This window comes from Malaclemys terrapin, chromosome 7, assembly GCF_027887155.1.
Source record: "Malaclemys terrapin pileata isolate rMalTer1 chromosome 7, rMalTer1.hap1, whole genome shotgun sequence".
In the NCBI taxonomy this organism is placed as follows: domain Eukaryota; kingdom Metazoa; phylum Chordata; order Testudines; family Emydidae; genus Malaclemys; species Malaclemys terrapin.
In genome coordinates this window covers 30426668-30698420 of record NC_071511.1, presented here as the reverse complement: position 1 = coordinate 30698420, position 271753 = coordinate 30426668, and the positions used below count along the sequence as shown (strand labels likewise).

The 271753-nt window shown below is 57.6% G+C and overlaps 17 protein-coding genes across 35 annotated transcripts; 11 read left to right on the top strand and 6 right to left on the bottom strand.

The window, feature by feature from the left end:
- Nucleotides 1–682: 682 nt before the first annotated feature.
- FERMT3 (FERM domain containing kindlin 3) lies at nt 683–13071 on the top strand. Its single transcript, XM_054035418.1, has 15 exons — nt 683–822; nt 1972–2139; nt 3515–3748; nt 4331–4456; nt 4717–4885; nt 6012–6114; nt 6435–6542; nt 7153–7287; nt 7446–7495; nt 7755–7879; nt 8475–8581; nt 8948–9163; nt 9536–9660; nt 9978–10119; nt 11960–13071. Exons 2-15 carry the CDS (start codon nt 1980–1982, stop codon nt 12137–12139), a joined length of 1980 nt encoding a protein of 659 aa, XP_053891393.1. The 5' UTR covers nt 683–822; nt 1972–1979; the 3' UTR covers nt 12140–13071.
- On the bottom strand, nt 12716–16556 carry TRPT1 (tRNA phosphotransferase 1). Of its 2 annotated transcripts, none has more exons than XM_054035419.1 (7): nt 16340–16556; nt 15844–15925; nt 14451–14620; nt 13965–14142; nt 13688–13744; nt 13357–13467; nt 12716–12829 (listed from the first exon to the last, which is right to left on the bottom strand). In XM_054035419.1, the coding sequence occupies exons 1-7, from the start codon at nt 16433–16435 to the stop codon at nt 12807–12809; spliced, it is 717 nt and encodes a 238-aa protein (XP_053891394.1). In that variant the 5' UTR covers nt 16436–16556; the 3' UTR covers nt 12716–12806. The 2 variants fall into 2 exon arrangements, with proteins under 2 accessions (XP_053891394.1, XP_053891395.1); XM_054035420.1 differs by having other exon boundaries at nt 13965–14139.
- A 2770-nt stretch (nt 16557–19326) lies between these two features.
- Nucleotides 19327–21718, bottom strand: NUDT22 (nudix hydrolase 22). 2 transcript variants are annotated; one of them, XM_054034600.1, is made up of 5 exons: nt 21183–21718; nt 20841–20948; nt 20666–20763; nt 19901–19994; nt 19327–19653 (listed from the first exon to the last, which is right to left on the bottom strand). In XM_054034600.1, the coding sequence occupies exons 1-5, from the start codon at nt 21648–21650 to the stop codon at nt 19552–19554; spliced, it is 870 nt and encodes a 289-aa protein (XP_053890575.1). In that variant the 5' UTR covers nt 21651–21718; the 3' UTR covers nt 19327–19551. The 2 variants fall into 2 exon arrangements, with proteins under 2 accessions (XP_053890575.1, XP_053890576.1); XM_054034601.1 differs by having other exon boundaries at nt 21237–21718.
- Nucleotides 21719–29158: 7440 nt separating this feature from the next.
- Nucleotides 29159–103719, top strand: DNAJC4 (DnaJ heat shock protein family (Hsp40) member C4). Of its 6 annotated transcripts, XM_054036001.1 has the most exons (8): nt 31576–31646; nt 33423–33455; nt 50546–50684; nt 53995–54088; nt 84793–84998; nt 86349–86519; nt 102324–102410; nt 103510–103719. In XM_054036001.1, exons 3-8 carry the CDS (start codon nt 50593–50595, stop codon nt 103610–103612), a joined length of 753 nt encoding a protein of 250 aa, XP_053891976.1. In that variant the 5' UTR covers nt 31576–31646; nt 33423–33455; nt 50546–50592; the 3' UTR covers nt 103613–103719. The 6 variants fall into 6 exon arrangements, with proteins under 6 accessions (XP_053891975.1, XP_053891974.1, XP_053891977.1 ...); XM_054036000.1 differs by lacking the exons at nt 33423–33455; nt 53995–54088 and adding an exon at nt 29159–29251 and having other exon boundaries at nt 31530–31646; nt 86352–86519; XM_054035999.1 differs by lacking the exons at nt 33423–33455; nt 53995–54088 and adding an exon at nt 29159–29251 and having other exon boundaries at nt 31530–31646.
- Nucleotides 103720–111145: 7426 nt separating this feature from the next.
- On the top strand, nt 111146–127611 carry LOC128840725 (peptidyl-prolyl cis-trans isomerase FKBP2-like). Of its 6 annotated transcripts, none has more exons than XM_054035082.1 (12): nt 111146–111572; nt 112871–112913; nt 113234–113430; nt 113886–113959; nt 114345–114377; nt 114526–114606; nt 115108–115233; nt 122968–123136; nt 123409–123521; nt 126595–126641; nt 127133–127168; nt 127484–127611. In XM_054035082.1, exons 1-12 carry the CDS (start codon nt 111501–111503, stop codon nt 127543–127545), a joined length of 1053 nt encoding a protein of 350 aa, XP_053891057.1. In that variant the 5' UTR covers nt 111146–111500; the 3' UTR covers nt 127546–127611. The 6 variants fall into 6 exon arrangements, with proteins under 6 accessions (XP_053891057.1, XP_053891060.1, XP_053891058.1 ...); XM_054035083.1 differs by lacking the exon at nt 111146–111572 and adding an exon at nt 112622–112642 and having other exon boundaries at nt 127484–127610; XM_054035085.1 differs by lacking the exon at nt 114526–114606 and having other exon boundaries at nt 111147–111572; nt 127484–127609.
- Nucleotides 127612–129742: 2131 nt separating this feature from the next.
- PPP1R14B (protein phosphatase 1 regulatory inhibitor subunit 14B) lies at nt 129743–133791 on the bottom strand. 2 transcript variants are annotated; one of them, XM_054035875.1, is made up of 4 exons: nt 132722–133787; nt 131273–131356; nt 130579–130611; nt 129743–130154 (listed from the first exon to the last, which is right to left on the bottom strand). In XM_054035875.1, exons 1-4 carry the CDS (start codon nt 132938–132940, stop codon nt 130086–130088), a joined length of 405 nt encoding a protein of 134 aa, XP_053891850.1. In that variant the 5' UTR covers nt 132941–133787; the 3' UTR covers nt 129743–130085. The 2 variants fall into 2 exon arrangements, with proteins under 2 accessions (XP_053891850.1, XP_053891851.1); XM_054035876.1 differs by lacking the exon at nt 130579–130611 and having other exon boundaries at nt 132722–133791.
- Nucleotides 133792–139511: 5720 nt separating this feature from the next.
- Nucleotides 139512–160133, top strand: PLCB3 (phospholipase C beta 3). Of its 2 annotated transcripts, XM_054034990.1 has the most exons (33): nt 139512–139680; nt 143671–143748; nt 145237–145305; nt 146022–146162; nt 146782–146861; nt 147123–147176; nt 147486–147561; nt 147644–147744; nt 148140–148306; nt 148493–148639; nt 149377–149534; nt 150868–150950; nt 151064–151148; nt 151522–151708; nt 152314–152427; nt 152751–152821; nt 153086–153182; nt 153542–153626; nt 153895–154019; nt 154320–154474; nt 154695–154856; nt 155005–155104; nt 155537–155641; nt 155842–155933; nt 156270–156402; nt 156727–156762; nt 156961–157177; nt 157349–157493; nt 157816–157892; nt 157981–158070; nt 158498–158555; nt 158800–158886; nt 159152–160133. In XM_054034990.1, the coding sequence occupies exons 1-33, from the start codon at nt 139582–139584 to the stop codon at nt 159308–159310; spliced, it is 3633 nt and encodes a 1210-aa protein (XP_053890965.1). In that variant the 5' UTR covers nt 139512–139581; the 3' UTR covers nt 159311–160133. The 2 variants fall into 2 exon arrangements, with proteins under 2 accessions (XP_053890965.1, XP_053890967.1); XM_054034992.1 differs by lacking the exon at nt 156727–156762.
- A 578-nt stretch (nt 160134–160711) lies between these two features.
- LOC128840689 (sodium/calcium exchanger 1-like) lies at nt 160712–173516 on the bottom strand. The gene is made up of 7 exons (XM_054034989.1): nt 173176–173516; nt 167768–169546; nt 165355–165461; nt 165108–165232; nt 164153–164252; nt 163671–163943; nt 160712–162414 (listed from the first exon to the last, which is right to left on the bottom strand). Exons 2-7 carry the CDS (start codon nt 169516–169518, stop codon nt 162038–162040), a joined length of 2733 nt encoding a protein of 910 aa, XP_053890964.1. The 5' UTR covers nt 169519–169546; nt 173176–173516; the 3' UTR covers nt 160712–162037.
- A 3253-nt stretch (nt 173517–176769) lies between these two features.
- On the top strand, nt 176770–178377 carry LOC128840374 (glyoxal reductase-like). Its single transcript, XM_054034249.1, has 2 exons — nt 176770–176798; nt 177423–178377. The coding sequence occupies exons 1-2, from the start codon at nt 176773–176775 to the stop codon at nt 178285–178287; spliced, it is 891 nt and encodes a 296-aa protein (XP_053890224.1). The 5' UTR covers nt 176770–176772; the 3' UTR covers nt 178288–178377.
- Nucleotides 178378–178860: 483 nt separating this feature from the next.
- Nucleotides 178861–180612, bottom strand: BAD (BCL2 associated agonist of cell death). The gene is made up of 3 exons (XM_054034250.1): nt 180355–180612; nt 179861–180033; nt 178861–179255 (listed from the first exon to the last, which is right to left on the bottom strand). The coding sequence occupies exons 1-3, from the start codon at nt 180542–180544 to the stop codon at nt 179127–179129; spliced, it is 492 nt and encodes a 163-aa protein (XP_053890225.1). The 5' UTR covers nt 180545–180612; the 3' UTR covers nt 178861–179126.
- An 842-nt stretch (nt 180613–181454) lies between these two features.
- On the top strand, nt 181455–188673 carry GPR137 (G protein-coupled receptor 137). The gene is made up of 7 exons (XM_054034785.1): nt 181455–182800; nt 183809–183858; nt 184546–184771; nt 185115–185264; nt 185693–185821; nt 187506–187609; nt 187957–188673. The coding sequence occupies exons 1-7, from the start codon at nt 182435–182437 to the stop codon at nt 188120–188122; spliced, it is 1191 nt and encodes a 396-aa protein (XP_053890760.1). The 5' UTR covers nt 181455–182434; the 3' UTR covers nt 188123–188673.
- A 2119-nt stretch (nt 188674–190792) lies between these two features.
- On the top strand, nt 190793–197015 carry LOC128840295 (rootletin-like). Its single transcript, XM_054034124.1, has 11 exons — nt 190793–190954; nt 191217–191413; nt 191934–192004; nt 192165–192232; nt 192814–192961; nt 193673–193785; nt 194658–194771; nt 195197–195292; nt 195441–195555; nt 195942–196621; nt 196764–197015. Exons 1-11 carry the CDS (start codon nt 190793–190795, stop codon nt 197013–197015), a joined length of 2016 nt encoding a protein of 671 aa, XP_053890099.1.
- A 3503-nt stretch (nt 197016–200518) lies between these two features.
- KCNK4 (potassium two pore domain channel subfamily K member 4) lies at nt 200519–213758 on the top strand. 3 transcript variants are annotated; one of them, XM_054034961.1, is made up of 7 exons: nt 200519–200540; nt 204318–204643; nt 205679–205799; nt 205955–206115; nt 207961–208147; nt 210925–211064; nt 212403–213758. In XM_054034961.1, coding segments are annotated over exons 1-7 (1407 nt in total). In that variant the 5' UTR covers nt 200519–200539; the 3' UTR covers nt 212874–213758. The 3 variants fall into 3 exon arrangements, with proteins under 3 accessions (XP_053890936.1, XP_053890938.1, XP_053890937.1); XM_054034963.1 differs by lacking the exon at nt 200519–200540 and adding an exon at nt 201745–201910; XM_054034962.1 differs by lacking the exon at nt 200519–200540 and adding an exon at nt 202482–202564.
- A 14181-nt stretch (nt 213759–227939) lies between these two features.
- On the top strand, nt 227940–236247 carry ESRRA (estrogen related receptor alpha). The gene is made up of 8 exons (XM_054033491.1): nt 227940–228084; nt 230906–231224; nt 232194–232310; nt 232685–232810; nt 233015–233182; nt 233486–233755; nt 234110–234747; nt 235140–236247. Exons 2-7 carry the CDS (start codon nt 230918–230920, stop codon nt 234355–234357), a joined length of 1236 nt encoding a protein of 411 aa, XP_053889466.1. The 5' UTR covers nt 227940–228084; nt 230906–230917; the 3' UTR covers nt 234358–234747; nt 235140–236247.
- A 394-nt stretch (nt 236248–236641) lies between these two features.
- On the bottom strand, nt 236642–238462 carry TRMT112 (tRNA methyltransferase activator subunit 11-2). Its single transcript, XM_054033493.1, has 4 exons — nt 238172–238462; nt 237892–237993; nt 237524–237616; nt 236642–236861 (listed from the first exon to the last, which is right to left on the bottom strand). The coding sequence occupies exons 1-4, from the start codon at nt 238250–238252 to the stop codon at nt 236760–236762; spliced, it is 378 nt and encodes a 125-aa protein (XP_053889468.1). The 5' UTR covers nt 238253–238462; the 3' UTR covers nt 236642–236759.
- Nucleotides 238463–238745: 283 nt separating this feature from the next.
- On the top strand, nt 238746–243446 carry PRDX5 (peroxiredoxin 5). The gene is made up of 6 exons (XM_054033492.1): nt 238746–238965; nt 240541–240675; nt 241120–241251; nt 241883–241921; nt 242427–242491; nt 243068–243446. Exons 1-6 carry the CDS (start codon nt 238798–238800, stop codon nt 243171–243173), a joined length of 645 nt encoding a protein of 214 aa, XP_053889467.1. The 5' UTR covers nt 238746–238797; the 3' UTR covers nt 243174–243446.
- A 2725-nt stretch (nt 243447–246171) lies between these two features.
- Nucleotides 246172–270097, top strand: CCDC88B (coiled-coil domain containing 88B). 3 transcript variants are annotated; one of them, XM_054033490.1, is made up of 27 exons: nt 246350–246467; nt 247209–247354; nt 247776–247884; nt 248345–248414; nt 248584–248642; nt 251077–251160; nt 252144–252284; nt 252578–252720; nt 252975–253056; nt 253410–253568; nt 255193–255339; nt 257064–257202; nt 257286–257464; nt 258066–258206; nt 259661–260446; nt 260790–260914; nt 261267–261408; nt 261696–261839; nt 262158–262319; nt 264967–265244; nt 266219–266362; nt 266573–266759; nt 268213–268358; nt 268531–268626; nt 269039–269190; nt 269339–269617; nt 269903–270097. In XM_054033490.1, exons 1-27 carry the CDS (start codon nt 246402–246404, stop codon nt 269953–269955), a joined length of 4359 nt encoding a protein of 1452 aa, XP_053889465.1. In that variant the 5' UTR covers nt 246350–246401; the 3' UTR covers nt 269956–270097. The 3 variants fall into 3 exon arrangements, with proteins under 3 accessions (XP_053889462.1, XP_053889465.1, XP_053889464.1); XM_054033489.1 differs by having other exon boundaries at nt 247773–247884; XM_054033487.1 differs by lacking the exon at nt 247209–247354 and having other exon boundaries at nt 246172–246467; nt 247773–247884.
- Nucleotides 270098–271753: the final 1656 nt, after the last annotated feature.

Genomic DNA, 271753 nt, shown 5'->3' with positions numbered 1-271753 from the left:
TCTCCCCTCAGTGCTTCCTGCTTCAGAGGAAGATTCAAGTAACCCTGGGGCCCTGCTCACAGGGCACACTCCCCCCACTGAACACCTGTTGGCATTCTGCTCCTATTCATCCCCCTCATACATTCTTGCCACCTGCTTGATTAGCCCCTGAATGAACTTAAATCCTTTCTGAACCTTTGGCCTCTAATGGAATAATGTGGCCATGAATTCCACTGCCTATGTGTTTTCACTATGTGCTGCTCAGTGGGGCAGAGGAAAATTCATAGGGAGACTCCCTTTCTTTTCCCTTTGTGTTCCAATAGTTGCTGTCTGTCCTGTGGATTAATAAAGGGGTGCCCCCCCTGGGGCCAGGCATTGCCATCCCCCTGGGTTGAGCTAGGATGCCCTGTTGTGCTGGGTGCTGCACAAACCATAACTGAGATCAGGGTCCCTATAGTACTAGGTGCTTCAGCTACAAAGTGAAAGACAGTCCCAACTAGGAAGGGCCTACATGCTGCCCACAGCAGTGTGGGCGTTACTCTAAAGCAATCCCAGGGACGCAGCAGGTGCCTGAGTTGCCATTGGGCCCTGATGCGAAGGACTTCCTGCTCAAGGCAAACAAAATGCAGAGCCCTGGAGCTGTTGAGCAAACTGCTGGGCGGGCTGAGAGGAAGTGAGGGGGGGGGGGGGCACGTAAGGGAAACGCCTTGGGCTAGAGCAACGGGCTGGAGTGATTTGACAGCAGGCACGCTGGGGAGGGATACAGAGCCCAGGCTGGATCCCTATCGGTGCTAGTTGAGCTAACCGCTCCAGGAGCGTCGGAGAGAGTCCACACCTGGAACGGTAAGGGGCTGGCTGCATGGTGGGGCTGGGGGTGGAAGGTTCCACTTTACAGTGCCTTGGCAGGTCCCACTCCATCTATCCCCCCACACGAGTTTGCCACGTGCCCTTATGCACAATTCTCCACTGAAGTGGAAGAGGGGACCCCATTTTGGGTGGGGGTTGGGGACCGGCTGCATGGAGGTGTGATTTAGCTAGACACATGGCACTTCCTACCCAGCCATGGGAGAATTCCTTGTGGGTAGCTGAAAGGATGGGGGGGGGGCTGTCCCTGGGGCCAGGCCTCACTCTTTGGGTGCCTGGCTCTCTACTCTACTTCTGGGGCTCCTGGCATTTACCCACCTGCTGATTTGTATCAGCCCTTGTGGCCTTCAGCTATGAGCTAGGGATCAGGGGTAAACTGTGACTGTGTATCAACCTGGGGGATGGAGGGTCAGGATCCCTGGGTTCTGTTGCCAGCTCTTGTTGGGGAGTGAGAAGTAATGAGTTGGGAAGGATTGGTGGTGTGTGCCCCCGCCCCCATGGTCAGCAATGGGCCCAGGAGTCCTGATTCTCAGTCCTTCCTGCTCTAACCCACTAGACCCCACTTCCCTCCCAGTGTTGGGGATAGAACTCATGAGTCCTGACGCTAGCTCTCTGGCCTGATCAGCTGTTTGCAGGACAGACTCCCCGGGGCCCACCCAGCACCACCTCACTCCTGCCAGGACTGGGATTCCTTGGCTCCCATCTAGCCTGGGATCCTGTGCCCTGCAGTCCCCGAGCACAACACTGGGCCAGCCTAGTGCTGCGGTATGGGAGCAGTGGTCCAGCTATTTCTGCCTCCCCCCTGTGCTTTGGAGGAAGGCAAATCCTCTCCCTCCGTGTAATGGGCAGGGGTGGGATGTGTCCCTTGCTGAACTGTGGGGTCGTTCTCACCCCTTCATCCCCTTGTACCACCCCAGCGCTACTGACCCACTGACATACAGAGAGAAAAAGGGACAAGCCTCCCCCCCACCCTTGTTACACTGACCATTGAAGTTGAGGATAGAACCCAGGAGTCCTGACTGTCAGCCCCCCTGGTCTAACCCCCTAGACCCTGCTCCCCTTCCAGAGGTGTGCACAAAACTCCCGTATCCTGTCTCCCTTGTGACCCTTGTGCTGCACTGGTTCCAGGGCTCGCCATGGCCGGGCTGAAGACAGCGAGCGGGGATTACATCGATTCCTCCTGGGAGCTGAACGTGGCTGTGGAGGAGCTGGGGCCTGAGGCCGAGCCCCTCACCCTGCGAGTCACCGGAGATGTGCACATTGGGGGCGTCATGCTGCAGATTGTGGATAAGATCAGTAAGTATGGGGTCCCCCTGCTGCTGTGGGTTACATGGAGGGGTGTCCTCTCCCATTAAATCCTCTCCCCACTTTACACGCTTCTCCCCACAATGGGTGAGCCCCTGCATGGATGTTCTGTCCCTTTAAATCTCCCTGCCGCACTTCCCCCTCCAGTAGCCACCAACTTCCTGCTGTGGGATTCCCAGCATCACCCATCTTAGCATCAGAGAGGAGGGTTCCCCAACCCTCTACCCTAGGGCACCTCAAATTCCCACTCCCCCCCAGCCCAGAGCTGGGAATGGAACTCAGGACTCCTGACTCCCAGCCCCCTGCTCTAACCACTAGACCCCAATCCCTGCTGTTCCTGCCAGTCTCTCACATGATGCAGGCTGAGTCATGGCCCTGATGCAAGGAAGTAACTCCGAATCGCCCAGTTCCACCCTCAGTTCCTGTCTCTCCCCTCCTACTCTGTGCAGGATCAGGGTCTGGCTGGGGCACTGCCTCCCCGATTACCCCAGAATTGCCCTCTGTGTCAGGGAGACAAGCACCTGCCATCTGTGGGGGTGGGCCAACCCTGGAACGCCTGGCTGGGCTCTAGTCTGCCCAGTTGTCTGTCCTTTAGGTGTTAGTGATCCATCCGTCCGTCTCCATCCGTCTGTCTCCACGTGTCTCCCTCTCCTGTACTCCCCTACAGTGTCTGCCCCCTGCCCCCCACTCCCCTAAGGTACCAGTGAGGGAGGTGCCTGGGGCCTGGTGGGAGGGGGGCCCAGGGACCAATCCAACAGGAAGTGACTCCTTATCTGCCCAGGACACAAGGTGGGCCTGTGCCATGTCTTCCTGTGGCCAGTCTATGTGGTATGGGGACCTTCCCCTGGCAGTGCCTGATAGCAGCTGTAGCTGCTGCTGCTGGAGACTGTGAGGCCCATACCCTGGATGGAGGCTGATAAGGGGTCAGCTAGCCAGAGCCTATGGCTATAAATAGCCTTCAGGGCTTGGGATTCTATTCCTGGCTCTGGGGGGGGAGGGGGGGTTAGTGAGTTAGAGAAGGGTGGGCTGCGAATCAGGACACCTGCATTCTTTTCCAACTCCAGGAGGGGAATGGGGCTTAGTGGTTAGCGTGGGGAAGCCAGGACCCTGCCCCAGTAACCATGGCTCTGGTTTAGACGTCTGTAGTTGTATTGTGTGTGGTTTGCACGGTTCAGCTCCTGGGGTTGCAGCATCCTCTTTATACTGGGAGCTACCTATTGCGTCCCACCCTGAGGTGGCACTGGCTGCATCTCAGTGCTGTGCGAGGGGTCCCTATATAAACAACCCCCATACCCCACCCCAGAGGTGGCTGCATCTCAGCACCAGACAAGGGGTCCCTGTGCAAACTACGGTGCTTTGCCCCCAGAGGTGAAGCAGAACTGGTCAGACCACGCTCTCTGGTGGGAGCAGAAGAAACTCTGGCTGCTCAAGACCAACTGGACCCTGGATAAGTACGGGCTGCAGGCAGACGCCCGTCTCCGGTACACACCTCAGCACAAGCCTGTGCGGCTGCAGCTGCCCAACCGGCGGATGATCCGTGTCCATGCCAGCTTCTCTGAGCCCGTCTTCCGTGCTGTGGCTGGCATCTGCCGGGTGCTGAGTGAGTGCCCAGGAGGGGGTGGGGCATAGACGGCCCGAGGGTGGAGAAGGATGCAGGGGTTAGACATTGAGGGTGAGCATCAGGGAGGAGCAGGCGTTTTGGAGGAGGGAAGGGCAAAGGTGCAGTGGGGTAGGGGTTGTGGAGGTGCTGGCGGGGGCAGTGCTTAAAGATGTCTAGAAAAAGTGCATGGGGAGTCATGACAAATCAGTGACATCACATCTACCTAGCTCCTGGGGCTCTTCTCCCCGTCTACCCCTTCCCAGGTGGGGAGTACGAGCATAGACAGGCCAGTGTCTGGGGTGAGGAGGTGACCCAGGGAGCGGTAAGGGGAGGAGCAGGGTACTCTGGGAGGAGCAGGGGTCGGGAAGGTGTGCAGGGGGAGAGGAGTGCAGGGAGGTACAAGGGGGTGAGGGGAGGGGTTGGGAGTGAGGAAAAGTAGGGAGAAAAGCCTGGGTGGGCACGGGGAGGAGGAATGGGACTTTTGGGAAAGAGGGGCAGGGGCCCAGACAGATGGAATGAGGAGGAGCTGGGGGAAGGCCCCCTTACTGGGGAGCTCTCTCACCCCGTGTCCTCTCCCGCCAGGTATCCGGCATGCCGAGGAGCTTTCACTGCTGCGGGCGCCTGAGGAGAAGAACAAAAAGAAGCGGAAGGGGCCGGCGCTGGGGACAGAGGATGAGTTTGACCTAAGCGGGGTGGTGCTGCCAGCCAGTGAGTACGGATGAGGGGGGTGGGCAGGGGCGTGTGAGTGCGCTCTCCTGCAAGTGCTGGGGTGAGCGTGCATGCTAGTGCACTAGTGTGAGTGCCTGTGAGAGTGCCCTCATGTACTTGTGCCAGAGGGTACATGCACTAGTGAGCACGAGGACTGGTGTGAGAGGCTGCCCTGCTGTGTGTGCCCCCGCGGTGTGCGTCTGCCTGGGCGCCGCTAACCCGCCTTGTGCACAGAGCAGAAGCCCTCCCTTTTCCCACAGGTGCGGAGCAGCAGCCGTTCCGGGGGATGCCGGCCCATTTCTCGGATAGCCCCGCCACTGAGGCCTGTTATCGGATGCTGTCAGTGAGCTGGACTGGCCTGACCCCCGAGCACGTACTGAAGATGCCTCGGCCCAGCAACCTCGTGGAGAAGGCCCAGATCAACAGCCGGTGAGAGGAGCTGCGGGTTGGGATTGAGGGGCACTGGGAGAACTGACAGGGAGGGGGCAGACAGCTGCTCCTGATGGCCCTGTGCCTGGGGGCAGCACCACAGCTGGGTCCCGTCATGGATTCCAGGGCGTTCTGTACCCCCAGCCTTTATACCATCACCTCTAACGGCGCCCGGGCGTGCCGGGCCATGGAGTTAGGATGAGCCCACGACTCCAGCACGCCTAGGTGGGGCCTGGGCTCCAGCCCCCCATGTCTCTCTGTATCTCCCCAGTGGTTTCTCTGTGTTCAGTTCCCTGCAGTGACCCAGTGCAGCCTGTTCAGAGCAAGCCAGCGTTTTCTAGTCCCCTGGAATCCAGCATCATGGGGTTCTTAGTTCAACACAGAAAGCCAGGCTCAGCCCGGAGTCCATGCTGGCAGCCACCTGTCCCGTTCCCTAGGCTCCTGCCAGGCTTCCCTGTCTTCTGTCCGTGATCTCACTCCTAGACCAGGGTGGAGTGTTACCCTTAGTATCCAAGAGTGAACCCTCCCTCGCACACCGCCTGCACGAGCTCTTGGCGGGCACCCCACGCTGGTCAGACCTTCCGTCCTTACAGCGACAGGGCACGGGGAGAGCTGACCCTGACTTGCCTTATGAGTGCTATATGGTCAGCCCAGTTCCTAGCCCAGGCCTGACTGGCAGAGCTTCCCACAACTGCTGCTGGGGGATGCAGCTTCTCCCACGTGGGAGAGCTAGGCTGGTGGAAACACTCTCTAGCTACGGTGGCCAAAGCCCTTCCATGCTGGGATCAGGGCATCAGCACGAGGGCTCACGCTGTGCGGGGACACTGCCCTCTCCCTCCCACCCCAGCCCACAGAGGTCACACATGCTGGGGTCACACATGTTCAGCCTCCCTTGGCTGGCCAGTGGGGGTCCCGGTATCACTCCAAGGTTCCCTCCCTAGGGACAGTTCTTGATGGTGCATTCTTCCCCCACCCCCAAGCTAGAGAGACCCACAGCCATCCTGTCTCCCCTGCCCTAGATGGGAAGGTAACCCCTTCCCGCCCAGTGGGTGGCAATCCCAAGTGGGTGGGGAAACTGAGTCATGCCTGTTCTTACAAATATGACAATTCCCATGTTCCCCTCCAGGTGGCTGAGCTCCTCGCGGTCACTGATGCAGCAGGATGTGCTGGAGAACGAGCAGCTCTGGCTGCGGTTCAAATATTACAACTTCTTTGACCTGGAGCCCAAGGTAGGACCTCCCTGTGCCTCCTCCTCCCGGGCTCTCCGGTCCATCCTTCACTCCCCAAACACAGCCAGCCTGTCCTGGTTACTTCATGCGGGAGCCGAAGGAGGGACCCCCAACCCCTACCACACTCCATTGCCTCTCCCCAGACTCTCCCTTCCTCCCTCAAACCTACCCTGACTTTTTGGATCTGGAGCCCAGGACCCCCTCCCCCCCGACCCAACTCTCCTCCAGACCCCTGTTCCACCCCCTTCCCTGCTACTCCCCCTTAATTTCCCCCATTGACCCCTAACCCCCGTCCACCTTTCCTGTCCCCTGTGCTGCAGTATGATGCGGTGCGCATCACCCAGCTGTATGAGCAGGCGCGCTGGGCCGTGCTGCTGGAGGAGACCGAAAGCACCGAGGAGGAGATGATGGTCTTCGCTGCCCTGCAGGTACTGGAACTCCACCCACCCCCAGACCCTCCCCCCCTTCCCCTGCTTCCCCCAGCTAGGCCGGGATCCACCTCCCGCTGCTGGGCTGGGATCCAGACCCACCTACCAGGGATCCCCCCCAACAGTCAAGCTGGGATCCATCCCCTTCCCCCCTTCACATGAAGCACCCGCAGATAGCCAGGATCCATCCTTTCCCCCGCCATGGAACACCCGCCAACCCACAGTCAGGCTGGGATCTATCTTCCCCAGAGCTCGTCCAGTGGGGCCAGGATTAACCATCTCTGGAGCCGTCCCACCCAGCTGGGCTGGGATCCATCTGTCCCCCAAGCACTCCCACCTAGTGGGGATCTTGCCCCTCCCTCCTACAGGGCACCCCTACCCAATATATTTCCACACCCCACCCCCAGCTGGGCTGGGGTCTGTCTTCCCCAGAGCTCACCGAGTGGGGCCAGGGCTAACTACCCCTGGAGCTCTCCCACCCGGGTGAACAAGGATCCATTCCTCCAGGTCAAGCCAGTGAGTCAGTCCCATGTGGGGGCTATCTGGGTGGGTGGGGTGAAGATCTCCCTCTCCCTTCTCCCCAACTAACCTGCCTCCCCCTGCCCTCCAGTATCACATCAACAAGCTCTCCCTGAGTGCTGACCCCACAGAGCCAGCTGGGGAGCAAGGCATGGATGACCTGGACTCAGCCCTGTCCAACCTCCAGGTCAAGCTGGAGGGGGGGACATCAACCTCGGAAATGCTGGTAAGGGGGGCATGGGGGCGTGAAGGGCACCAGCAGAGCTGGGCGGGGGGGGGGGGGGGGGGCGGCTAGGTTGGAATATCAGGAGGCTGCAGGATTGAGCGGCATCGGGGGGCTGGGCTGGAGTAGCAGCGGGTGACTGTGTCTTGGTCTCCTGGCAGGAAAATCTCACCACCATCCCTGAGCTGAAGGATTATCTCCGGATATTCAGGTGAGCCCCAGACTCTTTCATCCTCACTATGGGGGCAGGGGCTGGAAGTCAGGATTCCTGGGTTCTACCCCTGCTCTGGGAGCAACGTGGGATATAGTGCTCAGTTCCAATAACATGCCTGACTTCATCCCCCAAGCTGTCCTCTTGCACCTGCCCCATGTCACGGCTCAGGGTCCAAGGGGGACTGTGTGTGTCTCCCATACTTGGGGGGTGCCCGACTGTGCCCCTTCCACCTTGGCACTGACGCCCTCCTCCATAGGCCCCGCAAGCTGACGCTCAAGGGCTACAAGCAGCACTGGGTGGTGTTCAAAGAGACCTCCATCTCCTACTACAAGAGCCGTGAGGAGGCGCTGGGTGAGCCCGTGCAGCAGCTCAATCTCAAGGGTGAGTACGGCATCCCTTCCCCCAGCATGTCTTCTCCCGCACACTCTCCCGATCAGACTGATGGGCTCATCCAGCCCGCTGTGTCCCAGCTCGCACAAAGCCTGCTGCTTCAGAGAGCTGAGTGTAAGCCTTCCCTCAACACTGAGCTCCCCTCACCAGGCGATGCTGGGCGGGATTCCCCCCATGTATATTCCACCTGCAGCACGAGGGTCTCTTGCCATCAGCACCCAGGGTGCAAGGGAATCCCTTTCCCTAGAGAAACGTCAAATCCGCTCTATTCCAACCTCCTGGGCCTTTTGCACTCCAGTAGCAGGGAGTTCCACTGTTTAACTGAAAGGAAAAGGACGGGATTTTCTTTTCTGGCCCCTGCCATTCGCAGCCAGCCACTGGTCTCTGGCATCAACTAACAGCCAGATCTAATCTCCCTAAAGCTGTGGCCTCCCTAAAACTCCTGTAGCAAGTAGTTCCATAGGTCAACACAGAGGCGAGAGATTGTCCCCCAACCCCATGGGATTTTGAGGTGTTTTTGCAGCCACAATAAAGCATTTTAATCACCAGATACGCTGCATTCCACTCCCCCCACCCCCAATTTCAGGCTGTGAGGTGGTACCGGATGTCAACATCTCAGGCCAAAAGTTCTGCATCAGACTGCTGGTGCCATCTCCGGAGGGGATGAGCGAGGTGTACCTGCGCTGTGAGGACGTGAGTTGGAGGGCAGCAGTGGGATTGGACTGTGGGGTGGGTGGGTGCCATGGGATTATACCCTAGGGAGTCACATTGGAGGATGCATTTGGGATGTACCATGTAGGAAGAGGGTTGTGGGGAGTGAGAGGGCAGTGGGATTACACCATAAAGGGAGGGCTGTGGTGGGGCTATACTGGGGGAAGGGGCTGTGAATTGGTGGGTGAATGGGATTATCCTCTAGAAAGGGGCTGCAGGCTCTGTACTGCTGGGGTCTGGCTACTGAGATGTATTGCAGCGGTGGTCTCAGCTGAGGGTCTCTAGTGCCTCCCCCTCCTTTAACCCCCTCCCTTCCTTTCTCTTCCCTCCCCCCACACCCCTCCGCAGGAGCAGCAGTATGCCCACTGGATGGCAGGGTGCCGGCTGGCAGCCAAGGGCCGGACCATGGCAGACAGCACGTATCAGTCTGAGGTGCAGAACATCCTGTCCTTCCTGCAGCTGCAGAGAGCCAGTCCTGACGTGCCCGCGACCCCTGATGCCGAGGCCATGGGCACCCAGTGGCTGGTGTCCCCCCGCTACCAGAAGAAATTCAAGCCGAAACAGGTAGGTGGGGGTTGGGGCAGCAACCCCAACTGAGCTCCCTGCCCCACTCCCTGAAGCAAAGGGTGGCCCCAGGATGGAGTCAAACTGACTGCAAGAGGAGACATCCCCTATGGAGCCCCACCTCTAGCACAGCTCCCCCTAATGGGGACGGCACTGACTGCGAGGGCAGAACCCCCTCTGCTGAGCCCCCCACCCTGCCCTGCTCCTTGCAGCACAGCGCCCCCTTCCGCTGCACTTGGGTAATGGGGCCAGCAATGACTGTGAGGTGGTGAGGGGAGCACCCCCCCCACCATTCTCCCGGGAGGTCTCCCATCCAAGCAGTGATCAGGCCTGGAACACAGTGAAACACTGACCCATGTTTCCTGCCCACAGTTAACCCCGCGCATCCTGGAAGCCCATCAGAACGTGGCCCAGCTCTCACTCACCGAGGCCAAGATGAGGTTTATCCAGGCCTGGCAGTCGCTGCCTGATTTCGGCATCTCCTACTTTGTGGTCAGGTGAGGCACCCCGCCCCACAGAGCCAAGGGTAGAACCCAGGAGTCCTGACTCCTTCCCCTCCCCCCCGTTCTAACCACTGGACCCCACTTCACTCACCTACAGAGCCAGGGATAGAACCCAGAAGTCCTGACGTCCAGTCCTTCCACTCCATCCCCAACCCACTCAACCTCACTCCTCTCCCCACTGAGCTGGGGATAGAAACCAGGAGTCCTGACCCCCAGCTCCTCCTGCTGTAATCCATACACTGCTGTCCCCCACCCCCAAACTGCAATACGACCCAGGAGTCCTGACCCCCCAACCCCTCCATGCTCCGCAGGTTCAAGGGCAGTAGGAAGGATGAGATCCTGGGCATCGCCAATAATCGTCTGATCCGAATCGACCTGGCCGTGGGAGACGTGGTGAAGACTTGGCGGTACAGCAACATGCGCCAGTGGAATGTCAACTGGGACATCCGTCAGGTCAGTGCAGGGAAGAGGGTGCGGGGCCTATAAGGAGCATGCCAAGCCATTATGGAATCTGGCACAGGGAGAGCAGGTGTAGGGGAATGCCCTAGGAGACACAATTGTATTGGGTCATCTTCTCCTCTCCAGTGCCCGTGGAGGCTGGGCTCCAGGACTCCTAGAGTCTCTTGCCTGGCTCTGGGAGGCGAGTGGGTCTACAAAATCACAGAAATGTAGGGCTGGAAGGGACCTTGAGAGGTCACCAAGTCCTGCCCACTGTGCTGAGGCAAGACCAATAAACCTCCACCATCCCTGACAAGTGTTTGTCGAACCTGTTCTTAAAACTTCCAGTGATGAGGATTCCACAACCTCCCTTGGAAGCCTGTCACAGAGCTTAACTGCCCTTAGTCAGAAAGTTTTTCCCTAATGTCTGACCTGAGTCTCCCTTGCTGCAGATTAAGGATGATTTCTTATTCTGCCTTCAGGGACCATGGCGAACAATTAATCACCATTCTCTTTGTAGTAGCCTTTAGCATATTGGAAGACTATTAGCGGGTCCCCTCTGTCTTCTTTTCTCATAACTAAACAAGCCCAGTGTTTTTAACCTTTCCTCCTAGGTCAGGGTTTCTAAACCTTTTATCATTTCCGTAGCTCTGCTCTGGACTCTCTCCAGTTTGTTCCCATCTTTCCTAAAGTGTACTGCCAAGAACTGGGTACAGTACTGCAGCTGAGGCCTCCTCAGTGCCAAGTAGAGAAGGACAATTATTTCCCATATTTTACATGCAACACTCTTGCGACACCCCAGAATATTAGCCATTTCTGCAGCTGCTGACTCACATTCAATGTGTGATCCATTGTGATCCTCGCATCCTTTTCAGCAATATTGCTACATAGTTCAAGAACAGCCTCTCCCCTTGTGGGTTACAAGACTAGGTGCACCAGGAAGCAGCCATTTACGGGGGGGGGGTGTCTCATCTCTGCATCCCCATTCTGAGGTGACATTTACCCAGTCAATATGAGGATAGTTGAAATCACCCATTACTACTGTGATTTCTGGTTTTGTAGCCCCTGAAGCCTCCATTAGCATTTCACAATCACGGTCACTCTCGTGGTCAGTAGTATATTCCTACTGCAATCCTCTTATTATTCAAGCTTGGAATTTCTACCCAGAGAGATTTTACAGTAGTTTGATTCATTGAAGGTTTTCCCTTTTATTTTTATTTTTTTAAAACATGTAGTGCCACCTCACCCCCACCAGCATGACCTACTGTCATTCCTATATATTTCATACCTTGGTATTACCATGTCCCATTGATTAGCCTCATTTCACCAAGTTTCTGTAATGTCTATTATACCAATATCCTCATTTAATGCCAGGCACTCGAGTTCACCCATCTTAGTATTTAGCCTTCTAGCATTAGTATGTAAGCCCTTGTACATTTTCTCAATATTTAGTTGCTTGCCTTCATGTGTTATGTTTAAATGAGAGTCGTATGTTTGACCGTTCCTTACTAGCTCCTGTCTGTACTTTACCAACTTCTTTCCTATCCTCCATCTTAAGATACTGAGTTTGCCCTTGAATAAATTCATCCCTAAGGAATGTCGCTGCTGAGCCATATGCTCCTCCACACCTGTCTGCTTACCTCCAGCTCTTGGTTTAAAAACTCCTCTACAGCCTTTTTAATTTTGCATGCCAGTAGTCTGGTTCCATTTTGGTTAAGGTGGAGTCCATTCTCCCCCGGTACAAGCTACTTCTTCCCCAAAAGGTTCCCCAGTTCCTAACAACACTAAAAGGTGGGAGTCAGGACTCCTGTGTTCTTTTCCCCAACCAGCCCCTCACTACCGTCCTCTCTCCCAGGTGGCGATTGAATTTGATGAGCACATCAATGTGGCATTCAGCAGCGTGTCGGCCGGGTGCAATATCGTGCACGAGTACATCGGGGGGTACATCTTCCTGTCCACCCGCTCCACCGACAAGGGCCGGGGCCTCGACGAGGAGCTTTTCTACAAGCTGACAGGGGGCCACGAGGCCCTGTGAGCACTCAGCACTGCTCCCATCTCCTGCTGGGTACCAGGGGGCAACAGGGAGGGGGGAGAGCTGGGGCCAACATTGGCCCCACCTACAGGGAGGGAGCAGCCATCTGTACAATGGACCCCTCACCCACCCATCACAACCACCTACCCTCCTATCCCCAACACACCCACCCTCCTCCCCATACAGAACTTAACCAGCCCACCAATCCCTACACACACATTCCCAAGCCCCTCCCCCATGCACCAAAACCCCAGCCTCCACGTTTCCATACACACCCAGCTAACCAACCCAGCCTCCCCAACACCTACCCCCCTCAAATTCCCTACACACAAGGCCCCAACACCACCCCTCAATGGCCTACACAACTCCAGCCCAAGCCACCCCTTAATCCACCCATCCCTTCTCGTGTCCCCTGCCACCCCAGCACTCCTGCATGTCCTCTATGGAAAGGGGAATACAGGTCCCCAGCCAGCACCCCCTACCCCAGCAGTGTGTGTGTGTGTGTGTCTGTGTGTGTTTGCGGGGAGGTGGGGAGTGCGGCAAATCCAGCAGAGAGATGGTTAAAGAGGCTGCAGCAGATGGAACAATAGGGATGTTATTTTACACTGCTCTCTCCTGCCCTGGTTCTCCTCTATGTCATGACCCTGGAGCCGGCTCGGCCCTGTGGGGGTCACTTGAGGGGTAGCAGATGCCCTGAAAGAGAGAAGAATAATACAGAAAGGTGTTGGCAGCAGCTGGCTTTCCTGCACCCACCTGCCCTCGCCAACCATGCCAGGGAATGACAGGACCCTCCACCCCACACCGGCCCATGGACACTTCTCTGCCACTCCCTGGGAGAGGATCAAAGCCACGGCTACTTGGATTCTGCCACGAGTTGCCAGCCAGGCATGTCGGCTGGGACTGCAAACACAGAGTAATAAACCAAGCTCTCACTATGTTGGGCAGGTCTGTGACTCTGTGGAAGGGTGGGAATTGCTCCCCGGACTCCAAGGTTCTATCCCCAATGTGGGAAGGGGAGTGGAAATTAGTGGGTTAGAGCAGGGGGAGTGGGAGTCAGGACTGCTGGGTCCTACTCCTCACTTGCTATATGACTTTGGACAAGTCCCTTCCCCTCTTTCTAGTGGGTGGGGCTCATGGGATGATGGAATGGTCAGAGACTGTCCTACCCCCAGTGCCAAGCCCCCCCAGAAGGTAGGAGGCAGGGTGGGGGAGACTCTTACTGTCAGGCCGGAGCTGCAGGACTCTCTGGAAGTACTGGGGAGGCAGGAGGCCTTCGGCATCACCCGGTGTGAGGATGACACCATTAGCTGAGCGATAGAACTTGATCCCATCTGCAGGGGGAAGCAACACACAGGGTCATGGGAACCAGGACACCTGGAGTCTATCCTCCACTCAGGGCGGGGACTGGGGTTGAGTGGTTAGAGGAGGGGGCTGGGAGCCAGGACTCCTGGGTTCTGCTGCTGAGAAGATAGGTGCCTCAGTTGGAAGGGTTAAGGAAACTTCTTGGTTTCCACCAGAGACTCTCACCCCCACCCCATTCCCCTTACTCACCTGCCAGCGCCTGGGGCCCATTGATCACTATAGCCACATCACAGTCCTGCCTCATCCCTGTGGATCAATAGTCAAAGAGGTGGTCAAAAGCGGGCTATGGGGAGCAACTCCTAGACCCACCCACATCCCCCCAGCTGACTGGGCTTTGTACACAGAACCACCAGTGTCCCTCGGGATCATAGCCCCTCCATCCCCAAAGAAAGCTCCCCACTACTGCACCAGGGACAGGGGGGGCAGGACTCCTGGGTTCTCTCCCCAGTACAACGTGCACACTCACCGCTGAGGACATGTCCATCCCCGGGCAGCCCAGGTGCTAGGTGGATATGGTTGCGCCCCATGCGGGAAAGGCCCCCCTGGCAGATGGCCGGCCAGTGTCGCAGGTAAGTGCCATGGGCCATGGTCTGGGGTAGGGCTGTGGGCTCCAGCAGTGGGATCAGCTCTAGCTCTGACACCTGCTAGTGAGGGATTGCAGGGATATCACAATGGTGCTTCTGGCCTAGAGTCCCTTTTTGTGCTCCCCTTAGCCCCCATTCTCTTGCCCCTTCTTATGTCCAAGGTGCCCCTGCCCCCCATCCCCTGAAGCAACGTTCCTGTCCTTCCCCCTGACTCCTCATCCTGGGAGAATGAGGATCCTGCTCTGACCCATCCCGCGTGCTCTGGGACCCCAGGTTGTAGGATTCCCACTGCCCACTCCACTCAGTTCCCCCCACGCTTCCCCAGAAGAGGGGTCCCTCTCTGCTACCCACCACCCCTCCCCCAGCACCTGCAGTGAGTGCCCCTGGTTGGCACGGATCTGCAAGTGCCCGTCACTAGGGTGGGAGCGCAGGGCAAAGCGGCGCTTCTCGTTAGTCTCCACGACGTGTCGCACATCGGCCACAGAGACACCCCCAAAGCGGGGCAGGCTCAGCAGGGCAGCCACGTCTACGAACCCATCTAGGGAGGGGAGACAGATAAGACCAGCTAGGCAGAGACCTACCCCCTCCACGCACTCTGATGGGCTAGGCTGAAACCTGGCCCTTCCCCACACCCCAATGGGCTAGGACGAGACCTGCTGCTCACCCCCTCACTTGTCCTCTCCCACCCCCACAATGGGCTAGGCTGAGACTTGCCCCATCTCCACACCTCGAGGGGCTAGGCAGAGACCTGCCCCCCTTGCTTACCCTGTCCCCATCCCCACACCCCAACCCCCCTGCCCCATTCATCCTGTCACATCCTCCCTGTCCCCACAATCAGCGAGGGTGAGACCTGCCCTCCGCATGCCCTACCTCATCCTCCCTCCTTGCACAACACCCCCACACCTACACCATTGTTCCCCCAACCAGCGAAGGTGAGATCTGCCCCTCCTTGCATGCTCTATCCCATTCCCGCACAACTGGCTAGGCCAAGATCTAAACCCCCTTTGCACCCCCAACCAGTGCGGCCGAGACTGACACCCCCTTGCAGCTCCTACTCATCCCTCCAACCTTCACTGGTAAGGCCTAGACCTAACCTGTCCTCACATGCTCTAACCCATCCCTCCCCTGATCTGATCTGATCTACCTCATCTCCCGCCCCAACTATGCCAAGGTCCATCTAACCCCATCATCTCCCTCTGCAATCCACTGGGGGTGGTTGAGGGAAAAGACCAGCTTGGCCTCCACAAGATGCCCTACCCCTTCCCACCCCTTCAGGCTCTCCTCACACCCAACCCAGGGCTGAAGAATCCCGGTGTCCTGGGGCAGTGCCCATCCATGGGCCCTCCAGCAGAGGGCAGGCCAGTTCATGTCAGCACACCCCTGTCCCCAATAACCTGCGGGGGCACACAGCCTCTGGAGCAGGGGGCTGGGCTGTTTAGTGCAATGAGTCTGTGGATCGCAGGCCCGGCCCTAGTCTCCTTCTCTATGCTCTCTCTCCCACCACCTCTCTGGGAACAGGAAGCACATGCACCAATACCAAGTGCCCCCCATGATGACCCCCCGAACTTTCAGGCCCCAGGGGCAGGTAGGAGAGCCAGGGATCCCATGTCAGCTATGGGGGGTTGTACCTAAGCAGAGGGTCCCCTGTCTCAGCCCTTTCTGCTGGGGTTCAGTAGCTTTCTCTCCATAGGAGAGATGCTGTCCTGAAGCTTGCCTGCAGGGCCAGGGGGAGCAGATGCGTGGGAGTATGGGTGCACTTACCAGCACCCATCTCCAGCCCCAGCTGGGCTGCTCCATGACGCAAAACATAGGACAAGGCTTTGGACAGACGGACATCCGGGTTCTGAAAAGAGAGATGGGGACAGAGAATGGAGAGAGTGGGAGGGGAGGGGGACTCATCCCAGAGGGAACCCCACATAACTCCTCCCCCTCCCCCCAGCAGCCTCAGTAGAAAGGGCTGAATGAGCCACTGGGAACTAGGACTCCTGGGTTCTATTTCCAACTCCGTTAGAGGAGAGGGGTCTAATGGGTTACAGTAAGGGGGCTGGGAGCCAGGACTCCTGGGTTCTATTCCCAACTCACTCCTAGGGAGGGGTTCCTGTCATCTCTTGCCAGCCCCACCCAACCAAGCCTGAACTGGAGGGGGGAACCCCTGCAAGAAGTCTGGCCATGGAGACAGGTGTCACCAGCTTAGCCATGGGAGAAGACTGGCTGGGGTTTAGAGTCAGGGGCAGGGGAGATTGTGACTGGCTCTAACCTGGTTCTGCTGCCTCTTTCGACTCCCAGATTTCCGGCTCCCTCTCCCAAGAGCCCTAGGGAGAGGCTGCTGAGATTCTGCCCCCCCTGGATCCATACTAGTCGTTCCCACCCTGCTCCTGTGCTCTGTACAGCCTCAGCCTCCCTAGAGTGCCCCCAGGCAGTTACCCTGTTCCCAGAACCCCTCCCCACCAATCCCACTCTCCTGTCTCCTCCTGTTCCCAGAACCCCCTCCCCACCAATCCCACTCTCCTGCCTCCTCCTGTTCCCAGAACCCCCTCCCCACCAATCCCACTCTCCTGCCCCCTCCCCCAGAGCCCCTCCCCCACCAATCCCACTCTCCTGCCCCCTCCCCCAGAGCCCCTCCCCCACCAATCCCACTCTCCTGCCCCCTCCCCCAGAGCTCCTGCCCCACCAATCCCACTCTCCTGCCCCTCCCCCAAACCCCCTTCCCCAGAGCCCCTTCCCCACCAATCCCACTCTCCTGCCCCCTCCCCCAGAGCCCCTCCCCCACCAATCCCACTCCCCAGCTCTCTCGCTCCCTTCCTCCTCTTTCTCAGCGGCCCCTTGCCTGGGGGCAGTTACCCAGTCCCAGACCAGACTGCCAGTCTCCCAGTAACCACAGCTGCAAACTGAACTCAACGGCTCCAGCCCCACCCACCAAGCATCATGGGCAAGTACGTGACCTGGAGGCCCAGCTTTGGGGCCGCAAAGGCCTCTGGGGGTTGTAGTCTTTCAGGTAGAACTGGCCAGCAGTGGGAGCCCATCTAGACCGGTATTCCAGCTCCTGCATGCGCCAGTGGCACTTGCCGGGAGCAGGGGAGAGGCTCCCCCTACTGGGCAAATGTGGAATAATCGGGGGGGGGGGGGGGTTCCTAGAAGCAGGGTTCATCTTCCATCCCTGCGTATGACTGTCTGTCTAGCCCCAGGCCCACCTATCTCAGCCAAACAGGGAATGTGGGGTAATAGCGCTTATTAGACCAACTTCCCTTGCTGCAATAGACAAGCTTTCACAGGGCTCTTCTTCAGGTCACTCTCCCCATCTGCTTGCCTGTCTGTCTATCCCCATACCCACCCATCCATCCCCCTCCACCACTGTCTCTCTGTCCATCCCCTTTTCCTCTCTACTCTGGGCTGGGTCTGGACCCTGCAGCAGGCCCAGCAGTGCTGCCTGGCCACACACGGTGGCGCCCCACATCCGCTTTGCAGGCAGCTCCAGCTCTGGCTGCCAGGTCTCCTGTTTGCAAAGGGGGTTTGAAGGGCCAAGGCTCCGCTGCAGAAGGAAGCATCCCAGATGCCAGCCCCACCATAAGCTGGGGCAGTGGGAGACGGGAAAGGGCAGGAAAGGAGGGTGTTGTGGGGGAAATGAGGAAAAAATGAGGTGAAATTAAGAACAGGTAAACTGAGGCTAAGGGTGAGGTACCCCATACTGTGCAATCCACTCCCTGGGCAGGGACTGGGAATCAGGACTCCTGGGTTCTATCCTCAGCATGGGGCAGGGAGTGAGGTCTAGGGGTTAATGTTGGGGGGGGGAGCAGGAGCTGAGGCCATGACAGCAGCCCCTGGCCAGCAGGAGGTGACTCAGTGAGTCAGGTTGGCTTGTGGCAGCACCTCGTGTCGGCCCAGGGCTTGTGCTCCTGGAGTCACCTTTCACCTCCTTGCTGCACAGAGCCCTTTCTCCAGCACCACCCACTGATATGGACGGCTGGGGGAGGCCCTGACTCACACACCCTTGGCCTAGTTCATTCCACCAGCCAAGGCAGTTGCAAAGAATATGATGAGGATGATAATAATAATAGTTTACTATCTGCTCTGGGTAGGGAGGGCATCCTAGTGGTTACAGCAGCGGAGCTGGGCATCAGGACGTGTAGGTTCTATTCCTGACTTTACCACCTCGCTGTGTGATATCAGGTACATCCATCACCTTCTCTGTCCCTCAGTTTCTCCCAGGGTTGGGGCATGGCAGATTAATGCAATTTATGGGGAGAAGGCCGAGGGAACTCAGGACAGATGGGGTTGGTGGGAAGGATCCATGCATAGTCCACAGGCTCCCACAGGAGCGATCCTAGGCTGGGATGGCGCGAGAGAAGGCCGCATCTCAAGGCTTTAGCCGTTCCTCCCACTCAGCTCCGATTATCCAGCTTATTGGCAGCTCGAACACAATTAACGAGCCAGGATTCCAGGCCTCACCATCAAACTAGCCATTCACCCCTGCTTGAGCCGATTAGGGGCTGAGCTGCCCTTGGGCCGGCCGAGACCAGGATTAATGTCCCCAGGGCCCCAGCATCCCAGGACGCCTATGGCTGACGCCTCCAGCCATTAATGTGATGTCATAGGTGTGCAGGGACAACCCCATCCACTGCCCAACTCTGACTGGGGAAAGACCCTGCACAGATCTAACCACTAGACCCCACTCCCCACTGGCCCCAGGAATTTTGATCCTTCTCTACCTGAGCGGGGTGTGTGTGGTCCAGTGGTTAGAACATGGGGTTGGGAGTCAGGACTCCTAGTTTCTCTCCCTGGCTCTGAGAGGGGAGATGGGGCAGAGGCTTTTGTATTATCATCATGAGAGACTAGTGCTATATCCAGCCCTGGGGCAAGAGGGCCAGCTGAGGGGTTGCTGCATGGTAAGACTGGACAATGCAGACCAGAGAGCTGGGGGAACCATCAGAGTCTCCGGGGTGCACCAGCCCCCCTCTGGGGATTGGGATTCCTTAGAGCTCATGTAGCCCTTGGGAAAGGGGCTAAAGTGTATCCTATCCCCCAGCCAGTGCCCCCTAGAGGGGAAAGGCCCCAAATCTCATTCCACACACACACACACACACACACACACACACACACACACTCTTTTCAGCTCTGATGGCAGCTGGCCGAGATCATCCAGATAGGAGGCTATGGGGAACTGCTGCTGCCTCCTTCAGGCCTGGGCCAGCCCAGTGCATTCTGGGAAATGGGATCATGCCAGAGGCTTAGCACCTGCCACTGCCGTCAAAGACTAAGTTCTTTATTGGGAGATGGGTTCTCAACAGCCATGGCTAAAACAGCCAGAACTGGGCTCTGTCCCTGGAGAGTCTGGTCCTGCAGTGATCCCCCTCCTGCTGGCTCCATGACATAGGGCTGGCATGTGCAGAGAGCTTGCAGGGTCTGTCGATGCTCAGTTTGGCATAGAGAAGCCCCCATGGTGGCCCGGGGAGGTCAGTCCCCTTCCTGTCACTACCCCCCACCCTGAACCAGGGTGTAGAGTCTGACAGCCCCCTTGGCAGATGGGCACAGCTCCCTCCATATCCCTCCGGTCTGCTCCAGAGTCAGGACGTCCTGCAAGGGAAGCACAGGGACACCATGGGATCAGTGGCAGGGAGGCAGGGTACCTGCTGGCATCACCCAGAGCTCATGTGTGACCCTTATCGACCACGGGAGCTGGGAGAGCCGGGACTCCCCCGGGACTCCTGGGTTCAATTCCCAGGTCTAAGAGGGGAATGGGGTCCAGTGGATTAGAGCAGGGGGACTGGGAGTCAGGACTCCTGGGTTCTATTCCCATCTGCCAGGCTGTTCCTCCCCTTACCTCTCTCTTGATAAAGATGATGCCGGTGGATTCCTGAGCTTCAGGCCCCCCGATCTCATATCTCTGCTTCACCTGCTCCAACGTCAGACTGCACCTGGGACATGGGGCGGCTCCATTAGCAGAACAGAGACAACCGGACCTGAGGCCCAATGGCAGCTGCACCTGTTTATTCTCTGTCCCTATGTGCAGCAAAGTTGAAGCCTGGCCTTGTGGTAACAGCTCAGGACACCTGGGTTCTATTCCTAGCTCTGCCACTGACTCTCAGATACTTTGGACAAGTTGCATCCCTGCTATGTGCCTCAGTTTCCCCATCTTTAAAATGGGGATAACGATCTTTCTTCTGTCTAGTTAGACTGCAAGCTCCTCAGGGCAAGGACTGTCTCACTGTGTGTCTGTGCAGCACCTGGCATGATGGGGGGCCTCCAATCTCAGTCAGGGTCTGTGCAGCGCCTGGCACAATGTGAGGTCCCAATCTTGGCGCCATGCTAGTATGTTTATTTTGGCTGGGGGTGGGGAGGATATGGTAGAGGAAGCCAGGGCCCCAGGATGTGGAGAGAGGTTGCACCCCAATTGCTGATTGGATCTATCACCAGTTCAGGGTTCCTCTAGCTTCTAGATCCAAACAGTCAGGACATGGGTATAAGCCACCAATTGAATCAACAGTGCCTGAGCCAGATCCACCGAAGTGGACCTCTGCCTCCTGAGCTCTCCCTGTGCCTAGCATAGCCCTCCTGGCCTCTCTGTGCACTGAATTAGCCCCATTACCTGACATAGAACTCAGCGCTGGCCCGACCTGCGCTGGTCTGGTTCCGAGCGATGCCCAGCAGCACTGGTTGGCTTAGGGTGGGCAGTGGCAGGTTGACCTATGGAGCAGGGAGGCAGGTTAGTGAGGGGCCGCAGAACACAGAGACACCAACAGCCAATACCCCACATCTCTCACCTCATCTCGGATCTCCCGCAGGATGGAGTTGAAGATCTCCTTGACAACCATCTGTCTGGGGAGATCCTGCAAACGGATGGATTCTTCTGGGACATCCCCCACCACAGCCTGCAGCAGAGGAAGGAACCCAGGGTCAGGAAATGCACCTCTGGAGTGGAACACAGCAAGGGAGGTGGATGCCAGGGAAAAAACATTCCTACGCTTACAGGGAGTCCAGGAGATGTGCAATGGGGGCAGGCGGTGGGAGTTAAGGTTTCCCAGGGTGGGGGAGAACTGGCTGACTCAGGGGGTGGGGAATGGGATCTGGGGCCTTTCCATTCTAGGGGTGCTGGGTGAACCCACCTGTGGCTCAGGATGCCCCCCGGGGATGTCTACGAGGCCAGGCGCCTCGCCCACCTTCAGGCTACGCCGTAGGAAGACGAAGCAGTCATCAGCGGTATGCACCATGGCGCCCACTCCCAGCGGCTCCGCCAGGTAGGCCTGGCTGTCCCCAAAGTCCTGCCGCCCCTGCTGCTGGAGGTGCCTGGCCATGCCAGCCCGGTTGGTACCCAGAAAGTCCTTGTAGCAGGTGAGGCCCAGACGAAAGGTCAGGGAGCCCCCATCCAGCTGGGCTGAATGCAGCCGGAATTTGGAGCCGTTGAAAAGCCAGGGGCTGTGGCGGCACCGGGCCTCCCAGACAGCATCGATCCAGGCCTGGACCCCGGGCAGCTGGCGCCGGTCGTAGGCTGGGGAGAGCTCAGCCCGCACCTCTGTTTCTGCCAGGCCCTTGGGAGACGGACACTGCAGCATGATGGAGATCTCAGGGTCCATGGTGATTCCCTGTGCCTCCCAGCCCCGGACACCAGGCTCAGGGCATCTGGGAGGAAAAGATGGGGATCACTCAGTTTCTATGCCAGGCTACCACCCCCTCACACACACCCTGGAGAGCCAAACCCATGGGTACCAAGGCCCCCCACTGCCCTAAAGAGCTGGTTCCATGGGCACTGCATCCCTCCCCCAAGAGCTGGTCCTATGGACACCAGATGCTCCTGATTGCCCCACGAACGCTGTACCTCCCCACACTGCCCCAGAGAACCGACACCATGGGCACTGCACACCCCCTTACTGCCCAGGAGATCCAGGCCCATGGATGACCCCTCCCCTTCCTCTACTGCCAGAGAGACCTGGCCCCAGGAGCACTGAGCCTCCCCCATTCACCCAGAGATCTGCCTCCCACTGCCCCAGAGAGAGGGCTCCATGGGCACCAAACACCTCTCCCCACTGCCCCAGAGAGCTGGCCGTATGGTCCCCACTGCACACCTCCCCCATCCCAATGAGAACCCCCTCGCCCCCAGGACGCATGTGCCCCAAGGCTGCCCGGTGCATGGAGGGGTTTAGGGTGGGGATTGAGCTTCAGCAACTTCCTAGAGGGGCAGCGCTGCAGGCTCATGCCATCCCCTCTGACCGCGGAAGGGGTTCTTAGGGGTGGGTGGGGTTATTAGGGGCAATACCCCAAAGCTGCTAGTTAAACTCCATACACATATAGGGCTGTACTGATGAGAGCAGGGGTGTGCGGGTGGGAGCCAGGACACCTGGGTTCTCTCCCCAGCTCTGGGAGGGGAGTGGGGTCTAGCGGATAGAGCTGGGGGCTGGGAGCCATGGACCCCCCTCCCCGTCTCTATTCTCCTGGCTGCCAATGAACCGGACACGCGCACAGCTCCCGCCTCCCCGGGGGCAAGGAGCACAGGGGACGGGGCTGCAGCCGGCTGATCCCAGCCCTGCAGGGCAGCCTGCCGGAGGCACATTGTGGGGCCATTCAACCCACGGCACAGCCCGGCCCCTGCGCGGGAGCCCCCGAGCGCTCCGCTCCCCAGCCCCGCGCCGGGCTCAGCGCCAGATTCGCTACCTCCAGCTCCATGGCCCGGCCCCAGCCGCCCCCTTCCCGGAAGTCAGCGGCTGCCTGCGGCCGCGCTGATTGGTTCAGGGTGACTCTAGCCCCCTGCCGGCTGTGCCGCCCCGTGGCTCCGGCTGGGTGGCTCTAGCCCCCTGCCAGCTGTGTCGCCCTGTGGCTTTGGTATCTGTCTGGGTGGCTCTAGCCCCCTGCTGGCTGTGCCGCCCCATGGCTCCAGTATCGGGCTGGGTGGATCTAGTCCCCTGCCAGCAGTACTGCCCCTTGGCTCCGGTATCAGGCTGGGTGGCTCTAGTCCCCTGCCAGCTGTGTCGCCCTGTGGCTTTGGTATCTGTCTGGGTGGCTCTAGCCCCCTGCTGGCTGTGCCGCCCTGTGGCTCCGGTATCGGGCTGGGTGGCTCTAGCCCCCTGCCGGCTGTGCCGCCCCGTGGCTCCGGTATCGGGCTGGGTGGCTCTAGCCCCCTGCTGGCTGTACCGCCCCATGGCTCCAGTATCGGGCTGGGTGGATCTAGTCCCTTGCCGGCTGTGCCGCCCCATGGCTCCGGTATCAGGCTGGGTGGCTCTAGCCCCCTGCCAGCTGTGTTGCCTGATAGCGCTGTGCCCAGCAGGGTGGTTCAAGCTCCCTGCCCATTCCACCCTATATCTCCAGCATCTGGCTAGATGGCTCGAGCTCCCAGACAGCTCCTCCCACACCACTTTTTGAGAAGCATTTCAGTCACTAGGGGATTCCAATGGGCAGGAGTGACATGGGCATGGAGCCAAAATATGCAATGTGTGACCCTCTCCCTTGCAGGCAGGGTTGTTCCACCCCCTGGCAGAAATCAGAGACATCTGAGTTTATCGTACATGTTTGGCAATGCTTGTCATGCCAATGGAGCACCATTGATGTGAATGAACTGTGGGAAGGGGGTGGGGTCTGGTGGGTTAGAACAGGGGAGTTGAGAGTCAGGGTGCCTGGATTCTATCCCCAGGTCTGGGAGAGGAGGTGGGGGTGGGGGAAGTCAGGACTTGCCAAACTTCTCCAACTCTATTTCACTCATTAGCAGCTCCATTCTATCCCCCATCCCCAGCCAAGGTCCCCGGTCTGTGTTTCCCACTGTGATTAACGCTAATTAGTACCAATTACAAATCAGATTAGACACGGCTTTTCTGGGGCAGATCTCTAATGAATGGAGCCATTGCAAACCTGAGGAGGGGACCTGCATGTGCACACGCATGCGCACATGCACACCTCTCCTCCCAGTGCTGGTGAGAGAACCCAGGAGTCTTGACTACCCAGCTCCTAGGAGAGAAAAGTATCTTATGGTCAGAGGTGGGATAGTGGGAGCCAGGAATCATAGGTTGTATCCTAGACTGTGGTCCAGTGGGCTAGAGCAGGGGGGATGGGAGTGAGGACCACTGGATTTTATCCCCACTCTAAGAGAGGAGTGGGGTTTGTGGTTGGAAGGGGCCCTTTGAGTCATCCTGCATTCTGGACATATTTCTGCCACATCCTTGCCATGAGGGCACAGTGACAAGGGCTGTGAAACCCTGCCCCAAATGTCCATCCTGGGGTGAGGAAGAGGGAGCTCTGCCCCATCTGAGTCCATCGTCTATTCTCCCTACTCCACCTCCTTTGGTGGCGGGGCCACACAACCATGAGACCTACCCTCCTCCCCCCCCATACACACACCCCTGGACTCCTAGGTTCTAATCCTGGCATTGCCAGCAACTCTGGGCAAGTTGTTCCCCTCCAAGGCTAACTCTCCCTCCAGGTGTGTGTTCATGGCTGGGGGGATGGACCATAAGAGCTTCAAAGCTCCCAAATGGCAAAAAAACTCAGCCCTCTCCCCTCTGCATTTATTAACCTCCCTGTCACATTGTGGGGGGCCAGCTCTCCCTGTCGCCCCCACTCCGTGGGGCATAGCTGCCCTGCTTCCCTGGCAACGGGGCTCCCACAGCGTCACTTCCGCTTGCCAGCCCTGACTGGGCTCATTGTCGGGGAGCCCCTGGCCAGGGAACACGGGGGGCATTGTCCCCCGGAACAGGATGAGGTCATCGCAGCCGTGCTGACAAAAGGGGGATTGTTGCCAACGGTCTTGTGCCCCCCCCTCCTGGTCTCATTCCCACAACACCATTGAAGACGACACAGAGCCCCAGATCTGCTTAGCTACTGCCTCCCCCCTTAGAGTCCCTGTGCTGGCTTTGAGCTGCTTTGCCTGGGCATTTTGCCTCATGTCAGCCATTGAATGGGCACACGCTGGGCATGGCAGGTCCCTTGGGAACTCAGAGCAGGCCCTTCGCATCCATTAAATCAGTTATCTATGTGGCCACTTCAAATGCAAAGGAGAGGAATGACTGTGGTGTGGTTACGGTGCTGCATTGGGGTACAGGACATTTGGGCTCAATATCCATCTCTGCCACAAACTACCTATGTGACCCTGGAGAAATCATTTTGGTCAAGATCCACAAAAGGACTCAGGTGTCTGTCTCTGTAGGTGCCTAAGTTCAACAATTAAGTGCCACTAACTTTCCCCAAACCCCCATTCAGCTGCCTCCTAACTCCATAGACAGCCACTAAGTCCTTATGTCACCCCACAGCTACTGAGCTACTCAGAGCCCTTGTCCATTCTTCAACTGCAGTGGGATTGTCAAACTTTACTAGACATTCCCCTGAGCAGAGTCCCATCCAGCAGGCGTGCTCAGAGCACACCGATCAGGCAGTGTGTGTGTAAAATAGCCAGTAGCTCAGTGGTCAGTGCACACGCCTGGGATGTGCGATACTCACCTTCAGCTCGGTCTCCCACAACCCAGCAGATCGCCCTGATCACTGGGCAACAGGTAGGCTTGGAAGGGCAAGATTTTGATCAGCAAATATGGCCAGACATCAATTTCACCTACACACACAAACTGACAAACATATTTATATTGATAACTGCAATGTACAGACAGGCAAAGTAAGAGAAATGCGGCTTGAGAACTTAGCAGAGTTTGATTTAAGTATATTTACTTGGTATATTTGGACATGTGATGTTGACAATTGGTGTTTTACCCATAACTTTTTGAAACCCAACATCTATTGCCATTACATAATTATTGTCTACCCCCCCATTGTCTGATCTCCACCCATAATTTCCCACAACTGTGAACACTTACATTGATTTAAAAAAAGCTTACAAATAAACATGGATATTATCTGTCACATTTATATAGGAATTAGGCAGCAGAAGATGTATATATACACTCTGCCAAGCCTAGCTCTAGGGTCCTCTCAGATGGGTCTCTCCACCATTCTCTTCTGTTAAAGCTGTTTCACTTTGAATAAATAATTACATATTTCTTGAAGCAGGAACCCAAACCTGCCTCATCCCAGGGGAGTACCCTAACCACTGGGCTATTAGGTATGATGGAGTTTCTGTGCTTTTATACAAGAAAGGAATATCCTGGCTCCAGAAGAGAATTCATGGCTGAGAGTCCCAAGCAGAGGGAGGTGTGTGGAGGCCCAGCTCAATGGGAGTTAGGTGCCTACGCATCTTTGTGAATCTGGTCCCTAAGCTCCCCCCCACTTTCCTGTGCACTTCACTCCTGGTTAACTTAAGTGGGTCCCTGCTCATCTTGCTGGCTTCTGAGAATTCCTGTCCTCAGCGCTTAACTCTCCCCATATAGTGCATGGATATCCAACTCAAGGCTCAGGATGCCACTAGGCAGCAGGGCACCTAAGAGTTAGGCATTGCAACACTCAGCATAACAATGCATATGTCCCTTTTTGGGTCTAGTCCTTCAGTCTCTCTGTGCCTCCATTTCCCCATCTGTAAAATGGGATAAAAATCCATCCTTTGGGCTATATAGACTGTAAACTCTTTGGGGCATGAACAGATTCTCATCGTGTGTCTGTGCAGTGCCCAGCAGAATAAGGCACTAATGTTGGCCTGGCTCTATGAAGCATCTGGCACAATGAGGGCCCTGATCTTAGTCAGGTTTTGTGCCACATCCACCACAACAAGGGCTTGATCTCGGTCAGGGTCTGTGCAGCACCCACAAGACCATGGTCTCAGCTGAGGTCTCTAGCTGCTACAATCACTCAAGCAGTAACAAAGATGTTTAGTTTTTAAATTGAAGCCAGGAACTTCAAAGAGCAATGGGACATTTGCAAGGCTCACCACAACCTCCAGAGTTCTCGTAGTGAACAGTTTTACAAGAGGATTGGAAGGGACATAAACACTCGTGTGTCAAGGTTTAAGCCAGTCTCTATTAGGGGTTGGATCAAACCTTCATGAAGGCAGATTACTCCATATCTGCCCACTGTGGGATTCTCACACCTTCCTCTGAATCATCGGGTTCTGGTCTCTGTCAGAGACAGGACATTGGATTTAAATGGGCCATGACTCTGATCCAGTCTGGCAATTCCCATGTTTCCGACTGTTATGGGTGAGGTGAAAGATTGTTCAAACCAGTGGGTGTAAACACTGCCCTTCATTTGGGACACATGTAAAAACAATTACACTCCTTTTCAGGTGGCTGAAATGAGTGAGGAAGGAATTTTACCACCAACGCACAATTGGCCTGGTTTGTTCTAGGTTTGTTTGGCTTTTTTTGCATTCCTCTGAAGCATCAGGGATTGGAGACTGGACACCAGAGAGGGTAGGCCAGGCTCTGAGGTGGTTCAGAATCCAGTTAATCCTCTGTCTAGCTGCCTGGGTGCTTGCTCGGGATCCAGCTGATCATCAGATTTAGGGTCAGGGAGAAATTTCCCTCAAGTCAGATTGGCAGGGACCTTTGTGTTTTTTCACCTTCCTCTGTAGCATGGGTCACCAGCGGGGGTCATCTGTCCGACCTCATCAATTCCCTGCCATCACAGGGCCTCGCGCATGGGTGGCCACCTGGTTTCTCCTGTTCTTTGCCTGCAGTACACAACAGTTTAGTTTCCTGAGGAGGACTGAAATGCTTTGGTCAAACTAAAGTCATTGGGCTCAATATGGGATAAATGAGCAAAACTAAGTGGACTGTGCTGTACAGGAGGACTGATGGTCCCTTCTGTCCTTAAAACTCTATGAAACAATAGGGGCCTCCACCCCAACCACAGGCATATGTCACACTGCCCAAAACAAGGTGCATGTGGTGGGCAGAGGTGTTTGATGGGTATCATTTTAGCCGAGGTATGCATGAGAAAGAGAAGCCGAGAAGGATCAGAAAGCCAGGGGCTCAGCCCGGAGAAGCAGGGAGAAAAGCCCAGGGGGAGTGAGAGCTTTTTGGGCTAAGTGCTGCCTGAAAGAGGCACATTGTGACTGTGAGCAAAGTCGCACTAGCCGCGGAGACCAGAGGGACAGGGTCTTTCCAGTTTGCTGACTATTCTGAAAAATTGAAGAAAACTAGGGTTGACCCAAACTGAAAGTTTTTCAAATTTGGCAGTGAATCAAAAAGCTGGAAAAAAATCCTGTTTCCGTCAAACCATTTGGTTTCCAAACTTTTTTATGCGTTCTCTGAATTTTGTTTAAATAAAATCTAAGTAAATTTTGAAAGGACAAGTCATTTTGAACTGGAAAAACTGAAATATTTCCTTTCAAAAATTACAAAATATTTTGGAAATTTTTAAAACCAAAACAATTTGGCAAATTTGACACAAATTCACAACATTTTTCTGTCAGCCCAAATCTGCATTTTTTGGCCCAACGTTTTGGCTGAAAAATGTTGCCTAGCTTCAATCCTAACTGGCGTTACCCTGAATTTTGGCTAACTGGCGGGGTCAGAAGGGAGTAATCTACATTACATGCTACACATAGAGGCAGGCAGCTGAATTGCCTGGCATCTGCCCATTGCTGCTTCACCGTCATTGAGGCCAGGGCAGCGCAGGGGAACAAAGATGTGCTCAGCTGCCCAGTGAACCCTAATAGTGGAGGGGAGCAGCCACGCAGGGAAGGGGGCCTGGTGGGGAAACAGAGGTTGATTTAACAGCTGTTGCCACTAGTGTCTGTTCTGTGCTGGGGATCCTGAATGAAAGTGGCGAGGTGGAAGCGGTCGCAGCAGCTGAGGGGAGAGCGTTGGAGGGCTTCACAGGCCAGAGAAGCATGAGGGCAGCACTGGGGATCATGGGAACCGTATGTGTTAGCGCAGGCAGGGAGCTGAAGTCTGTGTTCCAGCCCCCACCCGTGCTGGGCGGCAGGCATCAGAAGAGCCCGATCTCGGGTTTACATGTTCGTGCTGCCTTACAATGGGTTGGCTGGGCATAGAACCCAGGCGTCCTGGCTCCCAGCCCCCACTGGCCTCCCAGAGCTGGGACAGAACCCAGGCGTCCTGGCTCCCAGAGCGAGGCAGGAGCTAGACCCTCGCCCCCGGCAGCGGCCTGGCCTCATACCTGTCCCGGCCTAGTGCCAGGATGCGGCGCAGAACCGCACCAGGCTCTGCCACCCCGCCTCCGCTACGGCGCCCGGTAGCTGGGGCTGGGGGCGGGGCCCGGCCGTCACCACTCCCCCCGCTCCCCGACGGGCGGGGCCGGGCAGCTGCAGCTGCTGCCGGAGGAGGCCGGAAAATGGCGGCTGGGGCCCAGAGTAAGTCTCTATGACAACCGGTCTCCTCCCCCCGTGCAGGCTCCTTTACCCCCTCCCTTGGGCGTCCCCTTCCCCGCCGGTTCGCCCCCTTTTTATGCTTTGCAGCCTCCACTGTTGCCCACCCGCAGCATGTGACCCCCACACTAATGCCCCCACTAGGGGTGACCAGATGTCACGGTTTTATAGAGACAGTCCTGATTTTTGGGTCTTTTTCTTATATAGGCTCCTATTACCCCCCACCCCCTGTTCCGATATTTCACATTTGCTGTCTGGTCACCCTAGCCCCCGCCCCCTGTAGTAACTCCCCCCATAACTGCCCCCCTGCAGTATCTGCCCCCTCCCCCCGTGGCAACTGCACCCCCCACCTCTTGCCCCCTGTACCCGCCCCCCACTGTCACCCATTCCCCCTCCCCCTACTGCATTATGTCCCCCCACTTGTGAGTGTCCCCCCACCCCCAGAGCCCTTTCTCTGGCAGGGCATGACCCTTCCGGGGTGGGCAGAGCTGTTGGCTCACACGCTGTGATTTACCCCTGTTCCCAACTGGCTGGTGAAACCCAAAGTGATTTAATGGAAAAAGCCCTTTCAACTTTGGGGGGCCCAGCTGGACACACCTGTGGGGCTGAGGTTGGGCCCTAATCAGCACCCAGAAGTCCAGGGGAGCAGTGGATGCTCAGCAACTCTGGGCATCTCTAGTCAGGCACCAAAAATCTCCAGCCACCTTTGAGATTTGATCTTTAATTCCCTTCTGACTATTTATTAATATGTGTATTACAGTAGTGCCTAGAGGCCCCAATACATTGTGCTGGGTGCTGGACGGCTGTGCTGGACAGAGATCGGGCCCCCTGTTGTATCAGGCACTGCACAGACCTGACTGAGTCTAGGGCCCCCATTGTGGTGCTGCACAGACCCTGACCAAGAGCAAGCCCCCCCCCTCCCCCCTTGTGCTAAGTGTTGCACAGACACACAGGGAAATACAGTCCCTGCACCCAAAGTGCTTACAGTCTAAACAGATAAGAAAGATCATCCCCTCTTTTATAGACAGGGAAACTAAGGCCCAGAGAGACTGAATTACTTGCCCACACAGGGAGTTCAATGGCAGAGCCAGGAATTGAGCCCAGATCTCCTGGGTCCCAGTTCAGTGCTTCAATCTTGGGTGACGTTGGACAAGTCACTTCCACTCTATGCCTCAGTTTCCCCATTTGTAAAAAGGGGATAATGATGCTGGCCTTCTTTGTAAAGTGCTTTGAGATCTACTGTTGAAAAGTGCTAGATAAGAGCTAGGGATTATTATTTAACCACAAGACCATCCAATGTTTAAATGATTGAAATCTTTCCTTTAACAGTTTTCCCTCTTATAAATTATTTGTATTGTGACCTGAATCAGGATCAAAGCCATGTGAACAGCATTCTTTGTTCATATGGGTGGGAGGCTGATTGTGTGTGTGTGTGTGTGTGTGTGTGGATATTTACCCAAATAATCTATTTCTATTTGATTGTGTTGTGTTTTTTTTTTTTTATGTCACAAAGACATTTCTTACTGTGTTTTGTAAAACTTAAAAAAAAAATTAAATAACACACTGAATTTGGGCCTTAAACTCAGGGAATATTAAGTTAAATCCAGGTGTGGAGCAGAGTGTGTCATTTGGTCAAAGTAGCCGCATGCAGAGAAGGGCTTCTAGGCTAATGAGGGGAATGGAGAGCCAATTTTATGAGAGGCTTGTTTAACCTGGCCAGATAAAGGCTGAGAGGGGATCTGGTTGCTCTCTAGAAATACATCCATTTGGGAGTGGATCCCAGGGTGGGAGAAGAGCTATTGAAGCTAAAGGACAATGTTGGCACAAGAACCAATTGGGATAAACTGGACAGGAATAAATTTTAGCTGGAAATAATGATTTCTGCCCATTAGAGGAGAGACTTCTGGAGCAGCCTCCCCATAGGAGCAGTGGGGGCAAACAACCCAGTTAGTTTCAGCATGGAATTTGATACATTTATGCCCAGGATTATATGATGGTGTTGCCTGCAGTAGCTGGGACTGGACTCAGTGACCCCACAGGTGCCTTCCAGGACTATGTCCAAGGGTGATTAACTGATGCTGATTTTGTTGGTCCAGACTGAAGGGCTAAGAATCAGATTTAAAAAAAAGATTTAGGTGCCTAAATATGCAGATAGGCAGATTTCAATATTCCACCAGGGGACCTAGGTGGTAAAATTGGGAGCTAGGTTAGATGCTTCCAACATGTGAGCTAACACTTCCTAATGCCATCCCATTTATTCTAGTCCAGACAAGGCCTTGGTGTGAGGAATTCCAGGAGGGCAGTGTGATCTAATGGCCAGAGCACTGGATTGGGACTCGGTATACCAGCGTTTTATTCCCAGCTTTGCCACTGGCTTTGGGTAAGTCTCTTTACTTCTCTGTGCCTCAGTTTCCCCATCTGTGAGAATGATACTGACCTTTTGTAAAGCACTTTGAGCTCTACGGAAGAAAGGTGCTATAGAAGAGCAGGGCCGGCTCCAGGCACCAGCTTAACAAGCAGGTGCTTGGGGCGGCCAAGGGAGAGGGGCGGCACCTGCGGCAATTCAGGGGCGGCAGGTCCCTCACTCCCTCTAGGAGCGAAGGACCTGCCGCTGAACTGCCGCCGCCGATCGCGGCTCTTTTTTTTTTTGCTTGGGGCGGCAGAAATGCTGGAGCCGGCCCTGTAGAAGAGCTAGGGTTTATTAGCATTATCAGCTATTCTGTATAGAGCAGTGGTTCTCAAGCCTTTTTTTTTCGAAGCCTACTTGAAAATTGCTGAGGGTCTCGGCGGACCACTTTCCAAATGTTGTTTGTACTGTTAGCTAACTATTGTAAAATGCTTTGGATAAAAGCGCTCTATAAAAAAAACCCTTAATAATAATTAATGTTTTTTGTTCTACAAATAAAAGCACACAACTCATATTTTAATATCAGTAGTCTTACCTTTCTAATGCGATGGATGTGCCCTCTCCCTCCCTCCCCCCGCCGCCGCAGCCCCCAAGCTAGGACTGGGAAGGTGAGGGGTCTCTCCCCTGCTGCGGCAGCCCTGGAACTGGGGAAAGTTGCCTCTTGCTCTGGCCGCCACAGCCCTGAACATCCCAAATTCCCCCCACCCCCTCTTCTCACCCCACTGCCCCCTCCCACCTACCCCCTATTCCCCCCAAGGCCACCACCTCATCTTATGTGTGCATCTTCTCCAGGGTCCAGGCACCTAATTAGTGGAGCCATGCCTGCACGACTCCACTAATAAGGTGGGTCGCCCTTCATTCTCTTGTGTGCAGCTGCCCAGATGTGCACCTTAGAGGGAACTATCCGTGGACCACCTGAATGGAGCTCGTGGACCACTGGTGGTCCATGGACCACAGTTTGAGAGCGTCTGGTATAAAGCAATACACCTGGGGCTGGAGCCATCTCATATGAGAGTTTCTTGTTTCATCACCTATAATCTGCTGGCTTCAATGGACCTGCTCCGATTTACACCAGCTGATGAGCTGGCCTTTAGTGACTGGGCTTTTGAGGACATTTCTGAGCCAAGGGGCAGCCAAAGCCCATTAATAGAACTATGCCATGGTGGGAGTTTTTTCCTTTAAGCATCAGTTTTGAGGTATTTTTGTGGGCCCTCAGAAAAATATCACAGATTAAAGATGTTAATATTTGTGAGTGAAACAAGTAGAGAATATTATTTCTTTTGGCAGTGGCTCTCCTCACGTGGAAGCCGTTAAAGCGCTGCCCTTTTCATAGTGGAAATAAATCGCCCTCGAGGGAGGTTTCTTTTTCTAGTGGGCACTGATACAGAAAATATCCTAGTTGTGGCTTGCCTAAAACTCAACTGGAAAGGAAGGTGGGGAAAGGAAACCTAAACCATAGAGCAACTGGGCATTAAATACCGAAGCCTGTGCAGTACTGAGCACTCTCAGCTCCCTGAGCCATAAGCAGGAGCCCAGCATCTTTCAGCAAACAGGGAAATAGCGAATAGAAGCAGGGAAGTGATTTTACCTCTGAATATGGCATTGGTGAGACCCATACTTTGTCCAGTTCTGGCATCCATGTTTTAAAAGGGAGAAACCAGAGAATGTGCAGAGAAGAGGCACAAAAATTATTTGAGGGCGGGAAAAAATTGCCTGTGAGAGACTTAAAGAGCTCAATGTGTTTTTCAGAAAGAAGATAGCAAGGTGACTTGATTACAGTATGTAAGTACCTTCACGGGGAGATAATCTTGGGTACTAAAGGGCCCTTTAGGAGAGAGAGACAGAGCAAGACCTAATGGCTAGAAGTTAAAGCCAGACACATCCACATTAGAAATAAAGCACAGTTGTTTTTTTAACGGAGAGGGTGGTTAACCCTTGGAACAAACTCCCAAGGAAAGTAGTGGATTCTCCATTTGAACTCCAGATTCAATGTCTTTCTGGAAGATGCTTTAGTCAAACACAAGTGATTGGACTCAATACAAAAGGGTAACAATGGAATTCTCTGGCCTCTGCTATATAGGAGGTCAGAGTAGGGCCTTGTCCTGCTGGTATAGCTGTACTGGCAAACCCTCCCCGTGTAGAAGCAGTTTATACTGGAAAAAAAAGTCCTTTTGCCAATATAGTTTATACCAGTTTCCCAAGTGAAATAATCTATTACAGCAAAAACTGCATCGCCAGGGTTTTCGCTGGCACAACTGTGTCAGCAAAAACTTACACCCCCAGGTATAGCTACGCCAGCAAAACTTCTAAGCGTAGACTAGGTCTAGATGACCTAAAGTTTCTTGTGGCTTTAAAATCTATGGATCTGTGTTGTAGCTATATCCCAGCAGGCCTTGTGCAGTTTGGCTGTACCACTGGGTGTTGTGTTTGCCACTCACCCTGCTGAGGGCTACTCAAAAAGCAATGGGATTCAACTGCTGGGGAACTCATGTCTGCAGGCCACATAATGTTCTCTGCAGCCTGGGTTCAGTGGTTCTGTGTTCTTGATCTCTGGAACTTGCAGTAATAAACGTGAGATTTCTGAGGCTGGGTAAGGTGGCGGGGGCTGGAGGGAAGGGCCCCTCTCTCATTAGCAGGAGGATTGGCAGTTGCCATGGCACTGGAATGATGGCTTTTTGCTGAATGCCAGTGCAGCCAGTAGGCGACCCTAGGTGTAGGATGTAGCAAAAAGATCTCCATGCTGGCAAACAGCCTGTCTAAAGTGGGCATGTTTGGATTGATATAGCTAAGTGCATGCAAACCCCCAGTGCACTGCACTGCTGCAAAATGGAGTTTACGCTGGTCCCACTTACTCAGCTTCCAACCCTGACGTTCCACTGGTGCAGCGGGCATCATGAGGCATTAAATCCCCATGACAGAGAGAGCGTGCACAGAGGAGGCCCTTATGCAAGTAGCTGCGGGCATGCTCCAACAGAGCAAGTGATCTACCGGGTGCGTCACTGAGTCGTGTTGGTATTTCCATCCAAGGGCCGCCCTAGCTCTTCCACGGCACGCCCCTGTGTTTGGTAATAAGGGTGCTCAGAGTGGATCGCTGCTGGGTGCAGGCCAGCTGTGTAAGTGCTCTGCCCCTCCTTTATGAAATAGAAGGTCTAGTCTGCGAGGTTGGTTTATGCCAGTATATATGATTGTCCTGATAAAATCAAAACAGCCATACTGAAATGTCGTTCTGATGTTAACAAAAAGGAAGTATTTTGGAATTTTCGTTTCACAGTCTATTTTGATTTTGCTCTGATACGGGATGAAAAGAAATTTGGAAATGTTGGAGTTTCCCATAGAATGGAAATTCTGAGTTTTGATCCACGCTGAAGACAGTATGTAGTATTAACTAAAGGGCTCTGCAGTCAAGCAGACAAAGATCTAACAAGATCCAATAGCTGGAATTTGAAGCTAGACAAATTCAGACCGGAAATGAGATACAATTTTTTCCAGTGAGGTAATCAACTGTTGATTAATTGTGGATAGATTCTCCATCGCTGGCAATTTTAGCATCACAATTGGATTTTTTTTTTAAACAGATTTGCCCTAGTTCAACCAGGAATTAGTTCAGTGCTATGGTCTGTTATACAGGAGGTTAGACTAGATCAGAAGTGGGCAAACTATGGCCCGTGGGCCACATCCGGCCCATGTGACCATCCTGCCTGGCCCTTGAGCTCCCAGCCGGGGAGACTAGCCCCCCGGCCTCTCCCCTGCTGTCCCCTCTCCCCCACAACCTCAGCTCGCCGTACCGCCAGTGCTCTGGGCAGCACGGCTGTGAGCTCCTGCCGGGCAGTGTGGTGGCGTGGCTGGCTTCAGCCGGGCGGCGCGGCTGCCAGACATGCTGCTCTGAGCGGCATGGTAAGGGGGCAGGGAGCGGGGGGATTGAATAAGGGGCAGAGGGTCCTGGGGGGCTGTCAGGGGACAGGGAGCAGGGGGTGGTTGGATGGGGCGGAGGTTCAGGGGGGCGGTCAGGGGACGAAGAACAGGGGAGTTGGATAGGCATGAGAGTCCCGGGGGGGCCGGTCAGGGCAGTCAGGAGACAGGGAGCAGGGAGGTTGGATAGGGGGTGGGGTCCTGGGGGGGGGGAGCGGTCAGGGGACAAGAAGCAGGAGGGGTTGCATGGGTGGGGGGTTCTGAGGTGGGTGGGAAGTGGGAGGGGACGGATAGGGGGCAGGGGTCAGGCTGCTTGGGGAGCCACAACCTTCCCTACCCGGCCCTCCATACAGTTTTGGAACCCTGATGTGGCTCTCATGCCAAAAAGTTTGCCCACCCCTGGACTAGGTGGGCACAGTGATCCTATCTGGCTTTATAATCTGTGAATCTGGGAACATGTGTTAGCAGGTCAAGGTAAGAACTATGGGGGAGCTCAGGGTTTTCCCTGTCCTTCTGACTCACATGAAAATTACAGACTGCCTTTCCTTCATTAGTTAACACAAAGTAACATCCTAACATGAGGTGAGAAAACACCTTTTTTCCGCGTGTCGATGTATCGTTGGAATGCGTCTTTTAGCTTTTTAACAAGTCTTTATCCTTTTAGTACGAGTCCAGCAAGCACCAGTATAACATGAATGAAAATGTACCAGAATAATATCAAATAATTTTCAGATTTCATTGCACATTCTCAAAGCAATTTACAAATGTTAAACCCACTTAAAAGTCTCCTGTCAGATAGGTCAGCATCATGCAAGACTGATAAAAATACACTGAAGCTCAGATTGGGGTAGCGAATTGCCCAAAGCCAGATACAGTTACCTACTCCTGGGGGAATTCTGCACCACCGCGCAATGCAGAATTTTGCAGAAATTAATGTTGTGCGCGTAGAATTTCCTTTCCCCCACAGAAATGGGGTGCAGTGCTGCTGGTCGACAGTAGGGGCTTCTGGACCTGGTAGAGCCCAGCTTGCTTATAGAAGACACTGCGGGGGGAGATGGGGGGAGCTAAAGGGTTCCCAGCAGCTCCAGTTCCCTGCATGCTCTAAGGGAAGGAGACAGCAGCGGTGTGCAGGAAACTCCACACAAGCCTGGGACCAAGCATCGGGCTGTTTCTCCCTCTGGATCCCTGGGCTTTGGGGCGCGGGGGTTTCTGGGCTAGGGCGGGCCCCGTGGCTTGGCTTTGGAGGGAGGGGGGTGGGTGGGTGGGTATCTGGGCAAGGGGGGGTCCTGTGGCTGGTCTCTAGGAGGGAGGGGGTTTGGGTGTATTGGTTGTGGGGGGCTGCGGCTGGGCTCTGGGGGGGGGAGGGGTTGTGGGTGTCTGGCCCTGCAGCTGGGCTCGGGGTGGGGGTGCAGAGAAACAGGAACTGGGCTGTTTTAGGGGTTTCTTTAACTCTCTACTCCTGGGGGAATTTTTGTGTGTGTTTGTAATGTTACAGACATACTTGCTGACAGGTATTTTGAAATAAATTTCCAAATAATTGAAACTGGCATGATTATGTAGTGTTATTTTGACAAATAAAATTTGCAGAATTTTAAAATATTGTGCACCAATTTTTTATGTTTTTGGTGCAGAACTTCTAATTTTGATGCAGAATTCCCCCAGGAGTAACAGTTAGTGGATGAGAACCAGGAGTCCTGATGCACAGTCACCCTCCTATGTTAACCTCTAGAGCACATACCCCCCTCAGCTGGGAATAGAAGCCAAGAGTCCTAACTCCTAGACCCCTTGCCCACTAGACCCCACTCCTCTCCCAGATCTGGGAAGAGAGCCCAGGTGTTCTTTCCCAGTCTCCTATGCTAACCACTAGAACCCACTTTGTTCCCAGAACTGGGAACAGAACCCAGGCGTCCTGGCTCACAGCCCCCCTGGTTTAACCACCAGAGTACCTACATTTTTACCATGTGGTAAATGCAAAATTATGCTCCCTTGATACTATAGGCTACTCAATTCTGTGCCCTGATCTCCAGTCCCTGGAGCTATTTCAGTGCTGCTTGCTTTTAGCAGCTTTCCATTCATGTTGCTTTTTGGTGTGAATTTTTGCTGCCTCAGCCCCTTCTATTCTAAATTCCTGCTTTCTGTTCAGCTGTGGCCATTATCTCTGGGATGCAACTAGCGAGGTCCAGGCAAGGAATGGTTTGATAGAGCGCTCTGTATACTACAAGATTACTACGAAAACAAATGGACTTGTGTTTCCCCACTGCTTTGTCTGCTGGTTAAAAAATGGTTTGAACAGTGAATTCATAGCTGGATTGAGTCTTGTGAGGGTGTTTTGGCTGAAAGGAGCCAGGGTTTCAAAATCAGCTCTGTACTCACAAACCAGCATTGTAATATTATTTCTTATTGCTACTACAGTAGTGCGTAGAGTCCCCAGCTGAGATCAGAGCCCCATTGGGTTAGGGTTGCATAAGGCCTTGTCTGTATGCAAAAGCTGCACCCATGTAGCTAAAGCAATCCAAGCCCCCTAGTGTGGCTGGAGCTATATTTGTGCTGATTTCCTTAAGCGAAGGGGAATAAGCTATACTGGTATAAGGCACTTTTATCCCAGTATAACTGCGTCCACCCTAGGGGTTGGACCGGTATCACTATATCAGTAAAGAAATCACTGCCTTAACCAACAGTGATATTGATACAAAATCAATGTGTAGATCAGGAGTCCCTGACTTTGGTCTGGACCCCGTTGTGCTAGATACTGTACACACACATATCAAGAGCATATCTAAATGAGAAAATAGCTCTAATTATATTTAAGATGTGATGTTAAACCATAGCAAATATCCACATTGTCCCTTTTATTTTAGGTTTAAAAGAGGTGTATTTTGGTTTAGTGTAGGGATGCAGTTTTCAAAAATGCCTAAGTCCCATTTTCAAAAGTGACTTAGGAGCCAAAGTCACATTGAAAGTCACTGAGGACTTGTTTACCTGGGGAAATTGACCGTCGTAGCCTTACAGAGCACTAGACAGAACTCCCTGTGAGGACAGCTTATTCTGGAATAAAATCCCTCTTATTCTAGAATAGAGTGTCCACATGGGGGAGTTATATTGGCATAACTACTATAGTGAAATAATTATTCCTCTGTAACTATGCTGGGAAATTTTCCTGTGTAGCTAAGCCCTTCATAGGGAGAAAATCCTGGGTACAAACGGGCTCTGTAACCTAGTACAGAAAGGCAGAACAAGAACCAATGGCTGAAAGTTAAAACCAGACACATTCCAATTAGAAATAAGAGGCCAATGTTTCACAGTGCCAGAGATTAACCATTGGAACAAACTCCCAAGGGAAGTGGTGGAGTCTCCATTTGTTGATGTCTGGAAGATGCTTTAGTCAAACCCAAGTTATTGGGCTCAGTACAGGGCTAACTGGATGAAATTCTCTGGTGGTCAGACTGGATGATCTAATGGTCCTTTCTGGACTTAAAAACTTTATTCCCCCCCCCATTTGTTGGGAATTCTGGTCCAAAACTGGGGATCCAGTTGTACAGGCAGCTGGATGGGGATGTAAAGAAGCACTTCACCCAGCCTTGCAACAAAGGGGTTAGCCTGTGCTCCTCTCCCCTGCAGGCATGACTTCTACCCTCCTGGGTTACACACGCACTGAACTGGGAGCCTCCAGAGTTCAAAGTATGAGCTACTACAACTTGAGCCGAAGAGCCAAGGCTCTGTAGCTGGCATTGTAACAGACTCATGCCCACCCACCGACCAGTGGGTTATACAAGCGTCTGTGTCCCTGCCGTGGGCAGAGAGCAGTGGTCTTTTTGTTAGCGTTCCACCTGCTTTGCAGGGGCTTTGATGAATGAGATGGATTACCCACTAGCTTGCCTAAGTGCCAGCTGTGTCCTCTGCAAAAATGATGCAGTGTTCTGTCTGACAGCAAAGCCACATCTAAGCATGAGAGAGGTTTGTGCCACTCCTGCGGTTACCATACCATGCAGTGCGCTGCCGAGGCAGGGGACCGCGACTGTGTGCTTTTTATCTTGCACGGGAATGGCACCACTGCTCTTAAGCAGCATCTTGAGCTAGGACTCCTGGATTCTGTTTCTGACCCTGAGAGGAATTATTGCCTAGTGATTAAAGCAAGGGCCTGGAAGCCAGTTCTGTTCCTGGCTCTGATAGAAAGCAATATCTTGAGGTTATGGAGGGGGCTGTGGGAGCCAGGACTCGGGGGTTCCCCTTCTTGTCTCTGGGGATGGAGTATTGTCTAGAGAAGGGACTCTGGGAGCCAGGACTCCTGCTTTCTCTTTCTGGCTGCAGTGATTAGAACAGTTCTTTCCTCAGCTCTCTCCTTGACTTGCAGTTTGACCTGGTTTGAGACACTTATTGTTGTCCAAATCTCTGTTTTATGTTCCACATTGGTGAAAAATGGCTAATACATGTCTATCCTTGGGAAGCAGTGTTGCCTAGTGGCTAAAGTACTGGATTGGGTCTTAGGAGACTAGTTCTGTTCCCGCTCTGCCACTGGCCTGCTGGGTGTCCTTGGACAAGGCATGGCCCTGCTCTGTGTCTCAGTTTCCCCACCTGTAAAATGGGGATAATGATACTGCTTTCCTCTGTAAAGGGCTTTGAGATCTGCTGATGAAAAGCATTACTAGAGAAGGGCTAAGGACTATTTGAGATAGGTTGAATCCAGGTCCAAACTCCTCCTAGATTAGATCCAGCGCCTTAACAATGGCATCTTAAAAATGCGACCGCTACAGCTTGTGAAAGTTCCTGGTGCTGTGGCACACTCTGTCCAAAGAGCTGGCGAATTAACCTTGTGAATGTAGTGTCAAACCACATCTGTTGTCACCAGTCTTGGTTACCTTTGGCAGCAGTGCTATCCGTGTGCTAGGATGATAGGAATAGCCACAGTGGATCAGACCAGGGGTACATCTTGCCCAGTATCCTGTCTTCTGCAGTAGCCAGTACTGTAAGCTTCAGAGGAAGATGCAAGAAGTTGGGAATAATTCCCCCACCCCACAAAAAATTCCTTCCTAACCCTTGTCAGCTAGAAGTCAGTTTATGCCCGAAACGTGAGAGTGGGAAGGATGGTTTTGTGGGCTGAGATTCAGAAAGTCTGCCACTGACTCCTCATTTGAACTTGGGCAAAACATATCCCTGCTCCATGCCTCAGTTTCCCCATCTGTAAAATGGGATAATGACCCCGATTTCTTATGTAAAGCACTTAGATAATGCTCCTGCCACCCTCAAAGATGTTGGTGTTTTAAGCATTTCTAAAGGAAGGATGGCTTTTTGAAGTGAAATGGCACTTAAGACGCCGGGGTTCTCACCTAACTCTGCCCCTGTGAAGGGCAGTGCTTTTGTAGCTAAGGCACTGGACTGGGATTCACGAGATCTGGGTTCGATTCCCGGTTTTACCACAGATTCCACATGACCTAGGGCAAGTCACTCCCCTCCTCTCTTGCCTCCGTTTCCCCATGTGTAAGATGGGGAGAATGGTACTTTCCTATCTCACAGGCCAGAGGGAGTTGTGAGTGACTATGAGATGCCCAGATATGATGCCCATGTGAATAGGTAGACAGAACCTGAAGGGAATGCCAGGTAATTGTAATTGTCCTCATTGTTATTTATTATGCATATTGCGGTTGTGCCATGGGCCAGCACCTCATTGCACTAGGCACTGTACAGACACAGATCAAAAAGCCTCATCCCTCCTTTCTTTCCAATAAGTCCAGTAGCAGTCATCCGGCTCTTTACATGAGTGGACTGTGACGTCTTAAAGTCGCAAGTACCTGCCCTTTGGAAACTCCGTGCCTGGCATCTTCCCTCTGTTTGTTTTTGACAGGGCTAATGGTGCAGAATGATTTAGTGGTCTCTGTGCTGTAACCAGCCAGATGGTGTTTTTGCTAACTGCACAAATAAACACGTCAGGCTGTCGAGTAGGCGAAAAGGGTAGTGACTCTCCCTCCCACCCCCTCGCCCCCGACATTTACCCAAGGGCTGGATCGCAGGCTCAGCGCTTCAGCAAACACGTCTGGAAACAAATGCCAAGTGCAGGTGTCCTGCCAGCCATGCAGCAAGAGGCAGGCTCAGTGGTGCCCGCTGGAAGGGGACCAGGGGTGGTCATCACATGAAAGGCACTTGGTGTTTTCCAGGGGGATTTACATATACTCGGTGCAGTTATTTACAGCAGAGCAAAGCAGGGTGTAAATCACTACCCGCTTGGACTGGGAGCTTGTCTTGCTCTGATTTCATCGGACACATCTACACAGCAATTAAACACCAGCAGCTGGCCTGGGTCAGCTGACTTGGGCTCGCAAAGCTCAGGCTGCGGGGCTGTAAAATTGCTGTGTTGATGTTCAGATTCATACTGGAGCCTGAGCTCTGGGACCCTGCGAGGGGGAGGGTCCAAGAGCCGAGGCTCCAGCCAAACCCGGATGCCTACATAGCAGTTTTTAGCCCACAAGCCCGAGTCAGCTGACTTGGGCCAGCCGGGCCAGTGCCTAGGTCTTTTATTCCAGTGTAGATGTACCCATAGATTACGAGGCCAGAAGGGCCCACTGTGATCATCTAGTTTGACCTCCTGTCTAATATAGCCCATAGGATTAATTCCTGTTTGAACTGGAGCAGATCTAGCGCACAGTGTAAGGGAGTGTGCAAAGTGCAGGGTATTGTTTCTGTTCTCAAGAACTGGCACTGCAAAGAAGCAAAGTCAGACAAATGGTAGGAGAAAGGGAGACAGCCTGCAGAGCAATTAGAGGGATCACCATGGCATGCAGTCTATTAGTTATTATGGGTATTCAAGTAGCATCTAAGGGTCCCACCTGAGATCAGGGCCCCTGTTGTGTCAGGCACTGTATGGAAACCCCCGACTGATGTTGGGAACCCCCCATCATGCTGGCCGCTACACTGATACCTCCAGCCAAGATTGGGGACCCTGTTGTGCTTGGCATTGCACAGAATTATCTGGGCCAGCCTGTTTACCCTTTTTAAAAATTGGTCCAACATGAGGTTTCTTCCAGTTTTCTGGAACTTCCCCAGTGCTCCTAGACTTATTGAAAATCAACATTAATGATGCAGCAGGCTCCTCAGCCAGCTCTTTTAAAACCTTTGGATGCAAATTATCTGGCTCTGCTGATTTAAAGATGTCTAACTTCAGTAGCTTCTGTTTAACATCCTCCAGAGATACTAGTGGAATGGATAGAGTGTTATCATCACCATGTGATAAGACTATATCATCTGTTTTTCCCTCCAATACAGAACAGAAATATTTATTGGGAACCGCCGCCAATGGGAGCAACACCTGCGGGCAGAGGTGCAGCTAGGCAGCTCTGCACACTACCTCCGTCCCCAGGCTCTGCCCCTGCAGCTCCCATTGGCTGCAGTTCCCGGCCAATGGGAGCTGCGGAGCCAGCGCTTGGGACGGGGTGGGAGCAGCATGCAGAGCCGCCTTGCCACGCCTCTGCCTAGGAGCAGCAGGGACATGTCGCCGCATCTACCCAGATGTTTTGGCTCATAATTGTTTTCAGCTTTGTGAAATTGGCCTTGTTAAAGCACCACATATATATATTTATTATGCCTGCACATTATAAATGTACCTAAGCTTGTACCATTCATTTTTATTTCTGTGATCAGTTCTTCTTTATCTGTTAGGACAAGATCTAATAAGAGTTCCCTCATGTTGGCTGCAACACTTTTTATGTTAGGAAATTTTCCTCTATAATGTTTAGAAGTACTGAGGATGTTTTAGTACTGGTAGCATGAGACCGTAGCTTGTCTAACTCAAACTGAAGTCCCCCATGATTATGCAAGTTTTTGCCTTACACATTGTAGATTGGTGTGTAATGAGGCAGTCACCCTGTTCCCTAGTATGATTTGGTGGTCTGTAGCAGACACTTGTACTTTATCGGTTAGGGTTATTGATTATTCAAAATAATTTTCTTACACATTTTCAATGACTTGGAAACAGGTAATGCCATTTGTGACATAGAGTGCCACTCCCCCTCCCCTTCTGCCCACTGGATCCTTCCTAAATAGGTTATAACCAATGATTTTAACATTCCAATTATATGAATCATCCCATCAGGTTTCAGTAATAGCAACTAGATCAAATTTATGCCCATAAATGAGCCATTCCAATTCCTCGTTTGTTACCCAGGCTCCTAGCATCGGTATATAGGCAATTCAAAAATTTCTTCTCCATGTCCTTTGGTTCCTTTATTTATTCTGTTCCCAACATCTTGATTTTGTGCTGGGTGCTTATATCTTCCCTCTTTTTACCCTCCCATTTTGTTATTAGTTTAACCCCGTGCTGACTGCTAAAGCCAACCTGTCCTCGAAGAGATTGGTCGTCCTCCTACTGAGGTGGAGGCCATCCAAACTATACAGCTTCTTTCCCATAAAAGTTTGACCAATGTTCCCCAAAACCAAAACCCTCCACCACTTACCTAGCCAGCGGTTCACTTCCTGAATCTTCTGCTTTCCTTCGCTCATGGGAAGGAAGGATCTCAGAGAAGATAGCTTGGATTTTCTTTTTCTTCACCACACTTCTGAGTTTCCTGAAGTCATCTGCTATATGCAAGATACTCTGTGACACAGTGTCATTAGTGCCTGTATGAACCATTGCCAGTGGAACCTTGCCCGTCAACTTCAGAAGCCTATCCAGTCTTAGAGTGACATCCGGGAATACAGCACACTGTCCTATTGTCTGCCTGTCCCTTGCAGAATGTTCTTTCAGTTCTTCTGAAAGAAGATGAAGTTTGAGGGGGAAGCCTTATGCCAGGCACTGCACAGACCACTCCCGCAGGTGGAGTTCGGGGCCCCCCATTATGCCGAGTGCTGCACTGTTACAGAGAATATATAACCTAAATAGACAAGAGGTGTGGGGGAAACTGAGGCACAGAGTGGGGAAGTGACTTGCCTAAGGTTACTGAGCAGGTCACTGCCAGAGCTGAGAATAACCCGGGTGTTCTGAGTCCCAACCCAGATTCAACCTTCCTCTCTTCCTTCCTGCCTGACTGAAGAAGACTGTGTTCTCACAATCATATGTTTCATATATGAAATGTAATTCAACAGCTTGAGATTTGTTCCCCAGGGCACAGGACCGGCCCCAAATATCCTCCATCTCTGAGCTTTGCTTGTTACAGGAAGGGGCTTGTGGGGGATGCGCCTACCCATTAGACTGGCTGTGAAAAATTCACCTAGGCATAGGGATAGCACCAGGTCTAGGTGTCATCCCCTAGTGCGGAGTCCTGCAAAAAAAACCAAGGGGGTGAGGGGTTGTTTGCTGGAGATCTGTTTTGACTGGCATTCACAGGAGATCTAATCTGACTGGTTTATGGACAGCCAAGGTTCAGAACCCATCATCCCAGATGGAATGAGCAATCAGGCTTTATGCCTGGCACAGCAGTGTTATGTACAGGAATCCCTTTAAATAGCTTGTGAACCCTCTAGTGGTGCTCATTGTGTTCTGTGTCTCAGAACCCAGCCAGAGCAGCAGTGTGTCTAGGTTTGAGCATTATATATATATAGGGAGCAAACGTGGTTACTCTGTTTGAGTCCCATGCTTCCAGTACCATGGCTGCTTGCATTATCACCTTTCCACTCCTCCCCTTCCCGCTCCCAGGGTTAATGCCAAATATTTTGAAGCATCCCACGTCCTTGGCAGGTCCCCTTCTCCCTAGTACAAAGGAAGCAGGTGCGGACGAAAGGGAAACATCAACGGGATCTATGCTGTGCTGGTGAACCACAGCTGTTTCCCGGTGCTGTCACTTTCTGATATCCTGTCTAAATTCCCCTCTTTTCTTTCCTGAGCTGCCAGTGTCCCACTTCTCGCTGAGGTTATTTTTAACTTCACAAGACCGAGAACTATGAAATTCCAGCTATTGGGGCTGCCTCAGATTTGTGACGGAGTGGGGTGAGGGTGGATAGAGCCTGAGCAACTCTAAGGAGCTTTGGAAAGTCAAACAGACGGCAGCTCTGCTTTTATCTGTAATGGCAAAAAAATGACACCATTCATAACCTCCTTGACAGGCGGGTCTCAGACTGTACAATCCATGCTGCTAGTTGGAGACTCTGTGTTTGTTTGGTTTAGAAATACATCTGCCACAACAAGCCAGGCAGATAAGTTTGTATTACACCGTGCTAATTTTCTGTCCGCCCAACGAGTGGTTACAGCTAGCTGGCTTGCTTTCAGAACGGGAAATCGTTATAAAAAACGGCAGGAAAGCTTTGATTCCTTTTCAGAGTTGGATATATGATGAGAGAGGGTCCTGGCTCAGTTGCCATGGCGATGAATTTAACTGTTTGATGGGGATGCAAATTGAAAATCAAATTATTGTTATTACGGTCGTGCTGCACAGGTCCCACCCCTGGGATCATGTTGTGCCAGGTGCTGTGCAGGCTTCTGGCCAGGATCAGGGTCTCGTGTTGTGCGTTGGGCACTGGACAGTGTTGGGGGCTCACGTCATGCCAAGCACTGCACAGACCCACTGGCAGATCGAGGTCCCCATCATGCTGTGCGCTGCACAGAGTAGGAGACAGTCCCTGCCCTGTAGAGCTTACTGTCTAAACAGGCAAAGGAAGAATTGACAGAAGGTCGCTCACTTTGTTGCATCTGTCGGCCGAACTGATTGCACACGTCAGGGGCTCCTCGCCTTCCTCTATCTGCAGTTCCCAAGCTATCTGGGTGCCACCTTCTCATCCCCCTCTATTTCAGGGGCTCCCCGCAACTTCCTCCACCCCTTCCCTCATGCCAGGGGCTCTGTGTGCCCCCTTTCCCTCTTCCAAGGAGTCTGTGTGCCCCCGTTCCCCATTCTCCCCATATCAGGGTCCCCCATTCTCTGCGTGCCCCACCTTCTCCTCTCCAGGATTATTTATTTTCTTTCTCTCTGGGAGATAAGTCATTCAGACTGTCAATATTTTAAATGTAATTGGGAAGATGGGCACAGCTAAGGTGCAATTAGAGCTCTGGTGGAAGCTGCTGGGTCTGCTCAACAGATGACAGGGGCTCTGGGTGTCCCCCTTTCTAGTTTTCTGATTGTCATCAAAATCCAGAGGCTTCTGGCCATTGATGCCTAGAACATTCCATGAAATTTAGGAATTGATCTGATGTGGCCTTCAAAAGTTATCATGTTACAGCCAAATCCAAGTTCCGTGCAGTTTTATCCTCATTTTACAGATGGAGAAACTGAGGCCTAGCCACAGTGACACTGGGGATCTGTGACAGAGCTGGGAATTGAACCCAGACCTCCTGAGTTCTTGTCCAGCTACTTAACAATAAGATCCTTCTCTAGCCTAGTGACTACGCACCATTTAAGTCAGGGGTTCTCAAACTGGGGGCCAGAGCCCCTCAGGGGGTCGCGAGGTTATTACATGGGGGAGTGCGAGCTGTCAGCCTCCACCCCAAACCCCACTTTGCCTCCAGCATTTAGAGTGGTGTTAAATATATTAAAAAGTGTTTTTAATTTATAAGGGGGTCACACTCAGAGGCTTGCTATGTGAAAGGGGTCACTGGGACAAAAGTGTGAGAACCACTGATTTAAGTTCTATAGAGAGGGATTTCGTGGAGCATAGGCCGCATGCTGGACCTTTGCACAAGGGTAAATTTCACCCAAAGTGCATGCTGGGACATGGTTACAGTCCACGGCTAGAGTCTGCTGCAGGGGTCAGTCCAGTCCCTTGCCTAAAGGCTGCAGTGGGAGGCTCTGGAGGTGAGACCTGGCTAGGTGTGAAGCAGACAATCATCTGTGTTGACTTCTCACAAGGTTGTGTCTTGTAAGCATACTGTGTTCCCCAGAGCTCGCACAAGCCATAGATTCTCAGATCATAAGGCCAGAAGGGACCATTGACCATCTAGTCAGACCTTCTGTGTAACACAGGCCATAGGCCAGCCCTGAATGAATTCCTGTTGGAAGTAGAGCAGATCTTACAGAAAAACATCCAGTTTTGAATGGACAATTGCCAGTGACGGAGAATCCACCACGGCCCTTGGGAAGTTGTGGGAATAGTGAATGACCCTCGCTGTTAAAAATTTGTGCCCTGTTTCCAGCCTGAATTTGTTTAGCTTCAACTTCCAGCCCTTGGATCTTCTTAGACCTTTGGCTGCTAGACTGAAGAGACCTTCATCCAATTTCTGTTCCCCACATAAGTACTTATAAGCTTGGAGTCTCTGACTAGCAGGCCTGGTTTCCAGCCCTTTAGTCATTCTCCTTTGCCAGCCCTGCAGTCAGTGCAGGGTTAACACGCGCACAGCAGCACTCAAAATGTTTGAGCCCAGGAAAGCTGCTGATTCCTCATTTCACAAAGCCCAACTCCCTCATTTGAAGCATTTCACAATTCTCCTTCATGTGCTGCTAGCTTGGGTGATTAACAGGGGTTTTATTTAACGCTGGGTGGCCGGGCCGCTGTTTTGTTGAACAGCCGAGTGGGGGGTGGGGTGGAGAGCTATGCTTGCAGCCTTTCAAAGAACCAAGAAAGCAGGATTCCATAGGGTGTAATTCACTGCACTACTTTGCTGCCCAAATCATCATCTGAGGTTTTCACTGTCTTACTATTTATAATTTGGTCTTATTATTTATAGTAGGCCCCCACTGAAATTAGAGCCCCTATTGTACCAGTTGCTGCACAGCCACCTCTCCCAACCCCCCCACCCCGACCTGACTCCCAGTCCCCCTACCCTAAGCAGTAGACCCCAGTCCCGTCCCAGAGCTGGGGATAGAAGCCAGGAGTCCTGACTCTCCATCCTGGACTCTTCCTGCAAGGCAGTCCTTCCCTCGGCTGTCAGGTCCATGCCAAGTTGGGTTCACAGGAAATTTGCCTGTGAGAGAGAGAGAGGTCACTGCTGGGCAGGGTTATCAGCGCATGTGGAGGGGTTGGCAGAATGGCACAAGCTGCCCCCCACCCCATCCTTCCAGCAGCTGCCACACGAGGGTCTGGAATGCGACCGTGGTGTTATTCTTGGCCGCTTATGACGTGAATGCCTGCCTGTTTGTTCTGGTCGGCAGAATCTCCTTAACAAGAGCCTCACTGCCCTGCTCTCCCCATGCTCTGAACACTGATCCCCCTCTTGCACACTCTCCACACTCCCATTTCCCCCTGCTCTGCACACTCATACATTAGCTCAGTGCCGGTATCTCTGTCAGGGCATGCAGGCTCTGGCATCCCACAGCGTGCACCTCTGCTTCCATCCCCATGATCTTGTCTTATCCTTGGCAAATTTCATGTCCCTCCAACATTGAGCTGCAGTGAAATCAGGTGTAAGCCTTTCAGGGTTAAAGCTAGGGAGCATGGGGGACACCCCCTCACACAGAGGGGAGCTGCCACTCTCCCTACCTCCTTCACCCAAACCCTTATCCGCTGGGAGAATCCCTAGCTGATATCCTATTCCGGGGTCTGTCCTGGAGATAGAGGTCGGATGGGATCCATCGCCCAGCAAGGGAGCAGAGATCCAGCTTACAGAGAATGGAAATGACTTTCACAAGATCACTGAGCTGGGGATAGGACCCAGGTGTCCTAATTCACAGCCCTCCGCTCTAACTCATTAGATCTCACTCCCGCCCCAGAGCTGGGAATAGACCCCTGGAGTCCCGACTCCCAGGCCCCTGTGAACTGTGCAACACCCAAAAGTGTGCACCCTAAAGGCTCAGAAACCAGAATGCAATTTTTTAAAACACTGTCATAATTGTGAAGTCAATCTTGTGATTTTTGGAGCCTGGCTTATTATCTTTGAACCATTCAGTGTTGGAGAGACTATGAAGGCAGGTGTTTGGATGCAGCCCAAGCACCAGCGGCCGGGCTTGCACCAGTTTGGCAAGCAAGAGTGGCTTGTCCGGTGAATGACATGTTTCCCAGCCTGCTTCTGCTTGGCTCCTGTGCTGACGGGAAGCGAGGCTGTTCCCTTGGGGATGCATGTGGGCTCTGGGTTCCATGATGAATGTTCCCATCTATTGTTATTTGTTGTTGATGATTATAGCCATTTTTTCCCCAGTTTAATCAGGAGGGGTAGCTGGGGTTCATAGATTCCATAGAGTTCAAGGTCAGAAGGGAACATGTAGTCTGACCTCCTGTGTAGTTCAGGGCATTAAATTTCATCCAGTTACCCCTATATTGACCCCAATGACTTTAGAAGAGCAAAGCATTTCAGTCCTCAAGAGTCTAAACAATTGTGTGCCCCAGGCAGAGACCGAGGGTCCCCCATTGCCTGAGGCTCCTACAGTGGCAGGGATTTGATGAGATGAGATATGCCCCCAGCAGGCGAACTGCATCCCATGCTGCAGAGGAAGGTGAAAACCCCCCAGGGTCCCTTCCTGAAAAGCATCTGCCTCCTGTCAAAATACCAGCTGCTCAAAAGCCAACATATTTACATTTGGAGATGCTTATGCTTCAGGTGCATCACATCCCCATTCTCCTTTATGGGCTAGGGTCCTTGGTCAGAGTACATCTCCCATGATGCACCTGACCAGGGACTCCCATGGTGTCTTTCCAGGAGGAGAGAGCATTGTGCATCCTGGGAGATGTAGTCTGACCAGGAAGCCCAGCCCATAGAGAATGGGAACATGAGGCACCTGAAATATAACTGTCATGAGGCGCTGCAGCAGCTCAGCAAGAAGGGAGACCATGGTGCATTGTGGGAGATGTAGTGTGATCAGGGACCATAGCCAGGGCCAATGCACATTGTGAGTGAAGGCAGAGAGCTAGCACAAAGCCCCCGACACCAGGGCCCTGATCATGCATTAACTTATGCAAGTGCATAAGTTTACTGTCACATGTAGATCCAGCATGTGCATAAATGTATGGAGAGTTGGGACCCAGCTAAGCAGGGCTAGTTGGTGCATGACCTCTTATTTGCTTCTCTTGGAAATTTATCCTAGGCTGGTAAATGACCAATGGATTGTTTCAAAGAGCCAGCACTTCATCAGTTGTTTCCATATGCTTTTCCAACATCCGTCTCTTTCTCCCCACCCTTGCAGATCTGAATTGCCTCCAGCTCTCTGCGTGCTGCTCCCTGGCTCTGAAAATGCCTCTGTCCATCCCCCACTTAGTCTGCCGGTGCTGCTTTTGGTGCAGAAGTGCCACACAACGGGCATTTTCTACCACACTCTCAAACTGGTGAGTAGATGAAATGTGGTGTTGGGGCACCAGGGCACCATCTCCTACTATGTCTGCCTTTCAGTATCTCTTTTTTGGGTTATGCTTTCTTACTCTGCTTTTCGTGGAGGGATGAGAGTAAAGCAACACGCAGCATAACATAAGTCCTTCCTAGGGGCTGCACCTGTTTAACTAAAACCTGATTGGCTTGCAAAGACTCCAGCCAAATTAACAAGATTTATATCACAAACAAAAGGGCAATGGGAGAAGACAGTAAAAACATCAGTGTTTCATCCCCCTTCCGGGCCTGTGCAACTAACAACGGAAAGGGGCTTACGTCTGCAAGTTTATGGAGATGACATATACACAGCTGGGAAATGTTAGAGACACATGCAAACATGCCTGGTCCAGCGTGTTACTAATGAATCTCCTGTTCTAGAGAGAAAGAGACTCATCCATTCACTCTTGATTGTGTGTGCACACACTTGCTCTCGCACACGGACACTGGGTTACTAATAAATCTCTCCTTCAAGGAGGACCAACAGATTCATTCTCTTACCCATGCACTCGCTTGCTCACACTATTACACATTCACTCACCCATTCACTTGTTCACAGTCTCTTACCCTTACATACACTTGCTCCTGCACATGCCCACACATGCGTTTGCTTGTTCAGACACACACTCATTCACTTACACATATGTTCCCTCACAAATATTTACACATGCATTGGCTCGCTTACTCACATGTTTGCTTGCATTTGCATAAACACGCTTGTTTACTCACTCTGACACATGAACTCATTTGCTTACACACATACACACAGAGGCCCTGATGACTGGGTTATTAATGAATCTTCTGCATCTCAAGAAGAACTGGGACACACGCACACACACACTCTCTCTCTCTCTCTCAAGTAGCACAACCCAGTTAGTTCCCCCGCTCCCTCAGAATGACCTTGCTCGATACCTATCACTTTGGAAATCCCAGAGCTGTATTTCTTTCTTCACCCAATATCAGCTCCATCTATAAATGCCTCACACCAGTAGCCATGGCCCTGTCTGCCAACCTAGCAACAAATAGCCCTGGCACAAGCCCATGTGCTTGTGCCCCCCTCCCTGTTTTGGTTAATCACTGCACCCCCTGATGTTATTGTGACCTTCCCTCCCCTAGTGCAGCTAGAGGAGCCGGTTTCCATCTTAGGTCGGTGACTGACACCCCCCCCCCCAAGCCCTTGATACCCCCCCTACTCCCCCTCTCCCTCCCCCTCCCCCGTTTGGGCGCCCTCCTCCCCTGCCTGCAGCCTAGCGGGGAGGAGTGGTTGACTTACTTCCCCTTCCCCCACCCCCCTTCTCTGGTGTGTTTTCCCCTTCCTCTCTGCTCATTATGGAGGGGACCATGGCGGGCGAGACCCCTCAGGTAGGCCCCGCCGCCCCTCCCCCGCCTGCCCCCCCGACAACCCCCTTAGCCTCTACCTCAACCGTCGCTGCCAAACCACCTGCCACTGCCCCCGCTGAGGCATAGGCAGGCGATGAGGTGACCTCCGCTGCTGCCACGTCCCTCGCCCCCTCCGATTCTGGGGGAGCCCCCCCCCCCCGGCTGGCAGAAAAGGCCAGGGCAAAAAGAAAGGAAAGAGCCCCGCTAAGAAAACTGGGCCCTCCATGGCAGGGGCTGCCCCCACTGCTGCGGCCCTGCCATCGGCCGCGGCGTCCCTCACCGCTGTTCCCTCCACCAGCTCTGCGGGTGTCCCTACCCCGGCCCCCAGGGTGTATGCCCAGGTGGCGGCAGCTCCCCCGCCTGCCGCTACATCATCTCGTCCATCCACCGCTTCTGCTTCCATCTATAGCGGCCAGGGCCCCTAAGCACGACGTCCGTTGCCTCCTGGTGCCCGCCTCGCCCCACGTGGAGACCTATGTGCGGGCGTTGGCGAGGGTGGTGGGGCCCACGGCCATCATGGCGGCCTCCAAAATGTATGGCAAGGTTGTCTTCTTCCTTGCCTCGGAGGCCACCGCCCAGGAGGTGGTGGAGAAGGGTCTGGCGGTGGGGGGCGTGTTCGTCCCCCTGGAGATGCTGGAGGATCTGGGTGTCCGTGTAGTCCTCACCTCCGTTCTTCCTTTCCTCCCCAATGTCGCCCTGCTACCTGCCCTTTCTACCCTGGGGAAACCAATAAAAAAAAAAAAAAATAGCCCTGGCACTTTCTGCCAGAAGACAGGCCCACTGATGTGCCCTGGTAGCGATGGTGTGAAGATGGCACGGTGTCCTGAGAACCACAGCAGCGTGGGACATAGCCAGGGATGGTTTGGGTGAGAGGTGTGTATATTTAGGCTAGGGTTTATGTACCCCTGGAAATTCATGCATGTCAGGTGTCTAATTCCCGTAGGTTTCCTAGTATTGTTGGCAGACCAGAGCTAAGCCCTGTGGGCTGAAGGGGTTCCTGGGTTGGAAATGCAGGCACTAGGAAATCAGTTGCAGGCTTTGTGTGTCAGAGACAGGTAGCCAGGGGAAATAGTCTTGAATGGGACCCTGAGAGGGAGCAGAGAGACAGAGCTTCTTGGGCACAGAGCCCACGGGAGGGGCAGACGTGGGGCTTTTGCAGCAAGGAGCCAGTCTTCTGTTCGTTGTATCTGCTGCATTCAGGGAAACAGGACTTTGTGCCCTTTCTTTGCAAATAAGCCAGCTTGTATCAATTATAATAATAAATCCCTAGCCCTTATCTAACACTTTTCATCTATTCATCTCAAAGTGTTTTGCAAAGGAGATCAGTAGCATCATCCCCATTTTACAGATGAGGAAACAGGCACAGAGAGTGGAAGGGATCTGCCCAGCAGGCCCGGGGCAGAGCAGGGAATAGAACCCAGGTGTCCTGAGTCCCCACTCCAGTACTCTGTCCACTAGAACACAGTGCCTTAAGTCTCCAGAACAGACCGGACTCATAGCAACATTGACTTCTCCTCCTAACAGAAACAGCCCTGCGGGGCTCTGGAGAGTGGAGAAGCACTCTGACTGAAGGGACAAGAGCATCAATCTTTATTGTCTCATTCCAGTGTCCCCATCACCAGCGGTCTGGGGGGGTCCTGGCAGAGAGCCGTGGGCTCTGACCTCCTCTTTCCTCCCCATAGAGTTCCTCCAGTACAGACATATTGGGGACGAGGGAAACTTGCCATTCCACTGTCCTTGTGCCCCGGCGCTGGCAGTCCAGCCCCGGTGGCAGGTCTGTAGCCCAGATCCTACACCCTGCTTTGGCTGAACGAGGAAGGAATTGGAACTGGCTCACTGGTACAGCCACGGGGACTCAGAGAGATGAGCGTACCTGTGCATTCTTTCCCCTAGGTCTGTCCGCAGCAATTACTATGACCTGCTGGGAATCAGGCAAGATGCCACCATGGAAGAGATCAAACAAGCCTTCTTCGCCAAGTCAAAGAAGGTACGGGATGTGGCTCTTGCTATGCCAGTGTTTGTCATTGTGGGCCTGGCCTGGATAACAGGGTGTGAGAGCTGGCAAAGGCTGGGGCACTGCATCCTGGCACAGCACATGCCTGTTTTAGTGGTTAAGCTTAAGGCCAGGGAGTCAGGATCCCTGGGTGATGTTCCTGGCTCTATAAGGGGAGTGTGGGGAGTCAGTTTCTGTTCTGGCTCTGAGAGGAAGTGGGTTAGAGTAGTAATAAGAAGAATGACAGTAAAACCTTATCTAGCACTTTTCATCAATAGATCGGGGCTGGAAGTCAGAACTCCTGGGTTCTCTTCCCAGCTCTGGGAAGGGTGTGGGCTTAATACATGGTACTGGTAGACCCTCGCCAGTTAAACAAATAGGGTATGGAGCTTCCCCACTTCTCCATCCTTCATCTAGCCCTTGCCATCTCTGCTGCCAGTTCCCATCAGCCACCAGAGCAAATAAATGATGATCGATTCTGCTTGGGATATTTGACCCTCTGTGACCTCCACTCCCACTACTAATGGGGCCCCTGTGTTACGCAAGCAGCAAATGGTACCGGGAATGCAGGAGCCTGTGCTGAGCTGGGGGAGGATCCCAGCCCAGCCAAGGCAATTGTCAACACCCCATCTGTTTGGAAATCACATGGAACTTCCTAGCAAAAGTAGGCTTGAAAAAGCTTTCCTCCTACCATTAACTCTTTGCATCCTGATGCCTTTGAGCGTTAGATACATTTTGCCATTCCCCTTCCTCCCTGAAGAGGGCACTGCTGGGCAGGAAGTGTTCAGAGCAGGATGGGGACCCGGTGTTGCATTCCCAAAGGGAAGAGGCAACTTTTTAGTTGGTTTTCCAATCTGGTGCAGAGTGTGTGTGCACACGTGTGTGTGTGTGTGAGAGAGAGAGAGAGAGACATCAAGAGATGCAGAATAAGACTGGAATTAAGATGTACATTTTTACCAGTGAGGAGAATTAACCACTGGAACAACTACCCAAGGGATGTGGTGGATTCTCCATCACTAGGAATGTTTAAATCAAGATTAATGTTTTTCTAAATTATCTGCTCTAGTTCAAGCAGCTAGTAATTCTGGGATGTCCTATGGGCCTGTATTATACAAGAGGTCAGATTAGATTATCACAGTGGTACCTTCTGACCTTAAAAATCCATGAGTCTACCACTTCCCATGGAAGTTTGTTCCAACGGTTCATCACCCTCCCTGTTAAAAATTTGTGCCTTTCTAACTGGAATGTGTCTGGCTTTAACTTCCAGCCATTAGTTCTTGTCCTGCCTCTCTCTGCTATGTTAAAGAGCCCTTTAGTACCCAGGATTTCCTCTCCATAAAGGTCCTTATATGCTGTAAGCAAATCTAGTCTTGATCTTTTTGATAAGTTAAACACATGAATCTCCTTAAGTCTTTCACTGTACGTTTTTTTCCCTGCCCTCCATTCATTTTTGTGGCTCTTCTCCACCCTGCTCTGACGTCAGCCCAGTTCATTGTTAAGCCCCTCAAAGCGCCTCTGACCTTTCCTGTTAGAGGACGCCCAGACACTGCTCCAAAATATCCTCCTGCTTGGGCACCAGCTATGGCTTTAGCATTTGATGCCTGCTCCACTGCTCCCAGCTGGCCTTGGAATTTCCTCCTTGGCTATCATCCCCACACACACCTTGTGAACACTCAGCCCCAGTTGTTAGTCACCATCGGAGGAAATCTGGCTGAACCTTATCACAGACGCTTGCATGCATTGTGTGTCCAGACGACACTGACAGCAGGTGTGCAAAGACCCGGCTGTGTCTCGGCTGCATATTAGCTTGAGAATGTAGGCTCCAGCCTGAAGGCAGACGTACACACAGAATCTATTTGGTATCTCTCTCTATCTATGGTGCTTATCTGGCCCTCATCCCATAGCATCTGAGCACCTCCCAATGTCTCTCTCCCTACACCCCCCTGTAAGGCACGGCAGTGCTGTTATCCCCATTGTACAGTTGGGGAGCCAAGGCACAGAGAAGCTAAGTGACTCGCTCAAGATCACCCAGGGAGTCTGTGGCAGAGCAAGAATTGAACACAAGTCTCCTGAGCCCTAAAGCAGCAGCTTAACCACCCGGCCATCCTTCCTGTGCTTGCTCCTTGTAGAGATTTAGGTCTCAATCCTGCACATTACTGAGAACTCTGGGCCCAGGCCCATACAGAACTCAAGCATGTGCTTGCCTTTAAGTCCTGCTTGTGTCCAGTGGAACCACTCATATACTTAAGGTTGAGCATATGGTGTGGAAGCTTCCTGGGACAGGGACTGTCTTTGTTCTGTGTTTGTACAGCACTTGGAACAGTGGTGTTCTGGTCCATGACTGGGGCTCCTGGGTGGTGGCATGTAATGGGACTTCTGCTCCTAAATCAATTAGTTGGTTTCATAAATCCCACCCCATGGGTTTAAAAGAAGGGCCAGAACCCGCATGCTCTCTGATTTCTATCAAAGTAGTCCCTGGTGGAGATTGGGGGACCCATCATGTCGGGTGCTGCATGGATCCCCAGCTGTGACTAGGACCCCAGTCATGCTGGGCACTGCATGGCTCCCCAGCTGAGATTGGGACCCCACTTGAGCCAGGTGCTGCATGGATCCTCAACTGAGATCCGGACCCCAATCGTGCTGGGTGCTTCAAAGACCCAGAGTTGAGATCAGGGCCCCCAGTGTGCCAGATTATGCATGGATCCCTAGCTGGTATCAGAGCCCCCGTAGTGCTGGGTGTTGCATGGATCCCCAGCTCAGAATGGGACCCCCCTCGTGCTGGATAGTGCACAGACCCTCAGCCAAGATTTGGGCCCCAGTCTTACCAGGCGCTGTGCAGACACAGAGTGATACGGTCCCTACCCCAAAGAACTTGCCATTTAATGATACAAACGTGTGGGGGGCGGGGAGAGGAACTGAACCATAGAGTGGGAAAGGAATTTGCCCAAGGTCCCACATCGAGTCAGCAGCAGAACTGGGATAGAACCCATCTTCCCTACACCCCTGTTGCCTTAGAAATGCAGCCACCTCTGGGGTGGTACACAGCAGTTGTTGAACAGCACCACTCCACAGTAGCTGGGAATAGGAAGCTGCCAATTCTGAGTTGTCTACATGGCAAGTCCAGAAGAGTGGCATCTTAATTAGAAAAGAATGAGGAGACTTGTTTGTTTAATGTGAAATAACTGGGAGAAGATGTTAAGAAATAATAATAATGTAGTCATGCTCCTACAGAAATGTGCTCTGCTTTGCCTCTAGCTGGTGCCTTGTGTATTGTCATCAGGGCTGCTATAATTGGTTGTTTATGGCTTTATTCCCCCCCCCACACTCCCAAAAAAACCACTTTTCCCAAAATAGAAAGTTACAAATATACAAAGTAGAGTAAATGTGAGCTAAGCAAAGCCAGCCAAGTTTTGTATTACATCCAGTCTCTTGCCAAGCCACTGGGATGAAGGGAGAGGAGGCAGCTCTACAGGAAACAACCTTACAATATTTTGATGTAATCATTGTTGTAAGTTAAGACGTTGACTAGTGATTTTTTTCAGCACCCCAATTTAAGGCACCTGAAAGAGGTCTGATATTCTAAATAAGGCTGAGAATTGGAACTCTGAAGTTGAGGCCCTTTAAAGGTGAGACAGGGTCTGTCTTTTTGCTCAGTGTCTGGGCAGTGCCTAGCAGAGTGGGGTTCTGCACTGGCGCTGGAGCTCCTGGGTGCTGACTTTTCACTTGTGCTCCTAAGTCAATTAGTTGATTTAAAAAATCCCACCTCATTGTCCAGGGGCTACTTTGATGCAAATAAATAAGAGAGCAGGCAGGTCTGGCCCTTCCCTTGAACCCCTGGGGTGGGATTTTTGAAACCAGCTAATTGACTTAAGAGCATGAATCCAGTTAAAAATCAGTACGCAGGCGTCCTCTAGAAAATCATGCTTTAGAAAATCTTGAACTTACTATTTAAAGCTTTGCAAATTTGTTGCTATATGTATTAAAATAGAATTTCAGGACCCAGCTGAGATTTGGGCTTCCATTGTGCCTGACTGAGATCGGGGCCCCCATTGTGCTGGGTACTGCACAGCTCCAACTGAGATTTGCTCCTGTTGTGCCGGGCGCAGCACAGGTACAGAGCAAGAGACAGTTTGTGTCCCAAACTGCTTACAGTCTAAGTGGACAAAGGGTCGGAGGGGAAACAGAGCTGAGAAGGGACTTGTCCAAGGTCAGTGGGAGATTTGGTGATAGAACCCAGGTGTCCTGAGTCCTAGGCCATGTGCCTTCCATAAATACCTAAAGCACAAGACAGAAATGTATCCAGGATATTATTATTTATTATTTGCTTGTATTACCATAGTGTCGAGGAGCCCCAGTCATGGACTAGACCCTGTACAAACGGAACAAAAAGACAGTCCCTGCCCAAAGAGCCGACTGTCAAAGTAGCAATTCACACACAAACAAGGGAATCTAGCTTGACATCTCTTTAGAACCCTGGTGGGTGGGTGGCAGACAAGAAGCAGGTGAGCTCAGAATACTACTATGTAGAAATATCAGTGGCATGAGAGCTGTTTGGCCTGGTCCTGCAAGATGCCACAGCATAAACCCTTGCATTGTAAGCATGTATCATCTGATTTCAAGAGCTCAATCTGTTCAGCTTCTCAGAAAGATCAAGAGGTGACTTATTACTGTATGTTGTATGTAAGTGCCTTCATGGGCAGAACATACCAGGTACTAAAGGGTCTTTAGTCTAGCACAGAAAGGCTGAATGAGAGCCAATGGCTGGGAGCTAAAGCCAGGCACATTCCAATAAGCCACAGATTTTTAACAGTGAGTGTGATTAACCACTGGAACAAGTTGCCAAAGGAAGTGGTGGATTCTCTAGCTCTTAGTGGCTTCAAATCCAGCCTGGCTGCCTTTCTGGAAGAGGCTTTCGTCATACATAAGTGACTGGGCTCAGTACCAGGGGAAGTGGGTGAATTTATCTGGCCTGTGTTATCCAGAGGTCAGGCTAGGTGCTCTAATGGTCCCTTTCAGCCTTTGAACCCATGAGGCAACGCAGGCCCTTTGATGTGGCTTGAAGATGTTCCCCAGACCAGCTCCTAATCCCTTTGTTGTTTCCTCCTGGGGCTTCCATGTTAACAAGCCGAGATGATCCTGTCTCTGCCAGTGCCTGGGGATGTATGTTGATTTTTAGGGGAGACGGGGTGTGTGGTGGTGACTTCTGAAGCAAAATACTTGTTTTAAACCTCCCCCAGCTTAAAAGATATCAGGTCAAGGCCAGAGACTCCCCCAGGGATTCCTGCCTGCAACCCAGAGCCTCTGCTTGAGCTAGAGCATCATTTAGAAAGAGATGCCCAACCTCCATTTCAGGACTCTACATGAGGGCGACGCCCCTGTGTCCCTTGGTACTATTGTCCCTTGGCCCAAGCGGCAATATGTGGGGCCTTGCTGGCGTGTTCTTGATAGGGGGAGAAGCAGATTTTATGATAACGGAGTGACTGATCCAGGACTCAATTAATAATTTAATGAAAGGAGGGGAATATAATTAATGCCAATTTACGTGGGTTATGGAAAATAGATTCTGTCAAACTAACTTGATGTCTTTTCCGGCTGAGATTACAAGTTTGATTGATAAAGGTCATAGTGCTGATGTAATAGACTTCTCTCCGGCATTTGACTTGGTCCGGCACAACATTTTGATTAAAAAGCTCGAATGATACAAAATCAACACGGCGCACATTAAAGGGATTAAATGATGGCTAACTGATAGGTCTCAAAATGTAATTGTAAATAGGCAATCCTCACTGAGCGGGTGCAATCTGATGGGGTCCCACAGGAATCAGTTCTTGGCCCAATGCTATATACCATTTATCAATGACCTAGAAGAAAACATAAAATCATCACTGGCAGATGACTCAAAGATTGGGGAGTGGTAAATTTTGAAGAGGACTGGTCACTGATAGAGCAACCTGGATCTCTTGGTAACCAAAAGCTTGGTACAAACAAAGAATGTGTGTTTTAATGTGACCAATGTAAAGTTATACATCAAGGAACAAAGAATGTAGGCCATATTTACAGGATGCGGGACTCTATCCTGGGAAGCAGTGACTCTGAAAAAAATTTGGGGGGTTGTGGCTTATAATCAGTTAAACATGAACTCCCAGTGTGATGCTGTGTCCAAAAGGGCTAATGCAATCCTTGAATGTATAAACAGTACAGTCTCAAATAGAAGTAGGGAGGTTATCTCACCTCTACATTTGGCATTGGTGCAACCGCTGCTAGAAACCTGTGTCCAGCTCTGGTGTCCACAATTCAAGAAGGATGTTTATTAACTGGAAGGAGTTCAGAGAAGAGCTACAAGCATGATTAAAAGGGTTGGAAAATGCCTTGTATTGATTGACTCAAGAAGCTCAATCTGTTTAGCTTAACAGAGATGGTTGTGGGGTAACTTGATCTGTCTATAAGTACCTACATGCGGAATGGAAATTTGATACTAAAGGGTTCTTCAATCTAGCAGTCAAAGGTACAACAAAATCCAATGGCTGAAAGCTGAAGCTTAGACAAATTCAGACAGAAAATAAGGCTCAGGTTTTTGCCAGTGAGGGTAATTAACCATTGGAGCAGCTTCCCAAGGGCTGTGGTGGATTCTCCAGCACTGACAATTTGTAAATTAAGATTAGATGTTTCTCTAAAAGATCTGCTGTGGTTCAACCAGGAATTAATTCAGGGCCTCCTGTTCTATACAGGAGGTCAGATGAGATGATCACAGTGGTCCCTTCTGGCCTTATTATCTATGAAGTTATGAGTCAGATATTTCTGTAGTGCAAACCTGTATATTTACAAGGAATGTCCACAAAATCCTATTTCCCTGACGACAGTAGAAATAAACAGTAGGAGGCAATTTCCAAGCCTACCATTCCAGCCAGTCTGGTGCCCAAAAGAAGCACTCTCTCTTGGCTTCCTCTCAGAGTCATAAGAATGGCCATACTGGGTCAAACCAATGGTCCATCTAGCCCAGTATCCTGTCTTCTGACAGTCGCCAATGCCTGATGCTTCAGAGGAAATGAACAGAACAATTTATCAAGTGATCCATCCACTGTCATCCAGTCCCACCTTCTGGCAGTCAGAGGTTTAGGGACACCCAGAGCATGCGACTGTGTCCCTGACCATCTTGGCTAATAGACATTTATGGACCTGTTCTCCATGAGTTTACCAAATTCTTTTTTGAACCCAGTTAGATTTTTGGCCTTCACAACATCCCCTGGCAACAAGTGCCACAGGCTGACTGTGCGTTGTGTGAAGAAGTACTTCCTTGTTTGTTTTAAACCTGCTGCCTATTAATTTCATTGGGTGACCCCTGGTTTTTGTGTTATGGGAACGGATAAATAACACTTCCTTATTCAATTTCTCCACATCATTCATGATTTTATAGACCTCTGTCATATCCCCACCTTAGTCATCTTTTTTTCAAGCTGAACAGACCTAGTCTTTTTATTCTCTCCTCATATGGAAGCTGTCCCATATCCTAATCATTTTTGTGTCCCTTCTCTGTACCTTTTCCAATTCTGTTGTATCTTTTTAGAGCTAGGGCAACCAGAACTGCGTGCAGCATTCAGTGTGTGGACATACCATGGATTTATATAAAGCAGTGGTTCCCAAACTTGTTCCACCGCTTGTGCAGGGAAAGCCCCTGGTGGGCCGGGCCGGTTTGTTTACCTGCCGCGTCCGCAGGTTCGGCCGATTGCGTCTCCCAGTGGCCGCGGTTCGCTGCTCCAGGCCAATGGGAGCTGCTGGAAGCAGTACTGGTTCTCTTACTGGTTTGGGTTTTTTTTTGTTTTTATTTGGGGTATATATGTAGTTTGAGCTTCTATTATAGTAAGTTTCCATGCAGCTTGCAGGTCTTTCACTCATGTGACTGTCTCCTTTAATTTCCATTTAACTAGCCTCCTCATTTTAATGTAGTTCCCCTTTTTAAAGTTAAATGCTACTGTGGCGGGTTTCTTTGGTATTTTCTCCCATACAAAGATGTTAAATTTAATTACATTATGGTTGCTCAAGTGTTTCAGCTATGTTCACCTCTTGGACCAGATCCTGTGCTCCATTTTGTACTAAATCAAGAATTGCCTCTCCCCATGTGGGTTCCAGGACTTGCTCCTCCAAGAATCAGTCATTAATGGTGTCTAAAAATTTTATCTCTGCATTCCATCCTGAGGTGATATGCGCCCAGTTAATATGGGGGTAGTTGAAATCCACCATTATTATTGGGTTTTCTGTTTTTGTAGCCTCTCAAATCTCCCTGAGCATTTCATAGTCACCCTCATCATCCTGGTCAGGTGGTTGGTAGTATATTCCTATTGTTATACTCTAATTTTTCAAGCATAACATTTCTATCCATTGAGATTCTTTGGTACAGTTTGATTTGTTTAAGATATTTACCTTATTTGATTCTGCTTTCTTTCACATATAGTGCCACTCTCCCACCACTGCAACCTACTCTGTCATTCTTGTATATTTTATACCCTGGCATTACCATGTCCCATTGATTATCACCATTTCACCAAGTTTCTGTGATGCCTATAATAGCAATATTCTCATTTAATACCAGGCAACTCAAGTTCACCCATCTCAGTATTTGGACTTCTTGCTTTTGTATACCTGCACTTATAAAACTGGTCAATATTTAGTTGTCTGCTTTCATGTGATGTAATTGAATGGGACTCTTTTTTCATTTGACTGTTTCTCTTCAGTTCCTCCCTGTACTTTATCAACTTCTATCCTCTCCTCTTTCCTAGGATATAAAGTATCCCCTTTAATAAATCCTCCTCTCAGGGATGTGTCTATCTGAATCGTGTGTTCCTCCGCTCCTGTCAGATTTTCCCCAGCTCTTAGTTTAAAAACTCCTCTACAACCTTTTTAATTGTATATGCCAGAAATTTGGTTCTCTTTTGGTTTAGGTGGAGCCCATCCTTCCTGCATAGGCTCCTCCTTTCCCAAAAGATTCCCCAATTCTTAATAAACCTAAAACCCTCTTCCAAACACCATTCTCTCATCCATGCATTGAGACCCTGCAGTTCTACCTGTCTAAATGGCCCTGCATGTGAAACTGGAAGCATTTCAGAGAAGGCTACCATGTGCTTCTCTCCCTTGCTTGCTTTCTGATTCCTTTCACACACACTCAGACAGCTGTAACCAAACCAAGACTCCAGCCCCCCTGTTTGCAATCAGTCTCTAGAGAAACCCCTCAAGCCACATGGCTCAGCTTCTTCCCAGGCCTTGCCATGCTGGTCCATGCCTTGGGCAGTGGCTTCTATTGTTTCAGCTATGACTATACAAAGGTTCATTTAATTGCTCCCTCATTTAGCCTGAGTGAAAGGTGCTGGAAGGCCCATCAGCTTTACCAGGATCTATGATTGCGCAGAGATTAAAGACACACTTGCTGGCAGCCACCAGCACCCTCCATCATAACATCTCTGCAATAGTTAACCGCTCTCTCTGTTAAAAACGATTTTCCCTAGTCTGAATTTTTCCAGCTTCAGCTCCCAGCCCTTGTATCTCATTCTGTCTTGTCTGCTGGATTGAAGAGCCTCTGCTCTCAGAAAGCTCCTCTCCATGGAGGTGCTTATAGACCAGGGTCAACTCATCTCCTTATCTTCTCTTCAATAAGCTAAATTGATCAAATTCCTTCAGTTTCACTTCAAGGCAGGTTCTCCAGACCTGGAATCATTTGTACCCATTTTGTTCATGTCTGAAGGACCTGTGTGGCTGGTTTTAATGCACTGTGCCAGAGGAGGAGAATGGCTCAGATGTTAGAGCACTAAGGAGACCTGGTTTCAAGCCCCTGCTCAACCACAGGCTCCCTGTGTGACCTTGGGCAAGTCACTTAGCCTCTCTGCACCTCAGTTTCCCCATCTGTAGAATGGGGATATTGATCCTTCCTTTGTCTATTTAGACACTGAGCTCGTCAGGGCAGGGACTATCTCACAGTGTGTGTCTGTGCAGCACCCAGGATGGTGGGAAGCCCCAATTCCGGTCTGGGGCCCTGTTTCTGGGCAGGGGTCTATGCAGTGCCTGGCACAGCGGCAGGCTCAGTTCTGGTCAGGATGTCTTGTGCAGCTGCCAGCACTGTGTGGGACCCTGATCCCAGCCATTTGTGCAGCACCTGGCATGATGGGAGCATCACAGGGTATTATGAGGATAAATATATTAAACACTGTGAAGCATTCAGATACTACAATAATGGGGTCATATAAATAGCTAGATTGGGTTGATGATACACTCAGAATTGCATGTAGGGGCAGAGGGGAGGTGCATTTGGGCCGCCCAGCCCGGTGTGTGTAAAGATCTGCTGGTGAGGGGAGATCTCGAAGAGCATCACGCAGTGATGCCTGCATGTGGGCTGGCTGCAGCATCAGTGGAAGCTAGTCTGCAACTGGGAGAAAGAGACTCCCAGGAGTCTGTCCCTGCTCCAATCACTCACATCTCTCTCAGTGCAGTCTTGATGGGACTTCCAGGCTGGGAGGTCTCTGAGATATGCTCTGCATTTAAAGTTACTAGGAGCAGGATGACAGCAGGGAAGTGGGCATGGGCTGGGACACTGGGATGAAATTTTAAATGTCTGGTTGAAATGCACCTTGGGAAATCTCTCTGCGCAAAACAGGAGAGATGTGGGCTTGTGGGTGAGGCAGTGGAGGGGGGCTTAGAACATCAGGATTCAGTTCCCAGCTCTTCCACAGACTCCCTGAGTGACCTTGGGGAAGTCACTTCATCTCTCTGGGAATCAGTTTCTCTATGTGTAAAGAGGGGATAATGATCCTTCCTTTGTCTGTTTTGATTGAGAGCTCTTTGGAGCAGGGACTGCCTGTCACTGTGTGTCTGCGCAGCGCCTGGCAAAATGGGGGCCCTGATCTCAGTCAGGGTCTGTGCAGTGCCTGGCGCAATGGGGGCCCTGATCTCAGTTGGGGTCTGTGCAGCGCCTGGCACAATGGGGGCCCTGATCTCACTGGGGGTCTGCGGAGTGCCTGGCACAATGGGGGCCCTGATCTCACTGGGGGTCTGCGGAGTGCCTGGCACAATGGGGCCCCTGATCTCAGCTAGGGTCTGTGCAGCGCCTGGCACAATGGGGGCCTTGATCTCAGTGGGGGTCTGTGCAGCGCCTGGCACAATGGCCAGGGCCAGCTCCAGGCACCAGCCCACCAAGCATGTGCTTGGGGCGGCACCTCGAGGGGGGGCGGCGCGGCGCTCCAGCCCGAGAGCGGGGCCACGACTGGGCTCGCCGCCCTCCCCCTGGCGCTCTGGCTGCCGGGGAGAGCGGAGCCCTGGCCGGGCTCTCCACCCTCCTCCCGGCGATCTGGCTGCCGGGGAGAGTGGAGCCCCGGACAGCTCGCCGCCCTCCCCCTGGTGCTCTGGCCACCGGGGAGAGCGGAGCCCCAGCCGGACTCTCCGCCCTCCTCCCGGCGCTCCGGCCGGCCAGGGAGAGCGGGCCCCGGCTGGGCTCTCCACCCTCCTCCCGGTGCTCCGGCCGGTCAGGGAGAGCGGGCCTACGGCCAGGCTCACCACCCTTCCCTGCCGTGCTCCCTGCGGGGGGGGAGGGGGAGGTGGCGGCGGGAGGCTTTTTTGCCTGGGGCGGCAAAAAAGCCAGAGCCGGCCCTGACAATGGGGGCCCTGATCTCAGTGGGGGTCTGTGCAGCGCCTGGCACAATGGGGGTCCTGATCTCAGTGTGTGGGGGGGGGGGTCTGTGCAGCGCCCAGCACAATGTGGGCCCTGATCTCAGTCAGGGTCTGTGCAGTGCCTAGCACAATGGTGGTTCCAATTTTGGTGAGGGTCTATGCAGCACCTGGAGTGATGGGGCCCTGATATCAACCTGGTTTCTACTACGGTAATCATAACAATCAACACGTTAAGCCAAGTATCCCAGTGGAGCAAGGAGTTACATCCTCAGTCACCCACGTCAAAGGAGCATGCACGCTGAAACATCCCTGACCATCTGCGTGCAGCTGTTTCTGTCCCCTTCGCGTGTGCAGGAAGCAAGAGCTCGACCCTGGGGCCCAGCCTTTAACAAACTGCTTCCAAGCAGCACATAACTCTCCCGCCAGCAATCAGTTGGAAGAAGCTCCCAGCTTCTGGGCAGGGCCAGGAGCAGCAGCCTTGTGGTCTGTAGGAGGCACATGAGCTAGGGACATGGTTTCAGGGCTCAACTCCCTCACTACATGAGGAACTTCCTGGGAGCAGAGGGCAAAACACTTGGGGACTGGCCTGGAAACGTGGGGGCTGCTTCTCAGCTGGGGTCAGTCTCTAGAGCTCTAGCTGAGGATCTCACGCAAATGCTGTTGGAGAGCCCCTCCCCTCGCCCCATGGGTGGAGGGGGGGGCTGTTCCCAAAGATCCTTATTCCCTCCTACCACATGATTCCACCCCACCTGCACCTAGCAGCGACATCCCCTCCAGCAGCTGTTGGTTTGCAGGGAAACGTGCAGTTTAGAATGTTGAGCATGTCCTCTATTTCTGGCTATTTTCAAGTGAAATAAACATTGGGGGAATTTTTCGGTGGCCACTTTCCAATATGGAAACGGCTCATCTGTGCTGGGCATGTTTTGGGCACATCCAGCAGGGACTGTCTCATTATTATTTCTATGACAGCTGTGTTTTTTTAAATTAAATTAATGGAGATATCCCATCTCCTAGAACTGGAAGGGACCTTGAAAGGTCATCAAGTCCAGCCCCCTGCCTTCACTAGCAGGACCAAGTACTGATTTTGCCCCAGATCCCTAAGTGGCCCCCTAAAGGACTGAACTCACAACCGTGGGTTTATCAGACCAATGCTCAAACCACTGAGCTATCCTGCCCCCTGTGTTTAGAGGCTCTGACTGAGATTGGGCCCACTGTTGTGCCAGACCCCCGCTGAGATGGGGGCCTAATTTGTGCTGGGCCTGCCCAGATACCTAGTGAGAGAGATTCCCTGCTCCAGAGAGTTCATAGTCTAAATACACAAAGAATTAGTCTCCTTATTTTATAAGCAGGGAAAGTAAGGCACAGAGGTGATGTGACTTGCCCAGGATCACGGGGAGTCTGTGGCAGAGCCAGAAATTAAACCCTGATCTCTTGACTCGCAGCTCGGTGTCTTACCCACAAGGCCTTTCCCATCCCTCCTGTGTTTCAGTTCTTTAATCCCTGTTCCGCTAGCATCTGGTGTTGCATGGGCCTATGTGACAGACCCCACTGTCTGGGTGGTGCCGGTGAGGCAGGGCTGCTCTTAGCTCAACCACTCCTGATGGAGGAGACCATTGACTCTTTCACTCCCAGTGGGAAACCTAAGCTGCCTCTCTGCCCAGCCCCCTGCACAGCTGGGCCAGGGAATCTTTTCATGGCAGCTGCCTTCCATGGTCCAAGTTGTGAAATGATTGGTCCCAAAAAAGTGTGCCTCCCCTTCCTAAGAACACAGTTTGCCGGGAAGGAATGCTGTGTGTGTGTGTGCATGGGGGGTAGGGGGGTGGGGTAAAAGACAGGAATGCTAGGGGTTGGGGGAGGCATTCAGAGCAGATTGCTTTGGCACATGCATTAGCTGATGGGGACCCCAGTCCCGGATGCAATCTCTGGGCATTACTGTAATCTATTTTAGGGTTTTCTCCTGCTTCCCATCACCATCACATTTGGGTGCCTTCCACCTAAAATCAGTGTTGATAGCAAAGTCATGTCCTATGAGTGACAATACTAACCCCATGTCCTCTCTCTCAGAATCCCTTCTAGGAACAGCCCCGTGCCTTGTGCTATCCAGGCCCCACCTCAGGGAAGAGTTACCGTCTGGCCAGCTCCCGCCAACCCCGTCTCTGGCCTCCAACTCCAGGCCTGAGCTATTGTTTGCAATTGCTGAGAGTTTGGCTGGCCAGCAGGGCCGCGTGCCTGGAGTGTTCTCTCTCCAGCCAAGCAGGGCTCCGTTTGCTTGTTGCTCTAACGCCGGGGAGGGGCGTGTGTCATAAACTGGCAAGAGCGAACACAGCGATGTTGAAATGTCTTTGGAGACAGCCGGCCTTTGATCAATCTTTAACTGAGCTCTTTCCCACTCCCTGTTTGGCTTGACCGGCTTGGCCTGAGGAGATGGTTAACATCGTGTTAGTTATTGGGGGCACATTCCTCTGCTCTATTAGCTGCCTCTCCCTGACCCCAGCTGGGCGCCAGGCAGGCGACCTGCGCGAGCTCGTGGACTCACGCACACACACTCACCCTCATGCACTCTCACATGGGCAGCTCACACCCTTGCACACACTTACCTACTCACCCTCATATGCTCCCATGGGCACCTTGCACAGGCACTCTTGTGCACTCACACTCACATGGACACCTTTGTGCATACTCACACCCCACTCTCTGCAGAACAGCGCCGCTTAAAGTTGCACTGTGGCATTGGGGCCAGCACTGACTGCAAAGGGAGAGAGCTCTTACCCCAAACTTTCCATGCATTAAACCCCAGTCTCCCATCCTGCTTCCAAACTAGGGTGATCAGATTTCCCAATTTTAAAGGGACAGTCTCAATATTCGGGCTTCGTCTTGTATAGATGTCTATTACCCCCTACCACCATCCCGATTTTTCATACAGTACTTACTATCTGGTCACGCTATACCAAACAGGCCCTGCACTACTTAGAATGATCGGCTGATACCCCAGTGGCAAGGTAAGGGTGTGGTGTTTGGCCTGGTGGCTTTAACATTGACTCTCCTGCTACAACATAGCGAGTGAGCGTTAAGTCTCTGGTGAGCCATAGTGAACACGAGGACTGTAATCCCGCTCCTTAGAGGTTACCTAACACAGGAAATCTCCCTGAGCCAGGAGGGGAGCAGCACCTGCTAATGTCCTGCAGAGCCCCTTGGGTCTGAGTATCTGTCCCCATTGTGCCCACACATCTATGGGGCAGTAGCCAAGCACCTCATTGTCAATAATCAGCTGCCTGGGAGGCAGGGAAATACCATCCTTATTTTACAGGTGGGAAAACTGAGGCATGGCTTTTCAGAAGGGCAGAGCACCTTCCACGGAGGCCAGATTGTCCAAGGAGCACTGTGAGGGCTGAGGTCCCCTGGGCCTTGTTTAGGTGCCAACCTGAAAAGCTTGGGTCCAATTGTAGGTGCCACACCACTGGAAATCCACCTCGAGAAATCCCAGCGCCTAACCTGGGCTACTGCAACACCAGCGTGGGCTAGTTCCATGGGCGTGGCTACTTGCAGGAGAGTGTGGCTAACCTGGGTGCCCAGAGCCAGGCACACTCTGCAGTGGAGACACACCCACAGCAGCTCACTCCACATGGAGGCTGGAGCAGGGAAAGGAACCCAGGACTTGCAAGTCCCAGTTAGCACCCTATCCACCAGGTTGTGCTGCGGCTGCTAGCTTGCTCTGACCCATGAAGGGGAAGCAGGGAGGAGTTTAACCTGCTGCTTAGGAAGTGGTACTTTTGCAACCTTGGATGTAATAACAAGGAAGTGGGTCAGCCCTGGACCTTGTGTCAGGGGCAGCCTGCACAGTGCCCAGACTGCAGGGTGCCCACTGCACCTTGGCATATGGGCTGTAGGGGGCAGCCTTCCCAGAACCCAGGCTGTGGGAGGCACGTTCCAAAGCAGCAAAGGGGGGCTTTCCTGGGACTGAGTGTCCCTTCCCAATGACTACAGAGCCCCGCCTCTGATGCTAACCCCGAGAAGGCACTGGAGCTGTGCCCCAGCTGGGCTGCTGCAGAGGTGGGAGCCATGATGGCTTGCCATACCCCAAGGCCTTAGCCCTGTGCTCTGAAACCTCAGCTGGAGCCCAGGTTAGAGAGTGATATAGAAAGGCCTGTTTATTTGCTGCTTATTCCTATTAAACTGCCTCAGGACTCCTGGGTTCTAGTCCCAGCTCTGTCACTGACTCCCTGTGTGACTTGGGGAAGCCCCTTGGCCACTCCATGCCTCAGTTTCTCTATCTGTGGATTAGTGATCTCCCTCTACCCATGCACTGAGACCCCTTGAATGGAGTGAGAGCTCCCTGACAGCTGTTTCTCTGCCACAGTCTGGGGAGGCCCCTGGGTGGGGGAAACTGATCAGCAGTAGAACACGCCAGGGACCGGTCTGCAGCGGCTCAGATGCAGGCAAAAGGGGAACAGCTGGAAGCAAAGGGGAGGAGAGGGACTGGCACCAGCAAAGCAGGGGAAGGTTCAGCTGCAGGCATTCAAGAACACCCACTGCCCTGGCCCAGCTGCTAGCAGGGCCGCCCGCTGGCATGGACAAGCAAGGTGCCAGGCACCTGACTGTCATTCAGAGCATTGCATGCTGGGAGTCCTTCTGTTAGAGACGAGATCACCATTGAACTCTGTAGCTGCACCTTGATCCAGGCTGGGCCTGTGGGCCCAGCCACCCTGCTCCCCTCTGCCATCCAAGTCTCCTTGACAGCCAGCAGAGGGTGCTACAGCCAAGCCCAGCACTGTGTTGGCATGCTGGGATGGATTACAGGCTTGGCCAGCCTGGAGCTGCCCATTAGCCAGGGGTATAAACATAGAGCAGCCTCAGAGAGCCCAGGTAAGCTCTGTCTGCCTGTTTCTGTGGCACAAGGGCATGCAGCCCCGGTGCCAGTCACTTTGTTACCACTGCAGCACACTTTCACCAGGAGCCTGGCTGCACTTGTGCACCCACTCACACTGTGCAAAGTGCTTCCGTTCTGACTGGGGTGTGGGTCACGCTCGCAGCTGTGCAAATGGCTGTGCAAGGTGCTGGCAAATCAGGCAAACATGAAACATGCTGCACTGCTGTAAAATATGGCTGGCATTGGGACAACTCATGCTGGGGAGAGTTGCTTGGTCCATGAGAGGTTTGCACTGGTGCAAAAGTGCAAGCTAGGACAGATGAGGTGTGTGTGTGTGTGTGTGTGTGTGTGAATGCTGTGAGTGCACATGCTCAGCATGCAGTGTGAGTGCGCATGCAGTACGGATGTGCATGCAGTGCAGGTGTCTAGTGCGTGTGCATGTTCTGTGTGTGGCACGTATGCAGTGTGTGTGTGGTGTACAGGATCCCCTCCAAGTCCATTCCCCAGGGCTGCATTGTGAAATGTTCTCATGGCTGTGGTGAATTGCCCTCCTGGGGGTACAGCACGTGGAATGATTGTGCAGCGCCGGCTGAGGGAGTTTGGAGGGGGGACAAGAGAGGGAAAGGCTCCAAACACCAAAGAAGTGAAGGAGCGTTCCAGTCCCATCTGGATCTGGGGAGCTCAGCCCGGACATAGTGATGGGGCCGGGTGCTAGTGGGCTCCGAATCTGGTCCATCAAGAGGGAGCCACCCGCTCCCTCCCTCCCTGGGACAGTTAATGAGATGGGAAGGTCCATCTGTCGGCTCTGACCTGTTGCTTTGAAACAACAACCTCAAGGCCCCACTTCTTGCGTCAAATCGTTTAACTAGCAAAAAACCCCTTAATGAGGATTTATAGGCTTGTCAGGGCACAAGGGCGTCTTAACTCCTTAGCGTCTGCCAAGTCTTTCCTCCTCCATGCTCTAATGAGGTGGGGCTACGTGCATCAGCTGGGATCGGGGTGTGATTGGAGTGCCCTGAGATGTGGCAATTAGCCAGCAGTGCAGATCCGTCCCCTCTGTCGCCTAGGTATCCCAGTGGGGAGAAAGCAAAATGCTGGAGATGCCTGGGTTCTGTTCCCAGCTCTCTAGGAGGGGAGTGGGGTCTGGTGGTTACTGCAGCAGGCCTGGGAGTCAGGACTCCAGGGTCGTGTCTCTGACTCTGGGAGGGGAGTAATGTGTAATGGTTACAGTGGTGGGGGCTGGGAGCCAAGACTCCTGGGTTCTATCCTCAGCTCTCAGAAGTGCAAACATCAGCTCTCTGACTTATGCTGGGGAGTTTGTTCTCTTAGGAAATTGATGACATGAAGAGCTGGGGAAGGTGGAGTTTCATGCCTTTCTATGCCAGGCTCTCACCCAGCACAACAATCGGTAACACTTGGGCATGGAGATGCTGCCAAAGAGACTGCTCCCACATCCTGAGTGGAAAGGCAAGATGTGGGGCATGTCCCACTCACAGAAACCCCCAAAGGAGGTTGAGCAGAGTCCCAGGACAGATGCACTCCCATCACAGTCATCCCTAGGAGCACATGGTGCATGGCATGGTCTGCTGGGCTGCAGTCTGCTCTGGGGTAGAGTACAGTAGCAATGCACTGAGGCAAAGCCCTGCTCTTTCAGGGGGTGCACCCACGCTCAGGGACTGATTCTGCAAGGTGCTGAGAGCACCTGTGACTCCCAAAGAAAGCAATTGATGGCAAACTGACCATGGGAGGGACCTGGTGGGCGTGACATGGCTGTTGGCCTATCACACCTGCGCAATGGATGCACCAATGTACCCTGGAGCTCCATCCATGCTTGCACTAATGGCTCCCATAATACCCAACTGTAGGAGCAGGAACAACCAGAGGCAAGACCTGTATGGTGGGAACGAGCTAGCCACAAGTGGCAGCTACTGCAGCAGTGATCGCCACCAGCTCAGCCGAAGCTACAGGCTTGGCCTCCAGCCACCGGCACCCTTGCTGTGGCCAGCGGCCGAGTGTGCATGCAACTTACAAGCATTGCAAATGGAAGCCACTGCAGCAGCAAGAGTGAGCTGCGAGAGAGATTCTGTAGGACAGCGTCCTAGACAATGCCCTTCTGCTGGCAGTTCTGGGGCCGAAGGAAAATCCATCCTGGATGAAGGGGCTGCATTCTGTGCAGGCTTCTTCACCCACAGTTCTGTGACTCCCAAGACGCACCACCCAGCTGGGTCAGAGGGGGTGTGTAGACTCATGCTTCCATTCTTCTCTACAGGCAGGATTCCCCAGCTGGACCACATCTCCCAGGGCACAGTGGGGGCCCCGGTCTCAGTCGAGGACTGTGCAGCGTCCATGGGGCCCCTGATCTTGACCAGGTCTAGCGCCTGGCACAACAGGGCCCTGATCTTTAGACACTACCTTTAGGCACTACCACAAAACCTACAATAAAGGGACTGTGTTGTCACTGATTTCAGCTGAAGCAGGATCAAGCCCTTAGCTTTTAAACAATAAAACAAGCCTTTGAATCACCAATGAAATTGTACAAAACACCCTGTCCACGATAATATTTTTGTGCCTGCAGAGCATCTGCGGCTCACTTACAAACCCGCTCTCCAGAGCGATGCTGGCATCACTCAAGGGCTCAGACAAAGATGTTCCAGGGTGATAAGGGACTGGAAATTGATGCTGTTATTTTTTTCTTTAAGCAAAAAAAAGGCTTGTATTAATTCCAGCTGCATTAGGAACAGAAAAGGAGCAGTAATTCAGGCTTGGCAAAGAGTGTATTCGCTTTCTATGTGGGATCTGATTCCCATTTCCACCAGTTTGTTCCTTATTCCTGATTGCCCTCACGCATATAGCGGGGTTCAGGGAGAAGCCTCTGGACAGGCTATTCCGTAACTGTCTACTTTATTGTTATTCATATTACAGTAGCGCCTACAGGGTCAGACGGAGATCAGTTCCCTGTGATGCTGGGCACTGAGCAGTCACGTAGTGAGACAGCCTCTGTTCCAAAGTCATTTACAGGCGAGGGGAAATGAAGCACAGAAAAGGGGACTGTCATACAGGGAGTCATTGGCAGAGCCAAGGATTGAAGCCAGGAGCTCTGATTCCAAGCCATCCTGCTCTAATCACTAGACCCCACTCCCCTACCAGAACCAGGAGTAGAACCCAGGTCCAGGAGTCCTGACTCCCTGCTCTAACCACTAGACTCCACTCCTCTGCCCAGAGCTGGCACTAGAAGACAGGTGTCCTGGCTCCTGTGCTGTTAACCCCTTATAGCAAGCTGGTTCTGTTGTGGAACGTAGAGGATCACATGGGCCCCTGTGAAGTCATAGCATTTGAAGGTTGTTCCAGCTTCGGTATTTCTGGAAGGCAAGCCAGCAGCCCCTGCTTTATTTGTGTTGCTCTTCCTACTGCAGCTACTGCTTAGCAAAGCTTCCCTTCTGGACCATTAAGAAGCCGGCTAGAATATCAGTAGCAGGCGTGACGCATGCCAGCCAATGGGATAGGCTCACGAGGTCAGAACCTGAGCTGGCTGCTGTGCAATCCTAGAATCATAGAAATGCAGGGCTGCAAGGGACCTCAAGAGGTCACCTAGTCCATCTCCTTGTGCTGGGGCAGGACCAAGTAAACCGAGACCATCCACGTCCAGCCTGTTCTAAAAATCCTCCAGGGACACAACTTTCCTAGCTGACCTGTTCCACTGCTTCGCTAGAGAAAGTCTCTCCTAATAGCTGCCTTGCTGCAAGTTAAGCTGATTCTTTTGTATCCTACCCTCAGTATTTGAAGACTGTCATCATGTCCGCCCTCAGCCTTCTCTTCCCTAGACTAAACATGCCCAGTACTTCCAATCTTTCTTTATAGGTTTTCTAAACCTATACTCTCCTCCAGACATTCTCCAGTTTATTCACATCTTTCTTAAAGTGCAGTGCCGAAAACTGGACACGGTACTCCAGCTGAGGCGTCCCCAGTGGTGAGTAAAGCAGGGCAGTTATCTCCCATGTCTTACCTATGACATGCCTGTTGATACATCCCAAAATGAAATTTGCCTTTTTCTCAGCAGCGTCACGTTGTCAATTCAGATTCAATTTGTGATCCACTAGACCCCTCCGATCCTTTGCTGCAGTACTACTGCCCAGCCAGTTATTCCCCCATTTGTATTTGGGCATTTGATTTTTCCTTCCCAAGTGTAGTACTTTGCACTCATCTTTATTGAATTTCATCTTCTTGATTTCAGACCCGTTCTGCAATTTATGAGTCGGGAGGGGGCCCCAATCTCTGTTGTAGTCTGTGCAACACACAGCACAATGAGCCATATCCCCATCCAGGGCTATGCAGTGCCTAGGATGATGGGGGGGTCTATGCAGCACTGAGCACAGTGAAGGTCCTGATCTGGGTCAGAGTCTGGGCAGCATCTAATCCACTGGGGGCCCCAGTCTCAGTTGGGGTCTGTGTAGCACCCAATATAATGAGAGCCCCAGTGCCAGTCAGGGTCTGTGCAGCATCTGGCACAATGCGGGGCCCTGGCCTTGGTTGGGGTCTGTGCAGCATCCAGCATGACGCGGCCCCAATTTCAGCTGAGGTCTGTGCAGCACCTAGTACAGTGGGATACACATAATGGAGTCTGGCTGCAAACTCTGCCGCTGCTGGGTCCCACTCAGTTGAGTCTCCCAGCCTGAAGTGCGGGGGTCCAAATCAGCCAGGATCCTCCTCTGCCATCTGGCCAGCCCTATGGAGCAGCCGAGACAGCCTCTCTCTAGTCCCAGATGCCATTACCCAGCAGGGAGGAGGCTTGCCTCATGCCCCACCCCCTTTCCCAAGGCTGGCTCTTGTCACACAAGTGGAGAGCTGGGCAGCCAAGCTGAGCCCCAACCCACCCACTCCTCTGCATCGCAGCCCTGCCTATGGCTTCCCATTACTCACCCGTGCTGGGGCTGGGCTGGCTCCAAACTCCAGAGCCAAAGCAGAGAGCAGGAGCCCAGTGAGTCAGTAGGGACCAGAGCCCGACATCTGTGCCCCAGCTGCTGGGGATAGGAGTCTGCAGAGAAGGGTCCCTGCAGCCCCTGCTGTCTGCAGCCTGGACCACTCCCTGCAGCTCTTCGTAGAAGGGCATTTTGGGACAGGGTCAACTGGGTCCATGACTCTGCAGGCCAAACCCTCCCCCCTGTCTGTGGGAGCAGGCTGAAGCTCACCAGTTCTGCCCCACTGCTTGGGCAGGGGAATGGCACATAGGGGAGCATACTGCACTGGGTCCTGCTTGGGTGTCTCTTTCTGTGCTGGGCAGGGGAATGGCATGTAGAGGACAATCCTGCCCAGGGGGATGGGCCCTGCTGCTGCTGGGGTGCCCCTGTGATAAGTATTCCAGTTTAGCCCCACATGGAGGGGTTTACCTTTAGGGGAGAGCCCTATGGAACTGAAGAGGGAATGAGAACTTCTATCTACAGGTGTTCTCTCTTTTCCTATTCAACCCCAGTGCATGGTTCCCGACCCCCTATAGAAAAGGTCTGCTTCTTCGTTGAATCCCATCAGGTTCTATAGGACCCTCTTGGCTTCACTCACAAGGGTTTTTCCATCAGGGACTCAGAGCTGCTCTTCCCTGTTCTTTAAGTACCCATCAGATGGGGGGACATCAGTGATGTCTGGGCTGTAGAATCGAGCTCCCCCCCTTTTAAATAGGGAGATGGCATGAGCATCGCACTCCTTGGTGCTGTTGGGGTGACGAGCCAGGTGGGAAGTGTTATCAGAACCCCACTCCACACCGAGCAGTGAGTCTCCCCGGGGACAGCAGTTCAAAAGGAAATTGACTGAGGCTGTCTGGAAAGCGAAGATTCTACATCATAAAAAAGTCAATGTTTTAACATTTGTTTCCATTCCAATATGGAACTAAACCAAGACCCTTCTCTGGTTTGAGAACAAGTCACCCCGGCATAGGCTTTCGGCTGAGAGGTGGGAGATCCAGGTTCAAATCCTTGCTCTGTCTGATTCGAAGCAGGGATTGAACCTCTGTCTCCCACATCCCAGCTGAATGCTATCCTGGAGTGCGGCAAGGGAATGGCATGCAGAGGTGATCTTGCCCAGGTAAATGGGCCCTGCTGGCGCATGTCTCTCTTTAAGACGAAAAATCCCATTCTGAGCCTGGGAAATCTTCCCGACTAAAGCTTCCTCAAAACCGATGCATTCCCGTAAAACGGTTTGGTTTGGCGAACTGGTGTTTTCCACAGAATAATTCCTGAGCAGCTCGATAGCTGATTTGGCTAAAGAGCTGGAAGCGGGAGCATGTTGGGATGCCTGGGACACAGCCTCACTGCTCTGGATTTCTCCATCCTGTGCCTGGGAGGCTTTCCTATTGCTTAGCTCCGTGGCCAAGAGGAGTGATATCAGTGAAGTTTGGCCAGGCCTGAGATGTGTCGTCTGGAACAAAGATGATTGCTGATCCGTGCTCGGTGATAAAGCCTCCACTGGGGCTTTGGCTAGCCCTGTCCATCCCATCCTCCCGCCCCATTGCTGGATTAGCATCACAGCACTCTGCAAAAGCTTAGGCAGCTGACTTGGGCGGGGGCTGGGGATGGAAGACAGCTGGGAGGGAAAAATTAACACCTTTCTTGAGTCAACAGAGCAACAGCTTTGGAAGACCTCTCCTGAGAGGTATGGAGAGTAACAGAGTCATTTCTAGTATGGATCTGCTGGGAAAGGGTGGAGAGATGAAATGAATGCAGTAAAGACACATTCAAAGCTCTTCCTTGGGAAGGAAAAATCAATGCCAAAACACAAAATGGAGAATAATCGGCCAGGCTGCAGTAATGTGGCAAAGGATCTGGGGGCTAGAGCGGATCACAAATTGAATATGAGTCAACAATTTGATGCTGTTGCAGAAAAAGGCAAATATCATTCTGAGGTGTTGTGACAGAGTGCTGAGGGCTGGCACTTGAGCCTGCACTCTGGTCACTGTTAGTACTAATTAGATTCGCCTGGAGAAGGCCTAATTGGACTGAGGTGTACCTGACTACCAGGCCAGACTGGGACTGCTGAGTAAATATGCCGATTTACCCATTCCCCGGGAAACTGTAGAAGAGGGCACTGGGAGGAGTGCTCGGGGGAAGAGAAGGAGAGAAACAGAAGGCTAGAGGAGCCTGCCAATGAAAGTCTTCTTTGAATAGTGTCCTTTTGCGTGCTCTGCTTCAGGGACACTCACCCCCTTGTCCTTTAGTCGGAGATTTTTGGTAGCTCGGCTCCGTGTGCATCCTATGTTCCCTCATGCCCTGCTCGGAGGCTGTATAGGGCTCTGTGGATGAACCACTCTCAGTTCCTTCTCAACCATCTGAGATGGATCAGTCGCTTAGCCTCATTACATTTCTTCAGTTCATTGGGTTTTTTCCTTTAGTTAATTTATTTACTTTTTATTGAAGGATTTAGAGAGACTTTCTCTTGATCCTCTTCCCCTTTGGAGAGGGAGACTTTCCCCTGCTACATACTGTGGCCCTGAGTTATGCCAGGCTCTCTGGGCTTCAAGTGGTGCGTCTCTTGCCAGGAGGCCTTCCTGGTCAGTGACAGGTATTCCCATTGTATCCGCTGCTTGGGAGGGCATCACATCCCGCAAAAGCGTTCCCATGTGCTCCACTTTTAAGGGCAGGGTCATTAAAAATCGGGAGCTAAAACTGAGACTCTTAATGAGGAGTGTTCCCTCCAACCAGCCTCAGATCCAGGTCGGGTGACTCCCTAGAACATAGGTCACTGAGCAAACACAGTTCCCTGTCAACTTTGGCATGTTCACCTGGGTCTATGCGCAGAAAATCCACGGAGAAGACCCACAGAAAACGGAGTCATTCTTTACAGAAAGAATGCACCTCAAAAAGACCTTGACCCCTGCAGGACAAGACCACTACAGAGACTTCTAGTTCCACCCTGGATATGACTGAGGCTCCAGACACTTTTGGTACCAATCCTGTGGCCGGAGCTCTAGGCTCAGCAGAGAAAAAGGGTAGCAAGCATGCCCAGGTACTGAAACCTTTGGTGCCGCAGAAGAAGGACACTGCATCATTGAAGCATTCCCTTTCTAAGAGAAGGTACCCACAATTCCTCCAGTACTGTCAACATCTAAGCTAGCTGCTAAGACAGTGTCAGTACTGGGAAGATGCTATGTCTCACATATGGTCTTGGTGCCCCCACAAGGCATCCTCATCAGTACCATCTACTTCGATCAGAGTATTCTTACCAGAGCACCATATGCCCTCAACACTGACAATGGAACAGGGCCCTGCTCTTCAAACACACCCCGTACTGCAGGAATTCAGATTCTCTAGGGACCTACTTGTTTCAGAGAAGTCGGAGTCTCTCTTGTTACTCAGTACTGAGAGATTATCAGTACCAAGACAAGCACAGTCACTGAGGTGGGACCTTTCTCTGGTACCCCTTGACTGTCCAACACCTTCAGAGAGTGCTGGGGCTCCTCCCGTTGAAGGGGAATTTCCCTCCAATTCAAATATTTCAATCCGGGGTTCCCCAACACTTCAGACAAGGGATTTCCATCCTGACACTTTTGACAAGATGGGGGAGTTGCACCAAAGACTGTCCCGTGTTCTCCTGGTCTGGTTTGAGCACCAGTGAATGCCACCCCCAATGCCTTTTGAGCACCAGTGAATGCCACCCCCAATGCCTTTTGAACCTCCCCAGTGGCTGTACTGGGATCCTTGGCTGTATATCGTCAGCAGTTTTCCCATGACCCTAGTCTCTCTCGTGGGGAATACAGGGGGAGACACTCCCCTACTCCAACTGTTCTGCTGTTACCTCAGACAAAAGAATCCTTTGAGGAGGAGGAGGCCTGGTCAGATACAGAAGTTGCTCCCCAAACAAATATTTCTTCATCTTCCCCAGATGAAGTGGTTATGCCTCCTCCACTGACTGTGGCTGATGATGTCTGACACTTCCAAGAGTTAATGAAGCATACTGCAGATTCCCTTCAGATTCCTTTGGAAATGGTCAGGTCATCACAACTACTCAGGTTGCCCTGCCCATTAATGAGGCCCTGTTGGATTCTCCAAAATCCATCTGGCAGAGCCCTGCAACAATTCTGCCAATGAGTAAATGGGCCTATAAGAAATATTACACACTGGCTAAAGATTCTCTTCACCCATCCAACACCAAACTCCCTGGTTGTGGAGGCAGTGAACAAACATGGCAGACAACATCATGTGAAAGCCACATCATATGATAAGGACCAAAAATGCCTTGATCTATTCAGCAAAAAGACCTACTCATCCTCCACTCTTCAGTTTAGGATCCCAAACTATCAAGCTCTCATGGCTAAATACAATCACTCAAATTATGCCAAATTTACCACCTTTCTCGAGTATCTGCCGGCTGACCAGCATGAGCAGTTTCAGGCTATTATTAACAAAGGTCACCTGGTAGGTAGAACATTGATCTGCCTAAGAGACATGACTACACATCAACCTCCTCAAACTGAGGGCAGTCAGGACTGTCTGTATCCACTTCCTGCCTCTAACCAGGAAGAAGTCTATAAAAATTCTCACAGACAACATAGTTTGCATGTTCTATCTCAGCCAACAGGGAGGAGTCACATCCCCTTCCCTTTGTGCCCAAGCAGTAAAGTTCTGGAATTGGTACATAACCAGTTCCATCCTTATTTTGGCCACTTACCTTAGGTTTGGCCATTTCCATCCAGAGACTCTCCAGGTGGATCTCTGACTGTATCATATTGTGCTATAAATCTTCAGATATGCAGCCTCCTTCTAGGATGTTGGCCCATTCCACAAGATCTCTATCTGCTTCTATGACATTACTCAAGAATGTCCATATTCTGGACCATTTGTAAGGCTGCCATTTGCTCTTCCATACATACCTTCTCCAAGCATTATTCAGTGGTCCAGTCTTTTAGATCAGATGCTGCCATTGGAAATGCTGTGTTGTCTTCAGTCTTGGTGTCAGCTCCGAAGACCATCTCTAGCTGGGGGTGCTGCTCAGTAGTCAGCTGAAGTGGAGCACCCATAGAGACACTATTCGAAGAAGAAGAGGTTACTCTCCTCCAGTAACTGGAGTTCTTTGAGATGTGTCCCCCATGGGTGGGCCACTGTCTGCCCTCCTTCCCTCCACTTTGGAGTGTCCTCTGGGGACTTTGTGGTAGAGAAGGAACTGAGGGTGGATCATCCACACAGTCCTATATAGCCTTGGAGTGGGCATGAGAAAGCACAGGGCACATGTGTGGGCCAAACAGGCATTACTACCAAAAATCTCAGATTAAAGGCACAAGGGTGCACACATTTTGAAGAACTCCAGTTACTTCACAAGGTGAGTAACCTCTCCTTCTGTGAAGAGACTCCTCACCCACCCCCCTTTTTGGAGAAGGGGTCAGAAAGTTGAGATACAATGTGTAAATTTGTGGAGACACTGCTGTGTATTGGAGGAGGGATTAAAACACTCTAATAAACTACACAATTTACAAGCAAAAAGGTCTCAGAGTGGTCTGTGTTTGTGGAAGGAGTGTGTTAACAGGAGTGTTGTATGTAAGACATGGGAGGTAATTGTTCCACTCCACTCGGCACTAGTGAGGCCTCAGCTGGAGTATTGTGTCCAGTTCTGGGTACCACAGTTTAAGAAAGGTGTGGACAAATTGAAGAGAGTCCAAAGGAGAGCAACAAAAGTGATCACAGGTTTAGAAAATGTGACCTGTGAGTAAAGGTTGAAAGAATTGGGCATGTCTAGTCTGAAAAAGAGAAGGATGAGGAAGTACATGATAACAGTCTTCAGATGTGTACAAGGTTGTTATAAAGAGGACGGGGATTAATTATTCTCCATGTCCCCCAAGGGCAGGACAAGAAAGAATCATAGTTTGCAACAAGGGAGATTTCGGTTTGACATTAGGGAAAACTTTCTAACTCTAATGCTAGTGAAACTCTGGAACATTTTACCTAGGGAGGTTGTGAAACCCCCTTCCTTGGAGGTTTTTAAGAACAGGTTAGACAGACACCGCCCAGGGATGGTCTAGATATAGGTGGTCCTCCCTCAACCCAGGGGGATGCACTAAATGGCCTCCTGAAGTATCTTCCTGCTCTATATTTCTATGATAACCTAACAGCTCTCACCAGCCTGCAAGAGAGAGCGGGGTCGTAGCAGAATCATGGAGAGACAACAGCATGGGGGATCTAGGGCTGGAGAGCAGGGAAGTTCTTGAGGTCCAGTAGTCCCACAGCACTGAGTGCTGCCCAGCGCCTGTCGTTGCGCAGACCCATGACCAAGATTGGGATTCCCTGTTGTGACAGGTCTCAGATCCAGATCAGGCCTCCTTTCATGCGGAGCACTGCACAGACCCCAGACTAAGATCGGGGCCTCTGTTGTGGTGGGTGCTGCACGGGTCCCAGACCAAGATCGGGGCTCCCTGTCTTGCTGGGCACTGCACAGATCCACAACCGAAATCAAGGCCCCTTGTCATGCCAAGTACTTCACCAGCTCATAGCAAGATACAGTCCATGCCCTGAAGGGCTGCCAGCCTAAATAGACAAAGGGTAGGGGGGGAAGCAACATGCCCAAGGTTAGTAGCTGAACTGGGAATAGCACTCGGGTCTCCTAATTCCCAGTCCAGTGCCCTAACCACTCAACCCTGCTGCCTAGGTGCTCTGATACCTTTTGACTAAGCCCTGAAGCTCCTGCTTATGCTAAGCTGGGAGGGCTCTAGGTTTAGAGCACAACAAGGGCTGGTGGGCCTGGATTCTGATGTTTGCGGAGTCACCAGTTGGTCCCAGCCTGTCCTAAGGAATGCCAGGTAGGGGCCTGGGTCTCCCTGAAAGCGCTGTAAACTCCTCTGTGTGTCTAGGGCTCCTTGCACAGTGTCCAAGGCCAGGTTAAAAGTAAAAGGCCAAGGTGTCCCCTGGCCTTTGAGAATTGGGGCTGAGGGTCTAGCGTTGGGGGAGATGCTGGTAGATTTACAGCCAAAGCGAAGAAGCTTAAATCCAGAGTTGGTTGGAAAGCACAATTTCCATTCTGTGGAAAATTCAAAAATTTTGGGAAAAAATCAGTTCCAAATTGTAACAAAAAGCCAAAATTTCCAAACAAAAATGTTGATTGGGCAGCATCAGAGTGTTTTGTTTCAAGAAGGTCGACACGTTTGCTTTGGGCTTTTCTGTCTATTAAACTATTAAATAGATAAACATAAATCTAATAAAATAAAAGGAGTGTTTTGACCCCTGGCTGCACATGGCCTGGGCTTTAGCATGAGGGGAGCAGACAGTGGCAGGGGTGGCTGAGCCTCTCCACACCTGGGTTCAGTCCTTGCTCCACCACCAACTTGCAATGTGATTTTGGATGAGCCTCTTCCGCTGTCCATGTGTCTCAACTGAGGCAGGTTTTAGAGACTGGATTCCCTGTGCTCTGAGATCTTTGCATGCAGGCAAGCAAAAGGTTAACCCAAAGAGGTGGCCATAGGCCATTGGCACGCTCCTGGGGCCAGCCTGGCCTGGCTGCTTGTACAGAGCAGGACCGAATCACAGCTCCCAAAGCAGATTTCTGGCCAGTGGGTAGCCGTCTGGATCCTCCACCCCTTCTCCTCTTTGTCCCAAGCATGAAGTCAGCTGCTCTGATGAGTAGAGCCGCCAAGCCCAGCTGGCTGGGAGCAGGGCCCTGCGCACCTGGGGATGAAGGAGTCTGCAGAAACAAAGGAGTCATCATCTGCTGGGGATGGAAATCGTTGACTGTTAACTTTGGAAATATCCGGCGCCCTTTCTTCCGTCCAGTTAAAGGCAATTGCAGCCTGAACCAGGAGGCCTCTGGGGCCTATGAGTCAGGAGTGAGAGCATCTCCATGCCCAGGCAATGAGCGCAGAGGAAGGACCTTGGCCAGAGATGCTTGGATTCAGCTGGAGCTGAAACTAAAGCAATTCAGACTAGAGCTCAGGTGCCAGTTTGTACCCGTGAGGTAATTAACCAATGGAACAACTTCCCAGGGGCTGTGGTGGATTCTCCATCACAAGCAGTGTTAGATCTGCTCTAGTTGAGCCAGGGATTAGTTCAGGGACGTCCTGTGGCTGTGAGATAGAGGAATCAGACCAGCCTCTAGGGCACTCGAGTCCAGGCCCTGCTATCTCAGCCAACCTAGTGCAGAATCCTGGTCGCTCGTGTGCATACGGGCACATACCCACGTGACAGCACATATGCCTACATGCACAAGCGCATGCATGCATCCTTCTGCACAAGCTTGCGCACACTCTTCTGTTAACAATTGTATTTCCCCTCCCCAGCCCAGTAAAAAAATGTGTGGAGAAAGGTAGGCATGAGAGGCAGGGCACCTGGGTTCTATGCCTGGCTCTGGAAGGGACCCCCTCATCTAATGACTCTCCAGGAGTCCTGACACCCACTTCAGTGCCCTGGGCACTAGACCAGGCTGTCACACACACCGTCTCTCCTGACTGGGCCAGTGGCGTTTGAAATGTGGCCTGAGACAGACCCAATGAAACTCATGTCACCAAACAACCACCCCCTGCAGTTTGCTCCTGGAGGGATGGAGTGAAATGGGCTCTCCCTCTCCAGTCCCCCTGGGAGCTGGCTTCCCATGTCACCCGTGACCAACACAGAAGCTGGCAGGTATACAAGCCTCCAGCCAGGCCTTTTGTGTGACCTCATGGCAGCATGGCCCCCAGGGTACTTGCGTCAAGCGGGGGCAGTGCAAGGTCTAAGAGCAAGCGGCAAGGCTTAATGAGGAGCCTATTTACATTCCAGGGGGATTTGCACCCCATAAATGTGAGCGATGGGCCGACTCTGACGGGAGTGGGGTAGGCATGCAGTGCTGGGGGCAGGTTCTGTAGCTTTGTTCTCCTGAGCCTGCTAGCCTGGGCTCTAGGATTGGGGGTGGGGTGGATGTGTGTTGTGCGGAAACCGGGCGAATGCATGAGTGTGCATGTTGGGGGTGCATGAGCATGTGGTGTGGGGGTGCATGAGTATGGATAGGAGCAGTCAGGCCTACACTAGCACTTCTTTGCCATTGTGGCTCCCTTGGTGTACTAGGGCTTGTGTATATGGCCAGTTAGTGGACAGCAAGTGGGCGTGCTGTAGCTTCACACCCTGGCTGGCCAGGCACTGGCTTGCTGTGTAAGCTTCTCTGCTGGCTCCCCTGGGCTGGCAGATCCTCAGGGCGATACTGTTGCCCAGGCCCTCACCCTCCCCTCTGTCTCTGTGTCCCCCAGCTGCACCCCGACAGTGATCCCAACAATCCCGACCTGCACAGCCAGTTCATCCAGCTGAACCAGGCCTACCGGGTGCTGAGCAAGGAGGGCAGCAGGAGGCTCTATGACAGCCAGCGGGCCTGGCACGCAGCCTGGCCCACCACGGGCAGCAGCCCCAAGCACAGCCCCTTTGACTTCACAGACCTGGGACCCAGGCCTAGTACCAGGTAAGGGCACCAGGGCCACAGCACAGGGCACAGAGGTGATGCTGCTGTAAGGGATCGGAGCCTGGTATCCCCCCACCTGCCAACGTGAATCAGACCAACCTCCAGCCCTCTCTACCCAGCTGCTCCCCCACCATGTCTGCGCCCCTTGATCCCACACTGGCTCTGAGCCAGTGAGGAGACCCAGGCTGTGTTGAGCCCCTGCTAATCCTGTGTGGGTCTGAGCTGAGAAGGGCCAGCACAGGGACCTCAGGCCAGCGCAGAGGTGCTGGGACCTGCGGCTGAAATGGGAGCAGCCGCCACTGACAAGCTGTTGAGCATCAGGCTGTCAGGAAGTGCTAAACAGGAAAAGGCCACTTAGCCCATCCTGCCCTGGCCGCCCCCGCGCCCCATACCAGCTCGCCACTCACGCTAATGACCTGGCTCCGTAGCTTGCTCCACCTGGGCCGCTGTCTCCATAACACAATGGAGACCAGCCCCCCGCAAAGACTGGTTTGAGATATGATAGCTCACTGTCCTCCCAGTGCTGGCTCAGACCAAGGGGCCCATCTAGCCCTATAACCCCCACCCCCTGCATCAGACCAGGGAGCCCATGCAGCCCAGTAACCCCCACCCCCCAGATCAGACCAAGGGGCCCATCTAGCCCAGTATCCTGCCTGCCACCCTGGATCGGACTAGTGGGTCCATCTAGCCACATATCTGCCCTACCCCAGATGGGGAAATGAGGTCTGTGGACTGCAAGGCTGGGTTGGCTGCATTGGCTACTGAGTCCCCTGCAGCGGCCCCGGGCCCCCCAGAAGGGCTGGCAGCTCTCCAGGGTAGGGCCATCCCTGCAGCTCGCATGCCATCACCTAGGCATTGCTGGGGGGAGGTGTCAGGGGAGTGAGTGAGTGTGACCCCAGCAGACACACTGTGAAGCGAGTGCTCCCAGCTGGCGCAGGGGTCCCCAGGCTGGGACATCCCTCCCTGCATCTCCCAGCCCTGGGAAGAGACGGTTCCAGAGGGGCTGCGTGTACCGGGGCAGGGCCATTCTCTGGGGCAGCCCAGAGCACCCTGGGCCCTTGGACCCTGCGTGGAGGAGCAGGACAGCTGTGCTGGGTCTCGCAGGCCGCCAGAGCAAGGCACCCCTATCAGCACCGCTAGGGATGCATGGCCCTGATACTTTGGGAATTTCATAAGTGACTGGTCCAAAGAGCAGATAGAAGCCAAGAGTCCTGACTCCCGGCCCCCTGCCCTGAGCCTGCGGCTCGATCCTTGGGAGAGATCCCAGGAGTCCTGTCCAGGGCCAGCAGTCCCCTGGGGTCAGACCCTTCCCCCCAACGCAGCCCCCATCAGTGACTCTTTGTCTCCCAGTAGCCGAGGGCCTGACGAGAACATGCGCTACTGGGAGCAGTTCCGTACTCACCATGCCAAGACCTTCTCAGGCACCCAGGCCAAGCAGAGGCAACACTGGAACCGGCAGCTCTTCGGCTACTGCCTCTTCCTTATGCTGGCCAGCATGGCTGCCCACTATGTGGCCTACAGGTATGGGGGGCAAGGAGTTGGTGGGGCACTGCATGACAGCCTGCCTGGGAGAGGGCTAGGGGCCTTCAGAGTGCCATCCCCCGCCCGAGGGCAGGGTCATCCTCTACAGTCTATCCCCTCCCCACCCCGAGGGCAGGGTCGTCCCATACGCTACACAGTGTCCCCCCCAAGAGCAGAGTCATTGCCTCCAGTCAATTCCCCCCCAGGACTCTGGTCTTAGCACTTCACTCCTCCACCCTTGGAAGAGACCATTGCTCAGGCTGTGCCCTCACTCTTAGGGGTTGTTCCCCAAGAGCCAATAGAAATGCCCCTTTCCCCAGATACCTCTCCCAGTGCCTGGAGTTAGTCCCTGGGCCCACACGCGGGGCATGGATCCACAGTGGGATGGGAGGAATGGGCTTCAGGGAAGGGGCAGCTGGTATAAAGTGTCCTTCCCAGGACTGGGACAGCCCCACCCCTCCATCCCAGGAGTCCTGCCTCCACTGACTGCTGGCCCCACTCTGTGCCTCAGTTTCTCCATCTGTAGAATGGGGGCACTGCCACCCATAACCCTGGCATGGCAGATCAGCACCAGCATGCACCCTCAGAGTCCTAGCACTGACAGAGTTATAGAAAACTCGGCCAGGGGTGTTGTCCTGACCCTTGCTCTGGTTGTGGGGTGAAGTCTTGGTCTCATTGCGTTTCCTAGAAGCCATCTGGTGCTGTCTTGACTGGCCTCTAGCCCGCTCTGTGCCATCCCAGCATGCCTCTGTGGGGAGACCCGGGGTCAAAGGGTCTGGAGTTGTGCTGGGTGTGGTTGGGGGCCTCTGTGCCATCCCTGCACCATAATGTCCCCACCCCCACCAGCCCAAGCCCCCTCTAATCTCAGTATCTCCCCATCCATGCCCACTAGTGCAAGCCTCCCGTGATCTCGGCCTCCCATGTGGCCGGCCTTCCCACTCACATCCCCACGGGCCCCCATGTCTCTCTCATGATCTCAGACTCCCACATGGCCAGTGTCACTCTTTACATCTACACACACACCAGTCCATGTCCCTCCCTTCCCCCCACAATCTCAGCAGGACTCCTGGCACCCCAGCCCAGCTTCCCATTGTCCAGCACAGCTGGGTGCACATCTGTAAGGCATTATACGTCTGAGTGGCTCTTGCAGCGCAGCGAGCCAAGGGATGTGGGAGCCAACAACGTGGTTTCTCATAACCCGAACACCAGCCTGGAGGAGCCAATGTCCCAGGGCATCTGCTGACACTTGGAGCAGCTCTCCCCGTGCCCTCGAGGCATGGAGCGTACGCCAGCTGCCCTAGGGAGGCATCGAGGTCACCCTTCCCAAGAATGTGGATCCTGCTAGAAATATCAGCATCTGCCCAGCTGCCTGGGGCTTCCATCAGGGCCTTTTGTTTCTTATTAATGTTTTAGCACATTGGCGAGTCCATAATTGAACAGTGAACAGCTGCCAGGCTGGGGGGCAGGGCCTAGATTGCCACACTGAGGGAGCTAGATAACTGTGTGGAGTGGGGCCAGGCTGGGAGTCTAGGTCACTGGGCGGTGGGGGGCAGTCTGGGAATCTAGATCACTGTGTGGAGTGGGGGCAGTCTGGGAATCTAGATCACTGTGTGGAGTGGGGGCAGTCCGGGAATCTAGGTCACTGGGGAGTGGGGGGCAGTCCAGGAATCTAGGTCACTGGGCGGTGGGGGGCAGTCCAGGAATCTAGGTCACTGGGGAGTGGGGGGCAGTCCAGGAATCTAGGTCACGGGGGGGGGGGGGGGGAAAGGGGAGTCCGGGAATCCAGAACACTGTGCTGGAGGGCAGTCTGGGAATCCAGAACACAGCACTAGAAGGGGCCAGTCTGAGACTCTAGATCATAGTACTGAAGGCGGTACCAATCTTGGGGGTCTAGATCATAATGTGGGACAGTGTGCCAGTCTGGGAGGGTGTAGATCACAGAATTAGAGGGGATGCCCATCTTGAGGAGTCTAGATCACTGTTATTCACAGCCACCACGGTAGGCACCCTTACTCAAGGCAGTCCCTTGCTGTTGAGTGTGAATTTAGTGCTGGCGGGATAGTGCACAGATCACGGGTTTATGAATGCAGTGAGGACAGCAGCTCCAGCGCCATTTTCCCACCCCTCCCCACAGACCTTCCTGGGCGCAGGCAAAGGGGGATTCATTCTCTTTGGGGCCTGATCCCAGGATTCACGGCAGGCAGTGGGGGGGAAATCAGTGCCTAATGTGGGCTCTGCTCAGGCCTGCCACTCACTCGCCAGACTGGAAAGGATGTGAGTCACAGTGGATGGGAGTACATACGCAGATAGCCACACGTACACAGACATACAGTCATGTGCACTCCACCCATGCCGGATGCATCCCCTGGTGAGTTCCTAGTCTCTGGCCTCATGCTACAAGGGGCCATATTGGCATCAGGGTCCCCCTTTCTGGGATGGGAGTGGGGACCCAGCCCCTCATGCATGGCACAGACTCCCTGGCATCCTGACTTCCAGCCCCACCTATGCTCTAAGCCAGGGGTGGGCAAACTTTTTGGCCCGAGGGCCACATTGGGAAATAGAAATTGTATGGCGGGCCATGAATGCTCACAAAATTGGGGTTGGGATACGGGAGGGGGCTCCGGGTTGGGGTGCAGGAGGAGGATCAGGGCTGGGGCAGGGGGTTGGGACGTGGGCAGAGGCTCAGGGGTGCAGGCTCCTAGCAGCACTTACTTCAAGCGGCTCCCAGAAGCAGTGGCATCTCCCGTCTCTGGCTCCTATGCGGAGGCGCAGCCAGGCGGCTCTGCTCACTGCCCTGTCCGCAGGCACCATCCCTGCAGCTCCCATTGGAGCGCGTAGGAGCTGGAATGGGGCCATGCTGCGGCTTCTGGGAGCCGCATGGTGCGGCCCCGACCCAGCGCCCCGGCCCAAGCAGGGCCGAGCCGCGTGGTGCGGTCCCGACCCAGCGCCCCGACCCAAGCAGGGCCGAGCCGCGTGGTGCGGTCCCGACCCAGCGCCCCGACCCAAGCAGGGCCGAGCCGCGTGGTGCGGTCCCGACCCAGCGCCCCGACCCAAGCAGGGCCGAGCCGCGTGGTGCGGTCCCGACCCAGCGCCCCGACCCAAGCAGGGCCGAGCCGCGTGGTGCGGTCCCGACCCAGCGCCCCGACCCAAGCAGGGCCGAGCCGCGTGGTGCGGTCCCGACCCAGCGCCCCGACCCAAGCAGGGCCGAGCCGCGTGGTGCGGTCCCGACCCAGCGCCCCGACCCAAGCAGGGCCGAGCCGCGTGGTGCGGTCCCGACCCAGCGCCCCGGCCCAAGCAGGGCCGAGCCGCGTGGTGCGGTCCCTGACCCAGCGCCCCGGCCCAAGCAGGGCCGAGCCGCGTGGTGCGGTCCCGACCCAGCGCCCCGACCCAAGCAGGGCCGAGCCGCGTGGTGCGGTCCCGACCCAGCGCCCCGACCCAAGCAGGGCCGAGCCGCGTGGTGCGGTCCCGACCCAGCGCCCCGACCCAAGCAGGGCCGAGCCGCGTGGTGCGGTCCCTGACCCAGCGCCCCGGCCCAAGCAGGGCCAAGCCATGTGGTGCGGTCCCTGACCCAGTGCCCCGGCCCAAGCAGGGCCAGGCCGCGTGGTGCAGCTCACAGGTCGGCTTAAAATGGCTCACGGGCCGGATCTGGCCCACAGGCCATAGTTTGCCCACCCCTGCTCTAAGCTCTAGCCACCATTCCTTTTCCAGAGCTAGGAACAGAACTCCTGCATCCTGACTCCAAGCCCGTCCTGCTCTAACCACTAGGCATCATAGAGAGGTCATCAAGTCAAGCCCCCTAGCCTGAGGCAGGACCAAGTAAACCTTGACCATCCCTGATAGATGTTTGTCCCACCAGTTCCTAAAAACTTCCAAAGATGGGGATTCCGCAACCTCTCTTGGAAGCCTGTTCTAGCTTAACTATCCTTAGAGTTAGAAAGTTCTTCCTCCGCCTATCCTAAATCTCCCTTGCTGCAGATCAAGCCCATTTCAACTTCTCCTACCTTCAGGGGCCATGGAGAACAGTTGATCCCCGTCCTCTTTGTAGCAGCCCTTAACATATTGGAAGACTGTTAGCAGGTCCCCTCAGTCTTTTCTCATGAAAAAACAAGCCCAGTGTTTTTAACTTTTCCTCTTAGGTCAGGGTTTCTAAACCTTTCAGCATTTTCGTTGCTCTGCTCTGGACTCTCTCCAGTTTGTCCACATCTTTCCTAAAGTTCACTGCCCAGAACCGGACACAGTTCTCCAGCTGAGGCCTCCTCAGTGCCAAGCAGAGCAAGACAGTTACACCCCCCCACACACACCCCATATCTTACATACAACACTGCTGTTAATACACCCCAGAATGATATTTGCCTTTTTTTGCAACAGCATCGCATTGTTGACTTATATTCTATTTGTGCTCCACTATCACCATTGCTGCAGTATGACCACCAGCCAGTTCTTCCTTATGTTGTAGATGGGCATTTCATTTTTCCTTCCTACGTGCAGTGCTTTGCACTTGTCTTTATTGAATTTCATTCTGTTGATTTCAGACCAATTCTCAATTTGTAATTTTAATCCCCTCCCAGCTGGGGGTCATCCACAAATGTAATAAGCATGCTCTCCACTCCACTATCCAAGTCCTCACTCACCTCCAGAGCCAGGAATGGAACCCAGGAGTCCTGACTCCCAGCCCTCCCTGCTGTAACCCACTAGACCCCTCTCCCCTCCCAGAGCCAGGTGTCCTGACTCCCAGCTCTTCATTTTTTTCCTGCAGCCCATGATGCCTGAGGAATTGGGCATGGGCAGGGGTCCTTGAATCCCTGTGGTGCCCCTCTATGGGTCAAGGCCTTTCAGACCTACGCGAGTGTGTTTCATTGAATTAGGGCCAATTAGGGTGTTCATCCTTCCCTTGGCAACAGGGATCAGAGCTGGGGAGGGTGCACAGGCAGAATCAGAGCTACTGGGGAGGGCAGCAGCAGCAGTGCCCAGGCTGGGAACTGGCACAGCTATGCACTGTTCGATAGCAGTAGGCAGCAGCCAAGCAAGGCCCCCCAAGCAAGGAGACAGACATGGCTCTGTCAGGGAGGGAGACTTAGGTGCATGCCCTGTGACATGAACCCCAGCAGGGGCACCGTTGGGTCTGCTCCTGCACTCAATTACACACTTGTAACCTCAGCCTCTCCAGCTTCCCAGCTGAATCCTCCTGGGGTGGAGGTAATTAATTGACTCCCTGCAGGGAGCATTCAGGAAAGGTGGTGGGGTTTAATGGTCAGAACAAGGGGGTTGGGCAATAGGACTCCTGGGTTCTGTCCCAGCAGTCTCTCTGGCCTCAAGCACATCACTGCCCATCTGTGCCTGGTGGTTCTGCTAACCCATCGGTAGCTCTGACTGCATCTGTGTTTTACCAAGTGTGTGTGTGTCCCTACTGGAATCAGTCTCTGGAGCCCAGCTGGGGGAGACCCGACTGGAGCCTACCTGTGCCATCCAGTTAATGCTCTGCCTGTGTGTGGGAGGCAGAGGTTTGCTTGGCCTGTGTGTGCTCTGTCCTTCCAGGCCACCATTGTTCCGTGTTGCTCTGTCAAGCACCCGCCTGTCTGTTTTGACATAGGCTCCTACAACACAGACTGTTATTAAGATACCATGAAAGGGAGCCGAGCTGCAGGATTGGACCCTGAGAGACCAGGAGATGGAGAATCCCCCTCTTTAGACCCTCCTCCCCACTTCCCACTCCCCAAGCGACTAAGGCAGGATTGATCCCTGCAGCAGCGTTGTCAGGTTTTTTTTAGCCCTGTCCCAGCTCTCTGGAGCCTGGACTCCCCCGGGTGAAGGGGCTGTGCCGAATGCACACCCAGCACCAACGGACAAAGCACCGTGTGTTTGTGGGGGAGCCAGAGCACAAGGGAAGGGGCTGCAGCCTGCCTCATCAGCAGCTGGAGCATGACCCCCATCCTCATTTCCCGGTGACTCCAGGCTCCCAGCAAACAAGATCTGGTGTCATTTGTTAGGGAAATAGCACATGAGGCAAGAGAGACTCATCACCCTGCTCCGGGAACTCACACAGCAATCAGTGCAGTGACACGCAGGCTTGGTACAACTCCCCCAGCCTCTGTAGAAGGCGCGGAGACATGCCATGCATGCCAAGTGACCAGGAGCAGGGGAGGCACAGCAAGGGAACTGGCAGGAGTTGTGTCTGGGGCTGTGAGAAGCCTTCAGATGGCCCATTCCAATGAGCCTAGCAAAATCCTGCTCTGTCAAATGGGAAAGGCACAGTCCTGTGGTTAAGGAGCAGGGCTCTGGCTCAGGACACCTGGGTTCTGTTCTTGGCTCTGCCACTGTCTCCTGGGTGACCTTGGGCAAGCCACTTCCCCTCTCTGGGCCTCAGTTTCCCCATCCATAAAATGGGGATAATGATCCTTCCTTTGTCTATTTAGATAGTGAGCTCCTCAGGGCAGGGACTGTCCCTGTGTCTGAACAGCACCTGGCACTGTGGGGGTCCTGATCTCAATTCAGGTCTGTACAGCACCTAGCACAGTGGAACCCTGATCTTGGTCAAGGCCTCTAAGTACTACTGTAATGCAGATCATATTAACAGAGGGTATGAAAAGCACGCTAGCACTCAGAGGCCCCAGCTAAGATCAGACCCTGATTGTGCCAGGCACTAAAGAGAGATCAGGGCCCTGCTATGCTGGGTACTGCACAGATACACCATGAAAGACAGTCCCTGCTCCAGACAACTCACAGTCTAAACAGCCCAAGGGTGGGAGGGAAAACTGAGGCACCGTGATGTCCCAGAGCCAGGAATAGAACTCAGGAGTTCTGAGTCAGACCCCCCTTTGGGCTTTAAACTCTCTGAAATGTCCCTGTGACTGGGTGAGGATCCCTTAAACACAATTCTACATGGCGCTGCCCTTGCATTGTCAGTAACACACCTGTGTCACAGCGGGTGCACGCTGCCCTGAGCTCCATCCATTAGCAGCTCCACACAAAGACCAAGAGGCACCTAGGTCACGGTGTGTAAGTTCACAGAGAGAAACCCCAGCTCTTTAGCTCAGCGGACTTAGGCCTGGTAGAACCAGTGGATGGAAGTTAGGTTCTTCCTTGAGTAGATGCAGCCATGTATTCCACACACACCGGAGCTGGAGAATTTTGCCTAGCAGTACCCGTAGGGGCGGTGCTCACACCTCGTGGTTGTAGCCCTGAGCCTGGCTATATGAGGTGGCTCTGCCCTGACACCCCCTCAGTTCCTTCTCAGTGCCTGTGGCTGGTGTCAGAGCTCTGTGTGGTTATCACGTCATTTGTCTGAGTGTTTTCTCTATGTATATAGTTGTTAGATAGTTAGCAATACCTGAGATCGTATTAGTTACCTTAGAGTTAGTTAGATACTTATTGTCCTGTGGGATACCCTCACTATGGTTCAAGCCCTGTCCATCGTGGGGAGGTGGGGGGGGGGGGGGGGGGGAGAAAAATGATCCCCACACAAGGGGCTTGTTGTGATGAGGCAAGGGACATGCTCAGGAGAGATGCTCTGTTTGTAAGCTGATTACCAAAAGAACCCCTATGGCTAGAGACTTACCTCTGAAGCAGCATCTTCTCGAGCAGGCCCTGAGGCTTGTTTCGGCACTGAGGCCCGCATCTGATGGTGGTGACCTTCGTACTCTGTGAACGAGCCTGGTCCTTCTGCACCGCAGACTATGGAGTTGAAATCGGTGCCAGGCCCAGCCCCAAGGAGCATTAATGAACCCCTCACTGCCGACTTTGTTTTGTCGGCAGATCCTGTCTTCTACTTCAGTTCCTCCGCTGACCTCGGTACCAATGCCTTCCCCAGGGTGGGTGCCACATATTTGGTACAGGCTATGTGGATTCCTCATTGGCACAGGAACTGCTTTCCAGTTGAGCTACAGACAAGTCTGTGTGCCCCATCAGGACTGGCTCCACTGCTGTCACCGGCCACCAGGGACTCTTCGGGATCCATGTTGGAGTCCTCCTCCCAGTCTTCGTTGCCTGATTATCGATACTGGTCTGAGAATGGTCTGTGGCGCCATAGACACTCTCTGCATAGTCGGGACAGGGGCTCCTGGCCCTGTGCTAACTGGCAACCAGTGCATTATCTGAACACATTGTGGCTTCCTGGTCCCAGAGATCACATTCTCCATCCCACTCCAGAGCAAGATCACCGGTCCCCTTGGTGGCTAATGTTGGTGACCCACCACAAGCTCAAACAATGGTTGAGCCTCCTCACTAGGGGCCTCCAGACTTGTCTCATCTGGGTTCAGCAACAGGATTTGTTCCTGGTGCACTTGACAGTTTTTATCCTCTCCTGATGACTTGATGGTACCAGGTTCCTCTTCTCCTTTGGTGCCCGAGGATTTCAAGGTATACCAGGGCCTTTTGTGATTGCTTCTTTAGGCATCCAGGCAGAATTTTTACAGGAGAATACGCAGAAGTTGCTCGACATTCTCTGACCATCTGCTCTGATGAGTGTAGCCCTCCCTCCCTATTAATGACACTCTCCTGGAGCCTGCAAAGGCCCTCTGTAACACTCTGGCCTCAGTGCTGTCCATAGCGGAGTGTTCAGAGAACCACTATTTTGTCCCTCAGCAAAGTTTTGAGGGTTTCTATTCTCACGCTGTCTCTAATTCTTGTATTGTGATTGCGGCGAATGACAAGGCTCTCTGCTCTCAAGGAAATGGAGTCAAAGAAGATGGACCTGATGGGGAGAAAGATTTATACCTCCTCTTCCCTGAAAATGCGTATCACAAACCAATAGGTGTTGCTATCCAAATATGACTTTGTTAATCCAGTGGCCATGTCTGAATTTGCAGACAAGTTGCCAGAAGCCCCCAGACAAGAGTTTAGAGCTTTTATGGCTGAAGGCTGTTCGGTGGCCAAGACGTCTCTTCATTCAGTGTTGGACACGGCAGATTCATCGGTCAGAATTGTGGCCTCAGCTGTGATCATGAGGAGGGTATCATGACTGCAAAGCTCAGGCATTGCTTCTGATGTGCAGAGTATTGAGGACCTGCCCTTTGATAGTCGAGTACTATTCTCAGAAAAGACTGACAAGACTTTGCAGTCTTTTAAAGATTCACAAGCCACACTGCGTTCTTTAGGGTTGTAAACTCCAGCAGTCCAGAGGCACCATTATGGCAGTCAGCAGCAGCATCTGTCACAGTGCTTCATTGGGAAGTCCTTCTTTCCCCCAGGGAAACAGGGCTACCCTAGAAAGGGTCATAGATCCTGGAGGCAAAGGCCTTCTGGTTCTGGTCTCAGCCCATTGACTTGTGTCCCTCCCATGGGTGGGGGTGAGGCTCGGCAGGGAGATCTGGGTATGGGGCAGTCCAGATGCACAGGAGTTGAGCAAACAGGGGAGCAGCTCCCCATACAGTGACCCTTCTCCCTGCAGCTGAGGAGTGATGAGGGGGAGTGCGGAGCTTCCTATAGCCAGGGAAGTTTCTGTGGCTAGGTCTGACCTGGACCTGGCTGCTCATTGCAGGAGAAGAGGATGCTCTGCCCTCCCCCAGCCCAGCTGGGACTAGAAGCTGAGCCTGGCACAGAGTAGGAACCACCAGCCAGATCGTCCCCAGCCAGGACCTCCCCACAGTGATTTACCTTTCCATCGGCTGCTCTGGAGCCCAAATCGATGTGCCCACGCTGCTGGGGAGGAGAACTCTTGCGGCTTCTTTGCTTCCCCACAGAAAATGATGGGAAATCTGCAAGGGACATGAATTCTGCATGAGTGCAGTGGTGCAGAATTCCCCCAGGAATAATGCAGGTGGTCGATTTTTCCAGATTGTGTCTTCACCCTCTCCAAATGTGGCTGAAGTCAGTCTTTCATCTGAACCATCATCCCTTGGATAACTGGATTCTTTATGGTGGTGAACAGTTCAGGACAACATATGCCAGGGTGTTCCTTTCGCTCGATCCCCACCAACCAGGATGGTTATCACTGACGTCTCCGAGTAGACTGGGGAGCACATCTGGGTCGTTTAAAGTTCAGGGCCTGTGGTTGAAACAGGAAGCTTCACTGCATATCAATACTGTGGAGCTTCAGGCCATCACACTTTCCAAGATTACATTAAGGGTGCAGTGGTTCACACACTCACCGACAATATCACCATGATGTACTATGAGAACAGACGTGGGGGAGAACACGCAAAAGGCCTGTGTCAGGATCAGGCTCTGGAAGTTTTGCACTGGGAGGAGCATTATTCCGGTGACCAATCATTTACCCAGGGTCCAGAATCAACTCGCAAATCACCTCAGCAGGAATTTTTCCCTGTGACACAAATGGTCCCTGAAGCCCCGTGTCCTGTGGTCTGTCTTTGCAGCTTGGGGCATCCCAGCAATCAACCCGTTTCCCATGAGAGACAAGAAGAAATACCAACTGTTTTGATCTCGAGGGGGTCTCAGCTCAGGCTTCCTGGCCGACACTTTTTGCCTGAGTTGGTATTCGGCAGTCCTGTATGCTTTCCCTCTGATTCCAATCATCCCACAGGTCATCATCAAACTGAAATTGGACTGTGCCAAGCTCATCCTCATTGCTCTGGCCTGGCAGAGACAAACTCGGTTCTCCGACCTTCTTGTGTTATCAGTTTGGCATCCCATATCCCTTCCTTTCCATCCCGACTGCTTGACTCAGCATCATGGTCAGATTTTCCATCCCACACTCAGATCTCTCCATCTCATTGCATGGCTGCTCTGTGGTTAAATGAGAAAGAAGAACAAGGTTTGGAGGCTGTTTGACAAGTTCTACTCAATAGAAGGAAGCTCTCTCCGAATGGCTGATTTGGCCAAATGGATGATGTTGTTTTTAATATGATCGTTGGCCTGCAGAGTTCAACCAAAGGTGGCTGGTATCCAGGACATCTTGGAGTATTTGTTACATCTTCAGTCCTCAGGTCTCCTACTTAGCTCATTGAGGGTGTATCTGGCTGTGATTTCAGCATTTCATCCACCCATCCATGGGAGGTTAGTATTTTCTAATACCATGGTAACAAGATTCTTGAAAGGATCCTTTGTCTCTACTCACCATTGAGAGAACCAGTTCCTTTGTGGTACCTTACTATGGTCTTAGTGGCTCCGATGGGACATCCATTCAAGCCTCTGGCATCATCTTCTTTTTCTCTTTTGTGTCAAAAAACTGCATTCCTGGTGGCAATAGCATCTGCGAGGAGAGAGAGAGTCGCAGGCTTTGATGGCAGAGTCTCCTTACACACAATCCTCCAAAGACAAAGTGACCTCGTGGCCTCACCCTAAGTTTTTATCTAAAGTGGTTTCTCAATTTCATTTCAAGCAGGTGGTGTATTTACCTTGTTCTTTCTTATGCCGCATTCAACCCTGGTGGAGCAGCATCTTCAAACGGATGTCAGGCGATGTCTAGCATTTTACCTGGACAGGGCTAAACCTTTTCATGCTTCGCTTTGCCTGTTTGTGTTGTATGCAGACGGAAGGAAGGGACAAGCAATCGCTTCGCAGACGATCTCTAGGGGATTAACTTCCTATATCAGGACAGCATACGGCTGATTGTGCCTCCACAAGGCTGTGAGCTCATTCTGCAAGAGCGCAGGCTATGGCGATGATGTTTTTAAGTGATGTTTTAATATTGGTCATCTGCAGGGCTGCCACTTGGTCATCTGGACATTTGCCTACGAAACATTATGCCACTACTGCAGCATCCAGAGTAGATGTAAGCTTTGGGAAGGCAGTTCTGCAATCCTTGTTTAAAATAGATTCCAAGCCCCACCTCATGCAAATCTTGCTTGAGAGTCACTTCCTTGGAATACATGGTTGCATCTACTCAAAGAAGTAAACATGATTACTTACCTGTGTTGTGAGCATCCTTCGAGATGTGACGCAGACATGTATTCAACAACCCACCTCCATCCCCTCTGCCTCGAACTCTATGCTCTTGATGTTCAGCATGAAGGAACTGAAGGGGATCGGGCCTTAGATAGCCAGAGGTGGGCTACAGCCATGAGGTGTGAGCGCACCCCTACAGGTACTGCTAGGCAAAATTCTCCAGCTCCAGTGCACTGGGCGTGCACACACCTGTATGGAATACACGTCCACGTCACATCTTCAACAACAACAGTAACAACACAGGTAAGTAACTGCTTTGTCTTAGTGGACAACCAGTTGAACATGAGCTCCTGGTGTGATGCTGTAGCCAAAAGGGCCAGTGCAATCCTTGGCTGTATAAACAGGGGAGTAGTGAGCAGGAGCAGAGAGGTGATTTTTTTCCATAGACGGCATTGGTGAGACCCATCCCGGAATGGCACGTCCAGTTGTGGAGTGCATGTTTTAAAAAGAATGTTGGAAAACTGGAGAGGGTGCAGAAAAGAGCCAGAGAAATGATCAGAGGGCTGAAGAAAATGCCTGACAGCGAGCGATCTGGGGAGCTCAATCCCTTTAGCTTCTCCAAAAGGAGATCAAGAGGTGATTTGATCACTGTGTGCAAGTAGCTTCACAGAGAGAAAACACCAAGAACTAAAGGGCTCTTGAGCCTAGTGGAGCGAGAACCAGTGGCTGGGAGGTAAAGCCAGACATTTGAATGAGAAACAAGTTTTCACAGTGAGGGTGATTAACCATTGGAACAAACTCCCAAGAGAAGGGGGAGGGTGGATTCTCCATCTCTCAGTGTCTTCAGATCCAGCCTGGTGCCTTGCTGGAAGATGCTGTAATCAGACACAAGTGACTGGGCTCAATCCTGGGGTAACTGGGTGACACTCTCTGGCCTGTCCTATACAGGAGATCAGACTGGATCAAGGGTAGGCAACCTATGGCACGCACACCAAAGGTGGCAGACGACCTGATTTTCAGTGGCACTCACACTGACCTGGTCCTGCCACCGGTCCAGGGGGGCTCTGCATTTTAATTTAATTTTAAATGAAGCTTCTTAAACATTTTAAAAAACTTATTTACTTTACCTACAACAATAGTTTAGTTATATATTATAGACTTATACAAAGAGACCTTCTAAAAATGTATCACTGTGTAGAGGGGCAGACTCACCCCTACGGCACCTCCTGCTGGTGACTCTGGGAATTAGCTCGATCCAGCCATCAGAGCACCCTCTGCAGGCTAGTGATCCACCTGTCCTCTGGCCCCGGTGTCCCTTCCAGACCCCAGTGCCCTTGTATCTGGGGTGCTGCCCCCTGGCAGTACCCCTCAGTACTAAGGTCTCCCCTCCCCAGGGAACCCCCACCCATTATCCCTACCTCACCTCAGAATAAGGCCACTGCCAGTCAGCAACTAGCCCCCACTCCCTGGGGCAAACTGCAGTATAGGCCACTCATCATTAGCAAGGTTGGGTTTGGCCTACCCTCTGCAACCCCCAGTACCCCTTGGCCTTCTCCTAGGCCACAGCCTGGGGCTTTCCAGGCTGGTACTCCCCAGCTCCTCAGCCTTTCCCCAGCCCTGCTCTACTACAGGTACCCTGTCTCTAGCTCCCTACAGCCAAGCCCTTCTCCCTCTGAAAGCAGAGAGAGACTGCTGGGCTCCTGGCTCCCAGCCTTCGTATACAGGCCAGCTGAGGCCTGATTGGGCGTGGCCCAGCTGCAGCCACTTCCCCCGATCAGCCAGGGTTTTACCTTGCCCAGCCCTCTGCAGGGCTTTTCCAACCCGTCAGGGCCAGAGCGGGTGTTCACCCTGCTACGCACTGGCATGCGAAACCTTAAATTAGAGTGAATAAATGAAGACTCAGCACACCACTTCTGAAAGGTTGCCGACCCCTGGACTAGATGATCTGATTGTCCCTTCTGGCCTTAAACTCTGTGGCTCTCTCAAACAGTATTGAGCAAACACAAAGCTGTGGGGCTGAGGTGATCATTCATGTGGATTGGGGTTTCTCTTTGTGTTTCCAACTGGTCCCAGTTCAGTGCTGCTGCCCCTGGAATTGGCTCCCCTCTCTGGTTTACTCTTATGAGGTTGTTATTGGTACTGAAGTAGCAAAGGGCCAGAGTTCCATTGTGCATATACGCGTGGACGGTCCCTGCCTCAAATTGCTCACAATCTGAGAGCTGCTCTCCAGACAGGTCTTGGATCAGTTAATAAACAGAAATAGTTATATTGGGAATGTCCCCTCCAGTGCAGGACGTGGCTCGGGGATGCTCACCCCAGCGCAGGACGTGGCTCGGGGATGCTCACTCCAGCACAGGACATAGATCGGGGGGTGCCCCCTCCAGTGTAGGATGTGAATCGGGGGACACCCCCTGCAGCAGAGGACATGGATCGTGGGACGCCACCTCCAGCATAGGACGTGGATCATCGGATGCATCATCCGGTGCAGGACGTGGATCGGGGGACGCCTCCTCCAGCACAGGACGTAGATCAGGGCACACCTCCTCCAGTGCAGGATGTGGATCGGGGGATGCCCTCCCCCAGGCCGGGATCAGATCAGGGGAGGCCTCCCCGACCTTCCCAGGGCAGGATGTTGCTAGAAGCTCTTTGGTCAGAGGAAGTGCCTGCACTGGGGTAACAGTGATTTCCCTGCAATGGTGCCAATCCCAGTCTGGTTAAAGTAGTCTCCAGTCTGCACGCAGAGTAGCCTGTTAGTACATGACAGCTAGACAGGGGAGTGTGAGCATCCAGGGGGATGCAGCTAGTCAGCCCCTCTTTACCCTGCTGAATTTGTCATCAGCAGTGGTAAGGCCAGAAGCGACCATGAGATCATCCAGTCTGGTGCCAGCGTGCCGCAGGCCAGAGAATCACACCCAGTCACCCCAGCACTACCCTAGTGACTTGTGTCTGTCTAAAGCATCTTCCAGTCCCCCCAGCCTCCTGCCCGGCTCTAACCCACTCACTCCTACTCCCTCCTGGTGCTGAGGTGGGCTGGGAGCCAGGACTCCTGGGTTCTGTGCCCACCATTCCCCAGCTGGGGAGATAAATCCCCCCAGTCACCTCTGGCAAAGTGGCTCTTGCAGGCAGTGCAGACCAGGGGGAGCAGAGGCCTGGCTGGAGGTGGGTGCCCTGCCCATCCCTCACCCTGCCCATCCCTCACACTGGGGCACCCTGGTGCTAGTGCTGCAGACCCTGTTACATAAGGAGATGGCAGCTTCCAGGGGAAGATCGGGGCTGTCGCTGGCCCCAGAATCACTGAGTCAGTCCATCCCTGGCTTTTCATCCACTCACACCGCTTGCCCAGTGCAGTCCGCACCTCCAGCTGGCGCCCCAGCAAGAGGGACAGTGCCCTGGGACCCCCTGTCAGCCGGCACTGGGCAGCCAGCCCCAGCCGCCACTTCGGGCCCGGTCTTGGTGCACACAGCATTCAGCCTGCTAGAGCACAGCCTGGAGCGGAGAGAAGGCGGGAGCCCTGCTGTGATATACACGCACACCACACAGGCACCACGTGTACACACTGCACAGACACACCACATACACTCATACACACCACACAGAGACACACACCGCACGTGCACACTGCACAGACACAGATCCACACACACATACTTGCACACACGTACACACCACACAGAGACATACACACCACACGCGCACACACACTGCACAGACACATGCATACACATACACACCGCACAGACACACACACACACTGCACCGAACAGTCACACTCCATACACCCCACCCCTTAGAGATACACACACATCATACAGAGACACACACAGCACATCCACCATGAACACACAACACAGAGACGACACACACACTTAATCCATATAGACTCAGACACACACAGATCTATCCATCCGTCCCCAGACATGCGGCTGCATTCGTCTTTTGAACTCTCCATCCCCACCCACCCACATCCATCGACACGGGAGGGTGCAGGGCGATGTGTGTAACCCTGCCCCGTGTTCTCGGCAGGAAGCTGGAGGAGATGCACAACAGCTTCATGGACAAGAAGGACATGCTCATAACCAGCATCTACAATGAATCCAAGGAGCGGGCCAGGTTTGCACAGCTCCCCCAGCCCTGCCTCAGTTTCCCTCTCCGTACCTGGGGACAAGGATTTCCTCTCCCAGAGGGTTTGGCAGTTGGAGTGCTGCTGCCAGAACCTGGGGGGACCCCTCCCTATGTTCACCCCATGCTGGGCCCCCCTGCTCTCTGGGAATACCCCTGTTCACCCCATGCTGCCCCCCCCCACCGTCTGGGGAGTCTTCCTCCACCTTGACCCCATGCTGCCCCTCACCCTCTGAGAAATCCCTTCCCCCTCCTTCACCTCATGTGGGTGTCCTCTGCCTTCTGGGAATCCCTCCCCTCTGTTCACCAATGTTGCCCCCCACCCAGTTTACTCCTTGCCAGCTTCCACCAACCTCTGGGGAGCGGGGGGAATCTCTCCCTCCATTCACTGCCTGCTGGCCCTCAGTGCCCTCTGGGCATTCCCCTCTCCGCCACCCCACATGCCCCCAGCCATCGCAAGGGGCGCGATGAGCCGCTAGCCAGGGGCCATCAGCTTGAATGGCTGGGAGTGGAAATGGAGGCGTGTGTGTGCGCACTCACAAGGGTGTGGATGAATGTGTGTTAGTGTCCAACACCAGGTGCATTAGTGTGTTAGCGTCCATGTGTGCTAGAACATGCGCAGACGACACAGGGTGTGTGTGCACCAGCATGGGTTGGAGTGTGCACATGCCCTGGGGCATCTGAACTAAAGTGTTAGAGAATAGGCATGTGCACTAGAGCACGTGTTACTGGGCATGTGAACACAAATGTGTGCACTAGTTTGTGTTAGACTATGTGTGCAGCTGTATACTAGCATGTACCCCCATGCTCTAGCATGTGTTTGCATGTTAGTGTGTGCTTCATGCACTAGCACATGTTACCATGCCCCCATGCAGTAGTGGGTGTTAGCATGTTACAGTGTGTTCCCCCATGAACTAGCATGTTAGCGTCCTAGGGCATGCACACTTTAGTGTGTGTGCCTGAGCTTGCGTTAATGTGTGCATGGATGCACCAGTGCGTGTTAGAGCATGTGCATTCACACGTGTTAGTGCATGATGCTGAGCATCACTGTCCCAAGTGTGACCCGGCCCCTGCGCCTCTCCTCCCACAGGGCCAATGGCTTCCAGAAGCAGCAGGAGCTCCTGCGCCAGAAACACGCCGAGTTCACACAGCGCTACTGCATCCGGCCCAGCGGGGACAGCGCCCAGAAGTGACAGGCGCTCTGGACACTATATGGGGGGGACTGGGTGCCACAGATGCTGTATGGGGAACACCTCACACACACACTTGTCCCCTCCCTTCAATAAATCACTGCCCATGGCCCCGGTGCCATTAGCCTTCCTGGAGGGTTCCCACCACTGCTACGGGGAGGGGGAAATGGGATTCATCTGAGCCCTCCAGCTCCCAGCCTGCACTACCCAGTGTCACCACATGGGCTCTTGGAGCAGGGATGAGCCTCGGGGTCCTCTCCTGTCCCCACCGCCCCTCCCTGTGGAAGCAGGAGCTGCAGCAGCTCCTCTGAACCAACTGGAATCCCAGTGCTGCAAGCTTCTCTGCAGCAGTGTCCAGGAGGGACTCCGGTACTGGGGATGGTTGGAAGTGCTTCCTCACTGCAATGCCATGCCAGGCACTCCATCCCTGTGAGCTGGGGCCAGGGGCAGACACTGGGAGAGGAAGACTGCCAGGCACATATCCAGCCCCCACTAGCAGGAGCAGAGACCATAGGGGCCAATGTTGCCAGGATGGGGATCAGAGAGTTGAGGGGGGCAGCCCCCCCACACACACACACACAGAGGCAGTTGCTTAGCCAAGCCTCTACACAGCCAGTGCTCTGGGCTGAATCCCCCCATCTGAATGGAGCACTGGGAGTGCCAAGTGAGAGCTGTGCTGGGTGGATTTGGGAGGGGTGGAGGCAGGTGAGCCACCCCAATGATCATTAGCCATGGTTCCACACTGCTCCACCCTCCCCAGAAAACAGCTAAACCCACTGGGCATCCAAAAGCCCCAGTGTCAGGGCAGCAGATATCAGAACCCCAAGGGCTCCTGTGCTCCCCTGAATTCCCTTCTACATCCGTCTGTGTGTTCTTATATCCATCCATCCGCACTGTACCCTCCCTCCCCACACACCCCCTCCCTCCATCTCTCCATCCCCAACCACACACAGCTCCCCACAGACACCTCTCTATGTATCTATCCATCCGCACCACACCCCTCCCTCCATCTCTCCATCCCCAACCATACACAGCTCCCCATAGACACCGCCCTATGTATCTATCCATCCATGAATCCCCACACATCCTCATCTCATCCATTCTCCTCTGCTATTTCTGATGCCCCTTTGTGACTATCTGAGCATGACGCTCACACAACGCACGTTCCCGTGTGGGGTGCCTGCAAAGGGGCGAGTTGGGGGAGGATTCGGGAGACACACACACACACGTCCATGCCGGTCAGGCGCCAGATGGGGAGTGCAGCTCTGGGGCCTGTGCATGAAGGATTAATCCTGGCATTTCACACACAGTTCCCATCGCAGCACACTCCGCTAATCCTCTGCCCGCGTCACGGCCTCACCCGCCATAGCCCCCTCTGTGCCTGCTGGGAGGTAGGCTGCTGCATGGAGCTCCCTGCTGGGAGGGAGAGCCTCTTGGCTCTGTGAACTTCCCCACAGCAGTGCCCAGCCAGGGATTCCAGTGCTGCGAGCTTTCCCACAGCAGTGCCCAGCCAGGAACTCCAGCACTGTGAGCTTCCCCTCAGCAGTGCCCAGCCAAGGACTCCAGTGCTGTGAGCTTCCCCACAGCAGTGCCCAGCCAGGATCTAGGAATTAGCCCTTCTGGATACAAGTGCCCAATAAGGAAGTGCACTGCTCCCAAGCACATCTCATGCCAGGCAACACTATGAGCTGTGTATCCTCCTGATCAGCACCCCACAGCCCACCCCTGGCACCCTGCTCTGCCTCCTTTCCCAGGATGGAGCTGGCATCAAATATGCTTCCCCTACAGTTGTGTAACTGGGGAGTTCAGCTCTGCTGGTGCTGGGGGCCAGAGCCTGAGGAGGAAGGGGCATTGTTGGCATTTTCCATGCTCCATCTCCCATCCCAGCAATTCCATCCTGTAGGGGTGGGGGGTGGAAACCCGTCTAAGCCATCCCTGCCCCCTCACTCTGCCCTCTCAGTCCGCCCTGCCTGGGGATGCCAGGTCACATTCCTGAACCCCCCTCCCCAAATGCACCTTGTGCTACAGCAGGTCCCAGCAGTATGTGCTGGCTTCCCCTAGTGGCTGGGGGCACCTGGCTGCCCAGCTCAACTCCTGCTCCACTGGCCAGAGAGAGAATGGGCCCAATCTAGACGGGATGGCTCCACCTGCAAGCTCCCCAGGCCCAGCAGCTCAGCTGCTCCTGCACCTCTGCCAGCCCAGCACCCTGAGCTGCCCCCTGCACAGTGCTGGACATGGGCATGTGAGCCACAGATCAGCAACTGCTCAATCCTTCCCCAGCTACGCCTCCGTCCTTCCAACCATCCCCAGTCATCCTTCCTCATCCACCCCCACCCCTCCATCCTTCCAACCATCCCCAGTCCTCCGTCCTCATCCACCCCCACCCCTCCATCCTTCCAACCATCCCCAGTCCTCCTTCCTCTTCCACCCCTCCATCCACCCCCACCCCTCCATCCTTCCAACCATCCCCAGTCCTCCGTCCTCATCCACCCCCACCCCTCCATCCTTCCAACTATCCCCAGTCCTCCGTCCTCATCCACCCCCACCCCTCCATCCTTCCAACCATCCCCAGTCCTCCGTCCTCATCCACCCCCACCCCTCCATCCTTCCAACCATCCCCAGTCCTCCTTCCTCTTCCACCCCTCCATCCACCCCCACCCCTCCATCCTTCTAACCATCCCCAGTCCTCCGTCCTCATCCACCCCTCCATCCACCCCCACCCCTCCATCCTTCCAACTATCCCCAGTCCTCCGTCCTCATCCACCCCCACCCCTCCATCCTTCCAACCATCCCCAGTCCTCCGTCCTCATCCACCCCCACCCCTCCATCCTTCCAACCATCCCCAGTCCTCCGTCCTCATCCACCCCTCCATCCACTCCCACCCCTCCATCCTTCCAACCATCCCCAGTCCTCCGTCCTCATCCACCCCCACCCCTCCATCCTTCCAACCATCCCCAGTCCTCCGTCCTCATCCACCCCTCCATCCACTCCCACCCCTCCGTCCTTCCAACCATCCCCAGTCCTCCGTCCTCACCCACCCCATCCTTCCCCACCCCTCCATCCTTCCAACCATCCCCAGTCATCCTTCCTCATCCACCCCTCCATCCACCCCCACCCCTCCATCCTTCCAACTATCCCCAGTCCTCCGTCCTCATCCACCCCCACCCCTCCATCCTTCCAACTATCCCCAGTCCTCCGTCCTCATCAGTCCCTCCATCCACTCCCACCCCTCCATCCTTCTAACCATCCCCAGTCCTCCGTCCTCATCCACCCCTCCATCCACTCCCACCCCTCCGTCCTTCCAACCATCCCCAGTCCTCCGTCCTCACCCACCCCATCCTTCCCCACCCCTCCATCCTTCCAACCATCCCCAGTCATCCTTCCCCAGCTATGCCTCCATCCACCCCCACCCCTCCATCCTTCCAACCATCCCCAGTCCTCCGTCCTCATCCACCCCTCCATCCACTCCCACCCCTCCATCCTTCCAACCATCCCCAGTCCTCCGTCCTCATCCACCCCTCCATCCACTCCCACCCCTCCATCCTTCCAACCATCCCCAGTCCTCCGTCCTCATCCACCCCTCCATCCACCCCCACCCCTCCATCCTTCCAACCATCCCCAGTCCTCCGTCCTCATCCACCCCTCCATCCATCCCCACCCACCCCTCCATCCTTCTAACCATCCCCAGTCCTCTGTCCTCATCCACCCCTCCATCCACCCCCACCCCTCCATCCTTCCAACTATCCCCAGTCCTCCGTCCTCATCCACCCCTCCATCCACTCCCACCCCTCCATCCTTCCAACCATCCCCAGTCCTCCGTCCTCATCCACCCCCACCCCTCCATCCTTCCAACCATCCCCAGTCCTCCTTCCTCATCCACCCCTCCATCCACCCCCACCCCTCCATCCTTCTAACCATCCCCAGTCCTCCGTCCTCATCCACCCCTCCATCCACCCCCACCCACCCCTCCATCCTTCCAACCATCCCCAGTCCTCCGTCCTCATCCACCCCTCCATCCACCCCCACACCTCCATCCTTCCAACCATCCCCAGTCCTCTGTCCTCATCCACCCCTCCATCCACTCCCACCCCTCCATCCTTCCAACCATCCCCAGTCCTCCGTCCTCATCCACCCCCACCCCTCCATCCTTCCAACCATCCCCAGTCCTCCGTCCTCATCCACCCCTCCATCCACTCCCACCCCTCCGTCCTTCCAACCATCCCCAGTCCTCCGTCCTCACCCACCCCATCCTTCCCCACCCCTCCATCCTTCCAACCATCCCCAGTCATCCTTCCTCATCCACCCCTCCATCCACCCCCACCCCTCCATCCTTCCAACTATCCCCAGTCCTCCGTCCTCATCCACCCCCACCCCTCCATCCTTCCAACTATCCCCAGTCCTCCGTCCTCATCAGTCCCTCCATCCACTCCCACCCCTCCATCCTTCCAACCATCCCCAGTCCTCCGTCCTCACCCACCCCATCCTTCCCCACCCCTCCATCCTTCCAACCATCCCCAGTCATCCTTCCCCAGCTACGCCTCCATCCACCCCCACCCCTCCATCCTTCCAACCATCCCCAGTCCTCCGTCCTCATCCACCCCTCCATCCACCCCCACCCCTCCATCCTTCCAACCATCCCCAGTCCTCCGTCCTCATCCACCCCTCCATCCACCCCCACCCCTCCATCCTTCCAACCATCCCCAGTCCTCCGTCCTCATCCACCCCTCCATCCACCCCCACCCCTCCATCCTTCCAACTATCCCCAGTCCTCCGTCCTCATCCACCCCTCCATCCACTCCCACCCCTCCATCCTTCCAACCATCCCCAGTCCTCCGTCCTCATCCACCCCCACCCCTCCATCCTTCCAACCATCCCCAGTCCTCCTTCCTCATCCACCCCTCCATCCACCCCCACCCCTCCATCCTTCTAACCATCCCCAGTCCTCCGTCCTCATCCACCCCTCCATCCACCCCCACCCCTCCATCCTTCCAACCATCCCCAGTCCTCTGTCCTCATCCACCCCTCCATCCACTCCCACCCCTCCATCCTTCTAACCATCCCCAGTCCTCCTTCCTCATCCACCCCTCCATCCTCCCCCACCCCTCCATCCTTCTAACCATCCCCAGTCCTCCGTCCTCATCCACCCCTCCATCCACCCCCACCCCTCCATCCTTCCAACCATCCCCAGTCCTCCGTCCTCATCCACCCCTCCATCCACCCCCACCCCTCCATCCTTCCAACCATCCCCAGTCCTCCGTCCTCATCCACCCCTCCATCCTCCCCCACCCCTCCATCCTTCTAACCATCCCCAGTCCTCCGTCCTCATCCACCCCTCCATCCACCCCCACCCCTCCATCCTTCTAACCATCCCCAGTCCTCCGTCCTCATCCACCCCTCCATCCACTCCCACCCCTCCATCCTTCCAACCATCCCCAGTCTTCCGTCCTCATCCACCCCCACCCCTCCATCCTTCCAACCATCCCCAGTCCTCCTTCCTCATCCACCCCTCCATCCACCCCCACCCCTCCGTCCTTCCAACCATCCCCAGTCCTCCGTCCTCATCCACCCCTCCATCCACCCCCACCCCTCCGTCCTTCCAACCATCCCCAGTCCTCCGTCCTCATCCACCCCTCCATCCACTCGCACCCCTCCGTCCTTCCAACCATCCCCAGTCCTCCTTCCTCATCCACCCCTCCATCCACCCCCACCCCTCCATCCTTCTAACCATCCCCAGTCCTCCGTCCTCATCCACCTCTCCATCCACCCCCACCCCTCCATCCTTCCAACCATCCCCAGTCCTCCGTCCTCATCCACCCCTCCATCCACCCCCATCCCTCCATCCTTCCAACCATCCCCAGTTCTCCGTCCTCATCCACCCCTCCATCCATCCCCACCCACCCCTCCATCCTTCTAACCATCCCCAGTCCTCTGTCCTCATCCACCCCTCCATCCACCCCCACCCCTCCATCCTTCTAACCATCCCCAGTCCTCCATCCTCATCCACCCCATCCTTCCCCACCCCTCCATCCTTCCAACCATCCCCAGCCATCCTTCCCCAGCTACGCCTCTATCCTTCCAACCATCCCCAGTCCTCCGTCCTCATCCACCTCTCCATCTACCCCCACCCCTCCATCCTTCTAACCATCCCCAGTCCTCCGTCCTCATCCACCCCTCCATCCACCCCTACCCTTCCATCCTTCTAACCATCCCCAGTCCTCCGTCCTCATCCACCCCTCCATCCATCCATCCCCTCATCCATCCCCAGCCACCCCTCCATCCTTCTAACCATCCCCAGTCCTCCGTCCTCATCCACCCCTCCATCCACCCCCACCCTTCCATCCTTCTAACCATCCCCAGTCCTCCGTCCTCATCCACCCCTCCATCCATCCATCCCCTCATCCATCCCCAGCCACCCCTCCATCCTTCCAACCATCCCCAGCCATCCTTCCCCAGCTACGCCTCTGTCCTTCCAACCATCCCCAGTCCTCTGTCCTCATCCACCCCTCCATCCATCCCCACCCACCCCTCCGTCCTTCCAACTATCCCCAGTCCTCCGTCCTCATCCACCCCCACCCCTCTGTCCTTCCAACCATCCCCAGTCCTCCATCCTCATCCACCCCATCCTTCCCCACCCCTCCATCCTTCCAACCATCCCCAGTCATCCTTCCCCAGCTACGCCTCCGTCCTTCCAACCATCCCCAGTCCTCTGTCCTCATCCACCCCTCCATCCACCCCCACCCCTCCATCCTTCCAACCATCCCCAGTCATCCTTCCCCAGCTACCCCTCCGTCCTTCCAACCATCCCCAGTCCTCCGTCCTCATCCACCCCTCCATCCACCCCCACCCCTCCATCCTTCTAACCATCCCCAGTCCTCCGTCCTCATCCACCCCTCCATCCATCCCCAGCCACCCCTCCATCTTTCCAACCATCCCCAGTCATCCTTCCCCAGCTACCCCTCCATCCTTCCAACCATCCCCAGTCCTTCATCCTCACCCACCCCTCCATCCACCCCCACCCCTCTGTCCTTCCAACCATCCCCAGTCCTCCATCCTCACCCACCCCATCCTTCCCCACCCACCCCTCCATCCATCCATCCCCTCATCCATCCCCACCCACCCCTCCATCGTTCCATCCATCCCCATTCGTCCGTTCGCACCCACCCACCCTTCCTTTCATCCTCCATCCCCACGCCTCTCCCCCACTCCATACCCACACGCCCCTCCATCCATCCCTCCCCACACACCCATCTACCCTGCCACCCGTTCCCCACTATCACCACAAGGGCTGCTCACAACATCCTCCACCCCGGATGGGAGCCCAAGTACCATCCATTCCCCCAGCCAGCTCCCTCCTGCCCCCCCTCCTGCTTCCTGCTCATCACCCCTCTCCTGCTCCGCCCTGCTGCCCCCCGTCCCCCCTCCCGGTCCCGCCGCGCTCCCTCCTCCCGCTGCCTGCCGCCTCCCCTGGGGCCGGGCTGGGCCGGGCCATCAGTCACTCCCTGGAGCCAGCCCCGCTCCCTCTCCCCGGCCGCCCGCTGCCGCCTGGCTCACTCGGAGCCGCTCGCTCCTGCAGGCGCGCTGGCCCCGCGGGCTCCGATGCACCTGTAGCCGCCCCGCGGCAGCGGGGCCCCCTGGGGCCAGTCAGTGCGCGGCCTGATCCGCCACGCGGGGCCCGATCCTTGGATTTACCTCCCCACGGACTGCGGAGCCGGGCTCCTGCGCTGCCTTCGGGGGACTCCGAGGGGTCCGTGCCCTGCATCCCGCCAGCCCAGCGCTCGGAGCTACCATGCGAGTGCCCCGGACTGCGGGCGCTGCCGGAGGGAGGGGGCAGCTGCCGGACAGGCGCCCTGGACACCAGCGCTAGGGGACCCCCACACTCCGGCTCGGCACCATGAGAGCCCCCCGGGAGACCTTGCACCTCCTGCTGGCTACAGCCCTGCAGCTGATCGGCTGCGCAGCTAAGGTAGGGGGCCGTGGGGAGCGGGGCACCTGGGGTAGGGGGAGGGGGACACTGGGGCTGGGGGGAGCGGGGTACCTGGGGGAGGGCGAGGGGGACACTGGGGCTGGGGGGAGCGGGGTACCTGGAGTGGTGGGAGGGGGGCACTGGGGGCTGGATGCAGCGGGGCACCTGGGGCCTCGGGGCAGGAGAGCACTAGTGGGGAGCCGGGCACTGGGGGCTCAGGGAGCCGGGCACTGGGGGAGCTGGCACCGAGGGAGCCGGGCACTGGGGGCTCAGGGAGCCGGGCACCGGGGGAGCCAGGCACTGGGGGAGGGACCTGGCCCTTTCCCCGTACCAGTGGAGGACGCACTGTGGGAATGCCGTATCCTGGCAGGGGCAGGCACTGGGGCCCCGCTCGATTAGCGCCTTGTCCCGGGGGGATAGCGCACGGTCTGGCCTTGCCGGGGGCCCCGGGGCGTGGGGCGGGAGGGTGGCTAGAGCCAGCGCGCAGGCTGGGGATTTGTAGCGCTGGGGCAGAGCTGCAGTGTCCGGGGTAGCGCCCAGGACAGGGGGCAACCGGGACAGACAAGAGCCCCCCGCCCGCCTGGGATTCCCCCTCTCCAGGGTCTCCCCAGCAGACCAGCCCCTCCGGTTCCTGCCGGGATCCACCCCCACTGCCCCGCTCCTGCTGCCCTGACCTCCGGGTCTGCCAAGATTCCACTCACCCCTGCCCCACCGTGCCCCTCCCCGCCCCTAAGCGGGGGGAGGGGCTGGGAACCAGGACTCCTGGGTTCTATTCCCAGTTCTGGGAGGACAGCGGGATCTAATGGGTTGGGGGTGCGGGGCTAGAAGCCAGGACGCCAGGGTTCTATTCCTGCTCGGCCAGTGACTCCTTGTGAGTGAGCTGTGGGGGTTGGTCCCCTCTCTGCCCTGCCCAGGACGGGACAGTTCCTCAGGCCCATCCAGCCAAAGATTGTTCCATTGCCCCTAATCCCACATACACCAGGGGGAGCTGTCCCTCCCGACCCCTCCCCCAACTGCTGATTTGTCATTGTAGGGTCTCTTGGGGGTGTACCCAGCCTGACTGCATGCAGGTTAGTGGAGCAACTCTGGGTTGGGCGGGGGGGCGACAGGAATAAGAGGGGAGGGAATCCCTGAGGCTGGGGTGTAATGGAGTGGGGAGAAGGGGGAGTGGGGTGGGGGCTCCCGCCGAGCTCGACGAAGGGGGGATGGGGCTCAAGCGAGCCTGGGGAGGCAGCCTTCCCTCACACACACATTGTCTGGGACTCAGAACCTGACTGCCTACGTCTTGTCCTTTCCAGGCACCACAGCCCCAGACGAAGGGGACCCACCCGCTGGGGGAAGGTAAGAGACTGGGGTGAGGTGCGGGTTGGGGGGCTGCTGCCACGAGGCAGGGGGACGTGTTTGAGGATAGCAGTGCTGATGGGGCACATTTGGGAGTTGTTGGGGGTACACGCACCTCACCCCAGAGGTGGCTGCATCTCAGTACTGGCTGTAGGATCCCTATGTAATCAGCCCTCACCCCCTACCCAGAGGTGGCTGTGGCTATGTGTGCAGGATGTCAATGGGCACACTGTGGGGGGTGGGAGGGGGTGCCTTGGCCATGTCAGTTGGCATTATCAGGGTGCACTGACCCCGGCACTGGCCCCCTCTAACCCCCGCAGTGCTACAGTGGATGGAGGTTTATAACCGCAGCTTCTGCCAGCCGAAGGAGATGCTGGTGCCCGTGAGCGAGGAGCACCCGGCTGAGGTGGAGCACCTGCTGGCACCCTCCTGCGTGCCCCTGCGTCGCTGCGCTGGGTGCTGTGCCGACGAGGGGCTGCAGTGTGTGCCTACCCGCATGCATGTGGTGGTGATGGAGGTAATGGGAGGGAGGGCAGGGGAGAGAGGAATGCCAGAGGGTGGGTGAAGAGCCAGTCACTGGGGGGAGGGGAATGCCAGGGGTGGGCAGACAGCTAAGGGAGGGGAATGCTGGGAGTGGAGGGGGGGGGAGTAGCCAGGCACTGGGGGTGGGGAATGCCAGAGGGAAGGGGGTTGCCAGGCACCAGGGGTGGGGAATGCCAGAGGACAGGGGGTAACCAGGCACTTGGGGTGGTGAATGCCAGAGGACAGGGGGTAGCCAGGCACTGGGGTGGGGAGTGCCAGGGAGTGGGAAGAGTGGGTATCGGGGGAGGGGAATGCCAGAGCACAGGGGGGAACCGAGGGAAGGTGTATGCTGGGGAGTTGGGCCTTGGCATCACATTACATAAGGTGTGCTGATCCCCCATCCCTAGGCTCTTGGTGCCCCCCCTCACTCACCCTTTCTCTGCCCCCCAGGTGATGAAAACCCGCTACCTGTACAGCCACCTGGACCAGCTGGCCTTCGTGGAGCACAGTGCCTGCGAATGCAGGTGAGGGGGGTGTTCATTGTTGAGAGTATGGGGGGCATTGATGGGGTTCCCAAAGCATATCTGCACCCACAGGGCTCCCCCAAGTTGTGACCCCACCGTCTCCAAGCTTAGCCAAAGCTTGAACACCCCACTGCAGCCAGTGACCCCCCACCTCAGGCAGGCAGCCCCACAGAGGCACATAGGGGGCCCGTGAGCTCCCCAGTTCCTAGGGTGACTGCTGTGGTCTCCCCCCCTTGGCACTGTGCCACCCCCCCATTTCAGGGGGCACCCCACTCTCCTCCTAGGGCATCGCACTGCCTCCCATAGGTTGATCCCCTTTTGGGGGGGCAGTTCTCAGCAGCCCCCATTTCCCTGTTAACCTGGCGTCCCCTCTTTTCTTTTGCAGACCAAAGACAAATAGCAAAGTAAATCCAGAAAGGTAAGGACCCCCAGCTCCCCGCACCCCTGCTGGGAGAGGCCGGGGCTGGAGCAGACCGGAGCTTCCCCCACAGCTAGTGCTCCCGCCCCACTCCCTACAGCGCCCCCTGCTGGCTGAGAGGGGAGCTCAGTTCTGATTCTCTCCACAGGCCTGTGCGGCCCAAGGGGAAAAACAGCATTGGACGCAAACACAAAAAGAAGAGACCCCCTGAACAGGACTCCCCCCACCTGTATGTCCAGGGACCCTCATGCACCCTCCAGTCCCTGCATGCCCTCCACTTCCTTACTAACTCTGCTTGCATTGGGGGGCATTGAATTGGGGTGAGCAGGGAGGATCAGGTCACCTTATGGGGGTTCACTTCTAACCGGGGGATCCCCATGCCCCCCACTCCAGTACTTCATGGGGGATCAAAGGAGGGGTGGACTACCCAGCCCAGCAGCGTCAAGGCCCCCTCCTGCACCATGAGGATTGGGGCGAGGGGGTTCCCCCCTCCCCTATGTGGAGACCCTCTTGAATTGGGGCTGGAGGGGGTGCTGTTCTATAGGGGTTCCCTATACACTCTAAAGGGTGGGTGAAGGCCCACTGTTATATGGCAGGCAGAGCAGGGGACCCCCAGAGGTTCTGGGGGGCCAGGAAGAGGATACTTCCCTCAGTGTGGAGGTGGGAGTGGGGGGTCCCAGAACCATGCCTCTGGGGGCTGAGATCATCTGGATTCTTTCCCTGCTCCCAGGCCCTCCTGCCCACCCTGCTCAGACAAACGGAGGCACCAGGATCCTCAGACATGCCAGTGCCGCTGCCGGCGCAGGTCCCAGCACTGCCAGGACCGGGGCTTGGAGCTCAATGAGCACTCATGCAGGTGAGACCCCTCTGACTCCCCCCATCTCCCTCCAGGCCAGAGACACCTCAAACTCCTTCATGGACCAGACAGACCCCCCAACCTCCTCCTGGACCAGAGACACCCCAAATTCCTTCATGGACCAGGCAGATCCCACAACCTTCCCCTGGGCTAGAGATCTACCCAAACTCCTCCACAGACCAGACAGACCCACTGACCTCTACCTTGACCAGAGACACCCCAAACTCCCTCATAGACCAGGAAGATCCCCCGACGTCCCCCTGGCCCAGAGACCTACCTGAACTCCTTCACGGACCAGACAGACACACACACCCCAACCTCCCCTGGACCAGAGACCTACCCAAACTCCTTCATGGACCAGGCTGATTCCCACCAACATCTTGCCATGGGCCAGAGACAGCCATGACCCCCCTCAGACAGACAGACACCCATCTCCCCTATGGGCTGGAGATACCCCCTGAACTACCCTCACAGGCCAGAGAGTGCTGCAGGATAGAGCCCCCCACACCTCCCCCATCAGGCTTTGGGACAAGGAAGGTGATTCTGTCTGGGGGAGTTGGGGGTCCTGGGGTTGGTGTCCCTGAACCTGCATGGCCCCTCCAACTGCCCATAGCCACTCTGTTCTCCCCCGAGGTGTGAGAAGCTGCGCAGATGATCTGATGGGGGAGGGGGGTGACCTGGGACCAGCCTCTCCCCCCCCCCAAGCCCAGCTCTTCATTGGATCCAGAACAAGACTTTGGCCCTGAGTGCCCCCTGCTGGAGAGGAGCCCAAGGAAGATGAGCAAGGCTGCCCTGGAATGGACCTGATGAGAGGACTCCTGGGACCATGTTGGGGGGGTCAGACCCCATTATCCACTGCCTGGACAGGACCTGTCAGGAGGGGCTGCATCTTGCACGGCCTCTCGTGGACTGGGGCAGCCAGATCCCGGGGCCCCTCCAGGACTCGGGCAGCCAGATTCCAGGACCCCTCCGAGACTAGGGCAGATGGATTTCAGGGCCCCTCCAGGATTGGGGACCAGATCCTGAGGCCCCTCCAGGACTCCGGCTCCCAGATTCCTTTGATGCCCACCAAGGCCGCCCCAGCTCTGCTGGCCAGACTCTCATCCCCTTGTCGTTATTTAAAGTTCCACACACACCCCTCACTGCCCCGCTCATCCCCAAACCCTTTTAATTTAATACTTGCCCTCACCTTCCTCTCCATCCCCCCGGACCAAACCCCGTTTCCCTGCCGGAGCCAAGGGGAGGCTGAGCACCAGCTCGAGGACCCTCCCGGGGCACGTCCTGCTGCTGTAACTGCCCGCACATTGGTATCCGGCTCTAAAGCTATTAAACGGATGAGACATGACGGCCCGCAGAGCTGTGAGCGCACGACCCTGCAAACACCTATAGGGGTCGAGGGAGCGTGCCCCACTCTCAGGACTCGCCGGATTGGAAGGGGCTGCTGTTCCGTGGGGCACCCTATATACTGCACTGGCTGGGGAGGTCCTCGCTGGAGGAGGTCCTCTGTTGTGGAGGGAAGGAGGGGTGGAGAGGGAATCCTTGGGGGTTATTGGCCTTTCACCTTTGAGCCGGCCTTCATTCATGCTCCACAAACATGTGGCAGCCTTTACACCCATGAGCTCTTCACCCCAGGGCTGAGGGCTCCTTCATGCTTGGTGTGTGTGGAAAAATTACTGCTCCATCCTAGAGGCGGCTGCATCTCAGTGCCAGGCAAGGGATCCCTCTATAAAGAGCCCCACCCCCGGCATCCCAGTCCAGAGGTGGCTGCATCTCAGCACCAGGTGAGGAATCCCTCTATAAAGAGCATCCACGCCCCACCCCAGAGGTGGCTCCATCTTGGTACTGGGCAGGGGATTCCTGTCTGTACAAGTGCCATAGTTTGGAATCCTTTGGAAACACAAGGTGCTGGTAAAGCATGAGATGCAGTTGATGTTCTCTGTGGGGATACTGGAAAAACAGGTGGGCTGGGCCAGCAAGGGGCTGTGGGTCAGGATTGATGGGCATGGGCAGAGCTGTGAGGGTGGGGAGCCCAGGGCTGGGCTAGCAGGGAGCTGTGGGTCAGGATTGAGGGGCATGGGCAGAGCTGTGAGGGTGGGGAGCCCAGGGCTGGGCTAGCAAGGGGCTGTAGGTCAGCATTGAGACCCATCAGAGAACAGGATGGAGGGAATATGTGGGGGATTCCCTTCCTGGCTCTGGGGCCTGTCCCCCCTCCCTTGGGAGCGTGCAGAGCTGTCAGTCTAGTTCCCAACACCAGTGAATGGGCCAGTGCTGGCATTGCCCACAGAGACGTGCTGCACTTCATGACCAGGCTGCAGCCCTGGGGAAAAGGGAGGGGGTGGATCCTGGCAGAGCCAACACCTGCCTGTGTGAGCCACATGTAACACAGGGATTGGGGGCAGCTCATGGATGAGCCCAGCTCCGCTGCCGCCCCCCCCCCCCCCCCGCCACTCCCTCACAGCTTGTGCCCAAGAGCAGGCATCCTAGATACTGGGGGGTGGGAGGGGCAGGGATTAGGGCACATCATACACCTACAAGGGGGAAGAGTGCAAGGGTGAGAGCTCCGGGGCTCCATCCCCGCTCTCAGAGGGGAGTGAGGTCTAGTGGGTTAGAGCTGGCAGGGTCTGGGATTCAAGACTCCTGGGCTCTATCCCCAGCTCTGGGAGTGGAGTGGGGTTTAGTGGTTAGAGCAGGAGGGGCAGGAGCCAGGACACCAGGCTCACAGCTCTGTCTGTGCCACCTTGGCCTGTTCTCCCCCTATATGTGCCACTCGCCCACCTTGCCTCATCTGCCCTGGGCTTCTCCAGGTGCTGAAATGGCTGCTATTTCAGCAAAATGTGGGGCTAAACCTGATTCCTACATATTCGCACAGAGGAGGCAGGGTGCCCTTGCCACCCAGCAGGGGGAACTGAGGCACACAGATGAGGGAAGGATGGCCCAAAGTCTCACATGGATGGAGCTAGGGCTAGAATCCAGGATTTCTGACTCCCAGACCCCCCTGCTCTAACCACTCAACCCCACTCTGTGGCTCTGATGTGTTGATTCCAGCTGGATAAACTCCCAGAATCCAATGGCTGGTCAGGAGGGGGGGGAATCTGAGGGCAAGCCTCTGCCCTCCCGCCCATGCCATGGCCTTAGGGAGCCTGGGGGTGGTGGGGGCACGGCCTCTGGCCGATAAGGAACTGCACAGCCTGACAGAGGGCCCATAGCTGAGCACTCGGCTGCCAATCCCTTATCAGTCCATGGGCTCTGGTGCACGTAAGCTGCTTGGGACCGGGGGAAGGAGGGGGAGCAGGGCCATAGGCAGGAGGTGCCATAAGGATCTGGGGTCCAAAGGCAAGGGGTCAGGAATCCTCAGCAGGTGGGGTCTGACTCCAGAATCAGTGCAGCCTGCACACCAGGGGCCCAAGCCAGGCAGGGGACAGGGTCCTGGATGCCAGGGTCTCACACCAGGCTGGAGGGGTGCTGTTGCCCTGACACTGGGCCCTCAAGCCAGACTGGGGTTCCAAGCCAGGCTGGGGGCAGGGCAGCCTGGATGCCAGGGTCCCAAGGCAGGATGGGAAGGTGTGAGGCAGATGCAGGGAGCTGGAGAGTCAGGGCTGCTTGTTTGTCCTGCACCCGCTTGTTTGTCCTGCACCCGCTGCCTCCAGACTTTGCCCCCACCCAGAAGCTCCAGGAAATGGCAGGGGGAGGGGTGGAGGGGCGACTTTGACCCCAGAGGCACTAAGTGCAACCTGAGACATAAACACCCCCCAGCCCTCCCATGAGCAAGAGGGCAGCGAGAGAGATGGCACCGTGCCCCATTGGGGGAGGACTGGGAGCCAGGACTCCTGAGTTTTATCCTGGCTCTGGGAGGGGAGCGGAGTCTAGTGTTTGGGGACCCAGGACTCCTGGGTTCTATCCAGGGCTTGGGAAGGGGTTGAAGACTGCCAGGGCACTGGGCTTTCCCCCCACGGCTCCTGCCCAGCTGATATCCATACTGGCCGCACTTTGGTCCCAGTCAGAGCCCTCAGGAAAGTCAATATTTGGAGAGTCCTGAGGGGGGTTTGGCTGGCTCCCCAGGCAGCCCCCCCTCATCCCCCTGAGACACAACCCCCAACCCCTGGCCAAGGCCAGCGGGGAAATGAGCCAGGGTCTATGCATTGGCACTGCTGCAGAGTGTACTCCATGCTGGCCAAGCGGGGGTGCCATGCAGCTGGCGGGGCACAGAAATACGGGGCTACCCTCCACCCCAGCTGTACCAGTGTTTCTCAATCCTGACCCACAGCCCCCTGCTAACCCAGCCCTGAGCTCCCCATCCTACACATCACTCGCCTCACAAGGCAAGACCCATGGTTGAGGGGGACAGGGCTTGAGAGCCTTGGGATCAAAAACAAAGGGGGCTGGGGCAACAGCCCTGGGCAAATGGAAGAGGGCTCAAGCCAAAGCAGCCCAGACACCAGTGTCTGAAGCCAGGACAAAGGTGTCATGACTCGGATGCCAGGGTCCAAATCCAGAATAGTGTCATGGCTTGGATGCCCAAAAGCCAGGACAGGGGTATCATGACCTGGATGCCGGGGTCTGAATTCAGGTTGGGTGTGGTACAGCCCAGACATCAGGGTCTCCAGCAATACCCAGGGCCAGGAAGGTTGTGTTTGGCTTACGTAAGCTATAATTACCACCACCCTAGTTTGCAACTGGCGCATAGCTATGGCAGAGACCTCAGATCTCATCTAATCAACCCATCTTCTGGCCAAATGCCCTCTGGGATTCCAGGAGGGAGCAGCACAGCCCTGCAGGCCCCAACGATGCCAGGGACCGAGCTGGATGGTGATGTTAACCCCTTTGTGTCAGGCACCTCTGAGGGCAATAATGGGACCCCCCATAAACCTGTTGCCTTCATCTTACCACCCCAGCCAGCCACCCCCCACTGCCTGGGCACTGAGTGAATGGTGCCAACAGCCTGCCCCAGACAGGGGAAGCATCAAATCCAGCCCTGTCACCCCTGCATCCCAGCAAGACAGGTGGGCACTTGGCACTGTAAAAGGAAAGAGAAAGGGGGAGCACCCTCCCCTCCCACCAAGCCCGCTCCCTCCAGCGCTGTCATGGGGCACTGGCACCCCCTAGTGGGCATAATGGGCATGGCCATGTGGGGAAGGTGCCATTTCTCCTCTGGCCCTGGGACAGACTGAGGGGGTGAGCCCCAAATAAATGTGTGGGGTGGGGGGGTCAGGAAGAGGGTCTTGGGGGATCGCAGGAGCTGAGGCAGATCCTGGGAGATACTGATGGATGACAAGGGTCACTAGAGATGGGGGCACAGAGCGGGGAAATGGCTGGGCCAAGGCAGGGGCATGGGGTTGGTGGGGGGGCTCTGGGACTGGGGGGGCAGGAGTCGCCATGAGCCATCGGGGTCCTGGGGTCAGTGATGGGCACGGGGGGGTCACATGGGGTCAGGGGTCACAGAGGGTAAAAGAGCCATATAAGGTTATCTGAGGTCACAGAACATCTCCCTGAGGGCTGAACCCCACCCCCCGATGGACGCCATTTTGCGCCGCCAGCAGCCAGATGTAACTGCCCTTGCATCTGGTCACGTGACACAGAGCTGCTCTGATCACGTGATGGGAAAGATGGCGGCCCCCAGGGCGGCTTCCCGGCCTGCCCAATCAGGAAGTGGGAGCTGCCGGCGGCTGCGCAGAGGGGTTTGGAGCGGGGGTCTGGCGAGGAGGTGAGAGCTGGGGATGGGGGGCCCCGAGGGAGCCCAAGGGAGGGGGGCCCCAGCACGGGACGTGGAGCCCCAGGAGAGCGGGGGTCCAGTGAGAGGGGCGAGGGGCCCGGAGAGGGAAGGCCCAGGTCATGGGGAGGCTGAGTCCGGGGCTGTGGGGACCCAGGAGCCTGGGGGTGCAGTGAGGGCGGAGCCCCAGGGTCATGTGGGATTGAGGAGGGCCAAGCTAGGGACTGTGGAGACCCAGGAGTCTGGGGGTGCAGTGAGGGGGGAGTCCCAGGGTCACAGCGGATTGAGGGGGGCTGAGCTAGGGGCTGTGGGGACCCAGGAGTCTGGGGGTACAGTGAGGGGGGAGTCCCAGGGTCACAGCAGATTGAGGGGGGCTGAGCTAGGGGCTGTGGGGACCCAGGAGCCTGGGGGTGCAGTGAGGGTGGAGCCCCAGGGTCATGTGGGATTGAGGAGGGCCAAGCTAGGGACTGTGGAGACCCAGAAGTCTGGGGGTGCAGTGAGGGGGGAATCCCAGGGTCACAGTGGATTGAGGGGGGCTGAGCTAGGGGCTGTGGGGACCCAGGAGTCTGGGGGTGCAGTGAGGGGGGAATCCCAGGGTCACAGCAGATTGAGGGGGGCTGAGCTAGGGGCTGTGGGGACCCAGGAGTCTAGGGGTGCAGTGAGGGGGGAGTCCCAGGGTCACAGTGGATTGAGCGGGGCTGAATTAGGGGCTGTGGAGACCCAGGAGTCTTTGAGGCAAATGGGGCCTAAGCGGGATCCACCCCTGAGGAAAGGGCTGCAGAGGGTCCCGGTGGGGGGTGGCCAGGGAGAGGCAGTCTGGATCCATAGGGAATGGAGGCAGGGGGCCCGGGCAGGGGGGCAGGGCCCTGTTGAGGTCTGGGTGCCCCGCAGGCATATTAAGGGCTCCCCAGCGACTGGGTTGCCTCTCTGGGATGCCCAGGGGAGGTGGGCATCGAGGGGAACCCGTGGTGGAGGAGGAGAGAGCCCCACAGATCCTGACCAAGTGTGGATCCCCAGGGAGAAGCCGGCTCCTGCTGGGGGGCCTGGGGACATCTGGGTGCACAAGGTGAGGGACCCCGCAGGAGCTGGGGAGATGTGGGTCTGGGCCTGGGAGGCCACAAAGAGCGAGAAGGACCAAGGGGAGGCCAGGGTGTGGACCCTCCAGAAAGCGGGGGACAGGAGAGTTGGGCAGGGAGAGGGGAGGCATGAGGCACCCTAAGTGGGCAAAGGTAATGTGCATCACATGGGGCCTGATATTGGGGGGAACTGCAAACACAAACTGGCAGGGGAGCAGATATCACTGTGGGGTGGGAATGGGGGGCACAGGTAGGGAGACCCCACTGAAGCACATTGGGTGGGTGGGAATGGGGGGCAAAGGTAGGGAGACCCCACTGATGCACATTGGGTGGGTGGGAATGGGGATACAGCTGGGGAAATCACATAGGGGAGAGCTAGAATAGGGGGTGCAGGTGGGGAGACTTGGTGGACGTTGGGAGACCCCACCGTCCACGAGATTCTCTGGCTGGCACACCAGAGGGCAGTGGTGTCTGGTGCTACTAGGGCAGGGAGCGGAGGAGAGGCTCCTTCAGCTGGAGGACAGGTAAGTGGGGCGTCCAGAGGCTCCCAGGCCTGGACAGGGGGGATCCGGACGGATGGACTATGTGCCTCTGCATGCCTAGGGTAGGATCTGGAGGGGTGGGTAGCAGTATGAAGGACCAGTGGAGGGCTTAAAATATTTACAGCATGTCACTGTGTGTTTGAGTTGGGGGGGCATGGGGTGTGCAGAGGATTGGTTCAGGCCCAGGGAATGGGATGACAGCACCTTCCTCTCTAGGGGACGCTGGTCTGAATTGGCCCCAGGGCAAGGGTACTGGCTGGCTCGGGGAGGGAATAGGATATGGGAATTTTCCCCTCTGGGGGGCTGGCTCTAATCCAGCTCGGCGGGGGGGAGGGGGGACTGGCTGGGACTGAGGGTGAGTCTCTTGATTTACCCCCACTAACCAGGTTCTCATTGCATGTCCTTCCAGGATGCAGTCGAGCCAGGCCACAGCGCTGCTCACACTCTGCCTGTGGGCACTTTGTCATCCAGCGCTGGGCACTGAGGGCAAGAGAAAGCTGCAGATTGGCGTCAAGAAGCGGGTGGAGAACTGTCCCATCAAATCCCGCAAGGGAGATGTGCTGCACATGCATTACACCGTGAGTGCTGCCCTGTGGAAGGGGGCAGTGCCAACCAGCTAGGGCCTGGGGATCTGTATGCTGGCAGGCACAGGAGGCATCAACTAGCCAGAGCCTGAGGTTCTGGGGCCAAGGAGAGACCTAGCCAGCCAATGTCCCTGGTGCCCCATTAATGCAGGGAAAGGGAGGGCACAAGTATTTGCCTGTAGCTCCTGGGGCAATGTTTGTGTGTTGGGAGATGGGAGTCTCTGGCTGGGGCAGGCCACTCCATCTCACCCCCTCCTCTCCCACAGGGCAAGCTAGAAGATGGGACCGAGTTTGACAGCAGCATCCCACGTGACCAGCCCTTCATCTTCTCGCTGGGGACGGGCCAAGTCATCAAAGGCTGGGACCAAGGCCTGCTTGGGTAAAGTCCTGCTCTACAAGTTGGGGGGAGGGGGTGTTCAGAGAGGAGTCCCCCACATTGAGCCTGGGGCTCGACTCAAGCTGTGGCTGGAATCACAGAGTGAGGGACCCAGACATCCAGCTCGTGGTGGGGCACGTGGCACAGTCCCCTTTAGCCTCTCTCCATATGTCACTTGGCCTCCCCCTTCTCTGGTGTTAATCACGTTTATTACAGTAGCTCCTGAGAACCCTCTGCTGTCCCAGGCACTGCACAGTCAGGACTGGCTGCCCCCCCTCCCCCCCCAAGCTGCCACTCGACCAGTAGAGGGGCAAACGGCTCCTGTTCCGAGCCCTGGCATGGATTTGCAGAGCGATCCATGCCCCAGCCTTTGTACAGTCTTGGAGCATCCCCTGCATTGTGCTACAGCCTAGAACCACCCTCTTTGGCAAAGGGTGAAACCCACCGCTGTGAGACAGGGCCCTTGGGCTCCAGCACCCTCTCTCTGTGGCTCCCCAGCTAGTGCCTGGTAGACGCTTTTCATCCCTTCAGGGAGTGATGCAACTAACGGATTTGCAGCGACCCGGCGCAGCCTTTTCAAAACGGGCGGGTGTTTATTAGTCACTTGGCCTCCATCATTAAAGGGGCCATCTTAGAATGGAAAACAGCTTAAATCTGAGTCCATGCTGGCAGCATCACCTGCCACTCTGGTCCAAAGCTTGGAGTCTCTCTGTCTCCCTACACTGAGTATTGGCAGCTGAATTCTGATAACCGTGATCTCAGGCCCTTGGTGCCCAGGTGCAGCCCTGCTGTGTCTGGGTCCTTCTCCCTTGGCTGGCAGTCGTGGCCGGCCAGCCGGACTCCCAGTGTTTCTCCAGGGTTTGATGCCTTGATGCATTCGCCCCCAGCTAGAGAGACCGCAGCTGTCCCTTCTCCCCTGCGCTAGGGGGGAAAGTAACCCCTTCCCAGCCAGGGGGTGGCAATCCCAAATGGGTGGGGAAACTGAGTCACACCTATGGTTCATACAGATATGACCACAATTCCCACACTCTGCACATGCCTCCTGAGCCTTAATTCAGACTTCGCTCCACCTGCCCTGTCTGCAGTGATCTTCCTGATGCTGCCAGCCAGCCGTCGATCACTGGGGTTGTCCATTCTGCGTGACTTCACAGCAAAGAGATTAACACCTTCTTCTCTTTGAACTGGATGCTGCCTATTCCCACTCTGGATCAGCGGCAGAGCTGTAGACAAAGCAGGAGTCCTGGCTTCGAGCCTCTGTTCTAACCCACTGGACCCCACTCTCCTCCCAGAACTGGGAATAGAACCCAGAAGTCCTGGCTCCCAGCCCCCTCTGTGCTAACCACTAGACAGCCGTGCTGCTCCACTTACGTTAGTCAACTGTTGGTGGCCATAGCCAAGCTAGTACCACACGCTGTTCCATCCCTAGCAGTGGTTGCAGGTAGATACGTGGATTTTTTTTCCCATGGGGGGCGGATACACCACATAGCCCAATGAGCAGCAGCTCTTCTGACACTACTGTCTTACCCACTGTGACTGTCTCCTATACTTCTCAACCAATCTTGGTTTTTAAGCCTCTTACTGTTTTGGTTTGGGCTGCCCTGTTTGCTCTTGGAGCCGATAGTGGTTCAGAGGGTGGATGAGCTTATAACCAAGAGCTGACTGAGAGGGTGCAGCAAGCAGAAAATGGATTCTCACGCATGTAAGCCACTCTGGGTCAAGCAACAGGGTTGGGAGGGATTCCAAACCTGCCAGGAGGTGGTGAGGTGCCCCAAAAGTGATCCCCCACTGGGGGAAGAGTGGTACAGTGGTTAGAGCTGCTTAGATGGCTAGTTCTCAGAATGGGGCTGACTCCTAGGCGCTACTGTAAGACAAACAGGGCCCTAGCCTAGGGCTCTGGAAGCCCTGGTTCCATTCGCTGCGTGGGCAGGTCTCTCGGTTTCTCCATCTGCAGCTGGGGATAATAGCTCTGCCCAGCCTTAGACCTGTGATAAAGATTGGGGTGCCCAGACCCAATGGGGATGGAGGCCAGAGCAGTACCGAAGATGGGTCTAGAACTGACTCTTTCCTGCGCAGTCATCCATCCCAAGGCCAGAAGAGCCCACGGTGTCCATCTGGCCTGACCACCTGTCCCAGGCCATTGGACTCTTTCTGGCCGAACTAGAGCAGAGCTGTTCGAAGAACATCCCTTCTTGATTTAATAATTGCCATGACGGAGAATCCACTGCAGCCCTTGGGAAAGATGAGTCCGAGCAAGAGAAATTGGAGACTGGCAATCCCACTGATGCTCACACTCAGATTCCTGGGCTTAGAGGCCCAAATGCACGATACATCTCCCCTGGATCAGCAGCAGGCTTTGAACCCCTTCACCTTCAGAGCCCCACGAGCCCCTTATTGTTTCAGGTACAACGGAGGTGGTTGAACTCTGCCAGATTTCAGCATGTGCAATACATTCATTCTGTTAAATACCTGCTATTTGTGTTACTGGGTTTAGCCAGCTGTCTGTGCCAGTGGGGGATTTCTAGCTGTCACGTGCAGTTGAAGGTAAATAGTCCATTGACAATTTTGGCCTCAGACATTGGGAATCTGGGCAATATTGACTCTCCCATGAACTTGCCCATGATTCATTTTACCTGCACAGACTATTAGTGGCAGAGGCGCCCTGAGTTTTTGCCATTGTGATGTGGAGTTATCTGCCATTTTACTGATGGCAGAGAAGGATGTGGGGGTGACTTCCCCAAGCTCCGGAGAGTGAGTCAGCGGCAGGACCAAGAGTGGAATTCAGGAGTCCTGCCTCCCGGCCTCCTGCTCTAGCCCACGGGGCCCCACTCCCCTCCCAGAGCTGGGGGTAGAATCCAGGAGTCCTGTCTGCCAGCCGTAGTGTTTTGCCCCAGGAGAGGGCTCTGAATGGCGGCTTAACAGGGAAGCTGCAGGGGTGATGTTTGCTGCTGTTGGGTTACAATAAGCATATGATCCTATCTTTGCTTCCTTAAAGGGGCTTTGTGGTGGGGAGTAGGGGGGTCTGACTGAGAGGTCTGGTGCTGTTGACTCAGCAAGTCTCACTGCTGTCTCCTTTCAGGATGTGCGAGGGTGAGAAGAGGAAACTGGTGATTCCCTCCGAGCTGGGTAGGTAGCCAGGGATTGGACTGACCCGCTCTGCAGGGGGAATGGGGTACAAGGCCTTTCTCCTCTAGGGGACGCCAGCTCTGATCCAGTCCTAGCAGGCAGTGACCAATGATCAAACTGCTGGGGGTCTCTCCAGTTTCCATGTCTTGCTAAAGTCACCTGCCCAGAACCATCACCAGAGGGGACTGTGGGTGGGAATTGAGGGGCATCAACAGAGCTATGAGATGGGAGCCTGGGGCTGCGGGTCAGGACTATGGGGCATCAAGGTGTTCACTCCTAGGCCAGTCCCCTGTGGGAAAGCAGGTGGGGGGGGAGGGGGACACTGCTTTGGGTGCCCAAAAGACACTGACATTTAGGGGAGGGTGCTCTTTGTGCCAGTCTGGCCTCTTTCCCATTGCTCAAGTCCCTGCCCGAAACCTCCTCTCCCCATTGGGCTGGGGGGGGTGGGAGGGTCAGTTCCTTGCTTTAAATTTTCTCTGTTTCCTCCAAAGGCTACGGGGACCGAGGGGCTCCACCCAAGATCCCAGGTAAGGCCACTGTGCACCCCATGTGCTTGGTCCCTGCCTGTCCCTCGGGGCAGTGGTGCCAACCGTGTGAACTCCCAGCCCATCAGGTCTCCACAGCCTACCTCCAGTCACTCACTGGGGCAGCCCCTCCCCTATCACCTTCCAGGCAGCAGGGCCCCTATCCAGCCATGGGCAGTGAGGGCCTCCCTGCTCCCCTCCCCCACAGTGACATAGGGTCCCTGCTGTGCAGAATGGCTGGGGGGTTCCTGCCTGGGTGGGGGAGGAGTGGGGCAGGATTGCATGATGCTCCCCTGACTTTGCCCTATCCCCCTCCAGGTGGCGCAACACTGATCTTCGAGGTGGAGCTGCTGAAGATTGAGCGGCGACCGGAGCTGTAGGCAGGCAGCATTGGCTGTGGGTGGGTGGATAGAGGTCTGGGGGGGCCTCGGCTTGGTGGGGGAAGGGTTGTGTGTGACCGTCCGCACACGGGGGGGGGGGGGGGGGCCGGCAGAGAGGTGTTTAAAACAATCCTGGAAGATCAAAAATAAAAGCACAGACTGGAGCTGCCCAGTGTGTGGGGGGAGGGGGGCTCTGGAGAATGGTGCAGAGGCAGGGCAAGCCCAGAGCAAAGTAAACTGAGAGCTGGGGCTCCTGGGTGCAATCTCGGAGGGGAGAGGGGGCTTGTCAGAGCAGGGAGTCCAGGCTTCTGAGTTCTCTCCCTGCTTCCAGGCAGGTGCTGTGAACCATCCTGCCATGGAGTGGCACTGCCTGCCTTCGCCACAGGGTGGCACCTGGCAACAGCTGGCAGCCCCTCTGCCTGTGACCCGCTTTCCCAGGCAGAGAGGGGAGGGGCAACTCGCTCTGGGGCGGGGCTGTGCCGGGGACAGCATGGACAGCGCAGGAGGGAGGCCTTGGGCACTGGCCTGGCTGGGAAGAGAGAGCTGAGGAGCTGAGCTGGGGGCAGGCCCCGACCCGCTGCAGGCCAGCTTCAAGGGCAGAGCGGGCAGCACGTGGGAACCAGCAGCAGTGACTCAGCCTGCTCCCAGATCCACCCTGTGAGACTGCAACCGCACCCTGTGCTCACGAGGGCCCTGGGACTGACAGCAGGGGCTGCGGGGCTGGAGTGAGGGGCACTGGCACAGCTGGGGTCGGAGGGGGACATAGGGCTGGATAGCAGGGGCTGCAGGTTGGGAGCGAGGGGCACTGGCACAGCTGGGGTCGGAGGGGGACATAGGGCTGGATAGCAGGGGCTGCAGGTTGGGAGCGAGGGGCACTGGCACAGCTGGGGTCGGAGGGGGACATAGGGCTGGATAGCAGGGGCTGCAGGTTGGGAGCGAGGGGCACTGGCACAGCTGGGGTCGGAGGGGGACATAGGGCTGGATAGCAGGGGCTGCAGGTTGGGAGCGAGGGGCACTGGCAGAGCTGGGATAGCGGGGGGGCTGCAGGTCAGGATTGAGGAGAACTGGCAGACATGGGGTGCCCAGGGAGAGGAGGGAGGGGCAGTGCCAGGCCCATCTGGTCAGCCCCATCCTCCATTACCCAGCAGGGTGTATCAGGGAGCCAGCTGGGTTGCTGCTGGAGGGCAGGGGGCTGGGTGGGGTGGAATGGAGGCTGCCAGCGCACTCGTCCCCACCACAGCAGGGTGCTGGCCCCAGCCCTGTCCTGCCGGCTCCCAGCCACCCGGTGACCTCAGGCCGGAAGCACGAAGTGTGGCTGCCGCCCGATTGGTTCCAGGAGCCAGGGACATTCTTTCCGTGCTGAGCTCAGCCCTGCCAGGAGTGGGGGAGGGGAGGCACTCAGCCTGGCCTGGATGGGGCCTAACCAGCCTCCTGGGGCATGGATGTCACAGGGCCAGGGAGCCCCCCCTCCACTCCCCCAGCACAGACAGCCTGTTGCCAGTGCTGGGACCCACCTTGCCACCTGGTTGCCACAGCAGCTGCCTCCCACGGGGGGGGGAAGAGGGCCTGGGGAATGTGGAGCTGGCAGCAGCTTTGTGCGGGGAAGGAGAAGGGCTGCTCTGTGGGGTGCGAGGTGGTACCAGCAGCTGGTGCTGGGCACCCCAGTCCTGGGCCAAGCCCCACGTGGGCCTCAGTTGGCCCTTCCTCTGCCTGTCTTTCCCAGGTGATGTGCAGATGCTGAGGGCTTCCCTTAGTGCTACTGATCCGCCCCCACCTATTAGCCACAATTAACATCTCAGCTGGGCCTGCTAGCAGCAACAGGGTGTTATCCTGCAGGGGATTCCACCACCCCTGCTGGGAAAATGGGGCCCAGTCTGGACCCGCCCTCCATTCCCTTTTCGGCTGGGGGTATCTGCCCACAGCCTCCCTGCTCCCCTCAAAAAATGCTTGAGAAATGGGGAAAGGGGCTGCAATCACTTCAAGCTGGAAGCCCTGCGGATTCCCATCCCACAGAGTGCCCTCTTCAGCCCCCCCATGCTTGGGAGTGTCCCACACACACCAGTGCCCACTTCTACCAGTGAGTGCTACCCTCTGACCCCCAACCTGCCTGCAAGTTTCCCCCATTGGTCCTGCACCCCCCCCCCAAACCACCCAATCTACCCCCCCACACACACCCCCCACAGGACAGCAGCTCCCCAACTCTCAAACACTTTTATTAAATTCATATAAAAACACAAAATTCATGTAATAATTAAAAAAACCTCAAAAAAATCCTTACAAAAAATCAAATCATAACCCCCCTCCCCAGAGCCCCCCACTACCAAAAAAAGAGGGGGCTCATGTGGGGGTATTGCTAAGGAGCTGTCCAGCTGGCTAGTGATTATCAATGCACTGGGGAGGTTGAGGAGGGGGCCCCCCTCCCTCTACATCCCCAAGCTTTAGAGAGGGGATTCCCCCCACCCCAGCCTGGTGCCATTGGTTGCTTCTCTCCCCCCTCCTCACCCCCCAGCTGGGGGAGGTGGGTCTAAGGACAGGGAGGGTCATTTCTTCTGGGGGGTGCTGAGCTTCTGCATGCCTCGGATCTTGTCGAGCAGGTCCCCCACAAAAGCCTGGTGGGGAGGAAGAGGAGAAGGGTTATGGTGGGCAGGAGCGGAAGCCCCTTTCCTTTCTGATTGAGCCCTGGAGTCCTGCCACCCACCCTGCCCTAACCCACTAGACCCCACCCCCTCCCAGACTGGTTCCTTCCCCCAGTGGCCCAGGATCCTCTAAGGATACAGCCCCCACCCAGCAGTAGGTTTCAGAGGGCCCCAGAAACCAGCTCCGGAGAGGAAGCCCCCACCCCAAAGTGACAGGTGTGTGTGGGGGGGACGGGACTGGAGAGGGAATAGCAGCTGCTGACCCCCCCACCCAGCCTGGAGATTGATCACAACTGCTGGGGCGGGCCCAGAGCCATCCACCTCCCTCCCACTGTCCAGGGGGTGGGTCCCAGTGTTTCTAGCTCCTGTGTGAGATGCAGGGGGACCTGCCACTCACCTCCGTGGGCTTGTAACAGTCAACCAGGAGCTCCTGGGGAAGGGACAGAGAGGGGGGTCAGGGCTGAGGGGAGGCCGCCCACGGGCCAGATCCACCTCCAGGTCCAGTTGCCACCCCCAACATAACTCCTGCAGTGCAGCTATCCTCCCCCGCATCCCTGCCCCATGGTTCACACCACCCAGACTTCCCAACAGTTTTGTGCATGCTGGATCTCCTACCCCAGCCCCATACCTTATATCCCCCTCCCTTCTAGCTCCCAGCCCTGCCTCCTTCCCTGCCCCATAGCTTCCAAGACCCCAGCACCACCCTGTCCCTTGGGTTCCGCACCCCCTCAGGCTGCATGATCCCCAGCTCTGTATCCCACTCCCTCCCCTCCTAGGCCAGCTCCCCTGGCATGCACCCCAACCCCATGGGTGGCTACTACAGGGCCCTCCTTGCAGCCAGGTCAGTACTGCCCCGGATTCTACCCCCACCAGGCTGGCTATCGTCCCCTACAGTGTGGTGCTTTGCTGCCCCAACCCTTCCCCTCTAGCCTGGCACTCCACCAACCCCCTGCCACCATCCCAGGCACCTCACTAGTCCCAACCCCTCCCTGCACTCCCCCCAACCCCCTGCACTACCAGCTGAGCCCCACGCCAGCCCCAAGGGACTGACAGTGTATCTACTGGCAGGGGGACCCTGCTGCATTCCCTACCTTCACCCTGGCTCCCCGGGCATCATCACTGCCCATGTCCAGCAGCTCATCTACATCGATCTCCAGCTCTGGAATCTCCTCTTCCTGGGAAAGGGGTGGAAATGATTGCGGGGGGGTTAGTGCACTGGGGTAGTCCCCCCAACTAGTTACCCCCGCCCCCCCCTCCCCCCCACACACACACTGAAGAACAGGCCAGTCCCCACACTCCCAGCTCGGACTGAGACCGAGCAGTGCATGCTGGGAGCAGTCACACCTACCCCCATCACCCAGCTCCCCACCCACCCACACTAAACCAGACTGGGAACTGGGGGTGGGGTGGGGAGATTAGCCGTTGGAAGAGTTTTAGCAGCACAACAGAAACGGCCTAATCAGGTCACCCTCCACTCCAGCAGCCAGGCTCAGACCTCCTCTCCCCCGCGAAAGAACCCTGCCTAATCAGCTCCCTGGCTAATTAAATCAGAAGTTGGGCTCTCACCCCACGATGGGGGGCATGGCAGACCCAGTCTGAACAATAGGATTCAGCCCCTCAAGCAGCTCCAGCTACTTACAGCCCCATTAGCCAGCTCAGAGACAAGCTCCATATGGCGCATCTGGCCCTATATAAACACCCCTGGCACCTCACCCCAGAGGTGGCTGCATCTCAGCCCCGGGAGGGATCCCTGCGTGCGCCCCTCCCCCCAGCGCTGTGTGCAAGCGGGAGTCACCGAAATCCACACGGAGATTTGGAAACAGGAAGCAAGTCAGTTGGAATCCAGGGAAGAGTCACGCCGCCCCACCCCCTTTGCTTGGAGGGATCATCCACATACACTAGCCTGCGCCCCCGGCCCCCACCAACATCAAAAACTGATTAACCCCAGCAAACTCCTCCCAAATGCCCTGGACCCCTCACCAAGGGCGGGGGGGGGAGAGAATCTGCCCCTCCCCTTAGGCAATTTAGGAATTAACTGTTTAGATTCCATCCAGACCCACTGACTCTGGAAATGGGGGCGGGGTTGCCTGTCTCCCCCCGAGACTTTAAAGCGATTACAGCCTGCAAAGGAAATCCTTGGAACTAAGCAGCGTGAGAAACTTGGGGGAAGTTTGAGGACCCCCTCCCGCCCGATGGGAGTATGGGGAAGGGAGGGGGGGATTAGCAGCTGTCCAACTCGGCCCCCAAATCCACCGGCTACAGAGCAAATCTGGGGGAGGCCTGGCGCGCAGCGTGAGGGTCGGGATGGGATGGCGGCTGGTACTTAAGCGGGGGGTTCCAGCTGGGGGTCACAGTCACGTGACCGAGCGAGGTCTGTGTTTTGGGGACGGTAGATGGGAGACTCGTGTCCCTGGGCGACTGGGGGAGGGGACTCCCCTAGTTTGGAGATGGGGGTGCTTATTGGGGTGCCAGGGAAGTTGGGGGCTCGGGGGTCCCTGACAGGCAGAGATGGGGCAGTTCCAGGACCCAGGGCGGGGTACCTGGCAGTCGTACAGCTGCGTGAGCTGCTCCAGGATCCACTCCTCCAGGTTAAGCCGCTTGCGAAGCTCCTTGCGATCGTATTTCACCGTGACCTTCCCCTGGCGCCGGACCGGCCCCTCCTCCTCCTCCTGGCCCGGCTCCCCCGGGGGACTCTGGAAATACACCCGGGGGCTTGTGGCCCCCGCTGGGCCGCTCTCTGGGCTGCAAGGCGCTGCCATCCGCCGTGCCGGGGACCCGAACCGGGTCAGAACTGACTCAGCAGCTGCCTGAACCGGACCCACGTGGGCTCAGAACCTCCGGCTGCTGATGCCGGGAGCGGCTCTCAGCTGGATCCTGCCGATGCAGCCTCAGCCCAGACCCCGGCACACGTGGGTCCAGAACCGAAGCCGCCTTCAGCTGCCGATACCGCGATGGAAGGAACCAGGTCCTCTCCCTGCCCTCGCGGGAACCAGAACCGGATCCTGCTATTACGGGCTCTGGGTTCTGCCTTCAAGGAACCAGGACCACGTGCAGTCTGGGCCAGATCCTTCCACTGCACGGAACCGGGCCCAGGCCGGAACCAGAACCGCCTTCAGCCTAGTACTAGGTGCTGGGTCGAGATTCACTTCTTGTCTGCACCGAATCGGAACCAAACCCACATCCGTCCTGCCTATTCTGGGACCACGTGCAAACCGAACCGGGCCCGAGCCTCCCCCCGGACCCTAATTCGCTTCTTGCCCGAACCTAGTACGACCAGAACCGGATCATGGTACTGTCTTGTCCCGAACTAGGTCCGGATCCCCTCTTCTTCCTGGTGTTTCCGGACCGGGGCCGGGATCAGAACCAGAATATGGAAAAGCTCCGTCTCCTGCTGGAACCGGATCCGCCTGGTGCTGCGGCTACCGGTTCGTCCCAGCCCCGGTTGTTAGTACCGGCTCCGGCCAGCGCTGTCCTGGGTGCTGGTACCGGTTCCTCCGGTACTCACTCGCCCCAGCCGCAGTACCGGTTCCTCCCGGCTCTGGTTCGGTTCCGATCCGCTCCCCCCGACGGCCCCTTTGTCCCGCTGCTGCCGCTATCGCTCGCTCCTCGCCTCCCTCCCCCGCCCCCTTCCCGCCCCCTTAAAGAGGCCGCGTGTCTGTCTGTCCGTCCCCTCCCCCAGTCCTTCTGTCCGTCAACACCCTCCTCACGAGAAGTGAAGGGAGGTCAGGCTGCGCCCCCGCCACCCACCGCAAGCGTCTGTCTGTCAGTCCGTCGCTCCCTCACCTCCTGTGTCCGCCTGTCTGTCCGTCATCCCCCCCACTGTAGGGGGTGGAGTGAGGTCAGTCTGCTCGCCCCCAACAGAGCGACTTTATGTCCCATCCAGGATCTTCTATCCCTCCCGGCTCCCCCCCCCCCCGTCTGTCCCCAACCCCTCCCCCACGGGACAGGGGCGCTCGGGCTATCCCTCCATCTAACCCAAGGTCGATCAGCCTGTCTCTCTGTCCCCCCCTCCCCCCGTCTGTCTGTCCATCCCGGAGGTGTCCCTCCCCTAAACTCCCTCCCCCCCATACCCAGGGGCTGTCTGTCCCTTCCCCAGGGGTTCTGGCTGGCTGTCACAGCGCGGGGGGCGGGAGGGGGGGTATTCTGCCCTTCCCCTGCACATGCTGTGTGTCCAGGCCACAGAGTTTATTCTCGATGTGTGTCCCCTTCCTACCCACCCCCACCCCTGCTTTGTCCATCCATCCATTCCCCCATCTAATTCCCCCACCACATCTTGCCTGTGTCTGGCCTCTCCAGGGCATGCCCATTTGTCCTTCTGTCTCACAATGGAGGGAGGGGAGAGTGTCTGTCTGTCCATAACAAAGGAGCGGAAGGAGGCTGGCAATTTGTCCAACCCGCCCTCCCCCTCTCCCAGTCTTGACTGCCCCCACAGACAGCCGATCTGCCCCCCTCATGTCTGTCCCTGTCTATCTGTCTCCATCCTTCCTGTTCCGCTGTGGAAAGGCAGCGATGGTGGGGGAGGAGCAGCTCCCTGCAGCCTGGGAGAGAGCAAGGAAGGAACCCCCCTTCCCACCTGGCTCAGGGTCAGGCGGCAGTTTGTACGGGGGGAGGGGGAGGCAGCAGGCTCTGACCTGGGTTATTTGGAGAGGGACTAGGGTAGAGACAGTGAGAGCTGAGGGGCTGGGAAATCTAGTGGTCACTCCTCATGCTGGTGGGGCGCGCCCGGGGGGCTGTGTACCCAACCCAGGCATCCCTCACTTGGTGCTGAGATACGATGCAGCCACCTCTGGGGAGGGGCATGGAGCTGTTTATACGGGATCCCTTGCCTGGTGCTTAGATGCAGCGGTCTCTGGGGTGGGATGCAGGAGCAAGGATCCCTTGCCCCTGAGCTGCAGCTAGTGCCACCTCTGGGGTGGGGCACAGGGGCAGTACAGAGCAGTATTATGCTCCCTGCAGAGAGGTGACTAGAGAGAGGTATGGGGGAGGGGGGATTTACAGGGGTGGCAGGGAAAGGCCTGGAGGCCTGGGCTCACATTCCCCTTCTCACATGGAAAGCTCTAGGAGGGAAGGAGGGAGGGCTGGGGCATGTTTTCCGTCTTGCTAGCAACCACGCTGGGGTGTAGCCCCGCACCTGTCCAGGGGGCGGAGGAGGGGGTCAGCAGAAGGAGGGGTGATGGTAGAAAAGTTTCAGTGGAGGAGTTGGGGGATAACTGGATACAAAGGGACAGCAGGAGCAGCGCTTCAGTAGGTTCCATTCCCCCCCCCCCCCATCCATGCACACACACACTCTGACCCCATTGGGTGCCACCAGACTCTTTGTTGTTTTTGACCCCATTGGGAATTTGTGGGGGCCTGAGGGCCGCTGTCCCTTTAAGAACTGGCTCCCTGCGGGCGGCCTGGCCCAGGGCGTCGGGGAAACACGTGGCCGGGATTGAGTAACAGAGCCGCGATTCAGGCGCTTCCTGGCCTGGCCGGGGCCCCGGAGCAAGCGCGGCAGCTGCGCCCGGCAGTGACACCCTCCGCGGCCTGATCCGAGCCTCCCCCTGTGTCTGCGCCCCAAGCCCCAGAGTGACCCCGCCAAAGGGAGCCCCTCCCGCACTCCCCCAGCATGGTGCAGATCATACCCCTCCCTCGGGCACCACCCTGGCACTGCCTTGGGCTCAGCATGCTGGGGCAAGGTCACCGGTTACATGCCCCCCCCCCCGAGAACCCAATCCTTCCACAGGGGGTGGGGGTGGCTCCTCAGTGTGGGGAGGTGGAAGCCAGGACTCCTGGGTTCTGTTCTTGGCTCTGGGAGCGGAGTGGGGTCTCTCCCTTGCAGCCCTACAATTCTATTGTGCTTCAGGAGAAGGGGGTGGGGAGACTAGTGGGTAGAGCGGAGCAGGGGCCTGGAAATCAATGTCTCCCCAGAGATATCCCAGCCACCATGGTAATGGCTAGGGCTGGTAGGTGCTACCCCACAATCTGCATCACACAGCATCCACACCATGGCAGGGTGCTGTGCATGCAGCTGCATCAAAATCCCGTCCCATCCACTATCCCCATGGGACAGACGGCGGGGGGAGGGCGGCGGGGACTGCAGCACCTGGCTGTCACCTGTGAGCATGCACTAGGGTCAGTGCAGTCTGCAGGGGTCCAATGCATTATCCCCAGGCAACATGCAGGGAGGCTATGAGCATGCAGGGTGTGTGCAGCAGTAATGAGCCTATGTGCATGCATTGGAGTCATGCAGCCTACATAATTCCCATGCTGTGACCCCATGCGGCTGCACATTGATGCAGCTATAAGCATGCACTAGGGTCAATGCAGCCTTGCACTATTCATATGCAGCTTAGAGCCAAAGAATGCTGCAACAATGCACCATTCCATTGTACTGCCGCCGTGCAACAGGCAGGGAGGCTGTGCAGCACACTGATGCAGCCTCTGTGCACGCATGCACTAGTGACTGTGCCACCTAAACTATTCCCCTGGGCTGTCCCCATTCAGCAGGCTGGTGTTTGGGGCTGCATGCAGCACTTTGCCACAGCCTGTGCACTAGGGCCGGTGCACACTGTTCCTCTGGCACGTAGGGCCCTTGGGTGCAGGAAGCGTCGCGTGGCCACTGCGAGGGGATCAGATCCATTCATGGAGCTAGGTGTGGGTTTCAGGAACGTAAAGACTCTGGCCCACAAAAGCTTTTCTCTGTGCGGGTGCGGCGGGCTGCAGCCCGACACTGCCACCTGCTGGCTACTCGGGGAATGGTCGCAGCAAGGACAAAAGGGGAATGGGATTCACCCATAGATGGAAGGGGTGGAGCTGCTAGTCTGGGTTGAGAGGCACTGGCAGAGGTGGGGTGGGGTGGGGAGCCCAGGCCTGGGATAGCAGGGAGCTGTGGGTTGGGGCTGAGGGGCACCAGCAAAGCACAGGACTGGGTACCAGGCAGAGAGGAGCATCCAGATAGATGCCCCGTAGGTTGAGACCCAAACACTCTCTTTAGCTTACATCAGTACTATGCTCCGGAAGACTTCCCTCCCCCCCATGGCTCCCACCCTGCCCCAGACCCAGGCGCTGCCCTTGGTTCCAGAGCCACCCCCACACCCTGTTTGCTCTCATTGCAAATTCCCCCAGCTCCCCCCCCCACACACACACACTCAGACAGGTTCCTCAGGGCACAGCCCCTCTCTGCATTGTCTATTCCCCAGAAAGACTGGCATGGGGCCGGGGTGGGGGGAGAGCAGAGGCAGATGGGGCCTGTCAAGGGGAACAGCCCCAAAGGGGCTCCCTACAGACGGAAAAGTGTTGCCCATTTGTGGAAACTACAGGCGGGGGGGGGGGGGTGAGGCATTGTTGGAGTGGGGAGTCACGGGGGGGCAATAGGCCCCCCCTCCTGCTGCTCCCCACACTAGGTGGCTAGATTTCCCCCACAACATCCCAAGGACTCCTGAGTCCCAAGACAGCGGCAGGTTCATGGAGGTGGGGGGCCCAACTGCCTGGGTCTGGTCCCATAGCTGGTGAATCCTGTTCTCTCCCCATGCCCCTTTGTTCGCCATGCTGGAAAATGCCTTGGATCCCTTTGCCTGATCTGGTGCTAGGGGGCGCTGTGCTGCAAGCAGCGGGGTGGGCGGGCTCAGTAGAGGGTGCTCTCTCCTTGCAGTCAGTGCTAGCCCCAGTGTGGTGCTAGGGGGTGCGGTGCTCCAAGGTGGGGCGCTCTCCCACTGAAGTCAGTGCTGATCCCAGTCCCTCTGTGCTGCAGGGAGCAGGGGGGACAGTGGGAGGTGCTCTCCTCACATAATCAGTATTGGCTCATATGGGAGCTTAGGGGTCTGGAGCTGGCTTGGATGAAAGACCTGGTTGATGGCAGTAGTCAACATCTTCCAGCTCAACTCCCCAGCCCAGCACTACCTGTGTCCCAGTGGAGTTTAGAGACCCTGGAGGAGAAATACGGGGAATAGGAAAGGTGAGGGGGATGGGAGCACACAGCATCCCTGGCATGAGGGGAATGGGGGATTCTGATATGGGAATAGGGGGCAGCCAGAGCCCTAGGGGAGAGGGATGGGGTGGTGGGAAATGCAGTGAGTCCCTGAAACAGAGAGGGGTGGGTGTGCGGTACCCAGGGAGGGAGCTTGGGGGATTGAGGGATTTAAGGAGCCTTATTGCGCTGCACAGTGTATGACCCTTTAGTATTAGCTGAGATCCAACGCCCAGCTCCTGAATCTTTAACCCTGGCATCAGGGGCACATCCCCACAGAGTCCCCCATTAAATCCCTGCCTTCCCTACACTTTCGCACACATCCCTAAACACCCCCTTTGGGCTGAATCCCTAGAGGGGCTATTCCAGTAGGGGGAAATTAGGGAGGTGTTAGCTTATATGGAGTGTAGCTCCCCTGCCCATTCCAGTGGCTCCCTCTCAATCCATGCCCCTGAGAATGAAAAGTATTGTTTACATAGGACCTACAGGAAGTAAGGTTCAGTACAGCTGGCGTGGGAGGGGGAGGTAGGCAGGGTGCTAGGCTGCTATTGCAAAGGAATGGAACGGGGGGGGGATTGCAAGTCGGGGCTGGATATGGAGGTGGGGGCAGTAGAAACCCGCTTGTTCCCTTGCTGCTCTTTACATGATCCCAGCCCTCAGGAAGTTGAAAGTGAAGGCTGTATCCTTTGTGGAAGCTGGCCAAGCTGGCTTATGCAACGATCCTGTTAAATATCTGACGCTCTGCGGGGTGGGGCGGGGCTGGACAGGAGTCCCCTGGGTAACCCCTGGGGGGCTCGGTAGGGGGCACTCTTCCCTCCCAGGCAGTGGTGACCCCAATACCTGCTGCAGGGAGTGGGGTGAAAGCTCAGTAAGGGGCACGTTCCCCTCGCAGTCAGTGCTGGCCCCAAAGCCCCTGTTTGGCGCTAGAGGGCGCTGTGCTGCAGGGAGCAGAGCTGGGGTCTCACTGGAGCACCTGGTGGTTTGTTATTGTAGGGTCTCTCTCCAGGTCCCAACTCCGAAAGGAGGTGGGGGAGGGGGAAGCCTTTCTCGAGGCTGGTACTTCTGTAATGCACTTCCAGTCAATGTTCCTGGGCTAACAACGCTGTAAAACCTTCCCTCTGTTCCGGGGCGGCTGTCCCTTTAAGAAGCTGCCCCTCCCTGGGGAGGAAGAAGATATGCCCCCCCCCCCGCCCCCGCCAGCCTCTTAAAGGGCCAGTATCTCAATCCTCGTAGTCTCTTAAAGGGCCAGCGCCTCATTCCCCCATTCTCTACCCCCTCCCTTTTATTTAAAGTGGCAGCACCCCCTCCGGAGGGGTGGGGGGCGGCGGCGGCTGTTTCTTTAAGGCTCTCTTCGGCCGGCCCCACCCCCGCGCCTGTGCCCGCCCCGCCCGCAGCCCTTGCAGGCGAGGCCGAAGCAGCTAGGCTGGGTGTCCCGGGGCGCTGGGTGCAGCCATGGCCGGGGCGCGCCCGGGGGTCCACGCGCTGCAGCTGGAGCCGCTGCGGGTCCCCGAGACCCTGATACGGGGCAGCAAGTTCATCAAATGGGACGAGGTGAGTCTGGGGAGAAAGACACCCCCGCCAGTCCTAGGAGAGTCCTGTCCCGTCCCGGGAGACCCCTGCACCCGCCCCCCAGACCGGGATACCCTTACACCCGGGGCTCCCCCCCTCAGGAGAGACCGCCCCCCAGATCGGGAGACTACCTGCACCTGACCTCCCCCCCCCCGGGAGAGATTCGTCTTCCTTCCTTCCCCCTCTTGTTCCTAACCTGGGAGAAACCCCCTGCCCGGGGGAGAGGATTCCCACAGCCCGTATTCCTCCCAGCATCCCTCTGGAGAGTTCCCCTAGGCACTTCCCTCTTTCCCTATGTACCCTCAGACCCCCCTGCACTCCCTTCCTCTGAAGAGGCGACCCCCATGTACCTCCTATCTCCTTCCTGGGCAGTCCCCCCCAGGAGGGAGACCCTCAACATCACTCCCACCAGGAGAAAGTCCCCCCCCCCCAGTATCCTGAGGACCCCCCATAGCAACCTGGCAGGGGTGAGGGACATAGAGTGGGAAGAAATTATTCTGTGGGGAGCCCTTGACACCTCGGGGGAGACACTCCCATCCTCCCCGGCCCCTAGCAGTTGGTCTTTCTTGCCTCTCTCCTGCATCTCCCTTGGGGACAGTGTGTTGCCATGTACCCCAGGTCCACAGAGGGATTCCTCTGTGCTCCCTGTATAGCCCCCTAATGCCCTGCTCAGGCATCCCACGCTCTGTCCTGTGCCCCCCAAGTCTCACCCAGCTACCCCAAATTCCCATACCTGCCCTCTGAAGCCCCCTGCATAGTACTCCAAACTATCAGTTGGCTTGCAAGGGAAGGACTGTGTTGAGTGCCCCCCCCCTCCCCCAACTTCCTATCCCTGCTGCCCTCTGGGCCCCTCAAACCCCTAGGGAGAGCCCCACCATTCACCCCCAGCACATACCCCTACACTTTGTACACCAATTCCTTTCTGTATCCCTCCAGAGGGGGTCCACCGAGCCCCTGCATCCTAGGAAAGGGGAAGAATTTTGGGGGAGATCTCAGGCATAGGAGTAATTTAACTTCTAAATTTGGGGGGGCAGCTTCAGTCAGGCCAATGGGACTGCATGTGGGGGGGGGGGATTTTGTGCCTGTCCTGAGGCTTGCGGTTTGGGGGGGACAACACCCCCCTGTTCCCCCAACTACAACCATGACCCCAGGGTGGTGGTAGGATCTCCCTGGCTCCTCTTCCCCACACCAGCTGAATTTGCAATCTCAGGCCCAGCAATTCCCCCGTGGCTTGGCGCTCAGCCCCTGAAACCAAATAGGGAAGTGTGAGATGGAAAAGAGAGGACCCCATCAAGGAAGAAAGATTGGGGGGACCCCCCGCTAGACCCCCATCTAATGAGGCATAGAAACATAGCTCTGACTGCCCCTCCATCCTGACCCTCCTCCCCCTGCTATCCCAGCCCTGGGCTCCCCCCAGCTTTGCAGGAGCCCCTCAATCCTGACATGTAGTCTACCCCCACCCCTATGGGTTGGTTTGATTGACTCTAGCGCTGCTTTGGAACCCTTAGTGACTCCTTCCTTTCCACCTGCCCCCCCCTTTGGGGGTCAGATTTCCCTCCCCAGTCCTGGGAGGGAGGAAATGCAGCATAGTTGGGGGGAGGGGGCAGCAAAGGATCCCAGACACCTGGGTTCATATCTCCATGTGCATCTGTCCTCATTATAGGGAGGTGGAAGCACAGCAGGGGTTATGCACTTGAAGGTTTCCCTCCCCTGCCTTGAGCACCCCACCCCATAGCAGGATGCCCCTATTCACCCCTGACACCCTAGGGTTCCCAGCTCACACTGTAATTGGATGCTGCCAGGGCAGATTTGGATGGCTTGGAGGAGGCTGAGAGCTGGCCTTATCCGAACCTCCCCCCCCCCCCCCCACACACACACACATGGGCCTAGTACTGAGATGCAGCCGCCTCTGGGCTGGGACATGGCAGCAGGTTAAAAGCCCTCAGAGCCAGGACTGAGAGAGCCCTTTTCCCTGGAGGACCAGATTTAGGGATGGAGGGGACGAGGTCTCTCCTGATCCCAGCCCCCTTGTGCTCTGACTCCCCCTCCCCCAGCACTGGCATCCCCCCTTCTTTTTCGCTCTGGGGTGTGAAATCCTAACTGTGTTTGCACAGCTCAGAGAAACAAGCTCCCAGGTCCTTGGCCAAGCACCGCTCCACACCCCCCAGCAACTTCCCGACTAGCTGTGAGTGTGGCCAGGCCAAGGCCGCAAGGTGCCTCCCAGGGCCCCTCCCTCCCAGCAGCCCAGCTCTGCAGGTACCCCTCAGCCCCGACTCTCATCCCCCTGCTATCCCAGCCCTGGGCGCCCCCACCAAGCTTTGCTGGTTCCCCTCAACCCTGATCCGCAGCCCCTGCTATCTCAGATGTGCAGCTGTGTCAGATCATGCCTTGTAAGTTCAGGGCTGGGCAGGTGCCAGGCACTGCCTGGGACGGGTGGTACTAGGAAGGCTGGGGGGTTGGGCACTCCTTTGCACCACTCTCGGGCAAAGTCCTGGGGCATCAGCAGCTTTGTGATGCTGTTTTATTGCAGCTGAATCTGGGGTCCAAGGTCTTTCCCAAGTGAACAGGTGATGTCTGAGCCCCCATCCCCTCAGCCAATGGGTCCCTGCTGGGAGCGGCTGGGCTGGAGTAGCTGGGAGCTCCCCTCACAGCCAGTGCTCCTGCTTTGCTCCCTACAGCGCCCCCTGCTGGGAGAGTCTGGCCTGGAGTAGCCGGGAGCTCCCATTGTGTCCCAGTCTCTCTCTAGTCTCTTGTTTTTGGCTCTTGACTCATTCTCATGCATCCCCCTCCCCTGACTCTTTGCATTTAAGCCAGCAGCACAGAGGGGCCATTGACCAAGAAGCACATCAGGTCTCCATTCATTTCCTCCCTCCCCTCCCCCCCCGCCCCACCCCCCCCATACACACACACTTGAACAATGCACTGCCTAGGGGGAATCCTGTCTCCTGGAGGCCAAGGGGCCTCTCCAAGCAAGAGGGGTTAATAACCCCCACCATGTCCTCCCAGTGTCTGTGATCCCTGGGGTAGGGGAATAAGATACTCTCATGGGGATAAGTATCAGAGGGGTAGCCGTGTTAGTCTGAATCTGTAAAAAGCAACAGAGGGTCCTGTGGCAGCTTTAAGACTAAGAGAAGTATTGGCAGCATAAGCTTTCGTGGGTAAGTACCTCATACCCATGAAAGCTTATGCTCCCAATACTTCTCTTAGTCTTAAAGGTGCCACAGGACCCTCTGTCTCATGGGGATGGGTGTGGGGAGAGACCTAGTTAGGTCTGTGGGAGTGCCCTGTCTTGCTGGGGGGAGGTGCAATCTGGGATAGGTAGTGCTCTCTGCTTAGGATGCATTCACAACTCCACATGGGGGGCAGTAGGATTTGGAGGGGCCCTGACTGTGGATTGCCACCAGCACTGCAGGTCCTGGACCCCCAGACCAGGGCTCACCTACCCCCTGCTCATGGCTAATCCCCCCCCCACACACACACACAGATGCTAGAGCTTCCAGGCCAGCGCTCCCCTGTCCCCTCACCATGACTGATATTTCCCATGTGCCCACTCCTGCCAAAAATACCTGCACCTAGTAAGATCTGGGACACCACAGAGCTGGGGGACACTGAGCATCCGGAGGGATAGGCACGTGCAGGAAAGTCACTAGACTAAGTTTTTCCTCAAACCAGCCAGACCACATGGGGGGCTGTGGGGTAGGGATTGAGGGGCCCCAGCAGAGCTGGGGTGGGGAAATGGGGGAACCAAGGCCTGGGATAGCAGGGGGCTGTGGGTTGGGGGGCACTGGCAGAGCTGGGGGATGGGTAGATCCCAGGCCTGGGGTAGCCGGGGGCCATGGGTTGGGGTTGAGGGGCACTGGCAGAGCTGTCTGGGGGAGGGTAGAGCCCAGGGCTGGGCTGGCTGAATGGGTGCGGGTCTGGATCAGGAACAGACCCAGTTGCACTTACACTCCTTCCTCTCTGTGCCCCCAGGAGCCTACAACCCAGACTCTGGTGACGCTGCGGGTCGACCCCTTGGGATTCTTCCTCTACTGGAATGCGCCCCACATGGTAGGGCCCTGGCAGCACTTGTAGCGCGTGGCCTGAGCTGAAGCTGGTTTCTGCCTCTCCCCCGCCCCTCACGCCCCCATCAGGCCCTGCTGAGATGATAGAGCCCGGAAACACTTGGCACTTTCCCTGCCCTTATCGAGGTCAGCCAGGGAGCAAGACGGAAAAGGCCCCATGGCCGGAAATGTCTATCAGCCGCCCCCCACTTCCTCCCAGCCTGCCCTTCCTATGGCGCCCCCTGCTGACAGAGGCCAGCACTGGATGGGAGCTCCCCCCACAGCTGGCCATCCCACCCCGCTCCCCACAGTACCCCCTGCTGGGGCAGGCTGGGGTTGCAATACCCAGGAGCTCAGCCAGCCTGCTGCTGCTCTCCTGGAGCTGGCCTGGGAGGCTGGGTCACTCGCTCTTGGGGCTGAGCCATCAGGCCTGTTTGGCAGGAATTTGCTGGGGTGGTGCCAAGGGGCGGTCACCTGCCTGCCCCCTCCCTCGCCAGGCTCAGTCGGGGGGTGAGCCCTCCTTCCCCCAGTCTTGTCTCCCCAGCGTGCCCCACCCCCGCACTCTGATTTATGGTGTTGATACATTCTTAGGAGGGGGTGGTTCTTGCAGAGGGGAAGGGAAACAGAGGATTGGGGGTAGTGGGGGGGGGGAAGCAGCAAGTGGAGGGTGGGAGGGTAGAACTGGGGGGTGCAGAGTGGTGGGAGAGTTGAATTTGATTCAATCTGCATTCCAGGTCTCTTACCCTCCCCCCCCTTCACTCTTGCTGCTCCCCACCCCCTCTGAATTAAGTTGGTTTCCCAAGGGTGGCTAGTTTTGAGACACCCCCTGGTGGCTGGCTGGGTGGGGAGAGGGCTGCCGTAGGTCCCCTCTCAAGGGACCGTGTGGAAATTCTTGTGCTTCTCTCAGCTACAAAGGGTGGGCAGGTTCCAAGCTCTGCTGTGGTTTTCCCCCCCTTTTCCCTCCTTCCTCCCCCCCCACCCCCCCGCGCCATGGGTGGGGATGTGGTGGGGAGTGTTTCTGGTTTGGCCCCTCTCCCTCTCTGCCCTTTCCCATGACCCCCCAGCACAGCCACCCAGGCCTCACACAGGAAATGCCCCCCCACTGCCGCCCGCACACCCCAGGGGTGGGGCTGCCTCCCTCCTCCAGGCCCCAGATGGTCCCTCTCCTGAGCTTCCCTTACTCCTGGACCCCTATAGCCCCCTACCCTGTGTCATCCCCCCATTTCCCATCCTGGTGTCCCTGCCCCCCATGCGCCGTGTGCTGAGGGTGGGTACAGGATCCTGGGGCGGGGGGGGGGGGGCAGCAGGGATTCCCCCAGCAGCAGTTCCACAGGATTTGCCTGCCTTGGCAGCTGCTTTACATGTGGCTGGGATTGGTGCCCAGAGGCCGGACTGTTAGGCAGGAACTCCTCCTCCCACCCCCCCGGCTGTGGGGGTCTGCACTGCCCCAACTCTAAGGGGCATCTCGCCCCACCCCTCTTTTTGTCCCTGGCAGGAAGTTGACATCTTGGACATCAGCTCCATTCGAGACACACGCACTGGGCGCTATGCCAGAGTCCCAAAGGTGAGCGAGGGGCTCTGCCAGAACCAGCTGAAAGTGGGGGTGAAGAGACCGTACAGTCACAAACTGGTGCCTGTAGCCCACCCTCCTCACATGCGGGGAGAGACCCTACCACGACAAAGAGAGGGGATGGAGAGGGACTCTTCGATAATAAACTGGCGCATGCTGCCCTCCCCCACTGCAAGGGAGACCCTACAATAAGGAACCTAGTCCTCCATCCCAGCTTCCCCATGGCCAGTGTGGGTTGGCTGGGTAGCTGAGTGATCCCTGCCAAGCTCCACCCCCTCCCTCTTTAGGTTCCGGGCCCCACCCTGGGCCCCAGTTAGGGAGCATCTGCAAATTCCCTGTCATGGGAAGACAGCTCCCAGAACGGAGCTGGGAGAGTGAGGGGCACGGTTAGATCTAACACTCCCCTCGCTTCCTTGGGGGAGCCATGCCTGATGGGGGAGAGGAATAGGGTGCCTGGGAGACCCTCCCATAATGCACTGGGGGCCTAATCCTGGCTTGAGCTGAGAGACCCTACAAAACACAGCGGGGACACAGCAGGGGAGCCGGGCACTGGCTCATGATCCCAGAGATGGCCTGGAGTGGGGGTGGTTTTAACCCTGACTGGCTGAGCTGCCCAGTGTGGTTCCTCATGGGCGGGTGGGTGATGTCACAGCACTCTCTGCTGGCAGGCAGAGCATTGCTGGCTCACGCTATCCCCCAACCCCTGGCAGGATCCCAAGTTGCGGGAGATGCTGGGATTGGGGGGCTCAGAGCCGCGGCCCGAGGAGAACCTGCTGACTGTGGTGCATGGCCCAGACCTCGTCAACATCAGCTTCCTGAACTTCATGGCAGTGCAGGAGGACGTGGCCAAGGTGGGTGTGTGGTGGGTGAGCGGCAGCTGGCAGGGGACCAGGGTTGGCAATAGGGAGGGAGAATGAATGGGCAGTGTTGCCAACTATGGCGTGGGGGATGTTGGAGGGGGGCTGATGGGGTGGGTGGAAAAGGGGATACTGGGAATGGGGAGACAGTTGAGTGCCTGGGGGAATGGAGGGAGATGTGGGCGGGGAGGGAGACTGGCAGTGGGGGAAGGTGAGTGGGGAGCAAGCAGGAGTAAGCAATGGGGCATTGGGGGGGGCAGTACAGTACTGGGGGAGGAATGGAGGGGAGTCCATGGGGGAGGGGGTTGGCAGAAAGGTGCCAATAGGGCTGTGGGGAGAGAGCGGGGTAATCAGCAATGTGTGGGAGATGCTGGAAATGGAGGAGGGTTGGGTAGTGGATGGCCGGGGGTTGCCAAGTGAGTGGGGGTTGGAGACTGGAGGTTGCGTCTCAGATGGGGTTGGGGCAGGGTGGTGCCTAGTAACTATGTCCCATAGGAGCGCACCCTACTGGCTCACTAATGGGTGGGGGAAAGGGCATCCTTGGCACAGGGGAGGAAGGGGGCAGCAGCCCTGCGGGGTCTCATCTCTTTTCCCCCCACACTGTTCCCCCCAGGTCTGGACCGAGGAGCTTTTCAAACTGGCTATGAACATTCTGGCCCAAAATGCATCTCGCAACACCTTCCTGCAGAAAACGTAGGTCTTAGTGTCGGGCAAGGGGTCCCTATATAAATAGCTCATGCACCCTACTCCAGATGCAGCTGCATCCCAGCACCAGGCAAGGGATTCCTGTATACGCAGCCCCCGCACCCTACCCCAGAAGCATCTGTCTCCCAACGCTGGGCAAGGGATCCTGTATAAACAGCTCGTGGCACCCTACCCCAGAGCTGACTATGGTGAGGGGTGTCTGGCCAGGCTTTGCTGCTCTGTAACCTCTGTCTTGTTTCCTTCCCTCAGCTACACCCGGCTCAAACTCCAGGTGAACCAGGAGAGCCGGATCCCAGTGAAGAAGTACGTTTCCCGCCCTGCCTCCTGCTCCCTTTACTGTAGTAGGGAGTAGCCAGGGACCCACCAGGCCCATGGGTGGTGTTTCCAAACCCCTGACTGAAGATGAGCTCTGCTGGTACCTCTCAGTCCCGACCCACAGGCCCCCCCCCCCCCACTGCTCTGCTAGTGCCCCTCAATCCTGACCCGCAGCCCCCTCTAACCTGAGCTCTGCCGGTGCCCTTCAGTCCTGACCCACAACCTGCCCCTCCAACCCTTGCTCTGCTGGTGTCCTTCAGTCCGAACTGCAGGCTTCCCACTCTCCTGTCTCCCCAGCATCCTGAAGATGTTCTCAGCCGATAAGAAGCGTGTGGAGACAGCTCTGGAGTCCTGTGGCCTTAACTTCAATCGGGTATGTCCCTCCCCTCCAGCCACTCACCCCAGCTGCCTCGTGCCCCCAAGCGACTGACATGCACCCTTGTTATTCTCCCCAGAGTGAGTCGATCAAGCCAGACGAGTTCACCCTGGAGATCTTCGAGCGCTTCCTGAACAAGCTCTGCTTGCGCCCTGACATCGACAAAATCCTGCTGGAGATGTGGGTGCTGGCCCCCCCGGGGTGCCGCTGGGAGGGTGGGCTAGTGTCTGGGGCATGGCTTTGGGACTGCAGCAGAGGGTCCACTGTCAGGAGCAGGGGGCAATCTGGGAATCGGGGGTGGGGCGCCTGCTGAGGGTATCTGGAGAGGGTCCATTGTCTGGTGGGGTGGCACTGGCGATGCCGCAGGGGGAGGGGTTATGTGTGTTTGTGGGGTGGGGAAGGAAGGCTCCCAGCCACCAGGGAAGTTGGAGGAGGGGGGTTCAGCATCTAACTGGAATGGCAGTGACCTGCCAAAGGTGGGGGTGCTGTGGGGGTGAGGTTGCCTGTGGAGGGTGTTGCCTGGTGGGTAACATCTCTTTTCTCCTTCTCCTCCTCCTCCCCCCCCCCCCCCCCAGTGGGGCGAAGGGGAAGCCCTACCTGAGCCTGGACCAGTTGATGGATTTCATCAACCAGCGGCAGCGGGACCCGCGGCTGAATGAGGTGCTGTACCCTCCCCTCAGCTGCGCCCAGGTGCGCCAGCTGATCGACAAGTACGAGCCCAACCGCCAGTTCCTGGAGCGTGGTGAGCCCCTGGGGGGCGGGGACAGCTAGCAGGGAGTGGGGGTGGAACCGGAGTGCAGATGGCAGGGCTCGGGGGAGCCCTGGGACAGGGCTGAGGGAGACTGGGGAGGGGAATGGCAGTAGGGGTGCAGGAGGACTGGGTACCCTGCTGGGGGCTGGTCGTCCTCACTAACCTCCTGCCCCCCAGACCAGATGTCCATGGAGGGGTTCGGGCGCTACCTGGGCGGGGAGGAGAACAGCATCGTCCCCCCTGAAAAGCTGGACCTGAGTGATGACATGAACCAGCCACTGAGCAGTTACTTCATCAATTCCTCCCACAACACCTACCTCACAGGTACGGGCCCCCTGGACCACCCCCCCATAAACCCTCCCTCACAGGTACCGCCCCCCCCATCAACCCCTCCCACAACACCCACCTCACAGGTATGGGGCCCCTAGACCACCCCCCCATAAACCCTCCCTCACAGGTACAGGCGCCCTCGACCGCCCCCCATCAACTCCTCTATCACAGGTACGGGCCTCCCCAAACTGCCCCCCCATCAATTCCTCCCACAAAACCTACCTCACAGGTACGGGGGGGCCTGAACTGCCCCATCAACCCCTTCCCCAATGCCTACCTCGCAGGTATTGGGGGGCCATCCCCTAGCACCCTCTGAGCTCCACAACTACCATGCAGGTCTGGGGGACTCCCTGGCATCCCTAGGGATGGCCCTACCATGTCCCCCCTCATAGACCCCAGGTACTGCCCCTTGTTCCTCCTCCTCCCTGTGGTGGTAGTTGTGGTGTGTGTGTGTGTGTGAGACAGATGTGAGGTGGGTGTGTGCTAGGAAGGGTCTGGAGTTTGTGTTGGGAGTGTGTGTGTATGGGCTGGGTCAGGGCTGTGTGTTTGGGGGGGGTTGTATGTATGGGCAGGATGGGGGTTGGCGGGGTCTGTGGAATGGGTGGGTTTGTGGGGTCAGGGTTGTTTGCCGGGGATCTGTATGTATGGGCGGGGGTCTGTGTGTTTGGAGTCTGGGAGGGTCAGGGTGTCCATGGGGTGCTGATGCTGAGACCTTTCCCTCCCTGCCCCAGCGGGCCAGCTGACGGGGAACTCCTCGGTGGAGATGTATCGACAGGTGCTGCTGAGTGGCTGCCGCTGCATTGAACTTGACTGCTGGAAGGGGCGGCCCCAGGACGAAGAGCCCTTCATCACGCATGGCTTCACCATGACAACCGAGATCCCTTTCAAGGTACTGACTGACGCACCCCTGGAACCCTCCATTGCTCCCAGGGATGTGGGGCTGGAGGGGCCACAAGAGGCCACCAAGTCCAGCCCCTTGCGCTGAAGCAGGACCAATAAACCTTGACCTTTGCTGACTGGTGTTTGCCCAACCAGGTCTTAAACACCTCCAGTGACAGGGAGTCCAACCTCCCTTGGAAGCCTGTCCCAGAGCTGAGCTACCCTTAGAGTCCTAACATTCTGCCTCACATCTGGCCTAAATCTCCCTTGTTGCAGATCAAGCCCATTAGGGTCCTGCCTTCAGGGGCCACGGAGAACAATTGATCCCCATTCTCTTTGTAGCAGCCCTTAACATATTGGAAGACTGTTAGCAGGTCCCCTCAGTCTTCTTTTCTCATAACTAAACAAGCCCAGTGTTTTTAACCTTTCCTCCTAGGTCAGGGTTTCTAAACCTTTTAGCATTTTTGCTGCTCATCTCTGGACTCTCCAATTTGTCCACATCTTTCCTGAAGTGTGATGCCCAGAACTGGACAACTGCACACAGTACTGCAGCTGAGGCTTCCCCAGTGCTGAGTAGAGTGGGGCGGTTACCTCCCATGTCGTACATACAACATATCTGTTAATAACCCCCCCCCCAAAATTTATATTAGCCTTTGTCACAACAGCATCATGTTGTTGACTCATTTGAACTGTGATTCACTATCAGCCCCAGATCCTTCTCAGCCGTATGATCACCTAGCCAGATCTTCCCCATTTTGTAATGGTGCGTTTGATTTTTCCTTCCCAATTGCAGTACTTTGCACTTGTCTTTACTGAATTTCATCTTGTTGATTTCAGATCTCTTCTCTAATTGGGCAAGGTTGTTCTGATTTCTAAGCCTGCCCTACAAAGTGCTTGCAACCCCTCCCAGCTTGGGTCATCTGCACATGCTGTGAGCACACTCTCCACTTTACTGAAAACGTGGAATGGTACCGGACCCAGGATTGACCCTTGTGCCAGCTGTGGGACCCCACTGGATACCCCCCCACACACACATTTGACAGCAAACCATTGATAACTGCCCTTTGAGTAGGGCCTTTCATCCAGTTTGGCACCCCTCGGATAGTAATATAATCTAGACCACATCTCCCTAATTTGCTTATGACAGCTTCACCAGGATTGTGACTATTCCATTAAGATACTGGGGACCTCCCTCCCCCCCCCCCAGTCCTGGACTCCTGACCCACAGTCCTCTGATGTTTCCATCCTGGACTTCCCCAGGCCCACAGCTCTGCTGGTGCACTCCGTCCCAACCAGCAGCCCCTTGTTATGCCAGCCCTGACTCTGGTCTCCCCCGGCTCTAGGAGGTGATTGAGGCCATCGCTGAAAGTGCTTTCAAGACCTCCCCATTCCCCGTCATCCTGTCCTTTGAGAACCACGTTGACTCGTGAGTAATCCCCGTGGGCCCCCGCCAGCGCTTCCGTCCTGCTCCCTGGGGCACATCCTGCTGGGAGAGCCTGGGGCTCCATAGCTCTAATGGCCCCTTCACTCTGCCCTCAGGGCCAAGCAGCAGGCTAAGATGGCCGAATACTGCCGCAGCATCTTTGGGGATGCTCTACTGATCGATCCCCTGGAGAAGTACCCGGTGAGGTGGCCGAAGTGGGGGGCAAGGAAGTGGGGGGATCAGGCATGGAGGCAAGAAAGAGGAGTATCTAGGCATGGGGGTGGGGTGCAAGGGGGAGAGGAGGGTTATCCAGGAATGGGGGGCAGGGGGCAAGTGTATCAAGAAGCTGGAGGTCAGGGTTGGGGGTATTTGGGAGAGTGTGGGGAAGTGGGGAGAGGATTGGGGGTGTGTGTGGATGAATGGGTCATGAATTTCTGCGGATGGGGGGGCAGACAGGGTGTCTGGAGGAGGGAGTTGGGTCAGTGGGGATTGGGGGGAGAGAAAGGGGGCTGTCCATGGGGTCTCCATCCCCTAATGGCTGGCAGGCCCTGTTCTAACCCTTGTCCCCCCTCAGCTGCAACCGGGCGTGGTGCTGCCCAGCCCCCAGGAGCTCATGGGCCGCATCCTGGTGAAGAACAAGAAGCGGCGGCAGCGGCGGGCGAGCAAGGGCCCTGAGGGGAGCAGCATCCGCAAGCGCCTGCTGGAGTCCACAGTGAGCGACGCGGGGCCAGGCCTTGGGGATCTGCCCTCGCCCCCACCGGGTACGTACCCCTCCCCAGCCTGTGTATCCCCCCCCACCACCTCCCCCCCCCCACGGTGTGTACTCTGGATCCACCCCCACTGGGTACGTACCCCCTCCACAGCCGGTGTGCCCCCCCACTGGGTACGTACCCCGGATCCGCCCTGGCTCCCATGGGGTACGTACCTCCCCAGCTAGTGCCACCCCCTGCCAGGTACTTACCCCCTGGATCTGCCCTCACCGCCCCCCCGTCCAGTGCAACCCTCATGCCAAGCACCCTGGGCTCTGTACTTCCTTTCCCCACCAACCTCAGGGACAGCTTGGGCATAGACAAGCCTGGCCCCCGCCCCAGCTGAGGGGGGAATCGGGCAGTGCTTCCCTTCCAGGCTCTGCCACGATCTCCCCTCTCCCCACAACCATGCAGTGCGCTCCTCCCCATGGAGCTTTCCCCTCAGGGGTGGGGCAGGAATATGATACCCCCCCATGGGTGCTGTGGGGTCTGCACAGGGAAATGCCCCTTCTAGATGTGGGGTCCACCCTCCATTTTCTGTGTCACTGGGGAGCTGGGGGCACCTTCTCCCCCCTCCCATCAGCTCTGTGGTGCTCACCCCCCTCCCCCACCCCCAGGCTCCCCCTATGTCGAGCAGCACAAGGGGGCCACCCCTCCGGTCATTGCCAACGGGGAGGAGAAGGCGCCACCGGAGAGACTGGCCAAGCTGGCAGAGCCCCGTAAATCCATTGGTGAGTGGGGAGGGAGGCACGTCCCATCCCTAACATTTCCCCCCCCTCCCCCCCCCGGCCAAGCATCAGAGCCTGGGGGGGGGGGGGTCAGGAGGAGGGGTCTGAGTGATGAGGGGGCCTGTGTGTGGAAGGGGTCTGTGGTGGGGTTTGGGGCTAGGGCACTGGGGTGACAGTCCTGTGCAGGGGAATGTGGGGAGGCTGGGGGCAGAGAGGTTGGGTCTCCCTGGTGGGGAGCAGGGGGTTGGGGGGGGGTGTTTAAGGGTGGGGTGTCTGATGGTCCAGGATCTCTAACCCTTCTCTCCCCCTCCCCTCCACCCCTCCAGACCGGGAGGCTGACAGCGAAGAGGAGGAGGAGGAAGAGCAGCCAGACCCCAAGAAGCCCACAACAGATGAGGTAAAGGGGGGCCATGGGGGCTCCATTTCTGGGGGCTGCCCCGAGGGGGGGTCTCCCCTCCTGCCCCCTGGTTTGTAACATGGGGGGGTTACTAGGTGGGGGTGACTAGGATGTGAGCAGCACTGAGATGGCAGATGTGGGGGTCGATAGCCAGCTGTGCCTGCCCAGCCCCCGAACCTTTGCAGAGAGGACTTTGCTTCTTGGGGAAGTGGCCTTGGGACCCCAAGTTGGCTGCCCTGACCTCCCACCCCCACCCCCCCACAGGGCACGGCCAGCAGCGAGGTGAACGCCACCGAGGAGATGTCCACACTGGTGAATTACATCGAACCCGTCAAATTCAAATCCTTCCAGGCTGCCAGCAGTGAGTGTTGGGGTGGGGAGGCTGTCTGGGGGGCAGAGAGGTGCGGGGCGCTGAGATCCAAGAGTCTGGAAGGGTAGGAGCTCTTTGTGCGGTGGGCTTGGCTGGGGTCAGAATGCTTGGGGAGTTATGGGGGGATAGAGTTTGAGGGGCTAGAGTGGAGGAGTGGGCAGGGATGTCTGTGAGGATGGATGGGGTGTGATGGTCTGGGGGGAGGGGAATTTGGGGGGGAGCTACCCGGGGGGGGGCTCAGTGGAGGGTTGGGTGTTGCTGACCATGGAAATGTGGCGGGGGGGGCTGATGCTGCAGGAAGGGGTCTCTCCACAGGGGGGCGCTAATGCACTCCCCCTTACTGCCCATAGAGCGGGACAAGTCCTTCGAGATGTCGTCCTTCGTGGAGACTAAGGGGCTGGAGCAGCTCACCAAGAGCCCCATGGAGTTTGTCGAGTATCCTGCCGGGGGCAGTAGTGGGGGGCAGGGAGCTGCGGGGTGGGGGTGGTATAGTGGGGAGGGCAGAGGTAGGTTTGGTGGAGCTAGCAGGAAAAAGTAGGGTAGGTGGGGGGGAGCAGGGAGCAGTGGGGGGATTGGGGAGGGCAGGAAAGGGAGGGCTGGTTTGTAGGAGGGGGTGAGCTGCAGGGTAGGGGCGGGTGCTCCTGTGGGGGGGCTGTTGGCCGCTGTCTCCCACTGCTACCTTGACACCCCGCCATGTGCCCAGATACAACAAGAAGCAGCTAAGCCGCATCTACCCCAAGGGCACACGGGTCGACTCCTCCAATTACATGCCCCAGCTCTTCTGGAATGCCGGTTGCCAGATGGTGGCACTCAACTTCCAGTCCCTCGGTGAGGATCCCCCTCAGTCGTGACCCGCAGCCCCCAGCTAGCCCCCAGGCTCCCCCCAGCTCTGCCAGTGCCTCTCAATCCCTGGTGCTGGGGGACCCCAGTGCGATTGGAGTCCTCGGGAGTAGTTACTGTGTCATGTTCCCTCAGCACCTTCCCTCTTAGTACCATTCATTTTGCACCCCCTACCCAACTGAGGTTGTGCCAGTGATGTGGGGGGGTGGGGTGAATGAGGCTTCCCACAGTCTTTCAGTGCCCTGCCCCTAATCTCCACCTCCTCATGGGGGTCCTGTTACTCTCCAGACCTGCCAATGCAGCTGAACCTGGGCATGTTTGAGTACAACCGGCGCAGCGGGTACCTGCTGAAGCCCGAGTTCATGAGGCGTGAGGACAAGCCCTTCGACCCCTTCACTGAGAACATCGTGGACGGCATTGTGGCCAACACGGTCAAGGTCAAGGTGAAAGCTGGGGGACTGATGCCAACCCATCCTGGTGGGCATGAGGGTGGGGGAGTATGGGGTGTGTTTGGGGCACAGGGATATGTGGGGCCTATGGGACATGTGGGGCTGGGGCTTGTCAGGGGGCACTTGGGGGTGTCAGGTGGGATCAACTGTATGTGGGGGGGTCATTAGTGATTCTGACCCCTTCTCCTCCTCTTCCCCCCCCCCTCCCCCCCAGATAATCTCAGGGCAGTTCCTGTCAGACAAGCGGGTGGGCATCTATGTGGAAGTGGACATGTTTGGCCTCCCTGTCGACACCAAGCGCAAATTCCGGACGCGCCCATCCCAAGGGAACTCCTTCAACCCCGTCTGGGATGAGGAGCCCTTCGTCTTCCCCAAGGTAAGGCCGCTGGAGCGGGGCAGTTGATACCACTGTGTGGGCAGGGTCGGAACAGTGTCCAGCCTCTTCCCAAGTCCAGGTGTGGATGGTCCCTCCTCCTGTGGGTCCCAGGAGCAGCATCTAACCCCCCCCCCCTTTGCTCCCCCAGGTTGTGCTGCCCACGCTGGCATCCCTGCGCATTGCTGTATTTGAGGAGGGGGGTAAATTTGTCGGGCACCGGATCCTGCCTGTCTCCGCCATCCGGTCTGGTAAACGGAGCCGCCTGGGGTCCCTGCCTTCACCCCACCTTTTGCCAAGGGAATGGGGGATATGCTGGTTACTCGACAACCTCCCCCATGAGCTCTCGGCCTGGTCCCATCATACATTGTTCTAGGCCCGTCACTGAGGCAACGGGGAGGGGATTTGTGAGATGTGAATTACCCAGAACCCCCTGCAGTGGGCACCAGATGCATTGCTCCTGCCCCCTAGAGTTATTTCTGCCCCTCCCGCCCCAGTTCGGTCAGCTCTCCCCCCTTAGGGTCCTGTGGGCAGCCTTGTCTCTGTCCCCTGGGGGGCCTGGGGGCACTCCCTACCCAGCCCCCAATAATGCTGGGGGGCACAGTGCCCCCATAAACCCAAGCGTGCTCCCCCCCCATTTGGTCTGGGCTGACCCCCTCCTGTGTCTGTGCCCTCCCGACCAGGGTACCACTACATCTGCCTGCGCAGTGAGAGCAACCAGCCACTGAGCCTGCCCGCCCTGCTGGTCTACACAGAAGCCAATGATTATATCCCAGACGACCACCAGGGTACGTCCTGCTGTGGGGCTGGCTGGAGGGGAGCCGGGGCTGGTGGGATGTCTCTGGAAGAGGGTGTCTATTTGGAGGAATGAGGGAGTGTGGCCTGGGATGTTGGGGGGAGGGGGGAGAGTAAACGGGGGGGCTGTGGTGGGGACTGGGGGGGAATTTCCCTCCCATGTATCTTTCAGCCTCCTATTGCTACCCCTTAGACTACGCAGAGGCCCTGATCAACCCCATTAAACACGTCAGCCTCATGGACCAGCGGGCAAAACAGCTGGTGGCGCTGATTGGAGACAGCGAGGTGAGTGGGGGATGGGCATAGGGTACCAGAACGGGGGCGGGGGTGGGAGAATGTGGGATAATGGATCTGGAGGAGGGAGGGTGCGTGCAGTAGTGGCTCTGAGGGAGAAGGGGAATGGGGTATCAGATGGGGGATGCTTAGGGCAAGTTGGGGGGCAGTGGATCTGGGTCTGAGGATAATGGGGTACTGGTGAGGGGCGGGATCCCACTCCATCTAGAGGTATGGCTTGGTGGGGGCTCTAGGAAGGAGTCAACAGGAGTTTCAGCAGGGGGTGGGTCTTGGGGACAGGTTGAGGGGAGCCCACTGAACCCATCCTTGAGCCCCTCTCTTCCCCAGGAGAATGCAGAGAAGCCACGGGAAACACCTGGGAAGCAGCGAGCTGATGTGGTGGCCGAGCCCTCCACGGACCCCCGACAGCCACCCGCTGTCCTGCTGCCCCCTGCCGGCAGCCCCAGTGTCGCCAGCCCAGGCAAGGGAGATCTGATTCCTGTCCCCATTGGGGGGGCAGGGTTATAAGCTGGGGGAGGCTTCCCTTTAATGTGGGGGAGGGAGTGTCCCCTATAAGGGGCGGGGGTGTGTGTCATAGGCTGCATGAGGATGGGGGGTTCTCCTGTGATGGGGAATGGTGCAATGGAGCCAATCCCAGTGGCATGTGGGGGATGCATAATGGCAGAGACCCCTGTGGTCCAGTCCAGTCTTCAGAGCTATAGCCCTTTTGGGGGTCTGGAAGAGATGGGGGTGGGGGTGTTTTTCCTCATGCCTCCCCTTAACAACTGCCTCCTCCCCACTGCAGGGCAAAGGGATGACCTCATTGCCAGTGTCCTCGCAGGTAAGGGCTGCACCAGAGCATAGGACACTGCCTCCCACTGACCCCACGTTCCTCAGCTTGGAGGTAGTGGGAGGAATCAGCTTTGTTGTTACCAGCCCCCTGTGTCCCTCCCCAGAGGCAGCTGCATCTCAGCACTGGCTTCCTGTGTATGCAGGGATTAGGGGATGCTGAGACCCTCCTCCCCTCCCTCTATTCCAGAGGTGGCCCCCCAGTCCCTGGAGGAGCTGCGGCAGCAAAAGGGCTACATCAAGTTGCTGAAGAAGCAGTACCGGGAGCTGAAGGAGCTACGCAAGAAGCACATGAAGAACATCTCCAGCCTCAACAAGAAGCAGAGCACCCGGGCCAACCAGCTGCACAGCGACAGCCTCCGGCGCCGCTCCCAAGTGGAGCGGAGCCTGCGCCGTGGGCACCAGGAGTGAGTGTCCCCCTCATGGCTCTGCTGGTGCCCCTCAGTCCTGACCTGCAGCCCCTACCACTGCCTCTCCCACAGCCCCCTGTTATCCCAGCCCTGAGCTCCTCCCCCCAACTCTGTCCCTCAGTCCCGACCCACAGTCCCCACCATGCTGACATTCTCTGTCCCTTGCAGTGCCAACGGCTCACTGGAGGCACTGGAGCAAGAGGTGTCTCGGCAGAAGCTGGAGCTGAAGGAGGGGCAGATGCGGGGACTGCTGCAGCTGCGGGAAACCCAGCACCAGCTGGAGAGAGCCCGCAAAAAGGAGCACCTGCAACAGGTATCTAGGAGGGCGGGCAGAGGAGCATCGGAATAAGGGGCAGCTCAAACAGGTACCCTTCCGGAGGAGGGCACAGGGCAGCTCCCAAAGATCCCCTGCAACTGGGGGTTGGGGCGGAACTGCACATGGGTATCTAGGGAAGGGGTTCCAGGAACTAGGAGGGGAGGGTATCGGGGGTGGAATGCAAGGGGCGCACTTTGGTGGGAGGCAATGTGGGATTGCTAGCTGGGAGGGGAGTTTGGGGGAAGGGAAGCTGCCAGGGTCAGAGATCTAACAGCAAATGCCCTGACACTGCTCCCGTCTGTCCCCACCCACCCACAAGGCCCAGCAGCGGCTGCGGGAAATTGCCCAGGACTGCCAGGCTGCCCAGCTGAAGAGAGTCAAGGAGACAAGTGAGAGGTTAGTACCAGGGGTGGGGACAGGCAATGGCAGTTTCCCCAGTACACTGCTCCCCCTAGGGCTGATAGATCTCTGTGCCCCTCCCCAGGGAGAAGAAGGAGCTGCAGAAAATCCTGGACCGCAAGAGGCACAACAGCATCACAGAAGCCAAATCCCGGGAGAAGCAGAAGAAAGACGTGTGAGTGGCAGGAGCGAGTGGGAGCTAGCGGTGTTGGGCCGGTGAGGGGAGGAGAGGAGTGAGCTACTGGGGGGGAAAGGGATTAGTGGGGGGCAGAGGCTAGTGGTGGAACAGGAAAGGAGAGAGCTAGCAGGGGTGGGCCCAGTGCTGGGGGAGGTGACCTGCCCAACCCCAGCCCCAGGAGTGGCAGGACTAGGGCTGTGGGCCCCAGTGCACATAGGGGTGGTGGGGAGGGGAGGCAACATGAATCCTGGGTCACGGATCTGTGTCACTGGGGGATAGGGCATACAGATCCCTGTGCTGCGGGGGCTGGGGTATGTCCCAGCCAGTTCTGAGCGTGATCAGTCTGGGGGACTGGAGTTGACCCTTTATGGGAAGGGGCTGTCCCGTCTGATGGTCTGTCTCTTCCTCCCCTCCATCCCTGCAGGGAGTTGACGGAGATTAACAGGAGACACATCAACGAATCAGTGAACTCCATCCGCAGGGTGAGTGCCCCCCACGTTGCTTCGCTTTGCCCCCCACATCAGCCATTTGGGGGGGGAGAGAACAGCCAGCTGCCCCACTTGTGACCTGTCCAGGTATATGGGATCCCTGTAAGATCTGAGCATTAGTGGGGGCAGCTCTCCTGCTAGTCCTGCCCCTCATTCATTCCCTGGGCAGCGACCGGCTCACAGCACCCCTTTCCCTTGGTCTACTCCGCTAAGAAACTCTCTTTCCCCCTCTCCGCAGCTGGAGGAAGCCCAGAAGCGGCGCCAGGAGAAGCTTGTGGCCGGGCACCAGGAGATCCTACAGCAAATAGAGGAAGAGGAGCCCAAGGTGAGTGTGGCAGGGGGGTGAGTGGCAGTGCCAGGGGGTGTCTCTCATGGACCCAGTTGCCCTAGCAGGGGGGAGTGAGTGGGGCAGGTGCTGTTCTAGGGTCATCCCAGGGAGCCCTGGATGCCTGCAGTGTGGGGAGGAGCTATGGGCCCATCATGCAGTGTGGAGGAGTGATTGTGCAGCTTCAGGCCCTAGAGTAGCCGTGGGGGATGGGGGTCTGTCCCATTGTGTCCCCCCACCAACACCCCTCTCCCCTCCCCTGCAGCTGGTGGAGGAGCTGGAGCGGGAGTGCGAGCTGGAGGCACAGGCCCTGCCCCAGGAGATCCGCCGCTTCCTCCAAGCTGAGCTGGAGGTGGGGGTGAGAAATGGGCACCCCCCTGCTGCCCCTCAAGAAGAGGAGGAGGATGAGAGCACCGTGCTGTGAAGCGCCGGGGGGGCCTGGCACCGCTCCTGCTGCGGAGAACACCGTGCTGGGAGATGCGCCCCGCCCCCCCCCCCAGCCACCCCACTGGGGAGACCACTGCTGAGATGGGGGGGTTGCCCTGGCACCTCCACACCCCCTACAACCAGCATGTGTTGCAGGGGGAGAGGGAGGTGGCACTGTGCCCCCTTCATGCACTGGGCCAGAGGGGCATGCAGAGTCTCTGCCTATGGGGTGTTCTAAGAGGTGGGGGTGCAGGGGTGGGGGGCTATATGGGGTGGGGCCACTGCAAATACACTAAGACACACTTTTTAAATAAATTTTTACTTTTTTTAATCAGCAACCCCCACCTTGATGCCTCTGGGGAGGCTGCCCCACAGATTATTCAGGGGGCTTGATGCTGCCAGGGGGCTGCCTCATTGTGAAGTGGAGGCTGTTCCCTGTCCTGACAACCCCCACCCAAAGATGAGATTGTGGGGGGTAACCTGTTGTGCCCCCCCTTATGACCTGGGGCTGATCCTTGGGGGAACCTCAAAGCAGGATAAAAAGGGCTATTTTTATATAAAACCTTTTTTAATCCTATTTTTTACTGATTTGTATCTTTGTAGTTTTTTTGGGGGGCAGCTGGGTGTGACACTCCCTCCTTCCCCAGGGACAGATGTAACATAAGAGCCTTTTATTCTTCTACAGATTATTTTGTATGGGGGGAGAGGTAAGGGGGTAAAATGCCCCTGACTGTAACTTTTTTCCTGGCTAATTTTTTTTTTAAATGCAGAATTTCAATAAATCTGCCTCCAGGGAGTGACCAGCCTCTTCTCTGGTGGGGGGTGGGTGGGTGGGTGGGGGGGGGGAGGTCCTGCCCCCGCCCCCAGAGCAGCTCCCCTGTGAACCCAAGGTGCAGTGCACCTGCTGTGGGCTGGGCTAAATCTACCCTCCGCTGGGGGGGACCTGGGAAAGTTCTGTCGGTGGGAGGAGGTGTCATCCCCCTACATGGCTTCTGCTCTGAGACTCCCAGCTGGCGCTTGGGAATGTGAGAGGAGGGTCCCTCCCTGTTCGACTCCCCCACCCCCTCCCATCAGGTTCACAACCCACTGTAGTGCAGAGGTAAACACTGGTGCCTGGGTTGTGTCCCCCCAGCTCAGGGGCACGTCCCCCCTGGGCCAGCACGCAGAGCTCTGCCAAAGGCCTAGGAATGTTGGTGCCTGTTGAAGCCAAAAGAAATGGCCCTTAGACCTGATGAACTGGGGGGAAAGGCCCTGTATCCTGCCCCCCCAGCCAGTCCCCCTATCCTGGGACTAGATTGGCATTAGCACCCCCTGGAGCACAAAGACACAACACTTTTAGTACAAAGTTTTGTTTCTATTTGTTTCTCTTTTTTTTTTTTTTTTTTTTTTTTTCTTCCCCTTAACAAATGAAAGATGCAGGCAATGGGAGTGTGACAGGGAAGGGGGAACTACTAGGGGCAGGAAACATTGTGGGTTTAACCAGCCAGCAACAGGCAGACACGGACAGACAGATGGACAAGTGCAAACACATATATTGACTCACAGATGCTAACGACCAACAGATGCCAGGATGGGACACCATGCATGGGACGAGGGGTATGGCTGCATCAGTTAGCCCCACAGCCCAGTTCTCTGGGGGGGGAAGCTGGAGAGTGGGGCTCTGTTGTTGTTCTTAAATACAAAATAAAATATTCTTTTCTATCTTTTTAAATAAAATAAAATCAAAAGAATAGAAATCTGGATTCTGTAGGCGACGGAATGGACAGGGGCGAATGGACCCCAATTTGTTGCTATTTTCGTTAGCAAGACTTTGTGCTGTTTTGGCGGGCAATGGGGGTGACCCCAATATTGAATTTGGAGCCTATTCCCCCACTGAGACCCCATGGGGGGGGGTCTCTTCCCCCTTGTCCTAGTGAGAGTTCATTAATAATGGTGTTTTGGGGTGGGGGACACAAGGGTCCCTGTGCTTGGGAGCAGGGAGGTTTAAAAACAAAGTGCATGAGAGAGAGACTGATCCTCCCAGTCCCTGCCTGCCACGCCCCCCCCATTTGTGTGCTGATCTTGCAGCCCTGTGGGTGGGGCTGCTGCTATGTGCCAGATGCCACATTCCCTACCAGCCCCTGCTAACAACCTCCCTGTCCCCCCCCCCAACTATCCTGCCACCTGCAGGCAGGGTTACCCCCTCCTGAATCCTTGCTATCCCATGGCACAAGTAGGGAGATTGCAGGTGGGAGGGACTTGGGGCAGGAAGGGCTCTCGGGGGTGGGGGTGAATGGAATGACCTTTGCCCCCGGCTAAATCCAAAGTGCACTGGGGGGGGGCAGTCTACACTTGGAATGTCCTTTGTCCCCTTTTGAACTGAGTTGGGGGCTGGGGGTTTCCCCCGAGCTGGAGGGGTGCCCAGGGTGTGGGAAGGGGACTCTGCAGTGTGGGAGGCTTCCCCAGTTTGAGGGGGGCAGGCGATGGGGGAGGTTGGAATGTCCTTTGCTCCTGCAGCACCTGTTGTGTTCTCCTCCCGCTCCCCCCCCATGGAGCACTGAGCTGGGGGCATAGCCTCCCAGGCACTGTGAGGAGCTTTCCCTAGAGCTGTTCAGTGCTTCCCACCCCCAGCCAGAGGCCTCGCCTCCCAGGGACTGGGGCAGGACAGTTCTCCCCACCCAGAGCTCAGGCTGGGGGGGTTCCCACCAGCCAGAGAATGGGGGTCTGTCTCTCACCCCCACACCCCTCAGAAGCCCTGGATGTGGCAGTAAGCCTCCAGAGCAGCCAGCAGGATGTAGAGGAGCCAGAAACAGAAGAAGAGCAGGGCCGTGAGGATTTTGGGGGTGTGGGGACCCCCCAGCTCGCCCCCCACAGGCGCGCGCCGCCGGTACAGCAGTACAGCGATGCTCAGCAGGGCAAAGATAGTGAAAAGCGTGACGGAGAAGGCCAGCGTGCCCGGAGCCACCATAAAGCGCTGGCCCTGGCTTGCCCAGTACCCGGCCGCAATGGTCCAGGCCACCCCTAGGCCCAGGAAGACGTTGACTGCGTTACTGCCCGTCACATTGCCGATGGAGGCATCCGCGTATTGGTCCTGGATTGCCGCTGCCCGACTGGCAAAGGTGTCTGCAATGGAAGAGGGCAGGTTAGTGGGGAGGGGGACAGACCAACGTGAAGTGTTAATGGGGGGAGAGGAGCTGGTGGGGGAGGACAGGGTAAAGAGTTAATGGGTGAAGGGGTTAATGGAGGCAGGACAGGGATCAATAGGGGTGAGGGGTTGGGAGGGGGGAATGGGATCAGTGAGGGTGCAGGGGGAGGGTTTAAGAGGGGCATGGAGGATTAGTGGGGCAGAGTTCAGTTAGATCAGTGGAGGAGTGAGCAGAGAGGAAGAGGAAAGTTAGTGGGGGGTGATGCAGGGGGTGACATGGGGAGGGGAATTAGTACAGCACCCCACCCAATGCCACATTCCCTACCACCTCCCGCTAACCAAGCATAGAGCCCCCCCGACTGTCCCACTCCACCCCAAAACAGAGACCCCCGCATGCAGCACTCCCCCACTCACCACGTGTGACAAAGTGGGGATTTTCTGTATTATTTTTATGAAGCCTATGCGTGCCTCAGTTTCCCTCTGCACTTTGCATTGTAACAAATAAGTGCAAGTCTCCTGCGAAGACAGTGCAGGAGGCATGAGATATGGGTGTCACCTGGCTGGATGGGTGGAACGAACAGGGCTATTAAACAGGCTGAAACCGATCCAAATCCACAAGCATCCCGCAAGACAAAGATGCCCAAGGACTGAACCATCAACTCCTAACACCCCAGGAAGACAGACCAGTGGGAGAGGGAGGGAGAGAGAGCGAGAGCACCAGAGCTGGAGTCCAGCACAGCTTGGCTGGCCCATCAGGGCACTGATTTGACCAGGGTAGGCTATGGCTTAACCCCTCTTCTGTGCTAACCTGAGCACTTTCAGCTGCTGTAGCAGCCAGGTGACTCATCGATGGGAACTCCATTTAGAAAAGGCTGCCTGTGTCCCTGTGCATATGCCCTGGCAGAACAGTCCAAGCCTCCTGCTGGCTTGGCTGGATCTGCTGCAGGAAGCCCCAGGAAGATACAGGGAACGCTGGTGCCAAAGGCCTAGTCTCGGAGGCCATGGGCCTGCCCCAGTGGAACTATGGGTCCCTGGAGCCCAGCCCACTAAAGAGGTCACTCCCAGGAGACTGGTTATAGGCTTGGGCCGTAGCCCTGACTCTGTGACTCCGTGACACCAGGCACAGAGCCCCTCACCCCATGGAGCCCCACTGTGGAGTCCCCCTGCCCCACTCACCAGGCACAGAGCCCCTCACTCCATGGAGCCCCTGTGTGGAGTCCCCTGCCCCACTCACCAGGCACGGAGGTGCCAAGGGCCACGAAGACCACAGCAGTGACTGAGTCCTTGAGGCCGACGGTGCAACCAAAGTGGGAGGCCAGGTCGCCAGTGAGTGCAGTGAGCACCCCAATGAGCGCGATGGAGACAAGGAAGCAGGCCCAGCCCCCCCAGTACTCAGTGGGGGGCACAAAGGCGAAGAGAACCTTCCAGAACACTGTCAGGAAGTGCATGATGTAGTCGAAGCAGGACGGGAGCCGCTCCTCGCCCGTCTCGTCCTCGTCCTCGTTCCCTGGGGGGGGGGCAAGTGGTAAGAGTGGGGTAACCCCCTGTACCTCCTCCCCCTCCCCCTGCCTCCCTGTACCCCCTCACTGCTCCTCGCCCACCTCCTTGTTGTGCCCTGGGGCAGGAGAGAGTAGGGTCCCACCCCCCAAGTCCTGCCCATCCCTGGGTGGGGTGCACTCCCCCAGCCTCTCCTCCTCCAGCCCCACCCCTCCGTACCAGCGCTGACCGTCACGGCACTGACGAATTGCTCCCTCCAGCTGCTGCTCCCCACAACCAGCGCCAAGTTTGTTTTCTTGATCAGTTTGTCCACAGTACTCTGAGGGGGATAAAGAGGGGTGAGATAGGGGGCAGGGCCGTCTCTAGGGGGTGCGGGGCCTGGGACAAATCAGCCCCCACTGGCTTGAGGGACCTGCTCTGCATTGGCAGCAGCCCCTGCACCCCTAGTTCCTGCACCTATGTCTTGTGGGACCGACTGCACTGGCTAATTGTATCAGCCCGTGGGGCCCCCCAAAGAGTGCGGCCCAGAGCGGTGACCTGCTTTGCCCTACCCAAGGGACGGCTCTGCCCCTAAGGCCCAGTGTGGAGGCTATGGCAACATTGGGGCACAGCAGGGCGAAGCCCAGAGCCGAGATGCCAATGGGGGGAGGCTGGGAGCAGCTGGAAGATATTGGGGGGCTGGTGGTGTACCTAGGGAACTGCCCCCTGACACCTGGGCTCCATGTGCACTCCTCAAAGGCCTCCTGGCTCTGGCAGCCTCATGTGAGGTAGACAGGTGCCGGGCGAGGACCCCTGGGGGAAGAATGCAACTGTCCCTTAGTCTGGTGGATCATGCTCCTGCCCCCCACTCCACTGTGCCAGATAGGGCACTGGAGCAGACAGCACATGGTAGGCAGGTATGGAGTGGGGGAGATGTCCTCGGGGGAGGCTGGTGGACTTGGTCTCCGGCCCAGCTCAGCATGGGGAGGGAGACTGGCGGGGTGCCTGAAGTGGGGGATGGGGGGCAGGAAGGGTTGCACAGGATACTGTGGGGTCTGGGGGAAGGAGCACCTGGGACATTGGGGAGGGGTGGTGTGGGGGGCAGAAGGGGTGCATGGGGAGCCAGAGGGATGGGATAGAGGGGGCACAGGTAGTACATGGGGGAAGGAGGGAAGGGGCACACTTGGGCACTTACCTTGAACTCGTAGGACTCCTCAATCACCACCTCAAGTTTGGGGTGTTCCCCCAGGCTGGGACACCCCATCTTGGCGATGGTGGCCCCCTCCTGCCCCTCAGTGGGGCGGTTCTCATTAGAATCACCTGTGGTGAGAAGAGGCAGAGGGACTGTTACTCGCTGGCTTCCCCCACCCCACCTCCCTGTGCTGCCCAGTGCCCCACCCCCATTGCACCCCCCAATACCATGGGCTGTGCCCCCCCCATACCATGCCGCAGCCCCATCTCCAGCAGTTCAGGGGGCCCCAGCTCCAGGTGGAAATTCTTGTTTTTCTCATATTCCTCGTCATCGATTATTTTAATCTCGATGAATTTCCTGGAGGGAGAGATTGGGAGGCGAGGTGAGATGGGGGTGCTGCACTGGGGGCCTGAGGGTGCTGGTTGTGGGGCACAGGATGAGATGGGGGTGCTAGTTGTGAGGCACAGGGTGATAAGGCTGCTGCATGTGAGGAGTGGGGGGCACTCATCCTGGGCTCTCTGCTCCAACTGGAGCAGGTGAGGGTCTGTGGCCCCTGATTCAGGGGGGTGATCTTGCCCCATAAGGAGGGGGTTGTGCTACCATCTTTGCTTTTACACAATCAGCCCGCTGCCCAGGCTGTCACCCCCATGACTAATCCCTCCCCCCAGCTAGCATCAACTCAAAGCTAATTTGGGGCAGGTAATTACAAGAGGGAACAGCTGGGAAGATCACCCCTCTGCTCCCTACCCACTGAGCCCCTCCACTGCGACACCTCCCTGCCCACCTGTCACCCGCCCCTCAGACACAGATTTCTTTCCCCCCTCATCTCTCCCCACCCTTCCCCCAAATGTCAAGCAGTAGGTTGGGGGTTAATGGATGCTGCAGTGCTGAGTGGGGGGGAGGGAGGGGGATCAGCCAATGGGCTTGGGCCATTTGGGGAGGCGGCTCCAGGCCCCACAATCCCATTGGCCATTAACAGAGCACAGGGGAATCGGCTGCTTCACCCCATTAGTGAACCGGAGAGTCCCCCCAGCTCTGCAGGTGCCCCTCGATCCCACCCCTCTTGCTCCCCCAGCCCTGGGCTCCCCCCACAGCTCTGTGGTGCCCTTCAATCCCAGTCCCATGCTATTCCAGCTGTGGGCAACACCCCATACAGCTCTGTCAGTGCCCCTTAATTCCACCCCACAGTCCACTGCCCTCACAGACCTGGGCGCTCCCTCCTAGCTCTGCTAGTGTCCCCCTCAATCCTGATCCCCAGCTCCCTGCTATCCCAACTGTGGGCTCCTTGCAAACCCCCCCACTGTGGTCACTCGGGAATCAGGCCCTGGCAGTGCAGTCACTGGCCGTACCCCGCCCCCCCCCATGCCATCTGTTCTGCTCTCTAATTATGAGCACAAAGGGCCCTTCGCTCTGGCGGTGCTGGGAGCAGCTGTGGCGGGTGGGGGGGAAGGAGACGAGCAGAGGGGGAGCAAGGGAGGTTTATCTGCCAGCTGTAGGGATCTCAGCACAGAGCGTCTCACATTCTCAGCACAGCCTGTGCCCTCCCCATATGCCCTGCCTGGCCCTAATGTTCCCCCTGATCTCCACTATCACTGACCCCCCAATATAGAGCCCTAATACCTCCCCATCCTGTACCCTTGGCCTGAGCTACCCCACTATAGGCCGGCAAGCTCCTGGGGGAGCCCACGGCTGTGCCCCATTGATTCACATGCACCGCGCCCGAGAACTGGTGTGCTGGGCTCTGCTCCCGCCTGGGGGGCATGACCGCTCTCCCATCTGCTCACACTCACTGGTTCACCACCATCACACGCATGCCCGCCCCCCTTCGTTGCACTGGTGAACAGGAGACTCAGGGCTCCCGCAACCCCTTGTCTGGGCTTATGTCTAGGGGGGAAAAGCTCACTGTTGCCATGGAGACACCGGGAGGGGCGAGGGGGGGAATGTATCCTTCTCTGAAATTAGTTTCATTTTCGGTACAGTTGATTGAATTGGGGAGTGGGCTAGGGGGCAAGGGATGGAGGAGGGGAGCCCATGTACAGTGTGGGGGCGGGGACTCGGTGCCCCCTGCTTTCCCTTTACCAATTGCCCAAGGTGGTTGGGGTTGAACCCCTGGTATCTGGAGCTGCAAGGTGGCTGCAGCAAATGTCCCCTGCCCCCAGGTCTGCTGAAGTGCAGATGCTCGCCCACCCCACATGGGCTCCAGACTCAGCACTGGGGAGAATGGCTGCTCCAACAATTGCCTCATTCAGCCCCCTGCCAGTGCCCCTCCATTCTGATGTGCAGCCCCCTGCTATCCCAGCCTTGGGCTCTGCCCTCCAGCTCTGCCGGTGCCCCTCAGTCCCAAACCATGGCCCTCCTGTTATCCCTGGTTCCCCCCAGATACCTGCTCCTCTGATCCCCCCCCCCCACAACTTGTCCTTGACCTGTCTTTCCCTGGCCATTGCCCCTCTCACATACACATCAGGTGTCCTTCTCCCTGCTACCCAGCACCCTGATTGCCCCCTAAGCAGCTGTCCCCTCCCCCCAATGGCTCCCCCACAGCCCCACCGCCTGATCCTTGTCACGCACACCCTGTTCTTCCTCACCTTGCTGTCCCTGCCCTTGCCCACTTGTACCTGCTCCCCTTTGGCACTCCCCCCATCTCCCCCGTCCATGTCTCTCACGTGATCTCGTCGTTGAGGAACTCCACCTTGCCCTCGGCCTCCTCGTAGTCCTCACCAGCCTTTGCGGTACCCTCCATGGTGCGGTAGGGCAGGGCCACCCGGCCCCGGGCCCCTGAGGTGCGCAGCACCCGCACCCGCACGGCCCCCACACTCTCGCTGACCCGCACTGAGGCGCCCTCAAAGGTGAAGATGCCGGCATGATCGTCATCGAAGATGGTGACGGTGGCAGTAGTGGCAGGGCCCAGGCAGGCCTTGGGGGGCGGCTCAGCCCCCGGCTCAGCCCAGGCGGCCCGCACGTTGCTGAGGTGCACACGGAAGTACTCGTCCTCCTCAAAGATGTCATCGTCAATGATGCCCACGCGGATCTCACGCTGTGTCTCGCCCGGCTTAAAGAGCAGCGTGCCCTCGGCATACTCATAGTCCGAGCCAGCATTGGCTGTGCCGTCCTCAGTGCGGAAATCCACACGCACGGCCGTGCGAGCTATGTTGCCACCGCGCCGCTCCACCGTCAGCACCACGGCGCCACAGTTCTCAAAGCACTGGTAGAGCGCTGGCTCGAAAGTCACCCTGGTGAGTGAGTCGTCATCCTCAGGGCGCACTTCCGGCAGACTCAGCGCCTTGCGCGCCTGGTCGGCCGCATGCTTTTTCAGGATGTTGCCTGCTCCGATCATCATGCGGGTAGCCTGGATGCGGTAGAAGGCCCGGCTCTTTTGCTGCTGCACCAGCACATGGTAGTTGGCCATCTCAATCAGCTGCTCCATGTCCTTCTCTGGGTGCTTCTGCCGCAGGTCCCTCAGGGTGCGCGCCATGTCACGGCGGGCCTCCTCATCCCCGTCCTTGCCTGCCTCGCCCACCCCATTGGCCTGGGTGCTGTCCAGCTCCACCTCCAGCTTGGGGAGGGCTGTGTCACCTTCCGTCTCAATGATCAGGCCCCGGGCCTTGTCGGCGCGGTACTTCTTCTGCACGTACTTGTAGAAGAGGAGGCGGCGGTCAGCCAGCCAGGCTTGCACCACACAGATGGGGAAGAAGAGGAAGGTGAGCAGGCCTTCCCACACCTCCACCTCACCGGGGGAGAAGCAGGCCAGGATGAGGTAGAGCCAGATGTAGGCAAAGATGCTCCAGGCGGCCGTGACAAAGAAGACGCGCAGATGCTTGATCCTGCGCGTCTCGCCCTCAGGCACCACATGCACGCACACCGCAATGATGACGAACATGTTGAAGGCGGCGCTGCCCACGATGGTGCTGGGCCCCATCTCGCCTGCCTCGAAGCCATGGCCCACGATCTCAATGATGGAGAGCATGATCTCAGGCGCCGAGGAGCCCAGCGCCATGAGCGTCAGGTTGGAGACGGTCTCGTTCCAGATGCGGATGGTGGTGGTGCTGGTCTCACCATTGGCCTTCTTCACGGTGATCTCCTTCTCCTGCGAGGTGATAACCTCGATGGAGGCCATGAAGCGGTCGGCAATGATGGACATGCCCAGGAACATGTAGATCATCGCCACAAAGTAGACGATGGCCCGGGCCACCTTGTCGCCCACCGAGGGGTTCTGGGGTAGCCACACGGGCAGGATCACCCCCTCCTGGCACTCTGAGGCCTCCTGGCACAAGGTGCTGACATTAGCCCCATCCAGCGATGATGCTCCCAGGGATGGGCCTCCCAGACCCTCCTCCACCTTGGCCTGGTGCAGCGGGAGGCTCAAGGCCAGGAGGAGGAAGATGGTAGAAGCCCCAAGGTGGGACAGGAGAGGCATGGTGGAAGTGGGGGTGGGCAGGCAGAACCTGCAAGAGAGGAGGGGGCATAGTGAGGAATGAGGAGGACACATGGTACCTAGTGGTGCTGGTGGGGAGAAGGGCTGGGAGGTCATTCCCTTCCTTGTGGGCTGGAAGGTGATGGTTGGGGCTGCTCCCTTGTGAGGTTGGGGGGATCTGGGGGTAGAACGGGGTGCCCACTCCCTCATGAAGTATAGGGGAATGGCTAGGAAGAACTGGTGGGTGTTCTGAGCGGCACAGACAGTCCCGGGGCCACAGCATCCATCCATAAGGAGCCATGAGGGTCTCCTAATTACACTTCCCCCAGGGTGTATTCCTCCCCATCTTTCCCTCAGTTCCACCACCATGGCAATACCTACCCTGACCCTTTTAACAGGTGAGGCTGCAAAACAGACTGCATCGCAGCTCAACCGCCATTGCCCACTGCATCCCCTCCCCTCCTGGAGACGGGGGTTGGTTAAGAATGCAGGAGTCCTGAGCTACTGAACCAACTCCCCTCCCAGAGCTGGAAATGGAACCCAGGCCGACGAGGGGGGGTGGAAGCCGGTACAAATTATTGGGGCCTGGCGGTCCGGAAGGGGGCCCGGAGCCCGGCTTCCCAACCCTCTCGTCAGCCCTGTTTAGCTGGTCCGCCCTTGCTGGGGGGCCCGAAAATTTTTTTTTACCAGGGCCCGAACCCGCTCTCGGCGGCCCTGCCTAGGAGTCCTGGTTCTCAGTCCTCTCTGCTCTTTCAGTGGGGGAGGGAGGAGAGGGAGAGGAGAATGCTAGGAGCCAGGACTCCTGGGTTCTCTGACTCTGTGCCCCATGACCCATGCCAGTGCTTCAAGGCAGCGCTGGTAGCTGATTCACAGGACCCATCTGTGCCCAATGGGCCGAGAGACAGCACCAGTCAGACATGAATGAGGCTTGGACCCAGCTGAGCACCATAGGGCTGGTGCTTGCCCCAGATGGGTACTGAGGGGAGGGGGGCCCCTCGTGCCCTCTCCAAGCCCTGCTGGGCACCAGCAGCCCCATCAGGCTGCATTAGGGGGCTCTAACCTCCCCACCATGGGGCAGCAGGATTGACCCCATGGCAGGGTCAGGGGGAGCAGTCGGGAGTGACCCCCTCAGCCAGCTTAGTGTGGGGAGCTCAGACCCACACCAGTGCCCCTCCAACCAGGTCCTGGCAGAGATTGTGAATGTGGTGTCTGCCCCCACTCCAGCACCTCACTCAGCCTGTGTCCATGTGTGTGGGGGGGTGACTCCCTGGTCTTGGGGCTGGAGATACTGCAGGGGTTGACCCTTCCTGTGCTGAGTTTAATGGGTTTTTAGGAGTCCCCAATAATTTGCTCAGGGAGTAAAGTTTGGTTTGGGCACTCCCTCCTCCATCCTGGTGGGTGCCCACAGCTCAAGCACCCCCCCATGCTGACTCCCTCCATTCCCCCAAAACTCACCTCAGCTCACACTCCTCCCCTGTGCTGGCGCCTCACCCCCACAACCACACACACACACACACAAACACCCCCCTGCATCAGCACCAACTGGGAACCCCCCAGAGATGGGGCTGGGGGCCAGTGCCTGGAGGAGCCCTCCGTCCCAGCCACTCCCTACCCCACCGAATGTCCCAGAAGCTCACGTTCTTCCTTGACTTCCATTCCCCCCACCCTGTCCCCAGGGAGTTTGTGCCCCTTGCAGTCCCCCATCCCATCCCCAGAGTCCCCCCATTCCCTGAGCTGCCTTCCTGTCCCCGCAGCCTGTGCCAGGCGGAGCTATAACAGTGATCTCCCCCTGGGAACACTTTACACCTGCAACTCTCCTCTCTCTCAGTTTGGAGGTAGAAGCCTCCTCCCCATGAGGGGAGGATGCCCTTTGCCAAGCAGGCTGCAGTCCTGCGAAACAGCACATGGTGGGAAGGGGTTGCAGTTCTCCCCACAGTAACATTCTGCGAGGGGTGCACTAAGGAACAGTAGGGTGTGCAAGGAGGCACTCATGGGAGTGTGGCAGGGTTTCACTTGTAGAGGGGTGAGCATGCAAAGATTGTGCTGGTGAATATGCACTGGACCATCTTCCACAGACCTGGGGGCTAGGATTGCAGAGGTGGGCAGGGCGGGGCTGGCTGGGGGGCACATGAACTTCACCTCAGACCACGCCAGGTGCCTCCATCCTGAACTCTGGCAGGGGGTCTCACCAGAGTGTGAACAGGACTGTGGAAGAGTATGCAAGGCACTGCTTTGGGTGCACGGGGGCCAGGGGTGCAGGTGTGAGGCATTGCTATGAGTGCATGAGGGCCATGCATGAGCATGCAAGCCACTGCTCCAGGGACCATGGATGAGCATGCAAGGTGCTGCTCCAGGTGTGCAAGAACCATGGGTGAGTGTGCAAGACATTGCTGTGGGTGCACAGCGGCCATGGGTGAACCTGCAAGGCACTGCTCCAGGTGGGTACTGGCTGTGGGTGAGTGTGGATTGTCAGTGTGTGACCCCATGCATGGGTGTGCACCATTAGTACAGGCACAGTGTCCCTGTACATGCAGGGCTGGGTAGATACATGCACCATATTGTTGTGTGTTGCACATACATCCTCCATGGAAAGTGTTGCACATGCATCCCCTCCTGTCCGCCCACACAAAGCACTGCCCGCATGCCCCCATCCCCCCAGTGCAAGGTGTTTTCCGTTTGCTGTCCCCTGCTCATGCATGACCCCAGGCCACCCCAGTACTGCGGGGGGGGGGGGGGAGGGGCAATTACCCTGCCCTCCGATGGAGGAGCTCACCTCCCCCTCAAACAGAAGGCAGCTGAGCCCAAGCTGTGTCAGGCAGCAGAATTTCTTGGAGAGCTGGGGGAGGGGAGAGCCCCAGGGGCAAGCTGACACCAATGTGGGGGGCAGTGAGTCCCAGAGCAGAGACTCAGTGCCCCATGTTGGGGGAGATGGAGGGATGACTCTGTAGAGGGGGAAGAGCCCCAGGTGGGGGTTCTGTGGCGGTTAGGGGGAGCTCCCCAAGGTTGGAGGGGGAAGTTTGGTGGGGGAAGCATCAGCTTTGGGGGGCAGTTCTATAGGGTGGGGGAGGGGCAGCCCCATGCTGTTTGCAAGATTTTTTTTTAAATCCACAAAAGCCAGAGTCAGGCCCCTGTAGCCCAGTGCTATCTCCCCAACCCCCCGCCCCTGTCTTGGGGCCAGGTCTCCTGTGCCCCCAACCCCACATTCCAAGACATACACAACACATCCCAGCAATCTCTCCCCGCCCCATCCCTTCCCCCTCCTCCCAGCTCTCCCCCATGTGGCTACCCTGCTGTCTGGGTCCTCCTCCTCCCGCTCCAGCAAGACAGCCCAGGAATGCAGAATTGGACACATGCAGAACAGCTCCCTCCACCACCACCCCAAATTTACCTCTCCCAAATCCCCCCTTTTTCTCTCTATGCAACTTTCCTCAATTGAGGGGAGCTGCAAATAAATTCCGGCGGATTAAAGAGGTAAAAGAGGCAGGATTCCCCCACCCCCCCATCCAGAACCCCCGAGGGGGGGGGGTCTTCCCTGGGCATCAGTCAGGGCGGGGGGACTGGTCGCTTCCCTCCCCCCTCAAGGCAGCGTCCACACACCTCCCGCTCAGATCCATGGGGGGCAGCTCCCCCCCAACCCCCTCTCCCCGAGCTCCCCCTTACCGGGCTGTGGGATCAGGTCGCAGCACCACCTCCCCTCTGGGGCGGGCTGCACACACGCTCCCCTCGCCGCTGCTCAGATCTGTGGGGAGCAAAGGAGCGGATCCCCGTTAGCTGGCGTTCGAGGGGGCACAGGGCTGCTCCTGGAGTCACTGGTCCATCTGCAGCTGGGAAAGGAGTGGGGGGTCTGCACGATCCCCTCCACCGCCTGTGCCTCCGCCCCTTCCTGCAGAGACCCCTAGCCGAGCTGCCCCCCGATCTGGGGGGGCCGGGGACCCCTCTGCCGCCAGGCTGCGGGCACCAGCAAAACGGCGGAGCGAGCCCGGCTGCCGGGGACAGGCTGAGGATGCTCCCGCTGGCAGCTTCATGCTCCACCCTGGCGAGGGATGGATGGCTGGGGAGGGCACCGTGCGCAGACTGCAATGGGGGGCGGGGGGGCTCCTAACACGGCCAGCAGTGCCGGGAGGGGGGAGTGCCCTGGGGAGGAGACCCCCACTGCAAAACAGCAGCACACCCTCACCCTGCCGCCGGAACCGAGATGGAGGGGGCAGCTTAGTGCACGGGGGTCCCCATACGCCTCATTGAAAACTAGTAACCCCCCCGCACCCACGCCTGCAAGCCAGACACTTGGAAGGGAGGAGGAAACCTTCCAGCTGCGCCTCTACTGCTCCCCGACCCCAGCTCCCTCCCCCATCCCTCTCTTCCAGACACTGCCCCCCCAAGTTCCTCCCTACACACTCTCTCCAGCATATGTCCTCAGCCGCCAATTCCCCCTCCAAATGCTTCCCCACCTGCCCTCAACCCCCCATCGTTCTCCAGGTGATCCCCGCAACTCCTCTCCCAGCACGGGGCGCAGCAGGGAGCGGGTGAGAGCGCTGGCTGTGGGGGGAGCTCCTGGCTACTCCAGTCCCGCCTCTCCCAGCAGGGGGCGCTGTAGGGAGGGGTGTGTGAGAGCGCTGGCTGTGGGGGGAGCTCCTGGCTTCTCCAGATTCGCCTCTCCCAGCAGGGGGCGCTGTAGGGAGGGGTGTGTGAGAGCGCTGGTTGTGGGGGGAGCTCCTGGCTTCTCCAGACCCGCCTCTCCCAGCAGGGGCGCTGTAGGGAGTGGTGGGAGCGTTGGATGTGGGGGGAGCTCCCAGTCACTCCCTTCCCTCCCCTACTCTGTAGTCCTGTCTGGCTGTTCCCCTCGTCGCAGTCCTCAGACACCCCCATTGTCTGCGGCTCCAAGACTGAGGGGGAAGAGTCCGTGTCCTTATCTGATCCCTGCTACTCCCCCATCTAGCTAGCTCCATTGCAAACCACCTGGAGCTCCCAGCCCTCGTCCCACCCCAGTGAGGGAGGGGTCCCGGGAGTCCCCCTCTTCAGTGGGCGTTTTCCGAGCGTTTCATCCGGTGCGGGGAGGGGCGGAGGGCAGGATTATGTCCCCATTCAGGTTTATGGCGGTATTGGTGTGGGGGGGGCTCAGGTATATTCCTCTGCTAAATCCGTCTTGGGGGATCAATTTGGCAGATGGTGCAGGTCAGCACTGAAATCTGCTGGGGTTGCAGCGGGGGGGGGGGGGGAGCTGAGGGGGACAAAGGATCGGAGATACCAGGCTGGAAGATGAGGGGGTTCCATTGGGGGGTGAGAGAGATGCGGAGTCTATGGGGGCTCCCATGCGGTGGGGGCGGGGTTGGGAGGTGTGGACTCCCATCCGGTGGGGAAGGCGCTGTGGGGATCGGTATGAAGAAGGCTTCCTGGGGGGCGGGGGGGCTGGGCTATGGCTTCAAGCGAGGGTGCCCTCCTTGTGCTTGAGGGGCGTATATGGGATTAGGGGTCAGGTGTTTCTTTGGGGTGGGGAGTTTGGGGTCTGAGGTGGGATCAGGGGGGCGAGTGGACACTCAGGGCTGAGGGGTGGTAATGGTAATGGGGTCTGGAGCTGAGTCATGCATGGGGGTCTCCCTTGGAACAGGGGGTGACTATGGAGTCTGGGAGCGGAATCATGGGGGAGGGGTGGTTCTGGATTCATTTACTCCTGCGCCGCCGGCCCGCCCCCCACCCCAAGCTGCTGCTTCCAAACCAGCGCCCAGGAAGCGATGCGGGGCGTCCTCTGCCGGTCGTTGGCTGGTTCTGCACGCTGCAGGCTCATCCAGACTCCGCACCAGGGAGTCCAGCCCTGGCGCCCCATGGAGAGCGGGGGGAGCAGAATTGGGGGCGGGCGGGCGGGGAGACTCCCTTGGGGTTGGCAGGGTGAAGGGGTCTGGGGGAAAGGGGGTTCCCCGGGGTTGGGCAGGGAGATAATGTGGTCGGGGGGAGAGGGGACTCCCGAGCGCGCGCGCGGGGGGGGTAATAGGGAATGAGGGGTCCACCAGGACAAGGAGGGTAGCAAGGGGCAGGGGCTCTCCCAGAGGCGGGGTGGTAACATGGTCGGGGGGCAGGGCAGGGGAGGGGGGTCACCCACGGTCAAGTGAGGAAGGGGAAATAAAGAGGCGGGGGTTCCATGATCTTCCACAGAAGATGAGGGGTTAATGGGGCAGTGCTGAGGAAGGGGCAGTTCCCCTGGGTCAGGACTGGTGGCTAACAGGGTAAGGTGGGGGGAAGATGTTGCCCATGCGATTGGGGAGTAACAGGGTTGTTGTTGGGTCCTGGGGCTGGGGAGATTCCCCCCAGGTGTGGGGCTGAGTGCTGTGCTAGGGGCCCCCAATAAGGCAGAAACTCTACCACAGGAGATGCCCACAGCAGAATGCACGTCACAAACGTGTTGCCATGGGGTGTCTGTGCACCCCTAAGAACAGAGACATAGCAGGTGGCATGCAGGTAGAGACCATACAGCAATAAAAGCACATAGTACATATGCTGAGCATGCACCTTGAGGTGCAGGCATGCAGTGTGGGTACATGCATGCTGTTGTGCACACTGGTTTATAGCTGAGGTGCAGGGATGCAGTGTGGGGTCGGTGCATGCACCATGCACTCTAATTTATTACTGAGATGCAGGAGTGTAACATGGGGGTACATGGGTGCACCAAGGATTCACACAGTGGTGAAATGTGGGGTACATGCATTCACCCTTCATTATTGGTATTACTGTGGCACCTAGGAACCTCAATCATGGACCAGGACCCCATTGTGCTAGGCATTGTACAACCGGAACAAAGACAGTCCCTGCCAAACCCTTTCCAATCCGAACAGATGAATACAAACAGATGAGAGAGTACAAAGAAACAGAGGCAATATTGGCCAGCATGATAGCAGCGGTCTCAGCAAACTCTGACCTCTGAATTATACCCATAGGATACGCACTGTGCGCCACAATGTGTAGCTAAGCCTCAGGTGCAGTATGGGGTATATCCATGCACCTTGATTTATACCCGAGGCACAGGGGGTGCAGTGTGAGGTACGTACATACACCGTTTTGTACCCAAAGCACCAGGGTTGCATGTGTGCACCAGGGGGAGCGGCGCCCTCGCCAGCTACCAGACAGCTCACAGATGCGCGCAGCGCGCGCTTGCGCTTTGACTAATCCTTTAATTCCGGCCCTTGCAGCCGTGGCTCCGCCCCCCCACGGGGATTGGAAGGTCCCGGCTCCGCCCCCTGGTCATGTGGAGGAAGTTGCGCTGGAGCCATGGAGGAGGCGGGGGTGTCGCTTGGGTGAGTGTGTGTTGGGGGCAGAGCCCCGGGGATCGCCTGGGGCACGGGGAGTGCCGCCGGCGGGGCGGTGCCTGGGCCATGGGTAGCAGGACTAAGGAGGTGGGTGCACTGGCTCCCTGGGGGGAGGGCGGTGCAGGGTCAATAAGCGCATCCCCTCCACCTCGCACGTTCGCGGGGTGCAGCTCTGCACAGACATCTGGTGCACGCTCGCGGTGCATGCTAGGGGGAAGGGATAGCTCAGTGGTTTGAGCGTTGGCCTACTAAACCCAGGGTTGTGAGTTCAATCCTTGAGGGGGCCATTTGGGGATCTGGGGCAAAATCAGTACTTGGTCCTGCTAGTGAAGGCAGGGGGCTGGTCTCGATGACCTTTCAAGGTCCCTTCCAGTTCTAGGAGATAGTATATCTCTATTATTTATTATAGGGTGAGTCCCTCATTCCCTTCACGCACTTGTGGGGCAGGTTCACCCGCATATCCCCTTGGATGCTCGTGGCACAGGCTTGCATGGGCATCCCCTCTCATGCATGGTTGTCGCCCGGCTTTGCATGCACACGCCTTCTCTCCAGTAGCTGCCCTGAGAGCGGCGGCGGTGGTATCCCTAACACCTGCATTTATTCCTCCCGTAGGCCCACGGAGCAGACTGTGCTACTGAACAGTGGAACCCGAATGCCCCTGCTTGGCATGGGAACTTTCCGCCTGCAAGGGGCTGAGCTGGTGTCCCAGTGCGTGGAAGCTGCCCTAGCCCATGGCTACCGCTCCTTTGACACAGCTGCTGTCTATGGCAATGAGGCAGCGATTGGGCAGGCACTGGGGGCCCTGCTGCCCCTTCATGGCCTAGCACGCTCTGATGTCTTCCTCACCACCAAGCTGGGTCCACGGGACCAGGGCAAGGCCGAAGCTGAGGCCGCCTGCCTGCGTAGCCTGGAGCAGCTAGCCTGTGGCTACCTGGATCTCTATCTCATCCACTGGCCAGGCACACAGGGCAAGCCCCAAGGGGACAAGGGCAATCGGGAGCGGCGCTGGGAGAGCTGGCGGGCGCTGGAGCGTATGCACCACGCTGGGCACCTGCGGGCAATAGGCGTTTCTAACTACACCCTGGGACACCTGCAGGAGCTGCTGGCCCACTGCCGGGTGCCGCCGGCTGTGCTGCAGGTGGAGTTCCACCCAGAGCTGCCCCAGCGGGAGCTATGGGACTTCTGCCAGCAGCATGGCATTCATCTCCAGGCCTACGCCTCACTGGGCTGTGGGCAGCTGTTGGGCCGGGCAGAGGTGGGGCGGGTGGCAGAGCGCCAGGGGCGTACTCCTGCCCAGGTTCTTCTACGCTGGGCCCTGCACCAGGGTGTGGGGGTGATCCCCAAGTCTGTCAGCCCCACCCGCCTGGCCGAGAATGCCCAACTTTGGGGCTGGGACCTCAGGCCAGAGGATATGGCTGAGCTGGGGGCGATGGACTGCAGCAGGCACTACTGCTGGGACCCCAGTGGAGTGACATAAAGTGGAAGGTGCATATGTGTGTGGGGAGGCATGGTTGGGGTGTTGTTGGGGGTAAGCATGCGTGGAAGGGGGCACTGTTGCAGGGGGGAGGGATGATGGAAAGAACTCGGGGGTGGTGTCAGGCACATGTGGCTGGAGAGGTTGGTGATGCTGGGGGGGGGACAGGGGACAGGGTGGCAGGCACATGTGACCGGGGGGACAGTGCTGCAGGCAGGGGACAGGGTGGCAGGCATGCTTGGTTGGGAGGGCAGTGCTGCAGGAGGGGGACAGGTTGGTAGGTTTGTGTGGTCGGGGGTGGTACTGAAGAAGGGGGGGGCAGGTGCATGTGGCTGGAGTGTAGTGCTGTGGATGGGGGAGGCAGTGCTGCCATGGGGAAGTGCAGTAGCAGGCGTGCATGGTTGCGGGGACGGTGCTGCAGGACAGGGAATGGTGGGAGGTGTGTGTGGCTGGGGCGGGGAAGGCAGTGGGGAGTGTAGGTGTCTGTGTTTGTGCCTAGGATTTGGAAGGGGGCACCTGTGACGGTGGCTGTACCACCACAACAGAGATGCAATAAAAAACTAATGCAGGCAGCCATAAAAAATACCGGTTTTTATTACAACTTCCCCAGCTAGTGTAAAAAACTCAGCCTCTTCCCCCCTCCCTCCAGAGATAGATGTGGGGAGTCACCCTATGGGGAGACAGGCAGCTGCCTACCCGGAGGGCTGGGTAGTGGAGAGTTGTTGGGGGGAATATGTCCCATACAGAGCTCCCCCCAACATCTCCCTCCTCCCAGGAGACTGGCATCCTGCAGAGCTTGCCCTCAAGGGGCTAGTCCCATCCCCCCAGCAGGGAAGCTGCCGTCATTTGGAGCTCCTGGGGGGGGCATCACGGGCGGGTCTGTGTCCCAACCAGGCCTGGAGGGTTTCTTTCCAGCTGTTCCCCCGGTGCAGCTGGGATGTTGTGCCTGCACTCTTGGGGCGTGGCAGCACCTAGAGGAGGAGGGAGATGGTGAGAGCCCAGTGGGGACACCCCCACTGAAAGTGCCTCCTCCCATTGCAAATGCTGCCCCTACATAGCAAGCCCTCCCATGAACACCCCCGACTGTGTCTCTGGCAGCCCCCCACCTCTACTGCCCTCCCAGGTGCTTTCCCCCCCATCTCCCAGCTCTCTCTGCAGTGCTCCATGCCTGCTCTGCCCCCCCCCCTTGTGTGGGCGAGCCAGCTTGCTGCCTCTTTGATGGACACTGCATGCTGATGGCCCTGGACAGCTGAGCAATGCTACCCCACCTAATGTGTGTGGGGGAGAGAAGGACGGACCCACCTCCAGTGGATGCTGGAGGGGTTCCTCTGAGGTGAGTGAGGAGGTCTTTTTAGCCTCCCCAAATCCTCTCTCCCCCCCAGCATCTTATGGTTCCCTTCTCCAGGCCAGCCACAGGTCTCCGGCTTGAGACCTGGAAGTGGAGGAGCTCATTGGGTTGGCAGTTTGAGTGCAGCTGCCCCCCAAGGAATTGTGTCCTCCCTTCTCCCCTGTTTCACCTCCCCCTGGGGGTCATCCCCTCTCCATGTGCCCCCTGCCCCTTCTAAACCCATCTCACCTGCAGCGCCACGTCAAACTCATCACTCATCCTGCGCAGTTCCCGCCCGTAACGCATGGCAGCCCAAAGGATGGGGGGGGCTGAGCGTGAGCGTGCCCGGAATGCCCCACCTGGCTCATCCTGCACTTCTGGCTCCAGAGATGGGGGGTCTGACCCTATCCGGCTTCGCACCTCTGCAGGAGGAGGAAATTGAGGGGTTGGAGATCAGGGACTGACACACACTCGCAGGGGAAGGCTGGAAGCCCTGGCATTTGGGGGGGGGGCGAAGGGGGGCTTTGTGGGAATGGGGAATTCCCTCAGAAAGATCTGGGAGCCCAACCTAGGGCGGAAGCTAGGAAAGGGGGAATCCCCCCAGCTGTGTGTTACATGGGGCAGAAGTCCCCCCCCCCGAAAGTTCTGTGACCCCCATTGTGGACAATACTCTGGGGTGGGGGACGAGCATGCTGGGTCCAGGGCTGCCTTTTCCAGTCCGGATGCGGGGGGGGTGTCCTCACCAGCTGTGGGGGTGTCTGGCTGCTTGGAGCCGGACGTGTGTCCCCGCTGCGACTCGGGGGGAAGAGGCGACTCCTTCCCTCGCCCCGGGAACACCTCGTCCGGGAACTCCTGGATGCGAAACATGCTCAGGGACGGGGCATGGCGCCCGGGCGCCGCGCTGCAAGAGAAGGGGGGTGTCAAGGGGTGCATAGCCCCGGGCCCCTCACTTGGGGAAAGGAGTCCCCGACATATACTCCCGGGACTGCCTGATCTCGCTGCCCCTCCCCCCACCTAGGATTCCCCTCTCCCACCCTCCTGGGATTGTATTCCGTCCCCCCTCCAGCCCCCGCCGTCTCCCCCTCAGCTCCTGGGATTTCCCTTCCCTCACTCACCCGCGGGGGGGGGGGGTGCTATCAATCAATCCCCCCTATTTACACCCGGGATCGCGGGCCCAGCCACAGTCACCCGGGCAATAGGGACTGACACCAGCCCTGCCCAATCACAGATCCCCTACATCACGGGGGAAGCCCTGCCCCCTAGTGACCTCAGCCGGCCCCGTCTCCCGCCCCGGGTTCATGAGGCTGCCTGCACCAACCACGCCACCCCCTCAATCTTCCTGCCAGTGGGGCGACTGGGGTGTGGTCGCTGAGGGGGGCACTGGTGTGGGGCACAGGGGAGTGCTGGGGGAGGGGCTCTGGGGGTGCGGAGGCGGTGGGGGGCACTGGGCTGGGGGGAGTGACATGTCGGCGGGTGCAAAGGTTCTGGGCGGCTGTTCGGGGGGTCACTGGGGTGGGGGCGCTGGGAGATGCAGGGCAGTGGGGTGGGGGCTCTGGGGGATATGAGGGCGCGCTCGGTGGGGGCGCTTCATTTGCCCATAGTTAAGATGGCGGCAGGAAGTGGCGCTCTCCCCGACCTCGCTTCTCGTTCTCTATGGTCGGGACTCTTGACGATTTGCCTTACGCCGCTTGCGCGGGGGGCGGGCCCGTCTCCTGCGTGGGGGTGGGGAAGGTTACGCGCTTTGCGCAGCTAGTAGCTGCCGGCTGCTGTCATCGCCGCTGCCGCGACTGAAGCCGGGGAACCCAGGCGTCCGAGGACTCTAGGCGGGGGTCTCTTAGCGGGAGGGGGTGAGGGGACCTTGGTGTCCGAGGCCCGGGGGGGAGGGAAAAGGGAGACCCCGAGTGGCGGGAGCGCTAAGGGACCCCAAAATTGGGGGTACTTTGCGGGACCCTTTGAAGAGGATACCTAATTGGGGTGGGGTGGGTCGGGGGACCCAGGAGTCCGGGCACCTTCGTGCTGGGACGCAGCGCAGCGGGAGGGGAGCCCCCAACTGAGAGGACCCTGGTGCCTAGTGAGGCTGGGGAGGGGGCAGAGAAGACCCCCCCGCCATTGAACTGGGAGGGTATTAGGGTCGGGGTCATTCCCCTCACCTCCGGCAGGAGAATCCCCCCAACTGGGAATCAGGGCCCAAGCCCTCCATATCGCCCGCTAACCTGTACCACCCCCCCGTCTGCCATGAAGCAGCCTGAGCCTGCCGGGCTCCCCCTGGCCTCTCTTTCCCCAGGATTTTGCCTCTTCCTGTGGGGGAGGCTGTGATGCCCACAGCTGGTACTGCTGTTGGGGAACTGTTGTGGGGGGGGGTGTCCTAGGTGGGCTGGAACCCCCCCCCCCTTTCCCATACATCCACGGGAGCTGGTTCTCCCTCCCTACATGCTGGACTCAGCACTTCGGAAAGGGAATTGATCTCTGGACACGCTGTTGCCCCCGATAGCAGCAGTACCCCCAGCCCAGGACACACTGCCCCCCCATAGCACTGGCACCCCCAGCCCAAGACAGACAGATTTCCCCTAGGGAAATCCCCCAGGACAAGCTGTGCCCCCAGCAATAGAACCCCTCAGCCCAGGATAAACTGTTTCCCGCTGTAGTAGGGCACCCCCTCTTGTCACCTCAAACCCTCTCTGCTGCAATCCACATCCCCCTGGCACCTCTCTTTCTTCATACCAGCCTTGCTATATCCTCCTCCGGCTCTCAGGGGATGCCTCCCCTCATAGCCCTCTTCTAGTTGAGCCCCCCCGCACTCTCCCCTCAAAGAGACAGCTGGGCATGGAGCAAGCTGCCAGCAACCTGACGGTGATTGTGCCAGCCCAGCGCCTGACGCCAGCTTTTCCCCCGGCGGTCAAGCTGGGGCTCACGACGCTGTACACGGCGCTGTATGCCCTGCTCTTCCTCTCAGTCTATGCCCAGTTGTGGCTGGTGCTGCTCTACCGGCACAAGAAGTTCAGCTATCAGACCGTCTTCCTCTTCCTTTGCCTGCTCTGGGCCACCCTCCGCACCACGCTCTTCTCCTTCTACTTCAAGAACACTCTCAAGGCCAACCAGCTGGGGCCCTTCCTCTACTGGCTGCTGTACTGCTGCCCCGTCTGCCTCCAGTTCTTCACCTTGACACTCATGAACCTCTACTTTGCCCAGGTAATCAGGGTGGGGTGGGGTGAGGGGGGCTTCACGGCTCAGCCCTGTGAGTAAAAGCCAACAACTTGGGTTTCCGCACACCTGGCTTCACTTTTCCTTGCTTGGCGCTTCCCATAGCTGGGGAGGGAACTCAGGAGTCCTGGCTCCCAACTCTTTCTCTAATCACTAAAGCCCCACTCATCTTCCAAAGCTGGGGACAGTACCCAGGAGTCCTGACTCCCAGCTCTAGCCCACTAGACCCAATTCCCCTCTCAAAGCTGAGGACAGAACCCAGTAGCCCCCTACCTGCTCTCTAACCCACTAATCCCTACTCCCTTCATATGCTGCTTGCATAAATATTTGTGGAGGTGCCCAGATACCCCAGTGATGGGGTCATAGGAGTGTCCAGACTCTAGAAAGTAGCGTCCTGTGATGCTGAGTGCCTTGTCCCTGCCCCATGGAGAGGACTCCAACATGGGACAGAAGATCAGTTGGGAAAGCATTTGGGGTGGGGGGGAGGAGGAGTGGAATGGAGGGAGGGGACTATCTGGCTATGGGGTTGAGGAATGGGAAACATGGTCTTTCCCTTCTAGGGGGCGCTTGCACCAGTCTGTCCCCAGACAGGGTGGGGTGGGGCGGAGCAGGGGGGACTGGCTTGGTGAGAGGTGTAGGGAATTAGATATGGGACCTTTCCCCTCTAATGAAATCCTGCCCTTAGTGGTGAGTCTTGTGAGGGATGACCAAGCCCCAGAGACCCAGCCTCTCTCCCTTTGTGGGGGAGGGGCTGCACATGGGGGGTTGCACCTGTTGCTGCTGTGCCCCCAATTTTTGCTGCATCCCCTGCTGGCTCTGGTGCGCTCTGACCGTGGTTGGGTCTGGCTTGTTGGGGGCGGGGGGGCACGTTCTGTTTGTTGATGTTTTGCAACTCATCTCCCTTGGACTCTGCCTCCTCAGTCACGCTGCGAGGGGCATGTGCTGGTGGAGGGGTGCCCGTTAGGCTGTGACCCTAACTCTGCCCCCCTTCCTTAGGTGGTGTTCAAGGCTAAAGCTAAGTACCACCCGAACATGACCAAAGGGCTGTGAGTATCCCCCCACAGTCCCCCATACCCTATACCCACTTATAGCCCCTCCATGCCCCAAGCTGGGAATAGAACTCAGGAGTCCTGACACCCCCTCGCCCCTCTGGAACCCACTATACCCCCTCCCCTTCCAGACCCAGGGATAAAATCCAGAAGTCACTCAGCTGAATTGGGGCCATCTCACCCCCAGCCTGGCTCTGTGCCCAACATTCCCTGGTGCTGGTGGCTTTGGCCTAATGGGCATAGAGGCTCTGTGCCCACCCCCCTTCCCTGGGCAGGTCTGGAACAAAGGCTGGTGGGAGGAGTGGGATTGGACTGGCTCCCTGTGTGGACACCTTCCCCCCCCCCCAGCATCCTCTGAGCCCAGCAGCAAAGCTGCTTAGGGATTGAGCTGGGGAGAAGGAGGGGGAAGCTGGAGAGATGGGGGGAGGGACAAGGATGGGAGACTGTGGTGGGGAGGGGATCTGGGGAGAGTGGGAGGGTCAGGGAACGGAGTAGGAGAGCTGCACTGAGTCGGGAAGAAGGATCTGGAGGGGAGGGAATGCTCTGCAGAGGGATCGGGTAAGGACGGGACAGCAGAGCTGGGGGCGAGGAGTGGAAGGGACTGGCAGAGTAGATCTGCCCCCCAGGGCAGGAGGGGAACAGTATGTCTCCAGGCTGGTCCCTCAGTCTCAGTTTCTCCCACAGGCTGGCTGTGCGGGGGGCCTGCCTGGGCGCCAGCCTGCTCTTCCTGGCAGTGAACGTGGCCTGTGCTTTCGTGGTGCGGCTGGGGCGGGCCGAGCCCTGGGCCGTGGTGCTGACCCGTGTCCTCATCAATGACTCACTCTTTGTGCTGGGTGCTATCACCCTGGCGCTCTGCCTCTGCCTCGTGGCTCGCGGCTCACCAAGCACCAGCCTCTACCTGCAGGCCAAGGTGGGACACAACCTTTTCCTCTAGGGGGTGCTGGTTCCAATCCAGTCCCAGAGCCGGGGCACTGGCTGGCTCAGGAGGGTTAGGAATGGGATACTGGGCCCTTCACCTCTAGGGGGCGCTGGCTCCGATCTGACCCCAGCCTGTGGGGGACTGGCTGGACGGAGGGTTGGGGGAAATGGGACATGGAGCTTCCCTCTAGGAGGTGCCATCTGGCACTGGCCAGAGACCATGCTACCTGGGTGGGTTTGGGAGGGCCCATGGGCCTGATGGCAATCCTTTGGGAATGGGTTCGGGAGGTTGAGTCGCAGGAATGGTGCCTGCATCTGTCTCCCTCCCTCCTCAGGGCACCACAGTGTGCCAGACAGCAGCCATGGGTGGCACCATGGTGCTGCTGCATGCCAGCCGTGCCTGCTACAACCTGGTGGCCCTGGCGTTGAGCTCCCACACCCGGCTGGACTCCTTCGACTACGACTGGTACAATGTTTCGGACCAGGTCAGTGCAGACAGGGGAGGGACTTCCAGGGAGGTGGGTGGCACCGATGGAGAGGCAGGGGGGCCTGCAAGGTGTTGTGGGTGGAGATGGCGGGGCTGGGGGAGTGAGTGGCTCCAGAAGGCTGGGGGGGTATGGTGCATGTGGAGGGTAGTTGGGGGGACGCTCCAGGATGTGGTGGAGGGGTGGGTGTGGTTCGGGGAGGTTAGGTGACTCGGGGGGCTGCCCCTCCATGGGGACTGGTGTGTCTAACTCTCTGTTTGGGGGAATTGGGCACAATCTCTCCCCCACTGTTTGCTCTCTGTTCTTGGGGGGGCAGCACCTCAGCCCTTCGGCAGAGCCTCGTTTTGGCTGGTGAAAATTTAGCGGGCACCTGGGGCTGGTAGCCAGACCCCCAAAGGAATCTGAACGGTCTCTCCCCACCCCTCCAGGCAGATCTGATCACTGACCTGGGGGACCAAGGATACTTGGTCTTTGGCCTCATCCTCTTTGTGTGGGAGTTGCTGCCAACTGCCCTACTGGTGGGCTTCTTCCGGGTGCACCGCCCTCCCCAGGACCTGGTGAGTGGGGCAGCTGGAGCCCAGGATTGGGGGAGTGGAGCAGGGCCTGCTGGGTTAATTGTGGAGGAATAACTGGATGCAGAGAATCAAAGATGTTTGCGTGACCCTGGCACTATCCAGATCTAACCAAGGTTTAATTGGGATTTTGAGTACAGGGACCTTGGTCTGCTCAGCCCCATGGCAGACACCCCATTAAACATCCTCTGAACCTTTGGTACCAGATACAGCTAAAGGAGGCGAATCAGTGAAAGTGTTTCAAATGGGAAAAGGCAGACTTGTAACCCCAGCCCTTGTGCCAGTTTCCCTCGCGGGAGGGGGGGGGGGAGTTTCTGGAAGGGCAAAACCCGTCTGGCAGCCTCTGAGGTGCCAGTAAAGGTGTAATAACTGTCCCGTGGTGGGGAGCAGAAGTTAGTTTAGAAGGGTTGGGCTGGTGTCGTTGCTAAGGTCCCACCCTGGTCCCTAGAAAACAAAACAAGACAAACACGCAATAGGACATTAAAACTCCCGGCCAAGTGAGAAACGTGGCCTCTGTGGAGCCGACTTTCACCTGCAGCCTCCCTGCTGGAGAAACACAGGCTGGGCACAGGGACCCCCGCAGCCGCTCCGGGCTCCTCAGGCCACTGCTTTGAGCTGCCTCTTTGGTCGTAGGTGTACGGCAGTGTTGCAAAATTTGCAGTGTGGGCCTGCTAAGCCAGCCGCTCATTAGACAAGAGGCATAAGGAGAGGGAGGGGAAAGAGAAGAAATAATGGAGGAACAGGGGGAGGAAAAGGACGCATGGGATGGGATGACAATCTGTCTCCCAGATGGTGTTTGTATTTAATAAAGCTGGTGGAGGTGTCATCTGGGTCCATCTTTGCCTGGTCTGATGAGAGCATCTCCTAGGGTCAGGATGACAGAGGCCCAATGATATCATGCTGGATCCAGAGGTCCCAGGAGATGGGGGAGCAGCCAGCCTCTTTTTCTGGTCTCCTGTCTCAGTCCCTGGGTGTTATTAGCCTGTTTTTCCTGTCCCCAAAGTCTTTTCTTTGAAGGGCCCCAGAAGGGGGGTGAGGGGCAGGAAAGCCCAGCCCCTCGGTATTTTGTCCATCAGTTAGGCCTAATTTCCAACACACCCATTTTGGTCCCTTGATTTCTGGGCTGACACGTCTCTTGTTTAGCAGCCCTTGCGTTAAATCCGTCGGCATCCAGTCCGTTTGCTCCTTTCCTGTCAGCGTTTGCTGGCCCCGGCTCTTGTGACGTGTTCTGAGCTTGCGCTCCCTTCTCGCAGTCAGGGTGGGTTTGCAGGCCCACTTGTTATGCCAGGCCGGGGAGGAGGGGCGTGGCCTGCTGAGATGTCAGTTAGCAGCTCCTGGGGTCAGGAAGGGCCCCCCCACAGAGTACCTCCCAGCAATGAGGGATTCCCCAACCCCCTCCTCATGGCACAGCTGGGCTGGCGCAATATGGCTTCCTCTATGGGGCAGGAGTCTTACAGCAGAGGGGGGGACCCCCACAAGGTGTTGCAGGCCTCAGCCTGGCAGGGGGGATCTGTGAGTGTGTGTGTGTGTGTGTGTAGAACAGCCCTTCTCCTGTGGGTCAGCCTGGTGGGTCGCAATCACCCGGGGAAGGGGGGAGGGGGCGGTGAAGAGAAACCTGGCCTCCCTCTACAATAATAGCCTGTCTCTTCTCTCCTCCGCCCCCTGGCAGAGTGCCAACCACATCAATGGGCAGCTCGGGGGCTCCCGGTCTTACTTCTTCGACCACCCCGGGCAATACGAGAACGAGGGGCCCTCCCGCAGGAAGGGAAGCAGGTAACCCCCCCCCTTGACCTCTAGTCCCCCAGGCAGTACCAGAGCGAGCCCCTCCCCAGGGGAAGCAGCAGGTAACACCCCCTGGGGGGAGAATAAATGGGTGGGGAGGGAGTCCACAGGGTCCTCCTCCCTCCATTGGGTTTAAGGCCCCTGGAGGAGAACTGACCCCCAATGGGGTCTCACTAATGGAGCGTTGGAGCACTGCATGCTGGGAGCTAACCCCTCTGGATTTATGCCTGCTGGGGCTCTGCTTGGGGTGGGGTGGGGCAGATGGGGGGGACCCTATTCTGGGGAGTGGGATGGGAGGATGGTACTCCATGTAACCCACCCCCCCCTCTGCCTTGCAGCCTGGCAGGCCGACTGGGCAGCGGCAGCTGGTATGGAGCCATTGGCCGGACTGGGAGGGATCCGGACTGGCTGGGGGGGCAGCCCCCCACAACTCCCCTGCTCTTCTCCCAGGTCACTGTGCAGGCCAGCCACCACCACAGCCTCTACTCCACCCCGCAGACCTAGATGCGCCCCCCACCCCGTGCGTCACAGGAGGATGCTGGTGAAATGGGGCCACGAGTATTCAATAGTGTGGAAGGCAGCGGGATGTGGAGGGATGAGTTCTGAGTGCAGGAAGTGGAGGGGACCCAGCTCTGTGCACCCTCCAGCTGAACAACCCCCAACCAAACAGCGCCCCTCCTGATCGCACAGGGATGGCTTTGGCACCACCCCACATGCTGCAGCCTCTGAGGGTGCAGGCCAGTTTGGGCAGGGATCCCAGTGTCCACCCGTGGGTCAAAGGAAGAATGGACTGTCTCCTCCCCCTGCCGCTGAATGTGCTGGAGAATTGCATGTCGGGAGTTCCCCCTCTGGATTCGTGCCTGCAGCTGAACCATCCCTGGGGGGTCACACTGTCGTGAGGTGCCAGACTGTGGCTCAGGTGCCGGTTCGTACCCTCCGATGCACGCCAGCTCCTGGCTCCTCCGAGAGCTCTCCCCAGCGCTGCCCTCCCACCCCAAGGCTTTGGTGCTGTCCTGTCCCTCCGCCCCAGGCTCAATAAAAGGTTTGTGTTCGTGGCACAGCCTCTGTGTGTGGCTTTTGTGGGTGCGGAAAGCCAGGACTCCTCAGTTCTGTTCCCAGCTTGGGGAGAATGTGGTGGGGCTGGGAGCCAGGGCTCCTGGGTTCTATCCTGGAGGGGTGCGGGGGACTGGGAGCCAGGACTCCTGAGTTCTGTTCCCAGCTCTGCTACAGAATGCATGAGCTGCAGCAGGTAGTTTTCCCCGCCCCCTCCTTGGGTGGCACAAGCACTGTGTGCAACTGGGCTATGTCTCTGCCCTCACTCCTTGGACTTTAAACCCCCAGCCTGATGGGGTTAATCAGCAACCTGCCCCCACGTTGGCCCAGCATAGGTGGTTGGGGTGGGGAAGAGAGCCATGTCCTGGCAACCCTCCCCCCAGGGGACTGGAGCTGCCTGTTGATCTGGGAGGGGCATTGCCCCCAGAGCTGCCCTGTATTTATTCCATCTCGGCTGCCCTTTATATTGCCCATCCTAATCCCTTCTGCCCCTCGCCCTGCAGGAGTGGCACTGTCCCTCCCGCGCAGGCAGGTGCTGTTACCCTGCCTCCCCCGCTAATCCCTCCATAAGCTGATCCACCCGCGTGCCGCTAGAGCCAGCTCAGCCCGGCGCAGGAGTTAGAGGTCACCGAAGACTAGCTCTTGCCCTAGTTTCTTGGATTCTGAGGCAGGCCCTGCCCCAGACACCTAGGTTCTCTGCCTGACTAAGGCCTGCCCCTTTCTCCATGTTTACCCCACACACTTTGGTGATACCTAGATTGATGCAGCACTTGGAATGGGGGCTGGAAGCCTGGACTACTGGCTTCTATCTTGGCTCTTAGAGAGGAGAGGGTCATAAGCCTGGCCTTGATGTCTTGGAAAACCAGCTTCGCCCCAAGCCCTCTGGCCCTAGCTGAACAAACAGGCAGAGCTCCCTCAGCCTCCTTGACCTTGCCCATTGTTCCAGTAGCCTCTATAAAACCAGCTCCTCTTTATAACTGCTTGGGGCTGGCTTGCACGGAGGCTGACAAGGCCTAGCTGCTTCTGAGCACGCGTGGGGAGTGTGTTCTGCTGGGTTCAAGCAGGGGGCACTGGGAGGCAGGACGCCTGGGTTCCACTCTCTGCTCTCAGATGGGGTGAGGCAGCTGATTGGAGTCACGCAATAACAGCACAAGAGTGAAGGACAGGACGGGAAGGGAAATCTTTTTGTTTGCAAGGGAAACTGCTGAAGGGAGGGGGTTGGCCGGGGGCCTGGAATGGAGTCACCCATATGAAAAACAGCACTTCCTGTGGCCCAGTCCCCCACCCTGCTCAATGCCCCCCATGGCCCAGGGACCTGCGGACCAGAACCCCTGCCCCACTCCCTGCGGCTCAGCATCCCCCACCTTGCTCCCTGTGGCCCTGCCCCCGCCCCGCCAAGGCCCTGCCCCGCTCCCTATGGCCCAGCACCTGCCACCCTGCTCCCTGTGACTGAGCACCCCGCAATGAGCCCTGCTCTGCGGCCAGCGGCCCAGTGCTCCCTGCTGAGACCTGCCCTGCTCCCTGGGGCCCAGCACCCCCTGTCGAACCCCTGCCCTGCTCCCTGGGGCCCAGTGCCCCCCAACAAGCCCTGTGCCACTCCCTGCAGCCCAGCACCACCTGCTGAGCCCCTGCCCCACTCCCTGTGGCCCAGCACACCCTACTGAGTCCTTGCCCCCCTCCCTGTGGCCCCCCCCTCCCTGTGGCCTAGTGCTCCCTGCAGCCCAGTGCCCCCTGACAAGCCCTGCCCTGCTCCCTAGCACCCCCTCCCCTCCCCGCCGAGGCCTGCATCACTCCCTGTGGCCCAGCGCCCTCGGCTGACTCCTCGCCCCGCTCCCTGAGGCCCAGCGCCCCCATCTCCCCACAAGCCTCGCTCCCTGTGGCCCAGGGCCTCCTGCTGAACCTGCTCCCTGCTCCCCAGTGCCCCCTGACAAGCCCTATCCCACTCTTGGTGGCCCAGTGCCCCCTGCCGCTCCCTGCGGCCCAGCGCCCCCTAGTGCTCTGTCTCTCTCTGGGCTGTGATGTCTAATCCCTGCTAATCCCTGCTGCATCCCGGCAGTGTCTGTCCTTGCAGCAAGCAGCAGGGGCTGGAGGGGCCCAGCCTTGGGCAGGGGAGAGGGTGCCATGAACTGGCCGGGTGAGGCTTGGCAGGAGGGGCTGCCGGCACGGGCACTGCAGGGGGTGAGGGAGCTGGAGCAGCGCCTGGAGTGGGCCAACAAGGAGCGGGTCCAGAAGCAGGCACAGCTGGATACACTGGAGGCCGCGCTACACAAGCAGAGGCAGAAGGTACATGGGTGCCCCCCACACTGATGGGGGGTGGCACTCAGGGAGGGCAGCCCGTGGCTCCCAGCAGGCCAAGCACCGTTATGGCTGAGTCAGTGGCCATGCTGCAAGGCCCATGCCCCATGCTCCTGAACCAGCCAGTTCTCCCAGCCCTGGGCCAGAGCAGAGTTCATGTCTCCATGCCCACCATATGCCCCCACCTCTGGGCTGTGCACTCTTGGGCTTCTCCCCCCGGCCTTGCACACTCACACTCCATCCCTTGTAGCACGAGGAGGAGCGTGGCACGTGGGCGCTGCTGGCCCGGGAGCGGCGGGACCTGGCCGAGGCCTGCGAGCGGCTGGAGTGCGGGCGCCAGCAACTGAGCCGGGAGCTCCAGGCAAAGGGGGCGCAGCTAAGCCAGCTGGAGGGGCAGCTGGGCCGGGCCACCCAGCGCATTGAGGAGCTGGAGGAGGAGCTGCGGAGGTACTGGCCGGGGGATGGGGATGCCAGTGGGACAAGGGGGGGTGTCAGAGGCACTGCCTGAGACAGGAGGGGGAACAGCACTAAGTGGGGTGCTGCCCAGGAGCAGGTGGAGGAAGTGCCCAGGGGTATCTGGAGGTCAGGATTGGGGGGTGCCCAAGGGAAGGTGAGGGGATGTGAGAGTGCAGTAGGGGATATTGTTAGGGTAGGGATGGTGTGATCTGGGGGTGGTGCCTGGGGAAAGGTGAGGGAATCTGGGAGGTACATTGTTGGGATAGTGGTGGCAGGATCAGGGGGCAGAGTAAGAGTGTGGGGGGGTGCCCAGAGGATGATGAGGGGCACCGAAAGGAGTGATTTGTGGTGTTGGGGTGGGGGGAACACTGTGCGGGGTGGGGGATGGGGTTGAGTGGAGCAGTGTTGGGGTGAGGGGCACTGGGGGAGCTATGGGGATGGGGGGGCACTGGGGATGGGCATGAGGGGGCACCTGGCAAGCAGCACTAATCTTTCTCTGGGGTCCCCCCAGGTGCCAGGCAGAGCTGGATAACCTGCGGTCAAGCACCCCCCTGAGCCATTGCTGGGCCCCCCGGGATGAAGGTGAGGAGGGCAGGAGGGAGGGGGGCTCATTCCTGTCCCAGGCTGATGGGGGATTAGAGCTTGTTGCAGACTGTTGAGGAGGGGGCGGGGGGGGACAGTCTGACCCCTTGGGGAGCTGGTCATTGGCCCTGCAGAACTGACCAGGTCTGTCTCCTCACAGGAGTTGAGCTGAGCACCTGGGAGCAAAATCCCAGACTAGAGAACAGACCCCGAACACCCAGCATGAGAGTGAGTACAGAGGGTGCCCCTCAACCCCGACCTCCAACCCCCACCATCCCACCCCAGGCTCCCCCACCTCCAGCTCTGCCAGTGTCCCTCAATCCTGACTCTCAGCCCCCAGTTATCCCAGCCCCAGGCTCCCCCACCACAGCTCTGCCAATGCCCCTCAATCCCAACCTGCAGCCCCCTGGTATCCCAGGACTTGGTTCTCCCACCTCTATCCAGGGCCGCCCAGAGGGTGGGGGGCAAGTGGGGCAATTTTCCCACAAGAGTTTTTTGGGGCCCCTGGAGCGGGGTCCTTCACTCGCTCCAGGGGCCCCGGAGCTTCTTCCGCTCTGGGTCTTCGGCGGCAGTTCGGCGGCGGGGGGTCCTTCCGCTCCAGGACCCGCCGCTGAAGTGCCGGGTCTTCGGCGGCAATTCGGCGGCAGGGGCCCCCGCCGCCGAAGACCCCAGGCCCCCTGAATCCTCTGGGTGGCCCTGCCTCTATCTGCTTGTGCCCCTCACTCCTGAGCTGAAGCCCCTGCCCCATACAACTGGGGTGCATTTAATAAAGGCCTGTATCCCTCACCCCCTTATCTCCCCTTCTCCAGTTGCAGCCCAGCAGCTCCACATTGGGGGAGGAGCCGCTCATGCATCGAGGGGCTGCCTGGCACAGTGTCCCTCCAGGGGGCCCTGCCCCCCCAGAGAACAGTCAGGGGATCCCATCCCCAGGGGAGGAACCTAGAGAGGAGAATGCAGGTAAAACTCCAATGATGTTGGGAGAGACTGTGTGTGTGTGGGCGGGAAGTTAACCTCTTCACGCCCAACCTAGCTATGGCAGTTTCTCCTTGTGAGCAGGTCACCCAGCCCCCCAACCTGACCCTGCCCTGCCCTTCCTATAGTGGGGATCTGGATGGGTCCTGGGAAGGGCTGGGCCAGGGGAGGGGCATTAGAGGGAACCCCCCTGTTCTCACCCCTGAGATCCAGGCTGATCTCCAGTTCCTGGGAGTGAAGCATTCTGGGTAACTTGGTTACATTGGGGCTGGTGTCCGGTTTGGGGGGGGTCTGCACAGGAGAGAACTGGGGCTGGTGTCCAGTGGTGGCTGGGGAGGGGAATGAGCTGGGCCGGCTCCAGGTTTTTTGCCGCCCCAAGCAAAAAAATAAAATAAAAAAACCCCAGAGTGCCGCCCCTTGAAAAGAACCGCCCCCAACAGGCCAGAATGCTGCCCCTTGAGAAGTGCCGCCCCAAGCACCTGCTTGGAATGCTGGTGCCTAGAGCTGGCCCTGGGAATGAGCCAAGGGGTGCAGGGGTGTGAGGAACTACACTCAAGGACTGTGGGCCCAGCCCATCCTTGGTGCCAGTGGTGGAAGCCCATATGGCTCATGATGGTGGAGGAGAGCAGGAGGGCAATGGCCCCAGGCCATTGAGGGCAGCATTGCCGTTTCTCACCCCTACCCTCTCCCCTGCAGGGCCGGGGCAAGGTCCCCCTGACATGGAGGCCTGGGAGTTGAGGGGGGAACTGCAGTCAGTGCAGCAGGAGTTGGCCCAGTGCACAGAGCAGCGGGACCAGGCAGTCACTAAGGTGAGCGTGGGAGAGACGAGAGGGAAAATGGGTTAGCCTCATACTGGGTGGGAAGGGCCACTTGGGGGCTCATGGAACTGCTGTAGGGTGCAGTACCGCCTGCTGCCACACGGTGGGGGGCATGGAGCTGCTGCAGGGTGCAGTACTGATTGCTGCCACGAGGTGGGGCTCTAGTCCTTGGAGCACAGGGGCTGCAGGGATCAGAGGAGGGAGGCCTAGAGCAGAGGATGCAGTGGGGCTATTTGGGCCCTCTCAGAGGTCCAGAGAGGCCCCTAGCCATAATAAACATAAAAAATTACGACACGTGATCTAATCTTGTCCCATCAGAACCGATACATTTTTATTTTTATTAATATTTATGAACATTTTTAACTCTTTAATATGACAAAATCTATATCAGTTAACAAAAAAATGATGTCTTTTACCAAATCACATCTCTTATTTGCTTAAATCTGCAGCTCTAAACTGAGAGAGTCTGTCACATTTCGGTCCGATAGGGATGCGCATAAAAACAAGTTGTGAAACTTATCAAATGCCAAAAAATTAACAAGTGTCTAAATTTGAGGCCCCCTTTGAGCTTGAGGCCCAGGCCAAATGGCCCTCCTGGCCCCCCCCTCTGATTGGCCCTGGTGCTATGAGGTAGCCCCAGAGGGGAGGGGGAGGGATTGCACCCCCCTTTATCCCCCCCACTCATATTCCTGTTGCAGATCCCACCCTCCCCCCCCCCCCCCAGCTGTGGTGAACAAGCAGGACACGCAGAACTGGCACCTCTGGAGGGGCTAGGTGAGGGATGTAGCCCTTGGGGTGTCTGTTGGTTCTCCATGGAGCCACTGGAGGGCTTGCCCAAGTCTGACACATTGTTGCCCCCTCAGGTGAGTGCCCTGGAACGGCGGGTGCAGCAGCTGTTGGAGGAGCTGAGGGGCCAGAGGCAGAGAGCAGGGGCCACGCAGCGCCGCCTGGAGCAGCAGGAGAGGGAGCACCGGCAGGTGGGAGAACCCGTGCTGCACAGCCCACCCCCTGCTACTCCCTTCTGCAGCACAATCCCCCCAACTTGGCACAGCCCCCTCCCCCGGGTTCCTCATCCTCACCTCACAGTCCGTCCCCCACACTCAGCACAGCCCCACCTTCTCAACAGTACCCTGCCACCCTCCTCCCCTCCCTTCAGCCCGACCCCACTGCATTAATCCCCCCTGTGTGCAACAGCCCCACACTGCTGTGGCTGGCCAAGTGCTTCTCAGGCCAGAACAGCCTTACAAGGGGGCCCAAAAGGACTGTGTTGCACTCAGCTAGGGCTGGGGTCCCACCAGGCTGAGCCCCCCACTCACCACAGGGAGACCCCTTGGATCCCTTCCACCCCGCACTTGGGGCTCCGGCAGTTGTCATGTTGCATATCACCCCCTGTCTGTTGCAGGAGCTGGCGAAGCTGGAGCGGCACCATCGGGAAGCGCTGGAGCAGCAGGTTACCCGGTTGGACATCCCTGAGCCCCCCCACCGCCCACCAAACAAGGTGAGAGAGGTGTCGGTGCCAAGGGGCAGAAGGGACCGTTTAATCAGCAAATGGAGCCAGCGCCTCATATCCCATTTCCCACCCCTCTGAGCCAGCCAGGCCCCTGCCCTGTCAGAGCCCACGTCACTCACACACCTATCTTCAGCAGGGCCTGGGGGGATCAGAGCAGCAGCGGCGCCCCCCAGGCTGTGGCCGGCGCAGCCTCAGCAGCTCCCGGCTGGAGCGGGCACCCGAGAAACGAGGGGCAGCTGGGAAGGTCAGAGGTGAGATGAGGGAGTGGGGTCAGGGTGAGGCCGGGGAGGGGAAGACAGGTCCCGGGGGAAGCGGGGGTCAGAGGTGGAGGGAGGAGGGGATGCTGAAAGGGGGGCAGTGGACAAGGTTGGGTGTTTGGCCCTGTGGGTTTGGGGGTCCAGCCCGGGGCTGTGGTGGGGGTGGGGGACCTGCAGGGGAGTAGGTGTATGAGGTGGGAGGGGTGGTGTCTGTGGATATGGGGGTTATGAAGGGGGGCTGGGTGTGTGTCTCAGGGACCATGGGGAGGTCTGTGGGGGTCTCTCTCTACCCTGCGACAGCCCAACATGGGCCCAGGGGTGCCCCCTGGCACCATGTCCCCCTAACTGCTCCCTCTCTGCTCTGTTTGCCTTCCCCCCAGGTTCCTCAGCACAGGATCCCCGAGCTGTGGGCAGGCTGGTGCCCGGTGGGGAGCGGGGCCGGGAGCCGGAGCCCCCTACAGAGCTGCAGGCCCTGAGGGCTGAGGTTTTGGGGCTGCGCCGGCGCCTGGCTGCCTCTGAGAGCCTGCACAAGGGGCTGCTAGAAACCTGCAGGCAGCTGCGTCAAGGCGCCCGGGACCTGACCGGGGAGCACCGGGCACTGGCCGAGATGCCGCTGGCCCATGATGCTGCCATGCAGCACAAGGAGGAGGCCCAGGAGCTGCGGGGAGCGCTGGGGCCCGGCCTGGCCAAAGGGGAGCGGGGGGAACTGCAGGCTCTGGCTGTGGAGTTGGAGGCTCAGGTCTGGGGGGCACCAGGGCCCGGCCTGCCTGGGGGGGATGCTCAGGAGGTGGGGGAGCTGCAGGTGCTGCGGGGGAAGTTGAGGGCCCTGGCCCTGGGCAAGGCTGAGGCAGAGGCCCAGGCAGCCCAGGCCCAGGAGCGGCTGCGGCGGCTCCAGGAGACGCTGGGGTTGCAGACGGAGCGGCTGGCACTAGCCTGTGAGGCCCAGAGCCAGCATGTGGCAGAGCTGCTGACCGAGGGGCATGAGCGGGAGCAAGAGCTGGAGCGCCTGGGCCAGGCGCTGCGGGAGGCGGGACGGGTCCGCGAGCTGCTGGAGGCTGAGGTGGGGCGGCTGCTGGTGCTGCTGGGTGGGGAGACGCCTTCCACCGGTCCCCCTGAGCCGCCCCCCACAGTCCCAGAGCCCAGCCCCGCTGAGCCGCCCCCCACAGTCCCAGAGCCCGGCCTGCCTGAGCCATCCCCCACAGTCCCAGAGCCCGGCCCCGCTGAACCGCCCCCCACAGTCCCAGAGCCCCCCGCTGAGCCGCCCCCCACAGTCCCAGAGCCCCCCGCTGAGCCACCCCCCACAGTCCCAGAACCCAGCCTTGCTGAGCCGCCCCCCACCGTCCCAGAGCCCCCCGCTGAGCCGCCCCCCACAGTCCCAGAGCCCAGCCCCACTGAGCCGCACCCCACAGTCCCGGAGGCACTCACCACCACCCCCTCTGAGCTGCCTCCCATAGCCCCAGAGTCTGGCCCCCCAAGTTTGGCCTCCCCCACTCCTGCTGAGCTGCCCATTCCCCTGGAGTTGGCTGTGGTTAGCAGGATGTGGGAGCCGGCGGGGAAGCAGGCCTGGCACAGTGAGCAGGCACCGCTGCAGAATATCCTGTGGGAGCTACAGAAGCCGGCAGGCCAGGCTGGATTGCAGGAGCAGGTGAGTGAGCTTGAGGGAGGGCAGTTTCCCCAATTCCCTCCACCCCATGCACCCTCGACTGACCTGCCTGACCCGGGGCTTCCTTGCCCATACCCCCCAACTCGTGTTCCAGGGCTCCAATGCTTGACTGGGGGCTCCCCTGCCAAACCCAGGGTTCCCCTGCCCCATTCCCCCAAAACTTGGGTTCCCACACCCCCCACGTAGCTACCCCCCACCCCTTCCAAAACACCCTTACTCTTTATATGCCACAGCCCACCCCACCCCCTCCACCTTCCCCATGAGCCATCTGTCATCAGTGTCCTCCATCTTGGACCAAACTGGTCTCAGTGGTGCCCCCCTCACCCCTTTGCCCCAGGGTCAGGCTGGGGTTCTTGGGGGCTGAACCCTGCTCTCATTGGGGTAACAGGATCTGTCTCCTTTCTCTTTCCACACCCCCGTCTCTTCCCAGCTGGAGGAGGTGCTGTCCCGTCTGTTGCAGGAGAACCGGGCCCTGCGGGCTGAGCTGGTGCTGTGGCAATTCCACGCTCGAGAGGAATGTACCACACCTGCCACTGGAGACGGACAACACCAGGGGACCTCAGCCACCCCCCGTCCAGCGCCCCTAGGGGATAGAGGCCAGGGAGACCTTGCTTATGGTAAGAGGGGGGGACATGGAGCTTTGGCTCCATTGGGGGGGGGGTGAGATCAGGGCTTTTGCCCTTGACTTGCAAGGGAAGGGGGCTGGGCATCAATGGGGTGCACTGCCTTTCGGGAGGAGGGGTAGCACCTGCCTGCTGGTCGGGGGGAGGGGTCTGGGCAGTTATGGGAATCATGTGGGGAGAGAGTCCCGGGTATTTGGGGAGGGTCATTGGAGAAAGGCGGGTCATGGCTGGCGGCCCAGGCATTGGAGTGTCATGGTAGCAGACCCCTAACTTGTGTCCCCGTCTCTCTTTCTCAGTTCTCCAGACTGCCTGGCCGGGGGTGCGGGATGCCCAGACCCAGACGGAGGGGCCGGCACGGGGCAGGCGCCACAAGGAGCTCATCTCGGCGGCCTTCGACCACACTCAGTATGAGCCCTATGGGCTGCCTGAGGTCGTCATGAAAGGTGCGTGCTGGGCGGCTGGATCAGGCACATGGTGCAGGCACTGCCCATGTCTGGGGGTGCTGAGGTGTGGGGGGCAGTTCAGGGAGTTATGGGATGGGCAGCATTTGAGGGGCAGTCTGGGGCAGGTTATGGAGCAGAGGGGTTCAGGGAGGAGGTATGGGGCAGGGGAGTGGCAGACTGAGGAGGGTATGAAGTGGAGGGGATTCTGGGGGAGATACAGAGCAGAGGGGTACAGGGCAGGGGAAGCCCCAATTTGGGAGGGTTAGTGAGAGGGGAGTAGGGGGAGGCATCCCAGATTGTGCCTCCATGAGAGTCCCGTACACCCCCCGCCACCGGCAGCCAGTGGCCCTGTGCCCAGGCTCAGCTAGGAATTCTCCACCCCCCCCCCCCCGCCCCACCTCCGCCCAGTTGATTTTCCATCTGGCTCAGCAGCTCTGAGCTCTGCAAGGCGGGGCAGGGGTGCAGTACTGATTCTGGCTCTGATCCCTCCCCAGGCAGCTGCCCTTCCCCGCAGCAGGGCACGGAAGTGAGAGTGGAGGGGGGGACCCCTAGCAGTGCTCCCAGCCCCCAGGGAGTGAGAGATTGGGACCCAAAGGTGTCCGGGATGGGGGCTCACCCCTAGCAGAGCTCAGCCCCCACATGTTAACCCCAATCTCACTCTGTGCCCCACTCACAGGTTTTGCCGACATCCCCTCCGGCCCCTCCTGCCCCTATGTCCTTCGGAGGGGGCTCCTGGGCAGCACCCCCTTGGCCCAGCTGGCACCCAAAGCTGAGCCGGAGGAGGATCCCACTGAACCTGCTATGGGCACCAGCGTCTGAAAGCATCTACACTGCTGGGTGAGCAACCCCTATATGCATCCCTGAGCTCCACCCCAGAGGCAGTTGCATCTTTGCATTGGGGCAGCAAGATGATGATTTCTGTGTTTCACATTCTTTTCCATTCTCTTTCCAGCCTGGATGGCAGAAATGTGTCCCCTCCAGCTACAAAGATCCCTGATATTGCCTGGAGCTCCCCAGCTGCTATGTGGCACCTTATGGCTGAGAAGGGGAGTCCTTCCCCCCCTTCCCTCCACAGCTGGACATGTGTAACCCTCTGGGATTTATTTTACAACTTGGCTTCCTTAAGGTGCTAAAAATTGTGAGTGCTACAGTTCAGTGGGCTCACAGCTGCTCAATGCCCCCCTCCCTGCACACAAGGAATGGGGGGGGCTCAATGAATGGGGTTAATTGGAATCTCTGTCCCGTCCCGTTCCCCCCCCACACACACACACACAGCTTGAAGGGAGTTAAGCCCTCTCTTCATGGCTCAGGGAATCAAAGGGCGGGTTGTGTCCACCCACCCAAAGTTTGGAGGAGCTGCTATGTTGAGTCATCCCCGCCCCCCTCCCCCCCCCGAGAGGGGCTCAGCAGAAGTTCCTCAGAGAGAGGGGATGCAGCACAGGGAGTTTCCCCCCCTCTCCCCCGCCCCAGCTCTGGGTTTATATGTAACTCTGTCTCCCCCGGCCCCAATAAAGTTCCTTGCCTCAGCTTCAGGCAGCTCCTACTTGCTTCTTTCCAACGTTGGGGTCTGGCAGTTGCGTTGCTCCCAAGCTAGTCTGGGCTGGAGACACCCCCCTCCTGTGCAGGTCTCCAGCACTTCTGGGTGAGAGAGTGTTACAACAGCCCCCCCCCACACACACACAGAACCCAGGCATCTGCAGGCAGAGGGACAGTAGTGTCCCCACCCCATTCTGCAGGGGGGGAAACGGGCACAGAGAGGGGACGCGGAGCAGCTAAGAATTGAACCCAGGAGTCCTGCTCCCTCCTCTGGGGCCAGGGAGGGAGCAGTGTTGGGGGGCTTTGGGGGTTGCACCATCCCAGGGAATCCCCAGCAACCTCTTTATCCTAAAAAATCATTCCAGAATCCCATGGCAAAGGGATGTGTCCCCACCTCTGTCCCCCTGGGTACCCTGTGCTGGTACCAGCCTGTCCCCTCTCCGTGCACTGTCCCCCTCCATGCTGTCCCCCCAAAAAGGGTTAACAGCCCCCTCCCCCCAATCTGTAGCTCCTGCAGCCTAAGGCTCCGGCTGCCTCTGGCTGTGGCTGGGCGGAGATGGGGAGACTCCTGGCAGCTGGGGGCTAACGGGGTGGGGGAGGCAGGCCAGCAGCTGTCCCCTCCTGAGGGGGGAGAGGAGTGAGGGAGGAGGCTGCACCTGTCTGCCAGATCCCAGTGCAGGGAGGAGCCGTTGCTGCTGCTGCTGCTGCTAGCGAGTGAGTGAGTGATACAGGGATACAGGGGGAGGGGGGATGCTGGGGCGGGTACCACTCCATCCATCCATCCCTTCCCCCGGAACCCTGTGCCCCACTGCCCACACTGGGCAGGGTGATGAGGGCTGGGGGACCAACTGGGCTGAGCGGCAGTGGCTTTATCTGGAGTGTGTCAAATGTGTGAGAGACGTGTGTGTTTGTGTGTGTGAGATAGTGTGTGACATGTCAGACAGCCGGGGATGTGTGTGAGATGGGGAGTGACTGTGTGAGCTACAGTGTGTGACAGGGTGTGTGAGACAGTTTGTGTATGAGACACAGACATGGGGATGCGTGTGAGATAGGGTGTACAAGTGTGTGTGTGATACAATATGTAATGTGTGAGAGAGTCCATATACGGGAGACAGACATGGGGATGCGTGTGAGATGCGGTGGAACAGTGTGTGTGTGAGATACGACGTGTGATGCTGTGTGAGACAGTCCAAGTACGAAAGACAGACACGGGGATGCGTGTGACATGAGGTGGGACAGTGTGTGAGCTACAGTGTGTGACAGGCTGTGTGAGACAGTTTGTGTATGAGACATAGACATAGGGATCCATGTGAGATGGGGTGAAACTGTGTGTGAGATACAGTGTGGTGTGTGAAAGAGTCCATGTACGGGAGACAGGCATGGAGATGGGGTGGGACAGTGTGTGTGTGAGATACAATGTGTGATGCTGTGTGAGACAGTCCAAGTACAAGCGACAGACACGGGAATGTGTGTGAGATGGGGTGTTACAGTGTGTAAGCTACAGTGTGTGATAGGGTGTGTGAGATAGTTTGTGCATAAGACAGACACAGGGATGTGTGTGAGATACAATGTGTGACACGGTGGGTGTAAGAGAGGCACCATGTATGTCTATCACCCCATGCTGGAGAGAACGAACCTCACCCTGTGTATGAGACAAGTGTGTGTGTGCGTGCGCACCACAGGGGGCGACAGAGGGCCGTGTACAACGCCCCCTACTGGCAGAGGCCAGGACTGGAGTAGCTGGGAGCTCCCCCTGTAGCTGGCGCTCCTGCTCCGCTCCCTGCAGCCCTCTGCTGGGAGAGGCCGGGCTGGCAGGCCGGGCACGGACGCTGGCTGGCGGCCCCTGTGCAGTGCCAAACCTGCGGTGGCGGCACCAGAGTCTGGCGGGGCAGAGCTAATTGAAAGGCTCCCGTTAATTGGGCTCCGGCTGACAGGTTGGGTGGGGGAGGGCTGGCACAGAGCCAGCTGTGCACCAGGCAGATCCCCCCCCACGCACCCGACTGGGAGGGGCCGGGAGACTCAGCCCCCCTCCGTCGCTCCCTGGAGCCCAGCTACTGTAGGGTCTGGCTCTGCATGGCAGCCAGGTGAGTGGGGCAGCCTTTCCCCCGGGGGCGGGGGAGGGAGACCCTCGCGCCCTCTGCAAGGGGGCTGTACAGTGTATCCCCTACGTGTGGGGCCCCCGGGACTGGGGTTAACTCCCCCAAGACCCTCCCCATCTGGGATCCCTCGGATTGGGGTTAACCCCTCCACCCGACCCACCGGCGTTAACAACCGCTCCCTGTGGGGCCGTGGTCCGGGATGGGGGTTCCCCCCCGGTGCCCTTCCCCCCACCTCCCATGGGCAGCTGAGCACACACCCGGCTGCTCCTGCCCCTTTAAGCTCGGCTCCTCCAGCTACAGCATCTCCTGGCAGCAGCCCCGGCGCCGTCTCATTGCCCCCCCGCTCCATCCACCGCAGCCCCTGGCCGCCCCGCCGGGTGCGCACTGCGCGCTGCTGCCCAGCTGGGGCCGGCCGGGGGAGGCAGCGAGGTGGCGGAGCCCCCCCCCCCCCCCCGGGAGCTCCTTGGCTCGCCCCGTCTGTCCGTGGGGGAGCGGGGTCGGCTGAGGGGGGGACCCACTGGGCTGAGGTTCCGGCTCCGAGCGGCGCTGGGGGGATCCCAAGGGGAGGGGGGCAGGGCCGGGATGTCAGTGCAGCTTCCCAACCCGCCTTCTCGCTGCCCTCCCGCCGAGCACCATAAGGTATGGAGGGGGGGGGCAGGGGGGTCTCGCGTGATGCTCCCACTCCCTGTCATCCCCTTGCAATGAGCAACCTACCCGCCCCATGGGCACCCTGGGGGCTGAGGCAGAGCGGGGGTGGACGGGGCGGCAGAGGGGATGGGGGATGGGAGGGTATCAGGTTGGGAATGGGGGGAAGGAGGGGGTATATTCCTCCACCCCTCCCCCTGCAGTGAGGTACCCCATTTCCCGGAGTAGCATAGGTATTGGGGGGAACGGGGATTTCTCTATGTTATGGAGGTGGGAAAAAGGGGTGTCTCTTCTCACCTTGCCCTGCCTAGCACCATGGGCATTTGGAAGTGGAGGATGGAGGGTCTTTGTGTAGGGGAGGTTGTTGGAGGAAGATGGGTGTGGTGCTGTGGGAGTGGTCTCACCCTGCAGTGAGCTACCCCCAGCCACCCCCTGGAACACCACATGGCACTGGGGGTGGGAGGTGGCATAGAGGGATGTCTGTGCAGTGGGGGATATGAGGAGTTGGCTGAAGGAGGGTGTCTTTCTCTGGACTCTGCCTGTGTCCCCTCCCCACAGAGAGCTACCCCCGAAGCCCCCTATGCATGGGGTACTGGGGTGGGGGTATAGGGGATATTGGGGATATGTGGGTGTAATGGGTGTCTCTATGCAGTAGGGACTATGCGGGGTAGGCATCTGTCCACACTCCTCCCATCCCCCACCCCAGTGAGCCACTGCCCCAGAGCACTATGGGCTACTGGGTGTGGCATATTGGGTTGGGGTTCTCTAAGAAGGGGGTTTATTGGAGGGGGCAAAGGGAGCATATCAGGGTGAAAGCTATGAGCGGTATTGGGTATACTGGAGGGTCTCTACATAGCGGGGTTATTGGAGGTATGGATGGGGTGTATCAGGGTAGGGACTATGAGGATCTCTAAGCAGTAGGAGTTATGGGGTTATGGGTGGAGCGTATTGGAGTGGGACCTCTGGGGGTCTATATGCAGTGGAGATTGGGGTATGGGTGGGGGATATCAGAGGGAGACCATCTGGGTATCAGGTGTAATGGGGGTCTCTATGCAGTGGGAGTTATTGGGGGTATGAATGGGGTATATAGGGATATCAGGGGTGTAATGGGGTCTCTGCAGTGGAGGTATTGGGGTATGGGTGGGGCGTATCAGGGTCGGGGGCTATGGGTGGTATTGGGATGTAATGGGCTGTCTCTGCAGTGAGGGTGAGTGGATTATGGGTGGGGCGTATTGGATGGGGGTATGGGTAGGGCGTATCAGAATAGGGGGCTAAGGGGAGTATTGGGGGGTCTCTCTGCAGTGAGGGCTATTGGGGTATATGTGGGGTTTATTGCAGTGGGGGGGCTATGGGTGGTATTGGGGTACAATGGGGTCTCTGCAGTGGGGGCTATTGGGTTATGGGTGGGGTGCATTGGGTGGGGGGCTATGGGTGGCATTGGAGTGTAATGGGGGTCTCTACAGCGGGGGCTATTGGGGTATGGGTGGGGCTTATTGCAATGGGGGGCTATGGGTAGTATTAGGGTGTAATGGGGTCTCTATGCAGTGGGGGTATGGGTGGGGCATATCAGGGTGGGGGGCTATGGATGGTATTTGGATGTAATGGGGGACTATTGGGTTATGGGTGTATTGGGATGGGGTGTGGGTGGTATTAGGGTGCGATGGGGATATCTGCACTGGAGATTATTGGGGTATGGGTGGTATTGGGGTGGCCTTCTCCCACACTCACCCCCATCTTCTGCCTGCAGTGAGCTCCCCCCTGACCTCTGCAGCCCCCCACCCTGCTGAGAACCATGGGGCACTGCCTGTCTGCTACTCGTCTAAGGAGTCAATCCTGAGTGCGGCAGGGGTGGGGCAGACACCCCGTAGTGGGCAGGGCAGCGTGATGCGACGGGCTACGGTGCTGGCCCTGCTGACCGTGGTGCTGGTCTACCTGGTGAGTGGCGCCTTCGTCTTCCGCCTGCTGGAGCAGCCGCATGAGAGCCGCCAGCAGGAGGCACTGCAGGTTGCCCGTGAGCAGTTCCTGCAGAGATACCGCTGCGTGCCCAGCCAGGAGCTGGACACACTCATCCTGGTGAGATGGTGGGAGAGGGGCATGGAGGGGGCAGGTGTGAGGCGTGGATGGGGACGGGGTGGGGTGGATGGGGGAAAGAGGGGAGCAGCAGTGGGGCATGGGGGGGGGAGCAGGCATTGGTGGGGGTGATGGGAAGTTCTATGGCCACCACTGAAAGTCCCCTCAGTTACAGCGCTGCCAGTTCCTAAAGAGAAAGAGGCTCTCGCTGACTCAGGGATCGTGCAGAGCCTCCAGCTTTTCCTAAAATCCTAATGAATTAATTCTGTCCCCCCCCCCAGTCCAGAAATTAATCCCCTCCCTGGCCTCCTACATCTGCCCCCCTCCTCTTGCAGCTCCATGGGGCTTGTCACCCTCCCCCAGTCTGGGAGGGGCAGGGCTGGAGAGGGGAGCAGGGCTGCCCTAAGCTGCTGGGCTCTTTCTCCTTTCCTCCCCACTTCCCTCCTGTCCCCTGCTCCTTCTCTCCCCCCGCCCCCACTTCTCTAGCTGATATCTCTTGTGAGGGAGGGAGAGCATCACCTGCCTCCTGCAGCAGCCCTGATTGGCTGTCCTTCCCAGAAGGTGGAGAAAGTGGGAGAAGGGCAGCCAATCACAGGGGCTTTTCACCCCCACCCTTGGGCCAGGCTGGAAAACTCCTGAGATTGGCCAAAATCAGAGTTGTCAATGGGGGGGCAGGAGGGGATGGTTATAAGGGGTAGATGGGGAAGGACAGTGCTGGAGGCATGGGAAGGGTCGGGGGGTCAGGTGTCATTGGGGTGGGGCAGAAGGAGATGCAGGTTGGGGTGATTTGGGGGGCAATGGGGTGGGGTGAGGCTGATGGAGGGTTTCCAGGGGGAGATGGGGAGAGGAAGGGGAAAGTGGGGTGGGGGGCAGTCAGGTGTCTGGGGACAACAGCCATGGGGCAGTCAGGAAAGGGTTGGCAAATGTGTACTGGGAAAGCCAAGTTCGGGGGTAAGGATGTGGGGAGAGGACAGCAGGAGCTGCATGATGGGGGGGAACCCAAAACCACTAGTATTAACCCCTTCCCGTCTCCCCCAGCATGTCAGAGACACCATGGGTGCCGGTGCTGACCCCACAGCCAACAGCACCAATGGCACCAGCACCAACTGGGACATGGGCAGCGCCTTCTTCTTCGCTGGCACCGTCATCACCACCATCGGTACTGGCCCGTGGGATGTGTGTTTGCTGCGGGTAGGGATTGAGGGCAGAGGTTGGGGGTTGCTCAGGACTGTGATAGCAGGGAGCTGCAGTTCAGGATTAAGGGGCATCAATTCTGCCCCCTCCCTGCTGACTCCATGCTCTTCCCCCCCCCAGGGTTCGGTAACACATCCCCCAAGACAGAGGGGGGGCGTCTCTTCTGCATCTTCTACGCTCTGGTTGGGATCCCGCTCTTCGGGATGCTGCTGGCTGGGGTGGGCGACCACCTGGGCTTCTCGCTGCGCCAGGCCATCGGCAAGGTGGAGGATATCTTCCTGGTGAGTGCCCTCTGAGTCCCTGTCCCCACAGAGCCAGGGCCCATGTACCCAGCAGCTCCAGGGTCGTCAGTGCTTCCCCCACTCCAGCCCCTCATGTCCAGCAGCTACAGTGGCTTCCACTGTCCTCCTTGGTCTCCCAGCCTCCTGTGCTCCCCCAGCAGTCCCCCCACATACCCCTGCACCCACTCTCCGGGCTCTGTGCACAGCAGGGGTGCTGCAGAGGAGGGGTCAGATAGTGGGACCGGGAGCCTGGCTCTGCTCCCCCGCACTAGATCTCTCCCATTTATGGGGCCAGCTTGGTTTGGGGCTCCTGTCCCCGGGGGCTCCCCAGTCTGTTTCCTCCCCGAACACTCTCTGCCCCCACCCCGTGTGTTCCAGGGATTCCCTTCCCGGAGGTGGGGGGAGGGTCCTTTCCCCAGAGTTGTGTGGCACAGTTCCCCTCCTGAGTAGGGTGGCCACCTCCAAGGTGCAGAAAACCCAGCCTCTGGCCACCCTGCCACCTAACAAATCACAGCCCCTGGCTGTCACCCCATCAACCAACAACAAAATGCGGTCCACTGGTCACACCACCACCAGAACCCGGCCACTAGCCACGCCCCCCGTTAAGAAAAAGGATCCTAGTGCCCATTATAGGTATTACTAGAATGCATTAGAGAACCGTTTTACAAAACAGACAAACAACCCCCACGCAATCTGTATATTTTTATGTTATTTTACATAAGAACATAAGAATGGCCATACTGGGTCAGACCAAAGGTCCATCCAGCCCAGTATCCTACCGACAGTGGCCAATGCCAGGTGCCCCAGAGGGAGTGAACCTAACAGGTAATGATCAAGTGATCTCTCTCCTGCCATCCATCTCCACCCTCTGACAAACAGAGGCTAGGGACACCATTCCTTACCCATCCTGGCTAATAGTCATTAATGGACTTAACTTCCATGAATTTATCTAGTTCTCTTTTAAACCCTGTTATAATCCTAGCCTTCACAACCTCCTCAGGCAAGGAGTTCCATAGGTTGACTGTGTGCTGTGTGAAGAAGAACTTCCTTTTATTTGTTTTAAACCTGCTGCCCATTAATTTCATTTGGTGACCCCTAGTTCTTATATTATGGGAACAAGTAAATAACTTTTCCTTATTCACTTTCTCTGCACCACTCATGATTTTATAGACCTCTATCATATCCCCCCTTAGTCTCCTCTTTTCCAAGACAAAGAGTCCTAGCCTCTTTAATCTCTCCTCGTATGGGACCCATTCCAAACCCCTAATCATTTTCGTTGCCCTTCTCTAAACCTTTTCTAATACCAGTATATCTTTTTTGAGATGAGGAGACCACATCTGTACGCAGTATTCAAGATGTGGGCATACCATGGATTTATATTTATAAGATATTCTCTATCTTAGTCTCTATCCCTTTTTTAATGATTCCTAACATCCTGTTTGCTTTTTTGACTGCCGCTGCACACTGCGTGGATGTCTTTTATCATTTTTCTTACCTCATCCTAACACGGGCCACAGTCCAAACTACAAGGCATGGATTGTAGAGTGCTTTGGCATGTCTCAAGTGAAAAAACCCAGCACAGAAAATCTTCTACCTGGCAAAGCAGTACAAAACTCGGCCAGGTGGCACCTCTACTGCCAGGGGGCTGTGTGAGGGGGGCAAAGGAGTGAGTGTATGTGTGTTGGGAGGAATTAGTGTATGTGAGGGGCAAAGGGGTTGGTGTGTGTGGTGGTGGTGGGGGTTCCCCTCTCGGGGGTCAGAGTGTGCGTGGGGGGGGGGCTGGCACAGTCTGTGGGGAGGGGGCTTTCCCCTGGTCCTCCCCTGATGATGTCTCCTCCCTCCCAGAAATGGCAGGTGAGTCCCACCATTGTGCGGGTTCTCTCCGCCCTGCTCTTCATCCTCATTGGCTGCATCCTTTTCGTCACCATCCCCACCATTGTGTTCCAGCGAGTGGAGGGCTGGACCCTGCTGGAATCTGTCTACTTTGTGGTCATCACGCTGACTACCATCGGCTTCGGGGACTATGTGGCAGGTAGGCATGGGAGGATCTACATGGGGGAGGCTGTTGGTGGTGGGCAGGAGGGGGGACTCAGTGGAAGCTGGGCTTCATGGGGGACAAGGAAAGGGGAGCGGGGAGCAGCCTAGTGTGTGTGGGAGGGTTAGTGTGAGAGAGCCCCTGGTGGGTCCCACTGTGGGAGGTGTGAGTCGCAGATGACAGGGAAGGTGGGTGGTGAGGTGTGATGTCCTAAGTGGAGCAGAGGATGTAGTCCAAGAGCTAATTATAGCAGGACTGCTCAGTAATAGGGACCATAATGTAATTAAATTTAGCATCTCTGTAGGGAGATAATACACACACAAAAAATCCCACTACAGTAAAATTTAACTTTAAAAAGGGGAACTACACAAAATGAGGACACTTGTTAGATGGAAATTAAAAGGAGCTGTCACAAGGGTAAAATGCCTGCAAGCAGCGGAAACTATTTAAAAACGCCATAATACAGGATCATAGTGAATGTATACCCCAAATCAGAAAAGACAATACGAGGACCAAAAGAATACCACCATAGCTCAACAGCAGAATATTGGAGGCTGTTAGAAGCAAAAAAGCACCCTTTAAACTTTGGAAATCAAATTCCAATGAGTTCCAACAAACTCAGGCTGGTTAAGGGTCCAAGTGTAATAAGACAGGCCAAGAAAGAACTTGAGAAGCAACTTGCTAAAGACGCAAAAACTAAGAATTTTTTTTAAGTACATCAGAAGCAGGAAGCATGTCAGACAGGCAGTGGGGCCAGACCACAAAGGTGTTAAAGGAGCACTCAAGGAAGACAAGGCCATTGCAGAGACGCTAAAAGGATTCTTTGCATCAGTCTTCACTCCAGAGGATGTGGGGGAGATACCCCCATCAGAGCTATTCTTTTTGGGTGACACATCTGAAGTACTATTACACAGATGTGTCAGTGGAAGAGATTTTAGAACACATTGGTAAATGAAACCGTAATAAGTCACCAGGACCAGCTGGTATCACCCAAGAGTTCTGGAGGAACTCAAACATGAAATGGCAGAACTACTAACTGTGGTACGTAATCCGTCACTGAAACAAGCCTCTGTGCCAGATGGCTGGAGGATAGCTTAATGTAATGCCGATTTTTTAAAAAAGGCTCCAGAGGGGATCCTGGCAATTACAGGCCAGTTAGCCTAACTTCAGTATTGGGCAAATTGGTAGAAACTATAGTAAAAAAAACAGAATTATCAGTTAACACTGATAAACACACTTTGTTGGAGAAGAGTCAACACAGCTTTTGTAAAGGGAAGTTGTGGCTCATGACTCAAGAATTCTTTGAGGGGGTCAACAAGCATGTGGATAAGGGTGATCTAGTCGATATAGTGTACTTGGATTTTCAGAAAGCCTTTGACAAAGTCTCTCACTAAAGGCTCTTAAGAAAAAAGTAGTCATGGGATTAGAAAAAAGGCTCTCTCGTGGATCAGTAACTGGTTTAAAGATAGGAAACAAAGGGTAGGAATAAATGGTCAGTTTTCAGAATGGAGAGAGGTAAATATCGGGGTCCCCCGAGGGACTGGGACTTGTGCGGTTCAACATATTTACTAATGATCTGGAAAAGGGGAGTGAACAGTGAAATGGTAAAGTTTGCAAATGATAAAAAATTACTTAAGATAGTTGAGTGTAAAGCAGACTGTGAAGAGTTACAAAGGGATCTCACGAAACTGCATGAGTGGGCAAGACAATGGGAGATGAAATTCAGCGTTGGTAAGTGCAAAGTAATGCACACTGGGAAACATAATCCTAGCTACACATACAAAATGATGAGGTCTAAATTAGATGTTGCCACTCAAGAATGAGATCTTGGAGTTATTGTGGGTAGTCTGAAAACTTCAGCTCAATGTGCAGCAGTTGTCAGAAAGGGTAACAAAATGCTAGGAAGGATAGAAAATAAGACAGAAAATTATTATAATGCCGCTATATAAATCCATGATGTGCCCACACCTTGAATCCTGTATCCAGTTCTGGTTGCCCCATCTCAAAAAGGATATATAGTGGAACTGGAAAACATTCAGAAAAGGACAACAGAAGTGATCAAGGGTATGGAATAACTTCCATATGAGGAGAGTCTAAAAATATTAGGACTGTTCAGCTTAGAAAAAAGACAATCAAGGGGGGGGATATGATAGAGGTCTACAAAATCATGACTGATGTAGAAAAATAGAGAAGTCTTATTTACCCTTTCACACAATACAAAAACCAGGGGGTCACTGATTGAAATTAATGGGGAGCAAGTTTAATACAAACAAGAGGAAATACTTCTTCACACAAGGCACAGTCAACCTCTCATGAGATGTTGTGAAGGCCAAAAGTATAACTGGGTTCAAAAAAGAATTAGATAAGTTCATGGAAAATAGGTCCATCGCTGGCTATTGGCTAAGATGGTCAAGGATGGATGTACCCCATGCTTAGGGTGATCTTAACCCTCCAACTGCCAGAAGCCAGGAGGGGCAGACAGGTGGATCTCTCCAAATTGCCCTGTTCTGTATACTCTCCCTGAAGCTCCGGTATGGGCTATTGTCAGAAGACAAGATACTGGTCTAGATGGACCATTGGCCATTCTTATGTGGCCAGGGGGGCTGGTACAGGGAAAGGAGGACAGGGAGGAGGCAGAGGGAAGCGAGTGGAGAGGGGCTGGCAGGAGGATTGGGGGCAGTGGAGTGATGGGGGAGAGGGGCAGGGAAGGCACAGCCGGTGCAGCGAGGAGGTTGTGTGTTTCGGGGGCAGTGTCTCAGCATCTCCCCTCCCAGGTGATGGTATGGGGGACAAGCACCCCTGGTACAAGCCCCTGGTCTGGTTCTGGATCCTGCTGGGCCTGGCCTACTTCGCCTCCATCCTCACCATGATTGGCAACTGGCTGCGGGTGTTGTCCCGTCGCACACGGGCCGAGGTTGGTACCCCGCACTTCCCCCACCCTGCCTCTCTGATCCCTTCACTTCCCCCCATCCCTCAGATCCCCTCCTTGCCACCCATCCTGCCCCTTACCCTCCCACGGAACCCCCACTACCCTGCCCCTCTGACCCACTCACTGCCCCCTTTTGCATCCTCTCATGGACCCCTGACGGACTCCCCTCTGCTGTGCTCCTCTGCCCCCCACTCCTCTAACCCCCCTACTTTCCATCATCCTGCCCCTCCAAGCCCCCCACAGAACCCCCACTGCCTCCTGCCCCCCACCCCTCCAGCTTCCCCTATGAGCCCCCACACTGTCTTGCCCCTCCATCCCCCTTACTGCCTCCCCTTTGCATCCCCCCATGGACTCCCCACTTTCTCCTCCTGTCACCCACAGACCTCCTATCCCCCTCACCTCTCTAACCCCCTCACTGTCCCCCACCCCATCTCTCCAACTCCCCACAGACTCCCACTATCCCCTGCCCTCCCACACCCCTTTGCCGCCCTCCCACACCCCTTTGCCATCCTCCCACAGACTTTGCATCCCCCTATGGTGTCCCCACCCCATCCCTATGACCCCCCCCACGGCACCCCCAACTGGCTGCGAGTACTGTCCCAGCATACACATGCCAGGGTTGGTACCCCACTACAGACCCCTTCATAACCACCACCCCTTCCAACCCCTCAAAGGACCCCACATTGACAACTTGCTGGGGGTGCTGACCCGGCACACATGGGCTGAAATGGGTCTTCCCCATCCCCCAACCGACCCCTCCATCTGACCCCTCCCACGCCCCTGCATCCCCCTGTGGACTCCGTCACTGCTCCACACCACCCCCACAAGATACACCCACTGGCGGGTGCTGTCCTGGTGCACAAAGGCTATGTACCCACCCTGCACACACACCCTAGCATGCACCCCCATCCAAAAGAGCCTCCCCCACATCCTGTACACAGACCCTAGGCCGTGCCCATAGGTGAGGGAGTGGAGGGGGGGGTCAGCCTGACACCCCCCAATCCAGCAGAGTGGATGGGTGGGGGAAGGGAGGAGTGGTTCATGTGGAGAGGGGGCATGTCAGTGGGAAGGGATGGGGTGGGGAGGAGTAAGTATGTGGGGGTCAGGGTGGAAGTGGAGGGGGGTCAGTGGAAGGGCTTGGATGGGTTCCCTGACCCCCCACTCTCCCCACAGATGGTGGGGGGGGTCTCACCCTGCAGGCTGAGGGGGCTGGGGTGTATGTTGAGGCAATCAGTGGAGGGATGTGGGGGGGTTCAGTGATGTATGCGGTGGGATCAGTGGGAGATTTCCCTGTCTGTCCCTGATTCCCCTCTCAACCTACAGATGGGGGGCCTCACCGCGCAGGCTGCCAGCTGGACAGGGAATGTGACGGCCCAGCTGCGGGTGACGGGCATGGGGCTGCCTGAGAAGCTTCAGAAAGTGGGGACGCTGAAGGGACACCCACCCTCCCCTATGCCCCCGGAGCTTCCACCTGCCACGCCTTCTCCACCACCTCCCTTGCCTCGCCCGGAGCTCTCCTCTCCCAGCACCGCCCTGCAGGTGGCGCAGCTCAACGCCCGCAACATGGCCGCCTCAGCGGGGGGTGTCCTGCGCCCTATAGACTACATGGGGGAGAACCTGGCTTTCATCGATGAGAGCTCCGATACCCAGAGCGAGGCGCCCAGTGAAGGGGGGCTGCAGGCCAAGCGCCCCCGCCAACTCCGCCGCCTCCGTACCCGCCACACCCACGGCCAGCCCCCCGGCCTGCCCATGGACCTGCTGAGCCGCACTCGCCACAAGGGCGAGGCGGTCTAGAGGGGAGTGGAGTGACCCCTGCACGGAGACTGCCCCCCTGCAGCATGGTGCTACCTGGGCCCCCAACAGCATAGAGACTGCCCCCCGGGCTGTCAGCTGGGCCTACCTGTCCCCCATGGTACCAATGGGGCCCCCCAACACAGACCTCCCATCCCTCATGGTACCAACTGGGCCACCCAGCATGGAGACATCCCATCCCCTGTGATGCCAACTGCCCCCCTGCTGCCAAACTGCCAACCCAGCACTGAGACTGCCTCCCCCACCCCGGTACCAGCTGAGCACCCCTGGCACAGAGACACCATCCTCCATGGTCCCCTCAAGGTGCCAACTGTCCTCCCCAGCACCAGACCCCACCCACACCCAGAAAAGGGATTTGCTCCCATCCCCTTCTTGGTACTAGGAAACCCCCTCCAATACCGGGAACCCCACTGCACACAGACACCTACCACCCCAGCTCAGAGACTATCCCCCTCCCCTGGAGTGTCTGGGGGGCAGCTCGTGGGGGACACTCCTGTCTCCCCCCAAATCTGTGCCTCATTTGCCTTGCGGGCTGGGTCCTTAACCCCCCCAAAAGGGGGAGGGATCAAACTGCCAAATGATATTCTGAACCGCCAAACTCCTGGGGGGTGACCCCTCCCAAATCAACTAGGGGGAGTTTATTGAGCCAAATAAGGGGCGATGCTGTTCCCTGCTGCCTCCCCTCCCCCTCCGTGGTGTAGGAAGTGGGGGTGTCCACCCAGTGATCCCCCTGTGTGTCTGTCTGTCCTGTCACTGCTCCCCTCCCCGCCCCATCCACACACACAAAGGTGCCTGTTTGACTCTGTTCGATGGACAATTTTTTGTTTTGTTTTTTATTTTCCAGATTAAACCAAAATCTGAATGAGAGACACTGCATCTGTGTGTCTGTCCAGGGTGGGGGTAGCTGGCACAGTGCCTCAGGGAGGGAGGGCTCAGGAGGCACCAGCCCAGGAGGGGGGGGCATGGAAGAGGTGTAGCAGGGTTCAGAGGCAAGGGGCTGTGGGGGTTTGATGGGGGACAGGAACCAGGGTAGGGGGGTAGTGGAGAAGGGGAGCTGGGAGTGGAAGTAAGTGGAGCATGATGGAGGTGGGGCCGCAGAGTGGGGGGTGTCACCCGTCCCAGGGGTCCTCCACCCCCAGGGGACCTGTGCAAGGCATGGTGTGGGGGATTGGGGACCTTGGGGGGTGAGTCTCCTCCTCCCCCAGCTCTGCTGGGGGCCAGTGAGGGATTCTAGAGTCCCTGGGATGGGATGTGGGGGCCTGGAGACTGTTGCCCAGCAGGGTTCTCCTGTCGCCATAGCATCACTGCAGGGCACCACGGGGTCCTGGTCTGAGTGGGGTGTCTGTGAGTCCATCCTTTCCTTTTGGGGGGGTGCATGGTCATTGTGGTCTCTAACCCCCCCAAACTCCAGCTTCTCTTTGTGCCCCATACTGGAAGGGTGATGGGGGGCACAAAGTAGGTGGGGGTCTGATGAGAGGGGGAGTGGAGGACTAAATGGGGGGCAGAGGTGTGTGGCTGGGTTTGGTGGGTTAGCAGGGATGTGTGGAGGGATAGGCAGATGTCAGGAGGGGTGACTGGGCTGCAAGGGGCATGAAGGACGTGGGGGCTCAATGGGAGTACTGGGGTGGGCATGATTGGGTACCAAGGGCATGGGGGGGCTAAAAGGGGGGGATTGGGTGGGGGCCGCTAGCTCTGACACTTCCCCTCCACCGGCGTCTCAGGCACTGAGCTCACCCAGTTCCCTGGTGCATCATGAAGAGTGGAGATGAGCCAGACACAGAGCAGGTAACAGGACATGTGAGGTGACATCCCCAAAATCCGTCTGGTTGGGAGGGCGCAATGGAGGATGCAACAGGGAAAAGAAGGCATGTGGGGGCACTATGTCTCAGTTCGGGGGGCCTGTCGGGTCACTGGATCCTGATTTCAAGGGGGGGTGCATCTGGAGCACTGGTCCTGGTTTCAAGGGCAGGAATCTGTGGGCATGAGGTCCCCATTCAGGAAGGGGCTCTGGGTCTCAATTTCAAGGAGTGTGTCTGGGAGAGCTGGGCCCCAATTCACAGAGGGGTGGCAGTGGCATCTGGGAGAGCTCCAGTCCTCTGGATAACCCCCTTCCAGCAAAGGAGCTGTGAGAGAGAGGCACCCCATTAATCACTTCCTGGTGCATTGCAGGGCAAGGCAGGAATGGAATTGGATGGCGAGATGGAATTGCGCAGATGGTGAGAGCAGAGGATGCTGGGAATATGACCCCAAAGGCATGGGGTACAGGGCTGCATGGTTCGCTGGGGTGGGGGAGGATACTGGACTAAACCAAGGGTGGGGGTGTGATATCATCCTGTGGAAAATGTGGGAATTGCTGCCATATTTGTAAGAATAATAGGTATGACTCAGTTTCCCCATGCCCTTGAGATTGCCATCCCATGGGCAAAAAAGGGTTACTTTCCCCTCCAGGGCAGGGGGGACGGGATGGCTGCGGCTCTCTCTGGCTGGGGATGGAAGCACCAACAAGAACTGTCCCTAGGAACAGAGCCCTGGAGCGAACCTGGGAGCCCCGCAGGGCTGCACCTGGGCACCAAAGTCTTGTCTACTCAGGAGCTATTCCTGATTAATGATTCCTAACTCCATGTGTGGACACCCAAGTGCCTTAGCCCAAATTATCCTAATCCAGATTAAACTAATCTGGAACAAGGCACTCTGCTCCTGGCCCGAAAGCATCCACATATGCAGTTAATCAGGAATAGTTAATCCATTTAAAATGTACACCCTGCCTTAATCTGGAGGAATGTTTCCATGTAGGCTCAGGGGCAGCTGTCAGGTAATAATGCCTTATCGGTACAATGCTGTACAGAGAGAGACTGCAGGACTCAGTTGCTGTAATTTAACCAAGAGAAGGTGAAGAGGTAACTTGCTCCTAGTCTCTAGGCACCTGCTTGGAGAACAGACATGATAATAGAAGGATCTTCAGTCTAGCAAAGGGCCACCAAAGTCCAGATTTGCCCTAGTTCAAATGGGAATTAGTTCAGGGCAGTCCTATGGCCCGTGATGCCAGAGGTCAGACTGGATGATCACAGTGGGGTTTATGAGCGATGAATGTTGGCGTAAGAACAAATGGGGGATAACCTGGCCAGGAATCCACTGAGGCTGAATGTGAGAAGAAGGTTTGTGCCCAGCAGAGGAGGGATGGTCTGGAGCAGCCTCCCAGTAGGAGGAGTGGTGGGCAAACACCCCAACCGGCCTGAGGATGGAGCTGGGTAAGTTTCCAACCAGGATCCTGTAACAGGTTGGCTGCAAGAGCAGGACCCGGACTCAGTGGCCCAGAAGGTTCCTTCCAGCCCTATATTCCTAGGTTGCTGGATTAAGAATCTGGCTGCCCAGGCCAGGGGGCAGAGAGCGAGGCTCTGGAGGGGAAAGGAGGAGGAGATACAGAGACACATGGGGCGCTGGAGAGCACAGGACCCTGCCTAGGCCTGCTGGAGTAGGGGTGCTCACCCTAACCCCATGGCCTGGCACGCCCGCAGGGCATTCCTGGACATGCTTGCCAGCACAGTGCACGCCGGTAAATCCGTGATGCTCCTGCTAAGCCCTGCCTCTCTCTGCAGGTCTGCGTGGAGCCTCTCCCCTGACCCCAGCACTGCCCAGGAGGTAGGGGATGGGACTGGGGTGTGCGGAGGGGGGACGAGTGGTCTTAGTTAGTGGCTCGGAGGTGCCCAATCCTCTACAATGTCATCCCCATATTAGGAGCAGGCTAATACTGGGTATCCCTGTATGTTGCCAATACCGATGTGGAGTGCTGGCAGGTGTCACCGCAGAGTGGGGAACAGAGACTGGGGTTCTCTGGGGTGTAACTGAAAGGGTTGCAGCTGAGTCTGTTTTAAGCCACTCTGTTATTGCAGGAGAAAGCGCTGGAGCAAGGGGAACAGATGATGGACGCTGCTGAGGGGTAAGAGTGGAGTGGTGGGGTTGGCATCTGGGCCTCTCCACCTCTAGTGACTGGGGGTAGAGGGACAGAGTTGGAGAAAGGGGGTTAATATGTAACACTGGATCCATGGGAAAATTGTCCTCTGGGGGACATGGCTGGGTCAGGGGGGTCACAACTAGACTGTGGCATGCCCAGGAGTCAGGGACCCTTGGGGAGGGGGGCAGACAGCTCAGCCTCATTGGGTGGGGGTTGATCTGCCCTGTGGGCAGGGTCGGCTCCAGGCACCAGCTGGCCAAGCAGGTGCTTGGGGTGGCCACTCAGGAGAGGGGCGGCACGTCCAGCTATTCGGCGGCAATTCAGTGGATGGTCCCTCACTCCTGCTCGGAGCGAAGGACCTCCCGCCGAATTGCCGCCGCAGATCACGATCGCGGCTTTTTTTTTTTTTTTTTTTGCGCCGCTTGGGGCAGCCAAAACCCTGGAGCCGGCCCTGCCTGTGGGGCAGCAGCAGCCTCTCCATCCCAGCTCCCTACCTGTCCCAGGGATGCTGCTTTCCCCATTCCATCCCCCCACCATCTCCATGCCCCCCAGGGGACTCTGCTCTCATGCCCCTAATGGAATCCACCCCCCTCACAGAAGCTTTTAGCTGTTCCGTGCTAAAGGAATTTCCACTCCAGGGCTCCAGTCAGCCCCCCCCCCCCCCATAGGAACACAGTCTGGCCTGGAGCTGGGGGAGGGAGATACCGGATTGGATGGGCCCACAGGTCTGCTCCTGGGCAGGGAGAGGGGAAGACAGGCGGGCCCATTGATCTGATCTGGAGAGGGGCGGGGGATACTCTCCTCTCACCAGGATGCCCTTCCCACCGCAGGTCATCCAGGGGCACCTCCCCTCCACCCCATGATTACCCAGAAGAACCAGACAGTGCCTGTCAGGAGGTAGGAGTGACTGGGGGATGGAGGGCTGGGGGTCAGTGGGATCTGGGCATCTGCCCTGCACACTCCCCTCCTCAACTCCAAGGAAGGGGCTGCCTGTGGGGGAGGGGGTGGGAAAGGAAGCGGCCTCTTAGATGCCATGGGTGCAAAGCCACAGGAGGAGGGGAAGGCCTGGGGATGGAGTTAGGGGGCATCTGGGCTGCCCCCAATTGCTCTAAAGGGATTCCTCCCACCAGGAACCTGGGCCTGCTGCTGAAGCCTTAGAGACCTCAGCCCATCTCGCCCAGCAGGAGTCACGCACCACCCTCTCAGGTGAGTCATGGGGGGAGGAATCCCCGTGTAAACAGCCCCCGCTCTCCACCCCAGAGGTGGCTGCATCTCAGCACCAGGTGAGGGATACCTGTGTGCTTTTGGATCTGTGGTGGGTGGGGGTTATAGACTGAGCCCTCCCCTCCCCCCCGGCTACCTCAAGCTCAGTCACTCTGCCCCCTCAGGCATGGGCAGCACTGTATGGACCATAGGGAGTCGCATCAGCCACTGGAGACTGGCACACCAGCGGGGTTACCACGTGGACCAGCTAACACAGGTGGGTACAGCCAGACCCCTTCATCTCGGATCTGTAGATACTCTTACCGTCCCTTTGGGAGGAGCCCTATTATTTGTCAGACCCTGGGCTCAGCATTTCACCAGGGCAAGTCCAGTGGCTCTGCGCCCAGGACTGGGCCTCTGGGCTCCAGCACCCTCTGAGGCTCCACGGCCAGTCCCAGCGAGTTCAGACTCCTGGCAGAGCCTTTGCTCCTTGGGAGTGACATGGCTGGGGGGATCTGCTCCAAGCAAGCCAGTGAGTCCACTGGAATCCAGCATTACAGAGCCCCTGGTAGGATGGGGAAGCTAAGCTTAACGCAGAGAGCCTGGGAACAGCCTGGCCTGGCCCTCCCCCAGGCCTCTTGCCCTTCACCTCTCAGCTTTCTCTGCTGGGGAGGAAGCCCAGGATAGCTAGGGTCGGGATAGCTAGGGAGCAGGGGTGGGGGCAGGGCATTGAGTGGTCTCAGGGAGTCAGGGTGGATGCAGGGTGGGGGTGGGGAGCAGGGGGCATTGGTTGGTCCCAGGCAGTCAGGATGGGGTGCTGGGTACAGGATGGGGGGCATTGGATGGTCCCAGGCAGTCAGGATGGAGTGCAGGGTGGGGGTGGGCGGCAGGGGGTGTAGGATGGTCCCAGACAGTCAGGGTGGGGGTGCTGGATGGATGTGGGGAGCAGGGGGCATAGGGTGGTCCCAGGCAATCACAGTGGGGTTCAAGGTGGGGGTGGGTGGCAGGGGGCATTGGGTGGTTCCAGGCAGTCAGGGTGTGCATGACACTGTTTGTTCCCATCTCACGCTCTCTGCGCATCATCACTGGTCCAGAATCAATCTTACAGGCACCGGCTGAGGAAACACGAACTGGACTGCAAAGCAGCTGTGAGTCTGCCCCCCCCCATGGTTTATGGGGCCCTTCTCCCCCTTCCGATGGTATGCTCCCGCCCTGCCCAGACCTGAGCCTCCTGCCAGCCCCCGTCCATCTGACCTGAGCCCTGACCCACTAGTGCACCTGCCCCCAGCCTCCTCTGACTACCTCTCAATACCCCTACCCTGAGCCCCTAGAGTGTCCCGCACAATCTCCCTGACCCCCCATGGTGGCCTGTCTTCCGGCCTTGATCACCCCAGCCCCTCCTGCTGCCCTCTTATGGGGCTCCCTCCCCCTGAGTCAGTCCCCCATCACCTCTGATGCTCCAGTTTGGGGTCCTCATGGGGAACCCCAGTCTAGGCATCTCTCATGATCCCCTGAGCTCCCTCTACCCACCCACAGGGAACACACACAAGGCTAATGCCCCACGTGGGTCCTATGTCAATGGGGAAAGGACCTCCTCACAGTGCCCTCCCCCAGTCTCAGGGCACCACTGAGAACTGAGGCTCTCATCATGTGGATGAGTGCTCAGAAATCCCCCCAGGGAGGGTCAGGGCTGCAGGGAATCACCTCCTGGACACTAAGCTCCCCCACTCCACGGCCAGGGAGGAGGGGATACCTCCCTCCAGGGCCAGCTCTAGCTTTTTTGCTGCCCCAAGCAGCAAAAAAAAGCGCCGCCCCCCAGCCCCCCCGCCGAGTGCCGCACCGCCCCCACCCCCAGCCGAGCGCCACGCCGCCGAGCACCGCCAGAACCCCCCCCGAGTGCCGAGCCCCGCGACGCCCCCCGCCGAGCGCTGCCGGAGCCCGCCCCCACCCCCCGCCGAGCACCGCTGGAACCCCCTTCCAGCGCCGCGCTCGCGCCGCCCCCTTGCCGAGCCCCGCGCAACCGGAGCCCACCCCCCCAGCGCCGCGCCGCCGGAGCGCCCCCCCCGCGGAATGCCGCGCCGCGCTCCCCCTGCCGCCCCTTATCAGGTGCCACCCCAACCATGTGCTTGGGTGCCTGGTGCCTGGAGCCGACCCTGCCTCCCTCCCAGACCTGAGAGCCTCCAGTGGTAAAGCCACCCCGTCCCATCGCAGGTGCCCTTGCCCCTCCTGGGGCTGATGGAGGAGGAGGTGCTGGCCATCTTAACAGAGACCCTGAAAGGTGAGGGGGACAGGGGTGATGGACGGAGGTAAAGTTGGGGGTGTCAGCTCAGCAGGGAATGGGATCCCACCCCAGCCAGCACCTAATGCAGCAGGGTGACACCATGCAACATGGCAGCCCAAGGGACTCACCCACTGCAACCCAATACAGCACCCTGTGACCTCCCTGTGCGGGTGACACACCCCCAGCAACACCATGCAACCACCCCCCACCAAGGGACACAACGCAACCACGCTGCGCCGGGTGAAACAATACAACCACACTGCGCTGCGTGAGCCCCCTGGTGCAACATAATGCGACTTAACAATGTTACACCACATGACCCCTCCCCCCCCAACGTGGTAATGCAACAACACTGTGCAGTGGAGTGACACTGTCCAGAATCCAAGCCTGTCCAACCCTCCCCCCAATTCCAAGACCCTGACTCGTGACCCCGTCCCTTGGCCAATCAGCACGTGCTGTGCAATGCCATCCAATAGATGGGAAACCCTGCAAAGAGCGGGCCCATGGATGACATAAAGCTTGCCATAAACACTGGGGAGGGGGGAGGAAAGGTGGCTTCCAAGCAGGGGGCTAACTCCTCACAGGGCAGGGAGGGGATGAGCCTGTGATGCAGCTACTTGTGCCCACTAGGTGGAGCCCTTGCACCTACAGTGCCCCCCTCCTTCCCTTTGGCTGGGGCCTTAGGGCAGGAGGGACTATGAGCTAGTGTTGGTCACCGGATTTTCCTCACAGATTACCGGCGGCATCTGGGGGCAAGGCACCCGTTCACTCACCATATGGAGCAGCGCATGGAGCAACTGAGGCAGCAGCTGGGGGCTAGGAGCACTGGGTCAGATGGGTCCGCACCCCACCCCATCACCCCCAATTCCTGACCTTGGCACTTCACTCTCTCACACCAATGCCTGACCTCTGACCACCCTAATGCATGACCCCATCCCTCTCCCAAGCACCTGACCCCCCCCATCCCAGAATGCACTGAGATTTGGAACTTTGTAGACAACATTAAAATGGATCTTATCTCCTTTGCTCGGACCCATTGCCTCCTTGAGAACAGAACGAGGGGTGCTGTGCTGCAGGGAGCGGGCTTGGAACTCAGGAGGGGACACGCCCTGGCAGCCAGTGCTAACCCCAATGCTGTAAGGCAGCTCTAGGGAGTTGAGGGGGTCGCTGTGCTGCAGGTGGTGGGGAGGTGTTTGGTAAGGGATGTTCTCCTTGGACCGCGGTCCCTATATAAATAACCCCACCCCAGAGGTAGCTGCATCCTAGACTCCCTCCCCTGGCTCTGTTATGAACAGGGTCAATTCCACACACATACATACATGCGGGCTGCATGGGAGCTAGAGAGCTGGGATACTAGGGAGGGGGAATGCAGGTCTAGTTGTCAGGGGGGTGAGGGGACACTGTGGGTCAGGACTGAGGGGCGCTAGCAGAGCTGGGGCAAGGAGACTGGGTCAGGACCGAGAGGCACTAACAGCTGGGGGGGAAGGGCTAGGATGGTGGAGCAGAAGCTACAGGCGCAAGGCCATTTCCTAGCACCCACATTGCCATGTTTCCAAGGCATTTTTTAAATCCTCAGTCCCCTCCACACACCCCCACCGACTCACCATAACTCTGCCACCTGTTGGCCATAGGTGAGAATAGCAACCCCACTCCCCCAGCTCCCTGTACCAGGCAGGGCTTCCCCCAGGTCAGAGACAAGAGACAAGGGCATTCAAGTTGTGCTAGGGGCATAAGGATTGCAATGGGGCTTCTAGGGAGTGGGGATGAAGGGCTGCGAGCAGCCCCTAAGCCTGTGGGGAACCCTGGCCCTCCCTTTTCTCACATCCGTATTCCATTATAAAGCCCTCTGCAGAGGCTAGAATTTGCGCAGATTTTAGGAGTCACCTGTGAACTGAGTTTGTTGCTCCTTGAATCATCTCCTCTACCTCCCTTATCCCATAAAATCAGCAAAAATATGTCTGGGAGGGGAGCAGGTCACGACTGAGGGGCATTGGCAAAGCTGGCTTGGGCAGGGCTAAGATGGCAGGCATCTCTGAGGATGATAGGGCCCTGATCTCAGTTTTGGGTCTGTGCAGTGCCCAACATGCTTGGTCCCTAGGATAACGATATTGTGATAACATTGCTATGGCAGGGTATGCTGTTTAAACAGTCTTACTGCAAGCAGTGCTCAGTCCTGAAGATTTGCTTCCTTGTTAGTTTTGTAATGGTCATTCATTTGGGACGTCACTGTTGCAAGCAGCTAGAGTTTGCTTCCTGCCTTTATCTCTCTAACTGGAGACTTCCCCGGGACCCAGGCATTGGTCTTCTGTCTGAGATCCCTGAGAGAAGAGATCATCCCCTGTGAGGTTTGCAACCACCTCTCTTTCAGGACTGGTGCATCTAGTGTAAATAAACAGCTGATACTAAGAAAATATCCACATACATTATAAGGGACCCCTATGATTATCTAGTCTGACCTACTACATAACAGGCCATAGGATGGCCATGATTAAGTCCCATTGGGACTAGAAAAGATCTTAGAGAAAAAACATCTCATCTTGATTTAAAATTTGCCAGTGATGGTATTGCGGGCACAGAGGGCCCGAGGGGGGCAACAGCGGGCTTTGTTGCCCGGTGTGCTTCGCGCCAATGAACACACCAGGGTGGAGAAGCAGACAAAGTTTATTCAAGAGCTCTGAATAGGCACTAGGAGACCAGCATGTCTCAAATCAAGCGCGCTGATACAAGCAGTTTTTCCCTTTTTATCCTTTCCTTCCTCCCCCCTTCCTTCCCTACTTACCTCCTCTCCTCCCCCTGTAGCAGTTACATTAAATGACCTTGGCTGTGTAGCTTGTTCGCAATGTTCCCTTCTGCAAGTTATTTTGTCCTTCAGCTAGAAGCATGTAGGTTCCCCTTATCACTACCACTTTCCAGCTGCTGGCCTGTGAGGTTAGTAAAGTTTAACACGGAGGGGCTTTGGTTCACTTTGGCCTAGAGCCGGGGGGCTTCATCGACTCTCATGGTCTTCCACCCCCCCCCCCGAGTTACCTAGGGTCAGGGCCGGCTCCAGGCACCAGCTTAACAAGCAGGTGCTTGGAGCGGAAAAGGGAGAGGGGCGGCACCTGCGGCAATTCGGGGGCGGCAGGTCCCTCGCTCCCTCTAGGAGCGAAGGACCTGCCGCTGAACTGCCGCCGCCGATCACAGCTTTTTTTTTTTTTTTTTTTTTGCTTGGGGCGGCACAAAGGCTGGAGCCGGCCCTGCCTAGGGTGATGCCTAGTGACACCAACAATGGAGAATCCATCACAATTCTCGGTCAGTTGTTCCAATGGTTAATTACTTCACTATTAAAAAATTGGGCATTATTTCCTGTCTGAATTTGTCTAGCTTCAACTTCCAGCCCTTGGCTTGTGTTTGACCTTTGGCTGCTAGATGGAAGAGTCCCTTATTAAAGGCTTTTTTCCCCATGTGTAGGTACTTATAGATTGGGATCAAGTCACCTCTTAACCTTCTCTTTCTTCTACTAAACAGATTAAGCTCCATGAGTCTCTTGTTATAAGGCATGTTTCCTTTATGATTCCTCTGGCTGATAACTGTGTTAGGGCCCTTCTAAATCAGCTTATCAGCCAGAAAAATTCCAGTTCTTTTAATGCTGTCTCTGCTTACTCTGCAGTCTGGTCCTTGTGTTGGGACCTTGCTTTAAGTGACAGCAACCAGGAGATGCGCTGCAGCTATGTCCCATTGATCTGAGGCTCCTGAAAGCATTGATGGGCTTGCCGGTGAAATTCTCAGGCACTGCTAACCCTGGAGCTTTGCTGTTCACGTGTGCCAGCATCTTAATTAAAACTGGTTCCCACTCCTTTTATATTTAATGGGCTAGTGGGAAGGGTTGGGGGATTGTGTAACTAATACAGCAATGCCTACCTGGGTTTGCAGAGGGCCTGACCATTGCTCTAAGAGGGAGGAGCTACTGACCAGGGGATGAATAGCAGCACAAGGTTTTTGTGGTAGAGTTGTGATGGCAGGGGAAATGTTGGGAATTGATCCTGGTTCCATGTACCAGTGGCTGTGATAGGTGCTGGGTCCCTGGGAGGACCCTGAATCAGAGCTGAGAAAACATGTCACAGAATTTGACCCACTCCTGTCTCTGGGCAGCTCCTAGCATGGGACAAGGATGGCACCAGCTGGGGTACAGGAACAGTTACCCGGGTACCAGGAAGATGCGGTCTTGATTACTGGGGAGAGGAGAGAATGGTTACCTAGTTACAGAGGGGATTGTTACCTAGTTACAGGAGACTACTGTTGTAGTTACTGGGGGGTGGGGGTGGGGATGGTTACCTAGATAGCAGGAGGGACACCGTTAACTGGTTACCAGGAGGGTGTCATGTTGGTCAAAGGGATGCCTGTCCTGCCTGGTTACAGTGTTAGCAGGCAGCCCCCTGTGATGTCAGAGATGATACCCTAAACCTTTCACCAGATACATGGGGGGAATTGCTGGAGCCCCAGCCCAGAGGGAACATGGATCCCAAGGAGTAGAGGGGCTCAGTAGTAGGTGTAAGAGGCAGCATTGTCTAGTGAGGAGTCAGGACTCCTAGGTTCTATCTCTGGCTCTGGGCGGAAGCGACATCTAGTCAGGAGCAGGGCAACATTGTTGGAAATGCTTCTCCCAGTCAGTGTAGAGTGACTACCCAGCCCCCAAACCTCTTTGTGAACCCTTTTCCTCATGACCTGGTGTTTGCCTCACCCCCCAGGGGCAGAGTTAATGGCCCCTTCCCTTGGATTTGGGAGTGGTGGGTAGGTGACAGTTCCCAGCACCATGAGGATGGCATTTTTTACCTTGGTAGGATGTATCTAGAGGGGAACAGGGTGGGGCCAGGACCCGGGGGGGTGTGCAGAGGCTAAGGTGGACAGAGCCAAGACATGAGGGCAGGAAGGAGCAAGGCCTGAACCAATAAGGAGGAGGAGTCATGGCCTGTTCGGGCATCATGTTCCATTTAACTGGGTGGGTGTTGCTCTCCCTAGGCAGGGCACATGTATAAGTTCACTTGCTGTAGCTGCCCTGACTGGGCCCGAGGAAGTTGCCCACCAGGTGACCCCCCCCCCACTGCCCTGTCCTGCACCTGGGGTAGGTGCCACAGGGATCCCCAAGGCATCTCCCCTGTGCCCAGTATGTCCCAGTCCTAGCTGGGGGCATTACTAGTCCTGAGTTCTCTGACCTGACACACACACAGGGACCCAGGAGTCCTGATTCCCAGGAGCCATATAGGCAAGGACAAGGAGAGGGGAGTGGGTTCTCTAAACACCATAGTCAGAGCTGGGGATAGAACCCAGGAGTCCTAACTCTTAGCCCCCTGCTCTAACCTGCTGCTCACCCCCCACTCCCCTAAGCTCTGGGGACTTTCCAAACCAGTTTAGCAGGTTGTGGAGGAGGCTGAAGGTCAAAGAGAACCTCCCCCCTCCCACTCCCCCATGTGGCTGGGACAGTGCCTGCCTTCCCCTTGTGATGAGCTGACTGTCCCTGCTCAGAGTCAGGGTTGCTTATGCCAACCCAGGAGCCCCATACAGGCACAAAAGGCATACCAGGACTCCTGGGTTCTATCCCTAGCTCTGCCACTGACCTTGCACAAGTCCCTTCTCCTTTCTGTGCTTTAGTTTCCCCTTGTCTATGTAGACTGGAAGCTTTTCAGGGCTGTGTGTCTGTGCAGTGTCCGGTGTGATGCGGGGCCCCCATCTGGGTCAGGGTCTATGCAGCAGCACCCAGTGTGATGGCCCCAGGGGGCTGAGTGGGTAGGCTAGGCAGAGTGGGGTGGGGATTTCCAAGCAGTACAGTCAGTCGCTAAGAGTCTGGGAAGGCCCCAGGCAACCTTCCAGTGCCTGGGAAGTCAGGTCACACCTGTGTTTGCAACTAAACCAGCCCCAACCGAGCCAGCTGGGTTAGCAGGGGTGGCTGCAACACACACGCAGCACCGGTCCTCAATCCCAACCCACAGCCCTCTGCTATCCCAGCCTGGGCTCTCCTCCAGCACTGCCGGTGACCCTCAGTCCTGACCCACGGCCTCTGCTACCCCAGCCCTGGCCTCCTGCCCCACTTCCAGCTCTTCCAGCCTCTCAATCCCAACCTGCAGCCATCTAGTGGGCTGGTTGGATCTGCCCTGGGGAATTAATACTAATGACACTTACTGAAGGGCCATTTGTTTGGCCATGTCAGGCAGAGGTGAGTAAATGAGTCCCATGTGACTTGGGGGTGGGAGTGACAGCTGGGTCTTCCTCAGGGGCTCAAAGTGACCTTCAACGACCTTCAGCTCCCAAGACCAGGAGGAGGCAAGTTCAGCTGGGCAGGTACCAGGAACGCGAACTGTGGTGGGTTAGAGCAGGAGGGCTAGGCGGTCAGGATGTTCCCCAGCTCTGCCTCTGACTTGCTGTGTGACCTTGGGGGCATATCTCTTCCCCTACTCTGTGCCTCAGGTTTCCCTTCTGGCCACTGGGGATCATGCCTTCACCTGACTCTCAGGGAGTGGTCAGGGCTAGTTCCTGAGGATTCAGGAATAAATGTGTGGGCTTTGAGATCATCAGGTGTGTAGGGCAGAGGGAGTCTCCCCAACTCCCAGGCTGTGCCCCCCAGCAGGACCCCCCTTCCTCTAGTACATTCCCCTGAGTGGTTTGGCCTGGGCGTAGAGTCTCCTTAGGGTCACCCCAATCTGGGGAAGTGTGGTTAGACACTGTCCCATTTACTTGCTCCCAGGAGTCTCGCCTCCTACCCATTAAGTGAGAGACACAGCCCCAGTGTGGTCTAAGCTGCCCCTTATTTATTTCCCCCTCTCCTCCTGCTATATGCCACCCCATGAACTTATTGCCACCTAAAATTGTCCCCATGATCCTACAGCCCCCCCACTTGCTGCCCACTGAGAGGCCTCAATCTTTTCCACCCACAGCAGGCTGAATTGTCCCCACAGGATTCCCCAGGACCCCCTCCCCCAGCACCAAATTAACAGCCCTTTATTGCTCCCATCAGATCATGACCACTCTATGAAACCCCAGATCAGTCGCCTACCCCAATGACCCCCAATAACCCTCCAGACCAACCCCCTGCCCCAATATCCCCCTGACCAGCTCCCTACCCCCATGATCCCCCAGACCAGCCCCCTTCCCCAATGACCCTCATGATCCCCTAGACCCCACCCTTACCCCCATTGACCTCTATGATCCCCCAGACTAGCCCACTATCCCCAATGACCCTAATGATCCCTCAGACCAGCCCTTTACTCCCATTGACCCCCATGATCCCCCAGACCAGCCCCCAATAACCCCCCTGCTCCCATGATCCCCCAGACCAGCCCCCAATGACCCCCATGATCCCCCAGACCAGCCCCGCCCCCATGATCCCCCAGACCAGCTCCCTGCCCCAATAAGTCCCCCCTTAATTCCCCGAATGTCCCCAGCAGGTCCGTGCCCCGCCCCTCTGACTCCTCACAGCCCGGCCCCCAGTCCCCAGCCCGCCGCGCGCGGCGCTAGCTCGGGGGTCGCAGCGAGGTTGGAAGTCAAGGGGCGAGCGCGTGCAGCCAGGCCCCGCCCCACTGCTGCATATTCATGAACGCGGCCCCGCCCCTTCCATTTGTCAGCTGGGAGCCCAGGAGGAAGTGCGCCGCGATGTCCTTTTGTGTCCTACACTCGGAGCGCAGCGCAGCGAGCCGGGCTGAGCCCGCGCCCATGGCCCGGCCGGCCCCCCGCGTTCCGGGCCACTGAGCCCCGCCCGGCCCGGACACGCCACGCCGGGCCCCAAGGTCAGTGCGGGATCGGGGCAGGGGGGGCCCCAGCCGGCCCATGTGACTCCCGCTCCGCAGGGGGGGCTTGGGCGCGCACGGACTGGCGGACACGGAGACAGACGGACGCTGCAGGGACAGACAGTCACGGGGCGGGACTCGAGGGGACACAGTGGGAACAGGCGGACGGACAGACTTGCAGGGGCACCGGGGACACATGGACAGACTTGGGGACTTGGACGCTCCTGGGACCAGACAGGTAGACAGGGGGCTGCCCAGTCGGACACGGACAGACTCCCAGGAGCACACAGACAGACATGGAACCTGACTGACAGACACGCGCACACATGGCCAGCTGGGACAGGGCTGACCACCCAGGCGCACATGGAGACTCACGGGGTGGATCCCTGGGGAAACACAGACACCTGGACAGACCTGGAGACTTGCAGGGAGGTGAGCAGTTGTATCCTGGTGCAAGAGCAGGTGTCTGTGTAAGTGACCATGTGTAAGTCACACAATCTCCTGCCAGGACATGGCATCTCATGCCCCCCTGCTGTCTGGGGCCTGGTGGGCGCCCTGTCTAGCTGGTATGTGTGGAGTAACTGGATGGGGGAGGGGAATGGCAGGTGTCAAACTGCCCCTGCCCCACAAGCTCAGGGCTCCATGACCAGTCAAGCCAGAATCCTCCAGGGTCAAAGGTCACAGTCCTGAATTGGCCCAAGGCCTGACCCTGAAGGGGGGAGTGTGTGTACAGAAACAACAGGGGTGAGCTAGGCTGGGATTAGAATGGGGAGGCTGGGGAATTCTCCCCCACACCAGAAATCCAGAATCCCTCTCCCCCTCCACACCTCCAGCACATGATGGGGCCAGGAACCACCCACCCAGATGATGGGTAATGTCATTTATTGGGACTCGCTTTGACTGGGAGCAGAACGTGATGTCACTCCTCCCATACACACCAGCGTGCCTTCTGGCATATGTTCCTATGGTCCATTGCACCCCCTGAGGGGAGGGGGGAAGAAAGTTTGACCAACTTTTCTATCTCTGTTCTACAGATGGGAGGGAAGTTACTGGGGGAGGGGTATGCATGTGGGGGGGAGGGATGTAGAGGCAGGGTAAGGATTGGAGTGCAGGGGGAAGGAGGGTGAATGGGTTGGGAGGGTGGAGTGAAATGGGGGTACTTGGTCCCCGTCTTCCCCCCAGTGTCTGTCCCAGATGTCTGGGTCCCAGTCCTCATCCCAGTCCCCAGGGGCTGGGAGTGCCTTAGGGCTCCAGATTAGTCCCAGGTTAGTCCAGGGGGTTGGGCAGGTATGGGGGGGTACAGGGAGAAGGAGAGTGTATGGATAATGGGGTGCAGAGCAAGGGTGGAGGTTGGGGGACTGCAGAGGGGGAAGAGTGCAGGAAAGGGGGAAGAGGACAGTCTTCTGTAAGCACAGTGGGGCACGATGGAGGGTCCAGATCTCATTTCCCCTCTGCCTGCTCTTGCGTAACTCCCCGCCGCGGGACATTAGGAAAGAGACAAGACGGCACAAAGGGGACAAAGGTCGGGGGGGGGAACATGGGGACAGACAGAGTAACAGACACGGCTGACACGCCTGAAATGCTCTAGGTGACTGGGATGCCATGCATGGACACAGTGGGGAGCTCACTGACATGGGGCTAATACACGTGGACACGGCCCCTTCCTCCCCCGCCAAAGCTGGATTAAAGGTGGCCTCTAGCATTCATTCCTGGCCCAGTCTATGCCATCCCAGACACTTGGGTTCCATTTCTGATCCCAATTTCTCCCCCTCCTCATGGGCTGGGACTGCTGCCAGGTTAGTCCCAGTGTGAGGGAGGAGGGATGTGGGTGCTGGGCTTGCCTATGTGCGTTTGTGGAGGAGGGTACAGGCCTGCAGGGCTACGACCCCTCCCTGACTCCACTGGCTCCATCGGAAGAGTGCCCTGCCTGGGTCCGTAGGTGGGAAGCACAGACAGTTCAGCCATGCCTCCCGTCCCCCCAATTCCAGCAGATCCCTGCTCCTCAGAGGCCCCCTGCCCAGAAACTCCTCCAGAGCCTGGCGCTGAGTCAAGCAGGGAGGGTGGGAGGTGCCCGGGGGGTGAGCCCTGGAGAGTGTGTGTGGGGTGTCTGAGCCCTAGTGAGTGGGGGTGGATGTGTTGGGGAGGGGGAGCTGTCTGAGCTGTGGCCTCCAGACTAATCCCTCTGCCATGACCCTTATCTGCCTCCTGCAGCCTGGGTTGACTTGAGCCCTGGGGAGGGGGTTAATTCCTGTACCGGAGCTGGGGGGAGAGCACAGAGCTGAGGCTATTTCTGCTTCTGGATTGTTGGTACCACCTTTTGCCATCCCAGAGACCCCCCCCCCCTTGCGTGCCCACGCACAGCTTCCCCCAAGCAAACACACACACAGCTCCCCGTACCCGCCCCCAGCCTGCGATCAGAGTCTCTCTCTCTGTGACCTTGAGCATGTCACATGCCCGACCCTGAGATACTGGAGCTGGCACTGGGAGGGGAAGGGAGTGTGCTGAACATCTGGGAAGAGGCCCCTAGATTTGGGGGGATCCCGGGCAGGGGTTCCCAGCTCTGAGGGTCACAGCTCTGACATCAGAGCCAGCAGTATGGGACTGAATCTCCCCTTCCTAGGGCCCCCAGGGGAGCGACCGGGATGTGGAAAGGGACCTGGGTGCCTGGGATGGCAGTGCAGGGCACTCGACCCTAGGGAGCTCCCACAGAGTCCTGGCAGAGTGTAAAAGGGCAGGGATTGAGCAGTCCAGATGGGGGGGGGAAGTGTCTCACTGCCCCCCTCCCACACCTCCCGTCTCCCACATATATCGCTCCCTGCAGGCCACCCCAGCCATGTCGTCTCGGGATCACCGTGCTGAGTTCTTCATCAAGACGGAGCCGGCCTCCCCAGACAGCCTGGCACAGCGCAGCCCCAGCGGCTCCTCTGATGCCAGTGGTCCTCCCCATGACCCCGAGCCAGGGGCACTGACCCGCCGGCGCCATGACAACAACCCTGATGAAGTCTTGCCCCGGGGCAAGTATGTGCTGAGCTCCCTGCCCAAGCGCCTGTGCCTGGTGTGCGGGGACGTGGCCTCAGGGTATCACTATGGCGTGGCCTCCTGTGAGGCCTGCAAAGCCTTCTTCAAGCGCACTATACAAGGTAACCCCCTGCATACCTCCAGCCTGGGGGGGCCCTCAATCCTGATCCACAGTCCCTGCTATCCCAACCCCAGGCCCCTCCTCCGCTGATTGCTGCTGCGTGGGTGGGTAGTGGCTCCCTGCCCTTCAGTACACTTGGAATTGGGTCCCGGTTTCCCAAAGGGGGCCAGTCACACACCCCTGACCCTGTGTCAGCTTTCCAAATGCTGGGTGATTGGCTCAAGGAAGGGTGACAGCTCCAAGGAGAGGGGATGGGGCGGCTGCCCCAGGGCTCCCTGCTCATGGCCAGTTGGTGATTTTCCAGGGGCGGTGGGGGAATTTAATTTAGCTGAAATTGTTTTATTTTTCCCTTGGGAAAATTGAGATGAAATCTCTTGAGTGGAGCTCAATAGACTCCACTGGCCTCAGCTGCTGCAGTGCGTCTTGGAAGCTGTAATTCAGATGGCTTGCACTCCCCATTCTCCTGTAGGCCGGGTTTCCCAACAGGACTACATCTCCCATGATGCACTGTAGTCTCCCTTGCTGAGCCGCCCCAGTGCCTGCTAGGAGCTGTAGTGCAGGTGTGTCATGGGGTGGTTCTCCTCCCTGGGCTGGGCTACATTTCACAGGATGCACTGCAGTCTTCCCTCTCCTAGCTACCTTGTGGGAGATGTAACCCAGGAGCTTGCAGCATTAAGGGGGAGGGTTGCTTCTGCTTTGTGGGTGGGTGTGTGGCCCTGGCCTCCCATTCCCTTGGGACTACATCACCCGTCCCCCCAGTTCCTCCTCCATCTCTCAATGGTTTGGCCCCACCTCACTGCATGCCCCTACTTCCCCAACCCACTCAGCCCCATCTCCTCTCTCCCCCAGGATTTTCCCCACCACCACTTCAGCTCATCTCCTTCCTCCGTGTTCCCCCACATCTTCGGTCTCAGACCCTGTCTCCCCCTGAACCTGGTCTCAGCCCCGTCTCACCCCGCTCTTCCCCCAGGCAGTATCGAGTACAGCTGCCCGGCCAGTAACGAATGCGAGATCACCAAGCGGCGCCGCAAAGCCTGCCAGGCCTGTCGGTTCACCAAGTGCCTGCGCGTCGGCATGCTCAAGGAAGGTACGGGGGGTGGAGGGACACAGGGTGGGGGCTGGGAGGAGAGCACAGTGGTTGGGGGGGGCTGGCAGGGGGAATTGGGAGGGAACTTGGGAAGGGGGAAAGAGCTGGGGGAATTAGAGGGCTGCTGGGGGGGCAGTGGATGGTGAGCTGGGGGGCAGGTGTGGGAGGCAGGATATGGGAAGGTCAGGTAGCCAGGGTAATGTCAGGGGGAACCATCAGGAGAACCCTGGGGGGAAAACAGCCCTTCAGTTTCCCCCTGCTGTTATGAGAGCAAATTGGTCCCCTTGGGAATAGGGGAATGGGCAGGATGGGTGGGGAAGAGGGAGGGTTTTGGGGGTGCATTTTGACCCCATATCTTCTGCTCTGCCCCCTAGGGGTGCGGCTGGACCGTGTGCGAGGGGGACGCCAGAAATACAAGCGCCGCCCTGAGGTGGATGGGGCCCCATTCCCCAACACATTCGCCACCCCCCAGATTGCCACAGCGACCAGCAAGAAACCAGGTGAGTGGGGTGAGGCTGTGGGTCAGGATTAAGAGGCAGAGTAGGGCGGAGAGGGAAGCCCAAGGCTGAGGTAGCAGGGGGCTATGGGTCAGGATTGTGGGGTACGGGCAGATCTGGGAAGAAGGGAGGATCCCAGGTGTGATAGGGTGTTAGAGGGGGATGGAGTGCTGGGGAATCTCCTTTCACATTGCCCCGTCTCTGCAGCCCCCATTAACCCCATGGTGTCCCACCTGCTGGTGGCGGAGCCTGAGAAGCTGTATGCAATGCCTGACCCAGCGCTGCCCGATGGGCCCCTCCGTGCCACCAGCGCCCTGTGTGACCTGGCTGACCGCGAGATCGTCGTCATCATTGGCTGGGCCAAGAACATCCCAGGTAGGGCCCCACCCCCTCTGCAGCATTCTTTATGACCCCCTTCTCCCACCCAGTGTGGCCCCCATCCCCATGTGCTGCCCCTCCCCCAGCGCTCCCCTCCTAATCCTGTCTCCCTCACCCCCTGCAGGTTCCTGCAAAAGGGTGCCTAGCCCTGCTCCCCTGCCCCCAGGGTTTCCAGCTCCAACCTCCATCTCTGCTTCCTAATCCCTGTTCTCGTCCCAGCCCCCTAACTCCTGTCTCCCCTTTCCCCCCTGCAGGGTTCCCAGTCTGCGCTGCCCCCTAACTCCCGTCTCTCCCCTGCAGGGTTCCCGGCGCTGTCGCTGGCCGATCAGATGAGTGTGCTGCAGAGCGCCTGGCTGGAGGTGCTGGTGCTGGGTGTGGCCTGGCGTTCGCTCCCCTGCGAGGACGAGGTGGTCTTTGCGGAGGACTTTGCGCTCGACGAGGAAGGGGCACGCGCGGCAGGGCTCTGGGAGCTGAGCGCCGCCCTCCTGCAGCTGGTGCGCAAGTACCGCGCCCTGCGGCTGGAGCGCGAGGAATACGTGCTGCTCAAAGCCCTGGCACTCGCCAACTCAGGTGGGTCCTGCCCTATGGGGGCTTGGGGTGGGGGCAGTTCTCTGCACCTGGCTTTCATCTCCCTGGGCTGGGCTCGGCGTCCCTCCCCCCAGGCTCTGCCTGCCACAGCTCCCTCCTTGACTTCATTCAAGGACATGGTGGCCCCTCCGACTTGGTGCACAGCAGTGACATGGCAGCCCTCCCCCCCAACCCTGTATGATTCTCCCCCCACACCCAAGTGCACATCAGCAACGTTGGCCATGTCCACGCCATGGGTCTCCCCAGACTTGGTGCATAGTGTTCCCCCCCCAGACTGGGTGCACATCAGCAACACTGGCCACGCCCCCCACTCTAACCCCCCTGGTCTCCCCCCAGACTCGGTGCACATTGAGGACATGGCAGCGGTGCAGCGGCTGCGGGATGTGCTGCATGAGGCCCTGCTGGAGTACGAGGGCAGCCGACGGCCGGAAGAGCCACGCCGGGCGGGGAAGCTGCTGCTAACGCTGCCCCTGCTGCGCCAGACGGCTGCCCGCGCCCTGCACCACTTCTACGGCATCAAGCTGGGAGGGAAGGTGCCCATGCACAAGCTCTTTCTCGAGATGCTGGAAGCCATGATGGACTGAGACACGCCCCCGCCTCCCCCTCCCCGCCATGTGGGGGGGACAGAGGCATGGACCGGGCTGAGGGGCCTGGGGACAGACATAGTCCTGGGGCAGGGAGACAGACACGTAGATGCGGGAGAAGGGCAGGGTGGAATGGGGGACAGACACACTGGAGAGACACAAACAGGAGGAGTAGGGATGGGCGGGGGTGAGGACAGACACATGGACACTAGGGCAACAGGTGCTGGGGGGACAGACACAGATGCTCTGGCTGGGGGACGGGGGGGGAATGCATGGGGACAGTAAGGCAGATAATGGAAGGGGAGGATTGGACTGATGTCTCTGGGGGGAACTGCAGCGTGGCCACAGGGCTGGGGGATGGGCATGCTGGAGACGGACTGGGGGACACTGGTGGGAGGGGACAGACTGACATGGGGACCCAGCCCCCCATATGCACTGGAAGCCATATTCTAACTTATTATCTGGGGGGAGGGATTTAGTGGCGGGGGAAAAGCACCAGGGCCCCCTGTAGAAGCCATAATGGACCTGAACAGCACACAGCTGGACTGCGGGGGGGAGCGTGTTAATCCCACATGCACAGACCTGGCCTGGGAGGGTCCCTGCTTGTCCCTGGCTCAGAGCAGGGGAACCCCCCCAGCTGAGGGGTGCTTGCCCAGCAGCCAGTGTGTGCTGGGGCTGTAGGTAACTTGGCACTGGAGGGGTCAGTTAGGTCGGGAGGGCAGTAGCAGGGGCAGCTGATTCTCTCTGAAGGGGGGGCCTCCTAGGGACACCACCCATGGCAGGTGTCCCCCTCCTCACTTGTCTCTGAACTCTCTGCTTAGGGGAGAAAGTGTGTGTGGGAGAGAATAATCCCCCATCCCAAAGTGGGACCCCCTGAGGCCTCCCAGCCCCTGCCCCTGAGTGGGGGTGAGGGGTTTACAATATCCCTTCAAGCAATAAATGAACAAACTATGTATGCACTTGGCCAGGGGAGGGGAACCCCATGAGGGTCCCTTGGCTCAGGGCTGGGAGATCTCTGTAGTGGGGATACCTTAGATGAGGAGGATTGTGGGGGTCCCCTGTAATTCAGAGGAGGGGAGTGTGTGGGAGTCTCTTAGATTGGAGGGGGGTATATTCTTGTGTCCTGGGAAGGGAATTGAGATTTGGGGAGTGGTAAGCCCATACTTCCCCTTGAAATATGGGGGAGGGTACTGGAGCCAAGGACTTCCAGTGGGGTTTTCCAGGGAAAATCCAGTAGGGTGACATAAGTGGGGTGAGGGGAACTTAGCAGCAGGGTCTGGGAACCTCCACTAAGTGCTGGTCTCTCCCCCCCCCCAAAGCCCCAGGATGGTGGAGAGTCTGGAGGGGGTGGGGGTCTGACTGGGGGAGCCCCTGCTGTAGTTAGGTCCTTGGGGAGGGAGAGGGAGGGGCTGAAACAGAAGGCTTCAATTGTGGGAGCGGGAGCACAGCACTGTGATGGGGTAGCTCTATAGATAGGAAGAGGGGTTGCAATGGCTTGGGCATAGTGGGGGGGGGTCCCTCGGGATGGGAACAGAGGCCAGTATCCCCTCCACCCCCCTCAAATTTCCCCTTGCCCTTCTGCCCCCCCCATAGCAATAAGCCCCCCCTTTCCCTTGGGGTGGGGGTGAAGATGCTGAGAAACATGTACATAGCAATATATCAGACTGTATATTTGTTGCAGGATAATACGTGACCCCTTCATCTCTGCTCCCCTCAGAGGGGTGCACCCTCAGTCCCCCCATTTCTATAATGAGTGGGGTGACATGGAGGGGGTTTGTATTAAATTATGTATGTGTATATATTATAAATACCTCTATTTTGTGTATAGGTGCTATACACACACATACATAGAGCTATATTCCAGAGCCAGAATAAACCATGGAGATCTCAGCCTGTGTCCCGAGTCTTCCTTCCTAACAGTTAAGAAGGAACAAGAGCATTGTCTTGTTCTGTGTTTGTGCAGCACTAGGCCCAGTGGCAGCCTTGATCTTGCCTGGGGGGTCTGAGCAGTGCCTGGCCCAATGGGGGACCTGCTTCAGGACTAGGTCTCCTAGGTACTACTGCAATCTAAATAACCGTACACGAGGAAAGTGAGTACAGTGCAAGGTGTGGCAGACCAATGTTCGGCTAGACCAAGGGCTAACGGGATGGGGACTGGACTAGAACAGAAGGGCACCAACACAAGTGTGGTTGCGGGTTGCCCAGGGCTAGGATAGCAGAGTGCTGCAGATTGTGATGGAGGGGCACGAGCAGGGGGACAGGTAATGGATGACATGCCCCATGCCAGGCTCCACCTCACAGTTTTATTTATACACAAACCAAATGAGCACAGAATGTCTTCTATTCCCTGTAGAACCCTCCCTCCCCCACCCCAATCTTCCCATCTTGGCCACCCTGGCCCTTCACGTCTCCTCCTCGCTCAGCAGCATGTTGGGGATGCCCTTGGTGATGGGGAACTCCCGGCCAGAATCAGGGCACTTCAGGATCCCCTCCATCACCTCCACCTATGCAGGAGAGAAGAAACACAGGTCAGCTGCAGCCTAAAGACAGAGGGATGAGCTGTGCCCCAGCCCTGCCCAGTAATGCTGTCAGGGAGGGGTGGAACTTCCCCAGAGCACCAGCCCTCCCTTCTCGGTTTTTTTATTTTGCTGCAGTCACAACCCTCTATCATGATTCTTAGCAGCTAGGGAGGGAGCAGGATGAGCCACAGAAGCAAAAGGATGCTGAGAGCCCGGTGCCAGGGCATCTGCTGGACTCTCAGCCCCTCAAGAGTGGATTCCAACAGGCAGCTAGAGCAGGGGGAGAATCCCTCACCATCAAAAACAACAAAGAGTCTGGTGGCACCTTAAAGACTAACAGATTTATTTGGGCATAAGCTTTTTTCCTCACCATCAACATACTCTCACTGCCTGAGGGGGCCCTCCCAATGTCTACATTTGGAGCAGGGGCAGCAACAGCAAGAGGTACCCCCACCCTGGGGGATCACCAGTGTCTCTGTGGGCTGATAAGTCCCCAGTGTCTCAGCCAGGCCAGGAAAGGACCTGTGTTTGTAACAGGTCCCGTCATACCTCAGCCACGGGTTTGTGGTGTCTAGGATATAGTGCCCAGCACCAGCCAGGGAGCCGGTCGGGTGGATTGTGGACGTGGAGGAGGGGGCGTTTCTCACCTCCAGCAGCACGTGATGCACCTTCCTCAGGAAGTCCTCGTTGTTCTCGTACTCAGGGGGCAGCTCGTGGGGCAGGTCCGACAGATGGCCCAGCTGTAGGGAGAGGGAGATGAATGTCACAATGCTGACCCCAGAAGAGAGACTTTGCTCTGATTGACCCAAACGCTCCCCAAAGCCACTTCCCTCTCCAATCCCCACCCCCAGGCTGCTGTGCCAATCCATGCTGCCCGTCTCCTGCCATGACAGCACTCTGGGCAGGAGGCTGGCTCCGGGTCTAGCGTCCCCAGCACCTAGGGTGAGCCCCTCCCCCTGCCAAACTCCACCCACCTATGCCCTGGACGGGGCCAGCCACTCCCCCCCATACTCACGCTCTCCGCAGCCTCCACCAGGGCCCCCCACTCCACCTTGGGGATCATCCGCGCCACGAACTCCTGGTTGAAATCCACGTTATTCACTTTCACCTCGGTGGCCTGCGGGGAGAGGGAGGGTCAGTCTGGCTAGGCACGGCCGGGGCGGGACCCCCGAGGAGGCAGGTGGCATCACCCCCATGGGGGGAGAAATCAGCCCTGCGGCCCCCGACCCAGCCCTGGAGCAGCCCAGGGGGCAGGGATACGCGGCCCTATGGTTGCGGGGGGGGATCCCTGTTACCTGGATACGGAGGGGGAAACCCCCCCCGGGCCGCACCCCCCGCACGTGCGAGGTCAGCATGTTGTGCGTCAGCAGCTTCATCCTCGCGCCGCTCCCTGTGTCACGGCACACGTGGGAAGCGGTGAGACGCCAATACTCGGCTACTTCAATCGCACCCCTCCGAACACTACTTCCGGATAGAATGTGCCCTGCTCAAAAGGGTCCGGCGGCTGAAAGGGAAACACGGACCCGAACCTGAGGGTTCCGGGGAGATCTGGAGACAGGGTGCCGGTCCCCGATGGGGAGGAGAGAAGAATTAGACGCGAAACTAAGGGGTTAAAACATGCAAATAGTGTTCAAATCGCATGCAGATTATATTTAAATTAAGAAATTAAGATGTGTAAAAAGCAGGAGAAAAACACTCAGATTAATCACAAATTATATGTTAATTGTATGCAAAGTCAGCGTGTAAACCACTTGTAATGTCGCCCTGCCAATCAAAATCAATCTGTATGTAAACAATGTGCAAACCGGCCATGCAAATGAACCACAAATGATATGCAAATGTGATGCAAACCGACCTGTGGGTTGCGGCGCATGGGCATTCCAGTCCACCCCAAGGTTGGTAGGTCCCCCAGGCCTTTTCCATGGCAACTGTCATTCAGGCGGTCTCCATGGTGACCGCGTGGCGAGGTGCGGCGGGGCTGGTGCTCCGGCGGGGGCGGGGGCTGTTGCGGGCGGCCCCCCTCCCCGGCTCCAAGCCCAGAGGAACTAGGCGCTTCGGTGTCCGAGCAGCTGCCATGGCGCCCGTCAAGGTGAGACCGGGCGGGGCGGAGAGCGGGACACCCCGGGGGCCTCAACCATCCAACCTGCCCCGCCCCTAGCTGGGACACCCCCCCCCCCCCCCCCCGCAGCTCAGCCCCAGCGAGACCCGGGGCAGGGAGAGCCCGATCCCAGGGAGCCCCCTTAAATCAGCCCCCAGCTAGGCCCCGGGGCAGAGAACGGAGAGCCTCCTGGACAAGCCCCGCTCCAAAATCAGGGCCCCCAGCTAGGGTGACCAGACAGCAAGTGTGAAAAATCAGGACGGGGGTGGGGGTAATAGGAGCCTATATAAGAAAAAGACACAAAAATCGGGACATCTGGTCACCCTACCCCCAGCAGGGCTCCCCCTGGCAGCTCCCCTCGCCAGCTGGGACCTAGGGCTAGAGAAGAGCCCTCTCCCACCCTCTAGTTTAGCCGCCGATGCCTCCCCCCAACCAGGACCCTTGAAACCTGAGACCATTTCCCCAGTCCCTGAAGCTTGGAGGGTCACTACCCCCTTGCAGGACCCCTCCCCCCCAACTCTTGCCTCACAAGGAAGGGAGCAAACCTGGGGGGAGGGGGTTGGAACAAGGGGGTGACACTGAGCTCCCAACTCCCTTCAAATCTCGGGGGGGTGGGCAGCGAGAGGTTGAGAGTAGAAATGGCTGATTGGGGGGTGAGTTTAAGGCAGGCTGGGGAAGGGGACATTGGGGGAAGGGTGAGCTGGGCTGGCGTTGAGAGTTGGGGGAGGAGTTAGAGTTAGGCTGTAGGTTATGGGGTGAGATGGGAGGCAGGGGTTGGGGGGTAGGTGGGGACAGAGGGAGTTGGATTGTGGGGGAGGGGAAATGGGGTCGAGGCTGGGGGAAGGTGTGGGTGTGAGCTGGGGATGCTGGGTTAGTGGTAAGGGGTTAGTGGGAGGCAGGGGTAGGATGGGGGGAAGATGGGGGTTGGTTGGGGTTCTGGGAGCTGGGCTGTGAGGGGAGGAGGAGCAGGCTGGGGAGGAAGGATGGTTGATTGGGAAGGGAGGTACATGGCAACCCAGAAGATTTGGGGTATGGGGGGCAGGGAACTGGGGGAGGTGTCCAACTCATGAGATTGAGTAATCAGTTTGGAAACTCCCAAGGCAGGGGTGCTGAGTCACTGAGTGTCTGCCCAGTAGGCCTCCCCCCATGGGTTGTAGTGACAACACCCCCCACAGACACAATTGAGGGATGCACACAGGGCTCTCCTGCTCCCCAGCCATGAAGAGGCTCACCTCAGGCTTTACGCATCATCTGTAGGCTTGTCTTTGCCCCCTCCCAGTGCTGGGGAGCGGGATTCCAAGACAGGAAGCTGGCTGGGTGACTGGGAATGGAGACACCCCCCCTCCCCCATTAGTCAGCTACTTGAGGCCCCCCTGTTGGCGCTAGGGCGGGGGTTGTAGCTGGGGCACGAGGAACCGGCTCCCAGTTGGAATGCCAGAGTGGGGGTAGCTCCTCCCCCTGCACTGGGAGATGGGGCATAGGCCCTGTGAGGGTCTGGCATAGGCTTGTCTTGGGCAAGGAGACTTGGCTAGGCCTCCCTTCAGCTCTCCCCCCCCGTGCCCCCAGGTTGGAGACAAGCTGCCCAGTGTGGAGGTGTACGAGGAGGATCCCGGCACCAAGGTGGATGTGGCTGCACTCTTCAAGGGCAAGAAGGGGATTCTCTTCGGGGTGCCTGGTGCCTTCACCCCTGGCTGCTCCAAGGTGAGGCATAGAGACTCCCCCCACAGTGCCCCCTTCCCCTCCCCCCACTACCCTACCCATTTTAGAACACACACACCAACTCCAGAGCATCCCCTCCCCAACCCTTTGCAACTCCCTACCTTAGAGCACCCCCTCATTCTAGAATGGCTCCTCACACACCCTGCTCCCTGGAACCCCCATCCCAGAGTTCCCTCACCCCCCTCCTCGGAGTATCCCCCACCCCACCCAGCTCCCCAGAACTCATCCACCAGAGCATCACTCCCGCCATCCCATGCCTGGGGCCAAGGGAGCCTCAGGGTGGACTAGAAAAGGATACATTTGTGAGTTGTGTGCCCTTGCAAGCCAGGGGCTGCCCAACTCCCTGCCTGGATCCCTGGGCTGGTGTCTGATGCTGCCATCCCACCCCGCATGCTGAGGAACTAATGCTCTTCCTGCCCCCCTCAGACCCACTTGCCGGGCTACGTGGAGCAGGCTGGGGCACTGAAGGCCAAGGGAGTGGAGCTGATCGCCTGCCTGGCCGTGAACGATGTCTTTGTCATGAGCGAGTGGGGCAAGGCCCAAGGGGCCCAAGGCAAGGTGAGCCGGGGGGTGGGGTGGGGGGCAAGGCACAAGGTGCCTGGGGCGAGATAAGCTGGGAAGAGAAGGGAGCAAGGCCTACGGGGCCCAGGGCAAGGGGAGTGAAGGGAGGGCAAGGCAGGGGGAGTGTGTGTGTGGGGGGTTGAGCTATAGCACCCAGGGTGAGGGGGGCACACAGCCCAGACCAGGAGGAGCACAGAGGGCAGGTGGGGGCACCAGCCACGGGGAATGTGGAGAGTCCTAGGGACCATAGCAAGGGGAATACAGAGGGTGGGACTAGGGGACCCAGGGCAGAGGGAGTGAGCAGGGGTCGAGGCCCAGGGCAGTGTCCTTATAGGGGGTGTATGGTGCTGAGTCTCAGGGAAAGGAGAGGAGTCTTTTCTCTCCCTCACTCACCAGCATCCTAACCCCAATGCTGCAGGAGCCCTGCCCCCACCCCTGCAGACAGTGGGTGACTTCCAGGCAGCAGTGAGCACTTCCCTTCTCAGTAGGAGCTGTTGATTACGCAAGGGGCATCTATATGTTGTGTAACCTCAGGAGTGGGTGTGGCTCTTGCCACTCCTACCCTCCCGCCCACCTCACAGGCGCCTCTTCACTGGCTCCCTAACCCTTTCCCCCTCCCTGCCCCCAGGTGCGGATGCTGGCTGACCCCACTGGAGCTTTCGGAAAGGTAATGCCCCACTCAACCAACCCGTGCGCTCAGGCGCCAGGTGGGGGTATCCTCCTCCTGGAGCAGGATCAGTCCCAGTCTCCCTACCCACCTGTCTGTGTATCCGTCCCTGGCCCTTCCCCTCCTAACCAGCTCGACAGCCAAGATTCAGGGCCCCCACTCCTTGGCTAGTCCTCTTTCCCACGCCACTGTGTGCCTGTCCTCTGCTCCTCCCCTACCTGCTGTGTCAGATCCACCCCCCAGGGGTGTTCCTGCTCTGGGACTGTGGGGGAAGGGGCAGTGGAACCCCCATCCCCTATTAGAGGCATCCAGGATTCTGTCCCTCCAGTGCCACCTCCCTGACACCAACAACGGTGGCTGGGTTGGGGTCAAAGAGCATCTGAAGACCAAGCAGCTCCAGAAGTGAAGGCCTGTTTGCAGGGGGAAGTTCCTGGGCTGTGTCCTCTGCCTGGAGAGGACTGGGGGGGCTGTCTGACTCCCCCCTTGCTTTCCCTTTCTCCCCTAGGCTACGGAACTGCTGCTGGACAAGGAGACCCTGCGTGACCTCTTTGGGACCAACCGCTGCAAAAGGTAAAGCAGTGGGCTCCTTACCTCCCAGCAGCCTCTGAGGATACCCACCTTGAGAGAGCTGGGGTTCTCTGTACAGGCGAGGGACGGGCATGGGGATGAGTGTTAGGAGCTCAGAGGGGAGAGGATGCACCCCTGCAGTTGCAACTATGGGCCTCTGGGGTGCCCCCTTTGCCTGGGGGTGGGGGGGCTGGATGTGCAGAGGAGGAGAAGTCCTCTTCTCCATCTCCATGGGAAAACCTGGGAGAGGCAAAGCCCCCTTGGCTATATCCCCACACTGATACCCACAACCCTCCCTTCTCCATGATGGGGGTAGAGGGCGCTAGGAGATGTGGGAGGGAGCCCTGGCTGTGTCCCCACACTGAATTCCCAATCTCCCCCCTGGGTTCTCCATGGTGGTGGACGATAGGGTGGGAGGTGGGGAGAGGGGAATCCCTGGAGGGCAGGGGAGGGAGGGGGAGGGGAGGAGAGGGGGAGCCCCCATTGTGTTCTCACCCTGACCCCTCCCAGGTTTTTTGTGGTGGAGGATGGCACGGTGAGGAGGGGGCCCTGGCACTGACACCCCCCCATCTCTCTCAGGTTCTCCATGGTGCTGGAGGATGGTGTGGTGAAGGCTCTCAACGTGGAGGAGGATGGAACAGGGCTGACCTGCAGCCTGGCCAACCACATCCTCTCTCAACTCTGAGCACCAGGACACCAGGGTCCCTCCTGCTGCTGCTGCTGCTCTCTCCTCTCTTCCCCCCCCCCCCCGCCCGCCCTAGCACCAGGAGTGGGGCAGCGCACCATCCTTTCCCTGCATGATATGATGGCCTCCCCTTGGGGGAGGGCGGGGGGGAGGGGTGCAGTGCTGCTGCTGCTCCTGCTGTCATGGGCTTGGCCTCTAGAGGGCACTCATGCCCTGATGGTGGTGTACTGCCCCATAATGCTGTGTATCAAGTGGAATAAACGGCTCTCACCAGCCCTGCCTCTGTCTCTCTGCTGGTGGGGAGGGGGGGACAGACATAGACAAGGCATGCTAGGGGTGGAAGCAAGGGAGTGACCCAGACCCCAATTCTATCCTGCTCAGCCCTCCTCCCACCGAGTGCTGGCCTGCCCATGCCTCCTGCAGCCCCCCTCCAATCTCATAATCTGTCTTGAGGCCTTGGGGGCAGAATAAACAGCCTGGAGGGGCAGGGGCCACACAAGCAGAGGGAGATTGCTGGTGTGTGTGGGGGGGGGTCTGTGCCCTAGAGATAGGGTGGGGGGGATCTCTGGGAGCAATGTTGAATCAAGGGGGCAGGTTTCCTGCTGCCCTGATTTCCCTGCCATGGGTGAGTAGTCATACTAGAGCCCCCTCCCCTGTGGAGCCTCTCCCCAGGGTCTGTGATTTGCTGAGATGGGGCTGGCACGGGGTCCCCCTGGTGTCATGATCTCCCCTAGCCCTGGGTCAAAGGGTCACAAGATCTAGGCTAGGCCCCCTGGACTTGAGGGGTGACTGGAACTCAGCGCCTCCCCCGCCCACCTCAAAGCAGGACCCCACTGACCACTCCCAAGCAGGATCTTTGGTGTGGGCCCCAGCATGGCCACAAGGGGGTGCTTGTGCTCCACCATGTTTGGTGTGAGGGGGATGGGAGGTGGGTCTTGGAAACTGCCCCTCCCTGTGCTAGAATTCTCCCCCTGCAATGCCCTGGCTCCACTCCCCTCTGTCTGCCCAGGCCAGGAGCCCTGACTACTCCCAGCTAGAGTGACCAGATGTCCCGATTTTATAGGGACAGTCCCAATTTTTGGGTCTTTTTCTTATATAGGCTCCTATTACCCCCTCACCCCTGTCCCGATTTTTCACACTTGCTTAGGGTTACCATATCTAATAAATAAAAAAAGAGGACCCTCCTTGGGCCCTGGCCCCGCCCATTTCCCCACCCCTAGCCCCGCCCTAACTCCGCCCCTCCTCCCTCCCACTCCCAGCCAGGGGGAAAGGGCTACCCCAGCGCTACCGGCTTCAGGGTTTGCCGGGCAGCCTCCAGACGCTGCGCCCCCGGCCGGCTCTTCCCCAGCGCAGCTGGAGCCCAGCTGGGGGCGCAGGGTCTGGGGGCTGCCCGGCAAACCGTGAAGCCGGTAGCGCTTGGGCTTCGGGCAGCCCCTATGCCTCCGGACCCTGCGCCCCCGGCCGGGCACTTCCCCTCCCGGGCTCCGGTGGCGCAGGGTCCGGAGGCACGGGGGCTGCCCGAAGCCGGTAGCGCTCGGGCAGCCCGGCTCTTAAACAGAGCCGAAGAGTCAGGGAGGAGCAGAGCCGCCATTTTCCCAGACATGTTCGTCTTTTTGGCAATTCCCCCCGGACGGGGGTTTGACTGCCGAAAAGCCGGACATGTCCGGGAAAAAGAGGACGTATGGTAACCCTACACTTGCTGTCTGGTCACCCTACTCTCAGCTCCCCACCTCCCCCAGAGTGAGAACACGGGCCTCCTTCCCCCTCAGACCAGGAACCCCAAATCCCCCCAGCCCTCTAGCCCATGAGACCCAGCCCCCTACTTTTCCCAGAGTGGGAGGCCTGAGATTCCCACTCCTGCCCCATGTTCAGGCCTCCCTACCTCCCGCCCCCAAGGCCAGGAGCCCTGGCTCCTTTCCCCAACCATTGGCTGCTTAGGTTCATAGGTTGTCCTGGCTCCTTCCCAGAAATTAAATCTGAGCCAGGACAATGCAGGGTGCTGGGGGGCTGATTTCCTGCCCCTCACAGCAGCAGGGGGTGCAGGATGTTCCCCTGTGGCTGCGTTGCCACCAGCGTGGGGAGATTATTTGCCTCTGGCCTAAAATGATTTCTGAGGTGTATTATGGGTCTGAGTTAAGAGCCCTTGTCAGGCCGGGTGCTACACAGACTACCGCCCCCCAACCAAGAGTGGGCCCACATCCATTGGGCTAGCCACTGCAGCCCTATAAGGAGCAGGATTTGAATCAATTGGAGACCCATCCCCTTGGATTGGGGGTTCAGAGCAGGCCCCCCAACCTAGCAGCATTGGGGGTACTGGGCGATAGAGCAGAGAGACTCTTAGGGGGCTAAGTGGGGTTTGAGAGAAAGGGGCTCAGTGGTGGGAGCTGAGAGCCATGTCCCAGGGGGGCTGCTGTGTTGCTCCCCCCATCACAAGGATGTGGGGTGCTGAAAGGCAGTACAGCTGTCACCTATGGGGCATAGTGGATCTCCCCACCGCTAGATTATGTCAAGATCTGAGCAGGAACGATGCCTACAGGTTTATACTGGGGAGACTTGGTGGTGGTGGGGAGGGGGTCCACCGCACACACCCCCGATTAAGGGAAGGAGTCAGTCCCGCCCTGACGTGGTCAGGAGAGGGGTGCCCATCACCTCCTCTCCAGGTTTGCTCCATGGCTGTTGATTGCTGGGGCCCTTCCTTCAGGGCTGGCCACAGTTGGAAGCAGGATGCCAGGCTAGATGGGCCCAAGGGGCTGATCCAAGGCAGGGGGGCCCAAAGGTCTGATCTGGAGGGGGTGGAGCAGGATACTGATCTAGATGGGTCTGATCTCAGGCAGGAGGCAGACAAGATACTGGCCAGATGGGCCTATGGAGCCAATCTAGAGCAGGGGAGACGTGGGATACTGACGTAGATGGGCCGATTGGGAAAGGTCCCCAATTCTCCCCAAGCTGGGGGTGGGGAGAGACCTACCGGCAGCTTTCAAGAGTCTGGTAGGCGCCGATGGGAGTTTCCCTCCTCCCACCCACAGCAGGTCTGCTGTGGGTGCTGGTTTCCTGGCGTCCCTGCAGGCCCCCCCCACCCCAGCCGCTCCCGTTTGCGGAAGTTCCTCTTTGCGCAGAGCAGAAAACCAGTGGGGGGAGCCTGGCTGGGGAGGGGGGGGGAGCGGACGCACCTGGGTGCAGGGTCCCCCTTTGTGGGATCCGCACCAACCACAGAGACCCAAGCAGAGGATGGACAGGGACGGGCGTGTCTGGGAGAGCCTGGGGGATTTCGTCTCGGGTCCCCTTGTCACATGGGTGAGTGTGGTTGGGAGAGGGGAGCTGTGCATCTCTGGGAAGGGATGGGAGCCATGCCCTGGGCGGAGCTGTGCCCCTCGGGGGTGGGAGCCGTGCCCTTGTGGGGAGCTATGGCCTTGGGGGGGGGGGCAGGGATAGAACTGTGCAGAATCCTGCCCTCCCACGCCCACGCAATCGGGACACTATACCTACTCCTCTAGCAATGGGGTGGAGAGGGGGCTTGTGTGAGGAGGGAGGGGATTGGGGTTGGGGGTTAAATGAGGTGAGGTGGGGGTGGCTGGAAAAGTTGGAGTGAATGGGAGCTGGGGGTGAGCTGGGGGTTAGAAGTGAGTTGGGGGTTTGGGCTGAGGTAGGGGTGCTTTGTGGGGGTGGGGTGGGAGTGATCTGTTGGGAGAGTGAGGAAGGACCCATCCCCAGGGTTGGTGTGGGGGACGCACAAGCCCCAGAAGGGACCCCCGGGGCTGGGACCTTCCCTGACACCCTGGCTTCGACACCCTCGGCTGGGCCCGGACTCCCACAGACAGCTTGGAAACAGGCGTGGGGGAGGGAAGCACATCCTGTGCACTGCGAGGGGCAGCGCAGAAGCCTCCATGGGACCCCTGGCTCATAAGGGTGGAGACCTTTGGCCCGGGGAGAGGGTGAGCAGGGACCCCCTGGACTGAGTGGGGGCACTGGTGTCAGGCCCTGCCAGGCCCAGGTCAGGGAGGGGCAATAACAGTGCTACCTGTCTCTGCTCCCCAGGTGCGGACGCTGGAGAATCTGGTGCCCCTGGGGTGGGTGGAGGACGAGCCCCAAAGTCCCAGTGCCCCAGACAGACAGGCGAGGGCCCGGGAGTATTTCCTGCACCTGGCAGATGGAGCCTTCCTCACCCAAGTCATGGGGCTGATGTGAGTGACGGGCAGTGAGGAAGGGGGAACAGAGGTTGGGAACCAGCTGTGCAGGCAGTGGGGGATCTGGGCTGTGTTGGGGGGCCCAGCTGGGAGGCAGCAGGGGGGTCTGGGCTGGGTTGAGGAACCCAGTTGGGAGGCAGTGGGGGGCTGGGGCTGTATTTGGGGGCTCAGCTGGGGGGCCATGAGGAGGGGCTGTATTGGTGGGACCAGCTGGGCAGGCAGTGGGTGGCCCAGGCTGTGTTGGGAGGACCAGCTGGGGGGCTTCTGGGCCATGTTGGGGGGGCCCAGCAGGGGAGCACTGGTGGGGACTCTCAACTGTGTTTGAAGGGCCCAAATGGGGGGCCTAGGCTGTGTTGCGAGGCCCAATTGGTGGGCAGTGGGGGATGTCTCACCCATTCCTTTTATTCCCCCCCAGCAGAGACCCAACCCCGTGGCGTGCCCGGCCACCCCAGAGCCAGCAGGGCGACGAGAGGCTGCGACTCCAGACCCTGCACACCCTGCTGCAGCAGCTTCGCGCTTTCTACCAGGTGGGGGTGCTGGGATGGGGGGCAGCACGCCCAGGGAGTGAACCTCTGTCCCCCGGGGCATGGAGTGGCTGGGGGCCTGAGGAGCACACTTGGGTCTGCCTCGTCCCCTGCTGCCTGTGTACACTGCACACTTGTGTCTCTGCCGGCAGTGTACTCTCACATGCTCGCATTTGCACACTTGTGTCTGTGTACACTCATGGTCTTGTGTTTGCGGGCCCGCTGCTCAGCTAAGTGCACAGGGAGCCGTTCCTCTCTCACCTCTGTGATGTGCAATCCACAGGGGCGGGCAGGCAGGAAGGGGAAGTGGTCAGCGTTTGTGCAGCTCCTGACGCATAGCCGGGGGAGTCATTCACTCCACAGTGACACCCAGGGAGCTCCTCCGGGGGGGTATGGGGCAGACGCAGGGGGAGCCCCTCCCACTTATCAAATGTTCTTGACATCTAACCTTTGACCTTTGCAGGATGATTTGCAGCAGCTGATTCTAATGACTCCCCCTAATGTGCAGCTTCTCGCCAGAGACCCCCTGACAGGTAACTGTTTGGGGGGGCAGTACTGGGCTCAATGGGTCCATAGGTCTGGTTCTGTCTGAGGAGCTGGAGAGGTGGGATACTGGGCTGGATGGGCCCAGGGTCTGATCCCCTGGAGGGGTGAAAGGGGGCTGTCTCTGGCTGTATTCACCCTTCCCTCCCACTGTCTTAGAGCAGGGCATCAACGAGATGCGGAAGCTGCTGCTGCTGCTCCTGGGGGCTGCTGTGCAGGTACGTGGGGGGTCTAAGGGGTGGGGGAGGGTCTGTGCAGCCAGCACTACCAGGTGTCTCCCTATGCCCCCCAGTAGCACCCCTGGCTGGCTGGGACGTGGAGCAGCCTTCAGTGGGGACTATGGGTTAATGCAAATTTCCTCCCAGAGTTAGGGGTATCACGGATTTCAAGGCCAGAAGAGCCAACTGTGATCATTCAGTCTGGCCTCCTGTCTAGCACAGGCCAGAGGCCGGCCTGGAAACCATTCCTGGCTGAACTTACTGAGCAGATCTTACGGAATAACATCCAGTCGTGGTCGGGGCCGACCCTTGACCAAATGGTGCCCCAGGCGAAGAGTAACTTTGCCCTCCATTTGTTAAACTTTTGAATACCTTATTTTTTATTCCATTTGTAGCTCATTTAATGACTTTGATGCATGATTTGAATGCATGATTTATCCCTGTCATATAAGACGATCAATTTGCACCCTAGGATCTGTAAAGCTGTATTTATTCATGCCATATATAAGCAAATAAAAAAAAATAATTTCCTCTAAGTTTACAGTAACTTTTTAATTTTAAGAATAACTGAAATGTACTAACATCAAGAAATTGAATTTTGCCCCAACATGGGGTGGACCACTATTAAATAGTGTTACAGTAGATGACAGCCTTAGAATGTTAACCCTCATCCTTTAGGTCAAAAGGTCACTATTCTCACCTTCATTTGTCCAAATCTTTCTTCGATGGACCCAGCAGTGTGAGCAAAAAAACTCCCTCTTGAATTTTTCTTCCGAGTTTCCCATCATCTCATCTCTGACCTCGTAACCAAACTGTTGCTTCTTCCAATGAACACGAGTTTCCTTGAAGACAGGCTCAACTCCTAAGTTTTCCGCCATTTCTTTGGCAGCAGTGATGGCATCTTCAAATCCGTTGTCTCTGTCAGCCACGACAAAAGCAAGACAGATTCTTGTCAAAGTAGTAGCGATCGCAACGTCCATCGACTGAGTTTGCAATGCCTGACTCACAATGTTTGCTTGGAACAGGATATCATGCCAAACTACAGTTGAGACCAGCAATTGGAAGTCAGTGATCTGGTTTGCCAGGCTTTGCTCCTCATGTCAGATTCCAGCCTCGGCTTTACTGCTCCATCACGGTGTCATAAACCTCAGTCACTTGGTACCTCACTGGCCTTACGCTGTCAATGCGGCTCTCCCAGAGAATGTCACGTAGCAGCTTCACAGTCAGATTTGTAACATTGTCCGTGAGGATCTTCCACCTGGTAGTTGGTGCTGAAAAGAGGATATGTATCCTTTGCGGCACTCCAAAGAGAGATACTGAATGTAAAGAAGATGACGCTGCATCTGACACAACCAGGCTGAGCCACAAGGCACGCCAAAAGCTCTGGGAATCAGCGTAAGGATCCTGGCCTGGACACCACAGTTTCTTCCCTTCATGTTCATGCCGTTGTCACCATATCACAGCTGGGCCTCACTTCACTTCAGTTCTTCTTATATCTCAGACTGACTGACTGGCAACGCCCCGCCCTTATATGCCCGCTAGGGCATGGCTGACAACATTCTAGGAGGTTCGAGGACAATGAATCCACAGACGGAACACCTGAAACATTTTACTTCAAATATTCTATTTTCCCTTTTGTCGCTAACAACAAAAACAGCCCCCCAAGCCCGGCACCCTAGTCAGTCGCCTGCCCCTAAAACAGCCCCTGGTTGTGGTTTAAACATTGCCAGTGATGGAGAATCCACCATAGCCCTTGGCCAGTTGTCCCCATAGTTAATTCCCCTCACTGGTACAAATTTACACCTTATTTCCAGTCTGAATTTGTCCAGCTTCAATTTCCTGCCACTGGACCATGTTAGACCTTTGGCTGCTAGGTGGAAGAGCCCTTTATTAAATATGTGTTCCCCATGTAGGTACCTCTAGACAGGGATCAAGTCATCCGTCAACCTTCTCTTTGTTAAACTGAATAGATTGAGCTCCTTGGGTCTCTCACTGTGGCATGTTTTTTAGTCCCTTAATTGGTCTCGTAGCTCTTCTCTGAGCCTTCTCCAGTTTCTTAACATCCTTCTGGAATTGTTGGCACCCGATCTGGAGACAGGAGTCCAGTAGTGGTCACACCAGGGCATCCCAGGGTGAGGGGGAAACGTGGGTCCTCAGGGCCATAGCAGCCCTCAGAGGCATCCTGAGAAAGAGAGAGAGAGGCTGACAGCTGTTTCTTTGTGACCCCCCACATCCCTCCACTCTCTGTGCCTCCTCCCCCTCCTCAAACTCCTCCCACTCCATGCCGCCTCTTCTCCCCACACACCCCTACCTCTGCACATGCCCCTCGGTACTGTCTCTCCTCTCCTCCCCCGCGCCTCCTCCCCTCCTGCACCTCCTCCCCCGCCACCCTGTCCTCACCCCCTGTGCTGCCCCATACCCCCTCCTTCCACAGTGTGAGCGGAAGGCAGAGGTCATTGAACGGATCCAGGGGCTGGACATCGAGACCCAGACTGCGCTGGCCGGTGCCATCCAGGAGGTAAGAACACCCACTGTTGGCACGACCTTTCCTTCTGCTCCTTGTGGCTGGGTCCCCCCAGCTGAGCCCCCAAGGGACAGTCACCAGGTGGCACCCCATCAGGCAGCATCAGGCTGCACTTGCCCAGACGCAGGGACTTGAGGGATAATGGGGGATCTGTAGGCAGGGAGGCTGTAGCACTTGTGCAAGAGGCTGGCATGGGCAAGACTGCTGTGCGAGGGCTGTGAGAGCCGTGGGAAGGGGAGACCATGTGAGGAGCTGGCATGCGAGGGGAGGCCATGAGGCATGTGCTGGGGCAGACATGTGAGGGGAGGCTGTGTGAGGAGCTGACATGAGAGGGGAAGCCATGTGAGGAGCTGGTGTGCGAGGGGAGGCCATGAGGCATATGCCAGGGTGGACATGTGAGGGGAGACCTGCGAAGGGAGGCCGTGTGAGGAGCTGGCGTGCGAGGGGAGGCCATGATGTATGTGCCGGTGCAGACATGTGAGGGGAGGCCCTGTGAGGAACTGGCATGTGGAGAGGGGCCATGTGAGGAACTGGCATGTGATGGGAGGCTGTGTGAGGAGCTGACATGAGAGGGGAAGCCATGTGAGGAGCTGGTATGTAAGGGGAGGCCATGAGGCATATGCCGGGGTGGACATGTGAGGGGAGGCTGTGTGAGGAGCTGACATGAGAGGGGAAGCCATGTGAGGAGCTGGTATGCAAGGGGAGGCCAGGAGGCATATGCCGGGGTGGACATGTGAGGGGAGACCTGCGAGGGGAGGCTGTGTAAAGAGCTGGCGTGTGAGGGGAGGCTGTATGAGGAGCTGATGTGTGAGGGAAGGCCATGTGAGGAGCTGGTGTGCGAGGGGAGGCCATGATGTATGTGCCAAGGCAGACATGTGAGGAGGCCATGTGAGGAGCTGGTGTACAAGGGGAGGGCCATGAGGCATGTGCCAGGGGCAGGTGTGCAGGGCTTGTGACATGTTGCTCTTGTGTTGCAGGTGACACAGGACCCGGGGGTGGTGCTGAGCCTGCAGTGGGGGGCACTGGCTGAACTGCACCCCCTGGAGCTGACACGGGTCCTGCAGGAGCTGTCGTCCCGGCTGCGGGGCCTGGTGCAGGAGCGGGATGCGAGTGCGGAGGTGAGGGAGGCCCTCGGGCACATTCCTGCCACTCCCAGCCCTCCCTGTGCTCCTCCCCCCTCCGCAGCCCCCCACCTCTCTGGGGGTTTTCCTATCCAGTGCCCCCTGGGTTCCCCTGACCCCCCAAGGCTCTGATACCTCTTCCCCCTCATGCGGTCTCCTTGAGCTCTCCCCATCCCTCTGCCCCCCTCAGATCCTTCTTGTGCTGCTCTCCCCTCCCCCTTCCACTGTTCCCTGGACATTTCCCACCCCCACCCGTTCTTCCCACCCGGTCTAACCCAGCTGTCTTGCAGAGGCTGTGGGAGCTGCAGCAGGAGCGGGAGGTGTCGTCCCCCCATGGCCCGCTGTCCCCTGAGGGGCCCTGGGACAATCGCCAGCACCTTGGGGTGCAACTGGCTGACGCTCGGGGCCAGGCCCGGCGCCTGCGCCAGGAACTGTGAGTGGGTGGGGGGCACTGATGGGAATGGGGTGGTTCTGGGAGGGGGAACAGTTGGGGGGGAGGTCCTAGAGGTATTAGGGGGCACAGAAGACAAGAGGGGGATCCTGAGATGGGGGGTTCTAGTGAGGAGGGGCCCTCAAGGGGATTGGGAATAGGTGTGAGGAAGGTACCTGGGGATCCCAGTGTGTGTGTGGGGGGGAGACCATGGGGATATCCCTGACGTGCCCTCCTGGGGGCTCTGACCCACCCAGGGAGGAGAAATCTGAGGAGCTGCTGGATCAGCGCCAGGAGCTGCAGGAGCTGGAGGCCGAGTTGAGGAGGCTGCGACAAGAGGTACCATCCCCACTCCGCAATGCCCTGGGCCCTGACCCTGTCCCCCCCGCCCCCAGTGCCCTGTTCCCCCAGCCCCAGTGCCCTGGGCCCTGACCCTGTTCCCGCCCCCCCCCCCCCCCCGTGCCCTGTTCTCCCCGCCCCAATGCCCTGTTCCCCTCGCCCCAGTGCCCTGACCCTGTTCCTCCCACCCCAGTGCCCTGTTCCTCCCACCCCAGTGCCCTGTTCCCCCCGCCCCAGTGCCCTGCCCCTGTTCCCCCTGCCCGTGTGCCCCTGTGCCCTGCCCCTGTTCCCCCTGACCCTGTTCTTCCCACCCTCAATGCCCCAGGCTCTAACCTAGTGCCTCTTCCCCCCAGCACCGGGCGGTGGCGGGCGAGGCGCGCCTGGCGGGGCTGTACCGGGATGAGCTGGATGCCATGCGGGAGAAGGCGGCCCGGGCTGAGCGCCTGCAGGGAGAGCTCTCGGCCCTGAGGGAGCGACTGCCCGCACTGGAGCGGTGCCGGGGCAGGCTGGAGGTGAAGGGGCATGGGGTGGAGGAGTCACAGGGGATATATGATGGATCCACAGGATTGGGGCTATGCCCCCAGCTTTGGAACAGTGTCTTGGAGGAACTCCACCCCACTCTTCCTTCAGGGCAGGCCGCCTGCTGAGACTGACCCTCTGGGGCACCAGCCCCTCTGCCCCATGCTGTGAAGAGTCCAGCTGAGACAGGCTCTTGGTGGAGACTTACCCACTGTGGAGGGGTTAATGCAGTGACACCAAACCGCACATAGAAAGGAAAGTAACGCCTAGTTCCACGTGGTCGGCCCAAATCCCAGCCAGGCTGAAGCGATGCTCTCTGACTTCCTCCTTAGTCAGTCCCCAGGGGAGAGTGAGTGCCCAGGCCCCTTCCAGCAGCCAACCCAACTCCCCAGTCCTCTGGGCACCAGCTGGGATCTCTGGAAATCCAGAGTCACTGGAGTTTGTCTTGTCTCTCTGCCCCTCTGTTGATTGGGTGAGTTTCAACCAGTTCTTTAACAGCTCTTCACAGGGAGGTGAGACATGCTCCCTGCATCACAATGTCTCTAGTTTGCCCTGAGATCAAACTTAATCCCTCCCCCGCCAACCCTGCAACAGAGGGGGGAAATTGGGGAACACATAGGATTCATAAAAAATACCACAAAATTCCTAGTTTGTTAGAAGGCGGGGGGGGGGGGGGCGCTCTGGGCTAGTGGAGGTGATAGTAAGGGGTGAGGGGCTAGTGGGGACCAGTGTGGGGGGCAGTACTTCTTGTCAGGAGGCGTGGGGGGCTGTGGGGCTGTAAGGGGCTTAGGGGGCCAGTGGGGGTTCCTCAGCAGGAGGAGTGGGGGAGGGAGACAGAGGGGGTCTGTGTGACGGTTCTCGGGGTACCCAGGACTGTGAGTCACCTTGTTACCCCTTGCCTCTAGCGAGAGGGAGTCTTGCCCATGGTTGGGTGTCAGCTCCCTACCCCCACCAGCCTGTCAGCCCCCACACATTCTCCTCTGTGCTGTGCCTGTCTTTGCCTTGCACCCCAGTCCAGAGCCCCTTTGAAGCCTTCCTCTGTGATTCCTCGTCTGATGCTGGCTACTCACAGAAATCCCAGATCCTCTGCCCCCAAAGGAGCAGTGCGCCCCAGCTGACTAGTTTTACCTTAAATCACTGCTCTTGTAAACCTCAGGCTTATAATAAAACTCAGATAGGTTTCGTTAAGCAAGAGCAGAGATTCCACCAGAAATGAGAGTGAAGGAAACAAATAGTTACAATACAAAACAAAATCATAAAATGCTCATGAACCCTCTCCTAGCTAAAGAAGTAGGTTCCCCCCCCCCCCCCCCCCCTCCAAAGTTCAGTCTGTTGCAGAGCTGGCTGGCTTCATGGGAACCAGGATCCAAACTTCCATGAGAAACACCCCAATCCATAAGATGTTTCCTCAGTGAATGGTTCCAGGGCACCTCTCCCCATTCTGTGTGATACTGAAACAGTCTCTTATCTCTATTCCTAGATAGGGCCATCCCCTGTTGTAATGGCCTGTGTGGCGGTCAGTGGGTCTCGGGGGGCTCTGATGGGGCACTATCCCTGACAGGAGGGGGTGTGGGCCAGGGGATCTCGGGAGCTCTGACCAGGCTCTCTCCCTGGCAGGAGGAGCGGGCCTTCTCCCAGGCCCTGCTGGACAGCAAGGCCCAGTTGGAGGGGCAGCTGGAATCCGCCCGCGCCCGGGCCCAGCACCTGCCCCAGCTCGAGAAGGAGAATCTGCTGCTGCGGAGCCAATTAGAGCAAGTTGAAGAGGTGAGACCCCCCAACCCCAAACGGCCCCCTGCACCCTCTCCATGGTGCCCCCTACGGGCCCCTGTGCACACAGCCTGTCCTGTTACCAGGCTAAATGCTCACTGCCCCTCGCTGGGCTTTCCCCAAGTGACCCCCACAGGTGCCAGCTGGGATCCCGTGATTCACCCCTCTCAGAGCAGCCCTGGGGACAGCCACGGGTGAGCCAGTGGTCTCTGTGTCTCAGTCAGGCTGTCAGCTGTGTCCCTGGCAGCCTGGCCGGCCTCTCCCGGCTCACCCAAACTTCTCTCTGTTCTACAGACGTGTGGGCTCCTTTGACCCCAGGCTTAGCCTTGGGAAGAGAAACACCCCCCGGGCTAGCCGGGGGAACTGCTCCCCATTGCCATTGTTCCCATCACTCCTTTGAAGCTGGTACCTGAGAGGCTCTTCTCTGTGTCTCTGTTTTCCCTGCCCTGCTCTGTTCTCACTCTGTGCACTCGGGCAGGCAGCAAGGCACAAGGGAAACCTAGTCACACAGAGCTCTCAGAATAAATGCTACAGACCTTTTCCCCAGTCTGTCACACACCTCACAGCGCCTCCTGCTGCGAGAGGCCGGGCTGGAGTAGCTGGGACCTCCCCTTGCAGGCATGCTCCTGCCCTGCTCCTTACAGTGCCCTCTGCTGGGAGAGGCCAGGGTTGGAGTAGCTCTCCCCACAGCTAGTGCTCCTGACCCTCCCTATGGTGCCCCTTGTAGGACCCTCTCAGAAGTATAGGGACCCCCCTATGTTAACAGTCTCTGTGTCATGGATTCACAGGGTCTGGTCTATGTCCCAGCCTTTAACCCGTTTCCTGGGGGTACCCCTCTATTGCGCTGGGCCCTAGGGATCTATACTGTTCTGCAGGCCTTTGGGCTCCAGCTACCCCGTGTCCCTCCGTGGCTCCCTGCAGCGAGTCCAGCTGAGACTTTTCCCCCATCAGGGCGCAATGCTCCTTAGGCTTGGTCTCCACTGAAAAGCTGACTCGACCCAGTGGCGTGGCTCAGGGCATCTGCCTGAGCGACGCAATGAAGCCGAGCTAACCCCCAATGTAGACAGCGCTAGGTTGCTGGGAGAATTCTTTTGCTGACCTAGCTACCACCTCTCGAGGAGGTGAATTAACTACGGGGCTGGGAGAGTCCCTCCGCTCGCTTGGCAATGTCCGCTGTGAAGCACTGCAGCTGTGCCACTGAAACGTGTCAAATGTCGACAAGGCCTCAGTCGGCAATGGCAGCAACACCAGGCGACTGGCTCAAAATAAGGGCACCTTCATTCATCACCTGGTCAGAAGTCTTGGGGTTAGCGTGAGAGAGGCCGGCTCTGGACAAAGTTCCTGCTTTGCCCCTGCTTCCCCCGAGTTCCATCCGTTCTTATGTCCTCTCCCTGTCCCCTTTGCCAGTGCCAGGGCACCGCCATGTGGTTATGAACCCCGCTCTTCCTCCCCTTGCTTCCCGACACCTCTCGTCTTTGCTCTCCGACACAGCCCTGCCACGCTCACTCAGCTGCCTCTGCAGCCTGGAGTTTGCTGTCTCAGGGGGTCTGCGGATGCAGCCCAATCCGGACCCAGACCCTGGTGCCTCCTGCTCCGTGCCAGGAGCAGCATTGTAGCCCCTCTGTAACCAGTGGGCAACTGTACCAAGGCTGAGGGGGAGACGCAGATTGTTCATAAGGCTATTACAGAAAACTCCCGCATGGGTCACCCTCTACCCCCAGGAGCGGGAGCGGGAGCGTCAGCAGCTGGAGGAGCTACAGCAGGAGAAGGTGTTGCTGGAGGGGGAGCTGAGGCAAAATTTGGGGGAGTCCCAGCACCTATCCTGGGAAGAGGAGCAGGAGCCCAGTGAGGCTCCCAATGGTGAGTGCCTCCTCCTCCCCTTTCCCCCAGGACCCCCAGCTCCCCCCGCCCCGGCTCATTGATGTGACACTGTCTTCCCCCAGACCCTGCTGAGACTCCCAAGTCCCTGAGCTATGAGGTGACTGAGGTGACGTCCAGCCGCCTGCTAGCACTGGAGCGGGAGAACCAGGAGCTGCGCCGGAGGCTGCAGGAGGCACTAGAGGCCCCCAGAGAACCCAGGAGTCCAGGCCTTGAGCAGAAGAATAAGGCCCTCAGCAAAGAGGTGAGGGAGATGGGTCTCCTAGAAGAAAATTCAAGGCCCTGTCTGCCCCACCCCTCAGCCAGCCAGTCCTCCAGCCCTGGGGCTGGATTGGAGCTGGCACCCCCCAGAGGGTGTCCCATGCCTTAACCAGGGGCTATCTGGGGAGGAGTCTAGCGTGTGTCAGGGTAGTGTCTCCATGTTGTTTTTTGGGGATAGGAGGCGTTGTGTGTGTGTGGGGGGGAAGGCTGTATGTGAGGATTTGAAGGGTGGGATCTCTCTTGGGGAGCCTTGTGGGGGGTCTATGTGTTGGAGAAGGATAGAGACGGGGAGTCTGCCAGGTTTTAGCAGAAGGGGGGGTGTCTGGGGGCTGTGTGTTGGAGAGGGTGGGGGAAGGGGGATCTGTGGAGGAGGCTGTGGTTGTGGGGACTGGGATAGGTTGTTTCTGTGAGGGAGTGATGGGAGATGAGGTGGAGGAGTCAGTGGAAGGGGGGAGGGGTGCCTTTCAGGGGGTCTGTGTGTTGCAGGGGGAGAGGGTGTCTCCATAGGAGGTGTCTGTGGGGTGGGGAGAGGGCTGTCTCCATGCCGGTCCAGTCCCCCCTCAACTCCCAGTTGCCTGGCACAGGTGCAGCGGCTGGGGGCAGAGCTGGAAGCCCAGCGGGCCCGGAGCTGCCAGGAGCGGGAGGAGCTGAGCGCCGCCCTGCTTGGGGAGAAGGAGCAGCTGGAGCAAGAGCTGCGCAGCTTGCAGGAGCAGCGGCACTGCGAGGTGGGGCACGGTGCCCGGGGGGGAGGGCAGGGCAAGGTGTGCAAGGGGTTGTCATTTGGGGCAGTAGAGGGGTGCTGCAGGGGGAAGGCAGCAGGCCCAGGAGTGCCCCTAGCGTGGTGCCCCCACATGGCTCAGGCAGCATGAAGGGGTCAGTCCCATTGCCTGGAGCCCTGAGTGGCTGGAGGAGTGAGTGGGAATCCCGTCACCCTCCCTGCTGCCAGCCTGTCTCCCATTGGAGGAGACCAATGCCATGGCAGAGCATGGGGACAGGGGATTGGCTGCAGGTTGTCACAGATTGACAGGGCTGTTACACCCCAGCCTTTACACAGTCTCCCAGCAGTGCCAGTGACCCCTTTAGTGCACCAGACCCCAGGGCAGCCATGCGGCCTCAGCAACTCCAGGTTTGGGCCTTTGGGTGCCAGGCCCCCTGCAAGCTCCCCCGGTCAGTGCAGCTGCGACCAGACTGCTATGGAGACTCTCCCTTCTCTGGGAGCGACGCGCCTAGAGATGATCTGTGGCGAGGCCAGGCAGCCTGGTCAGGCCAAGGGAGCATTGATTAGTCATCTGTGATCCAGCATCACAGGGTCCTCAGGCCGGCCTGGGAGCCCAGGCTTCCGACAGAGCCCATGTTGGTGGGAGCCAGGACCCCAGCATGTCCTGCTGTCCTGAGATCGAGCTTTGCGCTCTGCCCCTTCAGGGAACGGCTATGCTGCAATAATGGGGTGTGAGTGCCGCTCGTGCAGACAGAGCGGAGCTAGCTTCAATCTAGCAGAGCAGCGACGCTGCACCAGCATGGGCTAGCACCCGAGTAATGACCAGGGTGGCAGGCAGGCGTGGGCAGTTGTCTGGTCTGGAAGCAGAGGGCACCAGCCATGTCTCATTCCCCTCAGGAATAGCAACACCAAGCCTGTGGGCGCAGAGGCCTACACAGGGATCGTAACCCTATTACCAAAACTGCCCTTTTTTGGGTGGGGCTGGGGGAGGCTCATATGGCCTAGGCCAGGAGGACACATGGGTAGGCAGGAGGCTCAAAGGCAGCCTGGACCCCTGGGGATCAGCCTGAGGCAGAGCCCTCCTCTGAGTTCCCACCACAAGGGGCAGGAGGCGCCCTGGGCTGGTGCGGGCAATAGAGGGCATCCCTCAGTACATCCAGTTACTATGCTATTGCTGGGGGCAGGCTAGGACACAGGGCAGCACGTGGGGCAGTGAATCCCCAAAGGCCTGCTGAATTGTCCCTGGTACCAATGCCAAGTTTGTTTCTGTCCAGATCAGATTCAATGCTGCGTCATGTCTGGGGGCAGCATTTATGTGGGGGTTTGATTCCTGCCTTCTTAGGCACTGGCCAAAGGGAACCAAGTGGGGCTCAGGCATGTGGCTACAGATTTGGGATTCCAGGGTGCCCCTGCCATGCCAGCGAGTCCCTAACCAGCTCTGTTCCCCTTCCCCGGCTGCAGGAGTCTCTGCAGAGCCAGGGGGACCCAGGCACCTGGGCCCAGGAGCAGCAGGAGGCACTGGCAGAGAGTGGGCGCCGGCTGTGCCAGGTGGAGGAGCGGGCGTCCAGCCTGCAGGAGGCATTGCGCCGGCTGGAGGCCACTCACGCCAAGGCCCTGGAGGGGCTGACGGCCTCCCAGGAGGCCCGGGGGCGCCTGGAGCAGGAGCTGCTGAGACTGCGGCAGGAGCTGGAGCAGCAGCGCCTGGAGGCCCTGCTGCTGGGGCAGCTGGAGGCTGAGGCCCAGGCACTGGAGAAGGAGCGAGAGGCGCTGCGAGCGGAGTTGAGCCAAGCCGAGCAGGAGCTGGCGGAGGCCCGGGGCAGTCTGGAGGCAGAGCGGCAGCGGACTGGGCGCCAGGCTGAACAGGCGCGGGAGGCCGCGGAGGAGTTACGGGCGTCCGAGCGCGAGCTGGGCACCCTGCAGCGCGGGCTGGAGCAACACAAGGCGGCCCTGACCCAGCTGGAGGGCGAGCGAGGGGCGCTGGAGGCGGTGTTGAGCCAGGCTGAGAGAGAGCGCCGGGCGCTGGACAAGGAGACCCGGCGTCTGCGGGCCCAGACCCAGGCCCAAGAGGAAGCACTGGCAGAACAGGGCCGCCGGGCCGCCCAGCTGGAGGCCCAGAGCCGGCTGCAGGCGCTGGAGTTGGGTGGGCTGAGAGAGACAGCGCAGCGGCTGCGGGAGCTGGAGCAGGAGAGCAAGGGGCTGCGGGAGCAGTTGGCAGCCGAGCGCAAGGCCTCAGCCGCTCTGCGGGAGGTGATGGGGGCACCAGGGGCAGGGAGTGCCAGGGCTGTAAGGAACAGGAGTGGGGTGGGGAGAAGCTCCTGGCTACTCCAGTCTGGACTCACCCGGCAGGGGGCGCTGTGGAGAGCAGGGTGGGAATACAGATGGGGGGGGGGGGGGGAGTTCCCAGCTACTCCACCCCAGCCTCTCCCGGCAAGGGGCACTGTGGGGAGCACCTTGCAGGTGACAGTGGGGGACAGAGAATGGTGATGGGAGTCCCCCCGCAGTGGTCAGGGTCCTGGTTGGGGTAGTGGAGGCAGGAAGAGGGGCCATGGGTCCCCCCCCTCAATGCTCAGAGTCCTCCTTGTTCCTGCAGGAGCTGCTAAGCGAGAAGGTGAAGGGACAGGAGCAGGAGGCTGACCTGGTGCGGCTGCGGGAGCAGCTGGAGCGGCGGGAGGAGGAGCAGCGCCTCCTGGAGGAGCAGCAGGGCACCCAGCAGAGGTAGGCATCTGCAGGAGGCCATACCCACTCTTGGGGTATACTGGGTGGGAGGGCAGGGATCTTGGGGGGATGGAGAGGAGAGGGGGAATAGGTGTCTTGGGGGATAGACTGGTAGGGTTTGGGGGACAAGGATCTGGGCGGCCGGGGAGCTGTATGGGGGGCAGAGGATCTGGACAGGAGGGACTGGTGGAAGGGATCTTAAGGAAGGGTGTCTTGTCATGGGGGATGGGAGGCAGGGATCTGAGAGAGGGGGCAGCTGGTCACGGGGGAGGCTGGGGGGCAGGGATCTCAGGGAGGGGCTAGGGCAGTTTCCAGGGGCTCCTGGGTGTAACGTGCCCCGCTCTCGCCCTAGCCAATACCAGAGCCTGGAACAGCGGCTGGAGTTGTCCTTCAGAGAGATGCTGGCTCTGAAGGAGGAGAAGATCGGCGCCCTCCGCAGCCAGGTGGAGGAACTGCTCGTCCTCAATCAGCACCTGGGGAAAGAGCTGCGCCAGGTGAGACACCACCCCCAGCACCCTCTGCTGGGAGAGGCCGGGGTTGCAGTAGTAGTGGACTCCCTTCCTTTCACCCCCTTCATAGAATCATAGAATATCAAGGTTGGAAGGGACCTCAGAAGGTCATCTAGTCCAACCCCCTGCTCAGAGCAGGACCAATCCCCAGACAGATTTTTGCCCCAGATTCCTAAATGGGCCCCTCAAGGATTGAACTCACAACCCTGGGTTTAGCAGGCCAATGCTCAAACCACTGAGCTATCCCTCCCTTCCTTGTTCTCCATGTCCAGGTGAAGAGCAGCCCTGGGGCCCCCCTACCCGAAGTGCCAGGGGCTGTGGAGCAGGACCAGGGGAACCCCGAGCTGGCGCTGGGGCTTCGGGCTGAGCCGGAGAGCGACACCCTGAGCAAGCATCTCATCGAGGTGGAGCGCAGCGTAAGTCCAGGACGCGGGATGTATTGGGGGGCCTTTCCTTTGGGGTGAGGCAGGATGGGGGCTGGAATCTGGTGCCCTCTGGGGGTTGGGTTCCCTCTGCCCTTGGGGTGAGGCAGGGAGGGGGGCTAAGATGGGAGGCCCCTCAGGGAGTCTGGGGGCAGGGGTGGGGGATGGAGGGAAGGGGCTGTGCCCCTCAGTGGACTCTGTGGGGTTAGGGATTCCCGTCCCCTCCCCTCAGCAGGGGCAGAGATTGTGGAGCTGGAGGCCCCTCGGGGGAGCTGGGGATCCCCCCATCACTTGCTGATGCTCCCCCCACAGAACGCGGCACTGCTGGCGGAGAAAGAGGCTCTGTTGGGGCGGCTGGGGCAGCTGGAGTCACAGCTGGGCGCCCTGCAGGGGGAGCTGCTGAGCCTGCAGGGGCAGAGCGGAGGCCTGCGGGAGGAGAGTGGGCGACTGCAGGCCCAGTGTGGGGCTCTCCAGGTGAGACAGCCTGTCTGAACCTCCCAACCCCCCGTTGTCCTCACACACCCCAGTGTGGGGCGCTCCAAGTGAGACAGCCTGTCTGAATCTCCCAACCCTGCATTGTCCTCACACAGCCCAGTGTGGGGACTCCAAGTGAGACAGCCTGTCTGAATCTCCCAACCCCATCTTGTCCTCACACAGCCCAGTGTGGGACCCTCCAGGTGACACCCTGTCTGAACCTCCCAACCCTGCATTGTCCTCACACAGCCCAGTGTGGGGCCCTCCAACTGAGACAGAGTTTAAGGCCAGAAGGGACCCCCAGATCATTTAGTCTGACAAGTCACCCCAAATAAACCCAACCAGAGCCCTCAGGAGCCCTGTTGTGAGTCCCAGGCAGAGAACAAGGGAGCTGAGGGGCCCCCAATACCTGAGGCCTCTGCTCTGGCAGGGAATCGCTGCGATGAGCCATGCCCAGTGTATCCCAGCAGGCGACCCCTGTCCCATGCTGCCAAGAAAGGTGAAAACCCCCAAGGTCCCTGCCAATCTGACCTGGGGGAAATTCCTTCCCATCCCCCAGCCCGGTGATCAGCTGGACCCTGAGCATCTGAGCAAGACCCACCAGCCAGGCAGCTAGAGAAAAGCTTCTCTGGACCAGCTCAGAGCCTGGTCCACCCTGCCTGGTGTCCCGTCTCCAGCTGTGGCCGATCTCTGATATTTCAGAGGATAATGAAAAAAACAACAACCAAACCCCGAATTAGTTTTGGTGAAAAAAAGAACCTTCCTGACCCTGCAGGTGGCCGGCTAAAGCCCTGAAGCATAATTAGGAACATAAGACATAAACCAGGAGGGACCCCCAGGGCTGCCGAGCCCTGCCCCCCTCTGCCATAAACAACCCCATCATGTAATCCGAGTCACAAATGTATCAAACTCTATCTTAAGACTAGCTGGGTGTTTTGCCCCCACAGTTCCTATAGGGAGGCTGTTCTAGAACCTCCCTCCTCTGATGGGAAGAAACCTTCTCATTGCCCGCCTCCGGGTATGGCTGTACCTCAGGCTATCCTGGCATAGCTCTGCCGGCACAGCCCCCTAGGGTACACTCAGTCTGCATCGACAGAAGGGGCTTTCAGTCGGAGGAGGAACACCGCCTCCCCAAACGACGGGAGTTGTGTTGATGGAAGCCCTCTTCTGTCCCCAGTGCTGTCTGCACTGGGGTGTGTGTGTCACATCTGACTGATGTTGATAGAACTTTTCTGTGTAGACCAGGCCTCCTTTGATTCCTGGCCAGTTTGTCCCCATTTGTTCCTGTGCCAACGTTCTCCTTTAGCTTCAGTAGCTCTTCTCCCTCCCTGGGGCTAAACCCCCTGGTGTATTTATAGAGAGCAACCAGATCCCCTCTCAGCCTTCGCCCGGCCAGGCTAAACAGGTCCAGCTCGCTCAGTCTCCTCTCCTAAGATCAGTTCTCCTCTCCCCTGATCAGCCTGGGAGCCCTTCTCTGCACTGGGCCAGTTTGGATCCCTTGTTCCTGAACACGGGTGACCAGAACTGCGCACAGTGTTCCTGCTGAGCTCTTCCCAGTACCTCAGCCAGGGGCATTAATGCTTCCCTATCGCCACTGGAAATCCCTCACCGGATCCAGCCTAGGATCGCATTGGCCTTTTTTGTGGCCACCTCACAAAGGTGGCTAATGGCATCCTGCGATCAACCCAAACCCTGGGGCTTCTCTTGCCCTCTGTTGCTTTCAGGAGATGAGCCCCCAGGCTAGAGGAAATATTAGACCAGGGGTCGGCAACCTTTCAGAAGTGGTGTGCCGAGTCTTCATTTATTCACTCGAATGTAAGGTTTCATGTGCCAGTGATACATTTTAACATTTTTAGAAGGTCTCTTTCTATAAGTCTATAATATATAACTAAACTATTGTTGTATGTAAAGTAAATAAGGTTTTTAAAATGTTTAAGAAGCTTCATTTAAAATTAAATTAAAATGCAGAGCCCCTCCAGATCAGTGGCCAGGACCCGGGCAGTGTAAGTGCCACTGAAAGTCAGCTTGTGTGCCGCCTTCGGGACACGTGCCATAGGTTGCCTACCCCTGTATTAGACCCCAGTGGCATGATCTTGCACTTTACACAATTTCATCCCATGTCTATCACTCCGGCCTCCAAGGTTTATCCAGTTCTTTCTGTGTAATATTCCGCTCCCAAGTCTGTGTCCTCAGCAGACTTCATTCACATTAATGAAAATATTAAATGGGATCAGGCCCAAGATTGATCCTTGATCCCCTGGCAACTTCCCTCCAGTCTAGAGCTCAGCCTTCTGCACAGCCCATCGCCTTCTCTCCTTTAGCCAGGTGCAGGGGGAGACACCAGCCCTCTGAATTCCCCTGCCCCCCCACTCCCCTTACCCCCAGATTCAGTGCGGGACCCTCCAGGTAAGATACTGACCCCCAAACGCCACTGCCCCACAAGCAGGCCCAATGTGGAGCCCCAGGTCAGACCCCGCGTCCGCTGGATGCCCCTTGCTCCCCCAAACCCTCCTGCCCCACCCCCAGATCCAGTGCAGGACCCTCCAGGTGAGACATTGACTCCCACTCCCCTGTGGTTCTTGCTCCCCTGCATGATCTCCCTTGTCCCTCCCCTGCCCCGTGTCTCTCGTTGCCCCCTCCCTGGCAGGTGGAGCAGGCGGCGTTGCTTTCCCAGAAGGCAGCACTGGAGGCCCGGGCGTCGGAGCTGCGGGAGCGACTGGCAGGGCTGGAGGCTGAGGTGCGGGTGGCCCGGCAGGAGCGGGATGAGTGGCGCGGGCGCCACGAAGGGCTGGTGCGCAACCATGACAAGCTGGCACTGCTGCACGAGCGCCAGGGTGCTGAGCTGGAGGGGCTGCTGGGCAAGCAGGCCGGCCTCAAGGGGGCACTGCGGGCACTGGAGCAGGAGCACCGAGAGCTCCAGGATAGGTAACTGGAGGAGGCTCGGGGGCACCAGGCCAGGGAACCCCCCAGGGCAGGGATTGGGGGCACATGGCTGTGACAGGCCAGGTAACCCCCGGGGCAAGGGGAGCTGCAGGGCCAGGAAAGCCTGGGGAGGAATGGCTGAGAGGGCACAAGGGGGCAGCAGGCCAGTTAACCCTATGGGAGGTGTCTTGGATCTCCGGGGGTCTGGTCCCACAGCCTATCTACGGTCCCTCTGGGAGGAGCTCTGCTATGTGCCAGATCCTGGGCTTAGCATTTCACCAGGCTGAGTCCACAGCTCTATATGCCCAGGGCTGGGTCTCCCGGCTCCAGCACCTCTGTGACTCTCCAGCCAGTCCCACTGAGTTCCGAGGAGCTTTACCCCGCCAGGGAACCAGGCACTCAGGAGGGATCTGCAGCGACCCAGCCCAGCCTGTTCCAAGCAAGCCGGGGATTATTAATCCCCTGGAATCCAGCATTACAGAGTCCCTCATAAGATGGGGAAGCCAAGAGCCTGGGAACAGCCTGGCCTGGCCCTCACCTCTCAGCATGGGGAGGAAGCCCAGGATTCCTTGGGTGGATTAGCTGCTGAGAAGCACTGGTGACTGCGACTGGGTGTGAATTACGTAACTGTCAGGGGGGCTCAGCACGGGTCCCTCATCTAACGCCAAAGGGGCTGGGAACCCACCCAGGAGTTTTGGACTCAGGGCTGCTCTACACTTAAAAATTAGATCGACCTAACTACTAGGAAAATGTCAGAGCGGGAGGGGGCACGGGGAGCTGCAGGGCAGGTGACCGTAGGGTGTCATGGGGGGCATTCTGTGGGGGTAAGCGAACACGGGGCACAGCAGGGCAGGTGACTGTGGAGGGGACACTGGGCAGGGCTGCAGGGCAGGTAAGCATGGGGGAGGAGCAGGGGTCAGTGGGGCAACCTCCTGGGGGTCCTGTGGGGTCTCTCACCCCTTTCTCTCCCCCTCCAGGCACAGCCATCTGGTGGCACAGCAGGCCGGGCTGGAGCAGCGGGAGGCAGCCCTGCGGGGGGAGCGGGAGCGGCTGGAGGGGGCTGAGCGGGAACACCGGCAGCTGGGGGAGCAGCACGCCCGGCTGCAGGACGAGCATGCACGGTAACCGGGGGGGGGGGACCCCGGGATATGGGAGGTGGGGGGGCCTGCAGGTTAGGGCAGGTGGTGAGATGGAATGCGGGAGGGGTCCCTAGCATATGGGGGCAGTGGGAAGTCTGTAGGTTGTGGGAGATGGGAGTTATGGGGGCCAGCATCGGGGTCAATGCGTGGGCGTCCCCTTGTAGTCCCCCATTGACCCCTCGCCCCGCGCAGGGTGCAGGTGGCACTGGCTGCGGCTGAGAGAGCACAGGAGGAGCAGCAAGGGGAGCTGCGGGGCCTGCGAGGCCGGCTGACGGGACTGCAGCTGGAGCAGGCACGGCTGGAGGCTGAGGGCACCGCCCTGCGGGAGCAGAACCACCAGCTGGAGGTGGCGCTGGGCCGGATCGGAGACCAGTGTGAGGTGTGCAAGCCTTGGAACCCCCTAGTCCCACCCCAGCCTGAACCCCCCACTCTGTGTCCCCCCCCAAAGACCAGAGTGAGGTGTGCAACCCCCTAATGCTGCCTGGGGTACCCCTGCCCCCCAGCCTGAACCCCCCATGGCATCCCTATTGGGGAGCAGAGCGAGGTGTACAACCCCTAGCCCTGCCTGTGGTACCCCTGCCCCCCAGCCTGACCCCCCCCATGGCATACTGGGGAGCAGAGCGAGGTATGCAACCCACTACCCCAAATTCCACCTCTGGTACCCTCCAGCCCCATTCCCCCAGCCTGAACCCCCCATTGTATCCTACCCAGAGACCAGTGCAAGATGTGCAACCCCTGACTTCCCCCAATCCTGCCCCCCAGTCTGACCCCACCAAGAACACGCACAGTGCCCGATACCTTTCTCTTCCCGGCCCAGCTCTCCCCCACTGCGCCCTTTGTTGGAGACCCATGCAGACCCCCGATACTGCCAGCCCCCCCACCTGGTAGCCACCTGCTCCGGATCCACAGCTCCAGCGCTCTGGAGCAGTCTCTGGGAGGACCCCTTCAGTGTGTCAGCCCCCGAGGCTCACACTCTCGCTAGGGCAGGCCTCTTGGCTTCACCACCTCCTGGGTCGAACCTCAGAGCCTTCAGCACCCCTGGGTCACGCCGCGATCTCCCCTCAGCGACAGCGAGTCCACCTGAACTGGACACCTGAGGGAGACTGACACACCCAAAGGGAGCAGCACCCCCCCCCCCGATTTCCTTAAACTGGAGTGACTCAGCCAGCGCTGTCACAGCAGGGGGGTTTATTAGATGTCTGGAACACAGCCTAGAAAGTCCTTCGTTAACACAGAGAAGGGAAAGTTACAGCAAAGTCCTTCTGGGTCTGTCCATAGCCCCCTGAACCCGCCCTTTAGTCCCAGTCACCCACACTTAACCTCACCTGGCCCCTGCCCAGTCCTTTGTCCTGTTCCTGGCAACCATTGTCATCTGGCCCTCCTCCTGAGCCCTTTGTCCTCCAGCTGGTCACACCTGGCTGGCTCCCTAAGGAGGGGGGACCATCCATGTTCGTTAGTTGCCAGATGCCAAATGTCCTGGTAATTGGACTGGCCTTTGTCTTCTGGGACTCTCCATGGGCATTGGGCCCAGACCCCAGGCATCAGAGACGCCTGCATCTCTGGGTCTCTGCAAGGGGTAAACCATCTTTTCCTTCCACGTAGTTAACCAGGCACTACATAGGGGAGCCCACTATTCATCCAATTTGCACTCTGTCACACCACCCACAGCCCAGCTCCCCCTGCTCCAAGCAAACAATGGGAGCTGGTCCTCCCTGCTGAACCCCCTGATCAGAGAGTGCTTTCCCCATTCTGCACCTCCAGCCCCCCTCCCTCTGTGAGGGGGAGCCCAGAGGGGCATGGCCTGTCCTATCAGTAGCTCTGCTGCCTCCCAGCTCCTGGCCCAGCTGAAGGGGAACCAGGAGGAGGAGAACCGACACCTGCTGCAGGAGATCCAGAAACTGAGCCAGGAGAACCGCAGCCTGCTGGAGCGCAGCATGGAGAGCCGGGAGCAGTACCACTCGGAGCAGCGCCAGCACCTGTGAGTGCCCCCCGAGTGCCTCCCTCGGGCCAGTGGGGGAGGTGTGCAGGGAGGGGGCAGATTGGTGAGGCTGTCTGGGGGGTGTCGGGGGCGCAGGGCAGTCTGGCCGGGGACTACAGCGGGCAGGGAGCACACCCCCAGATTCAGACGCTGCCCTGTGCTCACCCCCCAGGGATAAGCTGAATGAGCTGCGCCGGGAGAAACAGAAGCTGGTGGAGAAGATAATGGACCAGTACCGAGTGCTGGAGCCAGCGCTGCCTAAGAGCAAGTGAGTGTGCCCTCCACCTCCGGGCTGGCCCCAGCTACGGACCCCCCAGGGGCCAGCCCCAGCCATGGACCCTCCCACTGCCATGTACTTCCACACCTGCCCCCTCAGCCAGGGACCCTTCTCTGCCACCCTGGGCCCCCCATCCTCTGAAACAGACTGAGCCACCAACCCTCCAAAGCTGGCCTGAGCCAGGGGACCCCCCTTTTTCCTCAAACTACAGATACACCCCCCAGAGCCTAGGACCCCCAGGGCCAGCCTGAACCAGGGACCCTCCCTGACAGTTGACCTGAGTGCCCCTGCATGGGTCAGTGTTGAGGGGGTGGAATCCCCCAGGATGCTTGAGGGGGGCTGGCCTAGGCCCCCCAACTCCAGCCAGGAAGCATGTGACCCTCTCTCTTCCTCCACCCCGCAGGAAGAGCAGCAACTGGATCGCGGACAAGATGAAGAAGCTGATGAAGCCGCGGCGTGAGCCCTCCCGGGAACAGCAGCGCCCCCTGGCACAGGGGGCCAATAGCATTGAGAACCTGCCAGGACTTGGGCAGGATGGGCGCGCACCTGATGGGGGTGAGTGTCTGGGACCCTCCACCTTGTGGGGTGTGGGGAGGAGAGATCAGGACAGGGGATGGGACCCAGGCATCTGGAATGGCAGTGCAAGGTGCTTCCATGCAGGACTCACCATCCCCTGCCCCACTAACCCCTGCTTCTCCCACAGACTCCAGTGCCCCTGCCTCGCCTGTGCCCCTGCGCAAGGCCAGCAGCGTGCTGAGTCTGCCCGACGCCCAGCGGGTGCACCTGCGGCTAAACCGGCGCAAGCTGAGCTCCCGCGTCCTGGTCAGCGAGTCCTTCGGGCCTGGGGACGCCACCCCCCGGCAGCGCTTCCGCCAGCGCCAGCGCCCCCTTGCCTTCCTGGGGGGCTCCCGCGAGGAGGCCGCTGCCCCCTGGGAGGCCCAGGAGGGGCAGAGACTCCCCAGTGCTGGCAGCGAGGAGGGAGGTGAGGTGTCAGGGACTGGGGAGGTGTCATCCCTGGATGGGGGGCAGGGGCTGGGAGGCATCATCTTTGGCTAAGAGGGGACATTGGGGGTGTCATCCCCGGGGGTGGCCAGAGAGAGAGATTCTCCCCCAACAACCAGAAGAGAGGGGGAGGAAGAGTGGGGGTCAGGGAGGAGATCCCCTCTGGAGTGGGGGGCTTCCAGTTGGAGCACGGCAGGGGATCCAGAGAGCTGAGATTGACTGGGGGCTTGGGGCAGCTGTAACTGGGGGTTCTGTCTCTGCCCAGGGCTACCGCAAGGGAAGGAGAAGGCACCGCTCACGCCCCAGCTCAGTCAGTGAGCCCAGCTCAGCCCCACCCGGATGGCAGCAACGCAGGGAACCGAACCAGGAAGGGGTCCTGCTACAGCCCCAGCTCCCAGGATCCTCCAGCCACATGCCAGGGGCCCAGAGAATTGGCTCTGCCCCCCCCCATCTCAGCTCCAGATCCCTCCCACCCCCCGGGACGAGTCCTGCCCTGACACTGGGGCGGGGCTCAGGATTTGTATTGTATTTCTATAATTTATTAGAAATAAAATGTATTATTTATCATCCCCTCTGCTGTTGTCATTCCACACCGCCCCACCCCTTCACTCGCCCCCATCCCCCCTCCATTTCCTCCCCTTGCCCCTCTCCACCACCTCTCCCGTTCTGCTCCTCCCCTGCTCCCCCCCAGGAACCGTTGGGAAGGAAGGGGGTTTCCTCCCAGCCCGCGCCCCCATCACTCTTGCATCATCAGTTCCTTCCGCTCTCATGGTTACACCACTTTCACAACCGCAATCCAGGAGCCCTTTCTGCCCCCTTCATCTCTGCACCTCCCCTCTGCACCCCCCGCTCTGCACCACCTCCCCACTGCATCTTCCCACCTCCCCACTGTATCCCCCACTCTGCACCCCCTCCCCATTGCACCCCCTGCTCTGCACCACGTCCTCACTGTTCCCCCTGCTCTCCACATCCTCCCCTTTGTATCCTCCCACTCCCTGCTCTGCGCAACCTCCCCACTGCATCCCCCACTCTGCACCAACTCCCTAATGCATCCTCCCACCTTCCCACTGCACCCCCTGCTCTGCACAACCTCCCCACTGCATCCTCCCACCTTCCCTTTGCATCCCCTGCTCTGCACCACCTCCCCACTGCACCCCCTGCTCTGCACCACCTCCCCACTGCACCCCCTGCTCTGCACTACCTCCCCCACCTCCCCACTGCACCCCCCCTGCTCTGCACCACCTCCCAACTGCACCCCCCACTCTGCACCACCTTCCCCACTGCACTCTGCGTGCGTGCGCGCGTGCACACACACACACACACACTCTCTGTTCCACACCTCCACCCCCACCTGAATCCCTCCATCCATGGGGCAGGCAGGTGGGGGAATCCAAGTTTGCAGGGGAGCTCAGCTCCCAGTGGGATCCTGACCTTTTCAGGTTTGTCCATGGGAGTGGTGTGCAGGAGGGTCCTCAGGGAGGTGTGTGTGGACCTTGGGGGAGTCTGTTGGTTCTGCCCTTGGTCAGGGGGTTTGGGATCAGGGGGAGTTCCCTATGGATGGTTAAGGTGAGGGTCTGTCAGTCCCTCCCCAGGGCAGGAGGTGCAGGATCCTGGGGGCGTTCCTTATAGGGAGTGGGGGGGTCAGTTGATTCCTCCCTGGAGCAGGGGTATGGAATCCTGATGGGGAGCGGGGGGGTCCCCATGGCAGAGTGCAGAATCCTATGGGGTTTCCCTATGGGGGATGCCCATGGGAGGGTGCAGGGGGTGGTTGGTCCCTCCCTGGGACAGGGGGTGTGGGATCCTGGGGGGGGGGGCGGTCCCTCCCTGGGTCAGGGAGTGTGGGATCTTGGGGGGGGGGGGGGAGTTCCCTATGGGATGTGAGTCTGTCAATCGCTTTCCGGTGTGGGATCCAGGGAAGAGACCCCTAGGGAGGGTACAGAGGTACCCATGGGAGGGTACTGGATCCTGGGGGGGGGCTCTGTTGGTCCCTCCCCAGGACAGGGGGTGTGGGATTCCGGGGGATTTCCTGGTGTGTGTGTGTGTGTGTGCAGGGAACATGCCCCTGGGGGAATGTGTGAGGAGGTCTCTCTCTACCTTCCTGGGGCAGGGGGTGTGG

What these genes read in the sequence shown, in the direction of transcription:
- FERMT3 (XM_054035418.1), top strand. Translation starts at nt 1,980, where the DNA reads ATGGCCGGGCTGAAGACAGCGAGCGGGGATTACATCGATTCCTCCTGG. An exon ending in GCAGATTGTGGATAAGATCA is followed by an intron (nt 2,140 to 3,514) that starts GTAAGTATGGGG and finishes CTTTGCCCCCAG; the next exon opens with AGGTGAAGCAGAACTGGTCA. An exon ending in TGTACCTGCGCTGTGAGGAC is followed by an intron (nt 8,582 to 8,947) that starts GTGAGTTGGAGG and finishes ACCCCTCCGCAG; the next exon opens with GAGCAGCAGTATGCCCACTG.
- TRPT1 (XM_054035419.1), bottom strand. Translation starts at nt 16,435, where the DNA reads ATGGATCCAGGGGGGGCAGAATCTCAGCAGCCTCTCCCTAGGGCTCTT. An exon ending in GAAAGAGGCAGCAGAACCAG is followed by an intron (nt 15,926 to 16,339) that starts GTTAGAGCCAGT and finishes CTCTCTTTTCAG; the next exon opens with AACCCGGATGTCCGTCTGTC. An exon ending in TGGGCCCCAGGCGCTGGCAG is followed by an intron (nt 13,468 to 13,687) that starts GTGAGTAAGGGG and finishes TTCCCCCTGCAG; the next exon opens with ATGGGATCAAGTTCTATCGC.
- NUDT22 (XM_054034600.1), bottom strand. Translation starts at nt 21,650, where the DNA reads ATGGACCCTGAGATCTCCATCATGCTGCAGTGTCCGTCTCCCAAGGGC. An exon ending in GGGGGCATCCTGAGCCACAG is followed by an intron (nt 20,949 to 21,182) that starts GTGGGTTCACCC and finishes CCTCTGCTGCAG; the next exon opens with GCTGTGGTGGGGGATGTCCC. An exon ending in AGCGCTGAGTTCTATGTCAG is followed by an intron (nt 19,995 to 20,665) that starts GTAATGGGGCTA and finishes CCCATGTCCCAG; the next exon opens with GTGCAGTCTGACGTTGGAGC.
- DNAJC4 (XM_054035999.1), top strand. Translation starts at nt 31,579, where the DNA reads ATGGCCAGAGCACTGGATTGGGACTCGGTATACCAGCGTTTTATTCCC. An exon ending in TCTACCACACTCTCAAACTG is followed by an intron (nt 50,685 to 84,792) that starts GTGAGTAGATGA and finishes TGTGTCCCCCAG; the next exon opens with CTGCACCCCGACAGTGATCC. An exon ending in GGACCCAGGCCTAGTACCAG is followed by an intron (nt 84,999 to 86,348) that starts GTAAGGGCACCA and finishes TTTGTCTCCCAG; the next exon opens with TAGCCGAGGGCCTGACGAGA.
- LOC128840725 (XM_054035082.1), top strand. Translation starts at nt 111,501, where the DNA reads ATGAGAGCCCCCCGGGAGACCTTGCACCTCCTGCTGGCTACAGCCCTG. An exon ending in GAACAGGACTCCCCCCACCT is followed by an intron (nt 114,607 to 115,107) that starts GTATGTCCAGGG and finishes CCCTGCTCCCAG; the next exon opens with GCCCTCCTGCCCACCCTGCT. An exon ending in TGGGACCAAGGCCTGCTTGG is followed by an intron (nt 123,522 to 126,594) that starts GTAAAGTCCTGC and finishes GTCTCCTTTCAG; the next exon opens with GATGTGCGAGGGTGAGAAGA.
- PPP1R14B (XM_054035875.1), bottom strand. Translation starts at nt 132,940, where the DNA reads ATGGCAGCGCCTTGCAGCCCAGAGAGCGGCCCAGCGGGGGCCACAAGC. An exon ending in CGCAGCTGTACGACTGCCAG is followed by an intron (nt 131,357 to 132,721) that starts GTACCCCGCCCT and finishes CCCCTTTCCCAG; the next exon opens with GAAGAGGAGATTCCAGAGCT. An exon ending in ACTGTTACAAGCCCACGGAG is followed by an intron (nt 130,155 to 130,578) that starts GTGAGTGGCAGG and finishes CCTCCCCACCAG; the next exon opens with GCTTTTGTGGGGGACCTGCT.
- PLCB3 (XM_054034990.1), top strand. Translation starts at nt 139,582, where the DNA reads ATGGCCGGGGCGCGCCCGGGGGTCCACGCGCTGCAGCTGGAGCCGCTG. An exon ending in CCAACACGGTCAAGGTCAAG is followed by an intron (nt 154,475 to 154,694) that starts GTGAAAGCTGGG and finishes CCTCCCCCCCAG; the next exon opens with ATAATCTCAGGGCAGTTCCT. An exon ending in GTCAAGGAGACAAGTGAGAG is followed by an intron (nt 157,893 to 157,980) that starts GTTAGTACCAGG and finishes GCCCCTCCCCAG; the next exon opens with GGAGAAGAAGGAGCTGCAGA.
- LOC128840689 (XM_054034989.1), bottom strand. Translation starts at nt 169,518, where the DNA reads ATGCCTCTCCTGTCCCACCTTGGGGCTTCTACCATCTTCCTCCTCCTG. An exon ending in AGGAGTCCTACGAGTTCAAG is followed by an intron (nt 164,253 to 165,107) that starts GTAAGTGCCCAA and finishes TATCCCCCTCAG; the next exon opens with AGTACTGTGGACAAACTGAT. An exon ending in TGCCGTGACGGTCAGCGCTG is followed by an intron (nt 163,944 to 164,152) that starts GTACGGAGGGGT and finishes CCCCCCCCCCAG; the next exon opens with GGAACGAGGACGAGGACGAG.
- LOC128840374 (XM_054034249.1), top strand. Translation starts at nt 176,773, where the DNA reads ATGGAGGAGGCGGGGGTGTCGCTTGG. An exon ending in GAGGCGGGGGTGTCGCTTGG is followed by an intron (nt 176,799 to 177,422) that starts GTGAGTGTGTGT and finishes TTCCTCCCGTAG; the next exon opens with GCCCACGGAGCAGACTGTGC.
- BAD (XM_054034250.1), bottom strand. Translation starts at nt 180,544, where the DNA reads ATGCACCCCTTGACACCCCCCTTCTCTTGCAGCGCGGCGCCCGGGCGC. An exon ending in GCCAGACACCCCCACAGCTG is followed by an intron (nt 180,034 to 180,354) that starts GTGAGGACACCC and finishes CTCCTCCTGCAG; the next exon opens with AGGTGCGAAGCCGGATAGGG. An exon ending in AGTTTGACGTGGCGCTGCAG is followed by an intron (nt 179,256 to 179,860) that starts GTGAGATGGGTT and finishes CTCCTCCTCTAG; the next exon opens with GTGCTGCCACGCCCCAAGAG.
- GPR137 (XM_054034785.1), top strand. Translation starts at nt 182,435, where the DNA reads ATGGAGCAAGCTGCCAGCAACCTGACGGTGATTGTGCCAGCCCAGCGC. An exon ending in TGAACCTCTACTTTGCCCAG is followed by an intron (nt 182,801 to 183,808) that starts GTAATCAGGGTG and finishes CCCCTTCCTTAG; the next exon opens with GTGGTGTTCAAGGCTAAAGC. An exon ending in TCCCGCAGGAAGGGAAGCAG is followed by an intron (nt 187,610 to 187,956) that starts GTAACCCCCCCC and finishes TCTGCCTTGCAG; the next exon opens with CCTGGCAGGCCGACTGGGCA.
- LOC128840295 (XM_054034124.1), top strand. Translation starts at nt 190,793, where the DNA reads ATGAACTGGCCGGGTGAGGCTTGGCAGGAGGGGCTGCCGGCACGGGCA. An exon ending in CTGGGCCCCCCGGGATGAAG is followed by an intron (nt 192,005 to 192,164) that starts GTGAGGAGGGCA and finishes GTCTCCTCACAG; the next exon opens with GAGTTGAGCTGAGCACCTGG. An exon ending in GCGAGCTGCTGGAGGCTGAG is followed by an intron (nt 196,622 to 196,763) that starts GTGGGGCGGCTG and finishes CATCCCCCACAG; the next exon opens with TCCCAGAGCCCGGCCCCGCT.
- KCNK4 (XM_054034961.1), top strand. An exon ending in CTTCGGGGACTATGTGGCAG is followed by an intron (nt 208,148 to 210,924) that starts GTAGGCATGGGA and finishes CTCCCCTCCCAG; the next exon opens with GTGATGGTATGGGGGACAAG. An exon ending in CCCGTCGCACACGGGCCGAG is followed by an intron (nt 211,065 to 212,402) that starts GTTGGTACCCCG and finishes CTCAACCTACAG; the next exon opens with ATGGGGGGCCTCACCGCGCA.
- ESRRA (XM_054033491.1), top strand. Translation starts at nt 230,918, where the DNA reads ATGTCGTCTCGGGATCACCGTGCTGAGTTCTTCATCAAGACGGAGCCG. An exon ending in CGTCGGCATGCTCAAGGAAG is followed by an intron (nt 232,311 to 232,684) that starts GTACGGGGGGTG and finishes TCTGCCCCCTAG; the next exon opens with GGGTGCGGCTGGACCGTGTG. An exon ending in AGCGACCAGCAAGAAACCAG is followed by an intron (nt 232,811 to 233,014) that starts GTGAGTGGGGTG and finishes CCGTCTCTGCAG; the next exon opens with CCCCCATTAACCCCATGGTG.
- TRMT112 (XM_054033493.1), bottom strand. Translation starts at nt 238,252, where the DNA reads ATGAAGCTGCTGACGCACAACATGCTGACCTCGCACGTGCGGGGGGTG. An exon ending in GTTTCCCCCTCCGTATCCAG is followed by an intron (nt 237,994 to 238,171) that starts GTAACAGGGATC and finishes CTCTCCCCGCAG; the next exon opens with GCCACCGAGGTGAAAGTGAA. An exon ending in TGCATCACGTGCTGCTGGAG is followed by an intron (nt 236,862 to 237,523) that starts GTGAGAAACGCC and finishes TCTCCTGCATAG; the next exon opens with GTGGAGGTGATGGAGGGGAT.
- PRDX5 (XM_054033492.1), top strand. Translation starts at nt 238,798, where the DNA reads ATGGCAACTGTCATTCAGGCGGTCTCCATGGTGACCGCGTGGCGAGGT. An exon ending in TCACCCCTGGCTGCTCCAAG is followed by an intron (nt 240,676 to 241,119) that starts GTGAGGCATAGA and finishes TGCCCCCCTCAG; the next exon opens with ACCCACTTGCCGGGCTACGT. An exon ending in CCACTGGAGCTTTCGGAAAG is followed by an intron (nt 241,922 to 242,426) that starts GTAATGCCCCAC and finishes TTTCTCCCCTAG; the next exon opens with GCTACGGAACTGCTGCTGGA.
- CCDC88B (XM_054033487.1), top strand. Translation starts at nt 246,172, where the DNA reads ATGGGAGTTTCCCTCCTCCCACCCACAGCAGGTCTGCTGTGGGTGCTG. An exon ending in TGAGGAGGCTGCGACAAGAG is followed by an intron (nt 253,057 to 253,409) that starts GTACCATCCCCA and finishes TCTTCCCCCCAG; the next exon opens with CACCGGGCGGTGGCGGGCGA. An exon ending in GGATCGGAGACCAGTGTGAG is followed by an intron (nt 266,760 to 268,212) that starts GTGTGCAAGCCT and finishes GCTGCCTCCCAG; the next exon opens with CTCCTGGCCCAGCTGAAGGG.